This window comes from Cryptomeria japonica, chromosome 3 (assembly GCF_030272615.1).
Source record: "Cryptomeria japonica chromosome 3, Sugi_1.0, whole genome shotgun sequence".
Lineage (NCBI taxonomy): Eukaryota > Viridiplantae > Streptophyta > Pinopsida > Cupressales > Cupressaceae > Cryptomeria > Cryptomeria japonica.
This window is the reverse complement of record NC_081407.1, coordinates 925,910,899-926,199,256: the sequence shown is the minus strand read 5'-3', so window position 1 is coordinate 926,199,256 and position 288,358 is coordinate 925,910,899. Positions and strand designations below refer to the sequence as shown.

Sequence of the window (288,358 nt, the reverse complement as noted above, 5' to 3'; positions counted from 1 at the left end):
GCTTCTAGCTACATCCAGAATAGATATATTCTTCCTTTCTACAACTCCATTTTACTGGGGTGTCCGAGGTGTTGATAACTGTCTTCTGATTCCATTCACTTCATAGAATGTATTAAATTTCTTAGATGTGAATTCATCTCCTTGATCTGATCTTAAGCATTTAATTTTATTACCGGATTCATTCATTCTCTACCAATGCCTTAAATAGTTTGAATTTACCAAAAGCTTCTGATTTCTCCCCAAGAAAAGTAACCCAACACATTCTAGAATAATCATCAATGATTACAATAAAACATCTATGTCCTTGTAAACTTCTAGTTCTTGCTGGACCACATAAGTTAGTATGAATTAATTTTAGGATTAATGATAGTCCTGAAAATACTGAGAGGGGGGGTGAATCAATATCTAGCAGGTAAGCAGAATATTTGACCTTATTAAGAACTTTGCATTCCAAAATAGTGTACCAGTAAATAAGAATTAATGCAATAAATAGAAATAGTAAAGACACCATAGAAAACACACCATAACACAAGATGTTTAACAAGAAAACCTGGTGTGGTAAAAACCTCGGTGGGATTTGTGACCCACAATATTCACTCACTGGCCAATGAATAATTATTACTTACAATGAGGAGCTTGCACATGCAGGAAGCCCAACTGCCTAGAGCTCACTGCTCAATAAGATTCACACTAACTACAAAAGTGTATTATGAAATCTAATACAATGTACTGCTTCAAAGTAGCATCAACTATGCCAGGTTCAGTATCGGTTTAAGCTCATACAATAACCAAAACCTTCGCTCTCACTTATATCACCTTATACATAATTCACACCTTATATCCATACATTATACACAAATGACCTATAATATCTCATACATATATATGAGTCTTTTACAATATGCCTTGTCGGCTTTACAAAAGATAATTATAATTAAATACAATAAACAAAAGTTTATTCCCTCTCGGCTAGGGTGTCGGTATGCATTGTTGCCACTGCCAGTGAAGTGCCTATTGGCGTATTTAGATGTCTATGTCATTGTCAGTGCCTGCCGATGGCTTTACTAGATGAGTGCCAGAAGGTTGCCAGATGGTTGCCAGTAGGTTGCCATCAATGACAACACCATCATTCTTATAAGAGTGTAGAATACCAACAATCTCCCCCTTTGGCATTGATGGCAACAATCATGAGAAAAATCCAAAAACTATTCCAAAAAGTGGTCCAAAAAGTTACCAAAAATATGTGCTCCCCCTAAGCAGATGATCTCCTCTGATTTAACATTTTTCTCTATCCACTACTCCCCCTTTGACATCAATGACAAACGTTGCCAAAAATTGTCAAATGAGTACAAAATTTCACCTCAAAGTTTGTAACCGGTTGGTTACAATCTGAAATATGTTTGCCAAAATCAAATTTAAGCTCTGCATGAATCTGTTACTGTCATTCAAAGTTGCCTGAGTCTATTGTATCATGTCGGTGAGATGATGCATATGCTCTTTCGGTGATCTTTCTCCTTGAAGTAATGCCTTAGAGATCTCATTTCTTAAAGAGATAAGATTGTCCAGCTTGGGACCAAGTTTGTACTTAAGCTCTATGGCATTTGCCTTAATCCTTGACTTCTCTTTTTCAAATTTCTCTAGTTTCTCCTTGAATCCTGTTATTTCTTGCTCAATAACTAATATAGGTTCGGAGGAACCAGTTATGTTATCAGCTATATCATCTATTTCATTTTCTATGTCTTTTGTCAACAGATGTGGCTTGCATGTTTCTTTGTATAGCTCCTTATATTCCAAAATTATAGTATTAAATGCCAGAAAAAGTGTGTTAATGTGTTCTATGCACTTCTCTATTGTATCCTCAAATAATTTTTCCTTTTCCTTCTCAATTTTCTCTTTGAATGTATCCTCATTCACCTTATCAACTGTTATCACATTATCGGAAATGAATTTGGACAATGTGTCCAACTGACCTAAAGAATCCTTTACATGATCTATATTACATTTTGGTGCAATCATCTTAAGAATTGGTATTGTATCATCAATTTCCTTGTAGGCTAATGCATTAGAGTCAGTTATCTTATTGATAGAGTCCAGGAGTACCTTTGTCACATTGGTGGGCCTGAATTCACTTAATGAAGTACTGGATGTCTGACCAATTGTCTTAATTACCTTGGTGCTTCCAACATTAGTAATCAATTTTCTTGTATTATCCTCCAGTGGATCAATCTGAGTTTGCATTTCAACAAGCAATGGTTTGGGTTTCTCAGTGATTACCGGTTTCACTACCTCAATATGTACATGTGCCTCTGTTGGTTTCTCTGTCAGTTTCTCTGTAGGTTTCTTTGTGTTCTCAGCTATCAGTATCTCTGTCTCAGTAGGTCTGTCTCAGTAGGTTTCTCAGTGTTAACATCAATACCATCAGTATTTATTCTAGTATCCAATGGTTGTTTAGTTAGTAGTGTTTGCTCTGTTTTCTCTATTTGAATCTCAACCTCAACATTCTCTATCGGTTGCTCAATGTTACCACTATCAACAATGTTATCCTTTACCTCTATATTGTCCTTATCTACAATAATGTTCACTTCCTGAGTATCCACATTCATGTTGAATAGAATTTTTGGTTCAGGGTTAGTGTCATCATGTGTTATACCTATACTATCAGTAATCGATGGATTATCAAAATGTACCGGTGCAGTATCCAAGGGTGGTGGTAAGTTGTTAGTTATCTTTATGTTTGGTATTCCACCAACTTTACTTTTCCCTTTGTCCTTAGCCTTCTAATAGACTTTGAATGTTTTCTTCGGCCTTTTCAATTCTTCTTGTTTTTCCTTTTCCACAAAAAAGATATCCCATTTATCAGTTGTTTCCTCTACAATCTCATTAACTCTACCAGCCATCAAACTTACTTGTCAGTGACCACTAGCAAAAATGGATTTGTTAGCTTCACAAATTAGATCATCAATTTCTTCTTTAGAGTTAATTGGATGTACAACTAGAATTTTTTCAACTTTAAGTTTCTTGTCTAATTCCATTAATGCAATCCTCTTTGCATCTAATCTGCTATAAAATTCATTTGGCAAGTCATCCACAACTTCAATTAACACTTTCTTGTATATATCTAGATGTAAGATAATGTTGTTTTCAGTACTTTCCTTTTCTGAGTTTGTGAATGTGTTATACAATTTGCTCACATTAGCCAACTTACCATCATCAGTTATTTCATTCAGCAAATTATCCAATGGAGGAATAACTTGTTTTTATTTCTTCTTGGGTGTTAGTTTCTTTGTTGGTTGCCTTACTACTTGTTGTTTCTTTCTCAAGGTTCTTGTTTTCTTGGGTGAAGGAGAGGGTATCAGTGAAGGTTTTCTCTTCCTTTCAACTCTTTTAAATCCAGCAGGTATCTCACTATCAGATGATGTGCCAACCGGTGAAATGTGTGCCTCTGGTTGCAGTCCTTCCAGCTCACTAGCCTTTATACTAGTAATGTTCATAACATTTTCTTTTATTTCCTTTACCTATTTCGATGAATTTCTTATATACTTTTCTCTTTTCTTCCTTTGTTTCATTGTTTGTACACCACTTTCAATTATTTTTGCACTACCAAAAACTTCTTCTGATGGTTCTCTGGGTGCATCTAATAAGGCTTTTGCATAAGTTTCAACAATGTTGAGATCTACCTCATAACTCATTTAAGTTACCCATACAGTCCTAGGTAATATAGCTTCCATCCATGTTTCATCCTTCTTAATTACAAAATAGATTTCTTTATCATACTTATCTACTACACTTTGTGGTAGTCTTTCTCTTATTTTCATCTTGGTTTGGAAAGCTTTAAAGTATTTAGTGATGTTTTCCTTAGCAGTGCCCATGCCGGTGAAAACTTCTTGCAATTGTTTGCCTACCGATATGTCATATCCAAAGTCTTTTTGTCCAATGTCAGGGATCTCTTTTGTGAAATACAACATAAGGCATACTAAGAGATTACCAAAACGAAATGTTCCTTTCTTGTCTCCTTTTATCTTTTTCAAGTTATCTATTATTTCATCCTTCAGCCATTCACACACAACAATTTTTGCATTATTGTTTACCATTTCATAAGCACTATTAATGCAAAGACTAGAAACTGAGTTAAGTTTGTTTGCATGTGTAGTCTTGTAACCTAAAATCATACTTATGAATCTCAAAATGATGTCCTTGATGTCATTTACTCTTAGAGATCTACTATCAGATGTTGCTCTAGTTAACATCATGACTTTGTTGTTAGGAACCTTCTTATTTTTGTCTAGTCTGCTGCCGGTTGAGGGTAAACCTATTACTGCCCTAATTGCTTGCCGAGTGAATTTGCAGACTAAATCTAACCAAAGAAATTCTCCATGTGCCCTACTTGGACAATTCTCACAACTTCCTCTGGAAATTCAGGGATGTTCAAGATTTCCACAAAACCTAAAGTCTCAATAATCTTGTGCTCAGGTTTGAAAATGCTATTTTCATCACAAATTACAGTTCTAAACATTTTTAACAACTCCTCATAACCTAATTCCTCAATATTGCAATGAATATATATCCTAGGGTCTTCAGCATAAGCTACACCTTTAGGAATATTTGAAAACGTGCCTATGGAATCATCTTGTTTAGCCATTTTGGGAATAATTTTGAATACAGGCCTAGGGTGTTTTATGTTTTCTACGACAGTAGGGTTTGCAATAAATTCGCGAGCAGAAGAGGAAGCCATTTGAAAAATACCTTAAGCTACCTGATAATGTTTGAATGCTTGAAAGAGATCGCTTCACACCTTCGCCTTGAATGCATTTTCTCACATTTTGCACTCTCTGCCAATTTGAATGCTCGGTGAATCAAAAATGAGGGAAAATGGATTATTTATAATGACTTTTCCTTCAACAACCACATTAAATGCTCGTCAGTTAAGTGATAACTTAACAAATCTACCAATAGAAAAGAAATCTATCTTATCACCATCAATCGAGGGTAATATGCATGATATTCAACTTGCTACAATACCCCCAAAGGGTTACTTCTTAGTGGGATGAAGAATCCCCTATCGGTGGAGTAATACTCTATTCTACCGGTGAAGAAATAGTCTCATCAACATTATGATCTGTATTCCTAATCCATTGTTTTGAAAATTCTTCCTTTACCTCATCTACCTTTTCTTTTCCTTTCAAACTGGGTCCTTTATTATTCATTTGTGAAGTCTTGCTTCTAAAAAATTTTGCAATATGTCCAATTTTGTTACAAGCATAACAAGACACATTATTCTTCTGAATAGCCTTTCCATATCCTATGTCGGTTTGTGTTCTGCATTGATTAGACAAGTGCCCAAATCTTCCACAAACATAATATTTCACATTCATTCCATAGTTTTCTGAATTATGACCAACTTTGTTGCATTTGGAACATTGACTGGTGGGTGCATTGTTGTTCTGATTGTTTCTGAATCTACATTGATTTTCTCTATGACCATACTTGTTATAGTTAAAGCATTTCCCATTAAATTTATAAGCATTAGGTTGTCTTACCAGTTTACTGTAATCATGATTGTTTGCAGTACCAGAACTTTCTCCAACTCCAAATCCAAGTCCATTTGTATCTCCTTTAGGTTTCTGATTTTTCAGCATGTTATCAAATTCCTTTGAACTTTTCTTGAATTTCTCTTTGTGTTGATTTACAGTAGCCAACTCATTTTCCAGAATTCCCATTTGTCTCATAAGTTCAGTTTTATCATGTTGTATGTGAATCAGATTTGTCTTCAACGTATCATTTTCATGACCGAGTCCTAGATTTTCATTTCCAGCATCATTGAGTCTCCTAGTCAAATCATCTTCATTCTTCTTTCTATCTTCAATGTCTTTACAAAATCTCATAGTCATATCTTGCATTTCATTCCTCATAGTAATATTTTCTTGTCTCAACTTGTTCACAAGTTCATTAAGAGTTTCTTTTTCATTATTATCATTCTGCATCTTCTCATGAAGTTCTTTTCTTTTATTTCTAGCTATAGTAAGATTCTCCTGAAGTCCTTGAATGAATTCTTGTGCAGTCCTTAGATCATCTTCAAGTTTTATATTCTTCAACTTCTCTGAATCTTAGTCTACAATAGCTCCTTCCAATTGTTTTCTTAAGTTCTCCATCTGTACCGGTGTCAGAATCTTCCTCAAGTTGTTAGGCTTTTGAAAATAGAGGACCAGGCTCTGATACCAATTGTTAGGATTAATGATAGTCCCAAATATACTGAGAGGGGGGAGGAATCAGTATCTAACTGGTAAGCAGAATATTTTACCTTATTAAGAAATTTGCATTCCAAAATAGTGTACCAGTAAATAAGAATTAATGCAATAAACAGGAACAGTAAAGACAGCATAGAAAACACACCATAACACAAGATGTTTAACGAGGAAACCCGATGTGGAAAAAACCTCGGTGGGATTTGTGACCCACAATATTCACTCACTGGCCAATGAATAAATATTACTTACAATGAGAGGCATGCACATGCAGGAAGGGGAACTGCCTAGAGCTCAGTGCTCAATAAGACTCACACTAACTACAAAAGTGGATTATGAAATCTAATACAATGTACTACTTCAAAGTAGCATCAACTATGCTAGGTTCAGTATCGGTTTAAGCTCATACAATAACCAAAACCTTTGATGTCACTTATATCACCTTATACATAATTCACACCTCATATCCATACATTATACACAAATGACCTATAAGATCTCATACATATATATGAGCCTTTTACAATATGCCTTGTCAGCTTTACAAAAGATAATTACAATTAAATACAATAAACAAAAGTTTATTCTTTGTCGGTTGGGGTGTCGGTATGCATTGTTGTCATTATCGGTGAAGTGCCTATAGTGTATGTAGATGTCTATATTGTTGTCGATGCCTATCGGTGGCTTTACCAGATGAGTGCCAGAAGGTTGCTAAATGGTTTCCAATAGGTTGACATCAATGACAACACCATCATTCTCATAAGAGTGTAGAATGCCAACAATCTCCCCCTTTGGCATTGATGGCAACAATCATGAGAAAAATCCAAAAATTGTTCCAAAAAGTGAAGTCCAAAAAGTTACCAAAAATATGTGCTCCCCCTAAGCAGATGATCTCCTCTGATTTAACATTTTTCTCTATCCACTACTCCCCCTTAGACATCAATGACAAAGGTTGTCAAAAATTGTCAAATGAGTGCAAAAATGTCACCTCAAAGTTTGTAACTGGTTGGTTACAATATGAAATATGTCTGCCAAAACCAAATTTAAGCTCTGCATGAATCTATTACTATCGTTCAAGGTTGCCTGAGTCTGTTGGATCGTGTCGGTGAGTTGATGCATATGCTCTTCCGGTGATCTTTCTCCTTGAAGTAATGCCTTAGAGATCTCATTTCTCAAAGAGATAAGATTGTCCAGCTTGGGACCAAGTTTTTACTTAAGCTCTCTAGCATTTTCCTTAATCCTTGACTTCTCTTTCTCAAATTTCTCTAGTTTCTCTTCAAATCCTGCTATTTCTTTCTCAATAACTGACATAGGTTCAGAGGAACCAATTATGTTATCAGCTATATCATCTATTTCTTTATGTACTCTACTTGTTTCATTTTCTATGTCTTTTATCAATAGATGTGGCTTGCATGTTTCTTTGTATAGCTCCTTATATTCCAAAATTGTAGTATTAAGTGCCAGTAAAAGTGTGTTAATGTGTTATGTGCACTTCTTTATTGTATCCTCAAATAATTTTTCCTTTGGCTTCTCAATTTTCTCTTTGAATGTATCTTCGTTCACCTTATCAACTGTTATTACATTGTCGGCAATGAATTTGGACAATGTGTCCAACTGACCTAAAGAATCCTTTACATGATCTATATTACATTTTGGTGCAATCATCTTAAGAATTGGTATTGTATCATCAATTGCCTTGTAGGCCAATGCATTATAGTCAGTTATCTTCTTGATAGAGTCCAGGAGTACCTCTGTCACATTGGTAGGCCTGAATTCACTTAATGAAGTATCGGATGTCTGACCAACTATCTTAATTACCTCAGTGCTTCCAACATCAGTAACCAATTTGCTTGTATTATCCTCTGGTGGATTATTCTGAGTTTGTATTTCAACTAGCAATAGTTTGGGTTTCATAGTGATTACCGGTTTCACTACCTCAATATGTACATGTGCCTCTGTTGGTTTCTCTGTCGGTTTCTCTGTAGGTTTCTCTGTGTTCTCAGCTACTGGTATCTCTGTCTCAGTAGGTTTCTCAGTGTTAGCATCAATTCCATCAGTATTTATTTCAGTATCCAATGGTTGTTCAGTTAGCACTGTTTGCTCTATTTTCTTTGTTTGAATCTCAACCTCAACATTCTCTGTCAGTTGCTCAATGTCACTTATATCACCTTATACATAATTCACACCTCATAGCAATACATTATACACAAATGACCTCTAAGATCTCATACATATATATGAGTCTTTTACAATATGCCTTTTGGCTTTACAAAAGATAATTATAATTAAATACAATAAACAAAATTTTATTCCCTATCGGCTGGGGTGTTGGTATGCATTGTTGCCATTGTCAGTGAAGTGTTTGTCAATGTATGTAGATGTCTATGCCGTTGTCGGTGCCGGTGCTTGTCGGTGGCTTTACCAGATGAGTGTCAGACGGTTGCCAGATGGTTGCCAGTAGGTTGTCATCAATGACAACACCATCATTCTCATAAGAGTGTAGAATGCCAACAATTAAATCAAGAACATTATTGGATTTCTCTGGAATACTCTTGAAAGTTGTTCTAACTTGCTTTCCAAATTGACATTCCTTACATACCGAATTGTGAGGTTTTACAATCTCGAGTAAATCCCTTACTGCCTTAGTTGTACTGATCTTTACAATGCAATCAAAATTTACATGACAAAGTCTCTTATGCCATAACCGACTTTCATCAATATATGCAATCAAACATGTCTTCTCATTGTTATTCAAATGAAAGATATTACCTCTAGTCTGATTACTAGTTGCAATTTCCAAACTAGATCTATTCATGATTTTGCATTTACCATTCTTGAATTGTAACTGAAATCCCTTTTCAACTAATTGACCAACACTCAAAAGATTATGCTTCAAACCTTCAACATAATAAACATTGTCAGTATTGTGCTTACCATCAAAAGATATAGTACCTTTTCCTCTGATCAAACAAGCTTTATTGTCCCCAAATCTTACTAGACCTCCATTGTATTCCTGAAAGGTTAAGAAATTACTTTTATCACCAATCATACGATGTGAACATCCAGAATAAATGATCCATTCATCATTTTCTTTAATTTTAGCTGCCAGGGCTTGCTCTACCAATTGTATAGTAGGTGTCGGTTGATCTTTTGTTATTGCAACAAAAGCCCATCCATTGTCTATTGGTTCCTCATCAGAATCATCAGAAACTCCTTCATCAGCATAGTAACATGATTTGTCTCTACTCTTCTTAAATTTGTATCTCTGATATTTGGGGTTAGGCTTATATGTTCTTTTAGCTTCTTATTTCAATCTTACATGTCTATCAGGACAACTAGATGTCATATGACTAGTTTTATTGCAGTTAAAACATTTAAATGGTGCTTTACCTTCATACTTACTTTCAATTGGACCTTTAGGCATTTTCCTTACAAATAGTACTTCAAGCTCTTCCAATTCTTCATTCTCTCTTCTGATGTCTTCAAATTCTCTTGCATAAAGTGCTTTCCAATCAGATTTCTCAGATGATGATGATGATGTTGCAGATGATGGTGCTTTGAAGGCTAAATTTGTCTTAATTGTAGTGGTAGGACTAAATTCCTCAAGTTCAAAAGATGAAAGTTTTCCAACAAAGGTATCTCTAGATACTTATGTATTAGGCATTGTTCTCAATTCATTTATAGTAGTTACTTTCATTTTGTATGCCAGTGGCAATGCTCTTAAAACTTTAGAAACAATTTTATCTTCACTTAATGATCCTCCACAACATTTTATACCCAAAACAATTTCATTAACTCTTTCCATAAAAGCATAAATTCTTTCATCTTCTTCCATTTTCAGATTTTCACACCTGACCCGGAAGCATTCCAGTTTTGCAATTTTGACAGTGGTATCACCCTCATTCAATGTCTCCATTTTTTCCCAAATAGATTTAGCAGTAGATCGGTCTCATAATCCCATGATTTGCTAATCTGACAATGCGCTCAAAAGTGCTTCTCTTGCTTTGCAATCATTCTCCTAAACTTTAGCCAAGTTTGGTGGATTAGGTTGACTCTGTGTAGGACCAACATAGCCATTCTTTGTAACATCCCATATGTCTAGTCCAATGCAATTCAGATGTGTCTCCATTTTGATCTTCCATATACCATAGTTAGTTTCATCAAGCTTTGGACTGTCCTTCCTGAAATAGTTAATTGCCATAGAATCTCCTCAAGCTATTAAACTTCTTCAAAAAGAGGACTTAGCTTTGATACCAATTGTTAGGACCTAGAGGCAACTGAGAGGGGGGGTGAATCAGTTGTCTATTAATTTCAACCCAAATATAACTTAATCAAACTTTATGCATAATACAGGTAAACCAAACTTAATGTCAGTTGACATTTTAATAGTTAATAATAGTACCGATAAAGTTTAATGCATGAAACAGAAAGAAAAATAACATCCACAACACATAACACAGATATTTGTATGTGGAAACCCTATAAGGGGAAAAACCACGATGGGAAACCTGACCCACAATCAGATGATACTACTGCAGATAGTATGTGTGTACAAATGGGGTCTGCACATGCAAAAAGGACAACTGCCTAGAGCTCACTGCTCAATCACAAAATGAGAGTCAAACTGATTACAATTGGATGGTTAAATCCAATGATAATGTACTACTTAAAGTAGCATCTTCATATGTTGGATTTAGTACCGGTTAAGCTCTGATTATCTTCTTCATAACCTTCCTTTAGTCTTCAAATGATGTTTGTGTGAGTAGCTCTACTTATATTTGCATATACCTTATTGCATTCCTCTTCCACTACTATGTTAATCTCACAAATGAGATCTTACATATAAACCAAAACCTAAGACCAAATGTGTAGGTTGGCTCACTAAAAATATTACAATTAAATCAATTACAAGTGAATCAATATGTGATGCATCATGTTGGCTTAATGCATTTACAATAATAACCAATCAATAAATCATCTCCATAATGTGTTGTATTGATCTGGAAGAGAATGCATGTCGGTCCATAACCTAGACCAATTTGTCAGTAACAGCAAATATGAAAACTTGATTAGACCAATAACTAAATCACCAAAACTAAGTGTCCAAACCATGTCTTCAACATAACTAAGTAATTTCCAGATGATAACAGATCATCCTTTGTGCCGGTGAACAATATAACCTGTTGGTGAACCAAATACCGGTGACTATGCATAAGTCACTGAACATGCCAGTGAACATAACCAAAGATCTCCAGAAGGATAGGTGTTGACAAGTGTTTGACAAGTGTTGACATCAATGACAAAACCAATGCAACACATCCATAATACCAACAGCCATTTGGTTTGAGCAATGCTCCAAGCACATTCATGAGGTTGATGAATGAAATTCTTAAGGACTTCAATGGTAAGTTTGTTGTCATTTATCTTGATGATATTTTGATATTTAGTAGCAGTTTGAAGGAACATATCAATCATTTGGAGCAGGTACTAAGGAAGCTTCATGAACACAAACTAATCATCAACCTAGACAAGTGCATCTTCATGCAGAAGGAACTCACTTTCTTGGGGTTTGTCATCTCAAAAGGAACCCTCAAAATGGATCCTACCAAAGTGGAGGCCATTGTTAGTTGGCCACAACCAAAGAATCCAGGTGATGTAAGAAGTTTTCATGGTCTTGCAACATTTTATAGAAAGTTTATTAAAAAATTTAGTCATATTTGTGCTCCATTACTAGATACCATAAAAGGTGGAAGGAAAACTAAGTTTGTGTGGACAAATGCAACAAATGATGCCTTTCAATACTTGAAAAATAGAGTGGCCCAATACCCTATTCTTACCTTACCTGATTTTGGTAAAGTGTTCACTGTTGAGACAGATGCAAGCAACTTGGCCATAGGGGCTGTCCTAAGCCAGGAAAACATACCTATAGCTTTCTTTTTTGAAAATTTAAATGAGGCCAAAAAGAGGTATTCCACCTATGACCTTGAGTTGTATGCAATGGTCCAAGCCCTAAAGAAATGGAGGCACTGCCTACTACCTAAGGAATTTGTGGTATTCATAGATAATCATGCCCTTAGCTACCTAAACTCACAAGAAAAATTAAGTGTCAAACACATCAAATGGATGGAGCAGCTTCAAGCTTATACATTCACCATTAAGCATAAAAAGGGTCAAGCTAATAAGGTGGCTGATGCTTTGAGTAGAAGAGTGAGATTTATCCAAGAAGTACAACTTCAGAGCATTGGGATTGATGCCTTAAAAACTCTTTACAAAGGTGATCCAGACTTTGGTGAAGCATTTGAGGTTTGTTCCAAATTTGTTGGCAAGTATCACACTGATTTCTCTGCATTTCTCATTCAAGATGGTATTTTATTCAAAGGTTCACAACTTTTTATACCTAGATGTTCAATGAGGTCAAACATAGTAAAGGAAAAGCATTGTGGTGGCATGAGTGGTCATTTTGGCATAGACAAAACTCTAGATTTGGTGAAGAGGAGTTATTTTTGGCCTAAGATGGCAAATGATATTAAAACGTTTCTCCAAACTTGTACAATCTATCAAAAAGCTAAAGAAGTATCAACCAATCAAGGATTATATCAACCCTTACCTATACCTACTAGGCCTTGGGGGTCCATATCCATGGATTTTGTTATGGGACTACCTAGAAGTAAACAAGGTTTTGATAGTGTTTTTGTCATTGTAGATAGATTTAGTAAGATGGTGCATATTGTTCCCCATAAAAGCACAAATGATGCTTCCCACATAGCAAACCTTTTCTTCAGAGAAGTTCTAAGAATCCATAGTTTACCCAAAACAATAGTCTCAAACAGGGATGTCAAATTTCAAGGTCATTTTTGGAGGACGTTGTTCAAAAAATTGGGCACAAACTTAACCTACAATTCACCATATCACCCACAAATGGATGGCCAATCACAACTAGTGAATAGGTCACTTGGAAACCTTCTAAGGTGTCTAAGAAAGCAGTATAATCAGAGTTGGGATGTGGTTCTTCCTCAAGTAGAGTTTGCCTTCAATGAATCTCTTAACCGATCCAATGGTAAAACACCTTTTGAAACAGTGTTTGGATTGCATCCCAAAGGTCCTTTAGACCTAAAAGACCTACCTTCAAACTTTAGAATCAGTGAACAAGGAGAGGAGTTAGCAGACCTAATCACCAAAGTGCGGGAGGAATTCAAATAGACCCTACATAACACATCACAAAAATATAAAGCCCAAGAAGACAAAAAGAAAAGATAAGTTCATTTCAAAGTAGGGGATAAAGTGTGGGCATACCTAAGAAAAGAGAGGCTACATAAAGGGAGATACTCAAAATTGCATATGAAGAAAGTAGGACCATGCACTATCATGCACAAAGTGGGTGAAAATGCATATGAAATCTCTCTTCCCCCTACCTTGTCAATTTTTTCAATTTTTAATATTGGAGACTTAACCCCTTATAAAGGTAATGCAGGGGATAATAGTGTTGTAGGTACTAATGAAGATGCAAGTACATCCAATGATCAAACCACCTATGATGTGGAAGATTATGTCACAGACCTTCCTCAAAGTAAACCGGTAGAGTTGGAAAAGATTCTTGACTTCAAGATCCTCAAACAGACTAGAAGGAAGACATACATGCAATATTTAGTGAAATGGAAAGGATCCCCCAACATAGATGCAACCATCAAAGAGGAAAAAACACCATTGGCTCCAAAGAAGAAGAGGACCCGTACTTACTCCAACAGGATCAAATCTATTGAAGTACCGAAGAAGAAAAAGAGGAAAGCAGTGCCATCAACACCGGTTACATTTGTTGCCAGTCCTAAAGTGACCAAGAGGTCACCAGCCAAAAAGAAACTGGAGGCTATTCTGCCAAAGGTATTCGAAAGGAAGAGAAAAACCAAGAATAATTCACCGGATTCAGAAGACATTGAATTAGAGGTAGAAATGAAGAAGACAAAGCAATCAAGCAAGAAGACAAAGTCAACCGGTAATGTACCAGCAACCTCTACACCGATAAATATACATGTTGCTTCTTACTAGCCTATGACACATTTTCAAAGAATTATGAAGAATGTTAAAAGGAAAGTACTTGACAATCTAAAAGATTATTTTGACGATCTTAGCGATAGTGAAAAGGAAGAAGTAGAGCTAGAGGTCATTAAATATTTGTGTGATGATGATCAGTCTCCAATTGACATTAAAGTTGTTGTTCCTAATTCTTTATATAATTATTTGGATAATAAATGGCGCATTGTCATTGAAAAGGAGCAAGAAATTAGGGAAGAAATTTTTTCCCAATATTTTCCTGATGCCTCTAATTCATAATTGTTTGAGATTCTTAATTGGTACAAAGGCATTTTTTTCATGCAAAAAAGAAGACTTCAGCTACTCGGAGGCAAAACCTCTGAAGTGGAAAAGTACACCCATCTGCAAGTTAAAGCAGCTATCAAAATGCAGAAAGTATCTGAAGCTAATCGGTAGGCTGAGCAAGAGCCTGACCTATCCACAGCCAAATTGGATGAAATCTTCGATAGTCTAGGTGAAAGAATAGCATAACAAAATGACCCCATTGATTTTGATGCACTAGATGTTGAGGACACCACTCCACAGAAGGAGAAAGTTGAAGAGGAGAGAGTGGAGAAAGAAAAAGATGAGAAAGTGGCAAAAGAGAAACTAGAAAAAGAAAAAGAAGAGAAAGAGAAACTGGTAAAAGAGAAAGCTGAGAAAGAAAAACAAGAGAAAGAGAAAGCAGAGAAAGTGAGACAAGAGAAAGAGAGAGAAGAGAAGGAAAAAGAGAAGAAGAAAGAAGATGAGAAGAAGAAGGAAGATGAGCAGAAAAAGGAAGAAGAGAAAAAGAGGGAAGAAGAGTGAAAGAAAGAAGAAGAGAAGAAGAGAGTGGAAGAGGAGAAAGAGAAAGCCGCCAAGGTAGCCCAGCAAAAAGAAGAAGAGGAGAAGAAAAGACAAGAGGATATCAAGGCAAAGGAAGGAAGACAGACTCCTAAGGAAACTGGAGATCAAGCTAAGCAAGTTGATCCCACCGGTCCCACTGATTTGACTCTTGCTTGTCTTACTCAATCGATTGATGAAAGTGAGCTACTGAGGAGCATTCAACTAGCTCAGGTTAGATTGGAAGAACTAAGGAAAAAAGAAAGAACAGGATGTCATTCAATTTATTGTTGACACTCTTTCCAATCTAATCCCCGGTACTAACCTCCCCAATATCGATTCCTCATTGGCCAAGTTAAAACTTCTTTGCACAGTAGTAGATGATCGAGTGTAATCTTTAGAAGATGTTGCCTAGGTTTCTGCAAAGAAGAAGCATGAAAAATCTCTAAAAGTTTCATTAGTAAAGAAAATGGATGTAGACAGAGAAAAACTGATTAAGTAGAAGGATGATATAAGTTTAGCTATGGGTGAAGAAAACCTACTCTTGAGCAAAATATGCCAATCTCACCTATTTTGTGATGATGCTCTAAAAAAGAAAAGTCAACTCCAATCGGAGTTAAAGAAGTATATCGGCAACTTCAAATTTCCATATGTTTCGTTCACAGTGTATGGATAGATTGTTCACACTCACCAGCATCAGATTGCAAAGATTGAATCAGAGATTTGCAAGCAGACTCAAGATCTGCAGGAGCTCCATTTGCTTTTGTTACCAAAATTATAGATTCTTCAGAAGTGCTTCTTGAACTTGGAGGCTATTACTATAACACAGGAGATGAGCACTATCGATGCAATGGAAGAATTAGCCTTCCAGATGAAGACCGAGAGTGAAATTGTTGCCTCACTTCTTGATTCATGGTCTTCAGACATGAAGAATTTTCTGAAAAACTTTAAATCTCTTTTTGAGAAGTTTTACTCTTTATTGTCATGAACATATACTCTGTTTTTATGTTATGCAATATAACTTTGGTAATTTTCGGTGAAAAAGGGATTGTTTGCATTACTTTGTCATTGTTAGCAAAGGGGGAGTAGTATTGAAAATTTCATGCACATACTTGTAATTTTTGCAAAGGGAGTAGTGTATATGCTTAGGGGGAGTAATTTTGATTATGGAATCTATTTTTGTTTTGTAAGCACTTAGATGTCAAAATTTTCCTAAGTGTTGTCATCAATGTCAAAGGGGGAGATTGTTGGTATTTTGATAATGTTTAAGTTGTGATTGTCATTGATGGACTCACTTATTTTATGTATGATTTATTCTCCACTGGTAATGTATGTTGTGTTGTTCACACCGATATTATATGTCATTGTATATATAGTCTTTGTTTGTAGAAGACTATCAGTGTTTTGCAGAAGAAGCTTACCGGTCATAGCGGTGTGAAGACCTTGAAGCGATATGAAGACCTCAAGCAGAATGAGGACCCCTAACGTAGTTAATCTTTTTTATCAGAACATTATGTTCCAGTTTTCTATTCTTTATTCGATAACTGGTAATTGGTATACTGTGTTAAATCGGTATAATTGTAAAGTGTGATGAGTTATCATCCACCGACACTTTAGCAGTGTTTTTGTGTCATGTTACCAAATATGTCTAGATGCACTGTACCTAGGAAATTGTAGTCTAATCTTATTGGACTGACATGAAATCAGATTCCTATATGAGGACATCATGTCTAGGGTTTTGGTGTAGTTGATTTGTGTGAGTATTGTAGAGTAGATTAGGTCTCAGGTATCTCACTACATAGATTGTGAGTGCAAAGGATAGAAGACTGAAGTAATGTTGCAATGCATTAACAGAGAACTGTCAAGGATCTAATCAAGCATTTTGTGCTACTTTCTAGATCATTCACTTGTTGATTACTAATCTCTTTGACAAATCTAAAACCCTTAACCAGGTAGGCCCAGCCAAGCCCATTGTAAATCCTCTAACAAGGTGGTACACAGTTGTGGATCTGAAATCCTTTAATAGGGTAGTCTTTAACAGGACTTATCTCCTAACAAAGATTTGGATTCCTAACAGGATTAGTTTTGGTGAAGAACATTGTAAGGCCTTAACCGGTTTGACCTTAACCAGTCTGGTTACTATTCTACAGATAGTTGACTTGTGAGTTTTACTCACCATGGTTTTTTCCCATCTATATTTTCACGTCAAAATATCTTGTGTTATGTTGCTTGTGCTTCTGTGGGTGAATGCTCTATTTTCTATTTGGCTTGTTTATGTTTTAACTGGTTTGTTGTTTAAACTACTACACCGGTGTATAGAAAAATTCTTTAAGAGTTTGGTTAAGTTTTTAGGCATACTACTTCACCCCCCCCCCTTCTTAGTATTCATCATTTATATGTTAATCTTCCTCAAGTGCAAATAGACTCCTAGAATCTAATTTATTATATAATTTTGTTGTAATGTATTTCTCTATATCAAGTAAGGCCTTCTTATATATGTCTAATTATAACAAAATTGCTTCCTCAATTTCCTTTTGCTCAACATCATCCATATTCTCATACTAGTATTGTAAATTACTCAAAATTCCATCCTTAGTAATTTGATCTACCAATTCATCTATAGATAAAGGAGGGATAACTTTAACACTTCTACTAGATTCAAGAGCCAAATCCAATTCAAATTTCTTCTTCTTACCAGGAGTGGGAGTTGTCTCTTTCACTAGTTTCCTCTTCTTTGTAGGCTTCCTCTCCTTCAATGACTGCTTGTGAGCTTCCAAAGGGGTGACCTTGTTTTTCTGTTGTTTTCCTTCCTCGGGCTTCTTCCTCTGAATCCTCATGTAAATCTTGGGTATCTTAGGAGGTTCATCATTAGTCTCAGATCCAGAAGCAACAGGGGCAATAAAGGTTTATGGTTTCTTCCTTTTCATCACACCTTTGTCGTTTGCTGCTACTGGTTATGCCTGAACTATTGCCAAAGGAGATGACTCTGTTAGACCAATAACTTGTTTGATCTCAGTAGACATCTTCTCAACAGCCTTCCTCCCTTCTTTATCAGACCTTCCCTCTTCTTCTTACTGAATCCTTTTTGTACCTCCAATTCCTTTTTTTTAGTTGTCCCAAAATTCTTCTCAAATTCATCTACTAGGGAATCTATAAGCATCTTGGCATATAGATCCAAGATCTCTTCTTCAACTTTGTAGCACATCTCAATTATCCATACCTTTCTAGTTTGCACTGCTTCCATGAAAGTTTCATCTTTCTTAACCATAAATCATATCTTTGTATAGTACTTATCAACAATGTGCTCAGGCACTCTTTCCCTTTGTTTCATTGTATTTTGAAAAGCCTTAAAATAACCCCATAAAATATTGTCCCTGTCCAAGCCTATGCTTCTTAAGGCATCCTTGATTTTCTTCCCTACCAGAATTTCAAAGGCCCATTGCCTTTTACCGGATCCGAGGTCTCATTAAGAAAGAAAAGCATCAAACAATCAACAAGATTACCATACTGGAATATACCTTTCTTTTCTCCCTTAATATTCACTAGATTAAGGATTAACTCATCACACATCCACTAACATAGATCATATTTCTCATTCTCCTTAACCATCTTATGTGCACAATAGATACAAGAACTAGATGATGGTATGATAAAAGAATTAAGTATCCGGTAGAATACTGAGGGGGGGGTGAATCAGTATATTGAAAAACTGATACAAAGTTCCCAAACTCAAACTATCAAACAAAGTAAACATATATTAGTCGGGATCAATATTCATAAGAATACTTGACATCAACCGGTTTAACTGTTATGACAAATTTAACAGTAAACAACTTCAATCTTGTAAACATGAACTATGCTTAATCATAACTCAACATATTCAACTCTCAATGCTTCTACATAACATGCTTTATCAGAAATTAACCACATCAACAAATAAGATCACAATCACAAAAGCATTTACCACTTGACACAAATGTTTATACGTGGAAAACCCAAATAGGTAAAAACCACGGTGAGATGAGACTCACAAGGATAGCTATTTGAACTATTCTAAAGTTCGCCTTGTTAGGAGAAAAACATGTTAAAACTTTACAATAAGTCCTGTTAAGAACTAATTCCGGTTAGGAATCACCCGGTTAAGGGATTTACAAATATTCCTTGATGAAAAGCACAATACCTTGTTAGGAGTAACCTCGCTGGAGGATTTAAGAATCCAAGCTAATGGACCACCTTGTTAGAGGATTTAATGAGTAACCAAGCTTGTTAGAGCTTACCCGGTTAAGGGATTTCACTTCTATTGTAATTGTTAGAAAACAACAAGTTATCTTGATCTGTCTGAGTAGCACTACATTTGCTTGATTAGATCCTTCTAAGCTTCAATCTACCTTCACTCAAAGTACATATCCATTCACTAGTTAAGAAGCTACACACTCAATAGGTTTTCATCAATCTTGCCAACAACCTTTACAAACAACTTCATCAACCTTAAATAGAAATCATTTAGGTCAGTAACATAGCAAAAACCTAATTCTCATCATCGAGATTACAAATAAGTTGGTACAATCTTGACCGTTAGAAATCATGACAATCTCTTCACATTCTTCAAGAAAATTCCAACTGCTCCATGATCACCGCTTCATCGGACTTTGTAACTCATTACATGTTGTGCATTAGATGCAATCCACTTTGCTCCTTCCCTAGACAAAAAACAAACGCACCAAAACAATTTGAACATATCCTCATTCAATGATCACACGTGTCTCCATCATTACCGCTTATCAAATAATAAACCATCAAACTTGATCAATTAGGGTTTAACAACTGATAGGGTTTACCGATTACATTACATAGAAAGGTTTAACCCTTTACACTAGTTCAACTCACAAACTTTACATACCGGTTTACAACATCTTCCACAAAGCTCTTCTTACCGGTTACTAGCCAATAACAAAAACAACAATATTAGCAATAACATAAATACTATTACCAGTTCAATTGACATCAATGACAACATATCATTAATGCAATCTTTATGTAAAATACCAACAAACTCAAAATGCCAACACTAGAGATAGAGTTCAACCAATTAGATTGAGTTACCTTATATCCAATAATCATACTGGAAAATTGCACAACCTTGTCCTTGATAGTGCTTATCCTCATTGATCGGTTGTCGAAAGTGGCATTGGTTAACTTATTGACCTCATTGTTCAAAATTTTCTTCTTTCTCGGTGTTTGTCCAACCTGGGGAAAACCAATGATTGTTAGAATAATAGGTGGACAACTGAGAGGGGAGGGTGAATTAGTTGTCAATAGATTATATTAATCAAACCACTTTATAACCTTTAGCCGGAGCACATAAACATTGAATACCGAAATAGCAAAAATAGATATCAGTAAACAATAAAACTTAAGAATGAAACAGAAAATTAACACAATGCAACCATACCACATAACACCATGATTTGTACGTGGAAAACTTGGTAAAGGGAAAAACCATGATGGGAAGCCTACCCACAGTCAGATAATACTTTTGCAGAAAGTATGTGATACAATAAGGGGCCTGCACATAAAGGAAGGCACACTTCCTAGAGCGTACTGCTCATTACAAAGGAGTCTCACTAACTATAGAGAGGTTATAACCACCTCAATATAATTGGACAACAATCTAGAAGACTAAACTACCAGTGATAGCATCTACAATATCTAATTACAATCTCGGTTAAGCTCAATACCAGAGGCCTTTGACCTCTTACATAAACCCAGTTTGATCACCTATGATCGACCAAATCTCCTTCACCTGTGATTTTTCATTCCATGACCACGACCATGATCTACAATGAGATCTTACATCAATTTATACAAACCCTAAGGCCTAAACCAATTAGGTTAGCCACCTAAAATATATTACAATAAGATCATTACATACATCCATATTACAATGATATGCCATGTCGGCTTTGAACAAAACAACATTAACCAATCCATAAATCATCCTAGTAACGTGTAGAGAACATGTAACATGATACCGGTCCATAACCTAGATAGGTCCTAGACCTAATAGATTCACCACGCCAAAGTGATGTCTCCAATCAGTCGAGGCATGATCAAGCATCACCTTCTGCATCTTGAATTCCATCTAGAAGCCACACCAACACCACTTATGCATCCTATCAAAGATTCTTAGTAAAGCTCTGTCGGTAAAACCTTAAACCCTTATCGGTATAGGCTTACTAGAGTGTATGATAGAATTCGATCATCAAGTCAATACCAACTGACCAAAACATACTCCAGAAACATCAAACCAAACATATTCCTTTGATCCAAACATGTCGATAGTATCCAACTGATAGTCCCTTTTGCCGATAACACTAGTTCTTTTACCTGTAACAAAAATCTATTTGTCGATAACCAATCATAAAAGCTAGTGTTGACGTCAATGACAAAACATCAATGCAACACATAATCAATTTCCTTCATATTTCCAACAATCTCCCCCTTTGGCATTGATGGCAACACTAGATGTGAAAAAGAAAACATCTAAGTGCCAAGAAATACCAAACATTTCTCATAGAAGATATAACAATGAAAAACTGAAAAAATCTCAGCAACTCCCCCTGAGGAGTGTAGACCAATCTGAAACTAATCTGAATCTGTCTCCCATATGACATATTATGACATTATTTTTCACATATAACTCTCCCCCTTTGACATCAATGCCAAAGATATGACATAGATATCAAAATCCTGTGAATGTCAAAGCTGATGACTCCCCCTGAGTAGTAGTACCACTACATCAATCTGGAGCAAAGGATAAGGCTAATGATGCATATTGGACTGATTCTCTACTCCATCAATTAAGTTTTTGTTGAAGGAGTAGATACCCCTAACCTATCTCTCAAATATTCAAATGATTCCTTAGACAGCGGTTTAGTGAATATATCTACAATCTGCTCTTTAGTGTTCACATAAACCAATTTGACTTCCTTTTCTTCTACCTTTTCCTTCAGAAATTTATATTTTATTGAAATGTGCTTAGTCTTAGAGTGAAATACCGGATTCTTAGATATGTCAATAGCTGCAGAGTTATCATAATAGATAACTAATGGTTCACTCCAATTTACCTTAATATCCTTCAACATTTGTTTCTTCCACAAGGATTGAGTGCAATTAGTTGTTGCTACAACATATTCAGCTTCCGCAATAGATAAAGAAATGCATGACTATTTTTTGTTGATCCATGAAACCAATTTCTTTCCAAGAAAGAAAGCTCCACCAGAAGTGTGCTTCCTGTCATCAGTATCTCCTGCCCAATCTGAATCTGTATATGCACATAAAGTGAAGTTATCATCTCTAGAATACCATAAGCCATATTTTGTTGTTCCTTGCGAATACTAAAATATCCTCTTTACTGCAATTTCATGATTTTGTTTAAGAATACTTTGATATCTTGAAACAATACTTAGTGCATTCATAATATCTGGTCTAGTCTGAGTTAGATATAACAAGCCACCAATCATAGACATTTCAAATTCATTCTTCATATTATTAAAGAATTCCATGCACAATTTATCTTCACCTCCAAAAATGATATCATCAACAAATACTTCAATAATCAGAATATCATCATTAGTGATCTTGTAATATAAATTACTGTCAGCACTTCCTTTAGTAAAACCAAGCTTCAAAAGATATTTATCCAACCTTGCATACCAAGCTCTAAGAGCTTGTTTCAATCCATATAATGTTTTCCTTAACCTAAAAACCATATCTTTGTCATATGTCAGTGAAAATCCATCAGGTTGCTCAATGTATACTTCTTCCTCAAGTTCACCATTCAAAAATGCAAATTTAACATCCATTTGATAGACCTTATAGTTCTTGTATGCTGCATGGGAAAGAAATAGTCTAACAGCTTCAATTCTAGCTACTGGTACAAATGTCTCACCATAATCAATTCCTTCCATTTGAGAATATCCTTTACATACCAGTCTAGCCTTGTTTCTTACAACTTGACCATCCTCATTTAGTTTATTTCTAAAACCTCATTTAGTTCCAATAGCATTCTTATTTTTAGGCTAGGGAACTAAAGTCCAGGTCGTATTCTTCTCTATCTGATCTAATTCATCTTCCATAGCCTTTAACCAATGTTTATCTTTACAAGCTTCAATAACATATGGTTCAATTTGATAAATAAGACATACCTCTTCATTTTCCAGTCTTCTTCTTATCATAACTCTCTTGTTCCTATCTCCAATGATTTGATCTTCAGAATGATTTAATCTTACATACATTGGTGTCTTTTGAACTTCAAGTTCACTATTCTAATCATCAGTCGCAATTGAATTTTCTGATTGTACCAGTGTAACTGTCTCAGTGTCTTGTACCGGTTGAGGCATTGTCGGTTCAGTTATGATCATTTCCACTATGGGTTCTCTGTCATATGATATATATTGATCTTTGTATTGTTCATCCATGTTCACATTTGCACTCTCCACAATTTTCTACAATCTTTTGTTATAAAATCTATATGTTTTTCTCTGAATTGAATATCCAAGAAATATCCCCTCATCACATCTAGGATCAAACTTGCCAATTGAATTATCCCTTTTGATATAACATTTACTTCCAAAAATTCTAAAATATTTAACAGTAGATGTATGTCCAAACCGTAATTCATAAGGAGTCTTATCGATTTCACCTTTGATATGAACTCTGTTGAATGTGTAGACTGTTGTACTCACTTCTTCTCTCCACTAGATGTGAGGCAATTTGGCTTCCATCATCATGGTTCTTGCTACATCCAAAATGGTTCTATTCTTCCTTTCCACTGCTCCATTCTGCTAAGGAGTCTAGGGTGCAGATAACTATCTCCTAATTCCATTTATCTCACAAAAACTGTTAAATTCATGAGATGTGAACTCACCGCCTTGAACTAATCTCAAACATTTGATTTTCAATCCAGTTTCTATTTCCACTGTTGCTTTGAAGATCTTGAATTTCTCAAAAGCTTCAGACTTCTCCCTTAGAAAAGTCACCCACATCATTCTAGAATAATCATAAATTATTAGCATGAAGTACCTATCACCTTGAAAGCTTTTGGTCCTTGCTAGACCACATAAGTCAGTATGAATCAAATCGAGCACATCATTAGATTTATCATGTATGTTTTAATTTCATCTTCAAACTCATGCATCTCCAAAATATTAGTGAAACCCTGGTCCTTCAGATTTTTGAATTCCAATTTGATCATGTCATTCTTGTTGAATAAAGTTATTATATACAGGGTCTTGATCTCTGATGTACCTAGTTCCTCCAAGGTGCGGTGAATATATGCCCTGATATCTTTGACATAGAGTACACCGCCAAGAACCCTTGAAAATGCAGCTACCGAATCATCAACCTTTGCAATCTAGAGACATTTCTTGAAAAATGGGCATGGACGGTCCTTAATGTCAACCACAGCAAGGGTTTCCATATCTACCAGAGTGGGAGTAGATCCAGAAGCCATTGTGATTTGAAAAGATGGCTTAAAAACTAAGAAAATACCTCACAGACTTCGTCAGTGAAAACCTTTGAAAATTCACTTGAAAATGTTCTTAATCACCTTAGGTTGTCTTAAACTCGCTCTGCTTCACTCTGAATTCTTGGTAATTGAAAAATGAATCACTTTAGCATTTTAACATGTGAAACCCTAATTCCTCATTGACATAAATGCATGTCAGTATATCATACCAGATACTGGATCCATTAAATTTGCATTGGTGAATCTCTAGACAGACTTCTCCAACATTTGAAATAAACTTTCAGACCACTACCGGGGGTAATGTAAGATTTGTCATCTATTTGTCTCCCCCTAAGGCTAATGTCTTAGTTACCGGATGAGTTTCCTATTAGTGCAGGAACATTCTGCACTATTGGTTGAGTAACCGGGGTATTTTCCTCAGTCTGTTGATCCTCAGACTTTCTGATCCATTTATTCTCATGCTCCTTTTAGATATCATCAACTTTTTGTTTTCCCTTCTCATCATTTCCTGTCAGTGGGTTATTGCTTCTGCAAAATTTAGCAATATGTCCAATTTTGTTGCATGCATAACAAGTAACATTGTTCTTTTGAACTGCCTTGTTGTAATCTTGATCATTTCTTGACCTATATTTATAAGCCATATGTCCAAACTTTCCACATGCATGATATCTCACATTCATTCTACAATCTACTATCTTATTACCATACTTTTTACAATTTAAACACTAACTAGGACCTAAATTATTATTTTGATTTTCTCTATTTCTACATTGACTTTCTTTATGACCATACTTATTGCAAACAAAGCATCTACCATTAAATTTATGTGCATTGGGTTCCCTTACCGATGATTTTTTATTCCGGTTGTCTGGTGGATTCTCCTAATTTGCATTACTGGAGCTTTCTCCATGCTCAAATCCAAGACCTCTAGTGTCTCCAGAGTCTCTTTGATCCTTCAATAATTCATCAAGCTTTGCAGAACTGACCTTGTACTTTTCTTTGTATTCATTTGCAGCATCCAAATCACTTCTTAGGACTATCACCACTCTTTCCAACTCTTTCTCATTGTTATATGATTGCACCAATTCAGTTCTCAACACATCATTCTCATGCGCCAACCTAATGCATTCCTCATATTTGTCTTTCAAAGATATCGCAAGTTTTTCTTCATTCTTCTTCCGTTCTTCAATCTCCTTGGACATCCTGATGGTTATGGCTTGCATCTCATTCTTCATAACATTATTCTTTTGACTCAACTTCTGACATAGTTCCTTAAGGAGATTCTTTTCTTCATCATCTTGATTTTGTAAGAGTTCCTTCCTTTTAGCTTGGGAAGATGATAACCTCTCCTGCAAGGTAAGGATGAATTCTTTTGCAGAGTTCAACTCATCTTACAGCTTCAAGTTCTTCAATCTTTCAGAATCATAGTCTTCAAGTGCTACTTCAAGTTCTTTCTCCAAACTCATCTCCATGGATTCCGGATACAGGATCTTCCTTAAGCTATTAGACTTATTATGAGGCACTAGGCTCTAATACCAATTGTTGGAATCCAAGAACACTGAGAGGGGGGCGTGAATCAATGTTCTACTAGTTAAGTAAAATTTAATTCCTTGAGGTACTTTACCAATTAACAGCCGATATGCATACAAAAATATAATGAAGAAAAAAGAAGCCACAAAGATCAACACCATAACACCACAGATTTATATGTGGAAAACCTCAAAGAGGAAAAACCACGGTGGGATTTGTGACCCACAATATCTATCCACTGGCCAGTTGAATAAATATTACATAAGATAGGGGCCTGCACATGCAGGAAGGCACACTACCTAGAGCGCACTACTCATCACAAAGGAGCCTCACTGACTACAGATACAAAGTACTAAATTACAAACAAAATTTTGAACTCTAAGTGAGTATCAGATATGTTGGATGAGTTCCAGTTTAAGTACATACTATACCGGTTATCACTGACTCCTTCCTTACCAGTAACCTTGTTTTCTTCCCAATCCTTTCCACAAATAACTAAGACCGATAACAGATTAATTATGTCAATCAAGATCTTGCTCGCATAATATCACATAACCTATCGCATCTATATCTCAAAATGACCTAGCCAGACTGACTTATATACCCTTTACATACATAAACATGAATGTCTTATGTTGGATTACAATCATATTACAAAAGATAAATACATGTTGGCTTAGACAAAAATATAAACATTAATCTTCATGATCATTGCCGCTAAAACCTTTGTCGGATTAATCTTCTATGTCGGCCTCTAAACATCGATTCCTAGTTTGTTGGTTTCTCTTGCTTGCCGGTTGTTAGACCATGAATACCGAAGGTTATCTGATAAGTATCCAACCCAAAATTATGTGTGTTGCCATCAATGATAACACCATAACCCCGTATGAGTGTCAATTGCCAACAAAAGCTTTAGTGTCTCATAGTGACTGTAGTGATGAGTGGGTCATTGATAGTGGTTGCTCACATCACATGACTGGTGACAAGAACAAGTTCATCTCACTTGAAGAATTTGATGGTGGGGTAGTGATATTTGGCAGCAATACACCATGCTTGGTAAAAGGTAAAGGTTCAATTTTATTAAATGGAAAAGTAATGTTGATGATGTGTATTGGGTTGAAGGATTGAAGAATAACTTATTGTCGGTCAGCTAAATGATAAAGGTTATCATCTTGAGTTCAAGAATGGAGTGTGAAGGATTTTAGGAAACAAAAGAGAAGTGATTGCTATAGGTAAATAGACAAAAAGTAACTTATTTCATCTGAACACTAATGTTAACAGTTGTTTGGTTGCAAAAGTTGAGGACAGTTGGTTATGGCATAGAAGATTTTGTCATATAAATTTTTATAACTTGGTTAAGGTCATCAAGTCAAGTATGGTTAGAGGTATGCCACAACTAGTCAAACCAGACAATGTGATTTGTAAGGAGTGTCAATTGGGTAAGATGACTAATTCCTCTTTCAAAATCAAATCATTTTCCTCTAAAAATATTTTAGATTTGGTGCACACTGATTTATTTCGTCCTATGAGGAATAGGAGTTTTCATGGTGATAAATATTTCATGATATTTACTGATGATCATTCAAGAATGATGTGGGTTAAATTTTTCAAGGAGAAGTTTGATGCTTTTAGCATGTTTAAGGCATTCAAATGCCTTAGTGGAGAAAGAAACCGGTAAGAACCTAAAGTGCCTGAGATCTGACCGGGGTGGAGAATTCACATCAGCTGAATTTGTGAAATACTATGATAAGAATGGAATAAAGAGACAACAATCTGCACCAAGGACACCACAGCAGAATGGAATTGCAGAAAGGAGGAATCGGACCATAGTTGAAGTTGATAGAACAATATTGATACAAGGGGATGTACCTAAAATATTTTGGAGAGAAGTGGTCAGCACTCGAGTATACACAATGAACTGGGTATTGGTCAAGAAAGACAGTGATAAAACTCCCTATGAATTATGATATGGTCATACTCCTAATGTTAGTTATTTCAAAGTCTTTGGCAGTAGGTGTTACATAAAGAGAGATGAGTATACTGGAAAGTTTGATCCTAAAAGTGATGAAGGAACGTTCCTTGGTTATTCACCTAAGAGAAAATCATTCAAGTGCTTTAACAAAAGAACCAAGAAGATTGTGGAAAGTGTTAATGTGAAAGTTGATGAGTATTCTGACAAATTTGATGACACCAGCAAGTCTGATGCAGTAGATGAATAGAAGATAGTGATCATTGAACTAGAAGTTCAAAATGAAGTTGAGCATAATAGTGTGGAGGATACTGCTCAACCGGAAGATGAAGATGAAGAACAAGAACAAGAAGAGACTTATATACTGAAACTAGTTATACCTAGTTATGTAAAGTTGAATCACTATGCACATCAAATAATTGGAGACACGAATGTTGGAGTACAAACAAGTAGAAAGATCGGAGAAAGTGCTTGTCTGATTTCCACAGTTGAACCTAAGACAGTGAGAGAAGCTCTCAAGGATGATGATTGGATAAAGGCTATGAATGAGGAACTTGATCAAATAGAGAAGAACAACACTTGGTCACTTGTCCCCAGACCAGCTGATAAAAATGTGATTGGTACTAAGTGGGTGTATAGGAACAAATTGAATGAAGATGGTGAAGTTATCAGGAACAAGGCTAGACTAGTTTGCAAAGGATATGCACAAGAAGAAGGTGAGGATTATGGAGAAACCTTTGCACTGGTTGCAAGACTTGAAGGAGTAAGAATGCTACTTGCATTTGTGGAATTTAAAGGATTCAAGGTTTATCAAATGGATGTTAACTCTGCATTTTTTAATGGAATTCTTGAAGAAAAGGTTTACATTGAACAACTAGACGGGTTTGCATTGACTGAAAACAAGGACATGGTGTGCAAACTTCATAAAGCTTTATATGGATTAAAGCAAGTTCCAAGAGCATGGTATGAGAGAATCCATTCACACCTGATAAAAATTGGATTGCAAAGAACCAGTGAGGACATCAACATTTACTTAAAGACAAAAGGCAACAAGTTATTGATTGCAGAAGTGTTTGTAGATAATATCATATTTGGAGGAGATGATAACATGAGTTTAACTTTTGTAGAAGAAATAAAAAAGGAATTTTAAATGTCTTTGATAGGAGAAATCAAATTTTTCATTAGTTTGCACATCCAATGGATGAAAGGGGGAATCTTTTGTTGGCATTATGTGAACCGGTATGAGGACATAATGACATTGTATGTTGTCATTGATGTCAATATGTTGAAGAGGTGAGAACCGGCATAAAACTGTGAACCAGCATTCATGCCAAAGTGAAGTGGTGTGCTTGTTCAAGGTGAACCGGCATATGGTTATGGGAACCGGCACATGGAAGCGTTGTATGACTACCGGTTGTAGTCTCAACTTTAGGGTTTTCGGTTGAAGTGCTTCAAGCCTGTGTGGCTCAACCGGTGATATTGTGTGATGAGTTAGCATTGTAATGAAGAACAGATCATGTTGCCACGTCAGCCTTGTGTGCATGAAGGATCTTGCATGAAGGATATTGTTCCTATCTACCTCGGGAATGTGCAAATTCTGTAATACGGTGATAACGTGTAATGGGTTATCAGCCGCCATGAAATCGGTGAAAATGGATGATGGAGAATGTCTTGAGATTGGATCAAGACTGTTGCAATTAATGGAGTGTTCTCAACGATCAGGATTTAACCATTTGAATTCCTTAACCTAACAGGTTTAGGATTTAGGGTTTATGCTACCGACCTATCTATTTTCCTATAAGGTTGATGTTGTGTCTCTTTCTGAGGTTGTTGGAAAAAGTTGTGTGTGTGTATCCAAGAGAAGGGATGCGTGATTCTTGCCAGACCAAAAACAGAGAAGTGATACCTGCAGAGTGTAAGTGGAGAAGGTGAAGAGGAGCTTAAGCAGATCTGCATTGGCATTGAGTGTTGTTACCATATCATTGTAATACCTGTTGATCTCTAACCACCTCAACAGTTGGAAAATCCCTTAACAGGGTAGCCTTAACCGGCTTGTTGTAAATCCTTTAACAGGGTAATTCAAAGCTATTGAGTTCAAAATCCTTTAGCTATTGAGTTCTTGAAATCCTCTAACAAGGTAACCTTTAACAGGGTTTAACCCTTAACCGAGTATTGTAGCCATCCCTCAACCGGGTGATCTCTAACAGTATCGGTTCCTAGCAGAACCTATTATAATGTCTCTAACCGGACAAGGCTTCTAACAAAGCGGACTTCTAAAGAGTTCAAAAATAGCTTGTGGGTATTCATCCCCACTGCGGTTTTTCCCAGTTGGGTTTCCATGTGAAAAATATGTGTGTCATGTGTGATGTTTTTCTATTGTCTGTCAAGCATATGATGGTTCTATGTTATATGTTTGTCAATAAAACATGTTGAACTAGCTGTTATTATAATCTGATGATAGATTACCTGTTTATGCATAAGGTTGAAAAGGTAGTGTAATCTTGAGTTGAGTGAAAAGCTAAGTGAGTAACCAGTTAATGCTTGTCTTAGTCATTCTTAGCTTTACCGATTGCACTCTGTTTCAAACCGGTGTCATTGTTTACCAGTCATTTGAAGTGTCTGTTGTCAGACCGGTTTAGGATTGTATTTTTGCCTGTACTGATTCACCCCCCCCCCTCTCAGTACCAGGTTAGTACTATCAATTCATCATTATGTTATCAATTGGTATCAGAGCATCCTCCAGGTCCTCTATGCTATAAGCTTAACCGCTTGAGGTAAAGATCCCAGTCTAATGATGAAGAGGAAAGGTCCAAAGTTTAATAGAGAAAATTTCAATATATGGAAAGATATAATGAAGATATTCATCAGAAGCATGGGTGCTCAACATTGGAGCTATGTTGAGACTGTCTATGTTTCTCCTACTGATACCCTTACCAATGACCAAAAGAGAGAGATGTGGGAGAATGGGCAAGTCATGGAAGCCCTAATTAGTAGTTTATCTGACATTGAGTTTATTGATGTTCAGGATAAGGTAAATCCCAAAGAGGTATGGGATACTCTTGAAAATATCTATGGTGGTGATGAACATGTAAAACAGGCTAAGGAGGAAAGCCTTAGAGGGAAGTTTGAAGATATGTTGATAGTTGAAGGTGAGACCATTCAACAATATGGAATAAGAATCAAAAATGTTGTTGGAGATATCAAGAGTGCAGGTGGTAAAATAGAAGATGCCACTGTGGTAAGAAAAGTCCTGAGATCCCTATTATCAGTCTATACAATAAGGGTTGCTTCTATTCAAGAGCTAAGATCAATAGACAAGACTAAGGTATCCCTAGACTCCATCATTGCAAAGTTGACAGCCTATGAGCTAAATAGTTTCGATGGCAGTGTTCAAAAGACTAAATTAGCTTTTAAAGCTTCTACAGTACCATCCAGAAAAGGAAAAGAAGCTAGCACTAGTGTTGAACCAAGACAGGGCAGAGAAATGGATGATGAGGAGATTCTGATGGCATTTGAAGCTCTCCTTTCCAGGAAACTTCCAAAAGGAACTAGCAAATATAGAGGTAACCTACCTTTGAAATGCTTCTCTTGTAACCGGATAGGACATATTGCTATAAACTGTCCTAATGGCGACAACAAGGACAAACTAGAAAGGTTCAAGAAATTCAAAGGAGGAAACCAGAGAAACTGTTTTGTGGCAGTTGATGAAGGTGTCACAGATGAAGAATCAAAGGATGAAGAAAATGAAGATATTGTGTTTGTTGTTGTCAAGGAAGATGTGTCAGACAAGAAGGCTCTTGTCTCCCAGTTTGACAATTCTAATGAGTGGATCATTGACATTGGCTGTTCTCACCATATGACTGGTGATCGGAGAAAGTTTCTATCATTGGAGGAGTATGATGGTGGTGTGGTTCTCTTTGGCAATGATTCACCATGCATGGTCAAAGGTAGAGGATCCATCTCTCTGAATGGAACGAGTAGTGCAAACAATGTGTATTGGGTTGATGGTCTTAGACACAACCTTCTGAGTGTTGCCCAGCTGAATGACAGTGGCCTCACTCTAGAATTCAATAATGGAGCTTGCAGAATCAAAGGAAAGAATGGTGAATTGGTGGCCACCAGCATGCAGACCAAAGGTAACCTATTTCAGCTGAATGCAAATATAAGTACATGTCTTATAGCTAAATTTGATGATAGTTGGATATGGCACAGGACACTCTGCCATGTAAACTTTGATAACGTTGTGAAGGCTAGTAAGATCAAGGTAGTTGGAGGGTTGTCGGTGCTAAGCAAGCCGGATAATACCTTGTGTAGAGAGTGTCAATTGGGGAAAATGTCTTCCTCAACCTTTAAAGGTAAATCTTTCACTACTGACAACTTGCTCGATCTTGTGCATACTGATTTGTGTGGTCCTATGAAAAATATAAATGTGCAGGGTGATGGGTACTTCATGATTCTCACTGATGACTACTCAAGAATGATGTGGGTCACATTCTTGAAAGACAAGTCTACAACCTTTGTAAAGTTCAAAGCTTTTAGAGCTTTAGTGGAGAAGGAAAGCGGTAAAAGGATCAAGTGCTTGAGAACTGATCAAGGAGGGGAATTCACTTCCGGTGAATTCAACAAGTACTATGAAGAACATGGCATCAAGAGGCAATTGTCTGCCCCTCGGACTCCACAGCAAAATGGCCTAGCAGAAAGGAATAGCCTGACTGTGGTTGAAGCATCTAGAACCATGTTGATTCAAGGAAAGGTAGCTCACACCTTTTGGAGAGAAGCGGTGAGCACTGCAGTCTACACAATGAACCGGGTACTCATCAAGAAAGGTAAGGATAAAACTCCTTATGAGTATTGGACCAATAAGACACTTGTGGTTAGCTACTTTAGAGTGTTTGGTAGCAAATGTTACATCAAGAGGAGTGAACACCAGAGTAAATTTGATGCAAAATGTGATGAGGGAATATTCTTAGGATATTCCACCAAGAGCAAAGCTCTCAAGTGTTTCAACAATAGGACTCGGAGAATTATGGAAAGCATCAATGTAAGAGTTGATGAAACCTCTGAGAAAACTGAGGAAACTGGCAGTGTGCAAGCGGTAAACGAACTGGTTGTCAGTCAACCAAGTACCAGTAACAGTGTTCCTACACCGACAAATGTAGATGCTGATACTGATGGAGATGAGGATGAAGTAGAAAAGCAAGAGGAATCTATCAAGACCATTCCTCGGTATGTCAAGCTGAATCATGATCCTAAGCAGATCATAAGAGATAAGGATGCAGGAATCCTTACAAGAAGAAAGGTGAGAGAAAACTCATGTATGATCTCTGAATTTCAGCCTAAAACATTCAAAGAGGCACATAAAGATGAAGACTGGATCAAGGCAATGGAAGAGGAACTTGACCAGATAAAGAAAAATGGTACATGGTCTTTGGTACCCAGACCGGAGCATAAAAATATCATTAGTACCAAATGGGTCTTCAGAAATAAGTTGAATGAGGATGGCACGGTGATAAGAAACAAAGCCAGATTAGTATGCAAAGGATATGCTCAAGAAGAAGGAGAAGACTATGAAGAAACCTTTGCTCCTGTAGCCAGATTGGAAGGAGTTCGTATGCTTCTTGCATATGCAGCTTTTAAAGGCTTCAAAGTATATCAAATGGATGTAAAATCTACATTCCTAAATGGTGTACTTGAAGAGGAGGTGTATATAGAGCAACCAGATGGGTTTGCCCTATCTGAAGATAGTGACATGGTGTGTAGGCTACATAAAGCCTTATATGGTCTAAAGCAAGCACCTAGAGTATGGTATGAATGCCTGCATTCCCATCTTGTGAAGATTGGATTTGAGAGAACAAGTGAAGATAGTAATATCTACTTGATGTCTGAAGGAGATCACATCCTGATCTGTGAGGTATTTGTTGATGACATTATCTTTGGTGGAGATGACAAGATGAGTCATGAGTTTGCAGATGAGATGAAGAAAGAATTTGAAATGTCACCCGTAGGGGAGATTAAACTCTTCATTGGAGTGCAGATCTAGCAAATGAAGGATGGAATCTTTATCACTCAGTCCAAGTATGTCAAAGAGGTGTTGAAGACCTTTTGCATGGAAGATAGCAAACCGGTTGGTACTCCGATGGTGACCGGTTGTAAACTATCTAAAGAAGATGACTCAGAATTGGTTGATGAGAAGGAATATTGATCAATGATTGGTAAGTTGCATTATGTAGTGCATAGCAGACCGGATATTGCACATGCAGTTGGCATTACTGCAAGATTCCAGAAAAGCCCAAGAGAATCTCACTTGATTGCAGTCAAGCGGATTCTTAGGTATCTAAAGGGAACTGTTGACTATGGATTGTGGTATCCTTATAGCAAGGATTTCAACTTGAAAGTATACACAGATGTTGATTGGGCAGGCAATATAGATGACTGGAAAAGCACAACCGGTGGTGCATTCTTTCTTGGTGGTAGACTGGTCTCATGGATGAGTAAGAAGTAGAGTTGTATCTCTCAATTTACAGTGGAAGCAGAGTATGTTGCAGCTTTCATGAACTGCACTCAGACAATTTGGATGAATCATGTATTAAATGGCTTCAAAGTTCCTGTATCTGAATCGGTAAGTATATTTTGTGACAATACTAGTGCAATTAATATCTCCAAGAATCCATTTTTACATTCTAGAACCAAGCACTTTGAGCTTAAGTATCATTTCTAAAGGGAAAATGTTCAGAACAAAGAGATTGCACTGGAACATGTTTCCAATAAGGAGCAGTTAGCAGACATATTCACCAAGCCTCTCCCAAAGACTACATTTATGCACTTAAGAGGTGAATTAGGAGTGTTGCCCCTTCAGAAGGTAAACTAAAAGCATATGCTCCACATCAGTCAGGTAGTGCATAGTCAAATTTATTTTGGATTGATATGTTGAAGGATGCTACTCCTCAAGGGGAGCAGCATAATGGAACAGGGAAGCTTGTGCCTCCACTTTGGCATTGTTGTCAAAGGGGGAGAAGATGTGAAGTGGAGAAGATATCTACAGAAAATGGGGAGAAGATGTGAAGTGGAGAAGATATCTTTGTTTATTGCCATCAATGCCAAAGGGGGAGATTGTTGGCATTATGTGAACCGGTATGAGGACATAATGACATTGTATGTTGTCATTGATGTCAATATGCTGAAGAGGTGAGAACCGGCATAACACTGTGAACCAGCATTCATGCCAAAGTGAAGCAGTGTGCTTGTTCAAGGTGAACGGGCATATGGTTATGGGAACTGGCACATGGAAGCGTTGTATGACTACTGGTTGGTAGTCTCAACTTCAGGGTTTCCAATTGAAGTGCTTCAAGCTTGTGTGGCTCAACCGGTGACATTGTGTGATGAGTTAGCATTGTAATGAAGAACGGATCATGTTGCCACATCAGCCTTGTGCACATGAAGGAGATTGTTCCTATCTACCTCGGGAATGTGTGAAGTCTATAAAACAGTGATAACGTGTAATGGGTTATCAGCCGCCATGAAATCGGTGAAAATGGACGATGGAGAATGTCTTGAGATTGGATCAAGACTGTTGCAATTAATGGAGTGTTCTCAACGGTCAGGATTGAACCGTTTGAATTCCTTAACCTAACAGGTTTAGGGTTTAGGGTTTAGGGTTTATGCTACCAACCTATCTGTTTTCCTATAAGGTCAATTTTGTGTCTCTTTTTGAGGTTGTTGATAAAAGTTGTGTGTGTGTATCCAAGAGAAGGGATACGTGACTCTTGCCAGACCAAAAGAAGAGAAGTGATACATGCAGAGTGTAAGTGCAGAAGGTGAAGAGGAGCTTAAGCGGATCTGCATTGGCATTGAGTGTTGTTACCAGATCATTGTAATACCTATTGATCTCTAACCACCTCAACAGTTGGAAAATCCCTTAACAGGGTAGCCTTAACCGGCTTGTTGTAAATCCTTTAACAGGGTAATTCAAAGCTATTGAGTTCGAAATCCTTTAGCAAATCCTTTAGCTATTGAGTTCTTGAAATCCTCTAACAAGGTAACCTTTAACAGGGTTTAACCCTTAACCGGGTATTGTAGCCATCCCTTAACTGGGTGATCTCTAACAGAATCGGTTCCTAGCAGAACCTATTGTAATGTCTCTAACCGGACAAGGCTTCTAACAGAGTGGACTTCTAAAGAGTTCAAAAATAGCTTGTGGGTATTCATCCCCACCGTGGTTTTTCCCAGTTGGATTTCCACGTGAAAAATATGTGTGTCATGTGTGATGCTTTTGTCTTATGATGCTTTGCTATTGTCTGTCAAGCATATGATGGTTTTGTGTTTTATGCCTGTTAATAAAACATGTTGAACTAGTTGTTATTATGATCTGATGATAGATTACCTATTTATGCATAAGGGTGAAAAGGTAGTGTAATCTTGAGCTGAGTGAAAAGCTAAGTGAGTAACTGGTTAATGCTTGTCTTAGTCATTCTTAGCTTTATCGGTTGCACTCTATTTCAAACTGGTGTCACCGTTTGCTAGTTATTTGAAGCGTCTTTCTGTCAGACCGGTTTAGGACTGTATTTTTGCCTGTACTGATTCACCCCCCCCTCTCAGTACCAGGTTAGTACTATCAGTTCATCATTAAGTTATCATCTTTATCAACCAGTCCAAATATGTGAAGGAGGTATTTAAAACCTTTGGAATGGAAGATTGTAAACCAGTTGGAACCCCTATGGTTACTGGCTGTAGATTATCCAAGGAAGATGATTCATATCTAGTGAATAAAATTGAATATAGATCAATGATTGGAAAACTACACTATGTTGTTCATAGCAGACTGGATATTGCTCATGAAGTTGGTATAGTGGCTAGATTTAAGAAAAATCCCAAAGAGACTCATATGATGGCAGTGAAGAGAATTTTCAGGTATCTTAGAGGAACTATTGGGTATGGATTATGGTATCCATACAAAGGGAACTTCTCTTTGAAGGTGTTCACATATGCTGATTGGGCAGGTAATATAGATCATCATAAGAGAACAACCGATGGTGCATTCTTTCTAGGAGAAAGACTGGTATCCTGGACTAGTAAGAAACAAAGTTGCATTTATCAGTCTATAGCAGAAGAAGAGTATGTGGTTGCATCTATGAATTGTACTCAAGCAATATGGATGAGACATGTATTGGAAGGATTCAAGGAGACTATGACAGAACTAGTGGTCATATATTGTGATAATACAAGTGCAATAAGTATTTCAAAGAACTCAGTATTGCGTGCTAGAACAAAGCATATTGAACTAAAGTATCATTTTCTGAGAAAGAGTGCAGGAAAAGAAAGTTGGGATGGATCATGTGTCAAGCAAGGAGTAGTTGGTTGATATCTTCATGAAGCCATTGCCTAAAGCAACCTTTGAGTATCTCAGAGGCAAGATAGGGGTTATACCCCTACCGAAGGTCAACTAAGATGTTGGTGCAGCCTCAATCCATTGACTAATTGAAGATATTTCACTATGGATTGATGAGAAGAGGGCTACTCCTCAGGATGAGCAGCAAAGATGAAGAAAACACTTGCAGCAGAAGGTGAATTTGACTCTTTGTACCTTTGGTATTGTTGTCAAAGGGGGAGAAAAAAAGTAAATGAGGAGAATAATAGTGAAGACTGGGAAGAGAAGAATTGATGAAGGGAGAAGATCAAGTACAACAGTCATAACAGTTAGAGTTTCAGTTTTGCATGATGAGCTTTTGGTGAAATTTTGGTAATATTATTTTGGTGTTTCCATCAATGCCAAAGAGGGAGATTGTTGGCATATGGAGATCTTGATGAGATGAAAATGATCGGTAAAGTTGATGGAAATTGTTGGCTAGATGATGATGATGATGATATAGTTGTAATTTGTTTGATGACTTTATTTGTGTTGTCATTGATGACAACCATATTTTCTTAGTCATCTAAGTCAACTAGACCTACCGGTATAACCTAATCGGTAGTGGAACCGGTTGATAGCAAAGTAAACAAGAACAAAGTGATGATCAAGAGACTGGTACGAATGATCAGTGAAAATTTAGCCATTGCAGTTCTACATGAGTGTTGAAGATAGGAACATGCACCTATGTTCCAAACCGCATCAGCAGATTTGGTGTATTAAGTGAGTTATGATTGTTTGTCATGAACTTTGTGAAGAAGAATGTATACCGGTAATGATTTATGGTTTGAGGATGGATCTTATAATGTTCATAACTTAGTGATGACATGCCAAAATCCGTGTGTAATGATAAGATTGTGTTTGAGCACGTACAAGGATCAGATTTCTTGGGAAACAACAAAGTGCTTAGTAGAATGTGACAAGGGTTTGATTGCTTATCAAATCGATGTGCGGTGGAAATTGTCTAGAAATTTGTTGTAATGATTTGTAATGTAAATTCATTGTATTTTGAATGTAGTTAGGGTTATGTAGTCGACCTAACTAAAAAGTGTATTTAGGGCTAGTTGGAGAAGAGATTGTGTGTCTGTAGTTTGAGAGGTGTTGTTGAACAATATTGAAGTGTTTGCATGTGTGTAGCAGAGTTGTGTTGAAAAGGATCTGGACTAGCAAGAAAGGAAGTCTTGTATTCATATCATTTGCCCTATTATTCCCTAACAGTTACAGTAGTTTGAAATACCTTAACCGAGTAGATCCTAATAGGTCTTATATTGTAAATCCTTCACCAGGTGGCTCATTAACTCAAGTTTAAAATCCTCACACAAGGTTACTCCTAATAGGGTAGAGCTCCTAATAGGGCTAAGGCAAATCCCTTAACCAGGTGACTCCTAACAAGGTCTGCTCTTAACCAGACATATTGTAAAGCTCTTAACCGAGCTAGTCCTTTAATCGAGCACATTCTGAAAGAGTGCAAATATTTTGTGCGTGCTAATTCCCATCGTGTTTTTTCCTAGTTGGGTTTCCATGTGAAAAATCTATGTGTTTATATGATGGTTGCATTGTTGATTTGTGCATTTGATATCTTTACATTGTTTGCATAATAATGAACACTTGAGTGAATGGTTTGGTAAATCAATTTAGCAGATTGTTTGAGTAGTTACTGGTACAGTTTTTTGAAGTATTGAAGAATGGTTTTACTACTGATTCACCCCCCCCCCTCAATAGTAACCGGATCCTCATAATAACATATTGTTGATTGGATAATCCAACAGCTCACTTTCGAGTGTAGAGAATTGATACGCCCCTTATCCATAAGCAGCAATAATAAAATAGGGACATAACCAATTGGGCTCAAATTTCCCCTTCTTTTCTTGATCTTGCTGATTTTTGGGGTTCTCCTTGAGCACAAGATCACCAATTTGAAATAAATGAGGCTTAACCTTATGATTATATCTTCTAGACATGCGTTGTTGATAAACTTTTAGGTGATTGAAAGCTTCCTATCATTGCTCATCCAATAACTCTAATTCTTACAACTTGGAGACATGGTAATCCAAAACTGGTATTAAGCCTTTCAACGAAACTTCGAGAGATGAAACTTGACCTTAATGGGCAAGAGGGCTTCGGATCCATAAATAAGAGAATAGGGTTGCACTAGTGAGCGTGCACATATTGGCCCTATAATCCCATTAAGAAAGGTTTAATTGTGCATGCCAATAATGACCAACTTCATTGATTGTTTTCTTTAATATCTTCAAGATGGTTTTGTTGGAAGCCTCAGCTTGGTCATTTCCTTGCGGGTGGTAAGGTGTGGAGAAACGGTGTTGAATATGGAACTTGTCACAAGGTTCTTTTACACCTTGATTTCTAAAGGGTCATCCATTATTAGTGATAATGGATAGAGGGATTTTGTAGCGGCAAATGATATAATTCAAGATAAATGAAGAGATTTATTTTCCTATGATAGTAGTAAGAGGGATGATTCAATCCACTTCATAAAATACTTGGTTGCAGTTATGATGAATAAAAGGAAATACAAGAGCAAGCAAAGAAAAATAAAATCCAAGTTTATTGATGAAGTAAATGTTACCAAGAGAAATGCAGAAACTTTGGAGCAATCACCCAAATGTGAAGAAGGAGGCACAAGAACTTTTAAAAGGGGAAAAGCAAAGAAAAACCCCTTGTGATATTATGAATGAGGCAATGCCTAAAATGAGAGAAAGAGAGAGCAAGAAGCTCTTTACAATATTGTCATTAAGAAGAAATGAGAGAGGAGACATCTCTTAAATAGAGATGAGGAGAGGAGTTACAAAGTAACTCCCAAATCTATGAATGCCACCATTCATAAAATGTGTGTGCCATGTGTCCATATCCTCTTATGGAGGAAATCTAATATCCCTTAATAAAGAAAAATAAAAGAAATGACTTGTCCTCACACATGTACTAGAGGACGAATTACATGTAGGAATTTCAAAGGAATATCCTAAACTAAATACAAATAAACCTAAGCCAAGTAAAGATTAAATATTCTAACACCCCCCCTTAAGATTTACTTGGGGAGTTTACATCAAACCCTTCAATGGGTTGCAATCCAATATTTTTACAATGAAATTGGAACAATTTTTTACAAAGTGGCTTGGTCAAAATATCTGCAACTTGGTCTTCCCCCTTGTAATAGAGGAGTGAAACATGTTTGTCTTCAATTTGTTCTCTAATAAAGTGGTGTTGGAGAGAAATGTGTTTTGTCCTTGCATGGAAAACTGGATTTTTAGCCAAGGCAATGGCACTTTGGTTGTTACAATACAATGGAGTGGGTTCGTGTTGAGGTAGACCCAAATCTTCAAGTAGTCTTCTAAGCCAGAAGACTTCTTTGGAAGCATTAGTGCATCCTTTGTACTCAACTTTAGTGGATCCAAGAGAGGTAGATTGTTGCTTTTTACTATTCCAAGAAATTGCTCCTGAACCAACAAAAAAACAATAACCACAAGTAGATTTCCCATCATTGGGATCTCCACCTAGATCGGAATCAGTAAAACCATTTAAAATAAAATCAGAATTTGCATCATAAAACAAACCTACATTAATAGTTCCTTTAATATATCTTAAAATTCTTTTCGCAACTTTAAAGTGTGTTTGTTGAGGTTTAGACATGAATCTTAAAACCAAACCAACACTATAAGCAATATCCGGCCTAGTAAGAGTTAAATAATTCAAACTTCCAACTAATTGTCTATACAAAGTAGGATCAACAAGAGGAGTTTGCATATCAAGCATTAACTTAGTGCCTAATTCAATAGGAATTGAAACATGGTGAGCATCATTCATGTTAAACTTATCTATGAGATCTTGAGCATATTTACTTTGAGATAAGAAAATTCCTTTAGAGGTTTGCCAAATTTGCATTCCTAAGAAATAATGTAAAAGACCTAAATCAGTCATTTGAAATGTTTGATTAAGTTGAAACTTAATATCAGAAATCAAAGTATTGGAACTTGAAGTAAGAATCAAATCATCTACATACAAAATAATTATAATATCATCTTCACTATGTTTAATATACAAGTTAGGATCATTTTTACTTCGAATAAAGCCTTGAGAAAGAAAGAATGCATTAATCTTTGAATACCACTCCCTAGGAGATTGCTTTAATCCATAAATTGATTTCTTTAATTTACAAACTAAGTGTGCATTACCTTCTTTAATAAAACCAAGAGGTTGAGACATATAAATTTCCTCATGTAAATCACCATTAAGAAAAGCACTTTTAACATCCATTTGGTGAATAGGTCAATTCATTCTAGAAGCTAAAGAAAGCACAAGTTTAATTGTAGGCATTTTAGCAACAGGAGCAAAAGTCTTGGTATAATCTAAGCCTTCAATTTGAGAAAAACCTCTAGCAACTAATCTAGCTTTAAATTTACTAACTTGATTATTAGCATTCAATTTAGTTTTATAAAGCCACTTGCAAGAAACAAGATTTTTACCATGAGGCAAGGGAACTAAATCCCAAGTTTGGTTAGAAATTAAAGTATCATATTCTTCCTTCATTGCTTTTTGCCAATGTGGTTGATTTTTAGCTTGATCAAATGTTTTAGGATCATTAGAATTCATAATAGTAATCATTAAAGCATAATTACAATAATTAACTCTTCTAGCTTGAAGTCTATCCATTCTAGCTAAGTATTCATCACTATCTTGAATTAAAGATTTAAATCATTTAGGTCTTCTTTTAGAAGTAATGGATTCATCACTAGAAGAAGAGTCATGAGGAGTAGAGTTATTATTATCATCATCACTATCACTAGAAGGAATAGAAAGAGATGCATGAGGAGTAGGTTTTAAAGAAGGAGGTTGGTCCTCCACAAGCACAACTTTGCTTTGAGCGAGTTCATCATCCTCCACTTTAGAACAATCATGAATGCCTTTTTCTGCAATACAAACATCTCTTGCAACTTTTACCTTGTTAGTAATAGGATTGTAAACTCTATAACCTTTAGTATTTTCATCATAACCAGCAAAAATAAAAGGAGAAGATTTAGCACCTAATTTTTTTCTTTTCTCCTTAGGTTTGTGAACATAAGCTATGGAACCAAAAATTCTTAAATTCTGCAAATTGGGCTTTCTACTAGACCAAGCTTCTTCAGGAGTTTTATCCTTTAAGGCTTTGGTAGGTATTCTATTAATTAAATAAGTTGCACAAGCCATAGCTTCAGCCCAAAACTTGTAATCCATATTTTTTGCATGCAATAAACATCTAGCCATTTCAACAATTGTCTTATGCTTTCATTCCACCACACCATTTTGTTGTGGTGTATAAGGAATGGTAAGTTCATGTTTAATTCCAAAAGATTTCAAATAAGAATTAAATGCATTATTGACATATTCTCTTCCATTGTCAGTACGAAGAATCTTAATTTTGTAAAGTTATTTCAATTTTAATTAAAGAACAAGTTATGAACTATGAATGCTATATATGGATATGAGGAATTATGTCAATGTCTAATAATTCTGATTTTTATCTGCAGGTCTGAAGGAGAGAGATCATTTAATATTTTCTATGTCTTCTCCAAATGAATTCAATTGGCATATATATCATTTAGGCAACCTGTCAATTGATGTATTGACCGGTCATGCCTTTTAGGCATGACCGATCAATGCACCCATTGATCGGTGCCTTTACAATTATACCATTAACACAATGTCGATTATCGGTTCAAAAACCCCCAATAGCATATTGTAATATCATAATATAATGACTGATCAATTTAATGAATCGGTTCATATAAACACCGATGATTCAAAGTGCACGAAGTATATAATCCAACCGGTGCATTTGTTAACCAATGTTAATGCCAAATGAAGCAGTGTATTCATTAAACCCGATAACAAATATGCCCGATATAATTAAGCCCAATAACAGATGTGAATCGGTGCCAATGTTTATGCACCCAATAGCAAGTATGTATCGATGAATTTAACCCGATAACTTATAGCATTTAATATGCTATCGGGTTAATACCCCAATAGCATATTAATGCCAATTAACAATTGACATTAATATGCTATCAGGTTGTTAGCCCGATAGCATAATGATAAGCAATGTTTGTACAATCTGATAATCATATGCAATATAAATCAGACATGAAGCATGTAGATAAATAACAGAACAAGGAAGGTTAGGAAGATCTTATCTTGCATAAGCTACCATGCATTAACACTCCCTCTTAGCTTTGGAAGATAGATAAGGCAACCTGCATCACATTTCCTTTTCATAACTAAGATAATGTCAGTCAGCAAAAATCATTTATACATGAGAAGTACCATCAAGACATATGATACAAAATAGAAGAACATCACCTGAGCATGTGACATAAAGTATTATTTTAACATGTGATAAAAGTAAGAGAATCATCACCTGATCATGTGAGAAATCACCAAAACATGTGATCTGTAAGATTCATCAAGATATCACCTAACACGTGATATCAGTATTGCCTAACACGCAATACTTAAGGATAAGTCTATGAGAAAGGTTAGTTTCTCATCATATCCAAGTTGTGATAAGTGCAATAACATTTATAAATGTTTATCACAACATAGTCATGGCACATCCATGACTTACCAGAGATCCAACATGATCAATGGTTGAAATATCACCTACACGTGATATCAGTATTGCCTAACACGCAATACAAGGATAACCATATGAGAAGTGCTTAAGTTCTCATCATATCCAAGTTGTGATAATGCAATAACATTTCTACAAATGTTGTATCACAACATAGTCATGGCACATCCATGACTTGCCAGTGATCCAACATGATTATTGGTTTGACTATCATAAGATCATCACCTTATGATGTCTACATACAAGTGTTCAGTATCTGAGAGATCGTCACCTCTTAGATATGAACATAGGTGGCAAGAAGCCAAGAGATAGTCCAAACATGACAAAGAAGTTTACACCTTAAACATCTTAAATATATGTAAGTATAGATTACAAAGCAGATTACCTATCTATCATACCTAAACCCTTTTTGAAGTGATCAACCTTCACTCTGGAAAGTGGTTTGGTCAGAATATCTGTAGTCTAATCTCCTGTACACACATATTCTAACTTTATCACATTCCTGTCAACCATATCTCGTACATAGTGATATGGAATCTCAATATGTTTGGACCTGTCATGAAATACTGGATTTACAGAGAGTTTTATACAACTTTGATTATCACACTGAATGACTGTAGGTTTCATAGGTTCTCCAAATTATCCCACAAGCAATTTCCTTAGCCATACTGCTTCTCGGGCAGCCATTGAAGCTGCAATATATTCAGCCTCTGTGGAACTCTGAGCTACTGGAAATTGTTTTCTGCTGATCTAGGATATCATGGTTGACCCTAAACTGAAGCAGCACCCTGAAGTGCTCTTTCTGTCAGTCACACTGTCAGCCCAATCTGAATCTATAAATCCATGTAGATCTATGTCAACCTTTTCATATTTAAGACCAAGCTTTAGGGTACCTTGTAGATATCTCATTATATGCTTTACTGCAACCAGGTGTATCTCCTTAGGTTCACACATGAACTGACTTAAGGCATTAACAGCATAGTAGATATCTGGCCTTGTATTTACTAGATACATCAGGGACCCAATCATCTGCATGTATTGAGTGGGGTCAGTAGGTCTTGATTCTACTACTGCTTCTTTAAGTTTATGGAAGTTGGTTTCCATAGGAGAGGTCATGGGTCTGCAGTTTAGCATTCCAAATCTTGTCAATATGTCCAAGGTGTACTTCCCTTGGTTCAGTACAATATTATCAAAATTCTGCCATACTTCCAATCCTAGGAAGTAATGAAGAAGCCCCAAGTCTTTCATATCAAATTCTGTGGATAGATCTTTCTTGCATTGATCTATTAATTGATCATCTCCTATGATTAATAAGTCATCAACATATAAAATTAATATTAACATATCACCTTTATTTCTTTTGAGGTAGAGATTAGGATCTGCACCATTCTTAGAGAGATAGGTGTCAATTCTTTCATACCAGGCTCTGGGAGCCTATTTGAGCCCATAAAGAGCTTTCTTGAGTCTACACACATGAGACTTTGCATCATGAATTTCAAACCCTTCAGGTTGCTCGAAGTAGACTTCTTCCATGATCTCGCCATTTAGGAATGTTGTCTTAACATCCATCTAATGTACCTTCCACCCCTTTGCTGTTGCAATGGCTAGGACAGCTCTTACTGATTTGTACCTGGCAACAAGTGCAAATGTTTCTTTGTAATCTATTCCTTCCTTCTGTGAGAACCCTCTAGCTACAAATCTGGCCTTGTGTTTTTCAATACTGCCATCTACAGCATGCTTGATTTTAAACAACATTTAGAAGACACAACAGACTTCTTGGTTGGCCTAGGAACAATCTCCCAAACATCATTCTTCATAATGGACTGATATTCTTCAGTCATGGCATCTATCCATACTTGATGTTTGAGTGCATCTGAAACATTGTTAGGTTCAGCTTTAGAGAGATCATTCATAAGTGCAACATAGTTGATGAATTTATTAGGCCTCTTGCTTTCCCTGAAGGAGCAGCAAACTTCTGAGCTTCTGCTATAGTTTTGGTGGCCCATAGTGGTTTTTTTTTGCGATTATCTATAGGTGGGTCTTGTGTTTCACTTATAGTTTCCTCAAGATACTCCCTCTGAAGCTCAGGAGTAGGATTATGAATTTCAGGTTCTATTGTATTTTGGGCCCTTTTGAAGGCTAAATCTTCTTCGAAGATTACATCCCTACTGAGTTCAATATTTCTCTGCCCTTGTACATAGATTCTGTAGGCTTTAGAAGTTTCACTGCATCCTACAAGTATTCCCCTTTTTCTAGAGGGTTCTAGTTTTAGTCTTTTCTCTTTAGGTACATGAATATAGACCGGACACCCAAATATCCTAAGATGGCTGATATCTGGTTTTTTCTTGGTAAAGACTTCCTCAGGAGTTTATCTTCAAGGTGTGAATGAGGACATCTATTTTGTATGTACACAGCAGTGTTAGTTGCTTCTACCCAAAGGTTCAAGTTTAGATTTTGATCTAGTATCATGGCTTTGGCAACTTCTACTATGGTCCTATTTTTCCTTTCAGCTACTCTATTTTGTTGTGGATTATAAGATATTGTCAACTCCCTCTTAATCCCAAAATTTTTACAAAAGTCTTTAAATAGTCCTGATGTGTATTCCCCCCCATTGTTAGTTCTTAAGGTTTTAATTTTGTTTTCAGAGAGATTTTCTGTTAATGTTTTAAACTCTTTAAACCTACTTAGGATCTCTTCTGATTCTTTACATTTCAGAAAGTAGATCCACGTCTTCCTAGAGTAGTCATCAACAAAAATTACATAGTACAAAAATCCCCCTAGCGAGGGTATGGACATAGGTCCACATACATCAGAATGAATTAACTCCAAAACTTTGCTAATTTTCCTAGTACTATTCTGAAATGCATTTTTGGTATTTTTACCTAAGGCACACCCTTTGCATGCCTCTGAATGATATTGCCTCAACTTAGGTAGACCTGTGACAAGGTTTCCCATGGTTGACAAAGCTCTATAATTCAGATGGCCTAATCTCCTATGCCATACTTCATTTGCATTAGTTGCTTCATGGATCAATGCTAGATTGGGCTCTGTACATAGCTCATACAAATAGCCTTGTCTTCGACCAAAGACCTTAGTGTCTTTGATGGAGGATCTCTTTGGCCAAGCCAACACCTTGTTTTCCATGAAGGTCACTCTGTATCCTTGATCTTCTAGTGCTGATATGGAGATTAGATTTTTTTTTATGCCTGGAACATATAGTACTTCTTCAAGTCGTAGTGACATGCCTGTCTTTAGTTTGATGGCGCAGGTTCCAATTCCTCTAACTGGATGTGAAGAATCGTCTCCGATGGTTACTTCCTCATCATCTTTCTCTATCATGGAGTCTAATATTTCTCTAAAGCCGGTGATGTGTCTGGATGAACCACTGTTGATCACCCATGAGTTAGATTTGTTTGAAGCATGGCTTGTAAGTACTGAGTAGAGGACATAGTTCTCGGATTCATTTTCTCTTCTAGATTTCCTCACTTTTGCAAATGTGGCTTGCTTCCCTTTCTCTAGACAGTTTGCAACATAGTGTCCAAATTTGTCACACCTATAACATTGAACATGTGATAGGTCTTTCTTAGAAGTGTTCTTGCCTTGTTTAGCTTTTCTTTTCCTGAATTGCTTCTTTTTGTACTTCTTATTGATGTTTGTATTTAGGACTTGCAACTCTTCATCTATATTCTTCTATTTTATTCCTACCTTGTTCAATCTGGATTCTTCTTGTAGACAGTCATCTCTTAGTCTTTCAAACTTAGGATATTTGGACCTAGCACTGATGCCTTGGACAAATGTGTTCCATCCACTAGGCAATCCATCCAGAGAAATGAGTGTTAACTCTTTGCTTTGGATGTCGTATCCAAGGGAAGCTAGGTCATCTCTTAGGCTTGATATCCTCATGAAGTAGGATTTAATTGTCTCCCCTTTGTTCATACTGATATGGTTGATCTCTCATTTTAATGCCAGAGTACGACTTGCATTTGATATCTCAAATGTCCTTTCAAGTGCCTTGAACATTTTATAAGTCGTCTCCTGCTTTCTAATGATGGGCATTATATTATTTCTTACCCCATCCACTATTATTTTAATAGCCTTATCATTTCTCTCGATCCATGTGGATTTCTTGGTTTCATCTTCTGGTTGTGCACTTTTAGTTTGGACATATGAATCAACTTTGTTTTCTCTTAAAATCATTTTGATTCTAAACTTCCAAGCTGAAAAATCTTCGCTACATCCGAGTCTATCTTCGAATCTGATAGCATTGGCCATTATGGAAATGTGATGTAGTTTGTAACTTAGTCCTTGAATTTTATCAAAATTGAATAGCCTTAGGTTCAATTACCTTGGCTCTGATACCATGTAAAGTTATTTCAATTTTAATTAAAGAACAAGTTATGAACTATGAATGCTATATATGGATATGAGGAATTATGTCAATGTCTAATAATTCTGATTTTTATCTGCAGGTCTAAAGGAGAGAGATCATTTAATATTTTCTATGTCTTCTCCAAATGAATTCATTTGGCATATATATCATTTAGGCAACCGATCAATGGGTGCATTGATCGGTCATGCCTAATTGGTGTATTGACCGGTCATGCCTTTTAGGCATGACCGATCAATGCACCCATTGATCGGTGCCTTTACAATTATACCATTAACACAATGTTGATTATCGGTTCAAAAACCCCCGATAGCATATTGTAATATCATAATATAATGACTGATCAATTTAATGAATCGGTTCATATAAACACCGATGATTCAAAGTGCACTATGTATATAATCCAACCGGTGCATTTGTTAACCAATGTTAATGCCAAATGAAGCGGTGTATTCATTAAACCCGACAACAAATATGCCCGATATAATTAAGCCTAATAACAGATGTGAATCGGTGCCAATGTTTATGCACCCGATAGCAAGTATGTATCGGCGAATTTAACCCGATAACTTATAGCATTTAATATGCTATCGGGTTAATACCTCGATAGCATATTAATGCCAATTAACAATTGACATTAATATGCTATCGGGTTGTTAGCCCGATAGCATAATGATAAGCAATGTTTGTACAATTCGATAATCATATGCAATATAAATCAGACATGAAGCATGTAGATAAGTAACAGAACAAGGAAGGTTAGGAAGATCTTATCTTGCATAAGCTACCATGCATTAACGAATTTTAGAACCAAATTGCCTTTCTACAAACATATGAAATTCAGTAAACACATCAAGCACTTCATCCTTACTATGAAGGAAATATATCCATGTTCTCCTTGAAAAATCATCAACAAAGGTAAGTGCATACCTTGAACCTTGGATGGAGGGATTCTCCATGGGACCCAAGAGATCACTATGAAATAGATGCAATTTAGTATATGCCCTCCAAGATTGACCATGAGGAAAGGGTTCCCTATGCATCTTACCACTCATGCAGCCATTGCAAACAATTTGAGAAGGAACAATACTAGGCAATCCATCAACCATATTTTCTTTTTGCATCAATGAAATATAATTAGAATTGAGATGGCCAAGTCTTTCATGCCATATAGTAAAATCAACAGTAGTAAGCAAAGAATACTTTAGAGGAGCAAATTCATAGAACGTGAATAAGTTATCACTATCCATTTTAGCAGTAGCAATAACATGATTAGTTTTTGGATCAATGATATAACATATGCCCCTATAAAAGTTAATCTTATAATCTTGACAAAGTTTAGGATTTTAATTCAGGAACATAAACAACATCATGTAATTTTCCATTAGGAACATTCACATCACCAATAGCTTCAACTTTACAACTATGATTATTAGCTAATTGAACGGGAATATTAGAAGTATCAGGATGCAAAGATTCAAAACATTCTTTATGAGAAGTAACATGCTGAGATGCACCAAAATCAATAATCCACTCAAGTGGTTGAGAAACTTTATAAGTACATGTAAATGCATGACGAGATGAATTACCATTATTATTACCTTTCTTATAATGAGGTTTATGTTGTTGATTATTTTGGTTCATGGGCTCTTTACCATTTTGCTTCTTAAAATAATTATTAGTAATATGTCCATCTTTCCCACAATATGTGCAATGGAGTCTTGTTTGAGAATTATTCCTTTGATTATTGTATGTATTATTATGATTATTATTATGAGAATTGTTATGATAGGATCTATAATAAGATTGATAATTAGAAGATTTGTGATTATTATTATTATTATGATGATTATGATTATTATTATTGGATCTAAAATTATTATTATGATTTTGATTTTTAGACATAAAAGCATGTTCACTGCTTTTAAGAGTACCAAATTGAATTTATTTAGCTTCCTCTTGACGTAATAAATTACAAAAAATATCATAAGTTAATTGAGTAGCTAAGCTAGGAATAGCAAGTTGAGCATGAATATTCGTAATAAATTGCTAAAATTGACGAGGAAAACATTTTTTTAGAATAAGATGAATTAAACGTAAATCAGTTAGAGTAACTCCTAAACCAGTTAATTGACTATTAACATAATCAAACTTTAATAAGAATTCATCCATAGTTTTAAAATCTGTATACCTGAGGTCTTCAAGTTGATCTTGAAGTTGAATTTTTCGAGATTCATTTGAGCTGTCATAAGTTGTTTTTAAAAATTCCCAAGCTTCATACGCTTTTGTACAATTTCCAATTAAAACATACAAATCAGGAACCATTGAAATACCAATTAAACCAAGGGCTTCCTCATTTTGAGTCTTCCATCTATCTTGGTCAACTTGAGGAGCAATTGTAGCGAGCTCAAAGGTTTTATCAGTTGCAACATCCAAAAGGTGCTTAAAACGAAAAATGAAAGAAATATGTGTTTTCCATGAATGATAATTGGAACTATTTAATTTAATTTCCGGAATTAATTTAGACATGATAGAAAAATAATGGTTAGTAAAAAAATTACCCCCTTTAATTAAAAAACGAAAATTAACCTCCTTGATTAAACTTGAATCAAACTTGAATAATAACTTTTTAAAATAACAATTTTTCTAAAAAAAACTATTTATCAAAAAGTTATTTTCAAATCTTTAATAACAAATTTAAATTTTTTAAAAAATAATTTTATTTAAGCAAATTTCATATATAAAAAGTTTAAATCGTAATAATAACAAAATAAAACTATTTAAATGAAAAAAAACTATATATTAAAAAACTTTATTAAAAAAATTATATACTTTTTTTAAAAATAAACTAAACTTAACTTCACTTTTAAAGAACCTAAACTTTACTTTTTAAAAGAAGCTAAACTTATATAAAGTAAACTTTAAATTATAGGTGAATAAAGATAAAACCTTAAGACTTTTAAACGTGAGAATGGAAAAACTTAAAATGAAACGTGAGAATGGATTAAGGTGAGTAAAGAAGGATATTAAATGCAGAAAGGAGGACACGGGTTAAGAAGAGAAAGAGAGCACAGCCGTTACAAATGAGAAATAATACACATGCAAAAAAAGGAACGTTACAAATAAGTTTAGATAATTATATGAACGAATAGGTAAGATGAACGTTACTGAGCAGAAATGATGGTTTGCACAAGCGTTTCAAGAGCAGAAGAATTATATAATTAGAATAGAATGAAATGTTTAACCATAACCTGCAAACTCAGAGAGTGATACAGAAGTTGCAGAGACGTTACAAGATAAGGATAAGATATAAACTGAAATCTTTAGTCTTACCAACCGCAGGTGACAGAAAGAAAACGATACAACACAGAAGTGAACAATAATAATGATACAGAGAAAAAATAACAAATACGTTACAGATTGAAATAAATAAATATGAAACAAATAATAGAGAAGACTGGAAATGGTGAATACAAAGTTTATGAAATAACAACCAGCGACCCCACACTACACAGACAAAGAACAAGTAAACAAAACAAAGTCTGAAATAATGTTAAATGTTTAAACACAGGCAGATAGTTATCTAAAGAAATATGTTAAATCTAAATGGTATATAATTTAGAACTGCAAACACGGAGATTTATGCTTTTTACAGGGCAGAACCTGCAGAAAATGTTAGACTGATATTTTTTTTTTGTAAATACACAGAGATTCAAAGAAGAAACAATATAAAAAATTATTTTTATCAAAAAACTTGCAAGTAAATGAAATGTTAGAACCTGCAAATAAATAGAGAATGCAATTTAATAATGAATCAGATTTGGCAACAAGCCAACCAAATAGATTAAGGACGTTGAGTTTGGCGGTAAACCTTCCAAACTATTCACACTAAAAAAAACCAGAAACTTTGGCGACAAGACTTCCAAAGCCACAACTTTAAACCAGAAAGAAGAAACTTTGGCGGCAAGCCTTCCAAAGTATTTTTTTAATAAAAAAACTAGAATAGAAGATTTAAACCTGCAGGCAAACTTGTTAACAAGTTTGAAAAAAAAAATTAAAATCTGAAATAGGAAACCTGCACAGTAGAAAATATTAGAGAAAGAACTTCTTCTCCTCGCAAGAATGCCTCCAAGAAGGTGAACTCCACAGAATGGTAACCTTCATCAATGTCAACTTAAAACAAGGATTAGAAACCTGCTCTGATACCATGAAAGGAAATACAAGAGCAAGGAAAGAAAAATAAAATCCAAGTAAGTTTATTGATGAAATAAATGTTACCAAGAGAAATGTAGAAACTTTGGAGCAATCACCCAAATGTGAAGAAGGAGGCACAAGAACTTTTGAAAGGGGAAAAGCAAAGAAAAACACCTTGTGATATTATGAATGAGGCAATGTCTAAAATGTGTGTGTGTGTGTGTGTGTGTGTGTGTGTGTGTGTGTGTGTGTGTGTGTGTGTGTGTGTGTGAGAGAGAGAGAGAGAGAGAGAGAGAGAGAGAGAGAGAGAAAGAGAGAGAGAGAGAGAAGCTCTTTACAATATTGTCATTAAGAAGAAATGAGAGAGGAGACATCTCTTAAATAGAGATGAGAAGAGGAGTTACAAAGTAACTCCCAAATCTATGAATGCCACCATTCATAAAATGTGTGTGCCATGTGTCCACATCCTCTTATGGAGGAAATCTAATATTCCTTAATAAAGGAAAATAAAATAAATGACTTGTCCTCACACATGTACTAGAGGACAAATTACATGTAGAAATTCCAAAGGAATATCCTAAACTAAATACAAATAAACCTAAGCCAAGTAAAGATTAAATATTCTAACAATGAACTTATGGTTGTTGGAGGATGGTGAATGAATCTTAGCCATGAGGTCAAGTCCCCATTAACGAAAGGGCAATGGAGTCACCAAAGGTTACAACTCTTGTGTTTGTGCATGTATCAAATTACCATGAATTCGACACTTCTTACATTTTTTGACAAATTGATGTGCATCTATCTCCATGGTTGGCCAATAATATCTTGTATGAATGTGCTTCTTAGCCAAAGTAGGACCACTAGAGTGAGTCCCACAAATGCCTTTGTGAACTTATTTCAGGGCAGATTGATATTTGTCATGTTCCAAACACCAAAGGATGGTACTGTCAAGACCTCTTCGATATAGGGTGTCAGCAATGATGGTGTAGCGAGAGGCTTTACTGATGAAGGTTCTATTTTGACTATTGGATAAACTAGGAGGCAAGGTATTGTATTTCAAATAGGTATAAATGTTACCATACAAGGGAGAATCGGGCCCAATCAAATGACATATAACACGGGATTGTAGATCTTCATATGCAGGAGTGTATAATTGCTCAATCAAAAACTCATAGCACACTTGCTTTGCAGGTATCTCAAGGAGAGAGGAAATATTTTCCATAGCATCAGCTGCTTTATTTTCCAATCGAGGCACTTGTTCAAAGTGAATGGTAACAAAATATTTTTTGAAGTCATCTACCATACGCTTGTATGACAATAACTTTTCGTCCTTAGTTTGATAATCATCATTCACTTGATTGATGACTAACTGAGAATCTCCATAAACATTCAAATCTATTGTTTTCCACTCTACTGCCATTTTTATTCTTGTTACTAATACTTCATACTCAGTTGTATTATTTGTACAAGGAAATAACAACCGATATGTTTTTGGTATGGTGTCTCCTTGTTGAATATCCGAGCAACTGAGAGGGGGGTGAATTAGTTGACAATAAATTTTTCTTTTTATCCTTAATGCACAGATTCGAAATATTAACAAAATTTGAAAATGAATGCAAGAAATAGATTAGACACAAGAAACACCAGAATTTATGTGGAAAACCCAAAAAGGGAAAAACCACGGAAAATGTTAATTCTCAATGAATAAACACCAGTTAAGGTGATTTTTTACAAAGAGTGGCGCAATGCCAATGTGCTCATTGTTGATGGGCTCATTGTCCTAAAAAGATCACTACCAATATGCTCACTGCAGATGGGCTCACTGCCCTAAAAGGCTCATTGTTGAAGAAAAAAGAAAGACAAAGAGAATCCATCACAATAAACCATAGTCTGCACTGCTAGAACTGCTTTTGGTATAAACCTGAAACACTAAACTCGCACAATCACTAGATTCTTTCAATCTCACATGTCTTCAACACAAAACGCCATATATCAAATCATTAAATCAAACTCCTATAAATATTTTCTCCATAAATCATAATAATCAATGTCGGATGAGATAGAGATCTAAAATAGGTCTCCACTAAACATGCTGGTGGTGGCAAGAAATGAGAATTGGACCATATCACACCATTCCTCATCGAACATATCAACACACTACATCACCAAGGCCAAACCTAAAATGCATCCACACGCTATACAACCTCAATTTGTGCACCAATTCGTTCAGCTATCTCTTCTTCTTTGTCCAGCACAAAAGTAACTCCAATGTAGTGCAGTGCACTCGTTTTCACTTCCCAAGCAAGATTGTTCAAACTAGATATGATATTTCTTTCGTCTCCCAAGTTAGGTTGTTGGAACTCAAGGTCATCTCTATCAAGCTCGTTACTTCTATCAGGATCAGGCAGTACCATTGTGACTCACACTAAACATGGAAATCTCAATCGATTCAATTTCTTCTTTCTTGATCGGTAGATTGGCTCTTGTGATTATCTGCACCAAGAACAAACACAATCGAAGGCAAATTTCCCAACACCTCTTCTTTATCAATTACTTCTCTTACTTGTCTACTTGTCTGAATTCAGCATGACTACTTTGGTTTCTCCAAGTAAGAGTGTTGAACTGTGAAATGATATCTATCTGTTCACCCTGAATAAGCTCTTCTTCAAGAAACACCATTCTGAAACATAATCTTCAAAAGATGATTGTGGGCCCTCCTTCTAGCACCAAAAGATGTTGAGCGCGAAGCAAGGACAAAAAAGTCCTTAAGATTACTCCCCACGAATATGAATTGATAGTATCTTGATTTCAATTGTTCAGCATTCGTCATGATCATGTCCTAGTGCCAAAAGATGTTGATGTGTGATTTATGCACATGCAAGCATCGGAATAAAATACCAAAGTATTTTACCCTCTCTTGAACAAAATCACCTCAGAGGCTAAGGGTAAGATCAACTAAAATGATTCCAAGGTTTCTACAGTGAGGTCTTGATGAGTGAGTAACTCAATGGTCGATGTGAATTGTTGTTTTCACTTGGGCACTTACACAATTGTTTAAATCAACTTCGCTTATCATGAATATGGAATAGGTGCACTGATAACTTAGGATTTAAGAATGAAGCTCTTGACTCAATTCTAACAAGGCTTTCTTAAAAAAGGGGGAAAAGGGGAATAGGGTTAGGATATCTATTTTAAGCCTAAAATGCAAGAAGTGGTGAAATTCAGTGGAATCAAACTAGGCAAGGTCTCACCATCAAGTTGAACAGATTTTGACACGAGCTTAGTGCACTCATCTAAGGTGTATTTCAAAGATATTCAAATTACTAGCATCAAACATTGATACCATCCAAGTTTATACATAATAATGGACGTATAATAATTGAAGTTAAGCTTACATAAATTTCCAGTTAACCTTGCATGACACACTTACAATCAGTAAGAGGCTAGTGGTATGGATAAATGGATTCCACACAAATACATTCAACAAATTCTTTCATTCAATCTAACAAACTTGAAAGCAAATTCTAATCTAAAATTCTAATTTAGCTTGGAGGAATTGAGAACCTTGAATGCAAGACAACACAAACAAAAATCACTATCAATTAGAACAATGATTTATATTCAAATTTGTAGCATCTACCAACAATTCCCAAAAATCTCTCTCTTACAAATGAGAGGCAATGGGGTTTATATATAGTCTCAAACAAAATGGATGGTCAAGATTCAATCAAAATCAAGGGCCAAGATCATGCCAACACAGCCCTAGAATTGCCCTAATTAGGGTTTACTTAACAAATGGAGCCACCAACATATGGCTCAATAGAAAGACACCTAAACATCAAATAGGGAATCTTCTAGAAGATTTTGTCCTCCATCTCTTTCTCTCACAACATATTCCAAGAATCTAGCTAATACAGAATCTAATTCCTCCATGGAAATGTTGGGTAAGGTATCTAGTTGCAAGTCAATCACGTCCAACACATCCAAGGTGTTCTCCCAATCTGGCATGAGCTTCTACGAATTATGGACATGGATCAACAAAGAAACTAAATCATCCATCTGACTCTTCAAAGAGTCGAACTGATTGAAGTACATGAACTTCATCTTGTCTCTCAATTCTACTAAGTGTAAACCACTGGCTTCATTGACATCAACTCCCAATAATTTTTCAATTAAGGCAAAGATCTTCGACTGGATCTCATGAATTGATCCTTCCATCTTTGCACAATTCCTTTGTGTGTGCTCATAAGTAGATTTCTTCATGGCCAATGAACAATACCAACCATGGAAATCATATCTGTCTCCACCATGCACAATATTCTCCCTGATCAATGAAGACATAGGAATTCTCTTCAAGGCTCTGAGGCGTGGAATAGTCCTCTCCTGAATAAGTCGGAATTCCTCCTAAACTCCCTCTAGATATCGTATCTTGAGCATGAGTGTCCTTATCCTATCAAAAACCTGGACAAAATAAGGAAAACATCTGCCTATCTCTTCGTATCTTCAATCTATTTCTCCAATTCCGAGAGTGTATCTATCGCTGCCTCATAATCTGTATGTAGTCCACGATCAATTGAAATAGGGGAAATAAGGGTGGGATTCTCACGCCTCATCCTTGCAATGTACTCTCTAAGTTTGATATTTTATTCCTTATATTCCTCTTTCTTCTCTATCTCCCTGTCCAATCTCACACTGATTGCCTTGAGGGTATCACCAACTTCCTGAAATTCCCGCTCCTTTGTACTATGACCAAGGGCAGCTGAAGTAATCTGGAAATCCATGGGAGAAGCAGCATCTTTCATCACTTCTCTAATAGGAACAACCACCTTCGCAATCCGCATTCTTATCTCATCTCTAGCTATATGTGAAAAAATTTCATCCTTCTTTGGTTCTTTTTACTTGTTGCTCCTGGCTAAGTAGTCATCAATGTTGTCAATTGACTGCACCTCTACCCTCTTCTTACTTTTCTTCGTACTCTTCATCAGCCAATCATGAATAGCGGCCATCTCCATACCATCATCGAGACACATTTCTCGATCAAGCTCTCTCAATGTCAAGATAACATCATCACCATCATTAGGATTATCCTTCATCAAATCATATATATTCTTCCCCAAACTAACCTCCAAAAGGACAGTAGGAGATCCCGACCGATCATCATCTTCATTAGGTGGAGCAGATGTAACGGTGGCAAATAAGGCTTGAACATTCTCAGGTAATATCACTGTGTTGGAACATTGTTCAACTTCCTTATTCTATTCTGGCATTGCAATCTCTTTGATTGATGAGACACTGAGGGGAGGTGAAGAAATAATAGGCGAAGGAATGATAATCTTTTGCTTCTTCTTCTTAACCTCCTCAATCTTCTTCCCTCTAGCCTTGACTTCTCCTAGTGTGTTCTTACTTTACTGTGGAGCTTGACTTTCCTCATCCACATGAATCCTTGTCGTTGATAGTTCTTTGATCATCTTCGAAAGAGGATTCCTCATGTTTCATCTTTTCATATGTGAAGATAACACCCATGTCAACTAACTTGTTCATCTGATTGTCTACCCATCCTCGGGAGAAACTCAAGACCATCAATACACTCAAATTTGTCACTTCTTGTTCTGATCAATTAGGCAATAGAATAGCCTTCTTCATTTCATTCTCATATTGTGGATGTGTATGATCCTTGTCATCTAATATCTGATCAGGAATGAGGAAAAGTCCACACTTCCTCATGAAATCCATGGACATTCTGGACCACATTCTTTTTTTCATTGTTTGTTCATCTATCAAGTTGGCCCAATAATCTTCTATGTCTACCTTGTGTATGAACTTATCTCCCCTGATACTTCCAACTTTCTTATGCGGATCAAACCTTTCTCTTCTCTTGTATGTCGCAAGGCGATAAAATACAAGTTCTTCAATCACTGTGTTAGCTGCAGTGGCAGAATGGCAAACGTCCAATGTCTTCCCTATCGAAATAGGAAATGTCATCCATGTTCTATGCTTGTCCTTCTAGATAGAATCAAACTCCAGAAGTTGTCTCACCACCTCAAGTAATATCATTATGTGTGTAGGATACCTAAGAAGCCTGTAAAGTTCGAATTGAAATCCATGAATCCTTAGGTATGTGAAAGTGGGAAACTGTATGTACCATAATCCATACTACTTAATCAACTATGTTGCCTCTTTAGACAACCTCTTGTGAATTCTGTCGCCTTGCAACATTTGTGTGATGTACATGGTGAATGCATCATTCACTCTCTCTTATAATCTTCAATTTGATACATGTTTAGCTATGGATAGCATTCATAACTCATGTATTGTCCTTGTCCATTCCCAACTTCACCTCTACATATCAATCCTTTGTAAGTGAGAAATCGTGCAAGTATATACACGATATAGGAAGTCATAGCAAATGATTTAGATCTATACACATTCCTCAGTTGGCAATCCAGATTGTCACTTATGATTTTTGACCAATTGATCAATGTTCCTTTCAGACAATCCTGGATAAAATAGAACATCCATCCATGATGTAATGCACCTTGTGACATTCCCATCACTTGGTTCAGTAGGAATACCAAGTCGCTATATTCCTCTTTCAAATCTGTGCACATGAATGTCTTGAGAGCCTTGGAATGATGAGCCTTAGGTTCGATCATACATTCCTTGTTTACTATGGTTTTACACACATCCATCCTCTTCTTGTATTTTTCTTCATATTCATCATCTGTCCTATCCTGCATATCTGCTCCATGTGGAATTGTGAACACCTCAACAATCACATCCTTAGCTAGGAAAGCAATGGTAACACCCTTAGGAGTCTTGATCATTCAAGAGTGAGGATCATAACAGCTTGCACATTCCAAGATTAGCTCGTTGCACTGTATGGACTGTAAAACTCCGACGGCTTGGTAGATAACACTCTTCATGATGTTTGCATAAGTAGGGGAAAGAATCTGATTTCCAATTTCGAACATCCACTGCCGCATCTGGTCCATGTTCAGGAAATGCATATTCGTGTCAGTGATCTCCTTCCATCTAGATCACATCTTGGATTCTAGATAGAATCACGTCTCAACTAATTTCTATTGTCCTTCTGAATGATAATTCTGGACTTCGACATTGCACCTGTATGGAGCTATAAGTTAGAAACCTCAGAAAATCTTCCTGATAACTATTTTCAAAATTGAATAAGTTCTGATTTCTTAATGATTTAGACAATTTTAGGGATGAAAAAAAAAGAATTTTATCCATATTTTAAACGAATTCTAAAAATAGAAAAAAATGTGACAAGATTAGGGTATGAAACCCTCATGAAATTCATATAAATTTTCAGACATAACAAAGTCTGAAGACACCTCCTTATACTTCATTTTTTTTTTATCAAAATTGGAGTGCAAAGGAGTATACCGAATTGGGAAATGACTTAGGAAAGGTGTGAAAAGTAAGATTATTACTCGAAGATTGTCTAAGGACACCTTCCCAAAATCAATAATGTTTGCCAATAAGTCTGAAGACAACATGCAACTTTACAAATTAGTCACTTAAATCATGTGCAATCACCAAAAAATGCGCAAATTTGATGAAAATAATCTTCCCACGGTGAAAATAATCAATTACCCTGGAAATGATCACAAAAAAGACACAAAAATACCCTCCAAGTGAAATCGCTAAAGTTGGGAGAGGGCTGGAAATGAAGAATTTTCTTAAGAGCCCCCCAACAATGGTGTCTCAGGCTTGCAACAGCAATAAAAAGCTCTAAAAATGCACTCAAATGCCCCCCAAAATCACCTCCAATCAAAATTGCCCAAGGTGGAAGTTGTCGAGAAATGAAGACCAAGTCTGAAAATCGAACTTCCAGCGAACAATGAAGGTAAAGTAAGTTCCAGCAATGGAGGAAAAACTCAAATCTGAAAATTATCACAGCAAGCTCCCAACAATGGTGCCAACAATGATGAAGGAAATGCACCAAAAATGGAAAAAAATGTCCTCCCAATAAAAATCGCCCTTTTCCACAAATGGCGCCACCTAGGAAAATCACCAAAAATCTGAAAACCAAAAATGATGCCTTGGTCTGATTGGAAAAAAAATAACTTCAAATCTGCAACACCAATCACCTCAAATGGTGTTCAATGGACACTTAGCAAAAAATTGCCTAGCTGAAAAATTCACAGTCAACCACTAAAATGTCTTCAATTCGCCACTTAGCAATCACCATCAGCAAATATATTAATAAAATATTGCTACCCTTCCCTCTTTAAACTAGTTTTCATCTTGAGTTTTCACCACACAAGCAATGTGGGTTAAAACTTTGCTCTTTATACTTGTTTGGAGAAAGTCGATTTGGTCCTAGAAGGTAAATATTATTTAATGCTCATTACAAATTATTAATTTTTTTTTTTTTAAATAATCGTTAATGATCACAAAACTAATTAAATTTGGGGTCATTTATTAAAAAAATATTAAAATTTGGATCAAAATTGGCCCCTAGGTGAAAATCGCCCCATGTTCGGATAAAAGTCCCAATGGAAAACTCATCAAAGTCAACAAAATGTCATTTGGGGGAAAATCGGCCCCTATTGGGATAAAAACCCCAACAAATTTTCCATCAATTTGCACAAAAAGGCCTTCAAGGGAAAATTGACCCTTGTCTGGAATGAAAAATTCCAATTTAAATTCATCATTCAACTTAGAAAATCACTTTGGGGGAAAATCGACCCCTGTTGGGATAACTTTCCAGATCAAAAAATCATCAGTCTTCACTGGTGGAAATTTGCCTCATGTCTGGAATCATCATTTGCATTAAAATCCTTAAAATCTCGTCATGAAAAGCTCTAGTGGGAAATCGATTGTCATCAGGAATCATCATTTCAGTCATCATCAAAGTCATCCGCAGTCTTGGTGGAAAAACGTGGGTCATCAACATTCCCCAACATTTAGTCATATGTTACCTCTAGTGGAAAATCGCCCCATGTATGGATTCTGAGTGGGGGGAAAAAAATGATCCATCAAGAATCCAATGGAAATTCACCTCCCACCAAGATTTTGAGTGGAGAAAATCATGGGTCATCGGAAATGTGGGGTAAAAACACCTCCCATCAAGAATTTTGACATTTTGACCCTTAAAACATAGATTTTCATCAAGAATTTAACAATTTAACCACTCAAAATCATCTGAATACTTAAACTTTTCAATAAAACGCATCGAGACTTGGGCAAATTTACCAAAATTTAAACAAAACATAAGGAAACCTATCGGAATAAAATGCAAAATCAACTTGAATAACTTTCTAGGAGCGAGAAAACAACTCCTAAAGGTCCTCAAACACCTTAGCACTTAAAAATCACCGACCAAGACGTTCAAAAACACATTTACACTCAAAAGGACTACACTTATTAGACAAAATTAGGATGAAATAAACTCTTAACTTTTACGCACTTGATCCTATAACTTCAAAACCCTAAACGACAAATAGGCACGATCAAAAATCCGAGACTCGAGCATCGGAACTCAAAATTATCCACAATGCTGCCAAAACCCTAAACTAACCAACGCAAAAAGCAAGAAAGAGGGTGTCCCCATTTGCAATGGGGCAATGTGTGAAAAGGTCACAACAGGTCCTTGTCCACAAAATGAATACCCCTATGATAGGGATGTTGAGAATGTTGGTAAGGAGGAAAACCCTATGGTTTGCTCTCTAGATGGATGTGAGCCTATCAGTTTTGTTGTGTTGTTGCCTCAATCTTTGTGTGAGATTACTCTAATTGATGGGACTTTAAATGTTGTTATTCTTGGCTAAGGTGGAAGTCTTTCATCTTTATGCTTATAGCCAACACTTTTAGGCAGTACATTAATGCTGATTCGGTCACCAAATTTAGGAAGCGCTTCATCTTTGCTCAATTTTGTGTGCTTGTTGAGAAAAATAAGGTACTCCACCATCTCTGATTACCCACTCTTCCAAATACAACGTTTGGGTACAGCAAGTTGAGATCATATACTCTTAGAGTTGTTTGCCACTGCTGTTGTAAAGTGGGTCATAATATTGCTAGTTGCACCCTAGGAACAAGAAAAAACATTTCATTGGGAAGAAAATGGAACAAACACACATTGCTGCTAAAGAGTACATGATAATCACAAATGAAGCAAAGGAAGAAATTGGAGAGGATGCTCCAGTTGAAAATTTGGTAATGGATACCTCCCTCAAGGGTTCAAGTTAGAAGGATGGATGAGCCTCTTGTTCCAAAAGAATAATGCAAAAATCACTGGAACAGTTTGGATTCAGACCATCCTAATTTAGGTTGAACATTTGTAAGAGTTAGTTTCCCTTTTGGTGTTTATTGTTCCTCATGTTTGTCTTTTGTCGCTTTGTTGTACTTGATTGATCAAAAACATCTAATCTTAGATTGGGTACAACAATTGTAATCAATCATCATTATAGAGTACCTTATTGCAGTCTTTAATCACTCATGTTCTCCTTTGAAATTTGTGGTCTAGAAGCTTTCCTCTAACATCATTTCCAATTGGACTGTTTATCAAATATTTTGCAAGACACTCAAAACCAACCATCAGCTGGCAAAGCAACTACAAATTTCCCCATTGGGTCCTGTTGTGACGTTTTCACACATCGCCCCATTGCAAATGGGGACCCATGTTTTTTGCTTTTTAGGGTTTGTTCTTTAGGTTTTTTAGGGTTTTGTTAGCTAGCCTTTGCATTTTGAACGTCGCCCAGGGGATCACATGGATAAGCAAGTCCGGCTTGAGTGAGGTCCTGATCCTGAAATTTGACTAAGTCTGGAAACTAAAAAAAACAAACCTCCAAAAACTAGATTTTGCAATATAACTCCTGGAGGTCTGAAACCACTCTCAAACATCCTGAAAGTATATATGGAATATAACTTAAAGTATTTCTTATACTTAAATGTTATATTCCATAAAAATTATCCTGATAGAGAGTGCGAAAAGTCAAATTTCACTCATGTCCTTCACTGAGGATCCAGATCGAATTTCGCTCATGTCCCTCTCCAAGGGACCAGAGCGAAAATACTTATTTGAGCTATTCCTGACCGTGTTTGGACGAATTGAAACATCAAAGGCATGGTGAAGGACGAAATGAGCATGATAGAGCATCCAGACTTGATCAAAAACAATGAAATGATGAAGTTTTTGCCTAGAGGGTCAAATTCGCTCCTGTCCCTCACTGAAGGACCAGAGCGAAATTCTTCATAAGGTACGATCTGGGCAAAGATCAAGCAAGTTTTATGTTTGAAGGCAAGAAAGGAGATGAATTGAACCCATTGAAGACAAATTGAAGATTATCAAACGTCAACAAGGGACCCAAATGCCCAAGTTCGCTCATGTCCCTCTCCAAGGGACCAGAGCGATTTTTGTCTTAGACAAATTTCTTGCCAAGTTACAATGAATTCCAAGGCATGGATGAATGAAAGGGGACATTACGAGACCGTTGAAGATAAATTTGGAAGCTGGCGAAGTGTGATGGAGACTACAAGTACAAATTCGTTCCTGTCCCTCTCCAAGGGACCAGGGCGATATCTTAGTTATGTTGCCTTTTCCTCAAATTCAAACCACTCCAAGTCAAGGAGAGAGGTGGCAAGGACATTTCGAAGCGTCTCAATCAAGCACAAAGTTACAAGGATCGCCAAAATGAAGGATTTGCACTTAAAAACCTAGGTTCGCTCCTGTCCCTCTCCAAGGGACTAGAGCGAAATCCTCATGAAGCTCTAAATTTTGAAAGTTTATCAAACATCAAGTATCCAAGGGGATCAAAGGGACTTCATTCTACGCGATGAAAGTGATGGCAAGTTGATGGAAGCAAGGACAAGCTCAAAAACTTGAAGTTCGCTCCTGTCCCTCAGGAAGGGACCAGAGCGATATTGATTATATTGGCCAAATCTCTCAAAAATCACGTTAAGTCAAGGTTTTGCGGGGTCATACAAGGTCTAAGATGTCTTTTGAAGATGATATACAAAGGTTTTTGACGTCAAAATGTTATCAATTGAGCCAAGGAGCCTATATCGCTCCTGTCCTTTGGACAAGCACCAAAGCGATTTTTATTAAAACACTTATGTTCCGTCAAAACCAAGACAAGGCAAAGATAGGCATGGTCAAGGATGTCCTTTGGAAGACAATGAACGAAGAACAAAGATCAAAAGTTTGCAAATTTGAGCCAGGACACTAGGATCGCTCCTATCCCTCAGGAAGGGACCAAGGCGATATTTGCCAAAACACTTATAATCCTTCGAAAATTATGTTAAAACAAAGTTGCAAAGGGTTTGAGATGTCTTTTGAAAGGTTGAAGGGTGATGAACGAAGAAGTTAAAATCAAGAATGAAGAGTTGCAAGCTAGAAGACAAGGATCGCTTCTGTCCCTCTCCAAGGGACCAGGGCGATGATCCTCCAAACATTGAATTTGCCTTGTGAAAGTCAAGTAAGACAAGCGTGGAGTAAAGGAACAATGTTATTATTCACCTTATGATGGAGATTTGAGATCGAAAATGCAAGGATCAAGACCAAATTGATGGATCGCTCCTGTCCCTCAGTCAGGGACCAGGGCGATGAGGCATCAAATGGAGATCTCTTCAAGGAAAATCAAGCCGGATCCAGGACGGTCTTCGCCAGGACGATCAAGTAAGGACATGGGCAACCTCTTTCAATCCAACGTTCCAAGGCGAGGTACATCATCATCCTGCACATCAAGGACACAAGGAGTTAGAACAAGGGCTCGTTGAAGAAGCAAATAATTCCAGATGAATTAATTAAAGCAAGCTTCTCAACAACATCAAGTTGAATATTTACCAAAGTTACAAGTGTCAGATGAGGTGGCATCCTAGTCATCACGTCTCCAATCAGTGAGGTCCATCTCAGCATGTCCAGATTCAATGTACTTAACTCATGGAAGGTGGCACAAACTCCGATGTACCTACCCTGGTTATCCATTGGTCGATTTTTCTAGAGAGGACATGTGTCCAAGCAATACAATTTTATCATTGGTCAAGCATTAAATGTTATGTAATGGTTGTAACAAACCCTAATTAGGGTTTTCATTGTAAAATCTTGGCCATTGATCTTGAATTGATCTAAGCCATCAAATTGTATTGTGGGCACTATATAAGCCCTGACATTTCATTTTGTAAAAGGGGAGTTAGAGAGATAATATAGAAATAGTTGAAAGCAGTTAGTAGATAGAGAGTAGTTAGAAATTGATAGAATAGCAATTAGAGTAGAATAGGAGGACAAGGCAAGAAATTGTTGCCATTGATTGTAAACAAACTCCATTTTCATTGAAGTAATGGTGAAATATGTCGTTTTCTTGCAATTTGCATGGTTTCTTGTTGAGTCTTCAATCTTAGATGGTAGATGATTAGATGAATGGAGGAAATGTGATTGATTGATGGTGGAATTCGTATATCCATACTACTAGCAGTTTGTTGATTGCAGACTTGCCTTGTGTAGTAAACTGGAATCGTTCAGCTTAAGCTCAATTTCAATTTGTTGTCTCTTCATTGATATGCATCAACTTGGATGGTATCTATGCCTGCGGTGATGATTTGAACATCATAAAGCTTCCCTTAGAAGATCGCACTAGTCTTGTGTAGATGTTCCATTGATGTCAAAACAAGATCTAGTTAGAGTTTTATCAAAAATCAAGTCATTGCTCCTACATTCTTAGTATTAGGATTAGATCCTCTCTTCGCCCTTATCCTTTTTTCAATTTTTTTCAAATCTAAGTTAGTAAGAGCCTGTGTCCAGCAAAGCAGATCGGAAATTCAATCATCACATGCAAGTCCCCTTGTGATCCCAGCAAATCACATCATACCACTGGAGCTTGTCCACACGTAGAGACCCTACATCAAAGAACCTTGAAGTTTCTCCGATTGATCCTTTTCGCGATATCTTCAGCATTCGGAAACTTTATTCAAGAGAGGATAAGGTACCCTTGGGTATTTTATTCTGTGTATGATGGTGTATAAAATACACGTCAATAGGTCCACACTTCATCACCAAGGGAAAGCACTATATTCACCTGCGAATAGGAACTTGCAAAGGATGGTGTCCAAACCTTGCACGGATGCCTAAAATTGAAGAATAATATTTTTTGTAATGGTTTTATATTGGCATCAACAATTGCGATATGATTATCCTCTCTTATAACATATTCAATTAACTTTGTTCAATATAAAAACTGTAAATTAAATAAATAAATTAAAAGATTCCGTATTCAACCTAATTTTCTTTAAGCTATATACCTAGTAAAAGAATCAATCACACATGCATAGGCACACACACACACACATGGCATTTACAATAGACTAAGAATGGACTTCCAGTTGTGACTAACAAAGATGAGACTAAATAAATGTTGTATAACAAATCACGGGCATGAAATAAATGAGTCTTGGCATGAAAGTTGAACTTTTTCAAAACCAAAATCTTAGTCAATAACTATGGAAGGCTTGAGGTTTCGAATGGACTCATTCAGGCATTCAAAAACTCTATTTATATGTTTTGTAGCTATTAGTCACATCAAGGTTAGATAGTACGACACTAGGAAATTGGCAACTAAGAAACATTTTTCAAAAGCACAAATGCAAATTTTTTAACACATAAGATCACATATTGATTACTTCCAAAAGCTGATAACTAGTATATATGATAAACAATGGAATAACTCAAATAAGCTATGTTGGAAGTTTAGCAGCCTCCGCAGAAAAATATGGCTAGATGTTAAGCACTAGGAAATTGTTACCATAATACCTACAATACAATAACTTATGGGTTTAAATGAAATCCCTTCAGCAAGAGAAGTGCAAAGAAAGAAATTTAAGCAAAAACAATTGTACATGAGAGCAAAATTTATCCAAAATTATGACTGGACAAAGTAACATTATACAAATCACATCCATTCCTTGATCATTTTTGGTACAATAAATGCAAGCAGGGACATGATGCCAAAACCTCCCACCCTTATTGACTTCTCTTTCACCACTTCTAACCCCAGAACTCTGGCTTGATCTACCCGACACAACTGTTAAACATCATGAAAATCAGTTCTGCGCCTTCACTGAATGAGGATCGGTAGAAGTGTAAGGGCCTCATAAAGCTTAACCTGCAACTTTTTTGATGATGACCAAAGTTCAAGATTTGCCAAGGGCATGGCCCGTAGAGCCTGCTGCAAATTATGTTCATGCATAATCAAATTTCACAATACATTTAGCTTGGAGGAGTATAATTACTTATTTATTAATACCGAGAAAAATTATTATAAAAATCTAAATTAAATAATAAATAGAGTTCACCAGCCAACCAATAATGTAAAATAAGACTACTTCAAATATAAAATGAATATTAAATAAATTTCACCATGATCCTTCCTTACCCCCATGTAAAAGCTTGTGCAAATTAAAAATTTCGCCTTGTCGCCCATTCAGATCCCTTCTCATTGTATTGCAGAGTGTTAGCTGCTTCAGTAACTTCTCCAGAGATGATGTTAGAACGCGTTCTGGATTTTGCAATGCAGGGTTAGTTGATAAAACCATAGCATTTACTGCATCTGCAACCGCTTCTCTTTGAGTCAAGCTGAGTAGGTAACCTAAATCAGAGTTTTTGGGGTCTTCATATGCAAGCAAAGCAACAGCATCCTATTCCAAAATAAAAGTCACAAATAAGTAGGCTACAACAAATCTAAATGTTGTGCAGATAAGAGTATGATTGAAGCACCTCACAAATGCCATAGGAAACTCAACAAGATAATATACTGATCTATTCGGAGTGGACCAATGCTAGAAAAATAATATTATCTAAAGAGAACAACAAATGAAAGGTTCCCATCCCAATCATTTTCAGCTAGTTTCATGCATATCCACAAAAGAATTTCATAATTACTGAAATATAGTAGTACTTAAAGCCAAATAAACTTCATTTATTGAAAGTGAACTTTAGAGGAACTACAATAGTAGTCTGGATGACAAATTCAAAATGATATATAAATCACTCATGAAAAATGTGATTTAAAAATGTTACAGGCCTGAGGCAATTGACCATATCACATAATTTTAGATTGCATTGAGTGAAATAGCAAAGTTCAACCCAAGGAAATGGAAAGACCAAGTGTTGAACAATCACCTTGAGCAAATCCTCAAGGGTACCAACTCCATAAAATCTTTGCAACTCCAAGCGAGCATAATTTATTGCAGCTTCTGAGCGTCTTTCCTGAATATAGAAAAACCTGAGTCAGGCTTAATTAACATTCAAATCCTTGATCAGACTCCTTTTAATCTTGCATTCCAATGGCTAAATGATCAGCAATAAGCTGAAAGCTTAAAGAGCAAATATCTCATATGCCATCAACATATAAGTTTTGTAATGTGTGCCCATATGAACTTTTGAAGAAAAATTATGGGCCCTTACGATAATTATTGTAAACATATCAGCACCATGCATAAGGTCAAAACAATATATGGGCTTCAATTATTTTGCAGTAATACCAATTAGTCCATCACAAAGAACAACATCGATGAGGAAATACAAAACAATGGCTCTTAAACAAAACAATCAACCAAAAAGTATATGAACTTCAATCCAACAAAATTCTCTGTAATACATGGAGAAAATGCACTGCTGAGAGAAAGCAAACACAGCTAAAAGAAAGTTGAAATTCCACAAGCTTGCCATTCCTTATGCTTGGGGTGAAAAACAGGCAAAAATCAGCCTACCACTCCAAGAAAAGCAACTTATTATGCTGAAGGCGTATATGGATGCAAAAGCCTCCGTCAATAAAAACTAGAAGCATTTAATTTCACTTGTAAAAAACAAAAAAACATTTTACTACTTTTTTAATTTTATAGTAGTTTTATTATAAGATTAGTATGTTATATTCTTAACAAATATATATAAAAACAAAAAAATATTTCTACATTGTTTTAATTAAATAATATTATTAATTAATATTTCTACATTGTTTTAAATATGTAATATATTAAAATAGTAGTATAATAATAGATTCGAAATAATATTATTAATAAAAATATTTCTACATAAAATCCAATTTTTTTCTCAAGGATAAGGATAAGAAAGAGAATATAAAATAAAAATATAATGATATGATAATATAATAATTATGCAGTCTCAATAGATTTTTTGGGTTTTTCAAGTGTTTATTATTAATTATAGGGGATTGAAAGTGTTCCTACATAAAATCCATTTTTCTCAAGGATAAGGATAAGAAAGAGAATATAAAATATAAATATAATAATATGATAATATAATAATAATGCAGTCTTAATAGATTTTTTGCTTTTGTGAAGTGTTTAATAGAAATATAATAATAATAATTTGGTACTAAAAAAAAATTATTTTGTAAATAGTTTAATGGAAATATAAAAATATAATAACAAAAATATAATAAAACATAACAATATAATCATATCTTAATAAAAATTTAATATTAATTACTATCATAATATAATAATAATGATTTAATATTAATTACAATATGATAATATAATTATTTTTTAAGTGGAATAATGAACAAATATGATATTTTTCGGCGTACTTTACCTATATTTCTCTAAAGATAATGCTAGTATGTATGTTACTTGCATAAGATATTCAATTATATAACAAAATATTATCAATAGTATGTATGTTACTTGCATAAGATATTCAATTATATAACAAAATATTATCAATATTTCTTTAGCCTCAGTTCAGTTGAGGACAATCTGATAGCAATGCCTCATCATTGCTAAACCTTTTTCCTTAAAGAAGCAAGTGATTGTCTCACACTAGTTTTCTTCGATTCCTTGTAATTTTTACAAGAAGATGATGCAATCTAGATGAATAACTTACTTGACCTAGCACCTACAAATTACAAAAAAAATTGCATGCCAATGGAAACAAAGACGATTTCTATTGCATTTAAATTATTAAACTCTTCCTTCAAAGGTTTACAACAAGCTGAAACAAGCAGCCAATGGACTGTACGTCTTCAATTCTCAGTCTGCATGCCTGGGTATCCTCTTTCTACACAAAACCACGTTTTTTTTCTCTTCACTTCAATTAAATATCTATTTTTGCTATTTCCTTTGTTCTCCCCCTTGTCCTTGGCTCAAATAGCCTACTTTTTCTGTCCATGTGCCCGCCTGAAATATATTAACTTGTTAAACTTTACGAGTTTTAGAAAATAGACTTACAACAGCACTTTCAGATTAAAATTCAGATTACCTTGCAAATACAAACTAATAACCAGAAAGTATCTGCCTGCCTTCATTCATTAATCAGATCATACATGTGTCCATAATCAGACTCTTCTTGCTTAAAACAGCACTAATACATACAGTAATCAACAGTCCGATAAATCATTCAATATATACATGAATAGCAGCTGTAGAAAACAATGTTATAGGTGGCATGTACGAGCAGATCAGTAGCAGTCCAATGCTTACATTTAAAGGAGACAGCATAGCAAGAAGATATGGACGAAGGCTGCAATAGAGACTTTCCCGTCTGAAGTGAAGACCATGCAGATTCTCTTGCAGCAGACAGAATATAATGTGATTCCCTTCTCACAGCTGGCGCTAGTTCTGAGTCTCCCTGACTCAACCTGGAACTCAATTTCACTTCTAGCGCCAATTTCACTTCTTTCAAACATGATCCACCATTTTCATGAGCAAATGAAAGGCATTTCGCTCTAAACAAGGAGCACATGAAGTTCGCTCTAAAAGGGGTGCACATGAAGTTCGCTCTCAAAGGGGTGCACTTGAAGTTCGCTCTGAATGAGGAGCACATGAAGTGACCTTCAAACTTGCCCTTCATCATCTTAAACTCAAAATTCTTCTTTTCTAAGCATATGAAGACATCAAATCGGCTCAAGGTAACAATCTATAAGCAGTTTCACATCTTATCTTGGGCAAATGAGGCAAATTCGCTCTCAATTAGGAGCACCCAAAGTGAAGTTCGCTTCATGATTCACGCACTTCAAGTTCGCTTCATGATTCACGCACTTCAAGTTCGCTCCAAAACCCATGCACTTGAAGTTTTCTCTAGAGCTCATGCACTTGAAGTTCGCTCCAAAGCCCATGCACTTGAAGTTCGCTCCAAAACTCATGCACTTGAAGTGAATTTCAAATCAAAACTAAACTTGCTCTTACTCACTTTCATTGCTTCATCGACTCAAACCTTAGGTGTTTCAAACATTCATTCATGAAAACATGTCAAACTCACCTCATGGAAGGCCTAAAAGGAAATTTCGCTCCTATCAAAGAGCACATGAAGTGAAATTCGCTCCAAAAGAGGAGGAATTGAAGTCACTTTCAAGTTAACACTTTAACTCTCCTTCGCTCACTTACACTCACTTTCCCAACTCCTATGGGTCATACCACGCTCAAAATGAGGTCTAAGGAGGAATTTCGCTCTGAGTCTTGAGCACATGAAGTTTGCTCCACAAGGGGTGCACTTGAAGTTTTCTCTAAGAGTGGTGCACCTAAAGTGGATTGAAACTTGACACTTAGTGTTTTCTTGCTCATTCTCTTTCATTCCATTCATTCGAGTTTGTTGAAACTAGGCTTAATGTGCATTCTGGGAACAATTTCGCTCCCAACGAAGGACACTTGGAAGTGAATTTCGCTCCAAAGGAGGAGCACTTGAAGCATCCCTTACTAGCAATCTCTTATTCATTCTTTTGGTTGAACTCATGATGGGCTTCACTTCTCATGTGATCTAGATGTTACTAAAGGCTAACAAACTCACTCATTTCTCTAGCAAGGGAAATATTAGACTAAAAGACTAGGACTTGAGCAAAACAGAGGGGGGGTCGTGTTGTGACCATTTCACACATCGCCCCATCAGGATGGGGACCCCCTCTTTTTTCTTGGGTTTTGCTTTCCCCTAGCAAGTTTTTTTCTCTGCTTGCTAGGTGTTTTGAGTGAGTTAGTGGTTGCTTGGGCTAGGTAGATTAGGGTTTCCTTTGAAAAGCTCATCCAGGGTTTCTTTCAGAGCTAAATTAAACCTGGGCTTCGAGAAGTCGTATGTTGTCTGCCTTGAACCCTAGTGTTATCTTAGAAGGATCTTGCCTTTTAGGAGATGGAAAATGGATAAATTGTGCAAAAGGGATAAAAGTCGAGTCAAAGTCTTGTCTTCTGTCGAGTCGGAATCGATTAAATAGAGTCAGTGTCAAAGTGAAGATTCAGGAGGCGATTTTAAGAATTGTTGAGCGAATTGGCAAGGAAACGGATAAGTTATGCATCAAGGGATGGGTCTGGAGGTAAAGTCAAGTCAATCTTAGAGGAAATCATGCCAAGACTAGGATTTCGCTCCTCACCCTTCCAAAGGGTCCAGAGCGAATTCCTCCACAAGACACTCCATCTTGACCCAAACTCTGAGCTAGCCCATTCCTAGGCTTGAAGGAAGGTAAAAGCACTTGTTTGAATGACGAAATGAGAAAAATGAAGTCAGGATCATGGCCGATGGGTAAATTTTGCTCCTGACCCTTCCAAAGGGTCCAGAGCGAAATTCATGTAAAACCCTATTTTTCAAAAAACCTTTAGTTATATGTCGGACTTGAAGAGCAAATTTGCATGATCATGATGGAAGGAAGCCTAACAAAGTGTGTCCAAGACATAAAAGGAGAAAAGAGGTGAAAGACTAGCCTAAAACCAGGATTTTGCTTTGACCCTTCCAAAGGGTCCAGAGCGAAATCCTCATTTGGCCGTCAATTTTGGCCTAAGGCATTGAAAATGAAGATTTTGGAGCCAAGAGGATGACAAATAGACTTGGATGTGGCAAGAGGAGAGCAAATTTGATCAAATTTTGGAGATGGATTGGATGAAAAAGGTAGGAAATCAAACAAAACTAGAATTTTGCTCCTAACCCTTCCAAAGGGTCCAAAGCGAAATTCTTAGAAGAGACCTTTTTCCTCTTTGTTTACACTAAAAGTCTTTTTTCTTGGACATGTTGGGGTAAATCATATATCTTTGCCTTTTCAAGTGATAGAATGTGAAAGAGTGAAGGAGTTTTGACCAAGACAAGAATTTCGCTCCTGACCCTTCCAAAGGGTCCAAAGCGAAATTCATATTTCCTCTACTTTGCTCTTTAGCTTGACCAAGTTTGGAGCTTCTAGGGAATGGTTTGGAGGACTTTGATGCATATTTGCCTTGGAGAGAAGGTTTGAGGCAATAAAATGATGGAAATCAACCTGGAAGGAGAATTTTGCTCCTGACCCTTCCAAAGGGTCCAGAGCAATCCTCCATTTCACCTTCTTTTTGCCTTAAGCCCTAGGTTGGCCTTGTCTTGAGCTAGTTTGATGATGGATTGCCTTGGATATGATGAAAGGACCTTGAAATTGATCAAGTTTGAGAGAGAATTGGATAAATGAAGTGGAAAATCAACCAAGAATGAGGATTTCACTCCCGACCCTTCCAAAGGGTCCAGAGCGAAAATCCCCATAGCTCTCATTTCCTTCCTTGTTTTGGCCAAGTGTTGGTTTCTAAGGCATGTTGGAAGGTGGATTGATATGTTCTTGCCTTGACAAGTGGTTGAAAGCATTGAAAGATGAAGATTTTTCCCAAAGGATGAAATTCGCTCCTGACCCTTCCAAAGCGTCCAGAGCGAAATTCTTTATAAACCTCATTTGCTTCCCTGCTTAGGCTACAAACCTTGTTCCTTGGGCGAAGAGTAATGTATTTTTTGCCTTCCAAAGAAGATTGGAGTTGAAAAGATGAAGAGTCAAGCCTAGAATATGGATTTCGCTCTTGACCCTTCCAAAGGGTCCAGAGCGAAATTTCTAAAATCTAACTTTTCCTCTCAATTTTATGTCTAGCCAAGTGTGGATCAAGATTGAAGATGTCCTTAGGCATGGCTTTGAGTTGCTTATGATCACCAAACGTGAAGGAATTGAGCTAAGACTAGAATTCCGCCCCTGACCCTTCCAAAGGGTCTAGAGCGAAATTCTTGGACACTTTTTTTTGCCTTGGAGATGGTCAAATCCTTGGTTTTTATGGCATAGATAGGTGTGGAGTGACATGTCTTTGCCTTTTGAGGTGGTTTGGAGTTGAAAGAATGAAGAAATGTGCTCAAAACTAGAATTTCACTCCTGACCCTTCCAAAGGGTCCAAAGCGAAATTCCCAAAATCCCTCTTTTCCTTCCATTTTGGTGTCAAGCTAAAGTGTGGATCAAGGTAGATTGAGCTTGGAAGGACACCTAGGCATGCCTTTGAATTGATTGTGGCCACCAATGATCAAGCTTTTGAGCTTAAACTAGGATTTCACTCCTGACCCTTCCAAGGGTCCATAGCGAAATCTTTAATAGGTCCTGTCCCTGGACATGATTTTTAGCGAAATTCTCCTTTCTAGCCATTTTGAGGGTCAAACAAGTGTTGCATGCTTGGGAGAGGGATCCAAAGATGAGAGTCCAAGTATAGAGAGTGAAAAGGATCGACCTTGGTGAAGGAAAACAAGCAAGTCAAGAATTTCGCTCCCGACCCTTCCACAGGGTCCAGAGCGAAATTGCCAAAATCACCTAGTTTGCCCATGATGAAGATCAAGGTATGAATTCCTAAGCTTTGGTGGAGAGAAGGCTAGAATGTGCTTGTCTTGGGAGGCATTTTGGAGGGGAGAAATGATGGAATTTGAGCTTAGTCAAGAATTTCGCTTCTGACCCTTCCAAAGGGTCCAGAGCAAAATCCTTAAAAACTCCATTTTGCTCCAATTTTGCATCAAACTTGGTATTGGTTGAGATTGAGGGCATCCTTAGACATGCATCTGAGCGAGTATGGTCACAAAGTGAGAAGAATTTGAGCCAAGAATGCAAATTTTGCTCCTGACCCTTCCAAAGGATCCAGAGCGAAATTCCTAAGTGGTTTAATATTTTGCCTAGGTCCTTGAGCAAAACCTATTCCTTGACAATTTTGGAGGTTAATGACTTGATCTTGGTGAGGTAATGTTGAGAATGATGTCTGATTGAGCAACTTTGTCAAAATTCGCTCCTGACCCTTCCAAAGGGTCCTGAGTGAAATTCTTATAGGGCATGTCCCTGGGAAGGATTATAAGGCAAATTCTATCTCAATGCCTCCTTGTTAATAATTTAAGGTAAGAAATGCTATGAACAGGATAAATATATCATGTGTACTTGACCATCTTTTGGTTTGTGTTGCAGGTGAAAGAAAATCAGGCCAGGACAAGGACGACCTATTCTAAGCCCATCATCATCGAGGACACTCCAAATGCATGGAGGAAGACTTCAAGTGTTCGAGAAAAGCCCCCCGCAAAGTACTTCATAAAATATCTCCTTACACTTAAAGGCCCCTTGATGAAACAGCAATCACAATGACCACTTGTGCTTATCCACAAGTCAAGACCTGACATTTATGAACCTTGGAGTTGTCTCAAGTGATCCTTAAGCCAATCTTCAGCATTTGAGAAACTTTTTCAAGAGAGAATAAAATACTTTTGGGTGTTTTATTATGTGTTCGCATGTGCATGAAAAACACATCAACACTACCCGGCAACATAGTGAAAAGTCATTCATAGAAAACAGTTCAGTAATGTTATTGACTTTGACATGCTGCATTATGAGCAAACTAATCTTATCCGCAATCAATGAGAATATAAATTAAATAAGTGACTAACCCTTATACTTTGGAGCATCATTGTTGGTGTCTAATTCATGGGCATAAATTTCACATTCAAGGGAATAAATGTGTTCATGATCATGAACTTGAAATTGATCTTGAAGAGTTAGATGGCATAGAAAAGGTCATCAATTACAATTAGTATGTTAAGGCAAGATATCAAAAGGTACAAACAATAATGAGAATAAGATGAATGTTGATGGTATCATCTATATTAGTTTTTTCATCCACTAGTGGGTTATGCATAAATGTAACCAGCAATTATACCTAATGGCTATTATCTTTCATTCAAGAAGCTTTCACTTGGACCTCTTTACAATATAAAACCTCTATGCATCTCTCCATTGATCTTACCCTATGTATTTTCATCTTTGAAGATAGTGACCATCAAATATATCAATCCTTAACTTAACACTCTATTTTGTACCTTCATATAGCGACCATCAAGCTTGGCCAACTATACACCAAAACAACCATTCATTTTTTCTAGCTCATCACTTATCTTCATACTTTACAGCACAGATCTTTCTTGGATATTGTTGTGACGTATTCACACATCGCCCCATTGCAAATGGGGACCCCTACTTTTATGCTTTCTGGGGTTTGTTTTTCTAGGTCTTTCAGGGTTTTGTCTGTTAGCCTTTGCATGATGAGTGCTGTCAGGGGGATCACTGGATAGCAGGCTATGCTTGAGCCAGGGTGAGTCCGCAAGGCCCCAGAACTAGGGTTTCTTTGAGAGTCTTCCTTAGGGCCTGGTTTTGCTCTTGTTGCTAATTGTGTCTTGCTTGGTGAGTGAGTATCATCCTTGAAGATCTGAGTTAGGTCAAGTTGGTGAATGATGAAGTCTGGAATATCATCCTGATCTTCAAATGTCCTGAAATTTGGCTAAGTCTGGAATGTCTTGATCCTGAAATTTGACTAAGTCTGGAAAACTGAAGAATCCTCCAAAAACTAGATTTTGCAATATAACTTCTAGAGGTCCGAAACCACTCTCAAACCTCCTGACAATATATATATGGAATATAACTTAAAGTATAAGTGTCTTTCTTCTTTCTTATACTTAAATGTTATATTCCATAAAATGATCCTGACGGAGAGACCAAAATGTCAAGTTTTTGCTCCTAACCCTTCCAAAGGGTCCAAAGCGAATTTCGCTCTTGACCCTTCCAAAGGGTCCAGAGCAAAATTCTCCATAAGACATTCTACTTGACCAAAACCTAGAACTAACACATTCCTAGGCTTGAATGAAGGTAAAAACGCTTGTTTGAATGAGGAAATGTGAAAATGAAGTCAAGATTTGAGCCCAAGGATGATTTTCGCTCCTAACCCTTCCAAAGGGTCCATAGCGAAATTCATTTTTCTCCACTTTGCTCTTTGATATAACCAAGTTTGTTGACTTCTGGGGCGTGATGGGAAGGTTTTGATGCACATTTGTCTTTGAGAGGAGATTTGAGGTGACAAAATGATGGAAATTAGCCTAAAGTAGGAATTTCGCTCCTAACCCTTCCAAAGGGTCTAGAGCGAAATTCTTGGAAACCTCATTTTCTCCCTTGTTTAGACCAACATTCTAGTTTTGAGGTGATGGGATGTGAAAATGTGAAGGATTTTGGCCAAGATTAGAAATTTCACTCCTGACCCTTCCAAAGGGTCCAGAGCGAAAATCCTTATACACCTCAATTTTATCACTTGTCAAGACCAAATTCCTAGTTTTTAAGGCATGTTTGAGGTGTTTTAACATGTCCTAGCCTTAAGAGATGAGTAAAGGTGAAAAGAATGAAGGATTCTAGCCTAAAGGGTGAATTTCGCTCTGGACCCTTCCTGACCCTTCCAAAGGGTCAAGAGTGAAATTCACTATAAAACTCATTTGCTACTTGATTTAGGCATCAATCCTTGTTCCTTAGGTGGGAAATGCTCTAAGTTTGCTTCTTGAGGTGGTTTGAAGTTTGAAAAGTGAGTGATCAAGCCTAAACTAAGATTTTCGCTCCTGACCCTTCCAAAGGGTCCAGAGCGAAAATCCTCCTAAGGCTCATTTCCTCCCTAGTTTGACCAAATTTTGATTTGCAAGGCATCTTGAAAGGAAGGATGGACATCTTTTGCCATTGGAAATGTTTGAAAGCATTGAAAAGTGAAGGATTTTGAGCCAAATAGTGAATTTCACTCCAGACCCTTCCAAAGGGTCCAAAGCAAAATTCCTAAAAACCCCTAGTTTTCCATTGGAGGAGGTTAAGTCCTTGGTTTTTTGTGGCATGGATGGAAGTGGGATAGTATGTCTTTGCCTCTTGAGGTGGTTTGGAGTTGGAGAAAGGAAAAATCAAGCTCAAATCATGATTTTCGCTCCTGACCCTTCCAAAGGGTCCAAAGCGAAAATCTTCATGGACCCCATTGTCTTCCTTGTTAGGCCAAGTTCTTAGTGTCCAAGGCATGTTGGAGGAAGGATAGACATATTCTTGCCTTGAGGAATGATGGAAAGTAATAAAAGATGAAATATCAAACAAATCATGAAATTTGCTCCTGACCCTTCCAAAGGGTCCAAGGCGAAATTGTGCAAAACCTATCTTTTCCCTCAAATTTATGCTAAGTCTAGTGTGGGTCAAGATTAGAGGTGTCCTTAGGCATGTCCTTGAATTGTCAAGAGTCATCAAATATGAAGAAATGAGCTCAAAACAAGAAATTCGCTCCTGACCCTTCCAAAGGGTCCAAAGCAAAAAACACTAAAACCATCCTTTTCTCCAAATTTTGTGCTAAGTCAAGGCTAGACTAGGGTGAGAGAAGCTATTTGGAATGCCTTGGAAAGATGTTTATCCACCAAGAATTCTGGATAGGTCTTGTCCCTGGCTAGTTTTTTGAGCGAATTCTCCTTTTTGGGCCTTGTGAAGATCAAACCAATTTTGCCAAGTTGAGAAGTGGATTCAATATGAGGGAGTCTAGATGAAGTGAAGTGAAGAAAGTGAAATTTAGTGAAGGAAAACAAGCAAAGAGAGAAATTCGATCCTGGCCCTTCCAAAGGGTCCAAGGCGAAATTCTCCAAATCAACCATTTTCCCCTTGAGTGAAGCTAAAGTATTGATACCTATGGCATGGTTGAGGCTGGAGTGAGACATTAAGCCTTGTAGGGTGAATTGAGGTAAAGAAAGTGTAAAATGAAGCCTAAAGAAGGAATTTCGCTCCTGACCCTTCCAAAGGGTCCAGAGCGAAATTCTCATTATCACCTAATTTGCCCATGTGAGAAGCTAGAAGGATGGATCCCTAGACTTTGTTGGACTAAAACAAGCATATGCTCACCTTTTGGAGGATATTGGAGTCAAAAAATGGAGTAATTGAGGCCTACCCAAGAAAATCCGCTCCTAACCCTTCCAGAGGGTCCAGGGCGAAATCTTTTGAAACTCCTATTTTTTCACCTTGTTTGGGCTAGGCGAGGAGCTGGTTGTGAGGTAATGTTGAAAAGAGGTCTAAGTAGGCCAAGAATGCAAATTTCACTCTTGCCCCTTCCAGAGTGTCCAAGGCGAAATTCTTATAGGGCCTGTCCCTAGAAAGAATCTTGAACAAACTTCATTTTGATGTCTTCTTGTTGATGATTTAAGGAAGAAAATGCTATGTTAGAATAAATATATTATGTGTCCTTAATCATCTTATGGTTTGTTTTGCAGATGAAAGAAGACCAGGCCAAGGCAAGGACGGCCTCTTCCAGCCCAGCATCATCGAGGACGACCACTTCCAGCCCAGCATCATCAAGGACGACCTTCTCCAGCCTAGCATCATCAAGAACGACCTTCTCCGGTCCAGCATCATCCATCCATCCATCCATCTTGCACATCAAAGACAAAGGAGGTTAAAGCAAGGGTCCGTTGAAGAAGCAGATAGTCTTGGCTTCTCAGCATCATCAAATTGAACATCAACCAAGTTGCAAGTGTCAGACAAGGTGGCGTCCCAATCATCATTCCTCCAGTTGGGTTGGTCCACCTCAGCATGTCCAGATTCAATGTACATGACTCATCAAAGATGACACAAACTTCGATGTACCTACCCCGGTTATCCATTGGTCGAATATTCCAGAGAAGATGTGTGTCCAAATAATGCAATTATTTCATTGGCCAGAATTGAGTTTGTTGTAACAAACCCTAATTAGGGTTTCATTGTAAAATCTCGACCATTGATCTCAAGTTGATCTGAGCCATTGAATTGTATTGAGGGCGCTATATAAGCCCTGGCTCCTCATTTGTAAAGGCTAATAGTTAGTCAGTAGTTAGAAGGTGAATAGTTAGAAATAGTGAATAGTTAGTTGATAGAATAGCAATTAGAGTAGAATAGAAAGAGAAGGCAAAGATTGTTGCCAAGAAGTTGTTGTAAAAGACTTGTAAAACTTCATTGAAGAAATGGTGAAATCTATGGGTCGATTCAACAATTTGCATGGTCTCTATACTTCTCAGATTTGATTTCATGTTATTAGATGAGTGGAAGAAATGTGTTTGATTGATGGTGAAATTCGTATATCCATACTACTAGCAGTTTGTTGATTGTAGACTTGCCTTGTGTAGTCAACTGGAATCATTCAGTTTAAGCTTAACTTCAATTGTCGCTTCTTCACTGATATGCATCAGCCTGATGGTGTCTATGCTTGTAGCGATGATCTGAACATTATAAAGTTTTCCTCCGAAGATCGCACTAACCTTGTGGAGATGGTCCTAGGATATCAAAACAAGACTTAGATAGAATTTCATCAAAGGTTATTCATTGCTCCTACATTCTTAGTGTCAGAATTAGATCCTTTCCTCGCCCTCATCCTTTTCCTTTTTTTTCAAAATCTAGATTAGTGAAATCCTGTGTTCCAGCAATATTCAAAGCAAATCAGACGTTCAGTCATCAAGTGTAAGTCCCCTTGTGATTCCAGCAAAATCACATCATACCACGAAGAGCTTATCCACGAGTAGAGATCCTACATACAAGAACCTTGGAGTTGCCTCGACTAATCCTTCGGCGAGATCTTCAACAGTCGGGAAACTTTGCTCAAGTGAGGATAAGGTACCTTTAGGTATTTTATTTTGTGTTTGGTCGTGTACAAAATACACATCAACAGATATTTCATTTTCCAAATACATCACTATCTTCCACACTTTCCCAAGAAATATTTTTTAAAAATCAAATTAAAACTTGAACTCCAAATGAATACCATAGGTTTGTAAGAGAGTATTTGTTCATTATTTCCTCTATTTAGGATACTCAAAGAGACACAAATCATGACCACATAAAACAAAGAACTCCAGAATAACCAAAGACTAACGTCAAGTATGTCTTTATTATTGATAGCAAGAAAAATGAATATTAATCCAAGATGATTGCCACAATAAAAAGCATACTGGCCAACATAGGGATGATCATCTACATATTCAAATGGGGCCATTTTACAAAATTTGACGACTACTTAACCATACAAAACAACCAAAAGCAGTTGATAGCCATTCCTAAGAAGAAAACATATGCATATGTAATTGTAGACACCTAAAACTTGCACAATTAATTAAATGAATTTATATTTGTTTAATTACCCTAATCCGCCTATCGACTAAACTAAGGTTTGATCAATATCTTTTTTTTCTAATCAACCATTAATCAAATTAAAGATTTAATTAATTTCCCCTTTCTTCTATCTAAACCATTTTAATTAAATTCAACATTTAATTAAATATCCCATTTTAGCCATTTTAATTAAATTCAACATTTAATTAAATATCCCCTTCTAGCCATTTTAATTAAATTCAACAGTTAATTAAATATCCCCTTCTAGCCATTTTAATCGAATTCGACATTTAATTAAAATCTGATTTAATTAAATTTACATTTAATTAAAAATCCCTATTTCCCTCACCCCACTTGCATTTTACAACATATGCAAGTTGCATCTCCTTTTGGCTAAAAAAGATCTTTTATTTTATCTAAAAAATCCTATTTTCTTCCACCCACTTGCATTTTCCTAAGAATACAAGTTGCACCACAATTTTAAATAAATTAATTATTTATTTGAAATCCTATTTATCCCCACCCACTTGAAGCCTTTAATGGCTTCCCTTAAAGTTTTCAAGCCTTCAATGGCTTCCTTCTAGAGTCTTCTCAAACCTTTAATGGTTTCCCTTAAAGTCTTCTTAAGCCTTTAATGGTTTCCCTCAAAGTCTTCAAGCATTTAATGTTTTATCCCCCTTTTTCTCATTTTAATAAATTAAGATTTATTTAAATAAAATCCAAAATTCACATTCACATTTAAATAAATTAATATTTATTTAAATATCTATCCAAATGCAAGTTGCATTCATTTTAGTTGAAATAAATCTTTTTATTTTAATTAAAAAATCTTATTTCTCCCACTTCCATTCTCTTACATTTTCCATTAACTTCCTCAGCATTCTTCTAGAACCTCTCAAAACCCACTTAATTAGTCTAATTCTTCTATCATGGTCACATCCCTAAATTTTGGGGAAGTCACTTCTAATTTTGGAAGAAAGTCTTCTAAATGCATTTAAAGTTTTATCTTTTCAGCAAGCTAAGTTTGTTGAGTTCCCCAAATTTGTAGGACTCTGACAAAAGTCTTGAAGGTTATCTAACTTCCAACAAGATAACCTCCAAGGTCTCCAAAGAGTTTTTAATGCTCTTACAAAACTTCACATTTTCAACACATTGAGTTTTGCACAAGATTTTCTCCATTGGACAATATCTTTATTCATTGGATAAAAGCTTGTCTTGTCATCTTCAAGCATCCAAGCTGTTTAGCATTAGCATTAGCGTTTTAGCTTCATTTTGGCATATCATCTCATAGTATTTTATACTCATCTAGTTTAATTAACTCATCTCGCATCATCTAATCTTCAATTTAGAATACATTTAACATCTTAATCATCTAGTCTTGCATCTTGCATCCTATCTTCATCCATCATCTCATCTTAGCTAATATCTTAGTTGCATCCATTTTGATCTTAGCACATCACTAAAATCTCATTCTCTAGGTTGTCATCTAAGAGATTAAGTGCTTTTCCAAGTGAGGGCCACCTTGAATCTTGAAGATCTTTAGAGATAGAGGACAATGAGGCGACTTTAGGAGTTTTAAATCCACTAACTTGTGTATGATTTCTAACCCTAATGCAATGCTTCATTGGTGTATTTGAAGTGTTTTTCTTCTTGCAGGTTGAAGACCACATTTTTGGCATACAGTAATCATCATGCCAAACATAAAAGGTAATGTCTATTGAAGAGAAGACATGGAACGAAAATCAAATAGGTCAAAAATAACATAATGGAGGACTTAGGATAGCTAGTAAAAACATGAGATATAAAAAGAGATTTCTCAGAATAAAATTTGTGCAATTACATACAGCAAGTTATTAGTTTTGATGAAAAATTTATTAGGAAAAATTTGCATTAATTGTCAATGGAAAGAATACCACTTCGTAATTTTCCCTTGTAGGCTTTAATTTGTTTTGTGTATTATTGTAAAGAACAACTTCACTTCTCTGAACCTTTTGTTGGTAAGACATTTAGATGATACTATAGTCATCAAGATATTGCATACCCTGATCATTGACATGGGTAAATGGATTAAAATTAACCAATCACTTGAACAAACAAAACACAAGAGCAGATCACATTAAGTGTGAATGATTTTTCCTACAATAAATTCAACCTTTTCTCTCCTAAAATTAAAGCATTTGAATTCAATAGTATATAGAATACAATTAAGCATATGAGTTTTGCAAGAAATAGTATCAAGCTATGGTAACATGCATTCTTTTAAGAAGTTTAATGAAGAGTATCACCGCAACAAGTTCGATGAACTTCTGGCAATGAAGAAGAAAGCATATGGTTGACATGTTGTCCTGCATCACAAAATCATCAAAAACAAAAACACACCAGCATCAAAATTGACTTCTAAAGAAATAGTTCTCATAAAGCTAAAACCTAATATCTTAAATATATATTAGAATAACGTTACAAGTCCCAGCTCACTAACAATGCATGCAAGTTCAACATTCCAAATAAGAACAAAAAAAAAGATTTAGCACAAAAAAAGGCAACACAAAGGAAACCCATAGAAACCATAAAGGTGACTCATTCTACCCATTATATAACATTAAGTTTGATAAGTATCCATTTTGCATTTCAAATTAGAAAACACTTAGTGATCAGATAAAAGATAAGGTTTGGTAGCTTGAATCCAAAAGATTGATGGACTCGATAACAAGGTTTGTTATGCCCTTAATTCAAGTGTGTATAGGGTTAAGAGTAGTTGTGGCTACCTTAATTAAATTATATGATCATTGATATAGTCTTATATAGGTAGTTAAGTCAGACTGGATGACATAGAGGCTTAAGTAGGATATGTAAAGGAGATAATGATTAGTTTATGATCATCATATCTTAAATTGTATTCTCATTGCACCATATTTCCTATTATATTCTTCCTTTGTGCAGGTTACCTCATGGCACCTAGAAGACAAGAAACAAAGGCATAGTCTTAAATGTGCATAAGGTTATGAGTAATCGTCTTGTGGCTACCTTAACTCTTAATTAAGCTAGATGGTCTTTAAAATAGTTTTATATAGGTAGTTAAGTCGGCCTAGATGGCATCAAAGGCATAAGCAAGGTATATATAGGAGCTAGTAGTTACTTTATGATCATCGTATTGCAAATTGCATTCTCACTAAGAATATTATATAAAGGTATCCATATGTTCAAGTGAGATCCTAAAGATGGTTTAAGAGATGCTAGAGGCAAGTATTATCAAGCATTGTCAAAGTGATTAATCCTCTCTAGTTGTAATGGTGCGCAAGAAAGATGACACTTGGAAGATCTCTCCTGATTACAAAGAGCTCAACAACTAAACCATAAAAGATAAGTTTCCTAATCCAATAATTGATGATCTGCTAAATAAGTTTGATTGTGTTGTTTATTTTACCAACCTTGATCTTCTTTCTAGTCACCATCAAATCTGAATTAGAGATAAGGATGCACATAAAACAGTTTTTGGAACCAATGAGAGCCACTATAAATTTTTTATGATGCCTTTTGGCCTCACAAATGCACTATCTACATTTCAAAGTTTGATCAAATCAATATTCAAACCTGTTGACGTGTATTTTGTACACTATCAAACACAGAATAAAATACCTAAAGGTACCTTATCCTCTCTTGAATAAAGCCTCTGATTGCTCAAGATATCGCGAAAAAGGATCAATCAGGATGACTCCAAGGTTCTTGTATGTAGGGTCTCTACGTGTGGATAAGCTCTCTGTGGTATGATGTGATTTGCTGGAATCACAAGGGGACTTACATTTGATGCCTGAACTTCTGATTTGCTTTGAATATTGCTGGACACAGGATTTTACTAACTTTGACTTGAAAAAAAGGAAAAAAGAGGAGGGTGAGGAAAGAATCTAATCCTAATACTAAGGAATGTAGGAGCAATGATTGATCTTTGATGAAATTCTAACTAGGTCTTGTTTTGACATCGCAGGACCATCTCCACAAGGCTAGTGCGATCTTCGAAGGAAAGCTTTATGATGTTCAAATCATCACTGCAGGCATAGACACCATCAGGTTGATGCATATCAATGAAGAAGCGACAATTGAAGTTAAGCTTAAGCTGAATGATTCCAGTTGACTACACAAGGCAAGTTTGCAATCAACAAACTGCTAGTAGTATGGATATACGAATTCCATCATCAATCAAGCACATTTCTTCCACTCATCTAATAACATGAAATCAAATATGAGAAGTATAAAGACCATGCAAATTGTCGAATCGACCCATAAATTTCACCATTTCTTCAATGAAGTTACAAGTCTTTTACAACAACATCTTGGCAACAATCTTTGCCTTCTCTCTCTACTCTACTCTAATTGCTTCCAACTATTCTCTAACTATCCTAACTATTTTCAACTCTCTAACTATTGCTAATTCCCTTTACAAAATGAAATGCCAGGGCTTATATAGTGCCCACAATACAATTCGATGGCTAAGATCAATTTGAGATCAATGGCCAGGATTCAATAATAAAAACCCTAATTAGGGTTTGTTACAACCATTACATAACATTTAATGCTTGACCAATGATAAAATTGTATTGCTTGGACACATGTCCTCTCTGGAAAAATCGACCAATGGATAGCCGGGGTAGGTACATCGAAGTTTGTGCCACCTTCCATGGGTTAGGTACATTGAATTTGGACATGTTGAGGTGGACCACACTGACTGGAGAAGTGATGAATAGGATGCCACCTCGTCTGACACTTGTAACTTGGTAAATATTCAACTTGATGTTGTTGAGAAGCTAGCTTTAATTAATTCATCTGGAACTATCTGCTTCTTCAACGAACCCTTGTTCTAACTTCTTGTGTCCTTGATGTGCAGGATGATTGATGTACCTCGCCTTGGAATACTGGATTGGAGAAGTCGCCCTTGATGACGTTAGTCCAAAGAAGGTCGTCCTTGTCGATGCTAGGCTGGAGGAGGTCGCCCTTGTTCTTGCTTGATCGTCCTTGATCTGGCTTGATTTTCCTTGAGGAGAGTCTTCCGATTTGTAGATCTTTCGAGCTTGGGAGTCACCATCTTGACACCTCCACTTGGGAATTAATTCTAAAAAATGATGCAAAAATAGGAGAATTCGCTAGGCAAAATGTAGATCAAGACTCCCTTTAGCAGAATGCGCCCCCTTTAGCTTGGAAAAGAACTCCATCTTCCACTAGCTTCTTCAAGATCTGGAAATTCGCCTTCAAATGTCTTCAAAAATCTGGAAATTATCCTCCAATCTAGCAAGAAATACGCCTCTCCAATAGCCTTCAAGATGAATTTCGCCTTCCTTAGCCTACACACTTGGTAAAAATTCGCTCCACACAAGCTAGATTTCGCACCTCCTTCCTTGCTTCTCCAAATCGCACTTGAAAGGATGATTGAATGATTTGAATTGTGAAACAACACCTCCAATATATAGAGCGCTCACCTTCCACTTACCCATGAGGCCGACCTTGCAAGTAAAGGCAAAAAATAAATAAAATTAAAAAAAAAGAAGAGGCCGACTTGATAAAATGAATAAAAATAATACCTCAAGCGCTTCATCTTTTAATTTTAATTTAATAATAATTAATTTCAAATGCCTCAATAATTAAAATTTCGATTTTTTAAAGGCATAAATTAATTATTAAATGTTTTGCGCACTTATTAAATGTCAATTTAATTTCAAAAATATTTCAAGGTTTTATCAAAATTGGCATTTAATGTGTCATAGATAATATTGGCGCCTAGGCATGGCAAGATAATGGACATCAACAAGATCGCTCTGGTCCCTGGGAGAGGGACAGGAGCGCCCTTACACTTTAGCCTTGCAATTCTTGTTTTTAACGTTCAACACTTCATCCTGGACGTCCAAAATGGCATTTTACTTGAAACCTTGAGTTTGATCTATTCAATTTTTGGAACGAATGCTCCTTAGAACCATTTTCGCCCTGGTCCCTGGGAGAGGGACAGGAGCGATTTTGCATTTATAAGCTCACTTGTGTTTTGCTAGCTTCGAAAATTATCTTCAACGGATCGATTGCGCCTTCCTTCACCCACCTCAAACGCGAAACTTGCCTTCCTTTTGCCAAAAACTTGTCTTGAGGGAAAATCGCTCTGGTCCCTTGGAGAGGGACAGAAGCGCTCTGGCCTTTATGAGCTCATTTATGCCTTGTTAACTTTCAAAACTATCTTCAATGGGTTGATTACGTCCTCCTTCATGCCTTTGATGTCTCAATTTGTCCAAACAAGGTCAGGAATGACTCCACTAAGCTTTTTCGCTCTGGATCCTTGGTGAGGGACATGAGCGATTCGCCTTGGACCCTTGGAGAGGGACAGGAGCGCTTTTCGCTCTGGAACCTCAGTGAAGGTCAGGAGCGAAATTTGATTTTTCGAACTCTCTATCAGGACAATTTTAATGGAATATAACCCATACTTTAAGTTATATTCCATATATACTTTCAGGATGTTTGAGAGTGGTTTCAGACCTCCAGGAGTTATATTGCAAAATCTAGTTTTTTGAGGTTTTTCAGTTTCCAGACTTAGTCAAATTCAGGATCAGGACATTCCAAACTTAGCCAAATTTCAGGATCAAGACATCACTCAAGCCGGACTTGCTTATCCATGTGATCACCTGGGCGACACTCAAAATGCAAAGGCTAACTAACAAAACCCTAAAAGACCTAGAAAACAAACCCTAAAAAGCAAAAAACATGGGTCCCCATTTGCAATGGGGCGATGTGTGAAAACATCACAACAAAACCCTTTTTGCAAAAATTTGTTTTGGCATTTTTTTATGACATCTTTATGTATAGAAAAACTTGGGATGAACACTTGCAGCATGTGAATCAGGTTTTGGACATTTTGTAGGAGCATCAACTTTATGCTAAGCCATCCAAGTGTGTTCAATGTCAGATTACTGGGGTACCTAGGTCAAATTGTGTCATATGAGGTAGTCAAGGTGGACCCTCACAAGATCAAGACCATTGTACAGTGGAAAATCCTCAAGAACCTATTGATGTGTTTTTTATGCACCTCGAACATAGAATAAAATAGCAAGGCATTCTATCCTCTCTTGAACAAAGAAATTTTGAATGCTAAACAAAGAAACTTTGAATGCTAAATAAAGTGATCAATCAAAGCAGCTCCAAGGTTTACAATGTGAACTATGCGACTTAAATATTGTGGATAGACTCAGTGTTTACAATGTGATTTTTTTGGAATCACAAGGGGACTTATGTTTTGCTTGATCTCTGATCGAATGTAGAAACTAACTCAACTTGCTTGGAAAATAAAAGGCAAAAAGGAAAGCATTTAGAAAGACTATGCTACTCCCAAGATCAATGATGACAATGAATGAAGCATGATGAATACATTCCTTAAACCAAGTTTTGTTTTGCCATGCTAGGAACAACTCTACAAAACTAGTGCAATCTTCTAAGGATGATAAAAGATTTTCATATCATGAACATTCATTCAAATACCCAAATATGGTGCAACTTGAACATATCTCCACAATCGAGCTTAGCACAATTTGAGGTTCAAGCTAACTATGCACTGGAATTAGAAATCATCCAACCACAAATAGTTTGAAAAAAAGAATTATCAACATCCACACATTACTCCATCATAATCAATGAATTTCATCTAATTTGAGGATATAACAAGAAACCATGCAATATGTAGAAGAAACACCACTATTCACCATAACTTCAATGAAAAGTATGTTTATTTACATGCCTTGGCAACAATTCCTACCTTCTCCTCCTACTCTACTCTATTCTAAATTACTCACTATTAACCCTTACAAAAGGGCAGGCTTGAGCCTTTTATAGAGGTCTCATTACATTCCAATGGCTCATAATGATACTCAAATCAACGACCAAGATAATTCAATAGAAACCCTAATTAGGGTTTGTTACAACAAACTTTATCTTGACCAATGAAAATATTACATTTTTGGTGTACACATGTCCATCTTTGAGTTCTTGCCAATGAGAAATAGGTTAGGCATCTCACACTTTGTGCTTCCATAGGATGAGTCAGGTTCATCGAACTTGGACATGTTGATGTGGAATCTCCTTTGATTGGTTTGATGATGATGACTAGGATTCCACCTCAACTTGCCCCTTGCAAACTTGATACCTCATCACAAAGAAGTATTGATGCTTGGGGCAATATCTCTTGATACTCAACATCTCCAATTGCCCGATATGATGTGATGATGATTATACTCCCAGATTGCATCATCTTAGAGTGATCAAGTGACTAGCTTTGATTAACTCTTCTGATACTATTTGCTTCGATCACGCTGGCATTTCCATCTCCATACTTGGGAATTCACTTCCTTGATGATGTTCATCCTGAAACTCCATGAGGTCTACCCTTGATCACCTTGTGCAAATTCATCCCCTTGCTTGGGAACTTCATGTTTATGTAGTATTGCACTTTCAATATCCCACCTCCTTGTAATAATCCTTAGTCTTAAAATGTGGAACCCATCCTTGATATGATTCCACGTTGCTTATGTTAGATCATCATTGTGTATGATGTAGGGATATCTCTATGTGGTAATGGCATTGAAAATTCAAGATATTTGCAAAAATTTCCTCATTTCTTTACTATGCCTCAAACCTCTTTGATGTAGTAGAGCCATCTCCCATGTGGATTGCAATGCCTTGATGTTACAATGTTGATCATCTTTGTTGTAATTGCTTCGTTGAGGTTGAGAAGTCCATCATCTTGCCAATGTGAATCTTGATGTTGTCCTACTCCACCTTGTGCCTTTCATTGTGTTGGTGTGTACTCGGTTGAAACGGTGTTAATTATGATGCTTTGTTAATGGCCCGATTATAAATGTTTATCGGTATGAACTAAACCCGATAACAAATAGCATTACATATGCTATCGGGTTATTAGCCCGATAGCATTTAGATCGACGCTTAACTATGTTAAGCAAGTCGTCAATCTAATCCATCTTTATCCAATGCCAATATCATAATCATGATCAATGTTACAATCTGATAAACATATTCAGTTCGGAAAGCATAAATCAGATAATCTAATAGCATCGATGAATAAACCATAGCAGAATAAAGAAGATTAACGGGTTAGAGAAGTCTTATCTTGCAGAAGCTACTAATGCATTAGCACTCCCAAGCTTTGGAAGATAGATAAAGTAACCTGCATCACATTTCTCTTTCATAACCAAAATAATGTCAGTCTCCAAGAATATATATCATCTATACATATGATATGAAGTACCATCAGGACACAAGATACAAATATAAAACATCACTCTAAGTATGTGACATAGAGTATCGCCTAACCATGTGATATAGAAGATTCATTATTTCATTATGACAAGATATCACCTGAACACATGATATCAGTATTGCCTAAACACGCAATACTATGGATAAACATATGAGGATGGTTAAATTCTCATCTTATCCAGGTTGTGATATGTGCACAAACATTTTATACAAATGTTTTACCACAACACCATCATGGCACATCCATGACATACCAAAGATCCAACATGATAACTGGTTTAGAGAATCATAAGATCGTCACCTCATGATGTCTGCATGCAAGTGTTCATAATCTGAGAGATCGTCACCTCTTAGATATGAACACAGGGGGTGAAACCCAAAATGTCCCAACATGACAAAAGAAGTTTACACATTAAGCATCTTATTTACAAAGCAGATTACCTTTCTATCATACCTAAACCTTTTCTGAAGTGATCAATCTTCACTCTGGAAAGAGGATTGGTCAGAATGTCTGCAGTTTGATCTCCTGTACAAACATATTCTAATTGAATTACATTCCTGTCAACCATATCTCGTACATAGTGGTATGGGATCTCAATATGTTTGGACTTGTCATGGAATACTAGATTTACTGAAAGTTTTATGCAGCTCTGATTGTCACAATGAATAATAGTAGGTTTCATAGCTTCTCCAAACAATCCCACAAGCAACTTCCTAAGCCATACTGCCTCTCAGGCAGCCATAGAAGCTGCAATATATTCGGCCTCGATGGAAATTTGGGCTACAGAAGACTGCTTTCTGCTGATCCAAGATATCATGGCTGAACCTAAACTGAAACAACACCCTAAAGTGTTTTTTTTGTCAGTCACGTTGCCAGCCCAATCTGAATCTGTAAATCCGTGTAAATCTATATCAACTTTCTCATATTTAAGACCAAGGTTTAGGGTACCTTGTAAGTATCTCATAATATGTTTTACTGCCACCAGGTGTATCTCCTTAGGTTCACACATAAACTGACTTAAAGCATTAACAGCATAACAGATATCTGGCCTTGTATTTAATAGATACATTAGGGACCCAATCATCTGCCTGTACTGAGTAGGATCAGTGGATTGTGATTCTGCTGCTGCTTCTTTAAGTTTATGTAAGTTGGTTTCCATAGGAGAGGTCATGGGCCTACAGTTTAGCATTCTGAATCTCGTCAAAATGTCCAAGGTGTACTTTCCTTGGTTTAGTACAATATTATTGGAATTCTACCATACTTCTAACCCTAGGAAGTAATGAAGTAGTCCCAAGTCCTTCATATCAAATTTTGTGGATAGATCTTTCTTGCATTGATCTATAAGGTGATCATCTCCTATGATTAATAGGTCATCAACATATAAAATCAATATCAGCATATCACCTTTATTTCTTTTGTAGTAGAGATTAGGATCTCCATCATTTTTAGTGAAACCTAGTTTTGAGAGATAGGTGTCAATTCTTTCATACCAGGCCCTGGGAGCCTGTTTGAGCCCATAGAGAGCTTTCTTAAGCCTACATACATGAGACTCTGCATTATGAATTTCAAACCCTTCAGGTTGCTCTAGGTAGACTTCTTTTGAGATCTTACCATTTAAAAATGTTGTCTTAACATCCATCTGGTGTACCTTCCATCCCTTTGCTGCTGCAATGGCTAGTACAGTTCTTACCGATGTATATCTGGCAACAGGTGCAAATGTTTCTTCATAATATATTCCTTCCCTTTATGAGAACCCTCTAGCTACAAATCTGGCCTTGTGTTTTTCAATACTGCCATCTGCAGCATGTTTGATCTTGAAAAGCCATTTAGATGAAACAACAGATTTCTTAGTTGGCCTAGGAACAATCTCCCAAACATCATTCTTCATAATGGATTGATACTCTTCAGACATGGCATCCTTCCATACTTGATGTTCAAGTGCATCTGATACATTGTTTGGTTCAACTTTAGAGAGATCATTCATAAGGGCAACATAGCTAGTGAATTTATTAGGCTTTTTACTTTCCCTGAAGGTTAGGCTTTTTACTTTCCCTTAAGGTTCCTGAAGGAGCAGCAAGGTTCTGAGCTTCTGTTACAATCTTGGTGGCCCATAGTGGTCTTTTCTTGAGTTTTTTCTCTAGGTGGGTTTTGAGTTTCTCCTATAGTCTCCTCAAGATTCTCCCTCTAAAGCTCAGGAGTAGGATCTTCTTCTATGTTAGGAGTAGGGATATAGATTTCAGGTTCTATTGTACTTTGGGCTCTTTTGAAGGCTAAGTCTTCTTCAAAAATTACATCCCTACTAAGTTCAATGTTTTTTTGACCTTGTATATAAATTTTATAGGCCTTGGATGTTTCACTATATCCTACAAGTATTCCCTTTTTTCCAAAAGGTTCTAGTTTTAGTCTTTTCTCTTTAAGTACATGTATATAGACAGGACACCCAAATATCCTAAGGTGGCTAATATCTAGCTTTATTTTGGTGAAGACTTCCTTAGGAGTTTTATCTTCAAGGTGGGAGTGAAGACATCTGTTTTGTATATATACCGTAGTGCTAGTTGCTTCTGCCCAAAGTTTGATATTTAGATTTTGATCAAGGATCATGGCTTTGGCAGCTTCTACAATAGTCCTATTTTTCCTCTCAGCTACCCCATTTTGTTGAGGATTATAAGGTATTGTTAACTCCCTCTTAATCCCTGAATTTTTACAAAAATCTTTAAATAATTCTGAAGTATATTCCCCCCCATTGTCAGTTCTTAGGATTTTAATTTAATTTCCTGAGTAGTTCTCCGTTAGTGATTTGAATTCTTTAAACCTATTGAGGATCTCTTCTGATTCTTTACATTTCAGAAAGTAGATCCAAGTTTTCCTATAGTCATCAACAAATATTACATAATACAAAAATCCTCCTAGAGAGGGTTCAGACATAGGTCCACATACATCACAATGAACTAATTCTAATATTTTGCTTGTCTTCCTAGTACTATTTTGGAAGGCACCCTTGGTATTTTTACCTAGGGCACATCCCTTGCACGCCTCTGAATGATATTGCTTCAACTTAGGTAGACCTGTGACAAGATTTCCCATAGATGATAAAGCCCTATAATTCAGATGGCCTAGTCTTCTATGCCACACCTCATTTGCATTTGTGGCTTCATGAATTAAGGCTAAGTTGGGCTCTGTGCATAGCTCATACAAATAGCCGTGTCTTTGTCCAATGACTTTAGCTTTCTTGATGGTAGAATTTCATCGCTCTTACCAGGCTCAAGGGAATCCTCAACCAAAATCTCTTCCTGATTTTGAAACTATTGGCTGTGTTAGCCCAATAATCTTCTAAATCAGTTCTGTGCTCAAATGTCATCCCTTTGACCCTTTTTATTTTGTGGAACGGATCAAAATTCTTCCTCGCCTTGTATTGATAAAAGGGATACCAAGCCAATTCCTTCTCAGCAGTGGCAGCAGCTTGTGATGATGGACATGTTTCCAATCCATTCCCAATCGTGAGAGAGGAGGTTCTCACCTTCTTCTGCTTATCTTTTTGAATTGCCATATACCCCTCCAATTGCCTCACAACCTTGAGTAACACAACTCGGTTGGTAGGGTAAGCTGGAAGCTTATAGATAGACCCGATAAACCCCTGAATTCTAAGGTAAGTGAACTTCAAGTATTGGATATACCAATATCCAAATCTACTGATGAAGTCCATAGACTCTTGAGAGAGTCTCTGATGCAGTCCACCTTGCAACGTTCGTGTGATGTACATGAGAAATGTATCATTCACCCTTTTAAAATGGAACTTTTCTTCAATGTGGAGCTGGGGATAACAATCATAGACTGGAAACTGGTTTTCCTTGTTTCCCACTTCCCCTTTGCAAGTGAGACCTCTATATCTGTAGATTCTAGCCAGGGAATAAAACAGGTACGATGAAGAAGGTCCTATTTGCTTCCAGGTTCTTTAGCTGGCTATCCAGGTTGTCATTTATCATCCAAGCCCAGTCTATCATCTTCACTCCATTCATTATTTCATTAATAAAATAATACATCCAGGGCTTGAACAGAGCACCTTGAGGATTCCCCATTATCCTGTTCAGCAGAACGATCATATCTCCGATATCTTCCTTGAAGTATGCTCTCACCAAGCTCTTCCTTTGAAGTTTGGAGGCACCTTTCCTTGGCTTATCCAGCCAGGAATGATTGACAATGGTGTCATATTCCTCCAAGTGATCTTGATACATGCAATCAGCTTCATCCTTGGTCACGTACACAGCGTTATGATACTCTGAGATTTTGAAGGTTTCTTTGATGGCCTCATCACTGATGTTCGCCAATATTCTCCCATCGGGTGCAACAATATCTCTATTGGCGGGGTTGTAATGCCTAGCACATTCAGCTACTAATTCGGTACATTGCATGGTGGGAAGAAAACCAACAACATGCACGATTTCACTCTTCATCATCTTTCGTGCGGTTGTGGTAGGCACGAGGTTGTCCAAACCAAACATTCACTTTTTGAATTCCCTCAGATTGATGTGCCTGAGGTTAGTGTCGCTTACATTCTTCCACTTTGAAGTCATCCTTGACTCAGGAGGAGCGTCTTTGTCCACTTGAAATTTCATACTGCCTAGAATCTGCAATTAGACAATGAAGCGTAAGTTAGAAATTAATTCGTGAATTGAGGAAAATAGGGGCTGCGAATGGCTACGTGTTTGAAGATTTGATTTCATTTTCATACTTAGCCAAAAAAATGAATTTTCGTATATAAATTCTTCAATCCTAAGGACGACTATGATCACAATCCAACACCAAGTGTTATAACTTCAAAAACTCTCTTTTACTTAGTCAATAAAAATGATTTTCCTTCATTAAGAATTCGAATAAATTCACTAAAATCATTTTCAATGACTCTGAAAAACTCAGAAAATGCACAAATCTGCATCGTAAATTCAACTTCACCTTCGAATAGATTGAAATAAGGCTGGAAGTTTCTCAAAAAACTCAGAAAGAATGAACAATTCTTCCTTATACCAGCTGGCTTCACTCAAAAATCTGTGAATCCTTTGTCAAGAAGCTTGTCCAACTGCAAACAATATTGAAATTTTCTCCAGATGAACTCCAATCTGCAAACACTTCTTTATGCTCTCCTTAGCTAAAGAATTTCGAACTTCTTGGTGTAAGAATGAAGTTACAAATGATGCATTTGTAATGAAGTTGAATTCCTAATTAGAAACACGCAAAATCATCCAACTCGTGTTTCTAAATCTAACTCAAATCTTGGGAAAGTGTTGTCATCTTCTTTTGTTTGAAAATCCTTTACTTGTGCAAGTTTCTAAATTGTTTTTAGTCCATAAATTCGAACTACGCTTACCATTTAGCATCTTCAAAAAGTTTCTAATCTGGAACTCAGTCTGAAAATCCTTTTGATCTGAAAATATCTTCTTTCCAATTTTAATTTTGAGTTTCCATGTTGACTTTTCAACTCGATGATCTTTGAAAATCTCTATTTCCAACTTTCTAATTTGATTAGGAGTTTGATTTTTGGGAAGATTTGATGACATCACTCACATTCTTGTTGACTTTATTTGACTTCCAAGAGTAGGGCGGAGTTTTGAATGTTCAACTTCATACTTGGGCGGACTTTTAGAGGCTCTCTTCATGGGCGGCCTTTCTTCTTCTCACCATGCATGGCGGACTTTTATGACTCCACCATCTTCTTTATCAAACTTGGGCGGACTTTTCATTACCTTCTCAAGGCATAGGGCTGAGTTTTGAAGCTATCCAAAGCGGACTTTTCTCTACCTTCACAAAGCATGGCGGACTTTGGATGCATCTCCTAGGGCACACTTTAGAGTGACCTCAACACATGGCGGACTTTGGATGCATCTCCTAGGGCGGACTTTGGAGTGACCTCAACACATGGCTTGTCATGTCCCCTCTTTAGCTCTATCTAGCAGAGACATGTGAGTCAGCTTATTTTGGGGTCTTGTAGGCTGACAGTGGTGGATAGAGACTCAGTGAGGATATTCAGTGTTTGGGATTTGGTATTCTGGCAGTAGTGAACCAGTTTGGAGCAGTTCCTTAATTTTAGGAGGCATTTCCTTCTTTTGTGGAGGCTGTTCCTACTATTTAGGAGGATTTGACAGCACCCAGGGTTGGGTTACCATGAGACTATTCCTTGGGTTCAGTTTCAGGAGATTTGGGTATGTTTCCTAGCTTCTAGAAGCATCCCTAGATTTTAGGGACAAGATTGCTCGAGGATCCATGATTTCCGACAACAATCACAGACAGGTGGCAGGCTCCGTTTCAGACTTGTGGAGTCAGATGAGCATTATACGGCTATTTGGGATATATTTTTAATACTTCCTAAGTTAGTGTCTTATTAATTAAATAAAGCTATTTATATAGCTACTTGGAGTAATATGGGGATTTTGGCTTCTTCTGGTCAGGCAGGCATATGTGTTATAGCTCGTTGGAAAGGTCTTGAATTATTATAACTTATTTTCATCATCCGGATACCTTCTGGCACCTTGAGTTTTGTTATTTGACGAAAGGGGTGTTTTTCCTATACATAAAGGCCTTTTTCATTAAGAATATGCCATTATTTAATAAAGGTAAAAGCATATTCTCCCTTTAGGGTTCGAGTAGCTTTGAGAGGGAGATAAAAGGAGATGTTGGCTCATTATTTTATTATCTTTTTACATCTTCAAACTAGGCATTTGTGAATTTGCTTTGAGGAGCGATTTCTGGAGAACTGGGATGCAAACCCCAGAGCTTGGATATTGGGACACAAACCCCAATAGAAGGTTTCAGCAGCTTCATTTGGTTTCAGACTTTGATTGGAATGCAAGTTCAGCATTGGAAGAGCTTTGGCTTTGGACGTAGGGTATATTGCTTCGCACGTGGGAGTTCCTTGGTTGCCTGGATGTGACTGCAGCAGTCGTACGGCCTCCTTCCAGCTGGCACGTGGGTTGCTGATTGGTATTCATCAGCCATCTCTTTTCAATGTGCGTGGATGGTCTTTCTTGCAGCCGGCAGCATTATTTTGGTTGGTAGATACTTTGCTGGCATATCATTTATGTATTTTGCCTGGTACGATATCATGTTACTGATGATGATGATGTTGTTTTATCATGTTACTTCTGATTACTGCTTGCTTTATGCTAATGTTGTTGGTAGTTTAATGTATGCAATGGTTTATACTAGACCATATATAGCCCAAGCAATGGGAGTTCTAAGCCGGTTTATGTCTAACCTAAGTAGAGAGCATAGGACTTTTGTTAATAGAGTGTAGCTATTCTGGATTGGCTGAATATTATATTATTGCACATTATTTTCCAGCCTATTTCATATTTGCTGCTGTTGTTATTCATTGTTTACCTATATCTGGAAAAATACAAACAAAAACAAAAGACACAACCTTTCTGCAACTTTTGTCTCTTTCTGAAAGATCATTTAATAAACAGGAAGAATTTATTTTAAAACAAATAATTAAAAATTACAGCCTGCCAGCTTAAAAGATCCATCAAGGATCTTTCAGTGGTATCAGAGCCTTGATCTTGCGAGCCTGTTGGGTGAAGATCAGTAGTTTGATTTTATTTTGAAGCTTGGTTGCAAACCAAATTGGTCATCATGACAGGGTTGTCTAAGAATAAACAAACAGGGAAAAAAATTGAATAAGACACTCTAAGGGTATGACTTCATCAACTAGTACAAAGAGGAGGTCTCCTGCAAAGACATTGAATGATACAGTTATGAACAACTATGACAAGTATTGTTCCCTTCCGAAAAAGATACGTGACTGTTTTTCCTTCACACAATTCATGGGAATACCCGATGAAGAGGACTTGATGCTTTTGAGTCCACGTCATCAACCAAGGAGGAAACATGAATCATTTGAGAACCAAGGAAGCAGTGGAGGAGCAAAGGAAATGATGTCTGCAAATGAGATTGGCAGAAAATTAGTTGATGACTTTGATAGCCAGGCAGATTTTATTGGTGAAAATAAAATCTCAGCATTAGGGAATAATTCATATGAGACTTCTACATCCTTGCAAGGTGTCTTACAGGTGGATTCCGTTGGAGAGTATGACAGTAGAAACAGCTCTGAAGGAATGAATGTTGAGTTACATGAAACAGATGCATTCTCTAGTGAATTAGTTGACTCTATTGTTGAGACCAATTCCATACATGAAGAAAAATCAGAGGTTAGCATGAATGAAACAACCCATCATAAATCAGATTTTGTGTACTTTGGGGCAGCAGATATAGAGCATTGCCAAAGGTTGAATGGAGATTGGTTAGATAGAGCTATGCAAGCAAAGATGTTTGCTACCCAAGCAAGACAGCACTTGCAAGAGTTCAAGGAAAGATGCAATCAGCTTGATAATGCAAGAAGACAAAGAGAGTCATACATTAGATCATTATTTCTTCGAAGGGAAGAATGTGCAGATGAAGAGCTTAAAAGGGAAAAGTTTCTTGAGGTAAGCCCACAAGAAGAGCATGTTACATTGTGTGAAGAAGAAAGGAGGTATGATTCAAGAAATTCAGTTTGGTCTAGTTTGCCTTATGAAGTCTATGACTTCCTTCTTTTAGAGAGCCCCTTGAAGACTCAAAACATTAATGCTGATATTTACACACTTGATGGACTAGCCACAAGTGACATATCCATTTGTGTGGAATGGAACATATTTCATTTCAAATTGGCTAATCATGCATCATCTACAATGAAAGGACAGTTATTAAGGTCACATGAGGCATTTTATCTTAAAGAGCTTATTATGGAGTCCAAGAGATTGTCTTCTAAGAAGATCTTGCATTTTGATAATGTTTGGTTTGTTTTGCATACTACACCTTGGAGACAATTGGTAAGGAAAAGCATAGGAATCATGGAGGTGAAGGTATGGATTAGATTAAACGTAGCTATGGAAGCTATAAATCCATGTTACTTGCAGCAGGGTACACTTCATAGGTCAACATTCATGAAAGGAGAACCTACCCTCAAGAGCAATACAAGGAATGGCAATGAAGACACCTTGGGAAGGTTTGAACATAATTCTGATTTCCTAAATTGGGACATAAATATTTTAAATTCATATGGGCACAAATCCAAGAAGGATAGTGAAGACAACTATACCATGGTTGACATTTATGAAAGGATAAATAAGCATGAGGTTGTGGTGGGAACTTCTATTTGCCCACAATCTGATTTTATAATAGCAGTTAGAGAAGAACACAAATCAGTTTGTATGTTGATGTCTCACCTTTATGATGTTGACACTTTGCTTGAGTGTAAGGATGTCCTAGTCTCAAGTCTTGATATGTTACTTGATTGGGCTGCCAAGTGTATGCAAGTGTACTCTTGCATTGAAGTTTTCCAAGGTAATGGAAGAAAGGCTACAATCATTCCTAAGTCTATGATTAAGGACAGCAGCATCATCCTCTTTCAATTACATGAATTTGCAGATCCTATTCATGGAGCAAGTAGTGAAATTGAATTTGCAAATGTTGGTATACATGATACATTGGTTAAGCATGGTTATTTTGATGATGTCTCTTCCAAGAGGACTGGATTTGTTTATATCAAAACAACAGTATTAAATCAGTCTGAAGAAGTTTGTGACGTACACTACTCCATACATAATGAGGAGCAAGACTTATCTTATGCTGAGTTTGTAGTTGATGTTGACAGCAGTACTTCAGTTGAGACAAGAAAAATCAATAACACACCGACAATAGGCATATCAGCAGTGAACAAAGAGCCAAGGAAGCTAATGGTTATTGTTGAAGATGTGGCAGCCAAGAGTGTGTAGGTACAATTCAGTGTTGAAGACTTCAGAGGAAACATAAGGAAAGGTAATAACAATGAGCTAGCAGCCCATACTCATGTAGAAGACAATGTTATCGAGTCATCTAATGTTGGCATTCAATTTTGGGAGGATAGACATGGGACAAGTCAAGAGTTGGTGATGTTTGATGATTCGAAAGAAAGTATAAAGGAGGAGCCCAAAATTCTGATTAGAGACAACAGTTGTCTACATTCTCATTCTCGAGAGTTTGCCACCACGATACATGGAATAACAAATGAAGGATATTCTATAAGTGATAGCACTCAAAATGCTTGTGTTATTTTCAATAAAGAGGTACTTGTAAGAGTTGATGACATGACACAAATGCATGACAGTCATTCTGATGTTTATAACAGCAGTAAAATAACTTTTCTTTTTCAAGTTAATGCAAATTCTAAGCATGAAGAGATGAGTGCTAGAGATTCTACCATGGGTATTACACAAGGTGCATTCATGTTGTGCGATAAGCTTGATGATGCATCTCACCATGGGACTGATTTTATGCGCTTTGGAGCAGCTCAGATAGAACAGTCTGGAAGGTTGAATGAAGGGGGTCTAGAAAGAGCACGGCAAGTTAAGTTGTTTTTTGTCTAGACAAGGCAGCACTTACAACAAATCAAGGAGCGCCACAAACGTTTAAATCAGGCAAAACGACAAAGAGTTGCATATCTTCAATCACACTTTCTTCCAAGAAAAGAAGACTTAGAGATTGAGCATAAGCAAAGTAAGTATGTTGATTGCAAACCAATTTTAGAGGAGTCACATATTGCATCATTGGATTTTCATGATGATCACAAATTTGAAGGATATGCAGTCATGGATGAGCACAGTGACTTTATGGATATCATTCGTAGTGGAACAGCCACCCAAGAAACAATTTTGTTTGGTGATAAGGGCATCTACAATTCTTCTTTGGATGTGTCACAAATTTCATGTGATATGGCAGCTATGTGTTTGTTGGTTGGTGATTCAATCTTCCTTGACTCTCTGGTAGTTAGTGGCTGTCCTACTGCGATTTCCCATGCACTTGCAGATTTATCTTGGTCTACATCAGCTCTTGAGTTGCATGGGAGTGTGAAGAGATATGACTACTTGATGGACATTGAGATCGGGATCGATATCCTTGGTTGGCATTGGTATAATAACATTTACAACCTCATTCATGATGCTGGTCTAAGTTATAACAATAGCTTATGGGGAGCTGAGAAGCTCAAACCTCATTTTTACAGACCATATAGAGTATTCAAGCGAGTTGGGGAGGTTGCTTATGAGGTTGAGTTACCACTTGGCAGTAAAATTCATAATGTGTTTCACGTGTCATGCCTGAAGAAGGCCCTGGGAAAACATATTACAGCATCACCCAATTTGCCTCCCATGGATGAGGAAGGTAAATTGACTCTGGTTCCTGAGGAGATTCTTGAGGTGAGGGAACGATGGCTAAGAAACCGGATGATTCAGGAGTATTTGGTACGCTGGAGAGGTCTTCACATAGAGGATGCCACTTGGGAGGGTGAGTCTATTTTGCAGCATCTAGCTTTGCAGTTGCTTGTGGGCAAGCATCTCCAAGAGGGAAGGACTATCATGTCCCCTCTTTAGCTCTGTCTAGCAGAGACATGTGAATCAGCTTATTTTGGGGTCTTGTAGGCTGACAGTGGTGGACAGAGACTCAATGAGGATATTCAGTGTTTGGGATTTGGTATTCTGGCACTAGTGGACAAGTTTGGAGCAGTTCCTTAATTTTAGGAGGCATTTCCTTCTTTTGTGGAGGCTATTCCTACTATTTAGGACGATTTGACAGTACCCAAGGTTGGGTTACCATGAGACTATTCCTTGGGTTCAGTTTCAGGAGATTTGGGTATGTTTCCTAGCTTCTACGAGCATCCCTAGATTTTAGGGACAAGATTGCTTGAGGATCCATGATTTCCGACAACAGTCACAGACAGGTGGCAAGCTCCATTTCAGACTTGTGGAGTCAGATGAGCATTATACGGCTATTTAGGATATATTTTTAATACTTCCTAAGTTAGCGTCTTATTAATTAAAAAAAGCTATTTATATAGCTAATTGGAGTAATAAGGGGATTTTGGCTTCTTCTGGTCAGGCAGGCATATGTGTTATAGCTCGTTGGGAAGGTCTTGAATTATTATAACTTATTTTCATCATCCGGAGACCTTCTGGCACCTTGAGTTTTGTTATTTGACGAAAGGGGTGTTTTTCCTATACATAAAGGCCTTTTTAATTAAGAATATGCCATTATTTAATAAAGGTAAAAGCATATTCTCCCTTTAGGGTTTGAGTAGCTTTGAGAGGGAGAGAAAAGGAGATGTTGGCTCATTATTTTATTATCTTTTTACATCTTCAAACTAGGCATTTGTGAATTTGCTCTGAGGAGCGATTTCTGGAGAACTGGGACGCAAACCCTAGGGCTTGGATATTGGGACGCAAACCCCAATAGAAGGTTTCAGCAGCTTCATTTGGTTTCAGACTTTGATTGGAGTGCAAGTTCAGCATTGGAAGAGCTTTGGCTTTGGACGTTGGGTATATTGCTTGGCACGTGGGAGTTCCTTGGCTGCCTGGATGTGACTACAGCAGTCGTACGGCCTCCTCCCAGCTGGCACGTGGGTTGCTGATTGGTATTCATTAGCCATCTCTTTTCATTGTGCGTGGATGGCCTTTCTTGCAACCGGCAACATTATTTTGGTTGGTAGATACTTTGCTGGCATATCATTTATGTATTTTGTCTTGTACGATTTGTAGCTATTCTGGATTGGCTGAATATTATATTATAGCACATTATTTTCCAGCCTATTTCATATTTGCTGCTGTTGTTATTCATTGTTTACCTATATCTGGAAAAATACAAACAAAAACAAAAGACATTTCTGCAACTTTTGTCTCTCTCTAAAAGATCATTTAATAAACAGGAAGAATTTATTTCAAAACAAATAATTAAAAATTACAGCCTGTCAGCTTAAAAGATACATCAGGGATCTTTCATGGCGGACTTTAGATCTCCCTCTACATGGCAGACTTTAGACACCTCTACATGGCAGACTTTAGACACCTCTCCAACATGGCGGACTTTGAAGGCTTCTTTAGGCATGGCGGAGTTTTGAAGGTCTTCAACATGATTAGCACCTTGGGCGGACTTTTGATGCATCTCCTAGGGTGGACTTTGGAGTGACCTCAACACATGGCGGACTTTAGATCTCCCTCTACATGGCGGACTTCAGACACCTCTCCAACATAGCGGACTTTGAAGGCTTCTTTAGGCATGGCGGAATTTTGAAGGGTCTCCTTGAGGGCGGACTTTTGATGACATGGCTATCTTCACACCTTGGCTAGGCGGAGTTTAAATGCATCACCAAGGGCGGACTTTTGGAAGGTCTCCTAGGGCGGACTTTCTTCACTTCTCATGAGGGCGGACTTTGAACATCCCTCCATCCTCGCATCTTGGGTGGACTTTTAAGGCCTTTCCACCAAGGGGGCGGAGTTTTTACTACCTTCTCAAGGCATGGCGGACTTTTTCCACTCCACAAGGTATGGCGGACTTGGCATGTATCTCCTAGGGCAGACTTTTGAAGGTCTTCCTTGGGCGGACTTTTGGTCTATCAAGGAGAGAGGACTTTGGTGCTACCTTAAGCAAGGCATAGGGCGGAGTTTTTTGAAGCCTCCACCAAGCATGGCGGACTTTGATGTTCCCTCCAATATATGGCGGACCTTCATACTCCCTCTTCAAGGCAGACTTCTGATGCCTTCACCCCATCATGGCGGAGTTTTATGACCTCTCCATTCCATCATGGCGGAGTTTCTATTACCTGCCATAACACTCAACATCATCCATTAGCCAAACTTAGAAAAAAAATTTGGAAAATTTCAAAATTTCACAATTTATCCAAATTTAACCAGATTAACTTGAAATTTGAAATCCATACTCAAGCAAACCATCTGAAACATCATGACCTCTAAAATGTAGGAAACTGGCTTTTTAGGTCAAAACTTGAAAATTTTGGATCCCAATCGAAGCGGATCAGTGGTATCAGTGCAAACCCTAGCTCCCCATTCCGAAAAAGCAAAAAGTAGACATTCCTAAAAAATAGGGAAAACTTTCTAAAAATAGCCATACCGGGGATTGGGCTAAAAATGCCAAAAACAAAACTTCCTATAAAATAGGAAAAAGCAAAAAAGCAGACTTTCTAAAAATAGAAAGTTGTTCAAATTCGTCCAAATCAATTGCGATCTTCGTCCTTCGGCCTTTCTAGGCACTTTGACGCTGTCTTGACTCTAGAATCGCTTGGTTTGCAAAAACTAACTTTCAATCTCTGGGACTCGAATTGTTCAAAATTGAGCAAGGCTTGACAAAACTGAAGTGGAAGGCCACGAGGCACTAACAAAAACCCTAGAAAGCAGGAAAAGAGAGGGCCCCCATTTGCAATGGGGTAATGTGTGAAAAAGTTCACAACAAGACCACGAACAAAAAGACGCAGAGAGAAAACAAAAACTCAATTGTGTGCCCCTATAATGATAATTGTATATTTAATAATGAAAACGGAGTTTACAATATATAGGCATTTGCATTACAATGTCTCTACACGAAACAAACATAAATAGAAGCAAGAATTAGAAATTAACTAAACTAACTAAGATGACCATTAAAGAAACATTACATTATTTTAATACCCTCTCTTAATGATCATCATTCTAACTGCCCTACAGAAGACAATATGCAGGTTTTTTGGTCACTAATGCATAGAAGGCTGCCCCCTTCTCTTCAGAACTTCTACGACATGAGTTTGTTGTTGAGACCCTCCCTAATGGTGCAAAACTTCTGGAAATGAATAAGATAACAAAATCCTTCCAACTTGATGCTAGGAAACAAAATTGTCCCTCTTTGTAGCCAAAGATATCAAGAAGAACTTCTCAAACTGAAACCACTATTTTGAGGAGAAAATCACCAGAACTGCTTCAGAAAAACAACCATGATTTTGTTCAAAAAATCACCAAAAACTTTTGCAAATGAGAACTACAACCCAAAAACTGATTGCAAGAAACCACAATTTTTGTGGAAAAAATCACCAAACCTTTGATATGACAATTAGATCACCCATGAAAAACTTCACGATTTTTGAGGAAAAAACCAAGCAAACCATCCAATGATTTTTTTTGTCGAAAAAAATCAAAAAACTTTGAGACCAACAACACTAGAGGAAATCAAAAAGCTCCCTTGGGCTTGAAGATGAAGTTCGCTCTCCTAAGTGAGCACATGAAGTAACCTTCTATCTTCTTCGATGCAAAGGCTAGCAGCTAAGGACTCTAACACTATCCTAAAAAGCAGAAAAAGTGGGGTTCCCCATTTGCGATGGGGCGATGTGTGAATACCTCACAACAATTCTATGTAGAGGCCCCGAAAAATTTGCCAAACCTTAAAGAATCCCATCAACCCGCTCTAATACCATGTAATCCTAATTGAATATTTAATAAAGAAAATGAAGTTTACAATATATAGGCAATTGCATTATGATGTTTCTAAGCGAAACAAAGATAAACAAAAGCCAAAATTAGAAACTAACTAAGATGACCATTGAAGAAACATTACATTATTTTAGTAGCCCCAACTGACTTGCAAAACCCAAAATCGGAAATATACTAACGGATACTATATAACAACGATGTAAATGATATAAATGAAAGAGATCAATGATAAAGAGAAACAAGCAAACCTCCATGTGCTTGAATATCTTCAATAAACCTGCACACACACAAAAGGGGAAAAATGTTTGGGGATGTTTGGTGATTTGCATTAGTCAAATCCCCATTTTGGTGTCTCCTCCACCTCCATAATGGCCCGATAGATAGATAGATCAAAGACAAATACATAGATAAATGATTAAATAGATAAGGGATGTGATAAATCCCAAGATGTTCAAAGACACGAGATATATTACCAGGAAGGCTAGAGGAAGCCAAGAGAGTTGCATAGACTGTTGTAGCACGTTGTTGGAAGTTGTTAAAGCTGGAGAGAGAGAGACAAAAGAATGCAAGAAATTGCCAAATGGAACCAAGCAAGAGTGTGAGGAATGAAAATAATAGAGGTAGAAGTGAGAAGAGGAGGGAAAGAAAGGGTTGTCGAGCCATTTCGGAAGATTCTGAGTCGTTTCCACTGACCTAGGTAAGTGACAAGTGGCGAAACACTCAAAAATGAACCTTGAACATTAAAATGTTGTAGAACGATAGCAAGGTGCGCTAGTGTCTAGACAAATCATGCTCAAAAACAATGTGTGGCAAGAGAAACAAGGCAAATATAACGCAAGAAGGTAGCTGCTGAAAAAAGGCCTCTAAGCATCTTGAGAGGGAAAAGGTTGATGCAAGGACTGAAATGAACCTACTCAAATGCTAGGGGAATGGACACTAAAGTGGCTACAAAAGTGTAGGTAAAATTGCAAAGAGGTATGCAATTTCTGACTCTACACCAACACAATAAAGGTGAAACAATTAAAACTCTAGGTCTTTTGCAACCTTTATCTATTTTGAGCCAGAGATGGGAGGCAATATCCATGGATTTTATCACAAGTTTGCCTAAATTGTCTCAGCAAAAATGCACTTTTTGTGCTTTGTCACACCTATTTGTATCAAGAACTATAGAATAGGCTTCATAAATACTATTTACAAACTACATGGGACTACAAAATTCATAGTATGTGATTCTGATCCTATATTTATAAGTAATTTTTGGACTAATTTTCATGTTTTGGCATTCAACTTGCCTATAGCTCATCATATCATCCACAATCTAATCAAAAAATTGAGGTGGTCAACAAATGCTTGTAGTATGATGTCTGATGTTTTGGTATAGATAAACTAGAGAGATAGGTGCAATTGCCACAACTAGCAGAATGGTGGTATAACACTGCTTTGCATACTTCATCTAAAATGTCTCCATTTTTGGCACCATATGGGTAACAACCACCATCAATCACTTCTTCCTTATTACAACCCCAAAGTTTCAAACTTCAAAAAATACAAGAACACATCCAACATCAACAAGAGGTACTTGCTAGTCTCATGTACTTGGCACAAAATCATATGAAACAAGTTGATCAACACCACAATGAAACGACTTCTGAAGCAGATTGGATCTTTTTGTAATAACAACCATATAAGCAAATGTCACTAAAACAATAGAAGAAATGCTTGCACCCATGCATTATGATCATAATAAGGTGTTGCAGAGGATTGACTATGTAAAATATAAATTGAAGTTACCTATGTCAACAAAAATATATTCAATCTTCTACATTTCATGTTTGAAGAAGGTTATCAAACAAAGAGTTGCAAACATAAATTGAGTTATCAGATCTTAATAAGGAGGGCAAAATAATTTTGGATCCTAGGGAAATTCTTCAAACACACACGAAGTGTTTGCAATGAAGGGCAACCACTGAGTATTTGATCAAATGGAAGAACTCTCCAAATGAAGATGCTACAATGGCAAAAAGAGGATTTTGTACAAAAATATCTACTGTTGATTATTCTAACTCCTCGCAACACCATAGAGGAATTTTTCCCAAGATACTATAATGCACTGATCTCTTATAATTGGAAAATTTGTAGGCATGATTGAAATTTCAACATAAATATACAAAAGAAAATATCACAAAAGTTAAACAACAAAACTAAGTCCACAAACAAAATGCTTGTGCACAAACAGTCCAATTCATGTGCAACTAGATAAAACAGAGAGACAATAACAAAATAAAAAATACACCAAGAAATGGACATTGTTTAGAGTAAGATATAAAACTACTTCAAATGTGTGAATAAATTATTTCACCTGTAAGAGTCTTGGATACCATTCCCGGAGCTTACTAAAGGCAGAATCAATATCACCACTCCGAATAAGCTTTAGATCAGCCAAAGACAATAAACCAGGTTAAAGTGGCAAAAAAACATTTTATTGCATTGCAAAAACATTTAACAGAAGTAAGACAAAGAACAATCACCATAGATTTCTCACGTGCATATTGTACTGCCAATTACTCTAAAGTAAAGCAATAATAATCAAAAGGCATGAACATGAACAAATGGAATAATCATAACATTCAAAGTAAAAAGATGATCAGTAAGCTTATTTATTTATTGAATTCAAGGACAGATCTCTCGAAGCCATAGAAAATAACTTTAAGCAGGAGAAAATTAAAATTAATAAAACTCAAAGAGACTCGTAATAATATGGACAAATACATATAAATGAAAAACAACTAAAACTTCATCTTGATTTGTTATTGAGAATATCCCTGTTAAGACCATGATAATAAAAAAGCTTCTGGAAATATAATACAAATAACTGAAACTCAACCTACGTAATTCATAATCAGAATCAAAACAAGTATCCATAGGGTGATCTGAAACGTAAGAGATTTCATTAATTTATATCACAGGTCTCTCTAGAAGCCTTTTGGTTATTTTTATGAATAATGGAAGCCTTATAAATCTACTTATACCACAAAGTTATCCCAGTGTTCTAACCTCTAAAGCATACTCAATGTATTTTTTTCATGACAAATAGTTTGCATTCAATATATCAAATAAATACTATCCATCCCATGCAAATGAACTTTATGATAAGCCAAATGAAAAGAACATTGACACATATGTATACCTTTCGTAATAACTTGCGTTGTTCTAATGCATAGATCTCTTCATTTAAAGACTCGTTATTCAATTCTTGGGGCGAAAATATTACTGGAGGAAACGTGTTTCCACTTGCTGTATCAAAGCATTTAAGTGTGTCTTGATATCCATAATGCATCAAATAAGACCGAACAATTCTGCCAGCATAGAAAGCAGATGAATACATGTGGAAGTCAAATGGCATTTTCCATTAATAAGCTAAAATTCAATTACGTATTATTCAAAACTAAGGTTTAAAAAGCCATAGGCCTGAAACTAACTTAAATTACTCATTTACTGTCAATTTAAAATCTACATCATAGTACACTAACAATTCTACTATCTAATCAAAAAACCTTAAATCATCATGAGGTGCTTGGAAGGAGAAAATGATACAAGAACTTATAAAATGTTTTGATTTATTCAGACAAATCCACTTGTATCTGTCTAGTTAATCGTAAGAAGCCTACAAGTACCCATATGAAGAAAGGAAACCCTAATATCCAATCCCCAACCAAACCCAAAATCACACAAGTGTTTCTGAGCATATCTAAAGAAAATGTCATATCAGGATATCAGAGAACATGGTGAAAGTTATTATGAGCATGTTTTCTTGTTCTTTTCCTTCTATTGTGTAGTATTTTCAACTGTAATTCTTCCTTAAAAAAACACGCATTGACACAAAATGGGTAACACTTCTACTCATTCAAGGAAAGAATGGCAATGACATTACTTAAAGATTATCTCAAACAAACCCCATATAGTAGGATCGAACCTAAAACCCACGTACTTCAGTCTGTATTGGTAATGGAGTCCATATGCACACAACAAACACAACATATTTACTATTTAGCAGCTCTCATCAATAGAATAGCAATAACCACTGACAAATTATTCAACGCATGCTCTAAAACAACGATATGTATATAACCACAATAGAAAGTAACATGCAATGCCAAAAGGAAGCATCTCTCAAAGGTCATAAAAATATCACAAAACAAATCCCAAGAACTTTACAAACCATTTCCAGAAAGAAACCTAATGGAATCAACCTCATTTTTATCCATCCGAATACCACCAACTGATTTAAGGGTATGTGAGAAAGAAATTATACTTATATTTTAAGTACCCATGAACAGCATTTCCGTTATATGTACTTTTACTTGATAATCTCTCTATTTCATTGTTAAGTAAACAATATGGCAATATGGACCAGAGAAAATCAAAGCATCCTACACCTTGGCTAGTAATTTAGTTGACAAAGGCTTATGCTCAAATAAATAAAATATATACAAAGAGAGATGTAAGGATAAGGTAGTTTATTTGGCAAATAACAAGCTAGATGAATTGGCAATCATATTTTGTTGGATCTTTCAAGATTTCACTATGTCCTGGGAAAAATCATCAACAATGTTTACAAAGGGAAGATTGCCGAAGAAAGTCTGGACAGAAGTTTCCAAAGCAATACCTCTAAGAAATATATTTTGAACTAGTAAAAATAAAATAAAATAAATCTCTACAACACTAAAGAGACTTTACTTAACTATGTTATCTGTGACAGCCCATAATGGCACAAGAAATCCTTTGCTGTCGTGACCCGATCAAAACATTAAATGACTCAGCAGATCACAAGATGAAATTGTCTTACAAAGTAAGACTTCACAATTTCATGGATCATAAGAACAATCGCCTGTTGACAACAGTCAGAATATTGTAGGTCAAAGACAATGAGACTCACTGTTTGATCAACCCTCTTCCCCACTTAGCAATAGTGGTCTCCTCTAAAACAGGATGATTAGTTAAGAAAACAATAAAATATTGGAGAAGCGAAGAGACATGAAAAGTCATGCGATTTGATAGGAAGGGGCACTGCCCATTCAGCGGTCACAACTTGAGGGAAGGTCACAACCCTCTGTTGGTGTACATTTTATCATATACCAAACATTAGAATAAAGTACTCAGAGATGATTTATCATCTCTTGAAAAATAACCGCTTATGCTAAGATTGTTAGAAGATCTTATATCGATTCCAAGGTTTCTTTTGTCAGGTATTGACGTGTGGATAAGCTCAATGGGCGTTGTGATATGCTGGTAATACACAAAGGGACTTACGCTTGGCTCGTTCAATTCAGACAATGAAGCTTTGTCATTTGGGACTTGGATCATGAAAAACTGAAAAGGAGACAAGTGTTTAGAAATTCTAATCTATTCCTAGGAATTCAAGAGACGATATTGACTAGGTGAACTCGATAACCACACTTTGCTTCGCCTCACTTAGGACAACTACACAAAGCAAATGCAATCTTCTAGGATGTGCTTATGATCGGAAGTTAAGCATACACAAAGGAAAGCTCACACTAACTTTACACAATGAACAAAAATCATATGTTCATCAAAAGTATGAGCGGAGATTCACCACAAACCAATACTTATCAAATCTTGCATTCATCTAACATACATGAAATAAAATCTAATCTATTGTGTTGAAGAAATTGAAAACCTTGCCAATCATTCAGATAATAGAGATTACAAGGCCTCAAAAGCACACAAGCAATATATTATCCAAAATAACTTTCTCACAAGAATGTTTCAAAAACTTGACACCAATCATTCTGATAATAGAGATTACAAGGCCTCAAAAGCACACAAGCAATATATTATCCAAAATAACTTTCTCACAAGAACGTTTCAAAAACTTGACACTTTCCAAATGAGAGAAGGAAACCTTATATAAGCACATAGAAAATTAGAATGGCCGAGATCGAATAGTGATCAAGGGCCCGAATTGAAAGATCAAAACCCTAATTAGGGTTTGTTACAATAACTACCCCTCAACCAATGAGAAAATTACATTTGGGGACACTTATCCTTCTTGCTAAATATGAACCAACAATAAAAATAGAAGGTTATTGCATTGTGAAGTGTGCCCTCTAGAAGCTTCTGTGGATAAATCGAGTTCATTGAATCTAGACATGCTCACTTAGAACAATCTGATTGGATGGAAGATGACGAGGCGCCACCTCAGCGTGTTGGATATCCTCCCGAATTCTCCAATTTGTGCAAAGAAATCGTCGAAGTATGGAAATTTGATTCTTCTTGTCACCATTTGATTCTGATTGGGAGCTTGTCTTTAATTCTTCAGGAGATGAAATCCTTCAAGAAGTTGTCCTAATTGCTTCCATAGGTCTGGTGTTGTAGATGAAATTCCCCAAGAAGTCTGAAATTCTTTTCTATATTTTCACCAAGTCTGAGAACTTTTTCTTTCTTGATGCTTTGAGATTCTCTCAAGTGCCTTGAATTTGGAGAAGAATTCCTCTATGCCTTCGCCATAATGGAGGAATTTGGAATTTCTTTCCATGAAATAGTTTTTCCCATGCTTAGCCAAATTTTGGCCATCTTTATACTCGGACAAACCTTGCTCGTGGTCCTCTCTTCAATTCTAAATTTGGATTGAAACTTCGTTTGTGTTTTCTGCGATGATCCCGCCTTCAGCTGTCATCTATGACCTGCAAAAATTAAAGGGAATAAGTTAGAATCCTCATTTTGAACGTGAATTTTGAAGGTATATGATGGCAGAGTGTGCTCTGATTTTCCAATTCACTCAAAGAACTTGATCTGATTTAAGAATTTGGAATTGAAATTGACCCTTAAGAAACCTGGAAATGAAAAACTCAATCTCCAAAAATCTGTGAATCAAAGTTGAAATCAGATTCAAATTCTGGAAAATATGTGAAAATCAGACTAAGTCCTGAAAATCTCCTCCAAAAGCTTGAAAAGTAGATTGAAAATCACCAAATATGCCTTGAATCTTCATCAAAAGGTAAGGAAACAAACTAGAATGCCCCTGTGTTGTGACCATTTCACACATCGCCCCATACCAAATGGGGACCCCCTCATTTTGCTTGTTTTTCGCTCGTTTTCGCTTTTGTTTTTAGGGTTTTGTCAGTTAGTTGGTCGTCTGGATTTAGGGCTAAGCCTTAGGGTTTTAAATTTTGCCTTTTCAAGCCAAAATCCAGTCATTTTTGAGAGCTTTTGAGCTTCTTTTCTAGAATGCAAATTTTGAATGCAATGATTTCGCCAAAATGGTCTAATTTTCAATTGGAATGTTCATGCAGAGCTTAAACTTGTCTAAGTGTTGACCGTCAATGTGAATTTTTGTCTGATTGAATATTTTGGCCAAATTTTGACTTTTTTGAATTTTGATCCTGGGCATTGGAATTGATTTGTTTTCGCCTTGTGAAGTGTTAAAATGTGAAAAATCTTGTTATTTTGGCCTGTAGGAGCAAAATCGCTCCTGTCCCTCAGTGAAGGACGGGAGCTCAATTTCAAATATCTCATCATCCTTGCAGAGTCCAGACAAATTTTACGTTTGAAATGATAGAGAACGACAAGATCTTTCATTTGAATATAAATTGAAGATTTTCATGAGCACAAAAATGCCTCCAGGAGGAAAATCGCCCCTGTCCCTCAGTGAAGGACCGGAGCTACAATTCAAATTTCGCCTTGTCCTCGCAAGATTTTGAGAACTTAATGATTTGAGGACGTCCGAAGGAAGATACTTTGCCAAATGAATATAATTTGAGATGCAAAAACGAAGGAAAATGACCTATATTGACTAAATCGCTCCTGTCCCCCTCCAAGGGACCAGGGCGAGGTACCTTGTAGCTCTCGTCCCTCTCCCAGGGACCAGAGCGATTTCCTTCATTTTGCAAAATCCAGACAAGGGTCGAGGCAAGTTTACGTTCAAAAACGAAGGAGAACATGAGATGAGCACATTGAATATAAATTGAAGATTTTTGGGACGTCCATACCACTGTTAAATGCCTAGTTCGCTCCTGTCCCTCAGGAAGGGACCAGAGCGATTTTTGATATAATTGCCTTTTTTGCAAAATTACAAACAATGTCAAGGCATGGACGGATCGAGTAAAGAAGGACGAATCCGTTGAATATAAACTTAGAGCATGGCAAAGTGAGATGAAAGCCACAAGGGATAGTTCGCTCCTGTCCCTCTCCAAGGGACCAGGGCGATACAATGGTGATGATGCGTCCCTCCAAAGTTCAAGGTCGTCCCTCCAAGGTTCAAGGCCGATCCAAGTCAGGACGAAGGGTGGCGAGGACATTTCAAGGCATTTCCATCAAGCGCAACGTTGCAAAGGTCATCACATGGAAGGATTTGCACTCTAAAAACCTAGATCGCTCCTGTCCCTCAGGAAGGGACCAGAGCGATATCTACATAATGGCGTAAATTTCAAAAGGCAAACAAGTTTCAAGTTACCAAGAGGGTCGAAAGGACATCATTCCACACAATGAAGATAATTGCGAATTGGTACAAACAAGGACAAGCATATTATGATGAACTTCGCTCCTGTCCCTCAGGAAGGGACCAGGGCGATATTGGATATATTGGCCAATTCATGCGAGATTTACGTAAGGTCAAGGTTTCGCAACGTCTTGGAGGATCCATGGTATGATAGGAAGATGATACACGAAGATTGCAAACGTAAAATAAACACCAAAATGAACATAGAGCTCACATCGCTCCTGTCCTTTGGACAAGGACCAAGGCGATCTCATCAAAGGCACTCATGTTCCTTCAAAACGAGGCAAGGCGAGGACAAACAAGGCAAGGGACGACGTTTTGAAGGACATTGCAAAGGAGATCGAAGTTTAAAAGTCGTCAAGATCAAGGAAAAAATGTGGATCGCTCCTGTCCCTCTCCAAGGGACAAGGGCGATGATCCTTATAACATCGAAGGTACCTTGCAAAAGCGAGTGGGACGTGCGCAAAGGACACAAGCAATGATATTATTCGCCTTACAATGGAGGTACGAAGGTCAAAGATACAAGATGAACATCAAGACATGAAGATCGCTCCTGTCCCTCTCCAAGGGACAAGGGCGATGTTAGGCCAAACATATGATATTCTTTGAAAATCACATTAAGACAAGGACGCACAAGGTTTTAAATGGCATCTGGAAGATGACACAAGGAAAGGATCGTACCAAAATGGAGAATTTCAAGCAAAAACCTTAGGATCGCTCCTGTCCCTCTCCAAGGGACCAGGGCGATGATGGTCATAAGATGCACTTGCTCGCACAAGAAAGAGATTCAAATTCGAAGGACCACCAGATGATCGATTTGGGACGTGGAAATGAAGGAGTTGAACGTTGAAAACGCAAGAATCATGCCAAAGATGGTGAATCGCTCCTGTCCCTCTCCAAGGGACCAGAGCGATGAGGTACGTCCCTCTATTTACATATTTTTTGGCGCCAAATTAAACAATTCGAATTTACTTTAAATGCTAAATCAATTTAAAAAATTGAAAATCCATTTTTTATTGGCATTTAATACGGCGTTAACATTTATTAATTATTTTTGCCTTATTTAAAAATCGAAATTTGCAATTAAAAAACGCAAGGCATTAATAGTTAATTAATTACTTAATAAAAATCGAATTGGAGCGCTCATATATGGAAGTCGGCCTTGTTATGTCATTGCAAATCATTTAAAAATCGTTTGAAATTGTTATATCTTATCAAGTCGGCCTAAGGGATAAATCGATGAGAGCGCTATATATAGGGGGGTGAAAACTATTATTTTCACATCATTATTTTACCTCTCTACATGCGAATTAAGGAAGACGAAGAAAAGTGTTAAGTGTGTTCAAAGATAGTGCGAATATTATCCAAGGTGGCGCGAGTTTCATTCATCCAAAGGTGGCGCTAGTATCATCTTGTGTGCAGTGCGAAGTGTGTTTGAAGAGGTGCGAATTCCATCCAAGGTGGCGTAAGCAATCAAAGGGTGGTGCGAATTTGAAGACCACGCTTAAGGCGAATTTGCTAAAGACTTGGAGATTTATTTGTGCGAACTTGAAGACCCATTTGAGACCACGTCCAAGGCGATAATTGGAGATCACGTTCTATCCAGAGGTGGCGAAGTCAATTTTGAGGAGATCATATTGAAGATTATCTCATACCTCAAATTTTGCCTAGGCAAATTTTGTTTTTGCATTCTAGAGTTAGCTCTCTATCGAGGTATGGCGATTTAATTGTTATTGTTTTATTCATTCATCGTCATATTTCAAATTTTGAAATTTTGATCCTTGAATTTCTCCTAGCTCAATCGTTGTATTTTAGGAAATGATAACTCTAGAGACTTATCATGAGGTTTCCTAAAATTTATCTCTCTTATTTGCGTTATTTATTGCAAAATCTATTTCTTACAATGAAATGTTGTGTAGGTATGGCGACCCCAAAGGCGGGAGCATCCACCAGTCGCTCGGCTCTCATGAAAGAAGATCAGAAGACTGAAGAAGTGGAGACCAAGATCGTGTCCAAGTGGACCAACATTGGAGATACCAACTTGGGGAACTTTAGCACGAAGAAGTTCCGAGAGGTCCCTTACATCGGCAAGCCATCACCTGTCGCCCGGAGAATAATAGAGAGTGGCATCATTAAGGCGGCCGGTTTTCCTCCAGCCATTCAGTGCCACGAGTTGATGATCGAGTGTGCCCGTCATTACAATCCACAGTCCAGGACAATTGTGTCCAATGAGGGAAACACTTTGGCGTACCTTTCAGAGGAAGCCATAAGTGAAGCCTTCCATCTTCCAGAGCACAGGGACATGATATACAAGAGCATTGAAGGAGCCACATCAGTGTACGATGATGATCCAGATGCTTGCCTAAGCATAATCAACAAGAACTGGCTACTTAAGAGTCGTCCCCGTCTGAGCAAAGTACCGAACACACCACACAGGATTGATTTTCAAGAGGAGTACAGAGATTTGATCACCATGCTCAACAGAGTTACAGGGGCACCTCATGCCTTCTATTTTGAGAAATGGATGTTTTACTTCATCCAGGTGATTGTTCAAGGAAAGGGTACCATACATTGGGCTAGGATAATTAGCCATTGCTTAGACGTACAGTTGAGAAGACTCAGGGCTACTAAGTCCTTCCACATGAGTTCATACGTCATCTATGCCTTAATCAGGAGCGTTGAGTACGCAGGACTACCTCACAGAGGAGTGATTGGAAGAGGACCCGGCGAGGTCAGAGTTTGTGAATCCTATACCTACTTGCATCATCCACCAGGGAAGAACTACAAGTTAATCAATGATACTTTCACGATGAACATCACCAGGACGTTGCAAGGAGGGATTCACAACAGATTATCTCAGGATGCCCAGGAGTTAATCAAGAGGTACGGTGCTTGGTTCATTCAATTTCCCAAGTTCACTTACATTAGAGTGTATGGATGTCCTTTACCCCCATACATGTTGCCGAGATACCCGACAGACAGAATTGTGTTACTTGAAGTAACAAGGCAGTTGGCAGCATATGTGAAGGCATTCAGACACAGACATCAGAATGGAGTTCAGGTACCTATTATTTTGGGTAATTCAGTTGAGGTATGTCCCAATGTCTCAGCCATGGATGACGCAGAGAGGGAGTTAGCCTTGTATCCTTTTTCATCTTTTGCTTGGAGGAATAGTTTTGATCCTCATGGACATTTAGAGGAGACAGTCGGTAGAAGATTTAGACATGAGTACCAAATTGAAGATTTTATGATGAATCTCCTAAATGATCTTGAAGTGAAACGCAAGATACATTCTAGATTGCCTTTGGATTTCATCAGGAAATGTAAGATTTACAGAGTAGCCGACCAAGCTCAGGACAACGGCAGGCACATCCAATCTTCATATGATAGGGAGAGCAAAACAATAAGTTTGAATTGGAATGAGCCCGAAGCCGTGGATTTAGATGATTTGATGGCACCAGTCTTGTCTTGTACTCGCAGATGGGTAGACATTCAACATCAGAAGTTGAGAGAACAAGGCATAGCCATGTCTTTTACTTTGGAAGAAAAACCAGCCGAAGGTGGAGCAAGTGTGAGTGAAGGCAATCCCAATCCTAGGAATTCAGGTGAAGGTAACCTTCGATGTGCCAGTGAGGGCAATCTCCATCCGAGAGGTTCAAAGAGAAAGGAAAGATCAGAAAAGAAAGAGCCTTCCAAGAAAAAGCAAGGTGCTAACAAAGACCAAACACCAGGTACTTCTTCCAGGCCAGAAGATAGAACAGTTCGAGTGGAAGAATCCATGGAATCGATGGTACAGAATGACAGACAGGAGGAAGAACAGGCACAGCATGTTTCATCCGATGGATCTCTCCAAGACTATGATTTAGATAATGATAATGAAGTAACATCTCCTCCCAGACAAGAAGAAGTAGTACACAAAGAAATTCAAGTTCAAGAGACAAGATCAAATATCCCAGATTGGTTGAAGGAAAGATTGACTAAGGTGATCGTAATTGAGGACGAGGACAGTGCAATCGATCTAGAGAGCCTTGTTGGACGCTCACATATGACAACAGAGAAGAAGAAGGCTACAAAGATGTCCAAGATGATTCGAGATGAGACTGGATCTAGAAAACTGCAGATAGCTACACCGGCGGCAGACAAATATGAGGGTGAGATCCTAGCAGAGGACTATCATATACAGACTATTGAGTTAGGACCATCCACAGCAGAGCAGACTCTAGATGATGCCACCGACACATTTGAGGCACTGAAGGATAAGTTTAGAGAAGAAGTAGAAAAGAATAGAAAGCTTGAGAGAGAGGTCGGTGCATGGAGGACGTATTTCAGTCACATCAATGAACCTTTGGGACGTCAGGATCCAGTTAGATCACCATTGCAGGCATTGCCCCTTCAATCAATCAATGAGGCAGAAAGATTCAGGAACCTGGTCCAGCGTACATGTGGTTGGATGGATAGATCTCACACGGTGGCCATTGAGTTTGTTACAAGGATGTCGAAGATCACCCATCAGGCTATCCAAGTCCTTGAGATAATCCACAGATTGATGGCAACAGTAGCTGCATTTGCCCATACCAAGGACGTTGTCATTCCTGTCTTGAAAGTTATAAGACACACATCCAGAAGAATTTTAGCACAAGAGAGGATCTTGGAAGGTGATTCTCACAGTTTGTTTCAGTGGTCAACCTTACTCCATATAAAGAGTGTTCTCTTTGAGGACATCAGTGTTAGATGTGGTCAAGTTGAGGAGGTGATCAATCCGATCCAGGACAGAGTATTTGAGGTACTTCGTACCATTCTTGGCAGAAGGATCGAGGTCGAGACAGATGTGGATTTACAAGAGTTTGAGGATAGAATCACGATCATCTTTCGCAAGGACGCAGATGTTACAGATGAGCAGTATGATCAGATGTATGCCACCATGCTCCTGATTGATAGAACAAAGGAACTTGAACCTACTTGGGACGCAGCTCTTCTAGATGCATTTGATCAGGTTATCCACTTAGAAGAGAGTATCAAGAATCTTCCCGAGATTCCAATCACAGAAATCGAAGGAATCGTGACAAAATTCATTGCATATGCTAAGAAGGAAAATTGGAAAGGGAATAAGATTCTAGATGAAAGGTTGTTACAGATGACATGACATCTTATTTCTCATTGGTTGATACCTCCTAGATTTTTGTGCCAAATTTAATATTTGGCTATGTATTTAATATTGTTCAGTAAAAAGGAGGTCATTTGTAACAAACCCTAATTAGGGTTTAGGTGTCATGATCTTGTCCGTTGATTTGCTTTCAATCTAGACCTTTCATTGTAATTGGGGATGCTATTTATACCCCCATTTTTCATTTCATTTGTAATAATCAGTTAATAGAGAATAGAGTTAAGAGTGAAATAGAGAGATTAGAATTGTAAGCAATTTTTATTTTGTAGCAAGATTGAGTCTTGAAGAGAGGAGTTCAAGCAATTGTTGTATATGATACTTGGAAATCAATAAAATATTGAAGTTATGGTGTTTTGTTGCAAATTTCTTAAGTTATCTTCATGGTTGTTGGATGTACTTGAATCACGCTCAATCAAAGTAGTTTGTTAATTTGAAAGGCTAAGTGTGAGATTTGATATTTGGTAGGATTCGCAATCCAAACCACTAGCTTCTTGCTGATTGTAGGAACGCCTTGCGTGGTCGACTGGAAAACGTTTTGAGTCCTTGACCTTCAAGCATTTTCGCATCTAGGATATGTACCTTCGTAGTAGTGTCCTTGGTCTTTGATGCATTGAACACCATTATTACCTTAGAAGATCGCACTAATTTCGGTTGAGTTGTTGTCTTATGGCAAAATTGAAATTGGTTGAGTCTTGCCAAATCTCATTCATGCTAAGTCATTCCTAGGGTTAGGCTAGATTAGATTTACTTAAACCCTGTCCCTTTTCCCATTTTTTGAAAGTTCTTTTTAGATTAGTGAAATCTTCGAACCATTGAATCCGTAAGAAGCCTTGAAGGAAACAGCAAATCACATCATACCACTAAAAAGCTTGTCCACACGTGGAGACCCCACTAAAAGAACCTTGGAGTCCATCTAACTAATCCTTTTTTGCAGATCTTCAGCAGTTAGAGACTATTTTCTCAAGAGAGGATAAGATGCCTGTCGGTATTTTATTCTGTGTATGATTGTGTACAAAATACACGTCAACACCCTGTTACCTTCAGAATATAAACAGGAGAGAAGTAAGAAAGTGCTGCTTATCTCAGAAAATTTTGAATCTGCACTTGAAATGCCTTTTGAAATGCCCTTCAAAACCTTCGAAATCCTCTAGAAATCTGTACAAAAACTCTTAAAATCTTCTCCTCCTCATGTCTTGCTCTTCCAAGTTCGAACTTTCACAATGAATGAAATGAATGAACAATACATTAAGTACAAACTCACAAAGAGTTCAATTTCTGCATTTAGAAACACGATCCATCCTTCCCAAATTGAACTACATTTGTTTCTAATTTTCTTCCATTCATCGAACCTAGATATGTCTTGTTTCTTTGTTGAGTTTAGTCTCTCAAGAAAATTTCTATTTTGATTTCAGTTGAACTCAGTCACTTGGGAAAGTTCTGATTTTGTTTCTAGTTTGAGTTTAGTTCCTTGAGAAAGTTTCTATTTTCAGTTTGAGTTCATGAATCGAACTCCATCTTTCTTTCTTCTTCCAAATTTTGAAACTTTCTAAAACTTTCTTCTTTCCCTTATAGTTCGAACTTAGGCAGATTTTCTTTCCTTCACCATGGTGGAGTTGGTAAAATATTTTCCTTGCTTGCTGATCAAATTTTCCAAGTGTTGACGTGTATTTTGTACACAATCATACACAGAATAAAATACCAATAGGTATCTTATCCTCTCTTGAGAAAATAGTCTCTAACTGCTGAAGATTCGCATAAAGGATCAGTTAGGTAGACTCCAAGGTTCTTTGATGTAGGGTCTCTACGTGTGGATAAGCTCGCCGTGGTATGATGTGATTTGCTGGAATCACAAGGGGACTTACATTGAACTTCCGATCTGCTTTGCTGGACACAGGCTCTTACTAACTTAGATTAAAAAAATGGAAAAAGGATAAGGGCGAAGAGAGGATCTAATCCTAATACTAAGAATGTAGGAGCAATGATTGATTTTTGATGAAACTCTAACTAGATCTTGTTTTGACATCAATGGAACATCTACACAAGACTAGTGCGATCTTCTATGGGAAGCTTTATGATGTTCAAATCATCACCGCAGGCATAGATACCATCCAAGTTGATGCATATCAATGAAGAGGCGACAAATCGAAATTGAGCTTAGGCTGAACGATTCCAGTTGACTACGCAAGGCAAGTCTGCAATCAACAAACTGCTAGTAGTATGGATGTACGAATTCCATCATTAATCAATCGCATTTCCTCCATTCATCTAATCATCTACCATCTAAGATTGAAGACTCAACAAGAAACCATGCAAATTGCAAGAAAAACGACATATTTCACCATTACTTCAATGAAAATGGAGTTTGTTTACAATCAATGGCAACAATTTCTTGCCTTGTCCTCCTATTCTACTCTCTATCTACTAACTACTTTCAACTATTTACAACTCTCTCTCTAATTATTGCTAATTTTTCTAACTCTAATTCTTTTACAAATGAAATGTCTGGGCTTATATAGTGCCCACAATACAATTTGATGGCTTAGATCAATTCAAGATCAATGGCCAAGATTCAACAACGAAAAACCCTAATTAGGGTTTGTTACAACCATTACATAACATTTAATGTTTGACCAATGATAAAATTGTATTGCTTGGACACATGTCCCTTTTAGAAAAATTGACCAATGGATAGCCAGGGTAGGTACATCGGAGTTTGTGCCACCTTCCATGAGTTAAGTACATTGAATCTGGTCATGCTGAGGTGGAACACACTGACTGGAGAAATGATGACTAGGACGCCACCTCATCTAACACTTGTAACTTGGTAGATATTCATCTTGATATTGTTGAGAAACTTGCTTTAATTAATTCCTCTGGATCTATTTTGCTTCTTCAACGAGCCCTTGTTCTAACTCCTTGCGTCCTTGATGTGCAGGAAGATGATGTACCTCGCCTTGGAACGCTGGATTGCCCTTGATGATGTTAGTCCAAAGAAGGTCGTCCATGTCCTGGCTTGATCGTCCTGGCGAAGACCGTCCTTGATCCGGCTTGATTTTCCTTGAAGAGACCTCCATTTGATGCCTACACAACATTTCAAAATTAGTACCATGATTTTGCAATACATAACATAAATTAGAGAGCAAATTTTAGGAAACTTAATGATAAGTCCTTTATTAATCATTTCCTAAAAAAGATTGAGCTAAGGCAAAACAAAATTTCAAAATTCAAAATTAAGGAAATGACGATGAACAATTCAAAATCAAGGCAATAAAACCAATATCGCCATACCTCAGGAGAGAGCTAACTCTAGAATGCAAATGAGAAAAATTTGCCTAGGCAAAATTGACGTATAGATAGTCTTGATGTGATCTTCAAAAGAACGTTCCTCTTATCAACTTCGCCACCCTTCAAGTCTTGGACATGATCTCCAATGCCTTGGACAAGTTCGCACTTCCTTGGATAGTACTAACGCCTTCCTTTGGATATAAATTCGCACCTCCTTGAACACAACTTCGCACTTCTCCCTTTGTCTTCCTTAAATCGCACTTGAGATGATAAAAATGATAATGTGAAAATAAAAATCTTTCACCTCCCTTATATAAGCGCCGCTCATCATTCACCCTAAGGCCGACTTTTGTGAAATAAAGCAATTTTAAACGATTTTTAATTAAATAATAAAGGTCGACCTCCCTATCTAAGCGCTCCTCTTGATTTTTATTAATTAATAAATAATTAATTAAATGCCTTTATCATTTAAATTGACAAATTCGATTTTTACAAGGCAAAATAATTAATTAACATTAAGCGCAATATTTAAATGCTATTTTTAATAAAATATCGATTTTGTTAGCATTTAAATAAATTAAAAAAATGTGTTTTAAGCGCCAAAATAAAAAAGTGAGAAGATACGTACCTCATCGCCCTGGTCCCTGACTGGGGGACAGGAGCGATCCATCAATTTGATCATAATTCTTGCATTTTTTTACGTCCAAGGTCTTCATTTCTACGTTGAATTTGCCATTTTCCTTGGGATCTTCGAACTTGATTGACTTATCCTTGCGATTGAATGTCCTTTTATGGTGATATCGCCCTGGTCCCTTGGAGAGGGACAGGAGCGATCTTCATGCTATCTCCTTGATCTTACATCTTCGAACTCCAATTTTCATTGTGAGGGACAAACAATGTTATTCCTCCATTCCACTTTCATTTTACTTGAATTCAACGAGGCGTTTTGGTGTTTAGAAGAATATCGCCCTAGTCCCTTGGAGAGGGACAGGAGCGATCCATGTGGTCTAGCTTGAAATTCATCGTTTTTTATTTTAACTCCTCGTTCATTGCCTTCCAAATGACGTCCTTGACCATGCCCATCTTTGCCTTGTCTTGGTTTTGACGGGACATGAGTGTTTTGATGAAAATCGCCTTGGTCCTTGTCCAAAGGACAGGAGCGATATGAGTTCCTTGGCTCATTTGATAACACTTTTACGTTCAAAACTCTTGCCTATCATCTTCAAAAGACACCTTATACCTTGTATGACCTTGCAAAACATTGACTCAACGTGATTTTTGCATGAATTAGCCAATATATTCAACATCGCTCTGGTCCCTTCCTGAGGGACAGGAGCGAACTTCATGATTTTGAGCTTGTCATTGCCTTTTTCAACTTGCCATTGTCTTCATTGGGTAAAACGTGGTCCCTTGATCCTCCTCAATCACTTGATGCGTGATAAACTTTCAAAATTCATGCCTTTATGTAAATTTCGCTCTGGTCCCTTCTTGAGGGACAGGAGCGAACTGGGAGTCTTAGTGCAAATCTTTCAATGTGACGACCTTTGTAACTTGTTGCTTGATGGAAATGCCTTGAGACGTCCTTGCCACCTTGTTCTTCGCCTTGGAGTGGTTTCGAACTTGAAGAAAAGGCAACATACTTATTGTATCGCCCTGGTCCCTTGGAGAGGGACAGGAGCGATTTTGCTCTTGTGGTCTTCATTTCACTTTGCTAGCTTCCAAATTTATATTCAACGGGTTCGTAATGCGTCCTTCCATTCATTCATGCCTTGAGATCGGTTGAAATTTGGCGAGAAAATCATCTACAACAAAAATCGCTCTGGTCCCTTCCTGAGGGACAGGAGCGAACTTAAGCATTTTGGTCCTTTGTTGACGTTTGATAATCTTCAATTTGTCTTCAACGAGTTCGATTGACCTCCTTTCTTGCCTTCGAACATAAAATTTGCTTGGTCTTTGTTCAGGACGTACCTTATGAAGAATTTCGCTCTGGTCCTTCAGTGAGGGACAGGAGCGAATTTGACCCTCTAGGCAAAAACTTCATCATTTCATTGTTTTTGATCAAGTCTGGATGCTCTATCATGCTCATTTCGTCCTTCACCATGCCTATGATGTCTCGATTCGTCCAAACAAGGTCAGGAATGGCTCAACTAAGCATTTTCGCTCTGGTCCCTTGGAGAAGGACACGAGCGAAATTTGACTTTTCGCACTCTTTATCAGGATAATTTTAATGGAATATAACATTTAAGTATAAGTGACATTTCCTTCTATGTTTCTTCTTTCTTATACTTTAAGTTATATTCCATATATACTTTCAGGATGTTTGAGAGTGGTTTCAGACCTCCAGGAGTTATATTGCAAAATCTAGTTTTTGGAGGTTTTTTCAGTTTTCAGACTTAGTCAAATTTCAGGATCAGGACATTCCGGACTTAGCCAAATTTCAGGATCAGGACCTCACTCAAGCCGGACTTGCTACCCTATATGATCCCCGGGCGACATTCAAGTTATATTCATTTGATAAAATGTACCTCTTTGGACCCTTTCACATCGTCAAGACGTTAAAATCCTGCAAGGACAAAGCAAAATTGGATTTGTAGCTCCGGTCCTTCACTGAGGGACAGGAGCGATTTTTCCACTGGAGGCATTTCTGTGCTCATGAAAATCTTCAATTTATATTCAATGGAAAGATCTCGCCTTTCTCCATCACTTCCAATCCGTAATTCATCTTGACCCTGCAGGAATAGTAAAATATTTGAAAACGAGCTCCCGTCCTTCACTAAGGGACAGGAGCGATTTTGCTCCTACAAGCCAAAATAACATGATTTTACACATTTTAACACTTCACAAGGCGAAAACAAATCATTTGAAATGCCTAGGATCAAAAATCAAAAAATGTCAAAATTTGGTCAAAAATATTCAATTGGACAAAAATTCACATTTCATCTTCAACACTTAGACAAATTTAAGCTCTGCATCAACATTCCAATTGAAAATTAGACCATTCTGGCGAATTCATTGCATTCAAAATTTGCATTCTAGAAAAGGAAAATCAAAAAGCTCCAAAACCGACTGGATTTTGGCCCAAAAAGACGGTAATTAGATCCCTAAGGCTTGACCCTAAATCCAGACAACTAACAAACTAACAAAACCCTAGAAAAAGCAAAGCGAAAACGAGCAAAACGAACAAAAAAACATGGGTCCCCATTTGCAATGGGGCGATGTGTGAAAACGTCACAACACCAAGGCAGGGCGGACTTCATAGATTGTATTCCATATGTGGGCGGGCTTGACAAAAGTTGTGCACCTCTTACTTGTTACTTCTTCAACTTTTAGGAGGACTATATGAGTTGTTCACCTCTAGGCGGACCCGATCACACCTTTGCACCTCTTACATGGCGGACTTGGTGAGAGTTGTGCACCATTCACTTGCTTCTTATCCAATCAAGGTCAGGCTTTGCTCTTCATGTGACCAAGTCAAGGCGGACTTGGAAATACTTGATATCCTTAGTACACACCATGAGGGCGGACTTGGAGGAGTTCTTGACCCATCACCTTGCAGATTGGGCGGACTTTGTTTACTTAGGCACCAAAGTTGATGTCTTTGGGCGGACTTTGTTGAGTGTATGCCCCTCCCAGCATGCCATTCTTCTTATAGCTTGGGCGGACTTTGCTTGGTTCATGCCCCATCCTATATGATGTTGGGTGGACTTTATCGTCTCTTTGCACTACTCACCATCTCCTTTCACCTTGGGGCAGACTTTCCTTGACTTCATGCACCTTCTCCATTGGCGGAGTTCATTGCTTCCTTTGTCCAAGTCAAGGCGGACTTGGGGAGCTTCTTCTCCATCTACATACATCATGAGGGCGGCCTTCAAGAGACTCTTGACCATGTGAACATCCTTGCTGGGCGAACTTGGAGAGAGTTGATCCCTATGATAACTAGATTTGAAATCTCCATAACTTATGCATTTTAACTCGGATCTTCTTGAAATTTGAAATTCACACTCCATTTATCCACTGAATTCCTGTGGATCCCTAAAATCTAGGAATTTAGCTTTTTAGGAGAACATTTGAATTTTGGCTGGAATTCTTGATCATTTTCAATGTAACTTAGAGCCAACAATGCAAACCCTAGATCCCTTTCCAAAATTAGAAAAAGCAAGCATCACTAAAAAATAGGAAAAACTTTCTAAAAATAGCCATTTTAGGGATTGTGCTTAAAGTGCCAAAAACAAAACTTGCTAAAAAATAGGAAAAAGCAAAAAAGCAAAACTTTCCAAAAATAGAAAGTTGTCCAAATTAACCCAAATCAATTGCAATCTCTGTTCTTCGGACTTTCTAGGCACATTGACGACGTCTAGACTCTGTTCTGACCATGGCTTGCACAAACTGACTTATGACTTCCAAAACTCGAACCTTTCAAAACTGACAAAATTGGTGTCGAGAGGGTGTGAGACTCTAACAAAACCCTAAAAAACAAAAGCAAGGAGGGTCCCCATTTCCAATGGGGCGATGTGTGAAAAAGGTCACAACGCCCTCCACCCCGGATGTAGGGGTATTCAGAAGAACATGGCCAACAATCAAGAAAGCATCAAAAAAGGAAGTCAATCAAGATCAATCAGATCAGATTGAATATTAATAATTACTATACAATAGTACAAACATACTTGTGGTTTGGTATGAGTTCTTTATGCATAGCATGATGAATGTTATTTATATCTACTCATTGATGATTAATAATATGTTGTGATTTATGACTGATTAATATATGAATATATAGTAATAGAATACATGTGTAATATTGGATTCTTTAAATGTACAGATTTATTATTAAGTCAGCCATGGTAGGGGAAATGAGGGATTACAAAAAGAGGAATGGCGATGGGGTACTCTTCTAGGCACGCCACCTCATGGTGGTGACCAAATGGTCCCATGAGGCCGAGGGGGTATGGCCTTTGGGCTTTGAAGAGATAGGCTTCAGGGGCACCCTATTGTGAATACGCCTCATCCCTCTATCATGGTGAGTTAATACACCAAGAAGTCTAATCATAGGAAGTGAGAGATGGATGGCAAGATGAAGGGAGAACAGGTATAGGACACCTCACTAGGTACACCACCTCATATGGGCAGCACAAGCCACATGAGGCCAAGAGGGATGGTATATCCGCTCTTCAGCCTAGGGTAGAGGATCTCTTGGACACCCTATCGAGTCACCTTATTCTAGCTTCCCTATGGTAACTAGGACATTTAAAAAGGGCCATTACATTTGCCAATATCACAAAAATAATTAAGTATATTTTACATGCAAAATTTGTAAATTCTAAAATTGTACTTTTGATTAATTGTCACAAAAAGATAAAATATTGGCCCCTCTTTTTTCCAAGGCACTGAAAAACTGTTGGAGAATGAATGCATGTTATTTGAGGGAATTGGATAGCACACTTCAGTGTGTGCATACTAGTATTTATCAAAGTTCCATGCACATGGATATAGTGTTGGCTATTTTTCAAGAACCACAAGAACCCCTAATGTTGATATGGCTGTATATAGCATTCATAAAAAAACTTTCATACACATGCATGTGGATCCACACACACACCCACACAAACACACACACACAGAGCACAATTTAATACTAACTAATACTAACAATGAGATAACAGGTGCCATGTTAAATGCCCCTTAGCATGCCAAGAATTTTGATTGTCTTCAATTGTCCTTTTGATTATCCTAATGAGGTTCTTGTTGGAGGACTAGGCTAGACCATTACCTTGGGGGTAATAATTTGATGATGTCTTCAGGTATATAGCATACTTAACTACCCATGAACTGATTTGCGCTCCAACAAATGTCTTGGCATTGTTAATATGATGGTGGAAGGAGTGCCAAATCTTGTTACAATTCCATCAAGGAACTCTACCATTGAAGTCTCTATGGCATCCTTTAATGCTATTGCCTTTGTCCACCTTGTAAAATAATTTGTGGCTGCCAAAATCCATCTATGACCAGCACTAGAAGGTGGATTGATTGGACCAATGAAATCAAACCCCATTGTGCAAAAGGCTGGTCTGCTTGACTAGGATGGAGGGGAAGGGCTACTAATCTTTGTTTGCCTGAAAAGAAGGCACATTTCTTACAATTCCTCACCTATCTGTGTGAATCATTAAATAAGGTTAGCCAATAATAGCATGTCCTCATTATCTTATTGGTTGTGGTCCTTGAAGAGAAGTGGCCGCCTGAGTGTACATCATGAAACTCTTCTAGCAGCCTGCTGACTTGATCTTTATCTATGCATCCTAGTAAGACTCCATTAGAGTCTTTCCTGAAAAAGTATGCCATCCACCAAAGAAGAAAGGAATGGACTACAACCTGAAATGTCTTCTTTTGGTCCTATTTAGACCTTGAGGATATCTACCCTCTCTCAAGAAGACAGTCATGTCATTAACCCAACTAGTTTGACTATCATTGTTGTCTACTTGTTCTTCTTGTAACACAAGGGCAGCCTCTGAAGGTGTCTCAAATGATGAAACAAATTGTTATACATAAGCCCTTGTCTCTTACAAGCTTGGTGATCTTGATGTTGATGTCATATTCATGACCTTTTCTTATCCATCCAACCCTCTTCTCCCTGATATCCTTGTTCAAAAGGAAATCCTTTACACTAGCATGTGGAACTAATAGCTGGATTTTATAATTAGACAACATGTGTCTAAACTTTTTCAATCCCCTTGTAACAATGAGGTCTTGTTTCTCTACATAGCTATAATTAAGCTCATAATCTTTTAATTCTTCACTAAAGAAAGCAATGGGCTGCTCTAAATTATCTTCATTCAACTATGTCAAGACAACTGAGATGCTTGACTCTCCTCCTAGGGTATAGAGGATAAAATTATTTTCATAATTGGGCTTGAACAAGAGTAGGAGCTTGAGCAATTGCTTGCTTGATCTCTTCACAACTAGTCTTTCCTTCCTTGGTCCTCTTTAACATGGCTGTGAGGAGTTTTACCATAGCAGCAAGGTTGGAATAAACCTTTTTCACAAAATTGACCCTAACAAGTTAACTCTACAATCCTTTCTTGTGACTAGGGAGTGGAAGAGAAAGAATAGCTTTGTGATATCCCCACTCTAGTCAGTTTCAGTGACTGATGGGTTAGCCTATTATTTTGGACTCTCGTAGGCCAACATTCCGGATAGAGAGTCTCAGTGGCAGTTCCACTTCTTCAGTTTAGTCTTGGGTTCAATTCCAAGGCCTTAGCAGTTAGTGTGACGGCTTAGTTGAGGGACTTACTATTTATAGTAAGTCAATCTGGCAGTTGTGTTATTTTTAGTCAAGGCACCTAGACACATGGGGATTATTCAGTATTGACTCCAACTTCAGACGGCACGTCAAAAGAGTGTATAATGAAGGAGATATTAATATTCTAGTGGTTAAGTTATTTAATTAACTTATATGGTTATTATAAAGTCATAAAGTGACTTTATTAAATTAAAAGCCACATAATATTATATAGTGATTTTTAGAAATTCACTTGAATGATTTTGGGCGCCCAAGTTGACTATTGAACTATGCAAAGTTAATTAAATACATTTTAATATATTTAAAATGCTTTTGGGCATACTAATTGAAAATCGTGCCATTTGGGGGTTATAAGGAAATTGAAAGCAACTCAAACTCTATTATTGATTATTTGACATTGCTTGATTTTGCTCTTTGGATTTTCTGAGACAAGGCTTTCATATGGTTTTCTATTGAAGAACGTTCATTCTTCATGGATCTGTGATTCTGAGGCTATGAAAGATCAGCTGAATTATTGCAAACTGGGAGGGCTTCATTCAAAAGTCTTTATGTGCTTCACCAGAGGTTAATTGTGACAGTTATTTGCAAAAATTGAATAAGGAGGCAATTCAGGTTAGAAGCCTCATTAGCAGCATTTTATCAATTCAATAACCAGTCGCACAAGTCTTCTTGTTGGACGTACCATTTCAGTCTAGCACGTGGGGTCCCAAATAGGGCATTTTTTACTGAGGCTGAAACGCCTCCCTTATTTGCAATTTGGTGACACATTCCTCAATGCCTAGCTCTGACAAGTTGATTCATCTACTTTCTGGCTTGGAGAAATTTTATTCCAGACTTGTACGCCCATTTTGGTCAGTTTCCCAGTTTTGGTTGGCAAACACCAGAATTCTTCATTTAAAATAAGCTAAGGACCTACGTGTATGCAATTAGCAGTAGAATTAATTGGAGCAGTTATCTTATTCATTTACTAGGGGTTCAAGGACACACCATATTCTTTGCATTATATGTGTTGGTGTTGGAAATAAGCCACACCTAGACCGACGATGGACTGGTCCGAGAGGGACCAGTAGCTCAGTGTTAGAGCACTCCAGCAGTGTATGGAAGGTCCTAGGTTCGAGTCCTAGCTCATCCATGTCTCAACATGGTATCAAAGCCAGCTCCAGGCTAGGAGCCCCAAGCACACGAGAGGTGTGGCTTAAGGGGGGTGTTGGTGTTGGAAATAAGCCACACCCGGACCAACAATGGACTGGTCCAAGAGGGGCCAATAACTCAGTGGTATAGCACTCCAACAGGGTATGGAAGGTCCTAGGTTCGAGTCCTAGCTGGTCCATGTCTCAACAATATGAACACTTGTTCTAGATGATCAAAATGATCAACTACATGCTTTGAATAAACAGTTACACCATCAAGGTATATTAGCACAAATTTTGCTAATACACCTCTAAAAGCCATATCCATCCCTCTTTGAAATGTAGCAGCTACATTAGTTAGCCAAAATGGCATCTTACAATAGGTATAAGTGCCCCATTTAGTAGTGAATGCAGTTTTATATTGGTTTGATTCTTGGACTAAAATCTGATTATAACTTGAATACCCATCCAAGAATGAAAATCTTTCAAAGCCACTAACTTTTGATAGAATTTGTTCCATGGACAGAAGGGGATAATGATCCTTGAGGGAGGCCCTAATGAGGTCCCTAAAGTCTTCACATAAGCTGATTTCCCCATTTTTCTTTCAAATAGGAACAAGATTGGCCACCCATAAGGAATGCTTAATGGGAAATTATGATATTAGCCTATATAAGCTTAGTTAACTCCTTTCTCCTTAAAGAATCTATCTTGGGATTTATAGGCCTTTGTTTTTGTCTAACAGGTTTTGCATTAGGATCTAACTCTATGGTATGTTGGGCCAAACTAGGGTCAAATCCTTTAAATCTTCATAAGTCCAGGCAATTACATCATCATGTTCTTGACAAAGATTGACAAAGGTCTCTTGTTCAGTTGTGGAAAATACCTTTCCCAAGTTGAGTGTTCTACCATCAGCAACGTTGACTAGCTTATAATCACCCCTCTTTGCAGCTAGTTTCATAACTTTGTTCTTTACTTGATCATCCGAATTGAAGATGCCCTCCAAGGTTACTAAACCTTTAAGCAACTTGTTGGAATTGAGCAGCATGATCTGATCTCCATATTGATCTTGCAACATAGACTTATTTTTAGGAGAAAAATCTGCTTCATTTTGTAAAAAATTGACAATTTCCTGACCTGACTCAAATACTAGCCAATTTGTTTGATTGTTTGGGACAGCAGGGCTCACAACAAGCCTGATATGTTGTTCCTCTTTGTCTACTATGTGCATTGGTATGTCGTATTGTGCACCAACTGCTGCTAGCCTATCAGCATTCTTGTTCTAAAACCTAGGAACACTTTGAATATTTAAGGCCTCAAATCATTCAATTAAGCCCCATACTCTATGTTTGTATGATTTGAGTAGACTTTTCTTTGTTGTACTCTGAGCTCTGCTATGATTACCAACCAGCTCACTATCTCAAAAGACCTATAAAGCTTCGATCTTTCTCCTTTGTGCTAATTGGAGACCTTGAATCAAGGTTTCATACTCAACTACGTTGTTAGTGCAGCTAAAAAGGAGCCTAAATGAAAAATAATATTTCTCCTTCTTAGGAGAAACTAACATTACACCAACACCTACACCATTCTTGTTTCCTGGACCATCAAAAAACATGCTCCATGATTCCTTTCGTTCTTCTTGTATTTTGGTGAGATTAGGAATAGGAAAATCCTCCTCATGAATGCAGTAGGTGCCAAGTCTGGTTTCTTGAACTTCACTTGTTGAATTCATCTGATAAACAATTCAAACCTCATCTAAGAGAGTAGCAGGCTCAAGGACTATACATTCTTCATCTTCGTTATGTAAAGTGCAGTTTGTATTTGTAAGACTAGGAATGCCTGGCTCTATATGATCATTGGCAATAGGCTCTGCTTTTATGGTCACTTTGGTACCATATCTTGTCCTAAATAGCATGTGGGACCAATTTAAGGATAAGTACCCACCTATTTTAGTTGTGAAGTCTCTAGACAAACAAATGGCAAAGAAGGCAAGGAGGTCTATTACCAATATGTCTTGCAGGACAATGCAACTAGGACAAGCATGCAAGGTCAATTTCAAATCTTTTACTGGGCTGATTGCAAGAACAACACCAATCTTGCTCTTGAGCAAGATAATTTTGCACTGGAATAAGTGCCTTAGAGTTATTTGCAGCTGCAAGGCTTACACTATTCAAGGGCTTTGTGTAGTTCCATTGATTTTGCCCTTGAAACAGTGGCCTATTCTGCTGATAATTCTCATTTGTACCTTGATATGGTCTGCTATTTAGAGTTTGTTGCCTTTTATTGTCACCAACTCATTGTTGAGGTTTTGTATCATAGCCTTGAGCTCATGAATTTCATTTAAAGATGATAGAGATGTGGACAGTTGACTTGTAGATGCAACTAACATGGGGGCCAAAAGAGGTTGTGGAGTAGGAATCTCTGGGAATAGAGGCATTAGAGGCCTTTGGGCTATTTTCCCAGCCTATATCAAACAATTTTCTGCCCTTATGGCTACATCATATGCATCTGGTAGGGTCATCCCACCCATTGATTGTATCATGCCAGCTATATCACTGTTAAGAGCCCCTAAATAATACAAAAAACATGGTTGGGAGATGGCTTCACTAGAGCAAAGATTCTATCCCATGTCTTTTGAAATCTAAAATTAAAATCTCTCATAAATTCATGAGGTGATCTTTTGATGGTAGTCAACTACTCTACAAGTGATAAATGGTCACTTTTATCCTCAAAATGTTTACATAATTTCTCTCCTAATTCATCCCAGTTATGAATAGACTAATGTGGGAATCCTCTATACCATTGTAAGGCTTGAAGAGCACACGGTTAGACTTGTTGGGGGGGGGGGGGGGGGGAAACATATTCATTGCTGATCAACATTCACATGTAATATAACTATTATGAACAAAATAGAACACAAGATATATACGTGGAAACCCTTACGGGAGAAAACCATGATAAATCAATGCTTTTATATATTTCTTCTTTTAAAATATTTGTATGCACCAACCCCTAACACTGTTTGTGAGCATCAACCCACTCGAAGCACCAACTCCCACTTCTGAAATTTGTGAGCACCAACTCCCACTTCTGAAGTTTGTGAGCACCAACTCACAATTCAGGTTTTGTGAGCCCCTACCCACTGGAAGCACCAACTCCCAATTCAGAATCTATGAGCACCAACCCACTTCACAGAAATCTGATTTTCCACCTTGACAATCTTGCTATAAGAAGGGATGATAGACAATTTGATCTTCTCAAATCTGCATATATTCCTTCCACACATGCATATACTCTTCTTCACAAATCTGCATATACAACTGTCTCAATTCTTCTTCACAAATCTGCTGTAAAGTCTTTCTTACATCTGCTATAAATTCTTCCTTAAATCTGCATCATATCCTTCTCCGTATCTGTATAATATCTTCCTTTATATCTGTATAAAATTAAATACCTCTTTAATATCTGTGTATACTCCTCTTTTCTGTCAGCATATATATCTGAATTATATATTTCTTTATTACTTATCACTCATTCTTTTATTTCACTCACACTCCTTATTGCACACAACTCACACATATTACATTCTTCACTCACACTAACCACATACACCTGAAAATTACTCTTTTACTGACTTATTATTTCAGCATTGTATTCCACTCTACACTTCTTAAATATATTATTTTTTCATGCCATGCACCACACACAACTCTATATTTCTATCACTTACGCTTTATATCTTTCACATGTCTCTTTACAAGGATTGTGTCTCCTAGAAAAATACGTGACTTTTAGCATGTAGTTTTTAATAAACAAATTACATTATAGAAATCGTAACTTTAATCACCTTTCATCATTCCAATAGAGTCGCTGTCTTCTCTTTCACTAACTTTTCTTAACACCTGTATCATACATGTCTCTTAGATGAGACATCTTGTCTTTCATGAAAGTTTTACCTTAAACAAGTGTTTATATCAATTATTAATCTTGAATATAATCGCACTTATTTGTGTATTCATTTCATTCTTTTCACAACCTCTTATATTCTTCTCCACAACCAAGATCATATCAACCATAAGGAGTCGACATTATTTTCATTTATTTTTATCTTCATTAGAATGATCAAATGTATGTAAATTGTTCACCATTATACTTTAGTCGCTGTAATCATATTGACGTTGGTTGTAAGCATTGTTCCACGGTCGTTGGGGACGGGGAGACGGGGGGACGGGCTTCAGGGACAGGGGGGCAAAGGGAAAAAGTTTCGGGGACGGGGAGACTTGGGCCTGGAGGGGGGAGACACGTTTCCGTGGAACACTGGTTGTAAGTCTTTAGTCGATCATACTGATTGCTGATGTTATGTAAATATCTGATTACCGCCTTCTTAAGTTCATCCATTGTCTTCAATAGACATACAGAATCGACCCATAATAATATTAATAATATTTCTTTCTCGTGTCACTAAGAACGTGCCACACCCATAGAATATGAAGTCGCTGCACATACATGGTTGATCTTCAAAGGATTCTGCTCATTATGAAATCTTCTTAATGTATTCGCTGCCTTATATTACCAGAATCGTTGGCTATCTATCTTCATCGCTGTCTTCTGTATGATGAACAAGTCGGCTTTTATTATGAATTCGACATTCTTAGACTAGTCGCTGTTCATTATCATAGTCGTTCCTTTATTCTTTAATATGGATTGCTGTAGATGTAATCCCTCTGTATGCTGACATTGGCAGTTGGAAGTTGGAAGTCTCCTTATTATAGCCTTTAATTGGCACATTCCTCTCTCTCTTATTAGTCTCCAGCACTGACTTACAATATCATCATCAATGTTTGATTGCTGTTTTATTCAAGTATCGGGCTTTCTGTATGATCACTGCATCGATGACTTGCAGGGGCTTCTACTCAAGTATTGACCACTTGTGTTTTGTTGATTAAGTCATCGACTTCAGACTAGAATCTATGATTCACAGTATATAGTTATTTGCCATTACTATTGACTCCTCTATTTGCTATCTTCGTGATCGGGCTGTTTCAAACCTTGTCTATGTATTCTTAGTAATGAAGGATACTCTACTTTAAAACACAATCACAAAAACCTCGATTTCTATTCCAACCACTTATATCGCTGCCTGTATATGTCTCAGGTGGCAAGAATCCATATAATACTATTGACAAAAATGTTTTCTTTTGGTCAACAGTCAAGGCCACGTGTTTTGCACCATCAATCTCTTTCATTAAGTCGTTGCTTTTCTTAGGGATGTAACATGACATATAATAAAGTCTTCTTAATATTGCTTCAACCATTGGCATATGAGTCATTGTTCTTTATTATGTATGTCTTTATATTAGTTGGGCAGACCAATCATATTAATTAAATGCCTTTGCTGTTCTTGAAGATGCTGTCACAAGTCGCTGCCAAAGAGCTGATCTCTATCAATCAAGAATGCTTAACACTGCATACATATTCTGTATGTATAAACAACTGTGTGCATCTATATCACTTGGTCACTGTATACCTGTATATATATTACTGTCTATATATATATATATAAAGGATTGTCTGCATTTTTCTGTTGCCATGCATACACCATGATCGGCATTGTGAATATTCATTGTAATCAGACTGGGACTGTAATCACTATATAATCAGACTGAGATAATGTACTGTAAAGTATCATCCAATATGGTACTGTAAAGTATACTGTTTTATAAGCATCATCAATATGTATCTGTTGGCAATATGCTGGAATTGATTATGTGTTGCATTGATGTTTTGTTATTGATGTCAACACTAGCTGTTATGATTGTTTACCGGCTTCCGGCAAAAGGATTGGATTGGGAAGATTATCAGTTGATTGTCACCGGTATGATCTGGATGATGGTATAAGTTTGTATAGATGGTTCATATGCTTCTGAAGTATGTTTCAGTCAGTTGGTATTGACTTGATGATCGGATGCTATCTCATGTTCTAGTAAGGTGGCTTTGTAGGTCCGGTAAGGGTTTCACCGGCAGAGCTTTATTGAAGATATTTGATGAATTGCATAAGTGGTGTTGGTGCAGCTTCTAGAAGGGATTCAGGATGCTCATGGTGGTTTTGTTCGTGCCTCGACTGATTGGTGTCATTGCTTTGGCATGTGTGGATCTAATTTAAGTCGGGTGCTATCTAGGTTATGGACCAATTTTCATGTAACGTGTTGGTGGATCCTCCGATGCGCTTCCGGGATGTTTTATTGACTGGATGATGTTTGTTTGGCCTTAGGCCGACATTCTTTATGATTTTATTTTAGGATTATGTAATAGATCTATTGAATTATCATTTGGGTGGCCAACCTAATTGGTTAGGTCCCAGGTTGGTATAAATGTATGTAAGATCTCATTGTAGATCATGTATGGATGTATGAATGGGCAAGGAGCGAATAAAGTAATAATCATTTGTGCAGAGGATTTGGTCGATCATAGGTGATCAAGTTGGGTTTATGTAAGAGGTTTTAGACCTCCGGTATTGAGCTTAACCGGAACTGTAATCTGGCATGTTTGATGCTATCACCGGCAGTTCTTTTCTCTGGATTGTTGTCCAAATATTTTGAGGTGGTCGACATCTCTTTAGTCAGTGAGACTCCATTGTGATGAGCGATGAGCAATGAGCTCTAGGCAGTGTGCCTTCCTGCATGTGCTTGCCCCTATTGTAATCATATACTTGCTGCAGAAGTATCATCTGACTATGGGTAGGGTTTCCCACCGTGGTTTTTCCCTTTACCGAGTTTTCCACATACAAATCATGGTGTTATGTGTTATGGTTGCATGGTATTGATTATCTGGTTTTCAATTATGCTTTAATACTTTATTAGTTATTTCGGTATAAGGTTTTAAGTGCTTTAATTCATATAATTTGTTAACAATTGATTCACACCCCCTCCCCCTCTCAGTTGTTCACCGGTTATCCTAACAGTATCAATCTCCAATATGATAACAAACAAATTCCTTTGACATCAATGACAACATTTCCATCAAGGCTTACCCTTCAAGTGATGAGGCCAAAACCCTGATGGCAAAATCATCCTCTATGATATCATGGACAGTGCAAATATTTGCAACCTCTTGAATATGTTCTATTGGGGTAATGGAGGTTTCATCAATGAAATCAGGTATACTCTTTAATGCAACTATAGGCATATCATGTTTTTGAGCTAAAACAGGAGGACAACCCCCATTCAAGGTGGCAAAATCTGATTTCTAGGGAGCACCATAGGAAATAATGGTCTATTCAAATGAGTGGTTGGACCCTAAACTATGATGGTCTAATTGGTGGAGTAGAATGAGACCTAAGAGGTGTAGTGATTGCAAACAGCAGGTCTGGTGTGGAACCAAGATGTGAGAGCAAAGCAGAGTTGCCAAGTGCTTGAAGGTGAGCCTTGTCGATGTGTTTTTTATCCACTTCAAACACAAAATAAAATGCCAAATGTATTATGTCCTCTCTTGATCAAAATCTCCTCGAATGCTAAATGATGTGATCAGCCAAGATGACTCCAAGGTTTCTATTGTCAAGTCATGACATGTGGATAGCTCAATTGGTTGATGTGATTGCTGGTAATCCAAGGGGACTTATGTTGAATACTTGAATGTTGAACATTTGGATGTTGCTAGAACTTGGAAATTAAATTCATTAAAAAAAAGGCAAAAGAGATAGGGTTTAAGGAGTCTAATCTAGTCTTAAGAATGCAAGAGACAATGACCAATTGAGTGAAATTCAACTAAGCTCTGCTTTGCCATCAAAGAACTACTCCACAAAGCTAGTGAGATCTTCTAAGGAGAGCAAAAGTATTGTCAAATCACCACTAACAGCATAGACACCATCAAGACGGTGCATATTAATGAGGCAAGTAGCAATTGAAGTTAAGCTCATTTAAGGATTCAAGTTGACCACACAAGGCAAACTTACAGTCAACAAATTGCTATTGGTATGGACATATGAATTTCACCATTGATCATGCACAAAGTTCTTTCATTCATCTAAACAACATGAAAACGAATCAAGAAGTAGAGACCATGAAACTTGTTGAAATAACGCATTAAACTCACCATAGCTTTAATGAAATCATATGCTCTTTACAACAAAGTCTTGGCAACAATCTTTGCCTTCTCCTAGTCTAACTTCTATTCTAATTGCTAACTATTGATTGCTATCTATCAACTATTATCTATTTCTCTACTCTTGTTGTCTTAACCTTTACAAAATGAGAGATTTGAGCCTTTTATAAAGGTCTCATTACAATGAACGGCTCAGATTGATTTACAATCAAGGGCCAAGATTACAAGGTGCAAACCCTAATTAGGGTTTGTTACAACAACTACCTTTGGCCGATGAGAAAATTACATTTAGGTTCAATACTGAATGTGAACCAATAGAATTTAAGGTTAGGTATGCTGAAATTTACGCCTCCATAGATGAGTCAGATGCATTGCATCTGGACATTCAGATGTGGAGCTTCTTGATTGGTTGGTGATGACAAGGATGCCACCTTGGTTTGCTCGGTAGACTTGATACCTCATCTCAAAAGTAAGTGTTGATGCCTCGAGCAATATCTCTCGATACTCAACATATCAGGCTTGCTCAATGTGGTGATGGAAGCAACATTATGGTTATGCAAACTTTGATTAACTCTTCTAAAACTATCTACTTCCTTGATCACATTTGAGGTAGACTATGTGATGCCCTTGGTTGATCTTCCCTTGATCATGATATACTTGACCTTGAGCTCTAACTTCATCTCATTCCATTTTGCATTGCTTGAAGCCTCTTTGATCCCTTTACAATATTTTTTTCTCGAACATCTTTCATGTTGATCCTCTTCACATCAGACCTATGTTTGTGATTTCTTTCTTAGTCACCTGCAAAGCGAACAAGAAGGGTGTCAAATACATAAAATACATACTAGTTTTACTTACCTTTCATTTCTATATGCTTTGATCTCGATTTTCAGATTGGATTATGTGGTGTTTCAGGTCTAATTGAGGTCTGATCTTGACCAAACTTGCTGTCGAGGTTGCTACAAATATGTGGAAATTTACCTCAATCTGCCCAGGCTGCCTTCAAGTTGGACTGAAAACCTTTCAAACTAGGATCAAAAACCCTCTTAATCAAAATTGCCTTCCTTTAAAGTGTATTTTGATCAATGAAGTGATCAAAATTTGTTGTCAAAATCGCTGATCTTTGATGTATTTCGCTGTGCCTTAAGTCTGATCAGGATTTGTTCAAAAAAATGTCACAAAGTCGCTGCCCTGAAAGTACTTCGCTCTGCTCTTGATCAGAATTGCTAATTTGCTTGATGAATGATGTTGAAAATGAACTTGAAACTCCCTTCTTATAGGCGTGGATAAATAGAGGGATGCCTCTTTTCATCCACGAGCCGACTTTACTTTTCAAATAAAACATTTTAATTCCCTTTCTTCCTGGGTGCTTTACATTACACATGATGATAGCCCACCTAACACTATTGCTTGCTTGAAAACATCTTGGAGATGTCGGCATTTGGGGTTTGATTTACATACTCGAGTTGGCATTCTAACTTTCCTTGGCATTAGACCTGTTGTGACCTAATCACACATCACCCCATCCCAGATAGGGACCCCCTAGCTTTTAGGCCCTTTCGGTCGTTTGGTCTTGGTTTTTTGTGTGTTTTGGTGGCAATCTCGTCAATCTCCTCGCTTTGCGAATATTCGAGGGTTAGTTACAGTTGATCTGCTTCTCTGTCGAGCGAGTTCTATGAAGTCTAGGGCCTGTTTTGTCCCCTTTTTAGGGTTTATGCCTTTTGTCCTAGATTATAGGGGTTTCTGTTAGGGTTTGGGGAAAACTCAACATACAACTAGAATCAAGGCCCTTCAAGGAACTGTTGTGACCATTTCACACATCGCCCACACATCGCCCCATCGCAAATGGGGACCCCCTCTTTTTGCTTGTTTTTCGCTCGTTTTCGCTTTCGTTTTTAGGGTTTTGTTAGTTGGTTAGTTGTCTGGATTTAGGGCCAAGCCTTAGGGTTTTAAATTTTGTCTTTTCAAGCCAAAATCCAGTCATTTTTGAGAGCTTTTGAGCTTCTTTTCTAGAATGCAAATTTTGAATGAAATAAATTCGCCAAAATGGTCTAATTTTCAATTAGAATGTTCATGCAGAGCTTAAATTTGTCTAAGTGTTGACCGTCAATGTGAATTTTTTGTCTGATTGAATATTTTGACCAAATTTTGACCTTTCTGAATTTTGATCCTGGGCGTTGGAATTGATTTGTTTTCGCCTCGTGAAGTGTTTAAATGTGAAAAATCTTGTTATTTTGGCCTGTAGGAGCAAAATCGCTCCTGTCCCTCAGTGAAGGACGGGAGCTCAATTTCAAATATCTCATCATCCTTGCAGAGTCCAGACAAATTTTACGTTTGAAGTGATGGAGAATGACAAGATCTTTCCATTGAATATAAATTGAAGATTTTCATGAGCACAGAAATGCCTCCAGGAGGAAAATCGCTCCTGTCCCTCAGTGAAGGACCGGAGCTACGATTCAAATTTCGTCTTGTCCTTGCAAGATTTCGAGAGCTTAATGATTTGAGGACGTCCAAGGGAGGATGCTTTGCCAAATGAATATAATTTGATATGCAGAAACGAAGGAGAATGACCTATATTGACTAAATCGCTCCTGTCCCTCTCCAAGGGACCAGGGCGAGGTACCTTGTAGCTCTCGTCCCTCTCCCAGGGACCAGAGCGATTTCCTTCATTTTGCAAAATCCAGACAAAGGTCAAGGCAAGTTTACGTTCAAAAACAAAGGAGAACATGAGATGAACACATTGAATATAAATTGAAGATTTTTGGGACGTCCATACCAGTGTTAAATGCCTAGTTCGCTCCTGTCCCTCAGGAAGGGACCAGAGCGATTTTTGATATAATTGCTTTTCTTGCAAGGTTGCAGATGATGTCAGGGCATGGAGGAATGGAGTGGAGCATGACAAATCCATTGAATATAAATTTGGAAGGTGACAAAGTGAAATAAAGGCCACAAGAGCAAGTTCGCTCCTGTCCCTCTCCAAGGGACCAGGGCGATACAATGATTGTACTGCTTCTTGTTCATGTTTAAACCGATCCAAGTCAAGACGAAGGGTGGCGAAGACATTTTTGGGCATTTCCATCAAGCGCAAGGTTGTAAAAGTCATCACATGGAAGGAATGTGCACTCTAAGACCCATATCGCTCCTGTCCCTCTCCAAGGGACCAGAGCGATATTTCCATTAAAGCATCGATTTCAAAAGACAAGCAAGTGTTAAGCTACCAAGAGGATCGAAAGGACGTCATTTCACGCAATGAAGATAATTGCAAGTTGGTAAAAACAAGAACAAGCTCGCAATGATGAACTTCGCTCCTGTCCCTCTCCAAGGGACCAGGGCGATGTTAGATGTATTGATCATTTTGAGCAAAATTTACGTAAGGACAATATGTTGCAATGTTCTGGAGGGTCCATGGTATGACAACAAGATGATAAACAAGAGTTTTGAACGTGAAATGATCATCATTTTGAGCATGGAGACTAGATCGCTCCTGTCCCTCTCCAAGGGACCAGGGCGATTCGCTTTGGATTCCTCGTTTTGTTCCAAGTGCGTGCTAAGTTAAAAAATTCACAAGGTTATGCAAGGTCCATGGCATCGTTTGAAGATAATTTGCAAGGGTTTGAACGTCTAAACATCGCCAAATAGTGTAAAAGCCCCATATCGCTCCTGTCCTTTGGACAAGGACCAAGGCGATTCTATCAAAAACACTCACGTTCCTACAAAGATCAAAGCGAAGCGAGGTTAGGAAGTGCGAAGGACGACGTTTGAAGGACATTGCAAAGGAGATCGAAGTTTAAAAGTCGCCAAGATCAAGGAGAAATAATGGATCGCTCCTGTCCCTCTCCAAGGGACAAGGGCGATGATCCTTATAACATCGAAGGTACCTTGCAAAAGTGAGTGGGACGTGCGTGGAATGGACAAGCGATGATATTATTCGCCTCACAATGGAAGTTCGAAGGTCAAAGATACAAGGTGAACATGAAGACATGGAGATCGCTCCTGTCCCTCTCCAAGGGACAAGGGCGATGTTAGGCAAAACACATGATATTCTTTGAAAATCACGTTAAGACAAGGACGCACAGGGTTTTAAATGGCATTTGGAAGATGATACAAGGAGAGGATCGTATCAAAATGGAGAATTTCAAGCAAAAAACTTAGGATCGCTCCTGTCCCTCTCCAAGGGACCAGGGCGATAATGGTCATAAGATGCACTTGCTCGCACAAGAAAGAAATTCAAATTCGAAGGGCCACCAGATGATCGATTTGGGACGTGGAAATGAAGAAGTTGAACGTTGAAAACGCAAGAATCATGCCAAAGATGGTGAATCGCTCCTGTCCCTCTCCAAGGGACCAGGGCGATGAGGTACGTCCCTTTCATTTTCATAATTTTGGCGCCAAATAAACATTTCAAATTTTCCTTAAAATGCTAAGTTCGATAAAATTGAAAATCCATTTAAACTAGCATTTAATGTGGCGTTAAACATTTATTAATTATTTTGCCTTTATTAAAATTGAAATTTGCAAATTAAAAAACGCAAGGCATTAATAATTAATTATTTAATTAATAAAAAAATCAATTTCAAGCGCTCATTTAAGGGGGTCGGCCTTCTTATTTCATTGCAAATCATTTAAAAATGGTTTTATTTTATCAAGTCGGCCTAAGGGGGGAAGGATGAACGCGCTATATAAGGGGAGTGGAATTATCATTTTCTACATCATTATTTTACCTTCCTTCATGCGAATTGAAAGAGGCGAATATAGTGCGAATATTATCCAAGGTGGCGTAGACACTTCAAAGGTGGTGCGAGTTTCATTCATCCAAAGATTGGCGCGCTTAGCTATCAAAGGTGGTGCGATTTCAAACCAAAGGTGGCGCTTCGATCCAAAGGGTGGCGCTTTATCCAAACCAAAAAGTGATGCGAAGTATATCATCAAGTATAGAGTGCGAATTGCGTTGAAGACCAAAGGTGGTGCGAACTTGAGGATACATTGAGGCGAATTTGCTAAGGACTTGGAGATTTGTTTATGCGAACTTGAAGATCCATTTGAGACCACGTCCAAGGCGATAATTGAAGATCACTTTCTCTCCAGAGGTGGCGAAGTCAATTTTGAGGAGATCATATTGAAGATTACTTTATACCTCAATTTTGCCTAGGCAAATTTTGTTTTTGCATTCTAGAGTTAGCTCTCTATCGAGGTATGGCGATTTAATTATTATTGTTTTATTCATTCATCGTCATATTTCAAATTTTGAAATTTTGAATTTTCAATCTCTTGGCTCAATCGTTGTATTTTAGGAAATGATAACTCTAGAGACTTATCCTGAGGTTTCCTAAAATTTATCTCTCTTATTTACGTTATTTATTGCAAAATCTATTTCTTATAATGAAATGTTGTGTAGGTATGGCGACCCCAAAGGCGGGAGCATCCACCAGTCGCTCGGCTCTCATGAAAGAAGATCAGAAGACCGAAGAAGTGGAGACCAAGATCGTGTCCAAGTGGAGCAACATTGGAGATACAAACTTGGGGAACTTTAGCACGAAGAAGTTCCGAGAGGTCCCTTACATCGGCAAGCCATCACCTGTCGCCCGGAGAATAATAGAGAGTGGCATCATTAAGGCGGCCGGTTTTCCTCCAGCCATTCAGTGCCACGAGTTGATGATCGAGTGTGCCCGTCATTACAATCCACAGTCCAGGACAATTGTGTCCAATGAGGGAAACACTTTGGCGTACCTTTCAGAGGAAGCCATAAGTGAAGCCTTCCATCTTCCAGAGCATAGGAACATGATATACAAGAGCATTGAAGGAGCCAGATCAGTGTACGATGATGATCCAGATGCTTGCCTAAGCGTAATCAACAAGAACTGGCTACTCAAGAGTCGTCCCCGTCTGAGCAAAGTACCGAACACACCACACAGGATTGATTTCCAGGAGGAGTACAGAGATTTGATTACCATGCTCAACAGAGTTACAGGAGCACCTCATGCCTTCTATTTTGAGAAATGGATGTTTTACTTCATCCAGGTGATTGTTCAAGGAAAGGGTACAATACATTGGGCTAGGATAATTAGCCATTGCTTGGACGTACAGTTGAGAAGACTCAGGGCTACTAAGTCCTTCCACATGAGTTCATACGTCATCTATGCCTTAATCAGGAGCGTTGAGTACGCAGGACTACCTCACAGAGGAGTGATTGGAAGAGGACCCGGCGAGGTCAGAGTTTGTGAATCCTATACCTACTTGCATCATCCACCAGGGAAGAACTACAAGTTAATCAATGATACTTTCACGATGAACATCACAAGGACGTCGCAAGGAGGGATTCACAACAGATTATCTCAGGATGCCCAGGAGTTAATCAAGAGGTACGGTGCTTGGTTCATTCAGTTTCCCAAGTTCACTTACATTAGAGTGCATGGATGTCCTTTACCTCCATACATGTTGCCGAGGTACCCGACAGACAGAATTGTGTTACTTGAAGTAACAAGGCAGTTGGCAGCATATGTGAAGGCATTCAGACACAGACATCAGAATGGAGTTCAGGTACCTATTATTTTGGGTAATTCAGTTGAGGTATGTCCCAATGTCTTAGCCATGGATGACGCAGAGAAGGAGTTAGCCTTGTATCCTTTTTCATCTTTTGCTTGGAGGAATAGTTTTGATCCACATGGACATTTAGAGGAGACGGTCGGTAGAAGATTTAGACATGAGTACCAGATTGAAGATTTTATGATGAATCTCCTAGATGATCTCGAAGTGAAACGAAAGATACATTCTAGATTGCCTTTGGATTTCATTAGGAAATGTAAGATTTACAGAGTAGCCGACCAAGCTCAGGACAACGGCAGGCACATCCAATCTTCATATGATAGAGAAAGCAAAACAATAAGTTTGAATTGGAATGAGCCCGAGGCCGTGGATTTAGATGATTTGATGGCACCAGTCTTGTCTTGTACTCGCAGATGGGTAGACGTTCAACATCAGAAGTTGAGAGAACAAGGCATAGCTATGTCTTTTACTTTGGAAGAAAAGCCAGCCGAAGGTGGAGCCAGTGTTAGTGAAGGCAATCCTAATCCTAGGAATTCAGGTGAAGGTAACCTTCGATGTGCCAGTGAGGGCAATCTCCATTCGAGAGGTTCGAAGAGAAAGGAAAGATCAGAAAAGAAAGAGCCTTCCAAGAAAAAGCAAGATGCCAACAAAGATCAAACACCAGGTACTTCTTCCAGGCCAGAGGATAGAACAGTTCGAGTGGAAGAATCCATGGAATCGATGGTACAGAATGACAGACAGGAGGAAGGACAGGCACAGCATGTTTCATCCGATGGATCTCTCCAAGACTATGATTTAGATAATGATAATGAAGTAACATCTCCTCCCAGACAAGAAGAAATAGTACATAAAGAGATTCAAGTTCAAGAGACAAGATCAAATATCCCAGATTGGTTGAAGGAAAGATTAACTAAGGTGATCGTAATTGAGGACGAGGACAGTGCAATTGATTTAGAGAGCCTCGTAGGACGTTCACATATGACAGCAGAGAAGAAGAAGGCTACAAAGATGTCCAAGATGATTCGAGATGAGACTGGATCTAGAAAACTGCAGATAGCTACACCGGCAGCAGACAAATATGAGGGTGAGATCCTAGCAGAGGACTATCATATACAGACTATTGAGTTAGGACCTTCCACAGCAGAGCAGACTTTAGATGATGTCACCGACACATTTGAGGCATTGAAGGACAAGCTTAGAGAAGAAGTGGAAAAGAATAGAAAGCTTGAGAGAGAGGTCGGTGCATGGAGGACATATTTCAGTCACATCAATGAACCTTTGGGACGTCAGGATCCACTTAGATCACCATTGCAGGCATTGCCCCTTCAATCAATCAATGAAGCAGAAAGATTCAGGAACCTGGTCCAGCGTACATGTGGTTGGATGGATAGATCTCACACGGTGGCCATAGAGTTTGTTACAAGGATGTCGAAGATCACCCATCAGGCTATCCAAGTTCTTGAGATTATTCACAGATTGATGGCAACAGTAGCTGCGTTTGCCCATACCAAGGACGTTGTCATCCCTGTCTTGAAAGTTATAAGACACACATCCAGAAGAATTTTAGCACAAGAGAGGATCTTAGAAGGTGATTCTCACAGTTTGTTTCAGTGGTCAACCTTACTCCATATAAAGAGTGTTCTCTTTGAGGACATCAGTGTTAGATGTGGTCAAGTTGAGGAGGTGATCAATCCGATCCAGGACAGAGTATTTGAGGTACTTCGTACCATTCTTGGCAGAAGGATCGAGGTCGAGACAGATGTGGATTTACAAGAATTTGAGGATAGAATCAAGATCATCTTTCGCAAGGACGCAGATGTTACAGATGAGCAGTATGATCAGATGTATGCCACCATGCTCCTGATTGATAGAACAAAGGAACTTGAACCTACTTGGGACACAGCTCTTCTAGATGCATTTGATCAGGTTATCCACTTAGAAGAGAGTATCAAGAATCTTCTCGAGATTCCAAGCACAGAAATCGAAGGAATCGTGACAAAATTCATTGCATATGCTAAGAAAGAGAATTGGAAAGGGAATAAGATTCTAGATGAAAGGTTGTTACAGATGACATGACATCTTATTTCTCATTGGTTAATACCTCCTAGATTTTTGTGCCAAATTTAATATTTGGCTATGTATTTAATATTGTTCAGTAAAAAGGAGGTCATTTGTAACAAACCCTAATTAGGGTTTAGGTGTCATGATCTTGTCCATTGATTTACTTTCAATCTGGACCTTTCATTGTAACTGGGGATGCTATTTATACCCCCATTTTCCATTTCATTTGTAATAGTTAATAGTCGAATAGTCAGATAATAGTTGATGTAATAGAGAGAGTAGAGTTAGAAGCAATTTTGTTTTGTAGCAAGATTGAGTCTTGAAGAGAGAAATTCAAGCAATTGTTGTATATGATGACTTGGAAATCAATAAAATATTGAAGTTATGGTGTTTTGTTGCAAATTTCTTAAGTTATCTTCATGGTTGTTGGATGTACTTGAATCACGCTCAATCGAAGTAGTTTGTTAATTTGAAAGACTAAGTGTGAGATTTGATATTTGGTAGGATTCGCAATCCAAACCACTAGCTTCTTGCTGATTGTAGGAACGCCTTGCGTGGTCGACTGGAAAACACTTTGAGTCCTTAACCTTCAAGCATTTTCGTATCTAGGATATGTACCTTCGTAGTAGTGTCCTTGGTCTTTGATGCATTGAACACCATTATTACCTTAGAAGATCGCACTAATTTCAATTGAGTTGTTATCTTATGGCAAAATTGAAGTTGGTTGAGTCTTGCCAAATCTCATTCATGCTAAGTCATTCATAGGGTTAGGCTAGATTAGACTTCCTTAAACCCTGTCCTTTTTCCATTTTTTTGAAAAGTTCCTTTTAGATTAGTAAAATCTTCGAGCTTTTGAATCCGTAAGACGCCTTGAAGGAAACAGCAAATCACATTATACCACTAAAAAGCTTGTCCACACGTGGAGACCCCACTAAAAGAACCTTGGAGTCCATCTAACTGATCCTTTTTGCAGATCTTCAGCAGTTAGAGACTATTTTCTCAAGAGAGGATAAGATGCCTTTAGGTATTTTATTCTGTGTATGATGGTGTACAAAATACACGTCAACAGGAACCTCCCACTAAAATTTGTGTCAAAACGGAGCAACTTTTTATTTTTAGAAAGTTCCTATTTTTTAGGGATTTTTCCGAGTCCCGGAATGTCATCATTTTGTCAAAAATCAAACTTACTATTTTTGGTAATTTCTATTTTTAGTAATTTTCTATTTATAGTAAGTCATTTATGCACCCTGTCTAGGGGTCTAACGCTGACACTTTGAAGGTTTCTATTTTTGGAAAATTAGTACTGGCAGTGTCAATCAAACAAGGCGACAAAGACCAGACGTTTGCAGACATTTCTAATTCCGAAAAGTCAAACAGCAGATAGAGAAGGCCAAAATTGGTTAAGTGCTAGAAGCCCATGCCTAAAATGGAAAGCTCGGAAATTCACCAAGGTTCAGGAAAACACTTCAAAATCACAAGGAGGTCAAAATATTTTAAGTTTGGGAGATTGAATGATGAAAAAATCCATGCCAGAATGAGAATTCCGCCCAAGGAAATGATTGGGCGCTAGATGAGGTAGGTCAGGAAATGTTTAAAAAATTCATGAATACTCCACATAGTCAAAATTCCGCCCAACTGTGGACTTGGGCGCTAAAAGAGGGTCTCAAGGATTCACAAAAAAAGTTGTGAATTCCTTCACATAGTCAAAATTGCGCCCTAGCTTGATGGAAGGCGCCAAAGTGGGGGATGCATGGATAACATGAAAATGTTGAAATTCCTTGCCTTGTTGGAAATTGCGCCCTAACAAGGAGGAAGGCGCCAAAGCAGGATTCCCATGGACAATTCATAAATCAATGAATTCCATGACCTATGCAAAATTCCGCCCCAGGACATAGACAATCGCCAAAGTTGATGCATCATGGAATTCCCGCCACAGTCTACGAATCCTCAACCCAGGTGAAAATCCGCCCAGGAATGGGGTAGAGCGCCAAATCCACTAAGGCAAGGAGAGGTGGAAAAAGTAAAGAATCCTTCCCCTGTGCAGAATTCCGCCCCAACCTTGTGGAGGGCGCCAGAATGGAGGAGGCAAGGAGAAATAGATAAATTTCATGAATCCTCCACAATGGTGAAAATCCACCCAACTATGGACTTGGGCGCTAAATGGAGAGTCTCAAGGATTCACAAAAAGTTGCAAGAATCCTTCACATAGCCAAAATTCCGCCCAAGGAAGTGATGTAGCACCAAAATAAACATTCCATGGAAGAAGTGGAAAATGAAAAATTCTAAGACACAAAGAATTCAACGCCCAAGCTAAAAAGTTGAAATTTTGCCTAAGGCATGGAATCCGAGAGGTCAAGGAGGAATAAAAAGCAAAATTTTCCTCAGGCGAATTTTGAATTTGCTATTTTTAGACACCGAATCTCGATGGAGTGTGGAAAATTTTATAGATTCGGAATCGGGGTGAAATTCTCCATCCAATGTACCTAACTCCTAAATTTTAGGAGGATCCCTAAAATATAGGGATGTTGAAAAGAGACATGGAAATTCCTTCAAAAGCAGGAGACGACAAGTTAGAATGAAATCAAGCAAATCTTGAGAAAATCCTTCAAATTCCCTCCAAAATCAAAAAGAATGAAAATCAACAAGTTGGCGAAGAGAATCTTCCAAGTATGACGCATGACTTGGAGCATTTAAGGAAATTTCTAAATTCAAACTCATTCGCATGGGAAATTGCTTCTGCATGGCTTGGTTATTGAGGAAAGTATGACGCGTCATGAATGCAATTACTAATTTAATGCCTCCTAACTTAGCAAGACGTTTTGAAGAATTCTATATAAGTTTGGAAAGGCTTTTCATTTCTCACGTGCAAGATTCAAGAAAGAAAAAGTGGAGAAGTGAAGAGTGGTCATACTTAGTCTCTGTTTTCATCACTTTCAAGGTGCCTCCAGGATGGCAGAATCAAACAAGGCAGCTACTCTCTCTAGGCAGGTGTTGATCAAGGCGGAAATGAAAGGTTTCCTTCCCCATTCCCGACTGAATTCAAGATGGGAAGAAATCAGCGATACTAATTTAGGCACATTCAATTTGGCTGCATTCAAGATCAGAATGTTCGGGACAGCAAGGCACGGTCCATCACCAACAGCTATCAAAATTGTCAGAAGCGGAATTTTTGCGGCAGCTAGCTTTCCTCCTACTATTCAATGCCCGGATTAGGTCCAAGCATAGTTTTAAAACTCGCGGACTCGCCACGGACTCGCGAGTCCTTGGGAGCCGCAAGTCGGCAAGTCCCTGCGAAAGACTTGCGAGTCTTTCGCAAAGACTCGCAAGTCTTTCGTAGGGACTCGCAGGCCCAGAAAAGACGCCCGTAAAGGGTTAAAACTGAGTTTTTTTTTAATTTTTCACTTCATTTTTATTTTTGTTTGGTTTTAGCAGGTTTGTAGGGTTTGAAGGAGTAGAGGGAAGAAAAAATCAGCAAGAGAGATCTAGGTAAGGATTTTTTCTCTTTCATTTTTTTTCATTTGAATCATTTCATTGTTTTGAAACTCAAAAAAATCTTGAAAAACAAGGGGATATGCTGCCAAATTTTTTTCTCTTTTCTTTCCTAAGTTATTTCCTCATTTTTTTTTCATGTTTTTGAATGCTATTTTTCCCTAATGATTCATTGTTATTTTTTTTGTTGATTTTCCATAAAACCTTGCTGATTTTTTTTTTTCATGTTAAATCAGCAATGGCAAGTTCAACTCCAAGGGCAACCCCAAGGTCAGGAAGACAAAGAGATAAAGCATGGAAATATGGGATTGCAAGAAGCAAAAAGGGGGAGGTCACTTGCACCGAATGTACAAAATGGATGACTGGTGGAATCAATAGATTAAAATACCACCTTGCACAAATACCTAGGCATGGTGTGGAGGCATGCCCCAAATCAACGCCTGAAATTATTAGAGAGATGAAGGCCATTCTTGCTGAGAACGATATGCATAAGGAAGAAAGGCAAAAAACAAGGGAAGCCATGGCAGCTACAATGAATCCCACATTGTCCACTTCGGGTGCCATTGGTCACACTCGGGGTCGTCAATCACTTTCATCTTTTGGTGACAATGAGGGTGAGGCTAGTGGCACTCCTGTTAGATCAGCCCCTAATTTTTTTGTACCACGCAATGTTCCAGGAGCACAACCTTCACTTGAAGGTACAGGATGGAATAAAGAGAAGCATGAACAAGCACGGATAGAGGCTTCAAACTTTTGTTTTTACAATAATCTATCTTTCAATGCAGCAAACAATGCGTATTGGGAAGGTTTTGTTAATGCAGTAACAGTTGCGGGTAAGGGGTTTAAGGCCCCAACAGGTCATGACTTCAGTGGGCCATTGCTAGAGAAAGCTGTGCAAAATACACAAGGTGTGGTTGATGATCAGAAAAGGTATTGGAAGAGAAAAGGATGCAGCATTTTATCTGATGGATGGACAGATGGACGGAATACGACTCTTCTCAACTTCTTGGTGGCTTCAAATGGTGCAATGGTATTCATAAAGTCTGTTGATGCCTCAAATGAAATAAAAAACGCAGAGACTTTGTGTAATCTGTTGGATGGTGTGGTTCAGGAAGTTGGAGTTGAGAATGTTGTCCAAATTATCACGAACAACGCAGCTGCATATGTATCTGCAGGTAGAATGCTTATGGAGAGGCATCCTTCGATTACATGGAGTCCTTGTGCTGCACATTGCTTGGACTTGGTGCTAGAGGACATTGGGAAGATTGGATGGGTGAAGAAGGTGGTTGAAGATGCAAGAAGTGTCACCAAATTCATCTACAACCATACTTGGGTGCTTGCTTTGATGAGAAAACACACAAATGGCAAGGACCTTGTGCAACTTGGAGTGACACGATTTGCTAGCCACTTCATCACTTTGCAGAGCATTCTTAGTGTCATTCCTCATCTTAAGCAGATGTTTGTGTCAAATGCTTGGTTGGGGTCTGCATACTCCAAAAGACCTGAAGCAGACAAGATTGTGAGCATTGTTTTTTATGAAGGGTTCAATAAAAGTGGAGAGGAGTTGATTGCGGTAAGTAACAAACACAAAAGTAAAGTTTATACAATCTTGTCTATTTGCTGATTTTATTTTTTAGGGCTTGATTTTGTACTAATTTAAAATTTGTTTTCATTTTTTTAGGTGACAGAACCTTTGGTAAGGGTTCTTCGTATGATGGATGGAGAGGGCATGCCAATGGGTTTCATTTATGAGGCCATGGATAGGGCCAAAGAGGCCATTTCACATTACTATCGTTGAAATAAAAGAAAATGTGAAATCCTTTGGCGCATCATTGATCGTAGGTGGACAAACCAACTCCACCAACCGATACATGCCTTCGCCTACTTTTTGAACCCGAAATTCTACTTCTCTGATTCATTTAGGGCTGACGACGAGGTCATGGCAGGTGTTATTACATGCATTGATAAGATGACACCTGATCCTGAGTTGAGAGACAAGGTTCTTGATGAGTTGGAGGTGAGATTTGACATTTGCAATTGCTCTATCTTTATTTATGAATTCGGAAATGTTCATTATTGAATTTGAGTTTGACACTTTGACTATCTATTTCTGAATTTGGAAATGTTCATCGTTCAAGATCTACAAAAGTGCAGAGGGGAGACTCTTCTCATCACAACTAGCAATTGATAGGAGAGGAAAACAACAACCAGGTAAAAAATTTAGTAACTTAGTTCAATAGTGCAAGAAAAAACCTACAAACTTGATTGTTACATTTTTTTCTCAATTCTAATATTTCTAAATGTTTTTTGTAGATTTATGGTGGGAGAATTATGGTGCTGGCACGCCTAATCTTCAAAAGCTAGTTATCCGTGTTTTGTCTCAGCCATGCAGTGCTTCTAGGTGTGAGCGAAATTGGAGTGTATTTGAGAGCATTCACACACAGAAGAGAAATAGATTGTCACAAAAGCGGCTCAATGATCTAGTATTTGTTCAGTACAACCTTCGCCTTCAAGTTAGACAGGTGGAGGGTGTTTCACATGAGGCCATTGACTTGGATGAAATTGATCCATATGGTGATTGGACCATGAATGAACAAAATGATGGTGACGATGTCCTCCTTACAGAAGAAGAAATTGCAGAAATAGAGAGAGGAGCAGCACAAGATTTAGAAGGAGCAAGATTGGATGAAATGGAGGATGAAGATGAGGACGATGATGTGGACTTTGACTTTGAAGAAGAATCATCTCACCATTTAGATACCACAACACCCACTACTACTACTTCTTGCTCAAGGCCTGAAAAATTGAGCTATATTAGGAAAAATACAAAGAGGAAGATGTAGTCTTCTCTTTGGTTTGTTCATTCACATTGTTGTTTTCCACATTTGGAGTTGGACTTGGACATATCATTATATGTAATTTTGTGAACATTTATATACTTATGCTGCCATTATAGTATTATACATTTTAGAGTTGAAACTTGAAACTTGAATATGCTGCAAAACTTGAATATGCTGCCATGAATAATGAAATTTAAAATATTGCGTGTTTGTAGATCATATGACATGTATGTGTAATGTTTCAATTATGGCACTTATGTTCTCTAAATGCATTAATTTCTTTATGTTTTTTTTTGTAAAACTACGGCTTTTTTTTTTTGCCGAGTCTTTCACGAGTCTTTCACGAGTCCGAGTCCAAGTCCAAGTCCAAATTTTTGGCTTGCCGAGTCCGAGGCGAGTCCGAGATTTTCAACTATGGGTCCAGGAATGTGCAACACATTATAATTTGGAGCGAATGACAATCTCAACACCTGATGGCAAGCTGTTGGCAACATTGACTCCGGAGTCAATTGGTGAGGCTTTCGGAATTCCTTCGCACTATTCCATGTCGTACGGGACCAGCAGCGAAGCTCAGGGAGTATATGAAGCGGGTCCTGCCAAGTGTGCTGATTTGATTAATAAAAAGTGGTTCCTGAAGCCCAGAGTGCACACTTCCAAGATGCCAAAAACTATCACCATCTTCGAGTTCAAGCAAGAGTATGTGGACCTAATAAAAATGTTAAGCAGAGTAATGGGGTATTCACATTCTGTGAACTTCGAGACCTGGATGTTCTTCTATATAGGTGAGATCATGAATTCAAATGGGCTAATCGAGTAGGCCAGATTGATCAGTCACTACTTGCACGAGCAATTGAAGAACTTAAAAGTAAAAAGGTCCCAGTCCTTTTTCATGAGCTCCTACCTGTTCTATATGCTTGTGCGAAGAGGAGGATTCGATGGGCTGCTAGCAAGAGGAATCATGGGTTGCGGACCAACTCAATTAAAAGTACATGATTGTTATCCCCAGCTACATCTTCACAATGTCACTTCTTACAAGTTGGCAAATAACACCTTCACCATGTACTTGACACGGTGTTGTTGTGACGTATTCACACATCGCCCCATTATAAATGGGAATCCATACTTTTTGCTTTCTGGGGTTTGTTTTTCTAGTTTTTTAGGGTTTTGTTTGTTAACCTTTGCATTTTGAGTGTCGCCAGGAGGATCACTAGGATGGCAGGCTCTGCTTGAGCCAAGGTAAGTCCACGGGGCCCCAGAATTAGGGTTTCTTTGAGAGTCTTCCTTAGGGCCTGGTTTTGCTCTTGTTGCTAATTGTGTCTTGCTTGGTGAGTATCATCCTTGAAGGTCTGTGTTAGGTCAAATTGGTGAGTGATGAAGTCTGGAATGTGATCCTGATCTTCAAATACCCTGAAATTTGGCTAAGTTTGGAATGTCTTCTTGATCCTGAAATTTGACTAAGTCTGGAAAACTGAAGAATCCTCCAAAAACTAGATTTTGCATTATAACTCCTGGAGGTCCGAAACCACTCTCAAACATCCTGACAGTATATATGGAATATAACTTAAAGCATAAGAAAGAAGAAAGATATAAGGAAATGTCACTTATTTCTAAAATCACCTATTTTCCCTACAGGTCAAGTCAAACTTTGAGTTTTTATAGCTTGGATGAGTGTGAGGAGAGGTGTTCTTGCCCTTTTGAAGTTGATTGAGGTTGAAAGATGGAGGAGTAAGCTCAAATCATGAATTTCGCTCCCGACCCTTCCAAAGGGTCCAGAGCGAAATTCTTCAAAGCACCTATTTTCTCCTTGGATGAGGTCAAGACTTTAGTTCCTATTGCGTATATGGAAGTGGAGTGATGTATTTTTGCTTGGCAATGTAGATTGGAGTTCAAGAAATGAAATATCAAGCCTCGCTCCTGACCCTTCCAAAGGGCCCAGAGCGAAATTCCCCAAAACCACTTTTTTCCTCAATTTTATGCCAAACCTAGGGTGGTTCAAGGTGAATTAGGATTGGGAGTGTCCTTAGGTGTGACCTTGACTTGCTAGTGATTATCAAAATGATGGAAATTAGCCCAAACCAAGGATTTCGCTCCTAACCCTTCCAGAGGGTCCAGAGCAAAAATCCTAGGATCACCTATCTTCTTTGCTAGACAAGTTAAGTTTTTGGTTTTTATGGCGTAGATAGGAGTGAGGCGATGTGTCCTTGGTCTTGGAAGTGGATTGGAGTTGAAAGAATGAGGAAATAAGCTCAAAACAAGATTTTCGCTCTTGACCCTTCCAAAGGGTCCAGAGCGAAAACCCTAAAATCTATCTTATCCTTCAAATTTTGTGCTAGGTCAGGCCTAGATCTAGGTGAGAGAAGCCCTTTGGATTGCCTTTTAATGATTTTTGATCACCAAAAATGCAAGTTTTGAGTTAAATTCTTCAAACTACCTATTTCCTCCTTGTGTCAAGTCAGGACTTTGAGTCTTAAGGCATGGTTGAGGTTGAAATGATGTTACTTTGCCTTGCAAGATGAAGTGAAGTGAAGGAGATGAAGAATCAAGCATAAGACTTGAATTTCGCTCCTGGCCCTTCCAAAGGGTCCAAGGCGAAATTCACAAAATGTCCTTTTTTCCTTCAAGTTTGAGCTAAGCCAAGATGGTGGTCAAGGAGGATTGGACTTGGAGATTGCCACAATCATGCATTTGAGTAAGTTTTGGGTCCAAGAGGTAAAGATTTTGAGCTAAGACTTAAATTTCGCTCCTGACCCTTCTAGAGGGTCCAGGGCGAAATCTTTTGAAACTCCTATTATTCACCTTGTTTGGGCCAGGGGAAGAGCTAGTTGTGAGATAATGTTGAAATGAGGTCTAAATTGGCCAGGGATGCAAAAATTGCTCCTGACCCTTCCAAAAGGTCCAGGGCAAAATTCTTATAGGGCCTGTCCCTGGGAAGGATTTTGAACGAACTTTATTTTGAAGTCTTCTTGTTGATGATTTAAGGTGGAAAATGCTTTGTTGAAATGAACATGTCATATGTACTTAATCACCTTTTGGTTTATTTTGCAGATGGAGAAAACCAGGCCAGGGCAAGGACGACCAATTCCAGTCCATCATCGTCAAGGACGTTCCACAGGCAAAAGGGAAGATTCATGGTGTTCAAGGAATTCCCAACTACCTTCACTTCGCCACACTAAGGAACCACAAGATGACAAAGAAAGGCGATGCCAACATTTCAAGGAAAGGTACACCATCCATCCAACACATCAAAGACAAAGGAGGTCAAAGCAAGGGTCCGTTGAAGAAGCAGATAGTTTCAGAAGAGTTAATTAAAGTTAGCTTCTCAGCATAATCAAATTGAACATCAACCAAGTTACAAGTGTCAGACAAGGTGACATCCCAGTCATCACTCCTCTAGTCGGATTGGTCCACCTCAGCATGTCCAGATTCAATGTACCTAATTCACCGAAGGCGGCACAAACTTCGAGGCACCTACCCCTGCTTCCTATTGGTCCTCACCCTTGGAATGTAATTTTCTAATTGGCTAAGGAAGTTTGTTGTAACAAACCCTAATTAGGGTTTCTATCTTGTAATCCTAGCCATTGATTCTAAATCAATCAAAGTCGTCTATTTGTAAAGGGTTTCCCTATATAAAGCCTTGGCTCCTCATTTGTAAAGGTTAATAGTTGTTGGTTAATAGAGAATAGATAGTAGTGAATAGTCAGAGAGTAGGAAATAGTTAGAGTAGAATAGAAAGAGAAGGCAAAGATTGTTGCCAAGATGTTGCTGTAAAGAACTTGTAAACTTCATTGAAGAAATGGTGAATTCTATGGGTCGATTCAACAATTTGCATGGTCTCTCTACTTCTCAAATTTGATTTCATGTTATTAGATGAGTGGAAGAAATGTGTATGATCGATGGTGAAATTTGTATATCCATACTACTAGCAGTTTGTTGATTGCAGACTTGCCTTGTGTAGTCAACTGGAATCATTCAACTTAAGCTTAACTTCAATTGTCGCTTCTTCATTGATATGCATCAGCTTGATGGTGTCCTGCCTGTAGCGGTGATCTGAACATCATAAAGCTTTCCTCAGAAGATCACACTAACCTTGTGGAGATGGTCCTGGGATGTCAAAGCAAGACTTAGTTAGAATTTCGTCAAAGGTCATTCATTGCTCTTACATTCTTGGTATTAGAAATAGATCCCATTTCAACCTTTCTCCTTTTTCTTTTATTTTCAAAATCAACGGCCAGTAAAATCCCACGTTCCAGCAATATCCAAAGCAAATCAGACGTTCAAGCAGTCAAACTTAAGTCCCCTTGTGATTCCATCAAATTCACATCATACCACGAGAAGCTTATCCACACGTAGAGAACCTACATACAAGAACCTTGGAGTTGCCTCGATTGATCCTTCGGCGAAATCTTCAGCAGTCCGGAAACTTTGTTCAAGAGAGGATTAGGTACCTTTAGGTATTTTATTCTATGTTTGTCGTGTACAAAAGACACATTAACACACGGCTTATGCAAAAGAAGTTGCACATGAGGGTGTCACCGCAAGCAAGTGCCTTGGTCCAGAAAAATGGAGCTACATTCTTACAATTTCCTAAATTCACCTACATCAGGACGCAAGGATTCTCATTCCATTCATACAAGTTGCCTAGATATCCATCAAACAAGCTTGTATTGCTAGAGCTCATGAGACAATTAACTGCCTATGATCAGCTGCAGAAGAAGAAGAAGCAATCAATTGAATTTCCAGTTGTCCTGGGTGACTTCATGGAAATATGCCCAGGCTTCGAAGTCACTGAGAGTGCAGCAAGGGAATTGGCTTTCTATCGTCTGCCATTTTATACATCTAGGGCCCAATATGATCCTTACTGCCAAATTAGAAAGGTGGTTGGCGTCAAATTCATACACAAGTTTCACTTAGAAGATTATTGGGCAGGTGTCGAGGATGACCTTGAGGTCCGGAAGAGAATGCATTCCAAATTGCCCCTCGACACCATCAGGATAAGTGAAATATATCAGGTGCCAGATCAGGTGAAGGAAGATGCAGATTTGATACAACCTAAATTCGAGAAAATAAAGGATCAGCCTATTCAGTTGCCAGATTGGTCAGAGCCCGAGATGGATGATTTGGGTATCTTTGCTAAACCGGTGCTGAAATTCACCAAGCACTGCATTGACAGGCAGATAAGGCAATTGGCGGAAGGGAATGTTCATCTAACATATCAGCTAATGGGAAGTCTAGATTCCCACAGCGAGGCAACCAAAGGCTCTTCGAAGGGTCAGGCAGGAAAGGAAGTTCGGATGGATAAAAGAAAAAATGCCCAAAAGAGACCAAGGACAGCAAAGAATAAGGATATCCAACAGGAAATCCCACGGGAGGTTCAACAAGAAGTCTAGCAGGAAGAGCCTCCACAAAAGAAAGCAAGGACGGAAAGAGATTACTCACCAAGCAGTTCCTCGAGTGTGCAGGAGGTAGAGATGTTTCCACATACCACAGGTCCACTTCCAGAGAGCATTCCGGCACCAGATATACTCAGCATCAACGCTTCACAGGGACACCATCAGCCAAGAAGTCAAAGGCAAGAAAGTCCCCCTCATCAGGAAGAGGCTCGCCAGGATAGCTTCGTGGAAGCTATCCTTGGTGAAATGGAGGAAGAGTCGCAGGAACAGGAGCACGTAGAGGATCATGGTCATTCCATCCCCGATCCAGATTGGCTGGTAGGAAGGATGAAAAAGGAATCAAAAAGGGAAACCAATCTTGCTCAAGAGTTGGAAGAATTATTGAAGAGGATGGATCAGCCAGTGGAAAGAAAGGCTCCCCGAAAATTTTCCAAGGTGGTCAGGGAAGAATCTAGATCTCGGACCTTGCATATTGTTGAGCATGCAATGGATAAAGATAGAAGTGAGATCAAGCAAGAGGATTACGTCATCAAACAGATTGATCTTGGCCATGCTTCCACAAGTCAAGTAATGGGAGACTTTGAAGAATCTTCCTTAGCCATGAAGGAGAAATTGCTGAAATCAAAGGCGAAATGTAAGTGGCTGAGGGAAGAAAATAGAGTCCTATGCGAATACGTCAGGAGTTTCAAAAGACCCCTCAGGAAGGCAAGTCCTTCATTCACTCCTCCTTCCTCCCTTCCCAAGGAAGTGGTTGATGATGCAGAGCTTATTAGAGCAATGGCGCAAAATTCTCGGGAATGGGTAGAGAATGTTCATACCGAAGCAGGAAAATTCATTGAAGACCTAGCTCTGCTTCACTCAAAATTCGTGACCCTCCTGAACAAACTAGAGACAGCAGAAGGATTATGGGAGGATGTGCACATTTACCAGGACTTAACCATTCCGCGACTCAGGGCTTTGACGAAGACTCCAAGGCAAATTCTGGTGGACGAGAAAGTGATTCAAGAAAATGAAGCTTATGACTTTCCCCAATGGTTCTACGCCATCTGCTCAAGAAAGAACACCTCTGACAAATTCAGCGTTGACTCTTTTACCTTGAAGGAGTCCATCAGAGGGGTACAGGAGGAAATCATTAGTGCAATAGAAGCATTGTTTGCGAAGAAACTCAATGACGAAGGAATAAGAGTGAACTCCCTGAAATCTCAGTTGCACGATTTCTTCTTCGTAGGTTCATTCCCTAAAGAACATTTTGCAAATGTTTCTTCATTCTCCGGTATAATGAAGAAGACACAAGAAGTCATGACGGAGTGGGAGAGCTTCTTTTCCAAGAGCGAGGAAGAAATTGCCTTGATGGAGTTTGACATTGAAAATGTGCCAAGTGTCTCCATCGGAGAGCTGGAAGCAGTCGCCGTGAGATTCATTGCATACGCCATAAATGAACAGGATAATGGTCCATTTTTGGACGAGAATCTTTTGGTTGAATAGTGGTGGCGTATTTACTGCTGGAGGTATTTTGACTAGGTGTGGGTCCAGTCAATGCATGTTGTCGTCGGATGAGGAATCTTCTTGCATGCAGCCTCCTCATTTATCGTTTTATTCTCCGTGCATGTCATCATCATATGGAGAATGATGGGCATTTATTCCTTGCATGGGTGTTTGCTATATTCTGGGCATAATCAACATCATGGGGCACATTTAACGTGCTAGTGGGCGCTATTTTAGGCTCTTTGAATTAATTGTACATGGGCATAATGGGTTATTTATTACCGATTCCCACCTTGTTGCACCTTGAGTGCGGAATCTTCTAAGGTGAAACCCTAATTAGGGTTTGCATGGCCTGAGGCCTATATAAAGGGGTGACCCCCCTCATTTGTAAAGGAGGAGAGATTATTATCTGAGATTGTTGCATCAGGATTGTGAAGTAGCCAACTTAATGCATTGTTCAATTTTGAAGGTGTATTCTTGTTCTACTTTGGCAATCTACATGGTCTTGCTCTCTTCAATTAGATTAGATTTGCTTACATGTTGCTAGAAGAACTGGATCTGATAGGAGTACTTGTTGCTGAATCTGAGCTCATACTTTTGGTGTGCAGCTGATTGTTGTATACCATGCAAAGTTAGCCTGAGCCTTTTGATGTGTATACGCTTAACTTTGATCAACAATAGAGATTGTTCGATCCGATGGTCCATATTGATGATCTGAAAAACCTCCACGCACCCTTTGAAGATTGCACCGCCTTCGTGTAGTTGTGCTCTGCTGGCAAAACGAAGCGTGGTTTGATTTTGCATAAGTGATCCCATCTCCTATTCTTAGGATTAGATTAGCTTTAGCATAGTCTTCTCTACCCTACTCTTATTTACTTTCCGCATAATTCGAAAAATCCAAAAGATCCAAAATTAGAGCTTTCATTGCAAATCATCCGTGCAGAAATCTTTGAGCTTGCATGAGTCTTCTCCAATTGAACACACGTAAGGCCCCCTTGGGTTATCAGCAAACCCATCAAACATCTGAGTCACGTCCACGCACTGAAGGAACCTTGGGATTAGCTGTTTGAACTTTAAGCAATCCTAGCATACAGACTAATCTTGGTCAAGAGAGGATAAGGTGACCGTTGGTGACTTTATTCTGTGTTAGACACGGTCATTAAAAACACGTCAACAAGACCCTTGGCAGCATTTATCTCTTCTTTTGCAACCTTCAAATCGGTATTGAATCCTCCATTTGCATAAGTAAATCAGTCTTCTATTGCTCATTTGCATCAGCAAACTTATTTGATCAATTGTTGATTGCCTTATAATACCAAGATAAATCGGTGTTTTGCTCTTCATTTGTAAATCGAAGTTGGCTTGATCAGATTTTGATTGCCCTACTTCATCAAGACTAGGCGGTGTTTTGTGTCTCATTTGCTCAACACAAATTTCGGCCCTTTCGCCTTCATTTGCACAATGTGGTTTTAGTCGGTATTTTGTAGTCCATTTGCACAAGAGGTTTTCCTTAGATCGATGTCTAACGTTTCTTTTGCATTGACCAATCAGCTATTTAGTGCTCATTTGCACCATGATTTTGATGACTTTTCGTATTGAATTGCACAAGATGACAACCTAGGTGGTATTGCATCATGTGTTTGCACAACTCAACAAGTTTGGGTGGCATTTTCTTCTTCATTTGTATTACTACATGCTAGCAGCATTTTGTGCCTTGTTTGCTCAACCTAATCGACCTTAACCCCTTTGTTTACATCAATCTTTCTTACCTTGGATGGTGTTTGATCTTTCAATTGCATTGACAAATCGGTCTCAAGGGTTTCATTTGCAATATCGGCATTATGGTCTTCATTTGCATTAGCAAGTTTGGTGATTTTGGTTGCCTCATCAATCCTAGGTGAATAAGCCTACTTGGCTTTATTTGCATAACATGATTTGTTTGAACATTTTTTATTGCCTCATTGCACCAAGGCAAATCGGCCTTTTTTAGCTCATTTGCATGATCAAACCTGACCAAAGCCTATCTTATTTTGTTTGAACAAAACTTCTTTCTGCCAATCGGCCCTTGGGGCTTCATTTGCATAAACTGGGGGACACATGTAGGTTCATTTGCACTAATGCTAGCTAGGCGGCAATTTCATGTTCATTTGCAAAGCTTGCCATGCGGCAACTTGGTCTTTGTCAACATTATGAAATCGGTTTTGAACCTTTTGTTTGAACTATGAAAACCCTGATTGGGTGGCTTTACACATTTGGTTTGCATTAGTCCTTCTTACCTAATCGGGATTTTCTTCTTGAATCACATAATGATGGCAACCTTAAACCCTTGGTTTGCATAATCTCCATCTTGCTAAAAGCGGTCATCTATACTTTTTTTATATTGACAAATCGCCCTTAGGTGCCTATTCGCTCATGCAGATTTGATTGATCAAATATTGATCATTATATTGTTCCTAGGCAAATCGGCCTTTGCTCTCATTTGCATGATCAAACCTAATGGAAGCATGTCTTATCTTTGTTTGAATTAAACCTTCTTCTTGTTGGATTGGCATTTGATGGTTCATTTGCACAATTACCTCCTTGACAGCAAGCTCATACCAGTACCACATCTTAAGCAAAATCTTGCCTTAGCCAAATTTTCGTCTCAAAACCCCAATGTGACCAATGCTATGAAACTTCACCATTAGTTTATCACTGTGACCAGCTTTGGTGAAAATTTTCTCAATCTAACCTATGCCACTCCAAGCCCTAAGACCTTTTGCTTGCAAACTGACAACTCTCTTGCCTCTTGACAATCTTAGCAACTTTGGCATCCTAGCGACCTGACCTTAAATACCTATCTTGGGCTAACAGAACCATCCTCCACTCATAAGTAAGGGTTAACAACCAAGAAACTACTAAGCAAAACACTAAGCAAAGTGAAAAGTGGGGGTCCCCATTTGCAATGGGATGATGTGTGAAAACATCACAACAAGCCTCTTGAAGGCTAAGATGCTAAGAACAACATCGAATCCTTAGCATGAGAGTTGTAGTTCTTTGTCTAATACCGGTAGGCTGATAAAATAACTTAAAAGTCTGTCCCACCAAGCGTGCCAGAAACTATTGTAAAAAAAAATTGCACCCTTGTCTGAGCTATTAACTCAGACAACCCTTGTGAGGTTGAATCTCCAGAGAAGGTTGGCTTCCTCTCTGATCAGGGTGCAGTGTTGAACCAACCCAACACTTTAGCTTCTATCTCTAATCCTATTATAATGACTTGCAAAGGGAAGAAAGAATGCAAAGAATAAAGGGAGGTGATGCACCAAGATTAGAATGTGTCTTCCCCTACCTATGACTGCACAATACACCAATGAGAACTCCCCAAGACATACACAACTTCCTACCTTAATCAGTCTCCTAAAGCCTGTATGAAGGTTAGGACTCAATAAAATGCTCAAAGGAAAGAAGAATATTCACAACGCAACATTTATGAGCAACCTTAACTCAACATACAATCTGGAAACGGAAAAAAATGCATGCAAATAAGAAGGTAAGATGCTTTACACAGAATATTTGCACTAGGAGGTAAAACAAGGAATTTTATTGATATAAGGCAAGGCAGAAGTTACAATTATAGAAAAACATGAATTTCTATAAGAGAATTGAGGGAAGAACTCTGATTGAGCATTGAATACAAAACCCTAATCAAACTATGGTTGGGTTGCAGAATCGATGAGAAGGAACAAACCATATCCAAGATCGGATAGTCTAGAAGCTGAGAAAGACTGAGAAGGATGTCTCTGCAGTCGATGGAACCTGAAAAATCCATAAAATCAAGGCAGCCTGTTTGTAGGTATGGCATTTGAATGTTCTTTAACGGGACAGAGAGTCCTCTACGGACCATAAATGGGCATGGAAGGTCATGTTTGATGTTTGAAGAGCCTAGATTTTAATAATGGTGTCGTCTTGGAACGTTTGATAGGGGTAGAGAGTAGTTGGGATTGATGAGCATTCATTTTCAACCTCCTTGTCGGCAATCACCATATCCCTGCGACGTCGAGCTGGGACCCACCCCATGGCCCGCGGGGGCACAGGGTCCATTTGACTTGCTTCCTTTCCTACCCAGCATCCTCACGATCCAACCCTGTTTTTTGTCATCACCCCCACAGGAGCACGGGGGAACATAAAATGGTTATTGATAATGCCTACCCTGCGGCCCCGCACGGAAAATAGTTAGTGGAACTAACCAGCGCAAGGGCACGGAGTAAGAACGATATCAAGGCCAAAAGTGGGAGCTAGTAAGCATACAAGGAGGGACGATCACCAACGATGAAAAGGGGCCTCTAGCTGGTAAACTTAAGTGGATGTGACTGGTCGAGCAGGTCAACAGGAAATTAGAAATGCAGGCCGAAAAGACTAAGGCATGAGGATATAGGGTTTAGGATTTTAGCTTAAGGGCTTGGACTTAGCCATTTGCCGAGGGTTCATGCCCATTTTGGTTGTCTCGGATAAATTATCAATAATGGGCATAAGGGTGGCATAGAAATGCCAACAGCAAGTTTGCCGAAAACATCCCAACTTGCCCAACCAACAACACTTCAACAAAAGAGTCAAAAAAATTCAAAAACAACATACTTTCAATAAGCATCTAATAAGAAAGAAATATTTGCTAATAGATGTAGTAAAAGGTTCTCAAGTGAGTAATTTAAACAAAATGCCTTACATTTTCCCTTAGATAAAGGAAGAAAAGAACACAAGCAAAGTGAGGCAAAGCAATCAACAAACGTATGCAATCATTAAAACTAATTTAGGAGCAATGACTCAAATAGTATTGCATGCAATATTCCAAATTCTTCATGTTGAAACATTATTCTAACATGTACAAATTCTTACTTCAAAAAAATGAAATACAAAATATACTGCAAAACCATACCTGTGACTAATACTAAGGGGCAAAGATACATTTTCTATTGTAGATTGGAGCTTGTCTCTTTCCTCTTGGACCAATTGCTGCAAAAAAACGTTTTAAAAATTGCAAAGAACACATCAAACAATTGCCATTTGCAACCTAAAGGCCTCTTTAAAACAATCAGAGTTCCAAGACAAACTATAGACAGTTCTTCTCAATTTCATGCATTTTAATACTAACAAAAAAGCTATCTAGACCCAAATACATAAAAATTTACACAAATATATAGATATAGAAATGCTGCAACATGCTAAAGAGAAAATGACAAGATAAGGCATAGAAGATATGTTCCACGAAGTTTCTGGGATGGGAATGGGGTAATAGATTTTGAGGACAGATTTTTTGAAGGCCAATTTAGGGGGTGACAGTGGACAGCTATTGAAACATAGGGAAATTTTGAAAACATAGGAAATTTTCAAAAATTCGTATGATAACGTTGATAAGGCATTTCATCATATACAATATTTATCCTTAATACATAACATTTACAAGAAAATGCCCAAATACTGCAAGTTCAACTACAAAATGACAAAAACATAAAAAATATGCTGCTAACTCTGAGCTTGCAAAGAACTTCTGCAATCAATGAGCCTATCTCCCTTGTGTCAAGATTTTAGTGGTTGCCACAAGTAACAAAAAGTTCCTAAAGTTCCTGACATCGTATTGAGATTGAAGTTACCGAATCGGAATCGGGTACGTGGGTACGGTACGGCAAAAAAAAATTTGAGGGAGCTGGGTACGTTGGTATAAAAAACATATAAAAATCATAAATATGTATATTAAAATTTAAATATATTAATTCTAAATTTAAAAAATATTTATATATATTAAAAATTACATATATTTAATATATATTAATATTAAATATATACTTAATAAATTTAATATTATTTTAAACTTATAATTTTATTATATAACTATTAAGATATAGTTTTAAGAATGTCCAAGGGGTTGAGCTTAACTGGTTAAAACATTGGGTTCTCACTGTGGAGACCCAAGTTCAACTCCCAATAAGGACATCTAAAATGAATAATAAGTTGTGACTCTTGGCCTTCCATAAAAATGGGGAAGGTCTAGGGTCAATCTAATCAAACATAATAATAATAATAATAATAATTCAAAATACCACGGCTTCGGCCTATTACCAATCAAAAAAAAAAAAAAAAAAAAGATATAGTTTTAAGAACAATATACTAATATAATGTATAATAATTTTAAAATAAACTATTTTATATATTTCATTATTAAAAATTAAACATATTAATTATAAATTAATATTAAATATATCTTATAAAATTTATATTATTTTAAATTTGTAATCTAATTATATAACTACTAATATATAGGTTATGGGACAATATATTAAGATAATGTATAATACTTTTAAAAAATCTATTTTATATATTCCATTATTAATGATGAAGGTTTGCGACAGCATCCATGGATTCCGTCATGGTTATTACCATTCGTTCAAACTACATTTGTCTAAAACATTTTTGTTCAACTCGAACAAATGAAGAAACTACTGCCGTCGCCTGAGCATTGTCGTGAGTTGTTGCCTGAGCGTTGTCGTGAGCCGTGAACCGTTGTCGTGAGCCGAAGACAAATGAAGACAAGCGTTGCTGAAGACAAATCCGAAATGCGTTTTCTGTCTGCTCATGCCATCGCTGAAGAGAAATCGTAAATACATCTTATGTTTTTGTTTTAGGGTTTAAACAACCCATTTTTCTTCCGTGAAAGTCAACCTAGACGAATCCAAGACGAATCGTATCCGAATCCAAATCCAAGACGAATCGTATCCAAATCCAAATCCAAGACGAATCATATCCAAATTTGGGGGAAAACCTAGACGTACCAGTAACTTAGGAAATAAGGCTGTCTAAATAAGACTGAAATCTTTACCATTGTATGTTGCAAACTTGCAATTTTGCGAATGAAAAAACAACAAAAAACTTGGTTTCCATGATAAAAAACCACCAACATGTGACTCAAACACCATCTTGAGAGGTACAAATGGAGCTTGCAATGCTAGGTATTGGTTTTCCTGACTTCAGTTTAGAAACCCTTCTATTTTATCAATTGATGTGGGTTTTTTAAAACTGCTTTCAGATCTTGCAAATTCAACTCTAACAACACACACCTATCATACACCATAAAGGAGCTTGGAAATTTGTTTTGTAAACCATAATCTTTCATTTAAGGCTGATGATGGTGTGGGGGACTGTTGTGACGTTTTCACACATCGCCCCATTGCAAATGGGGACCCCCTTTTTTTTGCTCTCTAGGTTAGTTGTTTTAGCTTAACTTTTGGTAGTGGTAGTCTTGGCTATTAGCTTGCATCGAAGAGGTGCAGTTTCTCAAGGGCCAATATGAGACAATTCCTTCAATTGATCATCACCTTTGGATGGCAAGGAGGTGTCAAATTGTGTCAATTTGAGCAAGATAGGCAAGGAGGATTGAAAGGTAAATCTCTTCGATGAAAATTCCACTAAGTAGAGAAAATTTTCCTTTGCCATCCAAGAGGTATGATTGCACTTTCATTGAAAGGCAAGTCACATGGGCAAAAATTTGGCTAAGTATAAGAAAATTTCCTTTGCCTCCTCAAAACCTCGAATTGACTTCCTTTGCCTCCTCAAAACCCCAAACTGACTTCCATTGCTACCTAAAAAGTCCGAAATGACTTTCAATGGCACTTGGGAGGTTTAAAATTGCCTTTGCTCTTCATGGATCACGAATTGCTTCCTTTGCTAAGCAATAACTTTGATCTTTACAATCACTAACATGGCCTAGAATACATTTTCACGTCTAAGAGGTTTGATTTGGATACAAGGAGTTGCTTTGAAGATAAATTGATGAGCTTGAGCGAATGGAGCAAGAATCTTGAACATTTCTTGTGCCTCACCACAAATACAACTTTTACTTTGCTCATTTGACATGGATGATTGATATAAAGATTGAAACCAAACATCAAATTAGATGGGAACAAGCTAGAGATGGCGATTTTAAATGACTTCCTTTGCCCGGCCAAGGCATAATCACTTCCACTTCTCCCAGCACTACCAATGGGTACCCAAACCCATTCACTCCCATTTATATTCCTCACCCTCACCTTCACCACGTTCTCCTATCCTCCACCTCCCCTTTCATTTCCATTTTCCCTCACTCACTCCCATCTCCTTCCATTTCTTTCCATTCATCTTACCCTTCCCTTCACCTACCTACCTTCCTTCTTTTCTTCCCTTACATCTCCCACCATTTCTACTTCCCCTCACTCCCTTCCATTCCACCCCATTTCCTTTACCCACATACCTTCCTATCCACCATCTACCTCCTGTTGATGTGTATTTCACGCACATACGAACACAGAATAAAATACCAAAGTATTTTACCCTCTTGAACAAAATCACCTTATATGATAAGATCATTAGAAGTTCATATGATGATTCCAAGGTTTCTACAGTCAGTTCTTGACATGTGGGTAACTCAATGGCATGATGTGATAATGTTGTTTTCACTCGGGGACTTACGTAATTGTTCAATATGGAAATCTTTCATGGATTGGATTTGGAATAGGTATGCCGATGACTTAAGATTTTGCAATGAAGCTCTTGATATAATTTAACAAAGATTTTAAAAAAGGGACAAAAGGGAATAGGGTTTAGGAATTCTATTCTAAAGCCTAGAATGCAAGAAAAGGGTGAATGATTCACTGGAATCCTACTAGGTAAGGTCTCACCATCAAGTCTAACAATTTGACACAAGCTTGGTGCAATCATCTAAGGTATATTTCAAAGATGTTCAAATCATTACCATCAAACATTGATACCATTCAAGTTAATGCATAGCAATGGACATATAACAATTGAAGTTAAGTTTGCATAAAATTCCAGTTGACCACGCAAGGCACACTTACAATCAGCAAGAGGCTAGTGATATAGTCTAAATGGATTCCATAAAAACACATTCAACAAATTCCTTCATTCATTCTAACAATACTTGAAAGCAAATTCTAATCTAAATTTCTAATCTAACTTGGAGACAATGAGAACCACCATCAAGTCGAACAATGATTTGTATTCAAATCTGCAACATATACTAACAATTCTCAAAAATCTCTCCCTTACAAATGAGAGGCAATGGGGTTTATATAGAGCCTCAAAAGAAATGAATGGCTCAAATTGATTCAAGATCAACCACCAAGATTACAAGATAAAACCCTAATTAGGGTTTGTTACAACCACCATTACATTGGACAATGAGAAAAGAGGGTAAGTAAGATAAATAATATTTTATGTAGTGCCATGTGTCTCCACACCTTGATTGAATGAATGGTGACTAGAATGCCACCTCATCTTGCCTCATAGACTTAATCAATTTGCCTTGAACATTCTGTTGGCGGCAATATTGTACATGAAAATAAAACTAGTTAATTAAGTTGCAATTGTCTTGGTTAGTTGGCAACCACGGGGTGGTAGTTGTGGTGCGACAGTTGCCACTCGCACCCCTCAATATCTTTATATACTTTCGAATGTAACTTGTGACGGACACTTATGAATGGAATAACATCTCTTATATTTTATCTGATATCTATGGCATTATTATTCTGCATTACGTGCTTTATCTGTGTACTTTAAGTTATTCACCCGAGAGGGCAAACACATTCTTCATAACATTTGGAAACCCTTGTGATACTTTGCATTTCATTCTTATGTTAGGGAATTCCAAGAACTGTTCCCTCCTTATGTTTGGACAATTTTCCCAATCTTGGAATCTTGAAATATTTTCTTCCTTGCCGCTCTTTGATACCGAAAATTCTTGATGTTGTTCCTGATTTTTTGATGTGAGATCCTTCGTGCTCATGTCTTGAACTTGCTTTCCTTCATTTGTTCATCATCAAGGTGAAGTCTTCTTCATGATTGATCTAATCTCCATCTTCGCCTTCTGGAATCTTTGTCCCGAAATCCTCATCCAATCTTTGAAGTGTTGATCTTCCTTATCTGCATTTGTTACCTTGAAGTGTTGATCATCGTGCTTACCTTCCTTGTAATAGTCCTGCAAAACAAATAAACATTGAATCAAACACCAGTATGACAAACTTTATTTCAACCTTGGTGGGAAATTTGATGCCTATCTGGATAAATTTGTTATTGATCTTCATTTGAATTGATTTATCCCTTCCTTTGTAATTTTGCCCTCAAGTGGAAATCCAACCCTCATCTTGACTCATCGTCGTTGAAATTTTATTTGATTCGAACACCATTCAATGGAGTGGAAATTTGAACCTCATAAGGACTTTGTTCCCAACATTTGTCCCAACATGTGATAGGTACTCTTAGGTTCCGATTAGAAAATTGAAACACCAATTCTGAAAATGTGAAGGTCTAGATTGAAATCTGGAAAATTCTCCTCAAAAAAACCTGACTTTCAGACTCAGGATGAGTCTGATTGCAATAAATAAGTCTGAAGACACCACTGTAAACTCAAAAAATCAGGTATTTGGAGCCCAAAATTGTATTCCCAAGTCTGAATGCATTCTGAAAAATGGTGAATTAAAGTCTGATTTTTCTGATTTTTAGGTCTGAAAAACACTCTTTGAAAGTCTGAAAATGGATGACCTTGGCTGCCCCAACACGTCCCAGGTCTGAATTCTCAGTTTGGAGGTCTGAAAACACTCAGAAAATGACAAATTTCAGATGCCAAAGTTATAACGAAGTCTGGTTTTCTGAGGACAAAGTCTGAATACGCCCTCCAAATGTCTGAAAATACTCAGAAAATGGTGTATTGAAGTCTGGTTTTCTTATTCTCAAGTCTGAATACACTCTCTAAAAGTCTGAAAATGGCTCCAAAAAGTCTGAAGATACTCCTCCAAAAGTCTGAAAATGCACTGAAAAATGATGAATATCAATGGCTGGAAGTGGTCACAGCCATGTCACATGCTTGCATTTCAATTATTTTGCCCCTCAAAACTCCGAAATGGTCACATCTGGGTGCAACTATGTGGCTAGAAATGAAGTTTCAGTCTGAAGACAACCTGGTATACTTAGAAAAATGTCAAAAATGGGGTCCAGAAGTATACCACAAGACTGGAAATACTTGGAAAGAAGTGTAGATAAGTCTGATTTTCAAATTTCAAAGTTTGAATACACCTTTCCAAGGTCAACAATGGCTGCCCAAAGTCTGAAGACAAGCTGCAACATTCATAAATCAGTCACTTGACGAGGTTGCAGCCATGTAGAATGTTCATATTTGATGAGTTTTACCTTCCCAATGTTAAAATGGCCAAATCTAGGCAAGAATAAATGGCTGGTAAAAATAAACAAGTCTTAGGACAAGTCTGAGAATGGAGTTTCAGACTTATACCAAAGATGACACACTTAGAAAATGGCCCCAAATTACTCTAAAAATGACCTCCTAACAAGATCGCCCAAGTATGGAGGGTTGGAAATGAAGATCCAAGTATGAAGACAAGTCTGAAAATGAAGCTTCAAACCTCCAACAACAATGGCGAACTCTAAAAAAGTGTCTCCAAACCACTCCAAAATGGCTTCCCAATGAAATTGCGTAAGTTTGTGATGGTCGGGAGTGAAAAGTTAAATCTGAAAATGCACACTTCAGTCCACAATTGCGCCCAGCCATGCAGTCCAACTCATGAGTGTATTTGCAGCCTTCCAGCAACAATGGAGCCTAAGACAATCACCAAAATCGCCAAAAATGTGAAGCAAACAGCCTCACAAACAAAGTTGCAGCTCCCCAATCATGGCACCATCCAACAAAATCACCAAATGTGGCTTAATCTGTAATGTCCCCATCCTAGTCAGGGACTTGGGTTTGAGGAGTTAGCCTATTTTTGGACCCATGTAGGCTAGCAATGTATGGATAAAGGGGTCAGTAATGCAGTATCTTGAGGAGTGGTCTGTCTATTTGTTCTAGTTCAGTGTTGAGTTCAGTTCTGGTCTTCGTTTCATCAGTTTCTGACACTTTGAGGATTTCCTATTTTTTAGGGGAAAATTGCTAAAAATAGACATGGTCCTATTTTCATTGGCATGGCGAACTGTGGCCCTAGCTTCTGACAGATTCAGTTTCAGAGCAATAATGAGAGAGATATGAATTTTTTAAGTGGTTCCACAGGCAATTAATATTTTAATGAAATATTAATATAAAATCATAAAGTGCATCACTTAAATTTTTTTTAAATAAAAATTTATTATCTCCTAAGCAGTGAAAACTTTAGTGGCTAATATCTGCCAATTGGCTATTTTTTGAAATTTGGGAATCAAATTGGGCTAATAATTTCAACTTTTAAGGTGACCCAAATCGCCACATTTTTACAAATTTTTATTTAATGTGATTTAATTCGCCAAAGAATTTATTTTATTAATTTTTTAAAGTTAAAGATTCGCCACAATATTTGATACATGATTGGATCAGATTCGCCAACATTTTATAATTTATTGTAGAAATCCAAACTAATTCACCAATAATATATCATAATTATTGGTTACTTTAAGATTATATCAACAATCTCTTGTTTCCACCATTGATTTTAAATATAATCTAATGACCTTCATGGTATTCCATGAGGTAAAATGTACCTACAAGTTGTAATGCTCGTGGGGTTTGAAATTGCTTTTAAATTGTTGATTCAATGAAAAACAATGGTCTAAAAGCAATTTTTTGCCCCATGTGTATTACAAATTGTTTGTAAATTTTATCTCACAAAACAGAAAGAGGGCTATTAGATTATTTTAAGTTAATGGTAGAAACCAACCCTTAAACTCATTAATGATTTCAACCTTCATGCCTTTACTCTTTTACAAAAGATTATTTTCAAAGGAAAGAAAATGCAATAGTAATTAATGCATACAATGATTATTTTCCAAGATTCGCCAATTTTTTCTACCAAAAAAAATTGATATAAATAAATTCGCCAATAAAATTAATTTTTTTTTATAAAAAAAAAAGATTCGCCAAAAAACATTATTATTATTTTAAAAAAAAATTAAATATTCGCCAAGATTTTATACAATTTTTTGAGGGGGGGTTTCTTAAAGTTATCACTGCTCCTAAGCTAGGCGTTGCTTTTAGGGTTAAGTTGGAAACCCTAAAAGCAAGTTATAATTTTTAAATCCTTAATTGCCAAAAATCGCACCTTTTGGGTATTTAGGCAGCCAAGATGGAAATTAAACCTCATTCTTTGATAATGAGCATTTGACATTTTCTTCTGAGCACTTGGCTATGGCAGCTAGGGTTTGGACCTATTTTGGAAAGCATGAATTCTTCAGAATTCAGTAGCTTTGAGATTGTGAAAGATCGATCGAATTGTTGCAGCTTGGTTGGCTTCATTCAGAAGTCAAATTGAATTGAATTGGGACAGATTTGGCTTCTTCCAAGGCAGATTTGTTGGAGGTTTCCCTATTTACTATTTTGTTGTTAATTCTTATGTGGTTTGGAGGCTTCTTTCCCAAACATACAACTTGCTCATTTATTGGCACCATCTTCCACTATTTGGGTGTCTTAGTATTAAATAAGAGCAGATCTGAATTGTTTCAGAATAAAAATTAGAACTTTGTAAGTTGCTGATTTATTCTTTCTTTTCAATAACCTACGGGCATGCTTCTAAATTCTCTAATTCATTGTTTCAGTTGATTAAATTCATGTATTTTTTCAATAGGGTTGCAAATTAAAGAAACCTTCTTCTGGAACTTTTGTCTATTTCTGAAAGACCATCTTAATAATTAAAAATTACAAAGAAGATCTACAAATTATAGCAGTTGAAGAGTTGAACCAGCAAGGGTTCATCACAGAAATAGATAGAAGTTGCAGAAGAGGGTTTCTTTAATTTGCAACCATAATGAAAAAATACATGAATTTAATCAATTGAAACAATGAATTAGAGAATTTAGAAGCATACCCGTAGGACCTTTTTTCCCAAAATTGTTTTTACATTGTCATATGGATCAAAGTGATCTCTAGGAGTGAATGGCTTGAGTTTATAGAGGGCTAACTCTCCTTCGGCGTTCTCTGTTGCTTGAAGAGGAGGACACGCTTCAATAGAATCTTCAAGTGAAATAGGAAAAGAGATATTGGTTTCATGCTTGTGCCTATATGTCTGTCGGGTAGCGTGGCAATGTAATGGACACCCCGGAATGCCCAAAAAACCATACCAATTGCTGCTAGGAATTTTATCAAACAGTTTGCATCCAACTCCTTATTTCTCCGTTTAATGTTTTAAATTCCGTTATGGCTCCGGAAATGAAATGTTGGTTTGTTTTACATGGAATTGAAATCACAGAATATGAACAAGAATGAAACTACAATAATATGCAAACTGAAAATTTAACTACTACTGATAAGATGTTATTTTCAAATTTTAATAAAATCAAATACATGGCAGATTATCAACTCACTAATTATTCCAGCATTATTGACATAATACTCCAGCAATCATTTTCAATCTTGCTGCTACAGTGACATGAATAGTACCCGCGTGAATAGTAACCGCGTGAATAGTACCCACGTGAATAGTAACCGTGTGAATAGTGTCGCAGCAATATTAATTTGTCTTCAGCAGGTCCAATATCTTCATAAAATCATCTCCTCAAAATGGCATAAGCATCGGACAAGTAGGGAAGAAGATATGAACAAACATTAAATCTGCCTGTAGCTGGAAATGCACCCAATCTGCCTGATAATGAAGCTGATAGCAATGGATTCCAAAGGCCAAACCCCAAGGGAATGACGTCTAGAATGTCACAAGAAAGGATAGACGTCCTCTAATGCCAAGAATGGATCTGCACCTCACACATACCAATTCTTCTCATATTCAACATATCTAATGAAGCCACAAACGCTTTCTTTTATTCTTTTTCCAAGGGTCCACTCAACTCTCATGGGCAATGTGGGATAAAACATGAGCAATATAAAACATATATTAAAATATTCACTTATGTCTCCCTTGGGTACAGATCCCCATAAAATAAATATTAGAGTAACACTTTAATATTTTACAATTAAATTAAATGTTACTTTAATAAAACTTCACGCATTAAAATGTATTAGCAATCGGACTCCGAATAATGCGAGTGATAGCTCGTCGGAAAGCTCTCACCAAGGAGTATCAAATCCAAACACCAAAACTGGCCTCCACTATGTCCTGCTGACTTACTAAAAATAGTAAGTATGCCTGAAACTGAGCAAATCAACTTCGTTTTGGCCCAAACTGGAAATGACTAGGCCAAAACACTCCAGGATCCCCTTAAACCCTTCGTTAGCCCTCGGGACCATGTAGAACAAGGCTAACGCACACACACTTGGTCAGCTGCTAAAGTGGGGGCATTACAGTCCGCCCCCCTTGAAATTGCTTGTCCTCAAGCAATCTCAGTCCAGCCTGTTGAATATCCTGCTCACTCTCCCATGTAGAATCCTCCTCCGGCAGGTCTCTTCATCTAACCAAATACTCCTTCACTATCTTGTTTCTAAGCTTCCTCTCTCTGGTGTCCAGAATAGCCTCGGGTACTAACACAAGCTTCCCCTCCTCATCCAAAGGGGGTAAATCTGCAGAAGGCACTACACTCTGACCAATGGCTTTCTTAAGCCTAGACACATGAAACACATTGTGCATCCGACTGCCCTCTGGAAGCTCAAGCTCATAGGGGACTTCGCCCACTCTGCGAATCACCCTGTAGGGACCATAAAATCTAGGCTTCAACTTTTCAACTCTGCTCTTTTGGAGCGATGACTGTCTATATGGTTGTAGCCTCAAGTAAACCATATCCCCTACCTCGAAACTGCGCTCTATTCGGTGCTGATCAGCGTACAATTTCTGTTGATTCTGGGCCTGCTGTATATTCTCCTTGAGCACTTTTAGGATGTCCTAACTATCCTGCAATAAGTTTTTGGCTTTGGGCACTCTGCTGTCCCCCAAAACTAAATCCATGAAGCTAGGTGAGTCATAACCATAGAGTGCCATGAAAGGAGTCATCCTGATGGACATATGATAAGTGGTGTTATAACAATACTCTCCCATATGCAACCATCTGACCCAAGCCTTTTGTTGTGCAGTTATATAGTTCCTCAAATATCCCTCCACCCATTTATTCACAATCTCTGTTTGCCCATCTGTTTGCGGATGATAGCTAGTGCTAGGTGTAAGATCTGTACCACACAACCTAAACAACTCCTGCCAAAAAACACTCATAAACTTACTATCCCGATCACTGACAATGAATCTGGGCAACCAATGTAACCTGAATATCTCTTTAAAGAAAAGATCTGCCACCTGTGCTGCTGTGTAAATGGACGGAATAGCAAAGAAGTGAGCGAACTTCGTCAAGCGGTCCACCACCACATAGATGCAATCCCTTCCCTGCACTCGTGGTAAACCAGTGATGAAGTCCATCGAAATACTTTCCCATTTCCTATCAGGAATGGGCAAGGGCTGTAATAAACCTACAGGAAATGTGTGCTCTCCCTTATTCTGTTGACAAACCGCACACTCCTTGACAGACCTCTGAACATCATCCTTGAGCCCTCTCCATGAGAACCGCTCTCGGATCTGCCTGTAGGTCTTGAAGATCCCCGGATGCCCAGCTGTGGGTGCATCATGAAATGCCTTCAGTATCACCTCTCTCAAATGTGATGACAGAATCAAATAAACCCTATCCTGAACTCTGATCAATCCATCTATCACCTCATAGCGATCATCCTGTATAGTACCTGAAATCAATCCAGAAGCCCAAGCATCTCCGACATACTCTGCTATAATCCGATCTCTCCAATCTCCTGAAATCTCTGCCAGAGCACATAAGTGAGGTCTCCGAGATAAGGCATCAGCCACCACGTTTTTCTTACCTTTGACAAACTCTATGTCAAAGTCATAAGCCTGCAATTTAGTAACCCATTTCTGTTGCCGGTCCTTAAGATCGCGCTGGTTCATGAAGTATTTAATACTGTTGTGATCAGTTTTGATCACAAAATGCCCACCTACCAAATATGATCGGAATTTGGCCAATGCATGCATTATGGCCAACATCTCCCGGTCATAGACAGAATAACTCCTCTCAACTCCCCGGAGCTTCCTACTCTCGAATGCAATGGGATGCTTCTCCTGCATCAATACTACTCCAATCCCATCACCCGATGCATCACAATGAAGCTCAAAAGGCTTCGTGAAATCTAGTAGAGCTAGAACTGGACATGAAGACATTACCTGCTTGAAATGCTCAAAACACCTATGTGCTGCCCCTGTCCACACGAAGCCCCCCTTCTTGGGGAGATCTGTCAAAGGCGCGGCCGTCTGTGAAAAACCCTTAACAAACCTTCTGTAAAATCCGCAAAGACCAAAGAATCCCTTAAGCTGTGTGAGGTTCGTAGGAGTAGGCCAATCAACTATAGCTCTAATCTTTTCAGGGTCTACTCGAACTCCATCTGCACTAATAATATGTCCAAGTTATAGTAATTCTGTCATACCAAACTCACACTTAGACTCCTTGGCATACAAAGACTCTCTCTCTAGGATAGATAATACCTCCTCCAAATGCTGTGAATATTCCTCCCAGGTCTTACTGAAGACCCAGATGTCATCAAAGAAGATCAAGACAAATCTCCTCAACTGCTCCCTGAATACCTGGTTCATACAACTCTGAAATGTAGTGGGTGCATTGGTTAGTCCAAAAGGCATAACCATAAACTCAATGTGGCCATAGTGACATCGAAAGGCTGTTTTCTCAATGTCCTCTGCCCTCATCCTGATCTGATGGTATCCGGATCGCAAATCAATTTTGGTGAAGAAGCATGCCTGTTGACGTGTATTTCATACACAATCATACACAGAATAAAATACCGACAGGCATCTTATCCTCTCTTGAGAAAATAGTCTCTAACTGTTTAAGATCTGCAAAAAGGATCAGTTAGATGGACTCCAAGGTTCTTTTAGTGGGGTCTCCACGTGTGGACAAGCTTTTTTAGTGGTATGATGTGATTTGCTGTTTCCTCCAAGCCGTCTTACGGATTCCAAAGGCTCAAAGATTTTACTAATCTAAAAAGGAACTTTCAAAAATAGCAAAAGGATAGGGTTTTAAGGAAGTCTAATCTAGCCTAACCCTATGAACGACTTAGCATGAATGAGATTTGGCAAGACTCAACCAACTTCAATTTTGCCATAAGATAACAACTCAATTGAAATTAGTGCGATCTTCTAAGGTAATAATGGTGTTCAATGCATCACAGACCAAGGACACTACTATGAAGGTACATATCCTAGATACGAAAATGCTTGAAGGTTAAGGACTCAAAGTGTTTTCCAGTCGACCACGCAAGGCGTTCCTACAATCAGCAAGAAGCTAGTGGTTTGGATTGCGAATCCCACCAAATATCAAATCTCACACTTAGCCTTTCAAATTAACAAACTACTTTGATTGAGCGTGATTCAAGTACATCCAACAACCATGAAGATAACTTAAGAAATTTGCAACAAAACACCATAACTTCAATATTTTATTGATTTCCAAGTCATCATATACAACAATTGCTTGAATTTCTCTCTTCAAGACTCAATCTTGCTACAAAATAAAAATTGCTTCTAACTCTAATCTCTCTTCTATCAACTATTATCTCTTACACTATTCCCTATTACCAAATGAAATGAAAAATGGGGGTATAAATAGCATCCCCAGTTACAATGAAAGGTCCAGATTGAAAATAAATCAATGGACAAGATCATGACACCTAAACCCTAATTAGGGTTTGTTACAAATGACCTCCTTTTTACTGAACAACATTAAATACATAGCCAAATATTAAATTTGGCACAAAAATCTAGGAGGTATCAACCCATGAGAAATAAGATGTCATGTCATCTGTAACAACCTTTCATCTAGAATCTTATTCCCTTTCCAATTCTCTTTCTTAGCATATGCAATGAATTTTGTCACGATTCCTTCGATTTCTGTGTTTGGAATCTCGGGAAGATTCTTGATACTCTCTTCTAAGTGGATAACCTGATCAAATGCATCTAGAAGAGCCGTGTCCCAAGTAGGTTCAAGTTCCTTTGTTCTATCAATCAGGAGCATGGTGGCATACATCTGATCATACTGCTCATCTGTAACATCTGCGTCCTTGCGAAAGATGATCTTGATTCTATCCTCAAATTCTTGTAAATCCACATCTGTCTTGACCTCGATCCTTCTGCCAAGAATGGTACGAAGTACCTCAAATACTCTGTCCTGGATCGGATTGATCACCTCCTCAACTTGACCACATCTAACACTGATGTCCTCGAAGAGAACACTCTTTATATGGAGTAAGGTTGACCACTGAAACAAACTGTGAGAATCACCTTCTAAGATCCTCTCCTGCGCTAAAATTCTTCTGGATGTGTGTCTTATAACTTTCAAGACAGGGATGACAACGTCCTTGGTATGGGCAAATGCAGCTACTGTTGCCATCAATCTGTGGATTATCTCAAGAACTTGGATAGCCTGATGGGTGATCTTCGACATCCTTGTAACAAACTCTATGGCCATTGTATGAGATCTATCCATCCAACTACATGTACGCTGGACCAGGTTCCTGAATCTTTCTGCTTCATTGATCGATTGAAGGGGCAATGCCTGCACTGGTGATCTAACTGGATCCTGACGTCCCAAAGGTTCATTGATATGACTGAAATATGTCCTCCATGCACCGACCTCTTTCTCAAGCTTTCTATTCTTTTCTACTTCTTCTCTAAGCTTGTCCTTCAATGCCTCAAATGTGTCGGTGGCATCATCGAAAGTCTGCTCTGCTGTGGACGGTCCTAACTCAATAGTCTGTATATGATAGTCTTCTGCTAGGATTTCACCCTCATATTTGTCTGCTACTGGTGTAGCTATCTGCAGTTTTCTAGATCCAGTCTCATCTCGAATCATCTTGGACATCTTTGTAGCCTTCTTCTTCTCTGTTGTCATATGTGAACGTCCCACAAGGCTCTCTAAATCAATTGCACTGTCCTTGTCCTCAATTACGATCACCTTGGTTAATCTTTCCTTCAACCAATCTGGGATATTCGATCTTGTCTCTTGAACTTGAATTTCTTTATGTACTATTTCTTCTTGTCTGGGAGGAGATGTTACTTCGTTATCCTCTTCTAAATCATAGTCTTGGAGAGATCCATCGGATGAAACATGCTGTGCCTGTCCTTCCTCCTGTCTGTCATTCTGTACCATCGATTCCATGGACTCTTCCACTCGAACTGTTCTATCCTCTGGTCTGGAAGAAGTACCTGGTGTTTGATCTTTGTTGGCACCTTGCTTTTTCTTGGAAGACTCTTTCTTTTCTGATCTTTCCTTTCTCTTCGAACCTCTTGAATGGAGATTGCCCTCACTGGCACATCGAAGGTTACCTTCACCTGAATTCCTAGGATTAGGATTGCCTTCACTAACACTGGCTCCACCTTCAGCTGGTTTTTCTTCCAAAGTAAAAGACATAGCTATGCCTTGTTCTCTCAACTTCTGATGCTGAACGTCTACCCATCTGCGAGTACAAGACAAGACTGGTGCCATCAAATCATCTAAATCCACGGCCTCGGGCTCATTCCAATTCAAACTTATTGTTTTGCTTTCTCTATCGTATGAAGATTGGACGTGCCTGCCGTTGTCCTGAGCTTGGTCGGCCACTCTGTAAATCTTACATTTCCTGATGAAATCCAAAGGCAATCTAGAATGTATCCTTCGTTTCACTTCGAGATCATCTAGGAGATTCATCATAAAATCTTCAATCTGGTGCTCATGTCTATATCTTCTACCGACCGTCTCCTCTAAATGTCCATGTGGATCAAAACTATTCCTCCAAGCAAAAGATGAAAAAGGATACAAGGCTAACTCCTTCTCTGCGTCATCCATGGCTGAGACATTGGGACATACCTCAACTGAATTACCCAAAATAATAGGTACCTGAACTCCATTCTGATGTCTGTGTCTGAATGCCTTCACATATGCTACCAACTGCCTTGTTACTTCAAGTAACACAATTCTGTCTGTCGGGTACCTCGGCAACATGTATGGAGGTAAAGGACATCCATGCACTCTAATGTAAGTGAGCTTGGGAAACTGAATGAACCAAGCACCGTACCTCTTGATGAACTCCTGGGCATCCTGAGATAATCTGTTGTGAATCCCTCCTTGCAACGTCCTTGTGATGTTCATCGTGAAAGTATCATTGACTAACTTGTAGTTCTTCCCTGGTGGATGATGCAAGTAGGTATAGGATTCACAAGCTCTGACCTCGCCGGGTCCTCTTCCAATCACTCCTCTGTGAGGTAGTCCTGCGTACTCAACGCTCCTGATTAAGGCATAGATGACGTATGAACTCATGTGGAAGGACTTAGTAGCCCTGAGTCTTCTCAACTGTACGTCTAAGCAATGGCTAATTATCCTAGCCCAATGTATTGTACCCTTTCCTTGAACAATCACCTGGATGAAGTAAAACATCCATTTCTCAAAATAGAAGGCATGAGGTGCTCCTGTAACTCTGTTGAGCATGGTAATCAAATCTCTGTACTCCTCTTGGAAATCAATCCTGTGTGGTGTGTTCGGTACTTTGCTCAGACGGGGACGACTCTTAAGTAGCCAGTTCTTGTTGATTATGCTTAGGCAAGCATCTGGATCATCATCGTACACTGATCTGGCTCCTTCAATGCTCTTGTATATCATGTCCCTATGCTCTGGAAGATGGAAGGCTTCGCTTATGGCTTCCTCTGAAAGGTACGCCAAAGTGTTTCCTTCGTTGGACACAATTGTCCTGGACTGTGGATTGTAATGACGGGCACACTCGATCATCAACTCGTGGCACTGAATAGCTGGAGGAAAACCGGCCGCCTTAATGATGCCACTTTCTATTATTCTCCGGGCGACAGGTGATGGCTTGCCAATGTAAGGGACCTCTCGAAACTTCTTCGTGCTAAAGTTCCCCAAGTTGGTATCTCCAATGTTGCTCCATTTAGACACGATCTTGGTCTCCACTTCTTCGGTCTTCTGATCTTCTTTCATGAGAGCTGAACGACTGGTGGATGCTCCCGCCTTCGGGGTCGCCATACCTATACAACATTTCATTATAAGAAATAGATTTTGCAATAAATAACGTAAATAAGAGAGAAAAGTTTTTAGGAAACCTCATGATAAGTCCCTAGAGTTATCATTTCCTAAAAAAACAACGATTGAGCCAAGAGATTCAAAAATTCAAAATTTCAAAATTTGAAATATGACGATGAATGAATAAAGCAATAATAATTAAATCGCCATACCTCGATAGAGAGCTAACTCTAGAATGCAAAAACAAAATTTGCCTAGGCAAAATTGAGGTATAAAGTAATCTTCAATATGATCTCCTCAAAATTGACTTCGCCACCTCTGGAGAGAACGTGATCTTCAATTATCGCCTTTGACGTGGTCTCAAATGGATCTTCAAGTTCGCACAAACAAATCTCCAAGTTTCGCACCTTCGACGTGGTCTTAGATGGATCCCCAAGTTCGCCTTTGGTGTGGTCTTCAAATTCGCACCACCTTTTGATAACTAAGCGCCACCTTTGGATGAATAAAACTCGCACCACCTTTGGTCTTCAACGCAATTCGCACTCCACCCAAGATGATACTAGCGCCACCTTTGGTTTGAAATCGCACCACCTTTGAACACACTTCGCACTATATTCGCCTCTTCTTGATTCGCATGAAGAAAGGTAAAAATGATTATGTGAAAAATGAAATCTCTCACCCCTTATATATAGCGCGCTCATCCTTCACCCCTTAGGCCGACTTGATAAAATAAAACCATTTTTTAAATGATTTGCAATAAAATAACAAGGCCGACTTGCCTAATTGAGCGCTCAAATCGATTTTTATATTAATTAAATAATTAATTATTAATGCCTTGCGTTTTTTAAATGAGAATTTCGATTTTTAATAAAGGCAAAAAATAATTAATAAAAGATAACGTCATATTAAATGCTAAATAAATAAGATTTTCAAATTTTAAATCGATTTAGCATTTAAGGAAATTTTGAATTGTTTAATTTGGCGCCAAAATATGAAAATAAAGGGACGTACCTCATCGCTCTGGTCCCTTGGAGAGGGACAGGAGCGATCCATGTTTTTGGTCTTGATTTTGCATTTTTCACGTTCAACTCCTTCATCTCCACGTTGAAAATCGATCATTTTGATGGTCCTTCGAAATTGATCGCCTTGCATGCGCGAACAAGTGCATCTCATGACCATTATCGCCCTGGTCCCTTGGAGAGGGACAGGAGCGATCCTAAGGTTTTTGCTTGAAATTCTCCATTTTGATACGATCCTTTCCTTGTATCATCTTCCAAATGCCATTTAAAACCTTGTGCGTCCTTGTCTTAACGTGATTTTCAAAGAATATCATGTGTTTTGCCTAACATCGCCCTTGTCCCTTGGAGAGGGACAGGAGCGATCCATGTCTTTTCTCCGTTTTGAGCTCAAGTTGGTAACATTTGACCATGGTTCATCGTTTATCGTCTTCGAAATAATGTCTTTTTACCTCGTCCATCCTCGCCTTGACTTGCCTTTGAAGGAGTATGAGTGTTTTTGCAATAATCGCCTTGGTCCTTGTCCAAAGGACAAGAGCGATATAGACTCCTTAGCTTGATTAATAACATTTGGACGTTAAAAACCCTTGAATATCACCTTAAAAAGATGTCTTGAACCTCGTGTGACCTTGAAAAAACTTTGACTCAACGTGATTTTGCATGAATTGATCAATACACTCAATATCGCTCTGGTCCCTTCCTGAGGGACAGGAGCGAAATTCATCATTGCGAGCTTGTTCTTGTTTTTATCAACTTGCAATTATCTTCAATGCGTGTAATGACGTCCATTCGATCCTCTTGGTAGCTTAACACTTGCTTGTCTTTTAAAATCGATGCCTTAATGGAAATATCGCTCTGGTCCCTTCCTGAGGGACAGGAGCGATCCTGGGTCTTAAAGTGCAAATCCCTTCAATGCGACGACCTTGATGCTTGCGTTCGATTGAAAATGCCCTGAAACGTCCCTCGCCACCTTGTCTTGACTTGTGTCGACCTTGAACTTTGGAGGAACGACCTTGAACTTGCGTAGGAAGTATCATCATCATTGTATCGCCCTGGTCCCTTAGAGAGGGACAGGAGCGATCCTCCCTTTGTGGCCACTATCTCACTTTGCCAGGTTCCAAGTTTATATTCAACGGACTCGTCCTTCTTCACTCTATTCGTTCATGCCTTGACATTGTCTGTAACCTTGCAAGAAAAGCAATTATATCAAAAATCGCTCTGGTCCCTTCCTGAGGGACAGAAGCGAACTAGGCATTTAACACTGTTATGGACGTCCCAAAAATCTTCAATTTATATTCAATGCGTTCATCTCATGTTTTCCCTTGTTTTTGAACGTAAACTTGCCTTGACCCTTGTCTGGATTTTGCATAATGAAGGAAATCGCTCTGGTCCCTGGGAGAGGGACGAGAGCTACAAGGTACCTCGCCCTGGTCCCTTGGAGAGGGACAGGAGCGATTTGGTCAATATAGGTCATTCTCCTTCGTTTTTGCACATCGAATTATATTCATTTGGCAAAGCATCTTCCCTTGGACGTCCTCAAATCATTAAGTTTTCAAAATCTTGCAAGGACAAGGCGAAATTTGAATTGAAGCTCCGGTCCTTCACTGAGGGACAGGAGCGATTTTCCTCCTGGAGGCATTTCTGTGCTTATAAAAATCTTCAATTTATATTCAATGGAAAGATATCGCCGTTCTCCATCACTTCCAACTTGAAATTTGTCTGGACTCTGCGGGGATGATGAGACATTTGAAAATGAGCTCCCGTCCTTCACTGAGGGACAGGAGCGATTTTGCTCCTACAGGCCAAAATAACATGATTTTTCACATTTTAACACTTCACGAGGCGAAAACAAACCAATTCCAATGCCCAGGATCAAAATTCAAAAAAGTCAAAATTTGGTCAAAATATTCAATCGGACAAAAATTCACATTGACGGTCAACACTTAGACAAATTCAAGCTCTGCATGAACATTCCAATTGAAAATTAGACCATTTTGGCGAATTCATTGCATTCAAAATTTGCATCCTAGAAAAGGAAGCTCAAAAGCTCTCAAAAACGACTGGATTTTGGCTTGAAAAGGCAGAATTTAAAACCCTAAGGCTTGGCCCTAAATCCAGACGACCAACTAACTAACAAAACCCTAAAAACGAAAGCGAAAACGAGCGAAAAACAAGCAAAAAGAGGGGGTCCCCATTTGCGATGGGGCGATGTGTGAAAAGGTCACAACAATGCCCCATGCAACTCATCAATCAGCTCATCAATCCTAGGAATGGGATACCTGTTTTTAATTGTTTTCTTATTCAGTGCCCTGTAATCGATGCACATGCGCATCGTCCCATCCTTCTTCTTCACCAGTACTACTGTTGAAGCAAATGGGCTTTTGCTAGGCCTAATGTGCCCCATCTCCAACAACTCCTTAATTGCCTTTTCTATCTCATCCTTGTGTTTCTTAGGATGACGATAAGGGGTAATCATAACTGGTTTGGCTCCCTCCTCGAGCTCAATAACATGCTCCATCCCCCTGTTAGGAGGAACCCCATGAGGAATATCGCCAAATACTTTAGCGTGTCTGTCAAGTATCTTTTGGATATCTGGTGGATGACTCTTTACCTGTGGCTCTGATGAAGCTGGCATAATGTAGCACTCTATCGCCCACTCTATGTCATCATGACGAAAAAATCTCTGCATTCTCCTCAAGGACACTACTTTGCAGCCTCCGTCCGAAAGTCCTCTAAGTATCACAGTTCTGCCCTCATGCTGGAATCTCATCTCCAATTTCGCTAGGTTGAGTGTGAACTCAACTAGCGAAGCCATCCATGTCATGTCGAGGATGACATCATAATGTCCCATGTCCACCACATAGAACTCATCCTCCAACTCATAGCCATCTCCAAACCTAATGCGAAGTTTAGATATCTTCCGAGTGCACAATAATTTGTCACCGTTAGCCACCATGACTCTAAACCCATCATGCTCCTCGGTCTGTAACCCTCTCCTGGCTACCAACTGCGCATCTATGAAGTTATGTGTAGCCCCAGTGTCAATGAGAGATATCACTTTCTGCCCCTGGATAGTACCCCTGACCTTAAATGTGATTGCCTTTTGGGCCCCTGTCAAGCGTGCCAACGATCTATCATTCTTAGGAATGCTGCTCTCCTCTATCGTGTTACCCTCATCTGAATCGGAGTGTCGATCCTCCCCCTCTGACTCTGACTCCTCTGCTGAAAAATACTCCATTTGATTTGCCTTAGCCTTGAGAGGGCATTTATGAGATAAGTCCCAAGGCTCTCTACACTGGAAGCACAGTTTCTTCTTTCGAAGTTCATTCAAGGTTTCACTGTCTAGTCCTTTTGATCCTTCTTTGGGTTTGTTATACTCTTTCTGAAATGGTTTTTTGTCTTTGTCCTTGCGGTAGGAAGAATCTGTTGAATGGTATTTTCCTTTGTATACCGAAGGGGCTAAATCTCGTGCCTTTTTAGTTGCTTCTGCTAAGGTGAGTGGATCATGTCCCTTCACCCAACCACGTAATGGATCAGCAAGCCCATCACAAAATAACACCACCAATCTCCTAGGAGAGATATCAGTAACAAGTACAAACAAACGCTGAAACTCGGCGATGTAAGCATCCACAAAACCTGACTGTTTTAACTGTGCTAGCTCCTTGAAATGTAACTCAAGATCCCTAGTGTCAAATCTCTCAATCAATCTTTCTGTGAATTCCTCATAGGATGTAATCTGATTATGCCCCCAAAGTCACCATGCCATGATGCCACCATTCATGCGCAATGTCGTCAAAATGCATAGCCGCATACTTGATAGCCTCCTCCTAAAACACAGGATTAAGCTACAAGTATGTATCTACCTTCTGCACCCAAGCTCGTGCGGTCATCTTCCCTGAAGCATCATAATAAGGCAAGGAAAGTTTTCCAACTTTCTTTCTCAGCTCAAAATTCTAATTCCTCCCTTCTGCTCTAGGCATATGTCTCATCCTCAAGTCCATATAATCTCTGAGGGAAATATCTGCCTAAAACTCGGGTCCACTGGCCTCCCAGTCCCTCCTGAACTAACCCTATAACTCAGTAATCTGCGGTTCGTTCACTTGTTGAATCGGATCCCTAGGTGGGAAGGTGGGTAGAAGAGATCTCAAGCTCGCTGTTCGAGCTAGGCGTGCAACGTGTCTAAAGTTATCCGCCTCATTCCCATTGTTGCCATGTCCATTATTACCATTAATGTTATTCTCAGGGCCATTGTTGTTGCCTCAGCCTCCATTATTATCATTGCCCCTATTGTTATCGTTTCCATTGTTGGCATCACCTGGATTAATATTGACACCCATTTGTCTAGCCATAAGCTGCAACATCATGTCCATTCCCCTATTCTACTCCTGCTACATACGCTGCCCTTGCTCTAACGTACCCAGTAACTATTTAAACATTACCTCCCCCTGATCTGGACTGGTATTCCTATCATCTCGGTCACCCATATTGTTGTCCTGACCAAAGAATATCTCCTCTATGTCTGTATGACTGGATTCTATGTCCACCTGCACGGATGAACTAGACTGCTCGCTCTATGAGTTCAAATTTCTGTTTTGTCTTGCTTTGGTATGGCGGAAGTTATAAGGCCCCTGTTGCATGCTTAAACATACATGCTTAGCATGTTTTTTAATTCATTAATTTCTGATTTTAATGTTTTGATATTTCGTCAAACACTTTTCCCTCTATCCGACTATTCCAAAGTCTCTGTAAGACCTCCATAGGATGGCAGGACTTATAGCTCTGATACCACTGTAATGGGCACCCCGGAATGCCCAAAAAACCATACCAATTGCTGCTAGAAATTTTATCAAACAGTTTGCATCCAACTCCTTATTTCTCCGTTTAATGTTTTAAATTCCCTTATGGCTCCATAAATGAAATGTTGGTTTGTTTTACATGGAATTGAAATCACAAAATATGGACAAGAATGAAACTACAATAATATGCAAACTGAAAATTTAACTACTACTGATAAGATGTTATTTTCAGATTTTAATAAAATCAAATACATGGCAGATTATCAACTCACTAATTATTCCAGCATTATTGACATAATACTCCAGCAATCATTTTCAATCTTGCTGCTACAGTGACATGAATAGTAACCGCGTGAATAGTACCCACGTGAATAGTAACTGCATGAATAGTACCCACGTGAATAGTGTAGCAGCAATATTAATTTGTCTTCAGCAGGTCCAATATCTTCATAAAATCATCTCCTCAAAATGGCATAAGCATCAGACAAGTAGGGAAGAAGATATGAACAAACATTAAATCTGCCTGTAGCTGGAAATGCACCCAATCTGCCTGATAATGAAGCTGATAGCAATGGATTCCAAAGGCCAAACCCCAGGGGAATGACGTCTAGAATGTCACAAGAGAGGATAGACGTCCTCTAATGCCAAGAACGGATCTGCAACTCACACATACCAATCTTCTCATATTCAACATATCTAATGAAGCCACAAATGCTTTCTTTTATTCTTTTTCCAAGGGTCCACTCAACTCTCATGGGCAATGTGGGATAAAAGATGAGCAATATAAAACATATATTAAAATATTCACTTACGTCTCCCTTGGGTACAGATCCCCATAAAATAAATATTAGAGTAACACTTTAATATTTTACAATTAAATTAAATGTTACTTTAATAAAACTTCAGGCATTAAAATGTATTAGCAATCGGACTCCGAATAATGCGAGTGATAGCTCGTCGGAAAGCTCTCACCGAGGAGTATCAAATCCAAACACCAAAACTGGCCTCCACTATGTCCTGCTGACTTACTAAAAATAGTAAGTATGCCTGAAACTAAGTAAATCAACTTCGTCTTGGCCCAAACTGGAAATGACTAGGCCAAAACACTCCAGGATCCCCTTAAACCCTTCGTTAGCCCTCGGGACCATGTAGAACAAGGCTAATGCACACACACTTGGTCAACTGCTAAAGTGGGGACATTACAGGCAACATGTAGGGAGGAGAAGCACATCCTTGAATTCTGATATAGGTGAACTTTGGGAATTGGATGAACCATGCACCATACTGTTGAACCAATGCTTGTGCTTTTGGAGAGTCTATGATGAAGTGCGCCTTGAAGCGACCTTGTGATGTGCATAGTGAATGCATCATTCACTCTTCTATAGTGTTGTTTAGTCGGATGATGAAGTTGTGTATAACACTCATGCACTTTTATTTCTCCTGGTCCTCTTTCGACTATGCCCCTATACATCAATCCAAGATACTTGTCATTCCTTGCAAGAGAGTATATAACATAGGAGCTTATGTAGAATGTCTTAGTGCGGATCAATCTTCTTAGCTGCACATCGATACTGTTGTTGATGAGCCTCGCCCAATTGATTCGTTCTTGCCATGGGTGACTGTCTCTATGAAGTAAAACATCCAGTCCTTGAAATATGAAGCCTCAGGTGCACCAAACACACGATGAAGTAGGGTGATGATGTCTCTGAATTCATCTTTGAAGTCCACTCTATGTAATCTATCGGGCATTCTACTCTTACCACCTCTACTCTTCAATAACCAAAACTTGTCTATGATCCTTGAACAAGCTTTTGGATCATCGTCATGGGCTGACTTAGCTCCTTCCACACTCACGTAGATCGTGTCCTTAGGCTCAGGTAGATGAAAGGCTTCACTAATGGCTATCTCCGAGAGATATGCAAGTACTCTTTCCATCCTTCGCCACTATTCTTCTTGAGGGGGAATCATAATGTTTGGCACATTCGACAATTAACTCATAACATTGCACCGCAGGGGGGAAACCAGCTGCATTTATAATCCCGCTATTGATCATCTTCTTCGTTGTAACAGTAGGCTCACTTGTGTACAACGGGTTCTTAGTGTTGAATTTCCCGAGATTGGTGTCTCCTATTCTGCTCCAATGAGACGTGATCTTGGTTTCTAATGCACCACTCCTCGAGTCTTCCTTGATGAGTGCTTGACGGTTCATAGTTCCACTAGGCTTAGGTGCCACCATCCTTCACCTATAAGAGATGAGTAAATTAGAAGAATGGTGAAAGATATGCAAGATATTAGTGTGGTTAAGCCTATTTGCTAATGAGAATGATAGTAAATAACCTACAATATTGATCTAAATCAATCTTAGAATATATGCTAAACAAGACTGATTTTTAAAGCTATCTGCACTTTCTAAATGAATAAATGAGGTCTAATTTACTAAAAAGATCAATATTTGATTCCAATCAGACCTGTGCCTGATCTTTTATCAATCAATATGATGCACTTACCCCTGTTTTTTGATGATTCAACCTGATAAGAGTGCTAGTGATCAAATGATGTGATTGAAGAACCTGCTGTTGCTGAGTGTGAGTGAATAAATTCGCCCTTGTAGAGATGAATTCGTTGTTCCTTAGGACAAATCTGCTGGTGATATTCCTTCTTGCAGATGAAATTCAATTCTTGCTGATGAAATCTGTTGTTCAATGATGAAGTTCGCCCTTGAATCTGAGATGAATTCGTTGTTCCTTAGGACAAATCTGCTGGTGATATTCCTTCTTGCAGATGAAATTCAATTCTTGCTGATGAAATCTGTTGTTCAATGATGAAGTTCGCCCTTGAATCTGCAATCTCAATGCTAAAATTCGCTCTTGCTGATGATGAAATTCGCTGCTTGCTGATGAAATTCCTGCTTGCTGATGAAATTCGCTAATTGCTGATGAAATTCGCTCAAGAGAGAGGAATTTGTTTTGATTTGATGTTTGAATGAATGATTCTAATACCTCCGTATAGGCACTTAGGGCAAAAGTTGTGTCTTTTGAGGTGAAGGCTGACTTGGTTTAGCAAAAAGAAAAATTTGTTATTAACTTTCAATGCTGGCCGACTTCAACAATTAAACACATTTTCATTCAAATTCGAATGTTGCATTTTGGCACCAAATGTGTTTGATTAGTCTTTGATAGGCGTGAAAGTGCATTCAAACATAAAGGATTTCGCTTTCAACAAGGATCACATGAAGTTTGCTCCTAAACCTATACACTTGAAGTTCGCTCCCAATGGTGTGCACATGGAGTTCGCTCTTAAACCCATGCACATGAAGTTCGCTCTAAATGATGTGCACCTGAAGTTCGCTCCAGAACTCATGCACTTGAAGTTCGCTCCAATTTGGGTGCAGATGAAGTTCGCTCCAAGATGGGTGCACATGAAGTTCGCTCCAAAATCTCGCCCTTCATCATCATTTTAACTCAAAATCACTCTTGCTAAGCATCAAATCGGCTCAAGGCAAACAATGTCACATCTTCTTTGGGCAAATAAGGCAAATTCGATCCATGATCCATGCTCTTGAAGTTCGCTCCTAAACACATGCACTTGAAGTTCGCTCCAACTTGTATGCACTTGGAGTTTGCTCCAACTTGCATGCACTTGAAGTGAATTTTCAAGTCAAAATTGAACTCGATCTCAATCATTTTTATTGCTTCATTGACTCAAATCTTAGGTTTTTTATTCATTCATTCATGAAAACATGCCAAGCTCACCTCATAGAAGGCCTAATGAAAGTCGCTCCGAAAAGGAGCACTTGAAGTGATCTTCAAATCAAAATCATGTTCACCATTTTCACTCATGATAACTCAAACGCTCTAATTTGCACTCAAACAAGGCCTCTAAGTCAAATTTGCTCCAAAAGTGATGCACATGAAGATCGCTCTTGAGGTCATTTACCTGAAGTGAGTTTCAAATCAAAACTCTAACTCTCCTTTGCTCACTTTCACTCAATTACTTTACTTAATGTGTCACACCATGCTCAACATGAGGTCTTCGGAAGAATTTCGCTCAAAGAGACAGGCACATTAAGTTCACTCCACATCACAGGCACATTAAGTTCGCTCCACATTGATGCACTTGAAGTAGACTGAAACTTGATATTTAGTGTTTGCTCGCTCACTCTCCTTCATTCTATTCATTCAAACTTGTTGAAACTAGGCTCATAGAGCGTTCTAGGAACAATTTCACTCTTCAACTAAGGGCATTTGAAGTGAATTTTGCTCCTCAAGAGGAGCACTTGAAGTTTTTCGCCCTCAACCTTGAGCACTTGAAGTAGCTTGATAACGCACTTTGGGTTGAATACCTCAATCTATGCCTCCATATACTATAAGACCTCAAAACCAGTGTTCCACAGCCGTTGGGGACGGGGAGAAAGGGGGACGCGGGGACGGTCTTTGGGGACGGGGGGACAAAGGGAAAAAGTTTTGGGGACGGGTTTCGGGGATGGGGGGACTTGGGCTTGGAGGGAGGAAACGTGTTTCCGTGGAACACTGCTCAAAACTCATCTTGAATATGATTTCTCCTTCGACTTGAGGCAACAAGAGTGAAATATCTTGAAGTTTCCCTATCTAGTAGTCACTATACTCTTCGGTTGAACTCATGATGGACTAGACTTCTCATGATATATAAACACTACAAACTCACTCATTTCACCTGCGAGAGGGAGATATTAGACTAAGAGACTTGGACTTGAGCAAAAAGAAGAGGGGGTCCCCATTTTGATGGGGGCAATGTGTGAAATGGTCACAACACTACCTTTGCCTACACCTACATCCTCTACCCTCCATCTCACACCCTTTACCCCTCTACTTCCCTTAGCATCCCTTTCTACCGTCTACCTTTCTATCCTCCTACCTCTACTCCCCTTAGCCTACCCTCTCCCTACCTTACCCTTTCCATTTCCATCCCCTATCCTATCCTAACTCCTTCCATTACCCCTTATACCTCTCGTTCCACTTTACTCCCCATATATCCTAACTCCTTCATATCTTCCCCTTATACCTCCCAACTTCCCTTCCCTTCACCGCAACACTCTTTCCCCACATCCATATCCCTTATGTCTCCCTTTCCCCAAGCAGCCTCCACTTCCCTTTCTCACGTGGCACATTTCATTACCACTTTTCCCTTCCCCACAACACCTCACATCTCCCTCCACTACCTTGCCACACATCTTGGGCCCCACAAACTCTAAAATGGAGCCTTGCTTGGGTCCCGCCAATTAAATAATAGATGCAAATTAAAGCTTCTAAGGAATTTCAACCACTGACATCAGCACTTCTTTGGACTGTCCAAATCAGCAACACCAAAGATGACTCATTTCCTTTGCTCCTTGTAAACCCCGAACTCATTTCCTTTGCTCCTTGTAAACCCCGAACCTACTTCCTTTGCCCATCAAAAAGCCCAATTCTACTTCCTTTGCACATCAAAAAGCCCGATCTTGCTTCCTTTGGCCATTGGAAAGTCCGATCCTTATTCCTTTGCACTTGAAAAGACCAAAATTCTTCTTTGTGATCATGTCAAACAACCATGAGAATGGGCCAACCTTTTTAAGGGGTAATTAAAATTCAGAATAAATTTGAAATATTTTCAAAGTCGGCTATGTGAAGGAACTTTGTCAATCAAACACAGATGCCTATTTATGAGAAAAATTTCACCAATTGATTGAAAGAAGAAATCAGAGCGAACTACAGCAGATTGAAGGTAGCTTTCAAAGAAAATCAAATCAGAAGCATTCTTAGAAGATGGTCTCATGGGCACATAAGAATGATTTCCAGATGAGTGGAAGCAAATTTTTATCCATCTTAGACGAACTCAGACCGGAAATAGAAATTGAGGAACAAATTTACCAAACAAGAGGAGATTATTTCTCGGTTTTTTGAGGCAATTACCAGCATTCATTGAATGTTATCAGCAATCAGAAAATGAGATTTGACAGGTGCAGATTGGGGAAAATTGAGTACAAAACTGGGAGAATACATTGGTGAAGAAAATATACATTCAAACTTAACTAGATTTCACCATTAACTTCATACCTGTAGCTTTCATTATAAGTTCATTTTCCAGATCTGAAACAATCCACATTTTCAGACCTAAAGTCTAATTTCAGATTTGAGAATTACGAAGTGTTAAATATTATGATCATCTTTTGATTTAAAATGTATTCGTTTTTCAGGTTTGATGTGAGGAAGAATATCCCACAGCTACAAATATACAAGGAAGCTGCTCAAAAGGGAAGATCTCACAACATTATACAAGGCAAAGAAGCAGATTACCCCACATGATGAACACTCCAATATTCATCAAGTACTCATGATAGGGAAGGAATTTTACAAATATCTTGAATTTCCTCCAGAAATCTAGGAATCATTGCCATTACATCAGGTGATTGTTCCAGAATAGCTAATCAAAGTTAGAAGAACGGTTTGAACAACATGATATAATTTGGGAATGTGCCTTCATCATCATCGTAGCTGAAGTTTGGGATGTTGAATATCAAGAGATATTGCTCAACATTCCTTCATGATAATCTATATCAAGTCTACAAGTGCAGATTGAAGCGGCATCCTAGTCACCACTTCACCAATGAAGAAGTTCCACATCACCATGTCCAGATGCAATGCACCTGACTCACCCATGGAGGCACAAACTTTGAGCTACCTACCCTCATATTTCATTGGTTCACATTCGATATTGAACCTAAATGTAATTTTCTCATTGGCCACAAGGAGTTTGTTGTAACAAACCCTAATTAGGGTTTTCATCTTGTAATCTCGGCCATTGACTGTGAATAGCAGAAAAATAAGAGTAGAGTAATAGCAAGTTAATAGTCTAGAAATAGTTAATAGTTCAACAATAGTGAATAGTTGATAGATGTTAGATAGCAAGCAATTAGAATAGATTAGGAGAATAAGAAATTGTTGCTAAGGCCTGTAAATGGATATACTCTTTCATTAAAGATATGGTGAAATGTGTTATTTCAACAAGCTACATGGTTTCTACTTCTCATTTGCTTTCATGTTGATTAGTTGAATGATAGAACGTTGTGCATGATTCATGGTGAAACTCCTAATCCATACCATTAGCAGTTTGTTGATTGCAAATTTGCCTTGTGTGGTAAACTAGAATACTTGAATGAGCTTAAGTTCAATTGTTATTCAATCATTGATATGCATTCAATTAATGGTGTCTATGCTTGTTAATGATTAGAAAATCATCTAATTTCCTTAGAAGATTGCACTAAGCTTTGTGGAATTGTTGTTGTGCATGTCCAAGCAAAGCTTAGTGGAGTTTCACCAAAGATTATTCACTGTCTCTTGCATTCTTAGGAGTGTAGTCTTCCTAAACCCATTTCTTTTGCTCTTTTATTTTCCAAACAAATAGTTATAATCTAAGTTCCAGCAACATCCAAACGTTCAGCATTCAAGTATTCAACGTAAGTTCCCTTGGATTACCAGCAATCACATCAACCATTGAGCTTATCCATGAGTCAAGAACAGTAGAAACCTTGGAGTTCTCTCATTTGATCGCAAAGCACAGCATTTGAGAGACTTTATTCAAGAGAGGATAAGATACCTAGGTATTTTATTCTGTGTTCAATTGTGCAAAAAACACATCAACGGGGCCCACAAAAGAACAATAGAATAATTTTTAATGCATTTTGGGCCGTTTTTTATATTTAGTGTAATTGCAAGGGGACGGTCAAGGCACATCATTCACATCCCTTCCATCTTGACAATGGCCAGCCCTCCCAGCAAAATCCCCATGTTTCGAAGATGTTTTTGGGACATCAAGGCCAAAAAAAATGATAGAGAAAGGCTGGCGGGCATTTCCAAGGCATCCATGCGTCCCACAATTCCAAATGCTAGGGACATGTCCTCCAAGAACATAGCATAGAAGTAATAACCCAAATGGCCCAATCTATTTCCTTGCTCAGAAATGCAAAACAAATATGAAATGAAAGTAATCAATTATAAAAACTAAATTTTTTCATTTATAAACAAAAATGGAAAAAATGTGCACATTACAAGAGATATGTGTATTTATACATATACATGGTCCATAAAACATTTTTTATCTTAGAAAGCAAAATTGGACAACCCAAAAATGCAGTATCAAATACAAGAACAAAGCAGAAACAAAACACAAAGTTGATGAACATTAATACACTTTAATGTAGCATCAAGAATCAAGGAACAATTTTTTCAACAACAAAACTACTAGATACAGCAGGGTCGTGCTTGTGTAACTTTGTATCAATAGTGATTTCAGAGGTTTCATTACTATTTCACATGTCTCATGACAATTTTACCTACAAGTGGCAGTTTCACCCTTGATGAATGTGGTCTTTCTGCTTGAAAAGTAACTGCAATCTCAGTTCCTTGGCATTTGGTATCTCATGTTCAACTCATTTGCTCATCCCTTAGTAAAAAAGTAACAGGAACATCTATCAGTATGTAGAAGGTAGAGAAAGGAAGAGAAGATTACAAAGAATGATCTATGTGAGTATTGATGTAGAAAGTGACGAAGGACGACAGTCCAGCGTGTTGTGAGAAGCAAGCAAGCAATAATATTTTGTACAGCATTTAAAAGTTTTAAGATGTTTTGATATGTTGTTAGTGTCCATGAGTTTCTGCAGAGTAATTCCTCGTGTTTGTCTCTCATTTCTGTGTGTCTTATTTATCATGTGCTTAGTATCATTTCCTGCATCCAGTTCAATTACACAACACACACCCAGTTGAGTGGTGGTAAGATACCTCATTCCATAACATACATCCAGTTGAGTGGTGGAAAGATAAATCCAACTACACACTAATTGGCAATACAGGGATTTTAAACTAGCAGCAAATCCACATAAGTTGCAAGTTCAATCCCAACTTCTATAGCTGTAGATGTTGCAATGCATTCTCTCATTCTAAACTTTTCTACAAGTGCTTTATTATACATAAGTTGTGACACGAAAATAGCATGACCAAGTTGCCAAATTCTACAACTGAGTAGAGGTGTAAGAGGAAATCAGTGGGAAGTTACTAAAACAGGAAATGTTTGGTATCACAACATCAGAGAACGAACATTACAAGAAATTAAAGTGAAACATGTTTATATTTGTTTTCATGACTGCATCAAACTTCAAGTTCATTTATTGCAATTATAAGAAATCAATAAACTAGTAAGCTCCACAAGAACAGATCAGGCTTCATCCATTTCCCTCACATTTATTGAAAATGCAGTCAGATTTCAAGAAATCAAAAAGAAATATTTTGTGCATAATTATCAAACCATCATCAACATACAAAAAAGCAACCAACCCCAATTGTCACATGATTCATGACCATTTTCAGATCAAATCTCCACTAAATTTACATAATCATGAATATCTGGGAAGAATAAAATGCTTCTACTTAAAACTTCATCATTCTTAACAAACTTAAGGTGAAGAAAGAAATAAACCTCAATATCGTAAACAAATGATCTTTGTCCAAAGTTCACTTCCACCCTATAGATAAAATAAAAAACAAATATTAGGAATACACATTCACAAACCATTTATTAATGATTCGGGACAATGCAAGTCCGTATTAACCATCAACATCCAAAAAATAGCCATTAAGTACTGATCAACTCATATAATAGGTTTATAATACCTATTGATCAACTTATAATAGAATTAACTATCAACATCCAGAAAAAAAAACAATTATATGGGAGAATATCAGTAATAACTTCATTGTTGTGAGATGTTCCCTTTTTGTATTTTAATTTTTTTTCTGATTTTTTTTGTATTTCCTGATTTTTGACAACCAAAATAAACTGGAACAGCAAATTGAAATTTGAAAACAAATAGCTGGAAATGCTTGATCAAACCCTCAAATACTGAAATAACATTTCAGATGATGAATCCGAATCAAATATTAACATTTATAATTGCTGGTGTATCTGGTATAATAATAAACCCTATACTGCAGATTAAAATTGAAAACAAATAGATGGAAATGCTTGATCAAACCCTTAAATACTGAAATATCATTTTAGATGATGAATCTGAATCAATTTTAACAATTATAGTTGCTGGTGTGTCTGGTATAAACCCTAAGTTTTCGGCTTCACGAGTTGGTGACAAACCTTGGCTTTCCTCCCAATACCCCCACATCTCTTTGGTGTGAATCAAAATTCCACACACATTTCATGCAACCCAATGGGGCATCAGCAAACTAAGCATATTAAGATCCACATGCAGTTCATTCGGCAACTCATCCAAGATGATCTTCTCAAATCAGAGTATTTGCCTACAAAGGAGCATCTTGTGAACATCTTTACTAAACCTTTGGCATGGCCTTGTTATCTTCACTTGCATTATATGCTGCGAGTAGCGGAAGTTGTCCTTGGGGGGATCATCTTCAGTCCTCCTTCCTTCACTTGTACATGCTTCTTTTCATTTTTCTCTATTTTGGGAAGGAGTTTTCTATTACAAGTTTTCTCCTCTTCTCCATTTGTGAAAAATCTTTTGTTAATGGGTACCTCCTCAGGCCTTCTTGTTGAGAACTATCTTTAAGTCTTTAACTATTTTATTTTTCCTCCCTAAGTTATAGTTAAAGGGGGTGTTGGCATGAATGTGATAGATTATCTAACCAGTTTCCTTTTACATCCTTTTCACACCTAGTTAAGTTTACTTAAGGCAATTACTTTTTGCATCTCAAGTCGAGATTATGACACTTGTCATAATCCTATATTGTATTATGTCTCACCTTTGCCTATATATACAGGGTTCCCTTGTGCGTTATTCATCTTATATGAATTGCACCATTATTGGCATATAATTTTCATTGCTTTTCTTTGGTCTGGAATATTTTGTTTATGGTGCAGATTGTTCTTGCTCCTATGAATCCTTTTTGTGACTTCAACAGATGCTTTAAACCAAACATTATGAGATTCTCCTATAGCCCAGTATGTCACATGGCCCCCAAACAAAGTCAGTTGTTGCATCCCTACCAATTTTTCAAAAGAAAAACATTTTTTTACAAATTATGGCTGACCTAGTGTTTCAAAGGCTGATTAGACCTGACTTGGTTAGTTTACAATAGTTAAAAATCCTATATATGCATGTTTTCCTTGTCATCATTTCGCACGAACATCTACTGATCAGCAGCAGACCTCTTCAACAGCTGCATCCATCTTTAACAGCAGTAATGAGTTGAATGAGATCCTATTAACAAAAAGAGATGTGTTAAGTGGCAAAAGCGGACAATAATAGTGTGACTGGCACTATCAACTTTAACAAAAGGTATGTTTTCATGCAACAAAGAAAGGTGAGGTAGTATTTGTGTGTTTCAATATTTTTCTTTCTTTCATTTGTAACATCTGAAAATCTCACTTGCAAGACACAACTGTTATCAATCTGTTGCTTGTATATGAGGCAAAAACATAGGCAGGTGGTCATTTCATTAATGCGAAACCCTAAGAAGATATTGTATACAGTTGATATAAGTACCTCGTCTATGGTTTGGTGTCTAGAGTCAGTTTCGCTTAGTGTTTAGGTTTACTTTAGATCTCAAGGAGCTTCCCCTCGTAATTTGACGACAGGCTTATCCTCACACACTACACTTAATGTTGCCTTACAAAAGACAAACTAAAGCAGTAACAGTGTAATTATTCGTTATAGAATCAAACAGAATCACAGTCAATTCTATGACAACATAAGAAAAGAATCATGTCTTAATAAAACATGTAATTTTGTTTGGGCATAAACATTAAACACATGTACAAAGAACAACATAAGCACTAACAATTATAATAACATTTTAATAATGCTAATATCTTCTAATTGATGAAAAGGTATAGCTGACTTACAACAATGCCTGATTCACACCCAACTCAAGTATACCAGACATACTCCTATTTCTTGACATAGTTGCAATTTAAGCACCATATGTGTAGCATTCTAGGAATTGAACTTCACTATAAGGATTCACACATTGCCAACACATGCTGAATTACAAGGGTAAATTTAAATTCTTACAGAGGTTCAATATTGCTCTATGAGATCAATCGTGTGGGTTTACAAAAGACTACTTCAAATTACATATTTATTACTCATATATTTTGACTCTCACCTATTTACCCCAAAGATTTTTATTTTCTCTTGCAAATATTTCCCTCCACTACTCTTTGAGAAAAAAAGTTTATCCTTCTCTGTATAAGATAACATTACCGCAAAAACAACAGAAACAAATTTTCAAAATTACAAATTCTAAAAATTCAAGTTCTATAAACTTTTTAGGGAGGCCTAGCAACTCTAAAAAGGCTTTCGATTCAAAACAATAGCGTATGAAAATTAATAAATGTTAGTGCAGGAAAGACTTACTTTTCATTCAAGCTATGAAGACCAATGGTAGGAAACAAGGGCACAATTACATCCTTAGGGACTGATCCAAGGAATTTTCCATTGTGTCTGGATATCCACCATTCAAAAACAAAAAGATGCATATCTTATCGCATTAGATTCCTTGTGAAAAGGACTAAATGTACTTAGACAAACTTGCAAGACTGCAGAGTTATTCAATAGCTGAGAATCATAGCTTAGAAACCCTTTGGTGCAACAAAAAATCAAACTAGCAAGATGGTAGTAGAGAAAAAGTGTAATACGTAAAAAAAATTTCTTGTGCAGCATAATTTATGCCAGCGCCAACTGTATCTCCAGTTGTAAAAGTGGGAAAACCAAATTGTTCACCCTTTCCTTGTCCACGATAAACCAAGCCATCATCTCCATGATACCCAAAGGAATTTTGCTCCCACCTGCAAGTTTAATCATGAAAAGAATGTTATAAACTGTATATGCATAATTGAAGAAAAATGATAGCAAATGAACCACTACAGACTAGACAGCTCAACAAAAAAATGATTTGGCATAAAATGGAATGTAATATCCCTCTTTCTGGATTTTCATTTTTGGACTGTTGAGCTAATTCAGCTTCTACTGTTATACAAGTTTTGTTTCTGATGTATCTGCACGTTTGGATTACTGTAATAACTTCATTTTCTCTGCTCAATGAAATATGATTACAGACTATTTGGGTTAAAAAAGTATTTTCAGACATTTTGTTAAAATTGAAAAAGTGGAAATGGTATATAGATTTAATGGCATGATGTGATGTAGATGCAGTTATTTAAGTACTTATTTTTTGTTTTATTTCATAAAAACTGGTACTGCTAATGTCATGTGGTGTGTTCAAGTAAAGTAGGAAGGGATTGGTGGAGGATCAGATTAGGCATACAAAAGCGATTCATGGAAACAACAAAACTTGATATGTTATCAGCATCTCTGATTGTTATGATGTGTGGATTCTCAAATAAGTCATTCTGAATTGTTGTATGTTGTCACTTATTTATATATATATATACCATACAGCACTGTCACAGACATTGTCATGTTGTGAGTCATTGTGGTAGACTCCTCTTCTAACTATAAGAGAATTTTCAGGATCTTTAATCACAAGTGTGGTGTAATCATTTTTTTTCAATTCCAGTGAATGCAGGCTATTATAAGGTAATTAATATCAATTATATGTATATAGCTCTTTGAATTGTAAGAATTTTGAGCCTTGTTGCAATGACTAAGGTGATGACTTCAAACTTCTAAGAACATTATTTTGATTCCTAACCTTGAATTATAACTTGGATGGAGATTTAAATAAAAACTTGGAATTATTGTTAACAGGCCTCGTTAAGTTTATTTTTGGTGGCCTGCATGGCAGAGACAAGAGTGGATTTATAATTTTATTTTGGTTTGTTCATATGGCATAGTTAAATCCCACTGTAAAAGGCACAAAGAAAAGGACAGAAACATTAATGTCTCAAATTGGCTGTCTATAGTGACATTAATGTCCCCACTTCAAAGAGGTAAAGGTTAGAATATGTGGGTTTATTGTAAATGGTTTTTCTGGTGTCTGGTATTGTTCGGTTAGCAAGGACAGAATTCTAGTGTTATTGACAGAGTTAATAACACAGTATGCTTGTTAGCCTAAATTTTGTTAATTGTTCTCAAAGTATGCCTACAGTTGAGAAGGGATATCAGTCACAAAAAACTTAATGAAGTAACTAATCGTGTGCTTTAACACAAATTTAGTTATCATGGGATATCATAAATCAAGTTGTGATAGATTAAATTCTTGTGAATAATTGTCAAAACTGCAAATTGGTAGGATTTAGAGAGAGAAAATATTTTTTGAGGGAATTATTACACAGAAGAATAGACCAAGGGAAAAATCAAAGCAAAACTAAAAAACACTTCTTATGCTAGGAGACAAGATTCATAAGAGAAAGTGTAGGTCATGCATGATTTGGGATTCAAATTTCATTCCACGGAAGTGGACGTGCTCATCTAACAGATATATATTTTCAATTCCAGTTAGAAGCACGGTATTACTATTTTCTCTCATAAGCAGGACCTTTTAAATTCAACATTTTGGTTTGGGCATTTTCAAAATTAAGAGTTTCAATTATTTGGAAGCTGTGCTTCCTAATTTTAAACTTTTCAATTTGAACAATTAAAGAGTTACTGTTTCTATGAAGCTGAGAAAAACCGCACAAAGTAAAAGTTAGAAAGTAGATAAACCGCACACAGTAAAAGTTAGAAAGTAGATAAAACTCGCACACAGTAATGAACTTCCAAAATTTCAATAACTATCAGCACCAGGAAGACAGTTATCAAACTTACTCAATAATAGGAAGAAATGATAGTGACACTGCAAACCGAATTTTTTATTAGTGGATAAATTATACTACAAGAAAAGTAAGATCCCCAAAGCTATAACTGATTACATTAGTATCATCCCACTTTAAAAAACAAATACAATGAATCTGGAGAGCAAATGAAACACAAAGATGGCTTTCTTGATGCTAATGTTTTATTTGATGAAGGTAACGAATACTTTTTGGCATACCGAACAAACGCCAGGTTATTCATACTACATGAAGAATGCTTGTGTTCAAAAATTCACCTTACCCAATGATAGATTGACATCTTTCAAACTACACAGAGGATTTCGTTTACACAAAGATGATTTTCTTGATGCTAAGATTGTGTTTGATGAAGATAATCAGTATTTTTTTGCATACAGAACTAGCACCAGATTATTTATACTAAGTGAAGAAAACTTGCATGCAAAACTCCACCTCACCCATTTAAAGATGAGCATCTCCTCAACTACCAGGAGAGCAACATTTACACAGTACCCTTGAAACAGATTTTAAACATATTGCAGTTAGGACACGAAACTACAAAGTAAACTTAAAAAAGAATTACAATGCATGGATTATGGCAGACATCATCTTTTTCCAATGTGCTTGAATGTGAGTTGTCAATGAATGCAAACAGAAAGTCAAAAAACAACACAGGTTGTCTTGCAAACATTCCTCAAATTTGGAGGCACATACTGCAAAAATTCACACTTAATCATATACAGGTATTTTAGGAAGTTAGCAGTTCTTTCGAGGTGGGTACATACTTCACAGCCATTCAACTGGTAAATGATCAGGAAGCAATTATACCTTTCAAGTTCCATGTTTCATCAAGCAAGCTGTGCACAATTGCAATATAAAGGAATAATAGCTAAAGTAAGGAGATTGGATATTTCTTAAAGATTCGCAACACATAAGCATGTGAATATTACCACACATAAGCATGTGAATAACAATTTGGAGCTATTGAAGACAGAATGTCAATGCTAAGCTCCACTATCAGTGACCACATTAGCAGGAGATCGTGTTAAATCACACCAGTTTGTCTGACTTGTTCTGACTCATGCATAACTAGCAGCGTATTTGTACAATCTGTGCCTTTTGTCCATCCATTGCCAAGTTGGCAGCCAAAATCTCCACATGTATCATCCCAATTAATAGCTTTGATTCCTTTCTCTTCCTGCTTATAAGACGGTTTTCAGCAACAAGGACATCCACTAAAGCACCCTCCTTGCTTAGAACCTTAGCAAAACATTTAATGCAACCAAAAAAGAGGTAAGGCACATTTTCCACGCCAATATACTGTTGCTCTGATCCACTGCAAACTCCCATAGTGACAACTGTGTTAAAAAGTCTACTTGTCATTGTATGTGGACACAGTATCCCCACACGCTTTGATCATGGATGCCTTCAGGAAAGGTAAAGCTTTGATCCTTGCAGTTAATGAGTTTATTGACTTTGACTAAAGAAACTTACAAGTGCCAAAAGAGCTATGAAAAGTTCATGAGTTTATTGATTTTGACTGGCATCACAAATTCCACCTAAGCAAAGACTACTCTATAAATGCAATCCACACAACAATAGGCCCTTCTGCAAATCTCCATGCTCATTTGTGTTTGCCAAAAGGTTGCATTGAGATTCCTCACCACAAACTGCAAACAAATCAATTTGTAAAAAAATAAAATTTAATTTCTGCACAATCAATAAAGTTATCATGTTCAAGCTGACTATATAACTTGATAAGGATGCCTGGTTATGAAAGCCACCATCAAACACCCTCAGCATCAGATGTTAAATAATATGACAAGTAATCCAATCTACAGAAGTCAAGGAAAAAACTCAGTCATGGGCTAACATGCAGTTTCGAATTGAAGTGAGTAGCTGCAAATTGATATTAAGGAAAGAACAAAACATTTGACCAACGCACAGATTTGGATAAGAATGCATCACGAATCAAGTCCAACCAAAAGATGACATCAAGAAAGAAAGATGCATTCAATATATAAAATTTCAAAATACCCACATCCTGTGAATCTCATTCTTACAAACCTCCAGGACAAAACAAGAAAACCATTGTGCAAGTCCGACAAGTAAGCGGCAGACTTCCACAAAACCACCTCTAAAGCAGTTCTCTCCTCTCAATCACAGCTAAGAGCAAGTTTCAATCCAAACTTTTCCACTCTTGCCTACTCTATTGAGCCTCAAATGGTCAGTTCGACAACCCTAGCATCACTGGAAAGAATACATCCATGTGCAACAACCAACAAGCCACAATCAATAAATATGGCAGGGCACTCAGTTCAGACAACAAATACATTACAAAATAGGACCACAATTCCAAACATATTCTATAGATCTACCATCATCTTAGACTCAATTTATCTTGCCCAACGGTTCTGCCAAACATAGCAATTCAATACGTTGCCTCCTTTCACAAAGGCCGCTTCAATCACGATTAATGCAAATCCCTCCATCATACACCACTCACTTCAGCTTTGCAGGTGGTATATGTGCAAGCAAGTAGCACCATCACTGCCACTATTATATCTTAAACTGCTAACTCAGCCCAGTCCATTCTGGCCTTGAGTGATCAATTATTTGTTGCTTTTGTATCTACTTTCACACAACCACCCCCTCATTTTTTTTTACTCCATTATTCCATCTTACAAAAAGAGCACCATTCTTAATCAAAGGCAAAGCAAACATAGACAATAAGAAGTGCATTCTTGTGATTGAATCACGAAAGCAACAATTCATCACCGAGAGCAGAATGCTATTGTAGGATGGTGATGCATAGGTCACGTAACTATTTATGAATTTGGCATGTACGCCCTGCACCATCATGTGATATCATCTTTTGGAAATCATCTGAGTTTACATGAGCTCAACCTACGTGAACCCTCATTCATGAATAGTGATCCACACGAACCCATCTCTTAGACAGTCCACTTAGAGATGCTGACTGCTCAAATAATCGATTGTATTAAACAAAGGAGACGAAGGCTCCTTAAATAGATTTACAAAGACAATGTTTCTTAAAGAAACAATTGTTAAGTGAAGACGAATTTAGAAAAAATCTAAACTAACTAAGATAACCATTCAAGACCCTCCCTTAATGGTCATCGTTCTAACTACCCTACAAAAGACAATCTGCAAGTCTTTTAATCACAAACGCAAAGAAGGTTGTCCCTTCTCTTCAGAACACTTTGCTGCTGCTGAGACCCTCCTTGGAGCTGCAGAATGTTAATGATCAAGATAACCAGAAACCTTCCAACTTGATGTCGGGAAAACAAAAATTGTCCCTCCCTGAAGCTAGAGACACCGAGAACAACTTCTCAAACTGAAAATGATTTTGAAGAAAAATCGGCAAACCCTTGTACAAATTGTTGCACTTCTAGGTGCAATCTAGAACAACTGCAAGAAACCATGATTTTTGAGGAGAAAATTGAGCAAAACCAGACACAATTTTTGAGGAGAAAAATCGATCAAAACCCATAAACAATTTTTAAGGAGAAAATCGCACAAAACCTAGACACTGAAACATCAGCAAGTAGCTAGCACAAAATCTAAGACACAAATCAGCATACAAAACCTTATTTTAAAGGAAAAAACAGTAAAACCCTTATACAAATCGATTTTTGTGTAAAAAAATCATGCAAAACCCATAATAATTTTTTTTTTTAATAAGGGACAAAAATTATAAAACCCTCCCAGAAATTTTAAGAAAATTATCAAAACCCAAATATAATTTTTAAGGACAAAATTATTAAAACCCAAACATAATTTTTAAGGACAAAATTATTAAAACCCAAAATTGATCTACAAACCCTAGCTCGTAGGAAACTCCAACCGCACCAAGACTTAGCCGAGATTGACAGTCACAATTTATAGACAAACTGTGCAAAAGCAAATGGAGGTCCTTGCCACAGAAGTCGTAGAGACACCCAGACCGTGGGTTGTGCAATAAATCGCGGATCAAAAGTAAGAAGAAAAACATGGGACGGAAGGATCAAAGAAAACGAACTCCCGTCGCAGTTGCCTTCAAACTTTGCAAAGAACAAAAAAACGAAGTGCCCTCGAACACGAACCGATACAGAGGTCGAGCCAAACACGCTGGGTCACAAACAAGAACTAGGAGAAAAAAAAACGTGGCAAAAACCTTTGCACGCGGTCTTCGAAAAAAGCAGTCAGAATCAATGCAAAGAGGTCACGATTTTCAAAACAAAGACAACACAGACAGGAGCCACTAGAAAACCAGCGAACAAAGGAGACAAAGGCTTCTTAAATAGATTTACAAAGGCGATATTTCTTAAAGAAACAATCATTAACTGAAGACGAATTTAGAAAGAATCTAAACTAACTAAGATGACCCTTAAAAAAACATTACATTATTCTAATATTGACAATGGTGAAGCAATTGGACTAAAACTAGTAAAATTTCTCATTTGGGTACAGGTTTAAGGATCAGATACGCTGGTACAGTGATTTCCCCCACCCCCAAGTTCAGTACAACCACATAATATTTTTAATATATATATATATGAGTTAACATGGGCTCAACCTACATAAACCCTCTTTCATGAATAGTGCTCCACAAGAACCCATCTCTTAGATAGTCCACTTGGAAATGCTGACAGTGGTGAAGCAATTGGACTGAAACTAGCAAAATTTCTCGTTTGGGTATAGGTTTAAGGATCAGATACGCTGGTACAACGATTCCCCCCCCCCCAACCAAGTTCAGTACAGCTGGACACAACCACATAATATTTTTAATATAAATACATACATATATATATATATATAAACATAAATATATTAAGAATTAATAACTATAAATATGTATCCCGTTCATAGGGTTGTGGATGTTAAAGTCAAGGTAAAAGATAGAATCCATATTAAGTGGTAACCTATGGGAATCTCAAACTCAAAACTTTGATGGGGCTTCTAGGGGAAACCTAGGACCATCGGGGCCAACATGCATGTTCCAAGACTCACAGGGTTCACTAGTCAGGGCAACCTCTTTGAAGATGGATTGGGAAACAAGCAATGAAGTTGAAGCCCAAGAATTGGTAATGGGGCTCTCCTTAGCTAAGTAGCAAAACATCACTCATATAAGTATCAAGGGAAACTCAATGATCATTATAAATATTGTCCAAAAAAAAGGGACACAAAATCTAAATTGGTAAACGTATTAACGGAGGCATGGGCAATTTTGGACTCCTGCATGATGTTTGAATGTCGCTATTACTTTAGAGAAGCGAATTGAGCGGCAAACTTCCTCACCAATAGTGCAACCTCCAATAATGAACAATTGGTTATCACTGAGGAGATTAATTGTTCTAATGTTTTGAACAATGTATTGGATCCCATTCAAGAAGCTGAAGAATAAACAAAAATAACAATTAGAGCTTGAATTGTTATAGGTTTGTTTTGAAAGAATATGCCTAGCAGAGGAAGATCAGCATCAAGAGGAAAGGTTGTTGGGAACCCGACTAGTTTCTAATCGAGGCCCCATCTTCCTCCAAAAAATAGTATGACCCTAGGAAGGCACAAGAATTTGAAAAGCCATGTTCCAATGAAAGTAATAAGTTTGGACTAGTTTAACAGCAATGCTTGATATATGAAAGAAAGACTAGAGGACAGTCAAGATAACAGGGATTTGAAACATGGCCACCAAACTTGACAATTGAGCCAAGAATAGATGGTCTAGAGATTTCAATTTCTTTCTCCCAAAACAAATAAAGGAATAGTCTTTCTTTGGCTCTTGTGAATGTCAAAGATGGGGCATGTCTCAAGCGTTTTACACCTCTTTGCAATAGTCTATCCATGTGTGATTGGGAACACAACACAAGGAAATGAATCTATGGAGCCATTCGGTGCCAAGTAAATTGGAATAAGAGAGAATCTGACCTGTTTTGAGCTTGAGAGACTGCAAGAGGTCTTCATTATTGCCTTGCCTCTTGTTGAAATCGCCATCAAGAAAGTGATTGGCAAAGAATTGTTATTGGACTTTAACCTGGGGTAGACTAAACAATGAAGTTGCACCAATCTTCCTCTCCAATATAATCGATTTTGTGCAAGATCTTAGTTTGGTTGAGGTGGTAGGACAGTGTTATGTCCATGAGGACTATCTTTCAAACTTAAAAAGTGCCACCATTGAAGAGTATGATTTTCAAGATGGTTCAACAGATGCAATCAAAATCTTCCCCATGGGGGAGATTGTCTATTCAGCAAAAATTGCAAAGCTCATAAGGACTACCTGTTGTGACCTTTTTCACACATCGCCCCATTGCTACTGGGGACCCTCTGATTTTCCTGCTTTCTAGGGTTTTGTTAGCGTCCTGTGACCTTTTGCTGCAGTTTCACCAAGCCTTGTCCAGTTCAGAGCATTTCAGGCCCTAACGATTGAAAGTTAGTTTTTTGCAAGTTATGTGATTCCGAAGTATGAACACCCCCAGAGTGCTTAGAGAGACCAAAGGACAAAGATCGCAATTGATTTGGACGAATTTGGACAACTTTCTATTTTTAGAAAGTTTGCTTTTTTTGCTTTTTCCTATTTTTTAGGAAGTTTCATTTTTGGCCTTTTTAGCCTGATTCCCGGTATGGCTATTTTTAGAAAGTTTTCCCTATTTTTTAGGGATGTCTGCTTTTTGCTTTTTCGGAATGGGAACCTAGGGTTTACACTTGTACCACTGACCAAAGTCCGCCATGCATTTGGAGGCTATGTGGGAGCACTCTCCAAAGTCTGCCCAAGGTTGGGAGGCTAAGGAGGAGTAATCAAAGTTCGCCCAATGAGGAGAAGCACTAGAAGTCCGCCCAAGATGCCAAGTCAAGCGAGAGGAGCCTTGCCTAAAGTCCACCCAAGGAGGAGCACTCTCCCAAGTCCGCCAAAGTTTGGGGGGTCACATGGGTGCTAAGCCCAAAGTCCGCCATGAGTTTGGAGGCCATGGGTGTCATAGCCAAAGTCCGCCAGGATGATGGAGGCCTTGAAGGTGCCTACTCCAAAGTCCGCCCCACCTAGAGAGGCCATGGAGGAGTCAACACCAAAGTCCGCCAAGGTAAAGGATGCCTCGGGAGAGTCATGAGAGGGGACCTTCAAAGTCCGCCCCATGCCTTGACCAAAATTTTGCCTTGAAGAGAGCTATGAGGGGAGCCTTACAAAGTCCGCCCAATCATGTAGGAGGCACCACCAAAGTCCGCCCAAGCAAGAGGAGGGATGCCTAAAGTCCGCCCAAGGGCTAGAGAGGTCATGTGGGAGCTAAGGCCAAAGTTCGTCATGCCTTAGGAGAGTCATGAAGAGGGACCTTCAAAGTCCGCCCCATGCCTTAGCCAAATGACATCAACAATGCAGGTCATGATGGAGCCCTCTACCAAGTCCGCCAAAGTAAGAGAGCAAGGTAGGAGGTGCCAAGTTTAAAGTCCGCCAAGGTTGGAGGCTAAGGAGGAGGAGTGACCAAAGTCCGCCCAAGCATGTGGGAGCACCCTCCAAAGTCTGCCCAATGAGGAGAAGCGCTAGAAGTCCACCCAAGATGGAGAAGATACCAAAGTCCGCCATAGTCATGTGGGAGCTAACAACAAAGTCCGCCCAAGATTGCCAAGTGTTGGGAGCAACCTCCAAAGTCCACCATAGGCTAGGAGGGTCCTGAGGAGAGGTCACCAAAGTCCGCCCAAGGTGGGAGAGAAGTCTAAAGTCCACCATGGGCTAGAGAAGTCATGTGGGATGAATGTCTAAACTCCGCCCTAGGCCATACTGGAGATGTGTTCAAAGTCCGCCCAAAATCTTCACAAGGGGAGAGGCCACCAAAGTCCGCCCAGAGTAAGAAAGCCATAGAAGAGCCAAGTCTGAAGTTCGCCATACCTTGGAGAGGTATCCAAAGTCCGCCAAAATTTGAAGAAGATGGACATAAAATTCGAAAAAATCAACCTACACATGGAAGGTCAAACAAAGTCAACATGATGTCACAAAATCCACAGAGATTTCAAAATTAAATCCAAAATGAAGAAATATCTAAATAAAAATAAATCCTCAAAATAAATCCAAAATGGAAAGTTTTTTTGAGAATATTGAGGGAATATTAAAAAATTATTGAGATATTAATTCAAAATGGAAAGTTTTTTTTGAAAGAAAATATTGGAGGATTGATGAATATCTTCAAACTTAAATCAAAATGGAAAGTTTTTTTTTTTTTTTAGAATTAGAAGTATGAGTTGGATGATTTTAGGGGTTTTGCTTAAGCCTTGTCTACAAATACTTCATTATCAAAATCATTATTACACCAAGAAGTTCAAAATTACTAAGGAGAGCTTAGTAAAGTATGTCAGTTTGAAGATCATCTAGAGGAAATTCTAGATATTGCTGGAAGTGGGATAATATTTTTGGAAGAAGGCTTACAGATTTTTGGAGAAAGACATCTTTTCTGAATTTTCTCAATATTTTGGAGAAAAGTCTAGCCTTACTCCTATCCAAGTCAGAGGTGAAATTAAAATTGTGAATTTTCTGAATATTTTCCAAAATTTAATAAATGATTTTTTCAAAAATTTTGGAGAAAGAAAATCATTTTTTTCGTCTAAGTATGAATTTTTTTTGAAAGTTTTAACACTTGATGGTGACTTCAACCGACCTCAAGGCTGAGGGTCTGGAGGTGAAAATTGAATTTTTGTGGCTAAGTATGAGAGTGAAAAATGAAAAATTTTCCAACACTTGGCCATTTTGCGGCCGCGTTATTTTTTTTCGAAATTTTGCAGAAATTTTCTAACTTAAAGTTTTCATCATTCATCTGCAAGTCTTAAGCACCATGAAGTTCCAGGTAGATAAAGATGCTCCTCCAAAGTCGAGGATGACTTCCAAGTGGAAGAACATCAGCGACACCAACCTCGGACACATCAACCTGAGGGAGTTTAAGAAGCGAATGTTTGGTCTGGACAACCTTGTGCCTACCACCATTGCGCGAAAAATGATGAAGAGTGGTATCGTGCACGCTGTCGGCTTCCTCCCCACCATGCAGTGCAATGAACTAGTAGTTGAATGTGCCAAACACTACAACCCCATTAGTAAGGATATTGTTGCACCTGATGGAAGAGTGTTGGCGAATGTCAGCGATGAAGCCATCAGAGAAGCCTTCAGGATCCCTGAGTACCACAACACAGTATATATGATCAAGGACGAAGCTGACAGTCTGTACCACGATCACCTGGAAGAATATGATGCCATAGTTAATCATTCTTGGCTAGACAAGCCAAGGAAGGGCGCCTCCAAACTCCAGAGAAAGAGCCTAGTGCGAGCATACTTCAAGGAGGGCATTGGGGAGATGATTGTCTTGCTCAATAGAATAATAGGAAATCCTCAGGGAGCTCCATTCGAACCCTGGATGTATTATTTCATTAACGAAATAATCAATGGAGTAAAAATCATAGACTCGGCCCGTATGATCAGCGACAACCTAGACAGCCAGCTAAGGAATCTAGAGGCGAATAGGACTTTCTTCATGAGTTCTTACTTGTTCTATTCTTTAGCCACGACCTACAAGTACAAAGGTCTCACTTGTAGAGGAGAAGTTGGGAACAAGGAGAACCAATTTCCGGTATATGATTGCTATCCCCAGCTCCATATGGAGGAGAAGTTCCATTTCAAAAGGGTGAATGATGCCTTCCTGATGCACATTACCCGGACCCTTCAAGGTGGCCTGCACCAGAGGCACTCTCAAGAGTCTATGGACTTCATCGGTCAGTTCGGGTGTTGGTACATCCAATATCCAAAGTTCACTTACCTCCAAATTCAGGGATTCTCTGGGCCCCCATACAAGCATCCAGCTTACCCTACCAACCGAGTGGTGTTGCTCGAGGTTGTGAGATAATTGGAGGAGTATATAGTGATTCAAAGGGATAAGCAGAAGAAGGCAGGGACATCCTCACTTACAATTGGTAATGGGCTGGAAACATGTCCATCATCATAGGTTGCAGCTACCGCTGAGAAAGAACTGGCCTGGTATCCCTTCTACCAATACAAGGCAAGAAAAGATTTCGATCCATTCCATAGGATAAAGAAGATCGAAGGGACAACGTTTGAGCACAGACTGGAGCTGGAAGAATACTGGGCTAATGCAGCCGATAGTTTCGAGATCCGGAAGAGGTTCTGGTCAAGAATTCCTTTAAGTATGGTGAGAGCAATGGAAGTGTTCAAAGTTGCCGATCAGGTGGAACAAAGCCTAGAACTTCAGCAGCCGGGTTTTGAAAAGATGAAGAATGAACCTTTAGTCTTGATAGATTGGACAGAGGGAGAAAAATCAGATCTAGCAGACCTCATGAGGTCGGTGGTTGAGTACTCAACAAAACAATTGAAGGCCAAAGGTGTGGTTCCAACTTATGAATTAATGGGAGTAGATGATACTCTGTCCATCCATCCTTGTACCTCCGCCGATGATGCTCGGAATCCAGAAAGTGTTGGATCTCAAAAGAGAAAGGAGTTGGGTGGAAGCTCCACAAAGGTCACAGGGAAAAGGGATATAGGTGAGAGAAGAGAATCCAACGAAAGTCACTCCATCCTAAGTGTTGCTTCCATTGCGCCTGATCAAAGTACAATTGGGGAGCAAGAGATGAACATCTATATGATTGATGATGAAGTAAGAGTGCTTTCCCAGCCAATTGAGGAAGTGGTGGAGAAGGTCTTCCGAACTCCAAACAAGGGGCAGATTGAAGCCCCTACAATCTTCTTGGATGGCATACCAGCGAACCCAGGAGAAGCAGACGATGAGTTTGATCGGAACACCGTAGAACAATCAACCATTCCTGATTGGCTGAGAGCAAGGATAAAGGCCAAGGTTCCCAAGGATGCCCACTCAACCGAGGAGATTACCACAGCATTCCTGGAGAAGGTGAATGAACCCGCTATAGCTAAACGGCCCAAACCAGCCAGGAAGTTTTCCTTGATTCAAAGAGACAGTGCCGGATTCAGGACAGTCCAAATAGCAGTGCCCAAAGAAGGGAAGACTAGGGACAATGTCACCGTAGATGACTACAAGATTACCACCATAGAGATGGGTAAGCCTACCCAGGACCAGGAGATCCAATATTTTGATGACTCTTGCAACGTTCTAAAGACGAGGCTGGCTCATGAAAAAGAAAAGAGGAAGAAAGTGGAAGAAGAGAACCAGCAGTGGAAGAAGTATGTTCTCCATCTTACCAGCCCGCTCAACCATGAAGTCTCGGCTACTCCACCACAGCCTCTTCAGCAGGGATCAATGAAGAACTATGATGATATGAAGGGATCATACACTCAAGAAAAGGAGTGGATTTCAGACGCTGTGATACGTGCTGACACCCTGGTAGAAAACTTAGTATCAGCACATGAGGCAACTTCTTTGTTGATTGATCGTATCCAGGATCTAGCATCCAATTGGGAAGAAGTGGATGAAATTTAGAATGAAATACTCCCTCACCTAAAGGTTATCCGAGGCATGTCAAAGAAGAGCTTAGTGGATGCAGGCATCATACAGACAGGAGACAGGTACGACTTCGGCACGTGGTACTATGCTCTGGTCACTCGGATTGAGGTTCTGAAGAGATCCGAGACCAAGTGTTTTGAGACAGAGGCAAGGGTTAGAGAGATCCTGGGCAAGGTATTCCGTGTGGCATCAAAGATCTGGCAAAAGGAAAGCCTAAGGGAGAAGCATTTACAAGCAGTGAACCTGAGAGCCAGGATTCAGGCAAGCTTCTTCCGAGATTCAGGGATGATTAACAAAGGCGATCTTTCAAAGATTGCAAACTTCCTCTCCATCGATGACAACTTCCTCACCCAAGCAGTGGAGTGGGAAGGCATCCTTGCCACATGCACCGACGATGTGGATCTCATCGACTTCCAGATTGGCGGTTTGCCAAGTGTCACCATGGAGGAGGTCAAGCTCGTGGTGTCCAAATACGTTGAATCTCTGAAAGAGGAAAGTGGCCACTCACCTCAGTAAAATTAGCAGCTGCGCCACTTGTCACTCTTTCATTTGCTTGAACTGATAGTATTTCGGGAAACCCTAATTAGGGTTTAGGACTTTCAATCTTGGCCCTTGATCACTGTCTGATCTCGGCCATTCATTTATTTTTGAGAAACTATATCAGGTTGCCTCCTCTCATTTGAAAAGTGTGAGGTTTTTGATGTATTGTTGCTTAAGGTCATTTCCAGATAATATAAGCATGTGCGTTGCTTTGTAATCTCTATTATTTGAATGATTTGCATGGTTTCAATTGCCTCAACACTTAGTTAGAAATAATTTAGATTTGCTTTCATTGTTGTTAATTTGAATGAAGGATTTGATAAGTATCAATTGATGGTGTATTTCCGCTCATACTTTTGGTAAATGGATGATTTCCATTCTACCGTGCAAAGTTAGTCTGAGCCCATCCCCTGTGCATCCCAACATCTCGATCATAAGCACAACCCATTGAAGATTGCACCGGCCTTGTGTAGTTGTCCCTAGTGTGGCGAAGCAAGGTTTGGTTTCTTGAAAGCACCCAGTTGATACCGTCTCCAGAATTCGTAGGATTAGATTAGCCTTCCTGAACCCTATCTCTTTTTCCCTTTCTTTTGAAAGTCTAAATCCCAGAAAATCCCCAAAAAAAAAAAGAAGAGCCTAAAAATTGCTAAATCCATCTAAGTCCAGCAGTTCAAGAATACTTGTCAAACGTAAGTCCCCCTTGAAAATTTCAGCATACACTGCCCAAGAAGCTATTCCACTAAAGTCTCTTGTTCACACATATAGACCTTGGAATCAGTAGTGATTTTTCAGGAGAGGATAGAATACCTTTGGGTAACCTATCCTAATGTTTGGTAGATGATAAAACAGACACCAACACTACCAAAGAGGGGTTCATGGCAAACTCATTGGGTACCTTTAGTTCCCTACTTAGCATAGTAGGAGATTCCTCTCAATGGCACGGCAAAATAAGATGGACACTATAAAAGCCATTTCCAAACTACTAAGCAATTTTCCAACAAGAGGTCGTAATCATTTCTTGGATGATAGCTCCAAGCCTGCAAGGAGAGCTGCAAAGTGAGCTCATAATTAGTATCAAACACTAGTTTTCTTTTTGATGCAGGATGTTATAGATTTATAAGTTGTTTTTTTGCCAATTTTGCAATGGCAACAATGGCTTTTTTTCCAAGTTTGCATTTTTTATCAAAGGAAGTAGATCCTGACGTCCAAATTCACATGTATATATATTTATAGTCAATTTATATTTAGGTTTGTTCATTTTTAAAATAATAAATTAAAAATATATTTAATAAATTAATATTAAATATAAAAAACTATTGATAAAAACTTCATAGCTTAGATTAGTAAAAACAAAAGAATAGTCTAGTGTCCACCATTGAGAGAAAATTGAAATAAAGAAAAAAATAGAGACCCATTGAGGCACAAAGGTAATCGTAAAACCATGGAGGAGCATTGCCTATTGAATTAGACAAGTCCAAGGGATGTGTAAAATAAAAACAAAATCCTCTTCCACTTATTTCAACTTTCTATGCATCCCATGGCATATAGACATGACCTCCACCACAAGTGGTGAGTACAAACAAATTGCTTACAACGGCTCTCTTTCAAATGCCCATGTTAAATGAAGCAGCTGCAAGAGCACGTGATGAAATCATGATCTCCGCCTATTTTATCATTTTTAGTTTTGATTTTTAATAAATGTTGCAGGATTCAGCTAGGGCACAACCCCACCATCCCAAGTAACCTATCGATACATTTGGGATGTACCCAAAGCATACCCAAGACAACAAGACCATGTCATCACCATCCTTAAGCTGCTCCTACTCCTTACAACAATAGGTTTGCTTCTTTAAGGGCCCAATAACTATGGAGTTTACCGAAGCAACCAAACTTTTGATTGATTCACACAATAAATGAGAGTACTCATTCTTCAACGAATATCTATTTCATTCTCATTTAGTTAAAAACCTGAATGGAATGTATCATGAAGGTCCTTGTGGCTTTGAAGACCTTAATTTGGGCTTTGTGGCAAGGACTCCACCCCTCAACCCTACCCTATATTGCAACATGAACATGCCAAGGATGCTACTTCCAAACATCACAAGGGGCACTATCCCCTAACCTCACTAGGTCTTGCTATCTCCAAACCTTGACTATGACTTTAAAAAAATATATATATAAAAATAACAATAGGTGGCACTAGATGGAAAAGCAACATTCTTCCCCTTTATTTAGTTTGAAATAATAAAAAGGACTTTTCCCCCATTTTTATGAAATTTTCACGACTTCTTAATTTATCGAGCTTTTCCCAATTAAAACCAGGGTATCTGAATTATAATTATACTTTTGATTTGCCTAATCAATCTTGATCCTAAGTACTGCTACAATGGTTGCAGCATCGTGGAGGACCTATGATGCAAACAAGGACAGGGAGCCAGCTGGGTGGCAACCTGTCCTTTGCAGCAAGTGCTCACAATACCAGCAGCAAAAGGTAGCCCAATACACCAACATTATGGAGAATTTTGCTATAATAAACTGCTCACACTATGTCCCAGCAACTAATTTTGAAACAGATTTTTGTGCAATTTCAAAGACACTCGGATTCTGTAAAAAATCAGATTGTTAACTTCTGATATGACATTAATTTACCAGTACAAAACCAGAAACCATAACAAACACCTTTGATATGATTTGGGATCCAACAGTGACACCATAACATAGAAAATAAGACTGATTTTATTTATCTTCTTAGAAGCTGTTTAATATCAGATTTCAAATGGAGATTTTGACATAAAGCCTTTACAAAACATAAAATCAGAGTCCTCAAAACTTACAACACACCCAAGTCTCAAAATAGAAACAGCTATTACATGACAATGAAAAAACAAGCACAATAGCTACAACTAGCAACCTCACTACACACTATCTCAATCCTTATGCTCCCAAAAATGGAGTCTTCCATATCCTTTCCCACCTCCATCATGCAAGAAGCAATCTAAAAGCTAAACCCCCTCCCTTTCCCAAACTTGGCTTTGTATCCTTTCCTCCAAAATGGCATCCAAGTCTACAAGGTTCTGATTTTGGCATGTGTCACTCCTCTATTCCCTTAGGTAGCACCAAGATCCATAAGAGACAGAAAAGATGGGCAACCCATGGTTCAAGATGTTTTCCCAGATTAACCACCACCTATGACACATCATAGATGTTTATGCAATCTATCATAGATTGTCACAAGCTATCATATGTATCTACTCCTTGAAGATGTTGTCCTAGATGCTCTAACAATTCCTCATAGATTGTCATAACTAACTCCTTGAAACTTGAAACTGATGACATGAGCGAATATGAACCCATCCATACATGCCATGTTAGAAACACGATTGTCGTTGCACCAAAAGATTGACCTATTAATGCCCGATACAATCATGAGATTTAATGAATCCACAGGAAGCAGTTAAGCCATGTCACAAACCTGAGCACTACGCTGCACAACACAAGGAGACCAATGACGCACACCTTGCAACAATCCCCCCATGGCAAGCAAGGGATTTGAACCCGTGACCCAAGCTCTGATACCACTAATTGGAGACACAATTGCCATTGCACCAAAATATGAACCTATTAATGCCCGATGCAATCGTGAGATTTAATGAATCCACCGGAGGCAGTTAATCCATGTCACAAACCCCAGCGCTGCACTGCACAGCACAGCACAAGGAGACCAAGAGCGCACACCTTGCAACATGCCATGAGTGGGATTTACAAGATTCACACCATGTGGGATACTCCAAAAGGAGGCAGAAAATATATTGAAATAAATTAAATTAAAATAGGAAAATAGCATGATTTCCCCACCAAGGGACTAAACACATAACAGCAAATAAAACAACCACACAAACCAATCCTGAAAACATAATTAATCATTTTGGGTAATGCTAATTACACAAACCCCGAGATACTCTTCTATCAACCTCTCTAAGATGAGCATGTGGCCTACCATAGAGTTAGTGATGTTGAGCTTGCTGATGCAAGTCTAAGTAATACAAGCTCCTCTCTACCATTAGTCTTGTACACCATAAACACTTGAGATTATTTCCATATTTAACAATCTAGTTTCTTTCAACTCAAGTACACTTTTGTACTCATTTCTTCTATGTGTACTTACGTATGTGACCAAAGTAGTTTGTTATTGATTAGTTTTCAATGTATTTCAAGCTGATTTAGAAAAAAGTCAATAGAAAAACATGTAGTTCCTAAAAAATTATATCTATATCATCTTTCTTCAAATTGTTGAGTCCATCTTTTGAGTCCAAAGTCACCTACCAAGTTTGTGCCAAGCATGAGTCTAGCATTGTTAGGAAATGTGCATTGGAATGCATACATCACGTTGATATGCATTAACAACTTCATGAGAAGCAAACAACCCACATGAAACAAAACTTTTTTAATCCTAGAAGCCCCAAGGTAAGAAAAACCGGTTGGAAGTGGCAATTGCACATTTTTCTCTTCTTCCTGAACAAACAATGAAAACTTAAGGAAATAGTGACAAATTGAAAATGCTGATTAAAGTATCAAGTGATTCACCATTTAATTATGTAAGGAGAAACATGTAATCAACAATATTAGCAATAAAATCAGCAAGCTCATAAAATCCAACAAATAACACCAAATGTACTTACATAAACCCTTTCGGGAAAAGACTTCATCACCAAAGAGAGCATAAATTTTATTAATCACAATAACAGTTGTACATTGATACATCATCTCCTACTCATCAAACTAACAACATTCTAGCAGCATAACAGTGCTCAACCTACAAAATACCATTGATACAACTATCCAAAGCTTCCAATTTACGGAGAATTGGAGAGGGAAAACCATAAATAGTTTCTTAAAACCAACACCCATGAAAACCATTGATCTAACAAAAGTCCAACACCCCCCATGACCAAATATTTGATGCTCTATGAATACCAAATATGGCACTCCAAATGAAAACATACATGAGGGACTCACCCAAATATTTGTTAAGATTTCGGTGCCATCAACCTTGTAAATCCTATAACTATTTGTTCCCTTAATGTTACTTGTAATTTATCCATAAGAGGCGAAACCGTTTAACCAACGGTGGTGAAAGAGCTCATGTAGAGACAAAGTCATTGTTACTATTGATGGTGTTTTTACGCACTATGCAACATAGAATAAAATACTAAGTATTCTATCTTCTCTTGGACAAAGACTCCTATATGCTACGTTGTGTGATCAAATGGGATGACTCCAAGGTTCTCGAATGTCACGTCTTGACGTGCTCTTGGATAGACTCAGTTGTTTGATGTGATCTTGTTGGAATCACAAGGTGGACTTACGTTGAATGCTTGAATGTTGTTGGAACTTGGAATTTCACTTGATTGAAAAAAAAGGAAAAAAGGATAAGAGTTTAGGAAGCTGATCTAATCCTAGGAATGCAAGAGCAATGGACAATCTCTGGTGAAACCCAACTAAGTATTGCTTCAACATGCAACAAACATTTCCACAAGGTTAGCGCAATCTTCTAAGGATAGCTTTATGATTTTCAAATCACCACTACAAGCACAGATACCATCAAGTTGATGCATATCAATGAAGAAGTAGCAATTGAAGTTAAGCTTAGCTAAGATGGATCCAGTTGACTATCCAAGGCACTTTACCATCGACAAGGTATTAGTAGTATGGATATACGAATTTCACCATTGATCATACACAAAGTTCTTCCATTCATCTAAATAACATGAAAATTAAACGAGAAGTAGAGACCACACAAATTGCTGAATCAACATATAAATTTCACCATATCTTCAATAAAGTTTACATGCTTCTTACAACAATGTCTTGGCAACAATCTTTGTCTTCTCTTCCCACTCTACTCTAGCTATTTGCTTGCTATTGATCCACTACTAACTATTTTTTATCTCTTTACAAATGAAAGAGTGGAGCCTTATATAGTGCTCTTATTACAATTGAATGGCTCAGATTGATTCACAATCAATGGCCAAGATTGAAAGATAGAAACCCTAATTAGGGTTTTTACACCCATAACAAAACATTTAATGCTTGACCAATGATATAATTACATCTTATGGGACACATGTCCTTTAAAAATTTGACCAATAGATGACGACAGTAGGTGCATCGAACTTTGTGCCCATGTGGTAGTTATCTCCTTGCAGATGAGTTAGGTACATTGAATCTGGACGCCTTAGCTTGAAATGATGTGATTGGATAGGCGAAGACTAGGCGCCACCTCAACTTGTATGATCTTTGTAACTCATCACAAGTTGCAATTATAAATGAGGCATATCTCTTGATACTCAACATTATCAAGCTCGATCAATGTATGAGACGATGGTGAGATATATTCCCAAATTGCATCATCTTCTAACTTTGATTAACTCTTCTGAAACTATCTCCCATCTTGATCACTTGCATTTTGGAGCTCTCATCTGGCTATGCTGGCGATGATTCTTGGATTTTTGAAGGAAATTCAAGATTGTGAAAAAGTCCTTCCTTGAGTGCTTGACGTTGATCACCACTCTTTGCCTTGATGTCGCTTGATCTTTCTTCTTCTTGTGTGATCTTGCTTTAAGTTCGTTATGATGATCCCATCAGCTGCCTTATATGAGCCTAAAACTTGAAGTGCTGCAATGGCTTCCTAGGGCTCTTGTCTTTGCTTATGAGGTGAAATCTTGATGTTGTATGTGAGCCAATGTTCCTTCCACTTGGAGCTGATCCTCATCATGTTCCTTTGCATGTTCATCCTCCTTGCAGCAAACCTGGAAACAAGCATAACTTGAATCAAAACATTGTATAAAGTGGTTAATCAAGCTTCCTACTACGTTCTCTAAATCTGGAAATGAATTTTCTGATCATGGAAACATCTGATTTTAACTATGGTTTTATGTCTCGGGCCTGATTTATGTCTGATTTCTCACTTTTTATGCCTGACTTGATAGGTTTCAGGTCTGAGTCAGGAAGTGGAAGTGGAAGTGGGTGAAATGGAAGGAAGTGATTCATCGCTTGCTGATTGGCTTGGTATTCCATAGCCTCTTGGAAGTGTTCTAGCAAATGCTTAAATGCCTCTCCCTTTATCTCAAATGCAAGATCACACTTCCTATCCTTAGTTCGCACATTTCCATTGGCAAAGGAAATCCTTCCACGTCTTTGCTGCACATTTCCTTAGCCTAAGGAAGAAATTGTCTTAGCTTAAGGAAGGAATTGTCTTAGCCTTGTTGCTGATTTCCTTAGCCTAAGGAAGTAATTCTTATGCTTGATCATTCATTTCCTTAGCCTAAGGAAATAATTTTCCTTGCTTTGATCGCTGATTTCCTTAGCTTAAGGAAGGATTCATTTCTTATGTCACGCTTTTGGCTAGGCAAAGGAAATCATTCAAACCTTCAAGTTGTGCCTTTCGGTAGTCAAAGGAAGTAACCAGGCTTAGTTCATGCTTTAAAATGGCCAAAGGAAATCGCACTATCCCCTTATTCATGCCTTAGAAGCAATCAAGGGAAATAACCCTCAGCCTGTGTTCTGATTGGTCAAAGAAAATACCGGTGTCGGTGTTTGAAATCGCATCGTTAATGCCTTAGAAATCTTTTTTATCTCCATCATAAAGTTTTGGTGGGGCCCAACATGCTACGGTAGTGGGGGGAAAGTCAAAAGCAATGAGGAGGAAAGGGTGTCATGAGAAGAAGGGATGAAGGGAGATATGGCAAGGAATGCCGTTGGGGGTAAGGTAGGAAGTAGAACGTAGGGATGCGTGATAGGATAGGTGACGCGGTGGTTTCATAAAGGGAGCAAGGGATAAGGTAAGGATGAAAGCTGAAGGTGATAAGGAAGGTGTCGGGAGATGGAGGTTATAAGGGGTAAAGGATGTCGTGGGAAAGGAAGAGAGTGGAAGAGAGGGTAGGATAAGATAGGATCGGGGGTAGGAGGTAGTGTTGACGTGTATTTTGTACACAATCATACACAGAATAAAATACCCAAAGGCATCTTATCCTCTCTTGAATAAAGTCGCTAACTGCTGAAGATATCGCAAGAAGGATCAGTTAGGATGACTCCAATGTTCTTTTTAGTAGGGTCTCTACGTGTGGATAAGCACCAGTGGTCGTTGTGATTGTTGTGTCATCAAGGGGCCTTACGTCGCCGAAGATTTTTCTAAACTAAACAAGCTTTTCAAAAAATATCAAAAGGATAGGGTTTGCAAGAGGTCTAATCTAGTCTAACCCTAAGATTGACTTAATGTGGACGAGACTTGGTGAGATTCTACCAACTTCAATATTGCCATAAATTAACAACTCAATTGAAATTGATGCGATCTTCTAAGGTAACAAATGATTTTTCAATACATCAAAGATCAAGGACACTACCACGAAGGTACATATCCAAGATACAACAACGATTGAAAGTTTAAGCGATTCAAATATCTCCAGTAGACCACACAAGGCGTTCCTACAATCAGCAAGAAGCTAGTGGTTTGGAAAGCGAATCCTACCAAAGGTCAGGTCCAACACTTTGTCCTTCGAATTAACACACTACTTTGATTGAGAATGATTCAAGAAAATTGAACCACCATGAAGATAACCAAGAGAGTTGCAACAAAATACCATAACTTCAATACTTTATTGATCTCAAAGCCATCATGTACAACAATTGTTTGAATTCCTTTCTCAAAGCTCAATTTAGCTACAAAAGTAAATTGCTTCTAAACTTTAATCTCTCTCTAATACATCAATAATCTAATCTTCTAATTTTCTAGTTACAAAAATGAAAGAAATGAGGGTATAAATAGCATCCTCAATTACAATGAACGGTCCAGATCAAAAAGCAGATCAACGGTCAAGATTATGACACCTAAACCCTAATTAGGGTTTTATTACAAAAGTTCCCCTTTTATTGCACAACATTAAATGCATAGCCAATTATTAAATTTGGCACGAAAATCTAGGAGACATAAACCAATGACAATTAAGGTGCCATGTCATCTATAATAACCTCTCATCTAGAATCTTATTCCCTTTCCAATGCTCCTTTTTAGCATATGCAATGAATCTAGACACGATTCCTTCGATCTCAGCAATGGGAATCTCGGGAAGATTCTTCATTCTTTCTTCCAAGTGGATGACCTGATCAAATGCCTGGAGAAGAGCAGTGTCCCATTCAGGTTCAAGTTCCTTAGTCTTTTCAATTAGCAGCATGGTAGCAAACATCTGGTCTCGTTGCTCATCTGTGATAACATTTGCATCCTTGCAAAAGATAACCTTGATTCTATCCTCCAATTCCTGCAAATCCACATCTGTCTCAATCTCGATCCTCCTGCCAAGAATGGTACGTAGTACCTCAAATACTCTGTCCTGGATTGGGTGGATAACCTCCTCAACATGGCTACATCTAGTACTGATGTCCTCGAAGAGAACTTCCTTCATCTGGAGTAAGGTTGACCACTGAAGTAAACTGTGAGGTCCTCCATCCATGATCTTTTCCTGCGCTAAGACCTTCCTCGATGTTTGTCTGATTACTTGCAAGACAGGAATGATAACCTCTTTGGTATGAGCAAAAGCAGATACTGTTATCATCAAGTTGTGGATGGTCTCAAGAACCTGGATAGCCCTATGAATAGTCTTCATCATCCTTGTTGCAAATTCTACGGCAACTGTGTGGGATTTGTCCATCCAAGTGCTCATATGCTGGACCAAACTCCTGAATCTCTCTGCCTCACTAATTGATTGAAGGGGAAGTGCCTGTACGGGTGATCTTGCTGGATCCTGACGTCCCAAAGGCTGATTGAGATGGCCGAAATATGTTCTCCATGCACCAACTTCTCTCTCAAGCTTCCTATTCTTCTCCATTTCTTCCCTAAGCTTGTCTTTCAATGCCTCAAATGAATCGGTGGCATCATCCATTGTCTGTTCGGCTGTGGATGGACCTAGCTCAAATGTCTCTATATCATATTCCTCTGCTAGGATCTCACCTTCATACTTGTCCGCTGCCGGTGTAGCTATCTGCAACTTTCTGGATCTAGTCTCATCTCTAATCATCTTGGACATCTTGGTAGCCTTCCTCTTCTCTGTCACTTCCTGGGAATGTCCGACAAGGCTCTCCAAATCAATTACATTGTCTTCGTCCTCGATCACAATTACCTTCGTTAATCTTTCCTTCAACCAATCTGGGATGGCGGATCTTGTCTCTTTAACCTGTATTTCCTTGAGCAATTCTTCTTCTCTGGGAGGAGATGTTACTTCATTATCTTCCCTATCTTCATGCAACTCATTGTCTTGAAGAGATCCACCTGGTGCCTGTCCTTCTTTATCATTTTGTACCATTGACTCCATAGACTCCTCTACTTCAAGTGTCCTCTTCTCTTGTCGAGAAGATGTGTCGGATGAACGATCTCGGTTGGCCTCTTGCTTCTTCTTGGAAGATTCTCTCTTCTCAGGTCTTTCTTTCCTCTTTGAGCCTCTTGGATGGAGATTGCCTTCACTTGCACTTCGAAGGTTGCCCTCATTTGTATTTCTGGGATTAGGATTGCCCTCGCTTACACTGGCTCCACCCTCAGCTGGTCTTTCCTCCAAGTTGAAAGTCATAGCTATGCCTTGCTCTCTCAACTTCTGATGCTGCACATCAACCCATCTGCGAGTACAAGACAAGACTGGAGCCATCAAAGCATCTAGATCCACAACCTCGGGCTCATTCCAATCTAACCTCATTGTTTTGCTATCTCGATCATAGGATGATTGGAGATGTCTGCCACTGTCCTGAGCTTGGTCGGCCACTCTGTAAATCTTGCATTTCCTGATGAAATCCAAAGGCAATCTAGAATGCATCTTTCTTTTCACTTCAAGATCATCTAATAGATTCATCATAAAATCTTCTATCTGAAACTCATGCTTAAATTTCCTACCGACTGTCTCCTCTATATATCCATGTGGATCAAAGCTCTCTCTCAAAGCAAAGAATGAAAATGAATACAAAGCTAACTCCTTCTCTGTGTCATCCATGGCTAAAGCATTAGGACATACCTCAACTGAATTGCCTAAGATGATAGGTACAGGAACTCCATTTCCATGTCTGTGTCTGAATGCCTTTGCATAAGCTGCCAACTGTCTTGTTACCTCAAGTAACACTATTCTGTCTGTCGGATATCTCGGCAACATGTATGGAGGTGAAGGACATCCATGGACTCTGATATAAGTAAATTTCGGAAATTGGATAAACCAAGCACCGTACCTCTTTACTAGTTCTTGTGCGTCCTGAGATAATCTATTGTGAATCCCACCTTGCAACGTCCTTGTGATGTTCATCGTGAAGGTATCATTAACTAACTTGTAGTTGCTTCCTGGCGGATGATGCAAGTGAACATAGGAATCACAAACTCTAACCTCACCAGGTCCTCTTCCAATCACTCCTCTGTGGGGTGGTCCTGCGTACTCAAAGCTCCTGATCAAGGCATATATGACGTATGAACTCATGTGGAAGGATTTGGTAGCCTTCAATCTCCTTAACTGTACGTCCAAGTAATGGCTAATCATCCTAGCCCAATGAATTGTTCCTTTACCCTGAACTATCACCTGGATGAAGTAGAACATCCACTTCTCAAAGTAAAAGGCTTGAGGAGCTCCTGTGACTCGGTTGAGCATTGTAATCAAATCTCTGTATTCCTCCTGGAAATCGATCCTATGTGGTGTGTTCGGTATCTTGCTCAGGCGAGGACGACTCTTAAGTAGCCAATTCTTGTTGATGATGCTTAGGCAAGCATCTGGGTCATCTTTGTACATAGACCTGGCTCCTTCTATGCTTTTGTAAATCATATCTTTATGTTCTGGTAAGTGAAAAGCTTCACTTATAGCCTCCTCTGAAAGATAAGCTAAAGTGTTTCCCTCATTGGATACGATCGTTTTGGACTGTGGATCATAATGACGAGCACATTCGATCATCAACTCATGGCACTGTACTGCTGGAGGGAAGCCGGCTGCCTTAATGATGCCACTTTCAATTATCCTCCTGGCGACAGGTGATGGCTTGCCAATGTAAGGGACCTCTTGAAACTTCTTCGTGCTGAAGTTGCCCAAGTTGGTATCTCCAATGTTGCTCCACTTAGACACGATCTTGGTCTCTAGTTCCTCGTTCTTTTGATCTTCCTTCATGAGAGCTGGACGACTGGTGGATGCTCCCGCCTTCGGGGTCGCCATTGTAACACCTACACCACATTTCATAATAAGAAACTAAATTTTGCAATGTATAACTAGATATTAGAGATTAATTTTAGGAAACTTCATGATAAGTCATTGAGTTATCATTTCCTAAATACGATTGAGCTACTGAAATTCAAAAATTTCAAAATTCAAAATTTAAAGCTATGACGATCAAAATTCAAAATTAAAACAAAGGATTACATCGGCATACCTTACTTGAGATCTAAATCTAAAATGCAAAATAAAGAGATTCGCCTAGGCAAAAATCGATGTTTGGAAGATTTCAACGTGATTCCCTTCAAACGAATGTTCCCCTTAGCAACTTCGCCACCTTTGGGGGGTCTTTGACGTGATCTTGGCAAGTTCGCTCAACTCCAACCAAACTCGCACTCCCCTTGATGATGTTTAGCACTTCTCCTTTATGAAATTCGCACTTCTCCTTTATCCTCCAAAATCGCACATGAAAAGATGATAAAATGATGATTTGAAATGCAATATCCCCTCTCCCCTTTATAGGCGCTTACCTCATCAATCCCCATAGGCCGACTTTGTAAATAAAGCAATTAAAAAAAACAAATTTTAAATAAAATTAAGGGCCGACTTTGTAAAATAAAACAAATAAAATCCAAGCACCCCAATTTTTATTTAAAATAATAATTAATTCATTTAATGCCTTCGTTTTTAATTAATTCGATTTTTTTTTTTAAAGGCAATAAATAATTAATAAATGCTCATGCACTATTTTTTAAATGCTATTAATTGAATATTCAAATTTATCGATTTTTTAGCATTTAATAAAATTCAAAAGAAGTATTAGCGCCAAAATTTGGGAGAGGTAAGGGTACAAACTACATCGCTTTGGTCCCTGGGAGAGGGACAGGAGCGAATTAGCACTTTAGTCTTGAATCCCTCGCCTTTTACGTTCAAAATCACCTTCTTCACGTTGAGACTGACATCTTCGACAAGAATCTTGTGCTTGATTGACTTGATTTCGTAGACGAATGCCCCTTGTGATCATTATCGCCTTGGTCCCTTGGTGAGGGACAGGAGCGAACTTTCATTTTCTCCTTGACCTTTGTCTCTTCAATCACCAATCTTCATCATGAGGCAAGCAACAACGTCATCCTTCCATTCCACGCTTACTTTATTCGTCCTTAACAAGGCACTTTGATGTTTGAATGATTTTCGCCCTGGTCCCTTGGTGAGGGACAGGAGCGAACTCTGCGTTCTAGCCAAAACTCGTCATTTCTTAACCTTAACTTCTCGTTCATCATCTTCCAAATGATATTTTCAACCTTGTATAATCTTGCTTTGATGCGATTTTTGAAGAAAAAAGAGTGATTTAATGGAAATCGCCCTGGTCCTTGCCTGAAGGACAGGAGCGATCCTTTGTGTCTTGGGCTCGTTCTTGTTCCTATCAACTCGCCATCGCCTTCACAATGAAAAATAAGGTCCTTTGATCCTTCTTGAACGTATGAAATGTGATTAATATCCAAAACTTAAGCCTTTATAGAGATTTCGCTCTGGTCCCTGACTGAGGGACAGGAGCGAATTTGGACATATAGTATAAATCCTTCATCTTTGGCGGTCTTTGCAACTTCATTCTTCGTCGAGACACCTCAAACATCATTGCTTCCTTGTATCCTGACTTGGAGTGACCTTAAACTTGAAAGAAAGGCAACATAACTAACATTTCGCCCTGGTCCCTGGCTGAGGGACAGGAGCGAACTTTCATTTACAAGCTCAATTGTGTTTTGCTAACTCCCAAATTTGTCTTCAATGGACTCGTTGTGCATCCTTTCATTCATCCTTGGCATGAAATTCGCTTGAACTTAGTGAGAAATTCTCCTTAGTAAGAAATCGCTCTGGTCCCTGGCTGAGGGACAAGAGCGCCTAGGACAATATGGAGTTCACCTGGCATTTTGCAATCTTCAAATTATCTTCAATGGGTCCGTTACGCCACCTTTACTTGCCTCAAACTCAAAACTTACTTGATCCTCGCCCACATTTTGCCTTATAAGGAAATTCGCTCTGATCCCTGGGAGAGGGACGGGAGCTACCATTAAAGTTCGCCCTGGTCCTTGACTGAAGGACAGGAGCGATTTTGCCTCTAGGTCAAATTTTCCTCATGATTGCACCTCCAAGTTATATTCAACTGATGAAATGTACCCCCTTGGTCCTCCTCAAATCGCGAAATTGTTGAGATCTCGCAAGGACAAGGTAATTTTAGGTTTTAAGCTTCGGTCCTTCAGTGAGGGACAGGAGCGATTTTTGCTCCTGGCACATTTCCATGTTTGCGAATTTCTTCAAATTATATTCAACGGGAAGAACATGCCTCCCTTTATCTCTTCCAATCCGAAATTCGTCTTGATCCTGCAAAGACAGTAAAATTTTGAAAAACAAGCTCCGGTCCTTCAGTGAGGGACAGGAGCGATTTTGCTTCCACAGGTCAAAATATCAAGATTTCAGGACTTCAATCACTTCACAAGGCAAAAACAAGTCATTTCCAATGTCCGGGATCAATTATCAAAATTTTCAAAATTTGGTCAAAATCACTCAATCGGACAAAAATCAAAATCTCACCATTAACACTTAGACAAATTTGGACTTTGCATCAAAATTTCGACTGAAACTAGACCAACTTGCTTAGCCTTTGGCGAATTCACTTTATTTCCAAAATTGCATCCTACGGGAGGAAGCTCAAAAGCTCTCAAGGTGGACTGGACTCTGGCCTGAAATCACAGTAACGAAAACCCTAAGGCTTGACCTTAGTCCAGACAACTGACAAACAGAGAGAAGAACGAGCAAAACGAGCAAAAAAGAGGGGGTCCCCATTTTAATGGGGCGATGTGTGAAATGGTCACAACAGGTAGTAAAGGAGTTGGCGGTGGATAGTGAAAGGGGTAGGCTAAAGGGAAGCAAGGGGTAAGGGGGGTTGATGGAAGGGTATGAGATGTGGGTTGGAGGATGTAGGAAATGGAAGGTGGGAGGTATTCAGGATGGAATAATGGTAGGAAGTGGGGGTGAAGGTGAGAGGAAAGAAGTGGGTAAGGAAAGGTGTAGGGATAGGATGTTAGGAAGTCAAAACTGCTTTCTTGCATGGGGATTTTGACAAAGAGATTTATATGTAACAACCTGACGTTTTTGTTGTGAAAGGAAAAGAACATGTGGTTTGCAAGTTAAAACAATCATTGTATGATATGAAACAATCACCCAATATGCGGTACCAAAAGTTTGATGCTTTTGCATCAAAGTTGGGTTATGTTAGAAGCGAAGAGGATCTCTGCGTTCATATTAAGGTTATTGATGATCAAATACTGATTATTGTCTTGTATGTTGATGACATGTTTATTGGTAACAGCAAGGCAATGATTAGACTCATCTTTCTACCATGTTTGATATGAAGGACTTGGGGATTGCTAGATATATTCTTCGGATGGAGATCAGCAAGGACCGGGTTCACAAAAAGCTTTGGTTAAGTCAAAATAAGTATGTTGATACCATTTGCACAAGTTTAAAATGTAGGATTGTAAACCAGTAAATATTCCATTTTACTAAGTTGAGTTTAGACATGTGTCCTAATTCTGAAGATGATATTGAGATGTCTAATGCCCGTTATGCTAATGTTGTTACTAGTTTAATGTATGCAATGGTTTATACTAGACCATATATGGCCCAAGCAATGGGAGTTCTAAGCCGGTTTATGTCTAACCCAAGTAGAGAGCATAGGACTTTTGTTAATGGGGTGTTTAGGTACTTGCGAGGTACTTCTGATTACTGCGAGGTACTTCTGATTACTGCTTGCTTTATCATGTTACTGATGATGTAGATAAGTCATTGGGCATACAAGGTTTTGTTGATGCAGATTGGGCTAGTGACTTGGATGGTCGAAGGTCCACTAGTGGCTATGTGTTTGCTTTGTGTGGAGGAACAATGAATTGGAGGAGTAAAAGACAGCCTACAGTTGCATTGTCCACCATTGAAGCATAGTATATAGCTGCTACACATGCCTCTAAGGAGGCACTTTGGTTACAAAGACTTAGAAATGGTATTGGTTTTGGCTGCAGAATTATTAGGATCAGATGTGACAATCAGAGTGCCACATGTTTAGCCAAAAATCCTATGTATATTGCTTGTATTAAGCATGTTGATGTTCCGTATCACTTTGTGCAAGAAATGGTTGAGAGTGGACGAGTCTTAATTGAAAAAGTTGATACTTAGGATAAAGTAGTAGATTCTCTGACTAAGCCAATAATTACAAATAAGTTCTTTTGGTGTAGGAAGGCCATAAGCCTTGATCACTGTACTTAATTTTATGTTGACGTGATTTACAATGTATGATGTCAAGTGGGAGAATGTTAGGATTTAGGTGCCATCAACCTTGTAAATCCTTTAATTATTTATTTCCCTAATGTTATTTGTGATTTGCCCATAAGAGGTGAAACCGTTTAACCAACAGTGATGAAAGAGCTCATGTAAGGACTAAGTTATTGTTACCATTTGGACTTTAGAAAAAGAAAAAAAAACTACATGTCCCATTTGGAATTTCCAATTTTTGGGTTGTTGTACACTACACATGTAAGGGGTTGTAAGTGCATGTATGACAGCTATGACAGATGTCATAGGTTATCATGAGTCACTATGAGTGCATTTATGGCAAAAGGCTGCTATAATCGTCCAATTTGCTGAGATGCCTTATGACAGTTGTCAAAGCATCTGTAAGTGGCTATTTTGGGCTACATGCATGATTCCAAGGAGGTGGGCATGGGATTTTTCCAGGTGCTTTTGCTGCCTGTTGTATTGTGATACCACAATGGTATTCACTCCCAAGAGTTTCTATAAATTAGAGCTAGTAGTTTGTATGACAGTTGTCAAAGCATCTGTAAGTGGCTATTTTGGGCTACATGCATGATTCCAAGGAGGTGGGCATGGGATTTTTCCAGGTGCTTTTGCTGCCTGTTGTATTGTGATACCACAATGGTATTCACTCCCAAGAGTTTCTATAAATTAGAGCTAGTAGTTTGTATCAAGTTTTGTTCAGCTGTGCAGATAAAAGGGTGCTGCCAAATTCTACAGAGTTTTCCAGAGAAGAAGTGTATTGTTTTTGTAATCTTCCATTGGATTGGTAATATACTTGCATTTCTTTCTGTGGTAGAGTTTTTTCCCTTAGGGTTTTTTCCACGTATATCTAGTGTTAACTATGTTATGGTTCTCTCTTTCTTTCTTTGATTCTACAATTACAGTCTTTAAGGGTTAATCTTTGGATTCAGATTTACAAACACTTTGTTTTAAATTCATATTGCAAGCTTTGTTCACCTTGTTATTCAACAGTATTAAGTGTTGAAGTTATAGCTGCAATAGAGATCTAAAATGATATCTATTCTCCTCTCCAATGTCTCTTATTTAATTTGTGGCTTCAGTTACTGTTTTCTATCTTGCATCGCTTTGACTGCTGTCGGTGAGATGTCTTTGTGGCTGTCGATGACTCTTCCCCTTCCATCGTGGAGCCTCTTCACTTGTGTGGCTGTCAGTGACTCTTCCCCTTCCATCGTGGAGCCTCTTCACTTGCCTTGAGATTCTTTATGTATATCGCTCTTCTATTTTCGTGGTCTTCTTCTTCTTCGGCAGATTGATAGATATTTTGCTGGCTCGTAGCAAGTGGAGAATAGTGTGTATGAAGCCTATCAGTTCATTAATATTATATGTTTTCTATGTTCAGATTTTTCAGACTTATGAAGGTTTATAGAATGTATTCGAGATGCATCTTTTGATTTCATTGTCATAATTGATTTGTAGGAAATCAATCTTATCTTATTGAGATTGATAGTAATCTGAAACTATCAACAGTTGTATTCATTATCAGAGATATAATAAAGTTCATTTTTGAGTGGGCTGGGTTTTTCACCCTCAAGTGGAGGGTTTTCAGAGGATAAGTTCTTGTGTTTGTGTTGTTCATAATCTTAGTTTTCTTCTATCTATTTATTCTGGTTCAAATTTAACATTAGGATGCTCCAATCTCTCCCTTGGTGCCTAGAAAGTGCTATGAATGCATTCAAAACTTTGTAACTACCATTGTCATAATAATAATAAATAATTCACCCAATCACCTCCTAGGCATCCATGGACCCATTCAAAAGTTGTTGAATGCAAGTGAAATACATTGGGATTGAAAGGCTGCTAACACACCTTTTACTAAAACTTCTTGCCTTCATTAACAAAGTCAATGCAAAGAGATCTAAGGAGCATTGAAAAAACTCGGTCTCTTTGTTGTCTGCTATCTTCCAAATGTCAAGAGGCATACAGCAGTTCCAATAAATAATATGATCAGGGCATACACCATGTAGTTAGAAAGTTAATTATAACACATGTGGAAGTAGGTTTAAAAAAATTGAATAAAAGTAATACAGCTGTACCGGTAGCTATATATATAGTAGTTTACAGATGAAACAGTTATAACAGAGAAAGAAATAACTGAAAAGTTGGTTGGTCAACTGTAATAGCTGTAAAGAGTAGATGTCAATTTATTAGAAAGCAACTAGAACAACTGCAAAGGATAGAGAAATAATTGGAGCAGTTGTAAACGGTGGATGGAAATAAATAAATGTAGGTAGACAGCTAGGAACACAATGGAACTATTAAAAAATGCTGCCTATGTAGGCTTCCGTTTTATAATGAGAAGTTAAAAGAATATTCCACTAAGAGGAGATGACCAATTTGCAGTTGGTAAAGGCTATTCTAGACAAGGAGGGACTGGCTGATATGGAGTGATTCTCGTCATGTGCTATGATTCTTGTGGAATTTAAGGAAAATCTCTCTAAAGTTGTGAATGATGGTTTCACGGCAAATATTATAGAGCTATTGGTCAAGGTTGAGGAATAAGATGCACAGGGTGATGTTCTCTTCTCTAGCAAATTGAGGTATGTGGCAGTTAAGAAATGGAAGCTGCCCTTGAGTGCAGTATCGCAAGCTTCCTTAATGCAACCACAGGAACAAATGCAAGGGCTCCAATTAAATAAAATCTTGGAGGAATTCTACTAAGATATGAGGAAAGCTATGAGACACATGGTGAATGGGTTTCATCGTGGTACCTTAAAACTGTTTAGTGGCTTCACAAGCCACTTTCTGAAAATGGCCTGTTGACCACCCTGGCTGTCCCTTTCTTGTTTCTTGGTTGATATGTTATTTACTATTTAGTGTTACTATATGTATTTATGTCGTTGTGTCTTACTTGTATGTTGTGTTGTCTCCTTCTAGGCCAATTTTTGGGATGCCAATTTGCATATATGGTAGTGGGTCTGGTTTTGCAGGAGGTTTTAGATAGTGTGGTAGTTTTTCCTGTTAATTAGTATAGCATATTATGGTTCTGCTTTTGTTATGGCAATGCTTTATTGTGGCATTTGTAAGGTCTTTCTGTCGTGTTGGTGTTTGTTTTATCATCTACCAAACATTAGAATAAGATACCCAAAGGTATTCTATCCTCTCCTGAAAAATCACTGTTGATTCCAAGGTCTATATGTGTGAACAAGCGACTTTAGTGGGATAGCTACTCAGGTAGTGTTTGCTGAAAATCTCAAGGGGGACTTACGTTAACAAGTGTCTTTCAAGCTTCTCGACTTGGATAGATTTATCAATTTTGGGTTCTTTCTTCTTTTTTTTAGATTTTACGGGATTTAGACTTTCAAAAGGGAAAAAGGATAGCGTTTCAGGAAGCTGATCTAATCCTACGAATTTCGGAGACAGTATTAAATGGGTGTTCTCAGGAAACCACACTTTGCTTCACCACACTAAGGACAACTACACAAAGCGGGTGCAATCTTCAGCGGGTTGTGCTTATGATCGAAATGTTGGCATGCACAGAGGATAGGCTTAGACTAACTTTGCACAGTGAAATGGAAATCATCCATTCACCAAAAGTATGAGCAGAGATACACCGTCACTTAGCACTTATCAAGTGCTTCATTTAATTCTAACATGAAAGCAAATCTAAATTAACTTTAACTAATGTGTTGAGGAAATTGAAACCATGCTAATCATTCAAACAACAAATATTACAAAGCCTTAAGAGAAAGCGCACATGCAATATATTATTTGAAAATTACCTTTACGCAACAGTACATCAAAAACCACACACTCTCCAAATGAGAGGAGAAAATAAATGAACGGTCAAGATCAAACAGTGATCAAGGGCCCAGATTGAAAGTTACAAACCCTAATTAGGGTTTCCCAAGACTCTATCAGTTTGAAAGAATGAGAACATGACAAGTGGCACAGCTACTATTGTCACTGAGGTAAGTGTCCAGTTTCCCCTTTTTCAAATTCAAATGTATCTGGACACAATGAGACTAACCTCTTCCATAGTGACACTTGGCAGGTTACTAATCTGGAAGTCGATGATGTCCACATCATCCGTACACGTAGTGAGGATGCCTTCCCACTCAACTGCATGGGCAAGAAAGTTCTCATCAATGAGAAGAAAACTTGCAATCCTTGAGAGATCGCCCTTATCAATCATCCCCAAGTCTTTGAAGAAGCTCGACTAAATCTTGGCTCTCAGGTTCTCTGTCTATAAGTGTTTTTCTCGTATACCCTCTTTCTTCCAAATCTCTGATGCTACACGAAACACCTTACCCAAAATTTCTCTGACACTTTCCTCTGTCTCAAAACACTTAGTTTCAGATTTCTTCAGGACTTCAATCCTAGTGACCAAAGCATAATACCAAGTGTTAAAGTCATATATATCCCCAGCCTGTATGAAACCTGCATCTACCAAGCTTCGTTTTGACAGACCTCGGATAACCTTCAATTGCGGAAGTATTTCATCTTGAATTTCTTCAACATCTTCCCAATTTGCAACTAAGTCCTGAATTCGGCTGACCAATGAAGAGGCCAACTCATGTGCTGATACTAAATTTTCTACAAGTATGTCAGCACATGTCGAAGCATCTGAAATCCATTCCTTAGCCTACGTGAATGTGCTCTTCATGTCCTCGTAATCTTTCATTGACTCTTGCTGAAGAGGCTGTGAAGGGGCGACTGGTATCTCATGGTTGAGTGGCTCAGTTAGATGGAGAACATATTTTCTCCACTGTTGATTCTCTTCCTCAACCTTCTTTCTTTTCTCCTTCTCCTGGGCCAGCCTTGCCTTGAGGGCGTTGCAAGAGTCGTCAAAGTACTGGACTTCTTGGTCCTGAGCAGACTTACCCAACTCTATAGTAGTAATCTTATAATCCTCCGGAGCAATATTGTCCCGAGTTTTTCCTTCCTTTGGCACAGCTATTTGAACTGTCCTAAACCCTGCACTATCCCTCTAAATCAAAGAGAATTTTTTGGCTGGCTTAGGTGGCTTAGCTATGACTGGTCCGTTCACCTTTGCTAGAAATGTTGTTGTATTCTCTTCAGAATGGGTTTCCTTAGGGACCTTGGCCTTTATCCTTTCCCTCAACCAATCAGGAATGGTTGATTGCTCCACAGTATTTTGATCAAATCCATCATCTGTCCCTCCTGGTCCAACAACTATGCCATCAAGGAAAACTATTGGGGGCTCAGGCTCTTCAACTTTTGTGGCTGCATTTAAAAATTGTTCCCTGTCCGGGCTTTGGACAGCTTCTCTCATTATTTCCTCGATCGAAGGAGAAGGCACTCTCACTTCATTATTTACCATATATGTGTCCATCTCTTGCTCTTCAACTGCATTTTGGTCAAGCACAGCAGATGCGGCACTCAGAATGGAATGACCTTCGTTGGACTCACGTCTCTCCCCAACAACTTTCTTTCCCCTGGCCTTTCCAGAGCTTCCAACTAATTCCTTCCTTTTTCGGGACCCAACACTCTCTAGATTCTGAGCATTGCCTGCAAAGATACAAGGGTTGGAGGACAGAGAGTCATCTACTCCCATTAAATCATAAGTCAAGGCCACACCCTTAGACTTCAATTGTTTCGTCTTCTCAGATGTCCACCACTTGGAGTATTCAACCACTGACCTCATGAGGTCTGCCAGATCTGACTTCTCTCCTTCTGACCAATCGACCAAGGCCAGTGGCTCATTCCTCATCTTCTCAAAGCCCGGCTGCAGAAGCTCAAGACTGTCTTCTACTTGATCAGCAACTCTGAATACTTTTGTTGCTCTCACCATGGTCAAGGGAATCCTTGACCAAAATCTTACCCTGATTTCGAAACTATTGGTTGTGTTAGCCCAATAATCTTCCAAATCAGCTTTGTACTCAAATGTCATCCCTACGACCCTTTTCATCTTATGGAATGGATCAAAATTCTTTCTTGCTTTGTACTGGTAGAAAGGGTACCAAGTTAGCTCTTTCTCTGCAATGGCAACGGCTTGTGATGACGAGCATGTCTCTAGTCCATTTCCAATCGTGAGAGAGGAGGTTCCTGCCTTCTTCTGCTTATCTCTTTGAACCATCATATAGCCCTCTAGTTGCCTCACAACTTCTAGTAGCACAACTCAGTTGGTAGGGTGGGCTGGGAGCTTATAGGGAGATCCGGAAAACCCCTGAATTCTGATGTAGGCGAACTTCGGGTATTGAATATACCAATATCTAAATCTGCTTATGAAGTCCATAGACTCTTGAGAGAGTCTCTGATGCAATCCACCTTGCAGTGTCCGTGTGATGTGCATCAAAAATGTATCATTTACCCTCTTGAAATGGAACTTTTCTTCCATGTGAAGCTGGGGATAACAATCATAGACAGGAAACTAATTTTCTTTGTTTCCCACTTCCCCTCTACAGGTGAGGCCTCTGTATCTGTAAGTTCTAGCCAGGGAATGGAACAAGTATGAGCTCATGTAAAAGGTCCTATCCGCCTCTAGATTCTTTAGCTGGTTGTCCAAGTTATCACTTATCATTCGAGCCCAGTCTATCATCTTGACTCCGCTCATTATTTCATTTATGAAATAATACATCCAAGGCTCAAATGGAGCGCCTTGAGGATTACCCATTATCCTGTTCAACAAGACAATCATATCTCCAATATCCTCTTTGAAATACGCCCTCATCAAGCTCTTCCTCTATAGTTTGGAGGCACCCTTCCTTGGCTTGTTCAGCCAGGAATGATTGACGATGGCGTCGTACTCCTCCAAATGATCCTGATACATGCGATCAGCTTCATCCTTGGTTACGTACACAGCATTATGATATTCTGGAATTCTGAACGCTTCCCTTATGGCCTCATCGCTGATGTTTGCCAGGACTCTTCCATCTAGTGCGGCAATATCCCTACGAACAGGGTTGTAGTGCCTAGCGCACTCAGCTACCAACTCTGTGCATTGCACGGTAGGGAGAAAGCCAGCAGCATGCACGATACCACTCTTCATCATCTTTCACGCGGTCATAGTAGGCACAAGGTTATCTAAGCCGAACATCCGCTTCTTGAACTCCCTCAGATTGATATGCCCGAGGTTAGTATCGCTGATATTCTTCCATTTTGAGGTCATTCTCGATTCAGGAGGAGCATCCTTGTCTACTTGGAACTTCATTGTGCCTGGAATCTACAAATAAACATGAAGCTTAAGTTGGAAATTAGAACTTAGATTAAAGAAAATCGAGGTTGTGAATGGCCAAGTGTTTGGAGCTTTTACTTCATTTTCATATTTATGATTGCAATCCAAAACCAGATTTTATAACTTTGACAACCCTCATCCCATTTAATCTAAAAATGATCCTTCTTACTGAAAATTTGGACAAATCCATAAAAATCACCTCCAACGAATCTGGAAAACTCAGAAAATATAATAAATCTGCATTTTAAAACCAACTTCGCCTTCGAATGAATGAGAATAAGGCTAGAAAATAGAAGGAATTTCAAGAAAACTCAAAAAAATTGACGAATCTGCCTTCTACCAGCTAGTTCAACTCCAAAAATCTGCAGATACTTGACAAGAATGAAGTTGATAAATCAAAATTCCTCAAAAAGTTCGCCCAACCTGCAAGAGATAACCTTGCAACACTTCCAATCTACAAAATTTTCTTCCAAATGACCTTCAATCTGCAAAATAATTCTCAATGTTTTCCTTAGCTTACTCAAAAAGTTCGAACTTTTGTGTGAGAATGAAGAAGTAAAGAATGTATTTGTAATGAAGTTCAAATCTGCAATTAGAAACATGCAGATCTTTTCCAATTCATGTTTCTAATTCATCCTCAGTCCATTGTATCCACAAAGAAAGTTTCCATTTTATATTTCAGTTGCAATGTCATCTTCTTTAAGTTCGACTTCTTCACTTCACAACTTTCTAATTTGTTTTTCCACTTCATATTCGAACTAGACTCGTAGATTGGCATCTTCCAAAAAGTTTCTAATTTGGAACTCAGTCCAAAATTGCCTCAATCTGCAAGTATCCTCTTTCTAATTTTGATTCATGGTTCGAATCTCTCACAAACTCAAGTTTCTATTTGGATTTTCCAGCTCATATTCGAACTTGATCTTCAAATATCTCTTTCTAAAAACTTTCTAATTTGGGAATCAGTTCAAATTCCATGAAGATTTGGATGACATCACCAGAGAATATTCCTTATTCTCAATTCTTTAGCAAGTATTGGTTTAATCTTTGACTTGGGCGGACTTTTGAAGCACCTTCTTGTTGCTTGGAGGGCGGACTTTTGCTTCACCAAGGATGGAGGACTTTTCTTCTTCCTCCAAGACTAGGGCGGACTTTTGAGCTTCCAACTTGATGCTTGGGCAGAGTTTTGGATGACTACCTCCAAGGGCAGACTTTCATGACTACCCCTAGGGCAGACTTTTGGGTGATCACCAAGGCGAACTTCCTAGTGACCTTGGGCGGACTTTGGAGACTCTTCATCAGGAGGGCAGACTTTGAAGACACCTCCTCATCATGCTTGGGCGGAGTTTTAGGCTTCTCCAAGTAGGGCGGACTTTTAGAATCTATCCATAGGGGGCAGAGTTTTGAAGGCTTGGACACTTCATGGAGGGCGGACTTTGAAGACACCTCATCATGCTTGGGCAGAGTTTTAGGCTTCTCCAAGTAGGGCGAAGTTTTCTTCTACCTCCATCATTATGCTTGGGCGGAGTTTTATGTTTCAACAAGAGGGCGGACTTTCATGACTCTTCTTCAAGCATGGTGGACTTTTGAATGACTAACAAGGCAGACTTTGAAGGCATCTCCAAGGGTGGAGTTTTGGAAGACCACCTCTTGCATGTTTGAGTATGGCAGACTTTTCGAAGATCACCATGCATGGCGGACTTTTGAAAGACCTCAAGAGGGCGGACTTCTAGGCTTCTCCATGTAGGGCGGACTTTTAGTCTACCTCCAAGGACTCTCTTCACAAGGCAAACTTTTCATCACCTGCCATAACACTCACCATCAATTATTAGCCACACTTAGAAAATATTTGGAAGACTTCAAAATTTCACAATTTCTTTAATTTTTAACCAGATTAAATTGAAATTTGAAATCCATACTCAGGCAAACAATCTGAAGCATCCTGACCCCTAAAATGTAGGAACTTAGCTTTTTAGGTCAAAACTTGGAAATTCTTGATCGCGATCAAAGCTGGTCAGTGGTATCAGTGCAAACCCTAGGTCCCCACTCCGAAAAAGCAAAAAGTAGGCATCCCTAAAAAATAGGGAAAACTTTCTAAAAATAGCCATACCGGGGATTGGACCAAAAATGCCAAAAACGAAACTTCTTAAAAAATAGGAAAAAGCAAAAAAAGCAAACTTTCTAAAAATAGAAAGTTGTTCAAATTCGTTCAAATCAATTGCGTTCTTCGTCCTTTGGCCTTTCTAGGCACTTTGACGGTATTTGGACTCTATTATCACTTGGCTTGCAAAAACTGACTTTCAATCTTTTAGACTCAAACCATTCCAAACTGACAAGACCGAGCAGAACTGAAGCGGAAGGCCACGGGCACTAACAAAAACCCTAGAAAGCAGGAAAAGGAGAGGGTCCCCACTTGCAATGGGGCGATGTGTGGGAAAGGTCACAACATGTCATTAGGCTGGGACGCTGTTATATAGAACCCCAATAAATAAATTTGAAAAAAACACACATTTATAAAAGCTAAAATGGAACTGCACACATAGATAATAACTTCCGACAAGCACTTTTTAAAGTTAATACTACTTTGAACAGTAAAAGCATATGCTAAAGCAAACATCACTAGTGCAGATGCTGGTAATTAATTTGAAACTTTTTAATCTTAACTGGCATCTAAAAAGCTGTTTTTACTTCTTTTGTGACTAAAAACTGAAAATTTCTAAAGAGATCTGCAGTATTGAACAACATAGAAACACCAAAAAACTGAACAGAAACTACATGCATCTTTATGGTATTTTCAAAATCTATTTTGGAGAGCACGTTTATTAAAAAACTTCCTATGATGGTGCGGATGACAGCTCTGAACTAATTTCTCCAGGGCACTCTGGTTTCTGTACTTGGCATAGACAAACTACTCTCATGTACTACCTTTTAAAACAGATTCTTAAAAACTTCCCAGACTATAAACTATTCCTTGTTTAAATAATTTCCGATCCCTCAATAATTACTCAAGCTATCAACAGAATAAGATAAATACAACTATAAGAATATGTCTTGCCTACAAAACATCCAATCATTGAAAGAAGTGGAAGTGGCCATCACCCAAGCCACTTGAAGCAATCATAATAAGAAAATTAAGAAATTTAGGTAACTAATCCCAACAGTTCTTGTCCTCAGCTTCTCATGGCCAATGACTATTTTCAGATTTTGTCAACGATAAGAAAGTTCTTAATTTTCAATGTGAATTTGAGTTTGTAAAAAAATTTCAGATATGGGAAAGTGCAACCATTAGGCATTGTTGAATATACAGAAAATCTCAGATATTGAAAGGCCTGCTGGTTCACCTTTGATACAATTGACATGACTATATTGTGGAATGTGTTTCTTTGTATTTTCAATGTTTACATGAATGAAGATGGTTACCGCCTAGATATGCAAAACACATCCAAACATATACTTAAACCGGCAAGAAGGGGAATGGATGCCAATTTCTACAAACAACCACCATTGAAGAGAAATATACAATTGAACTGAATTAGCTATGAAATCACTGACAACAACAAAAAGAAAATATGTCTAATATATTACTATTGTGTATGTCTCCGTGGTCTAGGTTTACATGTTCGACAAAAAACAAGAAAATGATTTAGATAAGTTACCTAAATTCTAAAAATAGACTTAATTGCTTAAATCCTTCAGCTTTACTTTGTCTCAGGCTTCAGCATTTACCGCATGGACCCTTTTTCACTTTAATAGTCACTTTACATACACTTCCACCTAGCACATGTATGAATCCTATGGCTTTTGTATATTCTAACTTAACAAGGGTTTACCCATTTAAATTCATCCCTCTCTTTCAGGCTCTATTGCTTGCTAGATTTAGTTCAAGCTACTTATTTTCCCACACCCCTGATTAGTTAATGTAGTATGTGGTATTATTGTGTCCATTGACTTATTTTGAACATCATGGATGATGAAAGAATTTATATCCTTTCCTACTTGAATCTATTGATGTTTTATCATTAATCCCTAGAGTCTTCTGCACTTCTGATTGGCTATTGTAACTTGCTACAGTTTCAAGTTTCATTGAGTTGATTTGGGAATTGTGGTCATTAATAAAATTGCTTTCTTTCTATCTACTCAAACCTCTTTCAAACACTAAAGTGAATGCTTACCTCCAAACCCACACTACACAATGACCACATTATCTTTCACAAAATTGTGACCATGAAGTTGCAGAGATTTAAACCCAATCTTTCTTGGTGGTAAGTACCTCCAGCTAACACTAAAGCTTTGTGGGCTAAAAATTTTCCCATTAACTTGTTTTCTTCGCTTGTGCATGTCCATATGATTTCTATCTTTCTTCACAATGTGGCCACAAAAATATACAGCATAAGGATACCGATGCATCACATATAAACACAGGAACTGAAATGAGTTCTTGTCCCTATTTTGTAATTTCCTTGTGACTATGATTTAATAAACTGAGAAGTGCTTAGAGCATTTCACAAACAAGAGAGCTTGAAAATTATAACAAAAACCTCTGAGTTGCCACAGAATCTAACTTCTACCTTTCTTCACAATGGAGAAGAAAGAAAGAATAAATAAATGTAGCTCCGTAGTCACCTGGAATGTAAGCTGTGGATATGGAGACATGGACAGCATTTCAAACCATGGCAAAGGAGAGAATGAATAGTAGAGCCACTGTATTATATATAAATATACTCACCAGATTATGTCAGTATAGTGTGACGGCAGCAGGATTCTCATCCTTATACTGTAGCGTCCCTGTGATTAGAAGATTTTAAAATTCAAAAGTGCATTGAGCATCTCTTGAACCACCACAATGCTTGTTAACCATAGTAAAAAAAACACTGAATTACTACAGTCATCACGTAAAAACATAAATAGTCCGTGATGAAATGGCATGTAATGAGAGCATTTTTCTTCATTAGTGCTACCAAGGTTTAAATCCATATGTGGAACATGTAATGTAATGTAAGCAATTCCATACCCTTTCCCGAAATTAAAAGAGTGATCCAAATTTCAAAAAAGGAAAAAAGAAAGACTTGCAATCAAATCATCCGGTATGTGGGAAATTTAATGTAATATGTAATCCAAGCAGGTTACATACCATCTGTAGAGATTAACAGTTGTTTTGCTAATAGCAGTTAAAATGAAAAAAGAAAGGACAGCAATCGGCTCACCCGGGATGTCTGCCAGCCTTGAATTGTCGATCCGTAAAGCCAATGGAAACATAGCCTTGCTGTCCCCTGTCTTTAACAGTAATCTCAAAGTAATAAAGAAGTCTCTTAACAGGGGCAGGGCAATCAGCCTGCGCTGCACCAACATCATGACCATGCTTTCCCTCGCCACTGTACTGTGCAGAGAGCTTGTCAGGGGAGATAACCAAGCAGGGAGAGCTGGGGTTTGTATTAAAACGCGTGGGAACTAGCTCATCTTCCTCCATCAAATCTTTATTACAAAATCTCTTTGTCCATCCCATTTGTGCAAGGCTTACATCATTTAACCTAACGCGCGACCAATCATCTCCGTTCAACATCCTTCGTAACTTAACCTCAAAATCAAACAAAATAAGAATACAGAATGCAAAATCAAATTCACAACAAATAAACAATCAAAATGAACCAAACAATACCCCACTATATTAAATCCAGTTCAGCTTAAATTTTACAAGACCTCAGAGCTGAAATTGTGCGTCTCATTTCAACATCCTTTCAAATTTAACCCCAACATCAAAAAATACAAAAACAAACACTCAAACCAAACCAACTAAACCCTATCAAACTAATCGAATTCTACTCAAATTTTACCCTTCGAGCAGAAACAATGCCCTCCCATTTCAAAAACTGAAGCAAAAATATTTAAAGATCTGAATAATACTTTCTGACTCATGGTGCAAATTGCGCCTCAAATTGAAGAATTGCTGAAAATATTTATTCACATGTTCAAATACTGATGATAGAGATGAGATTGAAGGGAGAGCTGATTAATCATACATACCAGTTCAGGTAAGTGTAATAAAGAATGTCTAAACAAATTGTAGGAGGAGGCAGCTGAAAAATACTGTAAAAGGAGGCGGCAACTAAAGAGGCCGGAGAAGAGCGTTGTAAATGAATGAAGATGTCTCCTTATGAATATCTAAAAATAAGCAAATCTTGCATTTAAGGATATATCTTTTTTCTTACGTTCAAATGAATTAAACGGGAAAATAAAGAATATTTCTTACGTTTCTTCGAAATCCAACCTCCGCAGTTCATTCCCAGCCTTAAAAAAGCGGCCTGTGCAGTTTTGGAAGGCACTAGGTTTTTTCTTCCTAAGCTTTTTAATTTTTTATTATAAACTTGTAAAAGTATGTGACGATTATTTATGTTTGAGGAATGGATTTGTATTTAGTGTAGCATTTTAAAAAGCATTACCAATCGAATATGTATTTCTTTATGTAACAGAAATTGATTTATAATATTTTAAATTCAAAATTTTAAGAAAAAATTAATTTGTCTGTTATAGTTTTAATTTATATTTTATACTTATAAAAAATAGTTATAACAAGAAGTGTTTAACACTAATGGATTTAAATAGGAAAAAAAGATGTGGATTAGGGAAGCAAAATTCCGTTGAGATGTGAATTTTCTCAAAGATACTAGAAATCGCCTTGCAAATTGGAGAGAGGATATGCAAACACAGGAAACACGGGCGTCAGGTCAAAGAAGAATCAATGTAGACAAATGGGATAATGTATCCTCTAACTCTCCTACTTCGCAACAAGGGTGAATGTAATCCCTTTGAACGGAGGAAGATCGGGCATGAATCAAGGATCAAATCACACTTGGCAGAAAAAACAGCAAAAGTTCTAGCAACCAAAGCAAAATGGGAATGGGTGGTTTTGGTATAAAGAGGTATCTACGAACAAAACAAATCAGGGATATGTGCAGAAGAAGAAAAGTAGAGCCATGGTGATATCCTCAAAAGTGCTATCACCAATTATGGAGCACCTTAAAGACATAGCGCTATTCTCGAAATGATGTGGGGAACGAGATCAAATAGACAAAATCAAGGAAGGGCGGATGATGTAGTTTGAAACCTAAGTAAGTGTGAAACCTCTACCTAATTGGGTTTTTCTTCATTGAATGCATTGATTTAGGCTTGAAGGAAGAAATATTAGGTGGGGAACCTCCCTTTTTTGAAGGACATGCATTTCTTAAAATAGAGTGGGTACCAAACTTTAACCCAATGGGCTCAGTTTTTCCACAAAACCTGTATGGATCACATTAAATGGGCTTCCAGTTGACTATTGGAATTTTGAAGCCCTAGATGCGATGGGGGATGCCCTGGGCACATTCATGGGTGTCGAGGAGAATTCCATCAATGAAAGAGCGGGCTTTAAGCCTAGATTGCTCATGGAGATGTCGACAACTAGTGGAGATGTGGATGATCTAGAAATCATAATAGAGAATGGGAAATGGATCCAAAGGATGAAGGTGGATAAGGAACAGATAGGGGGAAGATGTCTCTTGTGCAAGCATCTTGCACCAAGTTGCTCGAAAGCTCAAGAATTGGAGAGTGCTCGGGAAAACCATAACCCAGTCCCATCACGTGACAATAAACATCAATTAGCTCTGGTCGCACCAGGGAAAGTGCAAGTTGAGGATGGGAATTGTTTGAATGAATGGACGATCAATAAGGGCACAATATTCTCAAGCGATAAAGAGAAAGGCTCCACTAAAAAGAGGAGGCTATAATTAACCTGAAACATGGGACATAAGGAGGAATGCATCCAAGCACAATGTCCTTCAACGACTGTGGTGGGTGTGTTGGAGAAATCATGCCAGGGGAGAGATAATGAGTGCCCCAGTATGCCACAGGGAGAGAATAGTTTGGAAACTAATATGCAAGGTAAAGCTCTACGGGATCAAGGAAATCCCACGATGGAGAATTAGCAGGTGTTGTTAGAGTCACTTGGGACTGAGGCAATTGGTAAAACACCAACTCAAATTGAGTTAGGTATAGATGCAAAAGGTTTGGAAAACCAACAAATGATGGAAGAGACACTTGGGTTGGAGGAAAATGACAAAAATCCAACTCAAATTGTGTAGGATTTGGGAGTAGAAGTAATAGGACATTTGGAGGAACATATAGTGGAAGAGGCTTATGATGTGATGGATAATGTTATAGCAAATAAGGAGTTCTTCCAAGGTAAAGATCTTGTCTTAGATCTGGGCCTGCCATTGCCATAAGGTTTTTGGGTGGAAGTTATATAGGATGAGGAGATGATAGAAAACGAGCAAAGTATAGCCCAATCAGAATCCGTATAATCACAAATGCTGAGAGTTCTCTTTGAATTCTCTAGATTACCATGATAACATAATGCAAAGTCTGAAGTACCCTTCGGATATCTAAACACTCTCTTTATAGCATCCCAGTGCGGCTTTCCTGGATTCGACATAAACCTGCTAAGTACTCCCACTAGTTGGGCAATGTCTAGTCTTATACATACCATAGCATAAATCAGACTGCCTATAGAAATTGCATCAGGTACATTTTTCATGTCTTCGATCTCTTTTGGAGATTTTAGACTGTCAAGCACAGACAACTTAGTCCCCTGCAAGATGGGAACAACCTATGGTTTACAGTCGGACATATGAAACCTGTCAAGAACATTGGTTATATACTTTCTCTGGCTAAGCCAAAGTTTCCTCTTAGATCTATCCCTTTTGATCTCCATTCCCAGAATGTAATTTGTTGGTCCTAAGTCCTTCATTTCAAATTTCATAGAAAGTTGAGATTTTAAATATGAGATCATACCTTTTGTGTTTCCTATGAACAACATGTCATCTACATACAAAGCTATGATAAGAGTCCTATCACCATTAGTTTTCTAGTAAACATAATGATCATCTTTTGATCTCACAAATCCCAAGGACAAAACAAATGTATCATACTGCTGATACCACATTCTGGGAGATTGTTTCAAACCATACAAAGACTTCTTGAGTTTGCATACCAGATGTTCTTTACCTTTTTCCGCAAAATGCTCAGGCTGGGACATATAAATTTCTTCTTCAAGATCACCATGAAGAAATGTTGTTTTCACATCTATCTTATCAATCTCCCAATCATATGTTGTTGCAAGTGACGAGAAATCTGATAGATGTCAACTTAGCTACAAGAGAGAAGATTTCCCCATAGTCAATACCTTCTTTTTGTGAATACCCCTTTGCAACCAGTCTTGCTTTGTACTTGTCATTGCTGCCATATGGACCATACTTCTTTTTGAACACCTTCTTGCAGCCTACAGGCTTTCTACCTTTAGGCAATGGCACCAAATTCCAAGTTCCATTTTTATCCAATGATGACATTTCATCATTCATGGCTTCCAACCAGGAATCTGAATAAGGCATTTCAATTGCTTCTTTGACAGTCATAGGCTCATTAGTATCTGCAAGTAAAGCATAAGCACAATTAACATTCAACATAGAGTGATTGTACTTATTAGGTGTATACCTATTAGGTTGCCGCCTCTCTCGAGTAGATCTTCTCAACCCTAATGTTGAGGCTTCTTGAGGTTCCACAGGAGGCTCATCATCATGTTCTTCTTCAAAACTACTTGAACTGCTCGAACTCTCCTCATCTTCAGGTATCTTTGGAGATTCTTCTTTGGGTGGAGGAATTTCAACCTCAACTTCTCCTTTATTTTCTATTTTATGATCTAGTGACATAGGCTTCAGGTAATGAAAAATCACACTTCTATTGTACATAACCTTACCAGTCACTACATTCCAAAGTTTGTATCCTTTCACACCAACTCCATAGCCAATGAAAATACATTTCATCACTTTGTTATCCAACTTAGACCTATTCACATCAGGCACATGAGCATATGCCTCTGCACCAAAAACACGAAGGTGCCTTAAAGATGGTTTCTTACCAGACCATGCTTCCATAGTGTCATGCCCAAACTTTTAGGCAAACAACGAAACAACAATTTTTTTTTTAACAACATAAATACATTAAATAATCTACATTTAAAAATGGATAGACAAGTTTTGTCTTAACTAAGGGTTAACTCGAGATTAAAGAATGGTTTACTAAAGTTGATTTAATTAACTAAATCAATATGGCAACAATAATTAGAGAAGACTAATTATTCTGTAAAAGGGGTCGTCACAACTTAATTAATTAATTTAACTAAATTAATTAATTTCCCCTAATTAAAATTCTCCAATAAAGAATTGAGAGATATTTAGTATCTCAATAGTATTTAAAATACTCAAGGCTAAATAAAATAATGATAATTCATATTTAAATAATTAATTGAACGTACGTGATTACACTTTTAAATATAACTAATAAAGTTAGCTAATTCAATTATAAAATTTACCAAATAAATTCATTTTATAATAAAGTTGAATATTAAGTCCCCTTAGACATTTAAATTTCAACTGTTAAATATTCGACCAATAACGACCTCATAGACTAAAATTTTACATTATACATTTAATAAATTTCATTAATAAAATCTCCCAAAGGAATTTTAACCCAAACATCCATATTTATTTAAATATGAAAACTAACTATATAAAATTCTCATTAATAACCTTTGTTAATAAAATTTAATCAATTATGCGAATAATATAGCTATATAAAAATTAATCCCCAATTTTAATTAAACCTTGATAATAAAGACTATATTAAAAATCAATTTCACCCTAGTCAATATTAGGAGTTAATTAAACCCACATATTGACTATAGTTAAATGGGGGGAAAATTATTTTTCAAATTTTCTAACGAATTCCCCCTCATTTCATTTTAATATTATTTAATTACAAACCCTAACTAGGGTTGATCTATTCTTATAACTTAACCTATTCTTTTTATTCTTTCCAAATGCTAACCCTAACCCGAAAATGAGATAGGGTTGCTTATCTTAACACCTTTTTCTTTTTTTCTTTTTTTTAAATGCTAACCCTAACCCGAAATTGGGTTAGGGTTGCTTATTTTATCATATCATATTGTTATATTTTTTGTTGTTGCCTTAGGCGCGTGTGTGTGTGTGTGTTTGTTTGTGTTGCAGGTTTCATGGTGGCGAGGAGGGAGAAGGGATGACTCTTGGGCACCACTACGAACGCCCACAATGGCGGCCGGTGCCGCTCATTGTGGATGCCCACAGTGGTGGCCGTGAGCTGTCCACTGTGGTTACGCACAGTGGCGGCCCTATGTCATCCACTGTGGTTACCCATAGTGGCGACACCCGCCCACTGTGATTTACCAAAGTGGCTCGGCTAGGCCAAAACATACATTGTTTTCTTTATATATATATATATGACTGTGCAGGCATGCATAGCTTCAGTATAAATAAGAAAATTTATGTGACAAATATAATCTATAAATATATTTGCAGGCATGCATAGCTTCATATTCCAAAATATCTGTGACATATATATATATATATATATATATATTGATGCCCTGCAAAGTGGCACAAGATTAGTCTATGATCAAAGAATACAAAACACACAAAACATTAGTGTTAGTCAATCAAAAACTAATCTAAAAAGGCATACCAAGAGAGACACTAAAAGCATGCTAATGTATCTAATGAACGAAATAAAGATTATGAGGCATCTCCAATAGCCTCTTAGCATGGCCTTAGCTCCTTCTCCCTTATTCCTCTCCTCTCCAAGTTCCAAAATAGTGTAGCTCTCAGCAGCTTTTTGCACTATGGATGCTTATGGAGGATTGAGATTTAATATTAAGCTTCAAATATGAAATGAAAAGCTAAATACTACACTATTGATGCTAAAATGATATATTTTAACCAAAATGATAAGATGTTAGATTGCTTATGCTAAATGCTCTCTAAAAATGTCTATAGCCTAAATGCATACAAGTTTTCAGGATCTGGATTATGAAGAAATGGGCTCTATTTATAGGAAAAATGGAGCAATGGATGGCCAGGATTGAAAGGTTTAATCAAGGGTCAAGCTTGAAAGTTGGGGATCCATGTGCACAATTGGCACCAATAAAATAGTGACAAGTGTCAACACAGGATTGGGTTGAGAAAAAAGGTTGGAGGCATTAAAGGCCTGAGAAGACCTCATGGTTATCTAAAGGCTAAGGGTCAAGTCTAAATTAGGATTACCCACTGGATTAGGAGTTAATCCAAGGATAAACCTTTGTGCAAATGATTAAGAGATAATCATGGTCAAAGCATTAAAGGCTTGATGAGACCCTTGGGTTGGGTAGAGGTTGAGTCAAAACAAATGTTTTAACCATGTGGGAGGGTTTGAGTTAACCATTAATGGTTATTGGAGACTTTGTGGATTAAGTGGTTGAAAGTTGGAAGTCTTTAATGGCTATCAAAAACTTTGAGGATTTAAGTGGTTGAAGGTTGAAAACCTTTAATGGTTATCCAAGACTTTGAGGATTTTGAGAAGTGACTTCCCTTTGCTTAGGAATGTGACAAAGTTTAGAGAAGGGGTTAGAAGAATCTAGAAGGGGATTAGATTTTGCAAGTGGATTTGGTGGGTGAGGGAAAATAGGATTTTATTTAAAATAAAAATTCATTTATTTCAAAATGTGTGCAAGTTGCATTTGTAGGTAAATGCAAGTGGGGTGGGGATAATGATTTAAATAAATGTTTTATTTAATTTATTTAAAAGAGGAATATGGAGATTTAATTAAATAAATAGATTTTATTTATTTAATTGAATGGAATTTGATTTAATGAATTAATTAAAATAAATTGAATAATTTATTTAATTAATAGAAGAATGTTTGGGGATGAATTAATTAAATATTAATTTAATTAATTGATGGTTAGTGGATTTTTAATCAAATAAATACGAAATATTCATTTAATTAAAATGGACAGATTTATGTGACTACATTTGCCCCTCTTTGAGACGGTGCGGTTTATCGCGTCGTTTCAAAGAAAGAAAAAATAGGTGTGAAGAAATGCCCTATAAAATGTAAATTTAATGGGTGGTATGGCCCCTCGAGAGATGGGCCGAAAAATTTCGAAAAATCGGGCGTTCTCTCGAAAAAGAACGAAAATTGGCAGGGTGGTAGAAGAGAAGAAGTTAGGCATACGGGTGAAAAATAGAAGAAAACGGGAGAAACATGGAGAAATGGGGGGATCGGGAAGTTCACGGGGACCACGACGATGAGCGGGGTGAAATTACGGTGACCACGAAGGGTATAAATGGGGTGAAAGGGGTGAAAACAAGATCATTTGTGACCGCGACCAGTTGAAAACGAGAGCTCTGATAGTGACATTTAGAGGAGCAAGGAGTAGCTACGATGCCGATTCTGATCACCGAGCACAAATTCGAGCGAGTCCGACGGTTCCAGCGCCCAGAGGACTACGGACCAGCGGTACGCAAAGTCGAAAATTCAATTTTCATGCATTTTTGATAGGTTTTTAGCTGAGTCCAAGTCAAGTCGGAGCAAGAGCGTTGAAACTCTGGTTTTGACGCTTTTGCTCCATAAACTAGCGCTATTGTGCCGCAATAGCGCTATTGTTCTTTTGTTTGAGCGTTTTTGGTTTTATTAGCGCTACTGTATGCATGTTTTAGCGCTATTGACCAAGTAGCGCTATTGGAGGGTGAATTGAGCGCTATTGATATGAAAGAACGCTGTTGTATAGCTGGTTTAGCGTGTTTGGAGTTGTAGCGCTTTTGTATAGCTTTTTAAGCGCTTTTGCTAGTGTAGTAGCGCTATTGTGTAAAACTAGCGCTTTTGTAGGTAAAATAACGCTTTTGCCTTAAGATAAAGAGATGCTCCAGTTTGAATGAAGAAAATCTTCCGATGCCAATGATTGATGGATGGCGAGATGAAGTGGGAGTTGTTTTGAACCATAGCAGCCCGATGAGACTTAGGTCATTTGTTAGGATAAATGTCTGTTGAAGTCTAGTGGCCATGATTGCTTACCTATTGAGACCCGAAGATACTTGATCAGAGTATCTGATGATAGTCTAGGTTTAAACTTTAAGAAAGTTTGAAAATAAAACAACTGATAGTGATTGATGAATGTCTATGTGCAGGAGGATCTGCGCGTGTTGCAGTTACGTGAGCGTCATCCTGCGACACAGGGGTTGCGAGACCGATTGACTCAGACTGAGATAGACTACATTGCTGCTACTGGTTTGTACGAGGTGATGCACATGCCCGTGATTCGTATGAATCACGGTTTGATTACAGCATTGGCAGAGCGGTGGCATAGTGAGACGTGCACCTTTCATTTGGCATAGGGAGAGATGACTGTGACTTTGGAGAACGTGTGACGCATCCTTTGGATTCCGATTCGAGGGGAGCTAGTCACATATGACAGATCCTGGGGGACGCTTTCATGTCAGAGGATTTTTGATGAGGATGTATATATAGACGATGGCTCGATCGCATGGGAGGATATAGCGACACTATATGAGCCCCTTCCAGCAGTGTTGTCAGGGATTGTGGGAGGACTGTTGTGTCCAGACAGGCGGTCACATGGATTGGCAGTGGGATGGGGACAGGTGATAGAGATGATGATGACCGAGGGGACCCGATTTACATGGGGGTCGTGCGTGCTGGCGCACATGTATTAGGAGCTCCACGAGGTAGTGTACCAAGGGAGGGGTTCTTTAGCAGTGGGCATGACGCTGCTACATGTGTGGGCATGGGAGCACCTACCAGTGACTCGACCAGTGAGTCTCAGATTCCGAGCTGTGGACCAGCTATACATGTTTATGTACAGTGGTATGATGAGTCAGCCCCACTTGGGGAAGTTAGAGTGGTGGCGGCGGGCATTGGATGACTTGGATGCAGTGATATGGCGGCCATACTTGGAGTGTGAGCCATGGGAGGATGATGCAGAGGCACTACCATATGTGTTCATGACCCGATTCCTCATTGGGAGGACCTCCTATCATGTGGAGAGACAGGTGCCTGGACGAGTGATGAGGCAGTTTGGACGGTAGCAGGGACTGCCTAGTGGATCTAGAGAGTATGCACGGGTGATTCGGGAGAGGTATGCATGGGGTCCAGTGCTACCGTATGATCAGGCACTGGCAGAGTTTTGGACACTGCAGGCGAGGCCATGGGATCTACGACCGAGGGTCGTTGATGCAGGGGTGACAACGGAGTATACACAGTACCGAGCGGCACACCCGATCCGACAGATATTAGACCCGGCAGAGCCGATCCCAGCTTTTGAGGATGAGAGGGGACGGGGATGAGGACGGAGAGGAGGAGGTCGAGGAGGAGGAGGAGGAGATGGAGGTGGCGGAGGAGGAGGTGGGGGAGGAGGATGTGGGTTGGGGATGCCGAGGGAGCGGAGAGGGAGAGGTAGACTACCACTATAGATATCACAGGGACCTTTGATGCAGGGAGGAGTGCAGCTGAGTGGGAGGGGGATGGAGAGAGAGATCTCGATGGATAGAGGAGAGGGTATTGTTGGAGAGGGTGGTGCAGGGGAGGGACCTTTGGGAGAGGGTGATACAGGTGAGGCAGCGATGGACACGGGAGAGGGAGCTACTGGAGATCTGCGGGATCATATGATAGTTTATTTGCAGACCCGGATAGAGAGATTAGAGGAGGAGGTAGCAGCTAGGGATGTGTAGCTATTTGCATGTGAGTCAGAGCTGACGATAGTGCTGCGGGAGAGAGATACTGCGGTGGAGAGATTGGCTGAGCTGCAGGAGAGGGTTCGGATTGGAGTAGGAGCACAGGGTCCTACAGGGGAGGTGATGAGGGAGATGCGGCGAGCGCAGGCGGAGATAGAGTACTGGCGGGGCTTATATGAGCAGGTTGTACCAGTTAGCCAGCGTGCTCTCAGTTATTCGCAGATGCGGCAAGCCAGATCAGAGCGATCGCAGAGGGTACAGAGTAATGGGGGTGTGATGGGTCCTCTACGGCAGGAGAGATCAGGGGATGCAGGAGGGAGTGGGGGTTCGATGAGGCCTCCACGGAGAGATGGATCAGGTGGTGCAGGCACCAGTGTTGGAGCAGGTAGAGGTGGTGGTGGTGGTACAACATCTGGCCAGAGTGGCATTTGAGAGAGCATTTTGCATATATATTGTATCATTGTTTATTTATGGACTGTATCTTGGATGGCTTTTGGTAGCCGATTTTGTAGACGTCATTGTACTCTGATATATGAGATGATATATATGAGGAGATCCCATATTTTGATGATATGCATTTGATTATGTATGGATGTATATGCATGATGATGATGTTGGATACTGACATATGAATGCAGGTTTATAGATGTATGGTTTTGATTTTGTTGATGCAATGCTGTATGTATGTAATGTCATGAGGATGATGTATGCTTATGATGATTTATGAACAAGATTTTGTTGTTTTCTTATGCAATGATAATTTATGTGATGATGTTAATGTAATGGTTGAATGAATGATGTTATGTATGAATATGCATCTAGATGTTTGTCAAATGAATGCAATATGGATAAACAAAATGCAAAGTACAAAGGTTTGTATGATAATGTGTTAAATGAATGCATATGCATAATGGATATAATATGTTAAGAACCAATGTTTTATAAACAAATGGATTTTATGATTCTAAATGCTTTAAATATGATTTAAGTATAAATGATAATGGGATTCTAATAACTGCACCGTAATGCAATTAAAAGGAATATAATGAATGCCATGCGAATGGATCCTGAAAAAATAAGCATAATAAGATACTTAGGGAATGGATGAACGAATGCACCTTTTTACTGAATGAATGGATGAATGTATACAATAACAAATGATAAAGTATAATAAAAATGATGATGGATAATCGACACTATATGAATGCCTTATTAAATGATTTAAAACAATCAAAGACAATTGAATCCCATGAATGAATCTAATTGTTTATGATTGATGCAATGCTACAAAATGATTAATGAAATTAAATGGCAAGAAAATGAACTATATGCAAAGTTAAAAAAATGACATAAATTTTTAATGCAAAATGCAACTAAATGTTAGGATGATATGATCATGAGGAATGCAAGGTTTGTAAGACTTTGCATGATGCATTGGTGATGTATCAGAGTACTTCGATCGTGATTGTATCCAAGACCAGCTTAATTTTCTCATTTTTGCATATAAACCTACATATGAATAAGTGAACAGATGGGTGATATGCAATGAAATGCAATATATAAATAGATGAGATGAAATGACGATCCATAGTGCTCTATTTTCATCATTGAGCTTTAAAATGTTGGAAGAGAATACAAGCATCTTGACATAATGATTCAAGATGACCTGAGTATTTCTTTCATGGATTTTATGTAGCAAGTTAATACAAACGACTTGATATAAGGGATCAAGTCGACCAGAGTATTGCTTGCGAAACAGACAAGGATTATCTCCTTTCATGCATGACTTGGATCGTCCTCCTTGATCTTAGGCTGGTCATATCCTGAGACAAGTGCATACCGTACTAAGAGATAACACCTTTATCCAGTTTGGATGAGGTAGGAGGAACCAAAGGAAGAGCATTGTACCTGCAAACAAACAGTATATACATAAAGAATAAAGAATATGGATCCTTGGTAATGGTTCATGCCCATATGGTCGAGGTATACGCTGTAGTCAGCAAGCCATAGTGATCTAGGACTGCATTTTTGCCTATGATCACGTAACTTAGTGAACTTCCCACGTAGACACCATTAGTACATGCCCCAAAACTTCATCGGAAGTAATGTGTAAACGATACAAAACAATGCTGAAAAGATCCCGATACAGATAAACAAATGATTGTACTCACAAATCAACCAAGTTTTTGATAGCTTAACATAATTTTCTTGTCAAAGAAAATGTCATTTGTGTCTTTGTTTTTGGTAAGGAAGGATGCATCCTTGTTGAAGACAGTTTGATTGTTGATGTGGATTGTGTGGTTGATTGATAAGTGGTCATTGTGTGAGTATTTTGTCAATGTTTGTTTTGCATCTGCACGGATGGGTATGTACAAGGTGTTGCCATGTTTTTGTGTGATTTTTGATGTTTTCTGATGTTTTTGGATTTTGTGAGACATTTTTGAATGTTTTTGGTATTTTGTGAGACATTTTTTGAATGTTTTTGGATTTTGTGAGACATTTTTGAATGTTTTTGGATTTTGTTGAGACATTTTCCAATGTTTTTGGTATTTTGATGATTGCTTGAATGAAGAGCTTAATGAATCATAAGACAATGTAGAATCCACTTCCATCAATAGTTTAAAGGCATTGCCCCCAGTTTTAGACATGACGTATGAAAAAGCGGGACGCAAGATGCATGAAGTATTTATCATAATTGCAGAGAAATAACAAGCCATGGTTTTTCGGATGGATGGATGTATGTATGAAGGAGATGTGATCACAACAAGTCTGAAAGACAATGGAGTCAGAGCCTTTACGAGTGATGCCTGTTTGCCAGGTTTTCACCATCGTACTTACCCAAGGTGCCACCGGAGTGGTTGTTCACCGTTTGGATGCAGGATTTTTCTTTACTTTTTTTAATGTTTTTGTATTTTCTTCAGGACATTTTTTTGAATGTTTTTGGTATTTTCTGGTATGTAGGGGAGCCTGATGCTCTGTACAGCTTAGGTATAAAACCATTTGAGGTGCATGCTGTTGATTGGATCTGCAGGCGGTTCTCCTTCTGATGTAGCCAATTGATATGCCCCGGACCCGAACACAGCAGTGACAACATATGGGCCCAGCCAGTTTGATTCAAACTTGCCCTGATGTTCTCTGTTTGGTTGGTTGCGAGGATTCTCTCGAAGAACAAGATCACCTACCTCAAATGTACGAGGTCTAACTCGGTGATTGTAGCTTCTGCTCATGCGCTGCTGATAGGCATTAAGATGGTTGTATGCAGCTTGTCACTTCTCATCGAGTAACTCTAAGTCCTGAAGACGTGAGACTCTGTAAGCTTCATCATCAATGAGATTGTGCAAGGAAACCCGTAATGATGGTATCTCAACCTCAATAGGCAAGATAGCTTCTGCACCATAGACCAACGAATAAGGAGTTGCACCTGTAGGGGTTCGAATGCTAGTTCGATATGCCCATAGTGCTGGATTTAGTTGAACATGCCAATCACGACCGACATCATTGACTGTCTTCTTGAGGATTCTTAATATGTTTTTATTTGATGCTTCGGCCTGACCATTGCCTTGTGGGTAATAGGGGGTGGAAAAGCGGTGTTGGATATGAAATTTCTCACAAAGTTCACGGACATCCTGATTTTTGAAAGGAAGACCGTTATCTGTGATGATGGACATGGGCACACCATACCGGCAGATGATGTAGTTGAGGATGAATGAGGCGATCTTCTTGCCGGTGACTTGGGTAAGTGGAACAACTTCGATCCACTTTGCGAAATATTCGGTGGCGGTAATAATGAATTTATGGCCATTGGATGAAGATGGATGAATCTTACCCACAAGGTCAAGGCCCCATTGACAAAAAGGCCATGGTGTCGTGATTGGTTGCAGTTCCTGAGCTGGTGCATGTATCAGGTCGCCATGAACTTGGCATTTCTTGCACTTCCTGACAAAGTAGTAGGAGTCTTTTTCCATAGATGGCCAATAGTATCCATTGCGCAGGAGTTTCTTGGCTAGTGATGGACCACTTGAGTGAGTCCCGCAAATTCCTTCATGTACCTCTTCCAAAGCCTTTGTTATCTCATCTTGTTCCAGACATCGAAGGAGAGTACCATCAAGACCGCGTCGGTATAGGGTTTCGGCAATAATGGTATATCGAGCAGTTTGGCGAATGAAGGTTTTTCGTTGGTTATTCGATTGGTTGGGAGGAAGGGTATGATCGCGAAGATAGGTGTAGAACTCACCGTACCATGGGGATTCAGAACCGACAAGGTGACATATCATCTCAGATTTAGGGATATCATAAGCGGGGATCCAAAGCTGTTCTACTAAGAACTCGTAGCGTGTTGAATTTTGTGGAAGATCTAGTAGAGATGCGATGGTAGCCATGGCGTCAGCAGCTCTCTTGGTATCTGCTCAAAAGTGATAGTAGTAAATGATGTCTTTAGAGTGTCCACCATTTGCTTATATGGCATGAGTTTATTATCCTTTGTCTGATATTCATCTGTTGCTTGTCGAATGACCAGTTGCGAGTCACCATATACTTGTAGTTCTTGTAATTTCCATTGTACGGCTAGCCTGAGTCCTGTGATCAAGGCCTCATACTCTGCTATGTTGTTTGTGCATGGAAATGCGAGCCTGTAAGACTTCGGGATACTGTCACCTTGGGGTGTGATAAACAAAATGCCTGCCCCCGAGCCGTGCCTAGTGTATGAACCATCAAAATATAGTTTTCATGGTTGTGCTGTTGTGATCATGAATATCTCTTCATCTGAAAAATTGGAAATGATAGGATGATCACCTATGAGAGGTGCATTAGCCAACTGATCTGCAATAACCTGACCTTTGATAGCTTTACAGTCCACATACTCAATGTCAAATTCACTTAGAATCATCACCCATTTGGCCAAGCGACCTGTCAATGCTACATTGTTGAGTAAATACTTGAGTGGATCAATCTTTGCAATGAGTTGTACCTTGTGTGTTAACAGATAGTGCCTCAGTTTAGTGGCTGCTAAGATTACTGCTAGGCAAGCTCGCTCAATAGGTGTGTAATTGAGTTCATAGCCCACCAGTGTGCGAGAGATGTAGTAAACAACACACTCTTTTCCTTCTGCATTATGTTGTGCCAGTAGTACACCCAATGCTGTACTAGTTGCTGAGATATAGAGTAACAACGGTCTACTGGGATCTGGTGGCATTAGCAATGGTGGATTCATGAGATAGTCTTTAAGCGTCTGAAATGCTTGTTGGCATCGGGCATCCCACTGAAAGCGGATGTTCTTATGTAACAGATGTGTAAATGGGTGACACTTATCGGCCAATTGTGCAATGAATCTTTGGATGGATTGAAGCCGTCCTTGTAGTGTCCTTAGCTGACTGATATTCTTTGGAGGTGGCATGTCCATGATTGCCTTAACCTTTGCTGGATCGACCTCAATGCCTTTGCTTGAGACAATGTATCCTAGAAGTTTCCCGGAGGTTACTCCAAAGACACATTTCTTTGGGTTGAGTCGAACATGGTATTGTTCCAGTCTATCAAAGATTCTCCCTAATATGTCCAAATGACCTTCTCTAGTGAGTGATTTTGCTAGTAAGTCATCCACATAATCTTCCATCATGGTATGCATCATGTCATGGAAGATGGTGGTCATTGCTCTTTGATAGGTTGCTCCTGCATTCTTGAGGCTGAAAGGCATTACATTCCAACAATATGTGCCCCATGGACATGTGAAGGTTGTCTTATGTTGGTCCTCTGGTGTGATCTTTATTTGATTGTATTCTGAAAAGCCATCCATGAGTGAAAGCATGGCATGTCCTGCTGTCAGATCTACTATGATGTCGATATTTGGAAGGGGGAAGTCATCCTTAGGACAGGCCTTATTCAGATCTCTGAAGTCAGTACAAATGCGGATGCCCCCTTTTGGTTTGCCGACAGGCACAATATTGGAGATCCATTCTGGATAATCAATTGGTCTAATGAAACCAACATCTAGGAGTTTCTTGAGTTCTATTTTGACTAGCACTACAATCTGAGGATGCATCTTACGAAGCTTCTGCTTGACAGGTTTGGCTCCTTCTGCTACGGTGAGGTGATGCATGACTAAATCGGGATCAAGCCCAGGCATGTCTGCATATGACCATGCAAAGTTGATCTGACGCTTCTGGAAGAACTCTATAAATTTAGGTTGTTCCTCTGGAGTGAGAAGAGATGCCAGATGTATGAGATGAGGATTTTCAGGAGTCCCCACATTGTATTCTTTGGTTTCCTCGATGAGAATCGTTGATCGTTCCTGTTGTGTACTATCAGGGAGAATGTCAAACCCTTCATCCTCAGGCACCTCAGAGAGGTTTTCACCATTGGATACACTCTTTCTTTTTACTTTTGTCGGATCAAACAGTGCCACAGTGTGGTTTTCACTGGAAGATCCATGTTTTATTGTTATATTTTTGCAGCTGAAAGGTTTGGCATCCGCCCCAAAGTATGCTGCGCTATTTAGTTCTATGGCGAATCCAGCTTTGTGATCCCCGCTTGGTAGGTTATCCCTTAATTCCAAAAAGTCAATGATAGCCTCATCGTTCTGGAAGAGGTCAAGACATGGGGGATTTGGTTGGTTCCATTCAATGAGTTCAGGGTGGATAATGGGCATTACTTCATCGATTAGGTTAAGTGCATTAGATGTATCAGTGAGGGTTAAGACAGTGTGGTGAAGGTCGTTGATGGTACTTTCCCTGTCAGAATCAGGCGTAGGATGAGACGTAGGGTCTGTGGAAGATGTTTCCAGCTCAAGAACCCAAGTGATCTTTATCTGTGCTTCTCCGTAAACAGGGATGTCTTTGCGTGGTGGAGGTGGTGATGTGTCTTCCTCATCTGAAGTATTAAGTTGTACTGAATCAAATTCCCACTCATGTGAGTCGGTCTCTAAATCACTTTCTAGCATCCGATTGCTATACCATACTGGGATGTCTTTAGAGTTAAACACGACAGGTGTGATTGGTTTATGTATCTTTGTAGTAATCGATGTGGCAGGAAGTTTGATAGGGATGAAAGGATTTGTTACTGGAAGTATCGACAGTGTTGACTCAGTGACTTCTGCTGGAACTACTAATGCCATAGATGTTGCTGCGGGTTTTGATACAGTTGCTGCTGCTAATGGTGCCGCTGATGGAATTACGAGTTCGTTTGATGGGATGAGTGACATTGGTGATGGTGGAGTTGTGAGCCTCGATAGGGCAGTGGGGATAGTGCTTGATGGTGCTTTGATTAAGAAAGGTGTCCTCTTTGCAGTAGGTGGGCAAAATGGTTTGCTAGGTTTTCCTTTGAATCTGAGTTTAGGAAGGATTTCTTTTTCAAAGCCAAGGCCTGTATTACCTTTGGGCTTGAATTCTGGCAGTAGAGGTTCATGTCGCCCTTGTTTGCAATATCCCAAAGCACTCTGACCATCATACCCCATTTGTTGCATAATGAGGAGAACTTTGCCATACTGACCCGTAGGAAGTGTAACTCGCGGTATGTCAGTGGTGATGGGATCTTTATAGATCCATTCCGCCAGGTCCTCATCTTGTGTTTCTTCCTCTTGACTCTTTCCAAGAACGAAAGGTGTCAAAGCACATGCTGGTATGTTTAGTGGTTGCTGGAGTAACTGCTGTGGTTTACCATGTGTTCTAGGAGAAGTGGGCATTTGTCCCACACAAAAGAGTTGACTCAGGTTGTATTCCCCAGGACCTTCCTTTGCTACTTTCATCTTTAGATTTTCTTGCTTGGGTATAGGGGTGTTAGAACTGGCAAGAGAGGCGGGACTTATATATGATGTGGAGGAAATGGCTTCCCTATTATTAGGAACAGTAATTTCTGGTTGATGGTTGATATTATGGCAATATGCAAAGGGATTTGCATCGCCCAGGATTGTGATCTCTGTGCCGTTATGTGGGAACTTGATACATTGATGGTAGGTAGATGGAACAGCTTGCATGCCATGTATCCAAGGTCTCCCTAATAATAGATTATATGGCAGAGGAAGGTCCAGAACCTGACAAATTATGTGCTTTACCACAGGACCGACTCGGATTGGTAGTACCACAGCTCCTTTGGATGAACGCTCTGCATCATCATAGGCATTGATGGTGATCTTCTTGCGAGGATCCACTGATTCTATTGCATATCCCAATGCTGTGACCAACTGTAGTGTGCAAATGTTTAGGCCTCCTCCATTATCGATCAAGACTCACTTGATCCTGTGTTGGTTGATAAAGCCTTCAATGTGTAGCGAAGCATTATGAGGTTGTTGGAAAGAAGAGTTGTCACTTTCGGAAAAAGTGAGACAAGGTGATGACTTTAGATTTCCAACCATGGCTTGAAATTGGTCCGTATTCAAATTTGCGGGGACTGACGCTTCTTGGAGTGCTTGATCCAAGATTGTTTTATGAGATGGCGATAGGCGCAATAGTTTTAGAATGGATATAAGTGTAGGGGTTTTGTCTAATTGTTTCACAAGACTGTACTGCTTTGGGACGGAGGTGGTGCCCTGTGGAGCTGCCTTGACGGTGACCTTGCCACGACGTGTAACAACATTGCAATTTGAGGTGGGATTTTTGAAGGTTATAGTTGCAACTTGTTCATTGGCATCATACAGGTGATTTACAGTGTAGTTATACGCAGCCTGCGTATAATTAGTGGTATCATTGCCTCGTCTGGAAGTGGAAGGATCCTCTTGATCTTGTGATGGAAGTGGATTTTTGAACATCAGATGATCATTATTGGTTGTTTTTGGGTCATGTCCTTCAATTTCAATTTCTCCTCGATCAATAAGATCCTGAATGAGGTCTTTCAATCGGTGACAATTGCTTGTCTTGTGTCCTCTTCTTGATGGAATTCACAGTGTTCAGTATCTCTCCACCATGCTGGTTTGACCTGAGGCTTGTAGTTGGATAGTTTAGGTAGAGTGACCAAATTCTGAGAGAGGAGTTGTCGCAACACTGTTTCAATGGGTTCCCCTAAGGGAGTGTATGTTCGTTTTTGTTTTTGCTGACGAGGTCTTGGTTCATCATGAGACGTGATGCGACCTTGATTGGAAGGAACATTTGTGTTATTCTGAGGTGGAGGGTTTTGTCCTGCAAACCGAACCACAGGTTGTGCATTTTGAATAGTTCGAGCATCCACAACCCCATCGTTGACGATATTCTTATTCTTGTTCCAGAAGTTCGGTTTATCACTATTGAAGCGCGGGCGAGAACCATCTTTTGGTTCATTAAAGATTTTGATGAGTCCTTTCTTGATGAGTGCTCATTCACATTTTAAACCCTTGGTGATCATATCATTAAAAGAGTCTGTGTCTTTGACATCCAGGTGAAATTCCATTTCTTCGTTTAAGTTGGAAATGAAAATTTCCACTAGTTCTCGTTCAGGTAACTGAAGAGAACGTCTGCTAGACATTTGGCGCCATCGTTGCAGGAATACTGAGAATTGTTCACCTGGTTTTTGTTTGGTATTGCATAGATCAGCCATGGCGATGTCGCGTTCAATGTTATAAGAGTAATGAGATAGGAACTTCTGGATGAGTTCCTCAAATGTTCTAATGCCACCTGGTAATCGGGAAAACCATGATGTGGTTGTTCCTCCCAAGCTTTGGGGAAAAAGGCGCATTAGGTATGTGTCTTCATATGCCACTTCAAGACAAGCGGAATGAAATTCTCGGACATGATCACGGGGATCTCCCTTTCCTCTATATTTTTCGAATTTTGGTGTTTCGAACCCGTGTGGAAAGGGTGGCATATAAAGATTCCTATCAAACTGATAGGGACAGATGTCGTTAAGTGAGAATTGATTGGTCTTAACATCATTATGAAGTTGTTGGGCGAGATTCTCGACTTGTTGCAGCAACATCTCCATTTCATTTGGAGGAGGAGGTGGTGGGTTACCTCGAGGAATGTTATATCTGATGGGATCTCTACGCCTTTCCTCCTCATGGCGACTTTGTCTTTCTGATGCTTGTCTTAATTGGGCAAGATCAAAGTCTGAGGGGAGTTTGGCTCCTTCCTGAGAAAGTCTTAAGAAGTGAGCATCCGCATTGCTCCTGAGTATTTCGTCAAAAAGTCTGTTAAAGAGAGGGTTATGCTGAGCCCTTTCTATTGTTGCAGGAGTGGGAGTACTTAGGTTTTCGTCATCTGCATTTCCTCCAAGTGCTTCTTGAAATTCATTGAGATTTTCCTCTTCTTCTTCTTCTCTTTCTATTTCTCATTGTCTCAACTGTGATCGGGTTTGAGCCATTTTGTTTGCAAGTTTGTGTTGAAGTTGATTGAAGATGATGATGAGTTGGTGATGAAATGAAAGATTGATGGTTGGTGATTTGTGTTGTATGGGGATCTCTAGCACTTTAAGGTAGATGTAACCGAAATTCCTTCTTTGAATTGCTTGTTTGTTTGATAAGTTTGGATGTGATAAGGTGTAGAGAAATCTGAGATGTGTTACAGATTCTGACTACCTAGCAATGAGAGGATTCACTCATGAACTAGTTTTAACCTGCGTAGATGTGTCTCTTAGGATGAGCTTATCCTAGATGTAGAAACAATCTAAAAAGTGATGTGATGTGTTTGATTTCAAGCAATATCTAAAAGAGAATCTTGGGACAAGAACCTCTTAATGTTTTGAGAGTTTTTGGGATGGATTGATGATGAAGTGATGATGTATGAATAAGATGATGGATGTTTTTGTTTTTCAACTTTCAATAAAAACTTTGTATCACAAATGGGACAAACTCTTCTTCTTCCCCTTCAAGCGTTGGTGGTACTTCTCGAGCTGTGTTGTAGGTGATGCAGATGTTTGGGAAGAAGTGGGGATTAATCTTTCCTCCTTGATTTTTGTGATAACTCAGAGCTCTATATTGCATAAAAGCTCTGTGGTTCAATGATTCTAAATCAAATTCATTTGTTTTACCTTGAAGGTATAGACGCATGCGATGTAGAAAAACTCTATGTGAGACAAAGATTTGTCTATTTATATAGAAGAATTTCCTCCTTTTGATCAAAGCCTTTGAGCTCAATGGTCTTCTTTTGATATTCTGATGACACTTCTTCTTTCGCAAGATGTGAAGAATGGTCATAAAAGTTGTGACTCTGTGTTGTTTGCACTTTGTTTTTGGTATTTTTGGTTGTGTTGACAGATGTTGGATGAATACTTTGTTTTGGGGATTGATTTTCTGATTTTTCTTTGACAAGAAAACAAAACAAGCACACAAACACAAAATTGTAGCCTCAAAGGCACAAATGAGTATGGGTCTAGATCAACCCAATCCTTGGACTTGTTTTTGACCCTTCCTTTAGATTTATTTTAAGGTGTATTTCCAAAGCTTGAAGTCGGCTCAATTTGCATTAGGTCTGTAAAACGAACACACTTCAAACACTTTTTATCCCTAAGATCAAATGGTCAGTTGTGATAAATTTAGCCCACATCTTGATATTTCTTCGACTTTGGTACTACATACCTTATGAATCCCGCCGTGGCAGGTAAGGATGTGATATACTAAGTCTTGCACGAGCATAACAAATAGATGATCCCTATGATGGGGGAGTCACCACTTTTATCAAGCCACAAGTGACTTTTCAAAAAGCTATGTTTCTACTCAAGGAAATATGTATGGTGAGTATCTTGGGAGCAAAACCATCTATGCTCTTGCACTAAATTATATCTCAAATATCCTCAATCAATAGAATAGGTGGGCTACTACTTAAAGGTGTTTAGTCCTGTTTGATGTTTTTGGACATAAGTTCATTCTGCAGTGACTCACTTAAGAGCCTTGTAACTGGTGGTGGGGCCCATTTGTCCTTTTGGCCAGTTACATTGTAGGAACAGCTATACCCAAGGCTATAGCTTTCGCTCTCACCTGATTTCTATAGCGGTTCGAAGGATTTACCGCTCGAGGTCGTTCCCAAGAGTATCAATCCCTTGGTAGGCCTCTCTTAAAAAGATAAAATTTGAGTGTTACTAACACTTTTCTCTTGCACCTAGGACCACGAAAGCCAAGGGAGAGGATAGTGTGTGTTAGAAGTAGGACCACCCGACTGACCTTTGTGCACAAGCGTGCCAAACACCAAATTCACTTGTTCTTTTTAATCCATCATTGCAAATGTGATCTAACTATTTGGAGATGTTGCTCCAACAGCCATGGTGTTCTTTTTAACTTCAAAAAGAAATGTGTTTTGTAATCTAGAATTCGAAAATCCTAGTCAACTTAATGGAAAACACGTTTGCTTTGAAGTAAAAAAACAAAACAAAACATTTTTTGCCAAAAAAAAGTGGTTTGTAGGTTTTTAACTGCACCAAAATTTGAAGTGTGGCTTGTGATTTTTTAGATTTGATGCAAGAAAAGAACTTTGTTTGGTTGATTTTAAACACCAAAAATAAAGATGAGTCCTAACTAGAAAACAATGAAACTTTTTTTTATTTTTTTATTTTGTAGTTTTAAGTTCTTTTTAAGCACTAAATGACAAATTTGTGATTTTTATGGTGAGTTGTTAACCTGTATCAAAAAACAAATTAGTAAAAATCGGTGTTCAAGGGGGGCTTCCACAAGCCTAAGATACTTAATTTTTCGGTTACAAGGCAACTTGGACAACACTATGTCGCAATAGCACTAGCCTGTGTTTTTACAGAAGCGCTAATTTATACAATAGCGCTAGTCTGCGTTGAACAGAAGCGCTAATTTAAATAGTAGCGCTGAAAGAACAGAAGTTACAGAAAGGGAGAAGCGCTAGAATGTTTCCAATAGCGCTAGAATAACAACAAAAACACTAAAAAGATTTCAACAACGTCGAAACTTTTACAATAGCGCTATTGTAAAACAATAGCGCTAAAAGAAAAATTATCGGTAGCGTTGAAACATGTTCAATAGCGCCGAAGCGCGACCTGTGTGGCACTTTCAACAATCAAACATGTTAGTTAACAAAAAAAAAGATCAGAAGGTTGCGTGTTCGATTCACGTCGGGTTCACCAAATGATGCCCTGCAAAGTGGCACAAGATTAGTCTATGATCAAAGAATACAAAACACACAAAACATTAGTGTTAGTAAATCAAAAACTAATCTAAAAAGGCAAACCAAGAGAGACACTAAAAGCATGCTAATGTATCTAATGAACGAAACAAAGATTATGAGGCATCTCCAACTGCCTTTTAGCATGCCCTTAGCTCCTTCTCCCTTATTCCTCTCCTCTCTAAGTTCCAAAATAGTGTAGCTTTCAGCAGCTTTTTGCACTATGGATGCTTATGGAGGATTGAGATTTAATATTAAGCTTCAAATATGAAATGAAAAGCTAAATACTATGCTATTGATGCTAAAATGATATATTTTAACCAAAATGATAAGATGTTAGATTGCTTATGCTAAATGCTCTCTAAAAATGTCTATAGCCTAAATGCTCGATGTCGTTCCCAAGAGTATCGATCCCTTGGCAGACCTCTCTCAAAAAGATAAAATGTGAGTGTTACTAACACTTTTCTCTTGCACCTAGGACCACGAAAGCCAAGGGAGAGGATAGTGTGTGTTAGAAGTAAGACCACCCGACTGACCTTTGTGCACAAGCGTGCCAAACACTAAATTCACTTGTTCTTTTTAATCCATCATTGCAAATGTGATCTAACTATTTGGAGATGTTGCTCTAACAGCCATAGTGTTCTTTTTAACTTCAAAAAGAAATGTGTTTTGTAATCTAGAATTCGAAAATCCTGGTCAACTTAATGGAAAACACGTTTGCTTTGAAGTAAAAAAAAAAATATATCGTTTTTTGCAAAAAAAAAAGTGGTTTGTAGGTTTTTAACTGCACCAAAATTTGAAGTGTGGCTTGTGATTTTTTAGATTTGATGCAAGAAAAAAACTTTGTTTGGTTGATTTTAGACACCAAAAATAAAGATGAGTCATAACTAGAAAACAATGAAACTTTTTTTTGTTTTTGTTTTGTAGTTTTAAGTTCTTTTTAAGCACTAAATGACAAATTTGTGATTTTTATGGTGAGTTGTTAACCTGTATCAAAAAACAAATTAGTAAAAATCGGTGTTCAAGGGGGGCTTCCACAAGCCTAAGATACTCAATTTTTCGGTTACAAGGCAACTTGGACAACACTATGTCGCAATAGCGCTAGTCTGTGTTTTTACAGAAGCGCTAATTTATACAATAGCGCTAGTCTGCATTGAACAGAAACGCTAATTTAAACAGTAGCGCTGAAAGAACAGAGGTTACAGAAAGACAGAAGCGCTAGAATGTTTCCAATAGCGCTAGAATAACAACAAAAGCGCTAAAAAGATTTCAACAGCGCCGAAACTTTTACAATAGCGCTATTGTAAAAACAATAGCGCTAAAAAGAAAATTGTCGGTAGTGCTGAAACGTATTCAATAGCGTCAAAGCGTGACCTGTGTGGCACTTTCAACAATCAAACATGTTAGTTAACAAAAAAAAAGATCAGAAGGTTGCGTGTTCGATTCACGTCAGGTTCACCAAATGATGCCCTGCAAAGTGGCACAAGATTAGTCTATGATCAAAGAATACAAAACACACAAAATATTAGTGTTAGTCAATCAAAAACTAATCTAAAAAAGCATACCAAGAGAGACACTAAAAGCATGCTAATGTATCTAATGAACGAAACAAAGATTATGAGACATCTCCAACTGCCTCTTAGCATGACCTTAGCTCCTTCTCCCTTGTTCCTCTCCTCTCCAAGTTCCAAAATAGTGTAGCTCTCAGCAGCTTTTTGCACTATGGAAGCTTATGGAGGATTGAGATTTAATATTAAGTTTCAAATATGAAATGAAAAGCTAAATACTATGCTATTGATGCTAAAATGATATATTTTAACCAAAATGATAAGATGTTAGATTGCTTATGCTAAATGCTCTCTAAAATTGTCTATAGCCTAAATGCTCGAGGTCGTTCCTAAGAGTATCGATCCCTTGGCAAGCCTCTCTCAAAAAGATAAAATGTGAGTGCTACTAACACTTTTCTCTTGCACCTAGGACCACGAGAGCCAAGGGAGAGGATAGTGTGTGTTAGAAGTAGAACCACCCGACTGACCTTTGTGCACAAGCGTGCCAAACACCAAATTCACTTGTTCTTTTTAATCCATCATTGCAAATGTGATCTAACTATTTGGAGATGTTGCTCCAACAGCCATGGTGTTCTTTTTAACTTAAAAAAGAAATGTGTTTTGTAATCTAGAATTCGAAAATCCTGGTCAACTTAATGGAAAACACGTTTGCTTTGAAGTAAAAAAAAAATAAAATCGTTTTTTGCCAAAAAAAAAGTGGTTTGTAGGTTTTTAACTGCACCAAAATTTGAAGTGTGGCTTGTGATTTTTTAGATTTGATGCAAGAAAAGAACTTTGTTTGGTTGATTTTAAACACCAAAAATAAAGATGAGTCCTAACTAGAAAACAATGAAATTTTTTTTTGTTTTGGTTTTATAGTTTTAAGTTCTTTTTAAGCACTAAATGACAAATTTGTGATTTTTATGGTGAGTTGTTAACCTGTATCAAAAAACAAATTAGTAAAAATCGGTGTTCAAGGCGGGCTTCCACAAGCCTAAGATACTCAATTTTTCGGTTACAAGGCAACTTGGACAACACTATGTCGCAATAGCGCTAGTCTGTGTTTTTACAGAAGCGCTAATTTATACAATAGCGCTAGTCTGTGTTTTTACAGAAGCGCTAATTTATACAATAGCGCTAGTCTGTGTTGAACAGAAGCGCTAATTTAAACAGTAGCGCTGAAAGAACAGAAGTTACAGAAAGGCAGAAGCGCTAGAATGTTTCCAATAGCGCTAGAATAACAACAAAAGCGCTAAAAAGATTTCAACAGCGCCGAAACTTTTACAATACCGTTATTGTAAAAACAATAGCGCTAAAAGAAAAATTGTCGGTAGCGCTGAAACGTGTTCAATAGCGCCGAAGCGCGACTTGTGTGGCACGTTCAACAATCAAACATGTTAGTTAACAAAAAAAAAGATCAGAAGGTTGCGTGTTCGATTCACGTCGGGTTTACCAAATGATTCCCTGCAAAGTAGCACAAGATTAGTCTATGATCAAAGAATACAAAACACACAAAACATTAGTGTTAGTCAATTAAAAACTAATCTAAAAAGGGAAACCAAAAGAGACACTAAAAGCATGCTAATGTATCTAATGAACGAAACAAAGATTATGAGGCATCTCCAACTGCCTTTTAGCATGCCCTTAGCTCCTTCTCCCTTATTCCTCTCCTCTCCAAATTCCAAAATAGTGTAGCTCTCAGCAGCTTTTTGCACTATGGATGTTTATGGAGGATTGAGATTTAATATTAAGCTTCAAATATGAAATGAAAAGCTAAATACTATGCTATTGATGCTAAAATGATATATTTTAACCAAAATGATAAGATGTTAGATTGCTTATGCTAAATGCTCTCTAAAAATGTCTATAGCCTAAATGCTCGATGTCGTTCCCAAAAGTATCGATCCCTTGGCAGGCCTCTCTCAAAAAGATAAAATGTGAGTGTTACTAACACTTTTCTCTTGCACCTAAGACCACGAGAGCCAAGGGAGAGGATAGTGTGTGTTAGAAGTAGGACCACCCGACTGACCTTTGTGCACAAGCGTGCCAAACACCAAATTCACTTGTTCTTTTTAATCCATCGTTGCAAATGTGATCTAACTATTTGGAGATGTTGCTCTAACAGCCATAGTGTTCTTTTTAACTTCAAAAAGAAATGTGTTTTGTAATCTAGAATTCGAAAATCCTAGTCAACTTAATGGAAAACACGTTTGCTTTGAAGTAAAAAAAAAAAAAATATCGTTTTTTGCAAAAAAAAAAGTGGTTTGTAGGTTTTTAACTGCACCAAAATTTGAAGTGTGGCTTGTGATTTTTTAGATTTGATGCAAGAAAAAAACTTTGTTTGGTTGATTTTAGACACCAAAAATAAAGATGAGTCATAACAAGAAAACAATGAAACTTTTTTTTGTTTTTGTTTTGTAGTTTTAAGTTCTTTTTAAGCACTAAATGACAAATTTGTGATTTTTATGGTGAGTTGTTAACCTGTATCAAAAAACAAATTAGTAAAAATCGGTGTTCAAGGGGGGCTTCCACAAGCCTAAGATACTCAATTTTTCGGTTACAAGGCAACTTGGACAACACTATGTCGCAATAGCGCTAGTCTGTGTTTTTACAGAAACACTAATTTATACAATAGCGCTAGTCTGCGTTGAACAGAAACGCTAATTTAAACAGTAGCGCTGAAAGAACAGAGGTTACAGAAAAACAGAAGCGCTAGAATGTTTCCAATAGCGCTAGAATAACAACAAAAGCGCTAAAAAGATTTCAACAGCGCCGAAACTTTTACAATAGCGCTATTGTAAAAACAATAGCGCTAAAAGAAAAATTGTCGGTAGTGCTGAAACGTATTCAATAGCGTCGAAGCGCGACCTGTGTGGCACTTTCAACAATCAAACATGTTAGTTAACAAAAAAAAAGATCAGAAGGTTGCGTGTTCGATTCACGTCAGGTTCACCAAATGATGCCCTGCAAAGTGGCACAAGATTAGTCTATGATCAAAGAATACAAAACACACAAAATATTAGTGTTAGTCAATCAAAAACTAATCTAAAAAAGCATACCAAGAGATACACTAAAAGCATGCTAATGTATCTAATGAACGAAACAAAGATTATGAGGCATCTCCAACTGCCTCTTAACATGACCTTAGCTCCTTCTCCCTTGTTCCTCTCCTCTCCAAGTTCCAAAATAGTGTAGTTCTCAGCAGCTTTTTGCACTATGGAAGCTTATAGAGGATTGAGATTTAATATTAAGTTTCAAATATGAAATGAAAAGCTAAATACTATGCTATTGATGCTAAAATGATATATTTTAACCAAAATGATAAGATGTTAGATTGCTTATGTTAAATGCTCTCTAAAATTGTCTATAGCCTAAATGCTCGAGGTCGTTCCCAAGAGTATCGATCCCTTGGCAGGCCTCTCTCAAAAAGATAAAATGTGAGTGCTACTAACACTTTTCTCTTGCACCTAGGACCACGAGAGCCAAGGGAGAGGATAGTGTGTGTTAGAAGTAGAACCACCCGACTGACCTTTGTGCACAAGCGTGCCAAACACCAAATTCACTTGTTCTTTTTAATCCATCATTGCAAATGTGATCTAACTATTTGGAGATGTTGCTCCAACAGCCATGGTGTTCTTTTTAACTTAAAAAAGAAATGTGTTTTGTAATCTAGAATTCGAAAATCCTGGTCAACTTAATGGAAAACACGTTTGCTTTGAAGTAAAAAAAAAAAAAAATCGTTTTTTGCAAAAAAAAAAGTGGTTTGTAGGTTTTTAACTGCACCAAAATTTGAAGTGTGGCTTGTGATTTTTTAGATTTGATGCAAGAAAAGAACTTTGTTTGGTTGATTTTAAACACCAAAAATAAAGATGAGTCCTAACTAGAAAACAATGAAACTTTTTTTGGTTTTGGTTTTGTAGTTTTAAGTTTTTTTTAAGCACTAAATGACAAATTTGTGATTTTTATGGTGAGTTGTTAACCTGTATCAAAAAATAAATTAGTAAAAATCGGTGTTCAAGGCGGGCTTCCACAAGCCTAAGATACTCAATTTTTCGGTTACAAGGCAACTTGGACAACACTATGTCGCAATAGCGCTAGTCTGTGTTTTTACAGAAGCGCTAATTTATACAATAGCGCTAGTCTGTGTTTTTACAGAAGCGCTAATTTATACAATAGCGCTAGTCTGTGTTGAACAGAAGCGCTAATTTAAACAGTAGCACTGAAAGAACAGAAGTTACAGAAAGGCATAAGCGCTAGAATGTTTCCAATAGCGCTAGAATAACAACAAAAGCGCTAAAAAGATTTCAACAGCGCCGAAACTTTTACAATACCGTTATTGTAAAAACAATAGCGCTAAAAGAAAAATTGTCGGTAGCGCTGAAACGTGTTCAATAGCGCCGAAGCGCGACCTGTGTGGCACTTTCAACAATCAAACATGTTAGTTAACAAAAAAAAAGATCAGAAGGTTGCGTGTTCGATTCACGTCGGGTTTACCAAATGATTCCCTGCAAAGTGGCACAAGATTAGTCTATGATCAAAGAATACAAAACACACAAAACATTAGTGTTAGTCAATTAAAAACTAATCTAAAAAGGCAAACCAAAAGAGACACTAAAAGCATGCTAATGTATCTAATGAACGAAACAAAGATTATGAGGCATCTCCAACTGCCTTTTAGCATGCCCTTAGCTCCTTCTCCCTTATTCCTCTCCTCTCCAAGTTCCAAAATAGTGTAGCTCTCAGCAGCTTTTTGCACTATGGATGCTTATGGAGGATTGAGATTTAATATTAAGTTTCAAATATGAAATGAAAAGCTAAATACTATGCTATTGATGCTAAAATGATATATTTTAACCAAAATGATAAGATGTTAGATTGCTTATGCTAAATGCTCTCTAAAAATGTCTATAGCCTAAATGCTCGATGTCATTCCCAAGAGTATCGATCCCTTGGCAGGCCTCTCTCAAAAAGATAAAATGTGAGTGTTACTAACACTTTTCTCTTGCACCTAAGACCACGAGAGCCAAGGGAGAGGATAGTGTGTGTTAGAAGTAGGACCACCCGACTGACCTTTGTGCACAAGCGTGCCAAACACCAAATTCACTTGTTCTTTTTAATCCATCATTGCAAATGTGATCTAACTATTTGGAGATGTTGCTCTAACAGCCATAGTGTTCTTTTTAACTTCAAAAAGAAATGTGTTTTGTAATCTAGAATTCGAAAATCCTAGTCAACTTAATGGAAAACACGTTTGCTTTGAAGTAAAAAAAAAAAAAAATATCGTTTTTTGCAAAAAAAAAAGTGGTTTGTAGGTTTTTAACTGCACCAAAATTTGAAGTGTGGCTTGTGATTTTTTAGATTTGATGCAAGAAAAAAACTTTGTTTGGTTGATTTTAGACACCAAAAATAAAGATGAGTCATAACTAGAAAACAATGAAACTTTTTTTTGTTTTTGTTTTGTAGTTTTAAGTTCTTTTTAAGCACTAAATGACAAATTTGTGATTTTTATGGTGAGTTGTTAACCTGTATCAAAAAACAAATTAGTAAAAATCGGTGTTCAAGGGGGGCTTCCACAAGCCTAAGATACTCAATTTTTCGGTTACAAGGCAATTTGGACAACACTATGTCGCAATAGCGCTAGTCTTTGTTTTTACAGAAGCGCTAATTTATACAATAGCGCTAGTCTGCGTTGAACAGAAACGCTAATTTAAACATTAGCGCTGAAAGAACAGAGGTTACAGAAAAACAGAAGCGCTAGAATGTTTCCAATAGCGCTAGAATAACAACAAAAGTGCTAAAAAGATTTCAACAGCGCCGAAACTTTTACAATAGCGCTATTGTAAAAACAATAGCGCTAAAAGAAAAATTGTCGGAAGTGCTGAAACGTATTCAATAGCGTCGAAGCGCGACCTGTGTGGCACTTTCAACAATCAAACATGTTAGTTAACAAAAAAAAAGATCAGAAGGTTGCGTGTTCGATTCACGTCAGGTTCACCAAATGATGCCCTGCAAAGTGGTACAAGATTAGTCTATGATCAAAGAATACAAAACACACAAAATATTAGTGTTAGTCAATCAAAAACTAATCTAAAAAAACATACCAAAAGTGACACTAAAAGCATGCTAATGTATCTAATGAACAAAACAAAGATTATGAGGCATCTCCAACTGCCTCTTAGCATGACCTTAGCTCCTTCTCCCTTGTTCCTCTCCTCTCCAAGTTCCAAAATAGTGTAGCTCTCAGCAGCTTTTTGCACTATGGAAGCTTATCGAGGATTGAGATTTAATATTAAGTTTCAAATATGAAATGAAAAGCTAAATACTATGCTATTGATGCTAAAATGATATATTTTAACCAAAATGATAAGATGTTAGATTGCTTATGCTAAATGCTCTCTAAAATTGTCTATAGCCTAAATGCTCGAGGTCGTTCCCAAGAGTATCGATCCCTTGGCAGGCCTCTCTTAAAAAGATAAAATGTGAGTGTTACTAACACTTTTCTCTTGCACCTAGGACCACGAGAGCCAAGGGAGAGGATAGTGTGTGTTAGAAGTAGAACCACCCGACTGACCTTTGTGCACAAGCGTGCCAAACACCAAATTCACTTGTTCTTTTTAATCCATCATTGCAAATGTGATCTAACTATTTGGAGATGTTGCTCCAACAGCCATGGTGTTCTTTTTAACTTAAAAAAGAAATGTGTTTTGTAATCTAGAATTCGAAAATCCTGGTCAACTTAATGGAAAACACGTTTGCTTTGAAGTAAAAAAAAAAAAAAAAATCATTTTTTGCAAAAAAAAAAGTGGTTTGTAAGTTTTTAAATGCACCAAAATTTGAAGTGTGGCTTGTGATTTTTTAGGTTTGATGCAAGAAAAGAACTTTGTTTGGTTGATTTTAAACACCAAAAATAAAGATGAGTCCTAACTAGAAAACAATGAAACTTTTTTTGGTTTTTGTTTTGTAGTTTTATGTTCTTTTTAGGCACTAAATGACAAATTTGTGATTTTTATGGTGAGTTGTTAACCTGTATCAAAAAACAAATTAGTAAAAATCGGTGTTCAAGGGGGGCTTCCACAAGCCTAAGATACTCAATTTTTCGGTTACAAGACAACTTGGACAACACTATGTCGCAATAGCGCTAGTCTGTGTTTTTACAGAAGCGCTAATTTATACAATAGCGCTAGTCTGCGTTGAACAGAAGTGCTAATTTAAACAGTAGCACTGAAAGAATAGAAGTTACAGAAAGGCAGAAGCGCTAGAATGTTTCCAATAGCGCTAGAATAACAACAAAAGCGCTAAAAAGATTTCAACAACGCCGAAACTTTTACAATAGCGCTATTGTAAAAACAATAGCGCTAAAAGAAAAATTGTCGGTAGTGCTGAAACGTATTCAATAGCGCCGAAGCGCGACCTGTGTGGCACTTTCAACAATCAAACATGTTAGTTAACAAAAAAAAAGATCAGAAGGTTGCGTGTTCGATTCACGTCAGGTTCACCAAATGATGCCCTGCAAAGTGGCACAAGATTAGTCTATGATCAAAGAATACAAAACACACAAAATATTAGTGTTAGTCAATCAAAAACTAATCTAAAAAAGCATACCAAGAGAGACACTAAAAGCATGCTAATGTATCTAATGAATGAAACAAAGATTATGAGGCATCTCCAACTGCCTCTTAGCATGGCCTTAGCTCCTTCTCCCTTGTTCCTCTCCTCTCCAAGTTCCAAAATAGTGTAGCTCTCAGCAGCTTTTTGCACTATGGAAGCTTATGGAGGATTGAGATTTAATATTAAGTTTCAAATATGAAATGAAAAGCTAAATACTATGCTATTGATGCTAAAATGATATATTTTAACCAAAATGATAAGATGTTAGATTGCTTATGCTAAATGCTCTCTAAAAATGTCTATAGCCTAAATGCTCGAGGTCGTTCCCAAGAGTATCGATCCCTTGGCAGGCCTCTCTCAAAAAGATAAAATGTGAGTGTTACTAACACTTTTCTCTTGCACCTAGGACCACGAGAGCCAAAGGAGAGGATAGTGTGTGTTAGAAGTAGGACCACCCGACTGACCTTTGTGCACAAGCTTGCCAAACACCAAATGCACTTGTTCTTTTTAATCCATCATTGCAAATGTGATCTAACTATTTGGAGATGTTGCTCCAACAGCCATGGTGTTCTTTTTAACTTAAAAAAGAAATTTGTTTTGTAATCTAGAATTTGAAAATCCTGGTCAACTTAATGGAAAACACGTTTGTTTTAAAGTGAAAAAAAAAAAAATCGTTTTTTGCAAAAAAAAAAGTGGTTTGTAGGTTTTTAACTGCACCAAAATTTGAAGTGTGGCTTGTGATTTTTTAGATTTGATGCAAGAAAAGAACTTTGTTTGGTTGATTTTAAACACCAAAAATAAAGATGAGTCCTAAGTAGAAAACAATGAAACTTTTTTTTGTTTTTGTTTTGTAGTTTTAAGTTCTTTTTAAGCACTAAATAACAAATTTGTGATTTTTATGGTGAGTTGTTAACCTGTATCAAAAAACAAATTAGTAAAAATCGGTGTTCAAGGGGGGCTTCCACAAGCCTAAGATACTCAATTTTTCGGTTACAAGGCAACTTGGACAACACTCTGTCGCAATAGCACTAGTTTGTGTTTTTACAGAAGCGCTAATTTATACAATAGCGCTAGTCTGCGTTGAACAAAAGCGCTAATTTAAACAGTAGCGCTGAAAGAACAGAAGTTACAGAAAGTCAGAAGCGCTAGAATGTTTCCAATAGCGCTAGAATAACAACAAAAGCGCTAAAAAGATTTCAACAGCGCCGAAACTTTTACAGTAGCGCTATTGTAAAAACAATAGCACTAAAAGAAGAATTGTCGGTAGCGTTGAAACGTGTTCAATAGCGCCGAAGCGCGACCTGTGTGGCACTTTCAACAATCAAACATGTTAGTTAACAAAAAAAAAGATCAGAAAGTTGCGTGTTCGATTCACGTCAGGTTCACCAAATGATGCCCTGCAAAGTGGCACAAGATTAGTCTATGATCAAAGAATACAAAACACACAAAATATTAGTGTTAGTTAATCAAAAACTAATCTAAAAAGGCATACCAAGAGAGACACTAAAAGCATGCTAATGTATCTAATGAACGAAACAAAGATTATGATGCATCTCCAACTGCCTCTTAGCATGACCTTAGCTCCTTCTCCCTTGTTCCTCTCCTCTCCAAGTTCCAAAATAGTGTAGCTCTCAGCAGCTTTTTGCACTATGGATGCTTATGGAGGATTGAGATTTAATATTAAGCTTCAAATATGAAATGAAAAGCTAAATACTATGCTATTGATGCTAAAATGATATATTTTAACCAAAATGATAAGATGTTAGATTGCTTATGCTAAATGCTCTCTAAAAATGTCTATAGCCTAAATGCATACAAGTTTTCAGGATCTGGATTATGAAGAAATGGGCTCTATTTATAGGAAAAATGGAGCAATGGATGGCCAGGATTGAAAGGTTTAATCAAGGGTCAAGCATGAAAGTTGGGGATCCATGTGCACAATTGGCGCCAATAAAATAGTGACAAGTGTCAACACAAGATTGGGTTGAGAGAAGAGGTTGGAGGCATTAAAGGCCTGAGAAGACCTCATGGTTATCTAAAGGCTAAGGGTCAAGTCTAAATTAGGATTACCCACTGGATTAGGAGTTAATGCAAGGATAAACCTTTGTGCAAATGATTAAGAGATAATCATGGTCAAAGCATTAAAGGCTTGATGAGACCTTTGGGTTGGGTAGAGGTTGAGTCAAAACAAATGTTTTAACCATGTGGGAGGGTTTGAGTTAACCATTAATGGTTATTGGAGACTTTGTGGATTAAGTGGTTGAAAGTTGGAAGCCTTTAATGGCTATCAAAGACTTTGAGGATTTAAGTGGTTGAAGGTTGAAAACCTTTAATGGTTATCCAAGACTTTGAGGATTTTGAGAAGTGACTTCCCTTTGCTTAGGAATGTGACAAAGTTTAGAGAAGGGGTTAGAAGAATCTAGAAGGGGATTAGATTTTGCAAGTGGATTTGGTGGGTGAGGGAAAATAAGATTTTATTTAAAATAAAAATTCATTTATTTCAAAATGTGTGCAAGTTGCATTTGTAGGTAAATGCAAGTGGGGTGAGGATAATGATTTAAATAAATGTTTTATTTAATTTATTTAAAAGAGGAATAGGGGGATTTAATTAAATAAATAGATTTTATTTATTTAATTGAATGGAATTTGATTTAATGAATTAATTAAAATAAATTGAATAATTTATTTAATTAATAGAAGAATGTTTGGGGATGAATTAATTAAATATTAATTTAATTAATTGATGGTTAGTGGATTTTTAATCAAATAAATACGAAATATTCATTTAATTAAAATGGACAGATTTATGTGACTATATATATATGTATGTATGTATGTATGTATGTATGTATGTATATACATATACATATACATATACATATTGTACATGAGCATATTTTTTTTTGCAAACTATTATTAGGATTTTAATATGGAAAACTCAGAATACTAAAATAAATTAGCATTTCCTCTAATTCTAGGTTTCTCATATTTTACTAAATTTGTTTTTATCAATAGCAACAAGATGTGAAATAAATTTTTACTAACTCTAAAATTAATGTTTATTTATTCGAAAATGTCTATTCATTTATTTCCTACTTAACAAGCATTTACAAAATAGAAAGATTAGCATAAATTTATTTATTTACAGCTGCAAAATAAATCTTTCTACTATGTATGTTTTTCAGATTAAAAAGAAAATAACAATAAAGATTTTATTTGCTGCTGCAACCATTTTATTTTTTTAAAATCCAATCAAACAATAACAACAAGATACAATGCATTATCAATACTAATTCTTAAAATATCTATCTATTTTTCATTTGTATCTGAACTATAGACATAAGCAATATTTCTTTTCTTTACTAATAATTCAATTACATATTTGAATATATTTCATTTCTTTCTACATTAAATAATTAAAACAGAATATAATATCATTTCCCAATATTTTTCGAGCAACTAAATCAACACATAAATATTCAACAAATCTAATTCCCTTTTCTTTTTTTTGCAAAAATATAATAATACTCCAAATTTAAAATACATCTTTTTTTTTTTACATGGAAAAATCTATTCCAATAGTTCATTTACTTTTCTGCAACTAAATACAATGAGAAAATTATTTTTCTTTTCTTTGCTGCTACTAAAATACAATAAGAAATTCTTTTACAAATAGGTAGATACAAAACCTACCCTCTCATTTCTACTAGATGAGGGCTTCCCAAATACATATGTTTTCTTAATACAAAGAATAAGAATAGGTTCAACTCAAGCTCTTTCCTCCAATCTTTTACCAAACAAAAACCTGCAATAAAACTTGAAGGTTGTGACCATGAAAGCTCACCTCCCAACCTAGGCTTACTAGAAGCCACCCTTGAGCTAGGAGAATCAAGGCTAGATGGGAAACACACATTCAAACACATACAAGAAGAAAACTCATAACAACAAAAGACACTCCCAACCCAAGGATTAAACAATGTCACTTATGTGGCTTTTCAAGTGGGGTGAAGGTGGACTAAATACCTCGAAGAGATTTCTGCAAGTAGAAAATATAATGCCATAACAAGATTGCAAATAAACACATCCATAAGTTCCAAACTTGTCCCTATAATCCCTTATGTCCCTCAAAGCATACAAGCCAACAAAACTCAACTTATGACTCACATTACATAAACAAATCACTATGCAGCAAGGGTCACACAATCCCTTGAGAATCAATCTCTTCCAAAGAGAGCCTTTCACTTATAGGTTGTCAAACAACCCTTCAACCCAAGGCAACTCTGCCCTCCCTAGAGTGAGTTTGGCCTTGTAAACTCCCAAAAATAAAACTCAAGGAAACACAATAACAAAAAGAAGGAAAACTCATAGGGAATAACTTCAACAATCTTCCCACACACAAAGAAACCAACATTGAAATAATCTTATAACATAAACTTTCAACAACACAAAAACATACAAGAATTAGAAAATAACTAACCTCAAATCTGCCAACAAAAGGGTGATGAATCCTTTGGAGAAGAGTTGCCCAAATCTCCTATCTTCCTCCTTCAAGACTTAGCCAAAATCCTCTACCAAAAATTTGCCAAAAATTACTAAAAAATCTCCAAAAATGGAGAGTGGGTGATCAAACTTCTCCCTCCCAAACTATTCCTTATGAAGACACTCCTCACTCTTTCCAACCCACTTGGGAAGGGTGAAGAATCTTTATTGGTTGGTCTTCCCAATACCTTATAGACTCTCTAGCCAAGACATCTCAAAAAAGGTAAAATGAATGGGGAAGAGCAATGCCACTCATGAGGAGGGTTATCTAATGTAGGAAGACTCTTCTAAAGATGAAATTCGGCCAACTTAAGAAACTCAATTTTTGGGGAGTCTAAACAGGCCCTAGGGAGTGGACACATGGCTAAATTTGGCCTTCATCCATAGATACATCATATGGCCCACTAAAAATGCCCCTAACTTGACCCTAGGAGTTAGTTTAACTCCCTAGAAGTCCACCCAAAGTTTACCTACGAGTCGACCCTTAATTGACTTTTCTAATGTTTCCCTATCCAAGACTTTCTTGGGACCATTTTAGGATAATTGAAAAATAATATGCATTGGTAATACAAATTTCCTCCAAAAAAGAACATTTCATTGCCAACTCATCTTACAACACACGTGTCAAGTGACACCACAAAAAGAATTACACATCACTAAAATACACATGGCAAATGCCCCTTCTTTTTAGAATTTACAAATTAAACAATTTCCAAATTAAACATACATCCAAGACTAAAATTTATAAATTAAAACACATTTACAAACAAGGTGTTGTATCTCCAAATGGACAATCCTTAGTTTCACAATTGCACATAGGTCTAGGCTTGATTCTCCGAATACTTTCCATGGTCACATGGAATAATTTTCTTGCACATTAGTAATTCCAAAAATCACATATAATATTATCAAAAAGGAATACAATTCAGACATTGCATACAATTTCAATTATTAAAAATCAAGTATCCAATTATTTGATAACATCCACGTAAAAAAAAAATTTAAAATGGAGGGAATAGTGCAGCTGGAAGGAAATTTGAATTCTGTGAATGGAGGGAACAGCATAGCTGGTTCTTCTGGTTCTGATTCCTCTGCAGCTCAAGGACAACTTGACTCTTTGGGATCTACGGTGGATGATGAGGATGGTCGAAAGGATGGGGACCCACGACATTGGGACCCTCCTCAAAATAATGAAGATTCTCCAAAGTTGGGTCTCGAGATCTTGAATGCCGATTTGGAAAAGAGGACAAAGATGAAGGCTCTCAAACCTTGGAATAGTCTATTTGTAAACAAACCCACTGGTAAATTGTCCTTTCCCTCTGTGGAAGATATTTCTAATAGAAAAATAGGCAGACTGGCTATTGTAGTACCAAACATGGTAATAGACCATAGTATCTCTTTAATGGCTTTTTTTCTAGTGGAAAAATTTGTTGGACCCAGACCTAATATTGAGGTCGTTAGGTCTTTTGTTAAGAGAAAATGGAGGCTGAAAGGACATGTTGATGTTTCAGCCCTGTCAAGGGGTTTCTTTGTCTTTTCCTTCTCTTGTGGGGAATATTTTGAAATGGCCCTGAGTGGAGGACCATGGATGCTTGGGAAATCTTCATTATCCTTAAGGAAATATTCTCCAAATATGGAGCTAAATGACTCATTTTTTGAATATGCCCCAGTCTGGGTGTGGTTGGCTGGTTTGCCACTTGAATTATGGTTGGAGGATGTTTTCTTAGGTATTGATAATTCATTCGGGGAGCTTGTGGCTATAGATTCTATGACAACAACGTGAAAGAGGCTGGTGTATGCGAGAATATGTGTCAATATTTCACAGAATACAAACCTACCTAGCTCTATTGATATAAATTCCAAACTGGGGAAGTGGGATCAAGCCATAGAGTTTGAGTCCCTCCCCTTTGTGTGTTTCTCTTGTAAGAAAGCTGGACATTGGGCAAATGCTTGCCCAAGTAACCCCAAGAATGTTCAGAAGCATAACAATCATGTTAAACATATCTGGAAAGAGAAGATTAACAAAAATGAGGAGGGTAAAGAGGAAGGAGGAAGTGGACTTCCTAGTAACCCAAAAGATTTAATAAAAGATGATACGAAAGCTAGTCCTTCCAAGGATTCTATTCAGAAGGAAGATAGACAGAATAAAGATAAAGGATTTGAGATCAAAACAGTCAATGGATTTGAAGTATTACAGATTTAGGAGGAAGAGAATGTAAGCATAGAAGAAATTCTTGAAGAGGGTGAGATTGGTGACATAAATGAATCACAACATGAGGCTCTACAAGAAACAAAAATGAAAAGTAATAAAGTTTGCCCTAAAGACTTTGAGGGTCAAGAAGTTATTGTTGAAAAAAAGACCAAGTTTGGATCGCCTCATGTTTACCTTAATTCTCTATTTCAGAGTGTTGGTACTAAATCGCCCACCTCTTCTCAAATAATAGGAGTGTTGGCATTATAATAGACAAAGGGAGATTGTTGGCATTTCAATTACAATAAGAGATTGTTGGAATTTCAATAAGGATATTCAGAAGGTTGTTGATGATTATGGATATAACTGATTAAGGATGTTTACTGTCTTAATATTATTATTTTGTCATTGATGTCAAGAAATTGATTTTCTAATTCAGTATGATGTTGCCATATCTTAAGAAGTATGATTTGGTGAGTATAAAGATGTTGGTAAAAGACACAAAAAGAATGTGATTAATAAGGGGAGGAATAAGTTATTCAATGGGCAACTATTACCGAGTTAGACAATGATGAGATCATGATGTTTAGATTGTTTTGATATCCTACATATGTTGTTGATTGTAAGGTTAATACTATACTATGTTACCGAGCAAAGAACCTAGTCAGTAAACCCTAAGGAACCTAGTCGGTAAACCCTAAGGTTATCGCTATCGGTTAAGGAAGGCAAAATGTCTACCGAGTGAAGTTTAGTATTTACCAAGTTGCAACCGAGTAATAACAGAATGAATTGGATGAATAAAAGCATTATTTAATGAAGGAAGCTGATGAGCTGGTTATGATTAAATGATTGTTACAACGTGTATAAAGGTTGTTAAGGATCTATGGCAAAGAAAAATCGGTAGGAAGATCTACAACTCAGATTGAACCGCAATACCCTAGCACAAGTTCCAAGAAATGTATGCAAGTTCCAAGGTGGGGTAAAACGTTTTCAGATCGAAGGATACATTGAACCTGGTCAAGTTTGAAGATCTGATGGCTATGATTGATCATGGGATATGTGATCAAGGAGATTAAGCGGTTGGCAAATTGTTTATAAATAAGGAACTGTTGATAAACAATGTATGCGGGCAAGTGTATGCACAGGGATGCTACATAGTGATTACCGAGCACAGAAGCTTGAAGACCTGTTTTAATAATAGAGTATAGAGCCCAACAGATGAACAAGATAAGTCCTATGACTAGATTGTATTGAGCAAATAAGAATCTGCTTTAGCATTTTAGATGTGAAGTTGCAAATAGATTTTTATTACTGTTATTTTGTAAAGTGATAAAAAATCTCTTAACCAAGTGGACTTAACAGTCTTATTTGTAAAACCCTCTAGCAAGGTGATATTCTGATTGAGTGTTTGAAATCCTTTAACAAGGTCAGTTCTAACAAGGTGAAGATCCTAACAGATTTGAGGGAAATCCCTTAACTAGGTCACATCTAGCAATGTGTTTGTAATCTTTAACAGGATTTTCTTTTAACCGAGCATACTCTAGAAGAGTATATTTCTTAGTGGGTCCGAAATCCCACAATGGTTTTTCCCTATTTGGGTTTCCACGTTAAATCTGGTGTTATGAGTGTTATGATGTTTATATGCTTATGAGTTTGCATGTTTAGCAGTTTTGGTTATATTGTTGAAGTATATGTTACCGAGGTTGAATCTGTTGTTTTTATGGAAGATTAAGTTTGTATGATTCACCCCCCCTCTCATCTTATTAGCTTGGCATCTATACTTAACATTAAGTATCAGAACTATCAATTGGTATTAGAGCTTTGGATTCTGGAAGAAAAAGTTTAAAGGTACTTCAGGAAAAGATCCAAATATGTACAAGAGGGATGCACCGAAGCTGAACAAGTCAAGTTTCTCTACATGGCAGAAAAGGATGAAGCTGCACCTATCAGGAGTTGGAGAATATGTTGTATATTATCTAGAGAATGATTTCATCACACCGAGCACCTATCCATTGACAATGGAAGAGATAAAGGCAAAGCAAGAACATATTCAAGCAATGATTGAAATAACATCTGCATTGATCGACTCAGAGTTTAATGATCTAGAAGGCTGCAATGATGCAAAGGCAATGTGGGACAAGCTCATATCTGTGTATGGTGGAGATGAACATGTTCAAAGAACAAAAGTGGATAGTCTAAGAGGACAACTTGAATCTATGAGGATGAATGAAGGTGAGAACATAACCCAGTATAGTACATGACTAAAGGAGATTGTCAATCAAATCAAAGGAGTAGGTGGAACTATTGAAGAAAAGGATATAACAAGTAAGTTGTTAAGAACCCTTCTACCAGCTTATGCAATCCAAGTCTCTACAATCAATGAATTGAGGTCTATACCCAATATGCCAGTTTCTTTAGATGCTACTATTGGTAAGCTACATGCATTTGAGTTAAGTAACTTTGATAACAGTGGGTCTTCGGTAAATAAAGTTGAATCTGCATTTAGTTCTTTTCATATTGGTGAATCTGATGATTACAATGATAGAATGAGTAAGTACACTGAAGGGGATAACAATGGAGCAAGTGAGAGATTTTGCAAGAACATGGAAAAAGTACACAAATTCTATGAGGAAATCAGAAAGCAAGAAGAGTTTGAAGCACTATTAGCCAGAAGGTTACCGAGAGGCAAAGGTAAGTATAAAGGAAAACTACCTTTGAAATGTTTCAATTGTGATAAGATAGGACATATGGCTTCTAATTGTCCTAACAAAGATTCTAATAAAAAGAGAGATTACCGAGATGACAGACAGAAAGATAATCATTACAGAGGACACCGAGACTTCAGAAGAAGAGATTGAAAGTCATGCTTAATAGCTGATGAGGAATCCAATGATGACGAATCAGATGAAATTGATACAGAGGAAGTAGTTTATGTGGCTATCAAAGATGGATCAGATGAAGAAAGGTATGAAGAAAAAGCTTTAATATCTCATATAAATACTAATGATTCTTGGATCATAGATAGTGGATGCTCACATCACATGACAGGTGATAAACACAAGTTTGTTATATTAGAAGATTACTATGGAGGCTATGTAAGATTTGGTAATGAAGCACCATGTCCGGTAAAAGGTAAAGGATCCATAACACTTCTTGACAATGCAAAATGCAATGATGTTTATTGGGTTGAAGGTTTGAAATTCAATTTGTTGAGTGTAGCACAACTAAACAATAATGGTTACCAAATAGAATTTCAGAAAGGAATTGTCAAAGTTCATGATAAGCATAGAAAGTTACCTGCTACCAGGACACAAACAAAAGGTAACACATTTCACCTTGACTCAACTCGGAACAAGTGCCTGTATGCAAATATAGATGATACCTGGTTATGGCATACAAGGTTTTGTCATGTAAATTTTGATAATCTGATCAAAATAAGCAAGAAGCACCGAGTAAGAGGTCTACTGAGTCTTGAAAAACTTGAGAATGCTATGTGCTGAGAATGCCAGATGGGTAAAATGACAAGATCAAGCTTTACAATTAATTCCTACACTTCTAAGGGAATTTTAGATCTTGTCCACATTGATCTTTGTGGTCCTATGAAAGTTCAAAGTTATTATGGTGATAAATATTTCATATTATTTGTGGATGATTACTCAAGGATGATGTTAGTTATGTTTTTAAAAGAAAAATAAGAA

General features: G+C 37.9%; 1 protein-coding gene and 1 long non-coding RNA gene across 12 annotated transcripts; one reads left to right on the top strand and one right to left on the bottom strand.

The window, feature by feature from the left end:
* Positions 1-67,397: 67,397 nt before the first annotated feature.
* On the bottom strand, positions 67,398-246,525 carry LOC131040412 (ran-binding protein M homolog). 11 transcript variants are annotated; one of them, XM_057973335.1, is made up of 13 exons: positions 246,383-246,525; positions 246,157-246,294; positions 245,340-245,710; positions 202,325-202,474; positions 202,044-202,130; positions 199,133-199,178; positions 166,733-166,809; positions 109,712-109,880; positions 108,884-108,952; positions 84,204-84,263; positions 68,904-68,990; positions 68,158-68,419; positions 67,398-67,950 (listed from the first exon to the last, which is right to left on the bottom strand). In XM_057973335.1, the coding sequence occupies exons 3-13, from the start codon at positions 245,693-245,695 to the stop codon at positions 67,916-67,918; spliced, it is 1,398 nt and encodes a 465-aa protein (XP_057829318.1). In that variant the 5' UTR covers positions 245,696-245,710; positions 246,157-246,294; positions 246,383-246,525; the 3' UTR covers positions 67,398-67,915. The 11 variants fall into 11 exon arrangements, with proteins under 11 accessions (XP_057829318.1, XP_057829308.1, XP_057829336.1 ...); XM_057973325.1 differs by having other exon boundaries at positions 245,340-245,704; XM_057973353.1 differs by having other exon boundaries at positions 67,398-67,947; positions 245,340-245,704.
* Positions 153,915-154,465, top strand: LOC131873910 (uncharacterized). The gene is made up of 3 exons (XR_009371801.1): positions 153,915-154,122; positions 154,244-154,316; positions 154,419-154,465. It is a non-coding gene; the product is annotated as an uncharacterized LOC131873910 (long non-coding RNA).
* Positions 246,526-288,358: the final 41,833 nt, after the last annotated feature.

Bases quoted from the DNA above. Each gene is read 5' to 3' on its own strand.
- LOC131040412 (XM_057973335.1), bottom strand. From the start codon at position 245,695: ATGTTGAACGGAGATGATTGGTCGCGCGTTAGGTTAAATGATGTAAGC. The intron at 202,475-245,339 runs GTGAGCCGATTG...TTAAACTTGCAG, and splicing joins AAGGCTGGCAGACATCCCGG to GTGGGAGCAAAATTCCTTTG. The intron at 68,420-68,903 runs GTGATTGTTCAA...ATTTTGGAATAG, and splicing joins CCCTTGAGGATTTGCTCAAG to GATGCTGTTGCTTTGCTTGC.